At 42.7% G+C, this 276,916-nt stretch overlaps 6 protein-coding genes across 23 annotated transcripts; 2 read left to right on the top strand and 4 right to left on the bottom strand.

The window, feature by feature from the left end:
• Window positions 1–15,319: 15,319 nt before the first annotated feature.
• CAPSL (calcyphosine like) lies at window positions 15,320–28,171 on the bottom strand. Of its 3 annotated transcripts, none has more exons than XM_074995667.1 (5): window positions 28,097–28,171; window positions 22,871–23,007; window positions 21,125–21,302; window positions 20,080–20,289; window positions 15,320–18,659 (listed from the first exon to the last, which is right to left on the bottom strand). In XM_074995667.1, exons 2-5 carry the CDS (start codon window positions 23,005–23,007, stop codon window positions 18,558–18,560), a joined length of 627 nt encoding a protein of 208 aa, XP_074851768.1. In that variant the 5' UTR covers window positions 28,097–28,171; the 3' UTR covers window positions 15,320–18,557. The 3 variants fall into 3 exon arrangements, with proteins under 3 accessions (XP_074851768.1, XP_074851769.1, XP_074851767.1); XM_074995668.1 differs by having other exon boundaries at window positions 28,069–28,138; XM_074995666.1 differs by lacking the exon at window positions 28,097–28,171 and adding an exon at window positions 25,400–25,416.
• A 6,441-nt stretch (window positions 28,172–34,612) lies between these two features.
• LOC142013810 (UDP-glucuronosyltransferase 3A1-like) lies at window positions 34,613–50,450 on the top strand. Its single transcript, XM_074995665.1, is given in 7 exon segments — window positions 34,613–34,783; window positions 37,858–37,959; window positions 40,134–40,251; window positions 42,063–42,597; window positions 42,991–43,219; window positions 45,948–46,167; window positions 48,796–50,450. Coding segments are annotated over 7 exon segments (1,578 nt in total). The 5' UTR covers window positions 34,613–34,686; the 3' UTR covers window positions 49,073–50,450.
• Window positions 50,451–54,788: 4,338 nt separating this feature from the next.
• Window positions 54,789–99,987, bottom strand: LMBRD2 (LMBR1 domain containing 2). Of its 4 annotated transcripts, XR_012645792.1 has the most exons (20): window positions 99,730–99,987; window positions 91,092–91,321; window positions 90,111–90,205; window positions 88,457–88,552; window positions 85,238–85,405; window positions 83,351–83,561; window positions 79,656–79,730; window positions 78,721–78,834; window positions 76,923–77,106; window positions 76,307–76,488; window positions 75,159–75,292; window positions 74,803–74,908; window positions 72,500–72,597; window positions 71,267–71,370; window positions 70,220–70,266; window positions 68,751–68,859; window positions 68,523–68,659; window positions 67,482–67,531; window positions 66,861–67,031; window positions 65,140–65,945 (listed from the first exon to the last, which is right to left on the bottom strand). XR_012645792.1 is itself a non-coding variant. In XM_074995653.1 (18 exons), exons 2-18 carry the CDS (start codon window positions 91,263–91,265, stop codon window positions 57,807–57,809), a joined length of 2,088 nt encoding a protein of 695 aa, XP_074851754.1. In that variant the 5' UTR covers window positions 91,266–91,321; window positions 99,730–99,987; the 3' UTR covers window positions 54,789–57,806. The 4 variants fall into 4 exon arrangements, 2 of the variants coding, with proteins under 2 accessions (XP_074851754.1, XP_074851755.1); XR_012645791.1 differs by lacking the exon at window positions 65,140–65,945 and having other exon boundaries at window positions 65,975–67,031; XM_074995653.1 differs by lacking the exons at window positions 65,140–65,945; window positions 66,861–67,031; window positions 67,482–67,531; window positions 68,523–68,659 and adding exons at window positions 54,789–57,867; window positions 61,447–61,576.
• Window positions 99,988–100,158: 171 nt separating this feature from the next.
• Window positions 100,159–168,516, top strand: SKP2 (S-phase kinase associated protein 2). 5 transcript variants are annotated; one of them, XR_012645793.1, is made up of 10 exons: window positions 100,159–100,312; window positions 103,389–103,648; window positions 105,220–105,331; window positions 105,898–106,041; window positions 106,518–106,652; window positions 107,957–108,055; window positions 110,969–111,096; window positions 111,926–111,977; window positions 115,151–115,287; window positions 115,412–115,519. XR_012645793.1 is itself a non-coding variant. In XM_074995662.1 (10 exons), exons 1-10 carry the CDS (start codon window positions 100,284–100,286, stop codon window positions 168,085–168,087), a joined length of 1,071 nt encoding a protein of 356 aa, XP_074851763.1. In that variant the 5' UTR covers window positions 100,159–100,283; the 3' UTR covers window positions 168,088–168,516. The 5 variants fall into 5 exon arrangements, 4 of the variants coding, with proteins under 4 accessions (XP_074851763.1, XP_074851761.1, XP_074851762.1 ...); XM_074995662.1 differs by lacking the exon at window positions 115,151–115,287 and adding an exon at window positions 168,084–168,516; XM_074995660.1 differs by lacking the exon at window positions 115,151–115,287 and adding an exon at window positions 122,347–123,020.
• Window positions 108,065–188,726, bottom strand: NADK2 (NAD kinase 2, mitochondrial). Of its 5 annotated transcripts, none has more exons than XM_074995658.1 (12): window positions 188,038–188,725; window positions 169,365–169,453; window positions 166,887–166,975; window positions 164,695–164,776; window positions 153,972–154,055; window positions 145,470–145,606; window positions 142,300–142,378; window positions 137,257–137,400; window positions 135,661–135,716; window positions 135,519–135,572; window positions 134,450–134,573; window positions 108,065–108,255 (listed from the first exon to the last, which is right to left on the bottom strand). In XM_074995658.1, exons 1-12 carry the CDS (start codon window positions 188,500–188,502, stop codon window positions 108,252–108,254), a joined length of 1,407 nt encoding a protein of 468 aa, XP_074851759.1. In that variant the 5' UTR covers window positions 188,503–188,725; the 3' UTR covers window positions 108,065–108,251. The 5 variants fall into 5 exon arrangements, with proteins under 5 accessions (XP_074851759.1, XP_074851756.1, XP_074851758.1 ...); XM_074995655.1 differs by lacking the exon at window positions 108,065–108,255 and adding an exon at window positions 128,251–128,779 and having other exon boundaries at window positions 188,038–188,720; XM_074995657.1 differs by lacking the exon at window positions 108,065–108,255 and adding an exon at window positions 128,251–128,779 and having other exon boundaries at window positions 137,257–137,352; window positions 188,038–188,720.
• Window positions 188,727–196,542: 7,816 nt separating this feature from the next.
• On the bottom strand, window positions 196,543–241,156 carry RANBP3L (RAN binding protein 3 like). 5 transcript variants are annotated; one of them, XM_074995647.1, is made up of 15 exons: window positions 240,926–241,156; window positions 240,556–240,821; window positions 227,427–227,485; window positions 227,119–227,155; window positions 224,583–224,660; window positions 221,777–221,845; window positions 219,717–219,862; window positions 219,082–219,185; window positions 215,931–216,015; window positions 214,822–214,924; window positions 214,013–214,143; window positions 212,901–213,021; window positions 211,424–211,566; window positions 209,030–209,231; window positions 196,543–199,902 (listed from the first exon to the last, which is right to left on the bottom strand). In XM_074995647.1, the coding sequence occupies exons 2-15, from the start codon at window positions 240,809–240,811 to the stop codon at window positions 199,859–199,861; spliced, it is 1,578 nt and encodes a 525-aa protein (XP_074851748.1). In that variant the 5' UTR covers window positions 240,812–240,821; window positions 240,926–241,156; the 3' UTR covers window positions 196,543–199,858. The 5 variants fall into 5 exon arrangements, with proteins under 5 accessions (XP_074851748.1, XP_074851750.1, XP_074851749.1 ...); XM_074995649.1 differs by having other exon boundaries at window positions 241,101–241,150; XM_074995648.1 differs by having other exon boundaries at window positions 240,556–241,156.
• Window positions 241,157–276,916: the final 35,760 nt, after the last annotated feature.

Raw genomic sequence — 276,916 nt, 5'->3', positions numbered from 1 at the left:
TCATGCGGCGTGCCCTCAGTGTGGAGAAACAGGTCAGCATCGCTGTCTGGAAGCTGGCCACTCCAGACAGCTACTGATCCGTGGGCCAGCAGTTTGGCATCGGCAAGGCCACCGTCGGGGCTGTCCTCATGGAGGTAAGAGGACCCACGGTGGGAGGGGGAGGCAGCCCTGGCAGGGGAGGGGAGGGGAGGGGGGCCGTGGCAGGGGAGGGCCTCACACACCCTGCACACCCCTCATTGGTGCTCTCGCATGTGCTTCCCCTGCAGGTCGTCCGCGCCACCAACGCCATGATCCTCCACAGGCTCGTGAGGCTTGGGGACCCGGATGCAGCCATTGCGGGGTTTGCCACTCTGGGCTTCCCCAGTTGCTTCGGGGCTCTGGATGGGACCCACATTCCCATCCGTGCCCCGGAGCACAGTGGAGGACGTTACCTAAACAGGTAGGGCTACCATTCTGTGGTCCTCCAGGCCTTGGTGGACAGCCGGGGCCATTTCCTGGACATTTATTTGAGCTGGCCTGGCAGCACCCACGACGCCCGGGTATTCCGGAACTCGGGCCTGTGCCACTGGCTGGAGGCGGGGACCTACACCCCCCAGTGGGAGATCCCTGTGGGGGACACCACCATGCCCCTCTGCATCATCGCAGATGCGGCATACCCCCTCCAGCCCTGGCTCATGCACCTGTACACGGGCCACCTGTCAGCCAGCCAGGAGCGCTTCAACATGCACCTGAACCACGCGCGCCAGGTGGTGGAGCACACATTTGGCCGCCTCAAAGGGCGCTGGAGGTGTCTCCTCACCCGCCTTGATGCGGGCCCCACCAACATCCCCCAGATTGCAGGCACGTGCAGTGCACTCCACAACCTGGTCGAGAGCAAGGGGGAGGCCTTCTTTCAGGGCTGGGCTGTGGAGGCTGGCAGGGCCGATGTGAAGCCACCCGCTGACCCCAGTCGCCAGGTGGACCCCGAAGGGACCCGGGTCCGGGAGGCCCTGCGGGCCCAGTTCGATGAGGCCGTGGGGTGAATGCTGGAAGACCCCCCAATGCACCCCCCCATCCTCCACAACACTCCCTGCCCCTACGCCCACACCACAGAGCACCCAAGAGCACACCCCCCACACACTTTTCTTGTAAATAAAAGCAGACATTTGTTCCTCAAACCAGATATATGTTGAACTCTCATTATTATTATCTTAACTAACTATTTACAGGCCAAATAAATATTACATATATATATATATATATATATATATAAAAGTCAGAGAAGATGAAAGAAAAAAAGGGGAAGACAAGGAAGGGGAGAACTATGTACATGGGGGGGCAGGTATCAGCATAACAACATAACAACAGGGGTCTAATAGAAACTATTTACAAAAGAAGATAAAAGTGAAGGGGATGTATACAAAGGGGGGGGCACGTCCTGGGCCCCACACCCCCTAATGTCCAGCGCTGGGGGTGGGTGGCCGTGACCCACGCCTCGGCCTCAGCCCTGGCCGGGGCTGGCTGGGGGCCGGGTGGACCTGGAGATAAGGCCGGCAGGTGTCAGCTGGCCCCAGGTCCCCCTTGGCAGAAGGGCCCTCGGTGGCAGGTGGCGGTGCGATGGCGGATGGAGCAGGCAGGGCAGGCAGAGCGGCGGCCGGCACAGCATGGGGGGGCCAGGTAGTCTGCGATACGCTTGAATGTCCGCATAAAGGCCCCCCATGTCTCCTGGTGCCAGGCCAGTGCCCGTTCCTGAATTTGAAGGCGCCGCTCCTCCACCCGCAGGCGTTGCTCGGCGACCTCCAGCTGCCAATGGTGGATCTCCAGCAGCTGGGGGGTCCGTCGCCGTCCAGGAGTGGGGCTGGCTCCACCGTCATCCCTGCCGTGGGGCTGGTCGGTGCTCCGCCGAGGGGCTGGCCTGGAGTGATGGCCCCGGGCGGCTCTCCAGGACCACTGACACCTCGCCAGCACTCTCCGGTCCTTCCGATGGTGCAGCTGCAGAACACGGGGGGGAAGAAGAGTGGAGACAGCCGTTAGTGTGGGCCCCGAGCCGTGGCCCTTGTCCCCCCACCCCTCTGCTGCAGGTTCCCGATCCCCGTCCCCGTGAGATGCTGCTGCTGATGATGATAGGTGTCCCACTCCCCTCCCTCTCCGGGGGACCCTAGGTTCCGCTCTCCCCATCCCCAGGGATGGGGCATGGCACTGTCCTGCTAGGGGGGCAGGGGCTGATGTACTCCTGTGAGGGACATGCCACTGCTGTCCTTGGGGCCATGGTCATCTAGGCATGTGGAGGGCCCTGGTCATATCAATTATCCCCGCCTCTCAACCCCAGGGGTGTGCACCATGGGGGGTACATACCTGATGGTCCACTCCCATGGTCGGGGGACACCCGGTGGGCGGACGCCCTGCTGGAGCTCCCTGATGGCAGGATGATGTGCAGCCCTGCGTCGCTGGAGGAGGACTTCCCCTCCTCCTCCTCCTCTGGTGCCCCAGGGGTGGGCTCCTGGGGGGGCCCCCGGGAAGCGGGGCTTGCCTCTGGGGCGGACTCCACCTCCGGGGCCTCCTGGGGCTCGTCGGCCAAGGTATCAAGAGTGGCCGGAGGGGAGGAGGTGTGCTGGGGGCCCAGGATGGCCCTGAGCTCCCTGTCAAAGGGGCAAGTGACAGGGGCGGCCCCAGATCGGCCGGCCGCATCCCGGGCCTGGGTGTAACCCTGCCACAGCTCCTTCACTTTACTGCGGACATGATCCGGAGTGTGGGCATGGTGACCCCGGGCGGCCAGGCCCTCGGCCAGCCGAGCGAACACATCCGCATTCCACCTCTTGCTGCCCATTACCTGGAGCACCTCCTCCTCGCTCCAGAGCCCCAGCAGGTCCCGAAGCTCGGCCTCCATCCAGGAGGGGCCCCGCTGCCGCTTCTCAGCCTGGCTGCTGGTCTGGGAGCCCTGGCTCCCCTTGTGGGGGGTGCCCTGGGGGTGCTTAGGGGGCTGGGGGGTGGCCATTGCAGCGCTGGGGGGTTCTGGTGGCTGCAGAGGAGCATGCAGGCTGTCCGTGTGGCTGGGCTGCCGCCTGCACGCTCTCTCAGCTTCCTGCACAGGAAGGGAGGGGGCGGGGACCTTTAAGGGGCCGCTGCACGCGGCGACCATTGAGCTCAGGGGCTGGAGAGAGCGTCTCTCAACCCCTCAGCTGATGGCCGCCATGGAGGACCCCACTATTTTGATGTTGCGGGACGCGCAACGACTACACGTTCCCTACTTTGACGTTCAATGTCGAAGTAGGGCGCTATTCCCATCTCCTGATGGGGATAGCGACTTCGACGTCTCGCCGCCTTACGTCGATGTCAACTTCGAAATAGCGCCCAACGCGTGTAGCCGTGACGGGCGCTATTTCGAAGTTGGCGCCGCTACTTCGAAGTAGCCGGCACGTGTAGACGCGGCTCATGTGAGTTAAAAAAGAACAAATCTTATCCCATTCTTTGTGGGATTTCTTTTACAAAAAACTTTAGAGTTTATTCTTAGGAACCCTCTCACCCCAATCCTAGGTGAGGGTAGGGTAATGGGCCCCCAGTTCCTGATAGGAAACTCAAACAGTGCACACGCACACACGAGCCAGAGAGAAGAAATTTGTGAGCTACTTGGCCTGCTTTCTTTTTCTTCCCAGCCTGACTGAAAGACTGTCACTCAAAGAAGAGTACATCACCCTTGTTATCTCCAGTGCTACATGGAAATTGCAGTAGAGCTGGCAATGATGCTGGCCTAAATAGTACTGGCAACTTCCCTGGAAATGGCTTGCCACATCTGCAGCTGCAGGAGCTCAGGAGAGCCAGAAAAACCCTGCAGGCCTGCAGCTCCAGAGGTTGCTCTGCACCAAGATGAACCAGCAATAGCAAAAAGCATGCAACACTCTAACAATACAAACATGCCTTTCCATTAATTACTGTAGAGTTGGGTCTACACTTGCCCCCAACTTCGAAGGGGGCATGTTAATCAGGGCCATGGGAGATTACTAATGGGGTGCTGTGGTGAATATGCAGCTCTTCATTAGGCTAATTTTCCCCTGCGGCAACTTCATAGCTTCAAACTTCAAAGTGCCGGCACGCGTGTAGCAGTAGGAGTAAAGGGACTTCGAAGCAACGAAGTGCCCACGGCTACATGCATGCCAGCGCATTGCAGTTTGAAGCTTAGAAGTTGCCGCAGGGCAAAATTAGCCTAATGAAGTGCCGCTTATTCACTGCAGCACTTCATTAGTAATCTCCCGTGGCCCTGATTAACAAGCCCCCTTCGAAGTTGGGGGCAAGTATAGACCCAGACTAGAGGTCATTGCTAGATACTGAGCTAATAGACTACACATCATTAATGTGTCATATTATAATATTTAACGTTAAAAATGCATTTTAAAGGAAAACAGAAATTGGCTATTCAGTAAACACAAATTTAAGATGGACTACCTATGGTAGTGCCTTTCTCAGCTTCTTGTATGTATAATAGCACAACATCAGTCTGCATTAGCCATATGGAGCTACATTTTCTGGGGAGGCAGTAGAAACATGAAATGGAGTCTGTATAAGGAAGTATTTTCATTTCAGCAGTGACCAATATTCCAAAATGTGGATACCTAAAGTTTACCATTAGCCTGGAAGATTTTCTAAAAATCAGTATCCAATATCTCCAGACTGGGGACCTAAATAAGCATTCCATCTAGTTCCCATTCTCTAAATGCTTCCACAATTTTTATTAGAAAGGAATTCAAAATAGCCATGCAATGAGTGTGCATAGAAAAATTTGAGTGGAAACCATGATTTGATTTGTTATCATAAAAAACGAACAGTTGTGTAGCATCTAAAATACTAATAAATTTATGTAACTGAATTTAAATTTGTTAAATTTATTTAAAATTGTAAGGTGCTACAGACTAACATGGCTATACCTCCAAGACTGTTATAACATACTAAAAATAAATACAATTATAAAAAATTATAAAAAAATTAATACAGTAATAATGGTTTTATAGAAACAATATTCCCTCACTCCCCTCCCTTCACTGTTGCTACTGGCCAAGGGCATGCTGGGAAATGTAGTCCTGTCCCAGGCCAGGGTCAGCTCATTAGGCTGGAAGCTGGCCAAGGAACTACATCTCCCTGGGTGTCACAGATTTCCCCCATCATGCCCAGCAGGCTCCCCCCCTGCACAGTGCAGTCGGGAGAAAGAAGAGATACCAGACATGGGGTGGGATGTGGTGTGTTCACACCCTTTGCACCCCCTCTGAGTATGGGCCTGTTCTATCTGGGCATTAATATGAGGGGATGACATTATCTGAAGTACTTGACACCCAGCAGCTGTCACGTTGGCTTTATTTGAAATCTGGTCATCCGGCATTATTTTGGCTCTTAAATTAGTGATTTTCAGAGGCACTGCCCTTCACTGCACATCGAAATTTTTGTGTGTGTTGCTTGTACATTTAGAGGATTGTAGATCTGGAACTAAAAGTACCATTAGCATTATAAAAAAATAAAATGGAATAGATTTTAGATACATTTTCGCTTCTCCTTTTGGAGAGAAAAAAATCCACTGCAGAAGAGAGGCACTCTCAGCATTTTTGGTACAATGATAAATTCTGGATGACATCATGCAAAACCTACGCCCACAAGCAATGATGTTGAGACATGTCCCCACAAACCCTGATGTGTAACTGGGTTTCACAACAGTTGCAAACATTTGTGCAGTTTCCATAATTCAGCTCAAAGGTAGAGCAGTTTGCTCAGTTGCTTTTCAAGATCAACATGTAGGCTTAGGTACTAAATAGGTCTGCATATGCCGGATAAGATATGTAATATATGTAAACTTTTTTTAAGCACATCCTGCCAAAACCACACTCTTTTATTCTATGATACATACTTGTGGGCACATACCTTCTGTTGGTTCTTCTTTCAGCAGAGTTTGGTCAGATTGTTTGACTGGTGTATGGCAGATTTATGCTATCTACATCTGGCATAGATCTGCATTTATAGGGTCATACATCTGCAAATGCTTCCTTGCACATTAAGGCACCCATCTATATGCAGCCTCATTTACGCAGTGTAAACAACTTCTAATAGCAGAAGCCTATTGGTGAAACAAACACTGATCTCTGCAAATAAAAAGATCAATAGTAAATGAATGCCTGTTTTTAGTGACGCTGAGCCAGAAATGTTAATTGCCTCCCAAGACTCAATTTGTTCCCTGCAGACATTATTAGTTTGTTTATCAAACCTGTTTCTCTTGTACTTGTTCGTCAGAAGCTATAGCAAAATAAACATTTGCCTGAATGCCTCATGGGGCTTTCTAACATTGATGATATATATGAGGTCCAGTCCTGCACAGAGACCAGAAGCATTTAAGCGGCTGTGCTGCAGAAAATGTCTGGATCAGCAAAGTAAATTTCATGTCATGCAATCTTGGCTCATCTTGCAAATGACTGAGGATAGGAGAGTGGGCTTTTCAAAAGAACCTAAGCAGACTAGGTGCAGAATTCCCATTGAGGTGCTGAGTACCACCATCTCCTGTTAAAATTATTGAGAGTTGAGGGCATTGCTTAATATAGTTTCAAGGCTCAGTCCTGCAAGGTAAAGAGAAGGAAGTACTGCCACACATCCCCTCCTAATATAGGCAATGGGAATTATGTAAACTCAGCACTTCCAAGGGTTGTTCAATCATAGATTCAAATTTCATTAGATTGAAATAGGTGTCACTAGCCACAAAAGAACTAACTCCTGCATAATAGCTCAAAAACTCATCTTTTGTCACCTAAAACCAAGAAATCCAAAGTTAATGACTGTACTTGCCATGTGTCCAGCAGACATTGCTATACACAATAGCTCAAATCAGAAAGTCTAACATATTCCACGTAAGTTTAAATCATTTAATTAGTAGAATCAGCTATGTCTGATAGTTGACAACTGGCCATAACTATTTCACTATTGAAATTCATTGTTACTCACAACTTTTGTGTGTCTGAAACAATCTCAGCTCACTTAGGTATCAAAATTTAGAGTCTAACCCAACTCCCATTAAAGTCAATGGAAACACCCTCAGTACTTACAAGGTGAATTGGACCAGGACGTATGCTCTGAAATAATGATTATGGTAAAGTTACAGGATGTTATCCATCACAGTAATGTAGGAATAAAATTCACAAGCTAGACAACACAATAGAGTAAAGAGTTCCAATACTAATATGACCACCAACAAGAAGATGGCAAAGACATGAAAAGTTTAGAACAGCAACCCAGAATCTTTCAAAATAAGAAATTATGAGGAAATACAATATAGAAATGTATTAAAAATGGAAATTATAGTATAAAATTAGAGCTGGTCAAAATACCCCCCATGCGCAAAAAATAAAGCTAATTTAGAGAAAAATGAAAAATACCCAACCTACAAATACTGAAAAATGTTGGCCAAAACCCAAAGTACTTTGAATTTTGGTGAAAATATTTAGTTTTGGTGTTTTGCTTTGTTTTTTTGTGACAAAAATATAATTTCTGTGTGTGGAAAGCAGACGCTGTTCAGAAAAAAAAAATCAGTTATTCTAAAGCCCAGTTTTGGATCCTAATGGCATCATATTACCATTCCTCAGGCAGAATTGGAGTTAATGGGAGGTTGGAATACAGATCACTAGCAGAGCTGCACCTATATTCATTTAGGAAAGTAATCTCTTCATTCAGGGCTAAGTTCTATATAAAATGTACAGAGCCAAGGTTTTAAAGGTATTTTGCTGCTAATTCATATGGAAATCAATGTGAGTTGGGTGCCCACATACCATTATAATCTGGCCCACAGTGCCTAAGCTTCTACATGAGGGTGCAAGCCATGGAGGTAGGTTGGAGCCTAAGTCCTGGTTTTAGGTACCACTGCAGTTCACCACTGCCTAACCCTGTACTCACTTAAACTCACTTGGCACCTATGGTTTTTGAAGTAAACATTCCCTAGACACATATGATTTTTGCCTCTGAGTACGCATGCTGCTGACTCAGTCTGGGCTCCTTGGTCCCCCTCTCCCACCTAAACCCTAAGGTGATTTACAGATTGAGGAAAAGAGGCATTTGGGGGCCTAAATCACATGCAAGTGTTTGATCTGGAAGGTGTCTTCAGAGGCTGTTCGTGGACAGAGTCCCTCAAGTGAGTGGACAGAAAGCAGAAGAGCATGGAGGAGGAGCTATGGAACATTCCAATGAGGGTCTCTCTCTGGCCTGGTCTATGTTAGATCACACGTAGCTGACTTAAGTCAATTTCCTAACCAAGCAGTCCACACTGCAGGGTCTGTTCCACTGACTTCAAGGGCTCCTAAGTTCGACTTTGATAGTCTTGCTTTTCACAAGGAGTAATGCTAAAATTGACTTTACATGGTTGACATTCTGGTAATGCAGACGGAGCACTGTGAAATTCAAGGTTCTTGGCTTCCTGGAGTTGTCCCACAGTGCCCCAATGTGACCACTCTGGCCACCAGTTTCATCTCCACTGCTCTCCATGGGTGCAGGAAACAGCCCAGGAAAGTTGTCCGGTGTGGCAAGTGAAGCAGTCAGCATATCTCAGCATCACATCTGGCCACGAATTCCCAGGGTTGCAGAGCTCCAGCATGGAGCATGCAGGAGATTCAGAACCTTATTGCTCTGTGTGTTGGGGAATGAAACTGTGCGGGAAGAACTACGAAGCAGCAAAAGAAACACAGACATCTACGCCAAGATCTCACAGGGCATGGGGAAAAAGGGTCCAGCAGGGATGCCCAGCAGTGCCACCTGAAAATAAAGGAGTTCAGGCAGGAAGGCACTTCTGGTGAGTTCTCATGTTTAATCATGCTTCAAGAAGGTTCAAGAAGTCACCCTTGGACTGACTTGTTAACACGTCAGGGTGGGGGGCAGGGGAAGAGTGCCGATCCTCATGGCACATCTCCATAAAGCTCTCAGACAGGTACTCTTTAGGCCTTCTCATGAGGTTTCCGGGGAGGCCTGCCTTATTCTGACCTCCACAATAGGACACCTTTACATTCTAAGCCAGCAGTAAGTAATCTGGTGGCTCTGTACCACAGAGCAGTGAAGTGAACCAACCAACCTTCTGTTCACATTCAGGCAACATCTGTGCCTCATCAATATGTGTTATTGTAAGCAGGCTAATATAGAATCCCAGGGTTGGAAGGGATCTTAGGAGGCGATCTAGTCCACCCCCTGCCCAACTACTTCCCCCTTTGTGTTAGTTTCCCAGGGGATCTTGCCCATCAGTTCTGCCATATCTCTCAATGCACCCTAGAGGAAGCCAGAAAAGGAGCATTAAGCTGTGATAGCACAAGATGCTCTGCCATGCCTGGACTACCCCTCCTTTCCTCCCTTCTCCAGGTTCCTGGGGGAAGGGAAACTTTCACCGTCCCAGTGAGGTGGGGTGGTGGGACGAAGCACATGGCAACTGTGAAAGCTACAAGAACAGCCGCAGGGAAGAAAGCACAAGCCATGCTACCATGCCTGCCCCCCCTCCCCCAAGCTCCTGGGGGAAGGAAAAGTTTCACTGTCCCGGCTTGGCAGGGGAGTATGTGGTGACCATGAGAACCACACAACCTGGACAGCACAAGCTGCACTTCCCCTCCCCCTTCTCTTTCCCAGGCTCCTGGTGGGGGATGGGAAACTCTCAGTGCAATAGCAAAGAGGGGAGGGGAAGCACACAGTGACCATGACTGCAGCAGACCCAAACGCCACCATGTGTCTTGTTTTCCCCCTCTGTCCCTGCTTGCAACATGCGCAGCTGCAGAAACTGCTTTTGGAATTACAGGCTCCGCAGCATGTCCCAGTCTGGGCCTTACCATGACTGGATGTGAAAGAGTCAAGCAGATCCCTTAAGATCTACATGTAGTACCTGCTGCAGCAAGAATGCGTAAAAGCCAAAATTAGTCCTTGTACATAACACACCTCTGTTGTTTGCCAGAGGAAAGTGCTCAGAGAGCATAAAGTCCAGCCTCAGGATGAAATGCTGAAGTTGATGGTGCAGCAAACAGATCTCCTGAGGTGCCTGGTTTAGGAACACAGAACCTCATTGCACCCATGGTGAACCACATGCCCCCTGCACCATATTCTGTACCCTCATCCCCACTGGCACCCCACAATGCAAAGGGTTGGGGCAAGTTAGGGGCAGCCTTCCATTCTACTCCCAGGGATGTTTTTCAGAGCAGAATGCTGACATTCCCCCCACCAGTGATAGCAAAATGCCTCTTGCCCTTGTTTACTTGCCTCCGAAGCCACTGCTATAAACTCCTTTACTGGGTGCAACATTTTGTTCCCTAAATAAAAATGTTTAAGCTCTCAAAAAGAGTGTCTTTGCTTGTATTGAAGCTGAGGGGCGGGGGGGCTTTACAGGGCTCACAGGCCAGCTCACATCATACAAGGATCGCCTCCTTAACAGCAACATACATAACTGACCTGTTGCTGTCTGGTCATTCATAAAGTTGTTTTTCAAAACCTCCCTGATTAACAGTGTCCCTCACTGTGTTCTCCTTATTGCCCTGGGGTCTGGCTACTCATAATTAGTGACTAGGTGACCTGCCTTATCCCTCCAGCATGGCATGAAATTTTCTCGCTTGTTCTTGCATAAGTTATGGACCACACAGCAGGCTACCACCATGAGGGGAATGCTGCTTTCGCTGAGGTGTAACTGAGGTCTAGTCAGGAGGCTCTTGAACCTGGCTTGCAAATGGCCAAATGCACATTCTACTACCACTCTGCACTTGCTCAGTCTGTAGTTCAACTGCTCCTTAGTATGAGCCAGGCTGTCCATATACGACTTCATGAACCAAGGGAGCAAGGAGTGAGCTGGATCTGCCAGGATCACTATTGGCATCTCCATGTCTCCGATGGTGATTCTTCTGGTCTGGGAAGAAAGTTCCAGCCAGAATTTTTAAACAGACCAGAGTTCCTAAAGATGCACATATCATGCACCTTTCCCACCTGTCCCATGTTGATGTAGGTGAAATGACCCTTGTGATACACCAGTGCCTGCAACACCACCACAAGGTACCCTTTGCAGCTTACGTACTCTGTGACAAGGTGATCTGGCGCCAAGATAGGGATGTGCATTCCACCTATCACCCTGCTGCAGTTTGCTGCAGTTAGGGAACACCCCTTTGGTAAAACCATCCACTATGTCCTGCACATTTCCAAAAGTCACTGTCTTTCAAAGCATAAGGGTATTGATTTGCCTTGGCTACCTGGATCACAGCAGTCCTTTCAGTAGACTTTATGAAGTTAGGTGCTAAAAAAAAAATCGATGTTAAGAAATTCATCCTCATCTCCTAATGGAGATGTACCCTCAATCTCTCAATTGAAGTTGTTCCACTTTAGTCAAATAATTGAAAAGTAAATATTAATTGGACTAGTGAAAGAGTTAGAATGACTTTAAGCTAGCAGTTAGAGCACTCATATGAGAGGTGATCAATCCCTGTTCAAGTTCCTTTTCACCTTCATGAAGAGCAGAGACTTTAAACTCAGGGTCTCCCATATCCTGGGTTAGTACCTAACCCATAAGCTAAAAGCAAAGCCACCATTCCCACCCCCTGCCCAGCTATTTTATTTCAGGCCCCGTAAGCAGCTAGCCACTTACCAACTACAAGCAGCTAGCCACTCACCAATTACAAGCAGAACTAGGCACCTCTCTGCAGCTTGGACTTCAGGTAAATAGCACAAACCCCTCTGCTCAGGGCTGGATTTCCAAATAGGCACAACAGGCAGATGCTTAGAGGCACTGGCAAACTACCTGACTTGCCTCTCTAAAATTGCACGAAGGTTACCAGGATACGTGTAAAAGCAACGGGGGTGTCCTGTGGCACCTTATAGACTAACAGAAATGTATAAGCATAAGCTTTCGTGGGCAAAGACCCACTTCGTCAGATGCAGGATACGTGTGGGTGTGGGTGTGCGTGTGCGCTGAATGCTCTGCCTAGGGGTGCATAAGGTGTAAATCCAGCTGACCTCTGGTCAGTATCTCCTGCTGGCTAGCTTAGGCAATTTCTCCCAGTATGCTGCCTTTGCAGCTCATCTTTTTAGCTGCTTATCTCACCAATTCACTGTATAGGAGCCCAGTGCAGGCACTGTGGATTAGAGTGCTCTTTCTGTAACGTTTTAGGCACCTAAAATTTAGGTGCTGTGATGCTGAATCTCACATTGTTTATATCGTTTTGTGTCTCTGGACCAATTTATTCTACTGAGTTGTTTTTCATATACCTGGGGTATTGGGTAGAGACAGCTACAGAATGAGGACAGGCCCTCACATGGAGACAAGAGGAAGGCCACACATTACACTTTTAGTACAAGAGAGGGCACTACCCATTCGTCACCAGTACCTCCTATACCAGCAATTTAATTGGTTCCAGTGCAGTGGGTTACAGGGCTCCTTACCACAAAACCTGTCAGTGTCACCAGTGTTACAGGGTTCCTTATTATGTAACCCATAACACAGGGTAGGTTCACCTCAGTGACTCGTTTGTTCACCCCCTCACACTTGCTCCAAGCCTACCACACTCTCTGGCATCACAATTCCTGTCCAATCCATTCCCTCATATCCTGGAACCTCTTATGTTAGCACCTCCCTCTAACAAATCAACATCCTCATCTCCATCTGGCAAAGTGTAATAGATCTCCCTATGAAGTAACACTGAACCCACTGTGCCCAGGAATATCTTAGTGACCTCTCTACTGCCTGCTATCAGTCACAGACTGCTAGGAAATCCCTTTTCTCCTGGTCTTTCCTCCTGAGCTGGATGCAGGAAGGGAGGGGCATAACAGCCACTATGATGGGTTGATGCCAACTAAGGATTTCTATATGCAGGTGAAATCTCTACCAGCGTGTTCTACCAGTTTTAAGGCAGCTTTGTGTGAAGAGGCCAGCACAAAGGTACCCAAATTTACCAGAGGATCAGACTCTCAGTCTGCATTCAAGAATAGTTCAGTTAATTCAAGGTCTTGTACCGCTGGGTATCTTGATCCAGGAGTATCTTTATGATTGACATATTAACTGCATCTTTATCAGGTTCATGTGAATTAAACCAGAATTATTTTATCAAACAAATCTTTCTCTCTCTCGCTCCCTGGGTGCCATCCCCTCCTCCCTCCCAGGCACACTGACTCACTCCTAAACAAACTAACAAAGAGGAAAACCTAAGTGGAAATTTTGATACTGCAGAAGAATTAGGGTCTATGGCAAGTCAGTCAGTTAAGAACTCAGGATCACTGGGAGAATTCTGGCTCCAGTCCTGCATAGGGTAAGGCTGCCACGTGGATGATTAATCTCTCAGTATAATCTTCAGTTTCTCCCAACCCACTTGTTTAGCAGCCTGGCTGCCACTGCCCCCACTGCTTTATTTGCTTATCATTCTTGCTTCTGGCCGGAGGTATAAAGGCAAGGAAAGCAACTTAACTCTGCCTGCCCTAATATTAACTCCTGCTGTGTTTTTGGCCCTGTAAAACCATTTCCCCCTGAGGAATGTGCTTGGTGGAGCACTGGAGGTTGGATCTCTACCTGTCAAACCTCAGAGGACCTCAAACACATGGGCTACGTCTACACGTGCAGCCAACATCGAAATAGTCTATTTCGATGAATAACGTCTACACGTCTGCCAGGGCCGGCAACGTCGATGTTCAACTTCGACGTTGCTCAGCCCAACATCGAAATAGGCGCAGCGAGGGAACGTCTACACGTCAAAGTAGCACACATCGAAATAGGGATGCCAGGCACAGCTGCAGACAGGGTCACAGGGCGGACTCAACAGCCAGCCGCTCCCTTAAAGGGCCCCTCCCAGACACAGTTGCACTAAACAACACAAGATACACAGAGCTGACAACTGGTTGCAGACCCTGTGCCTGCAGCATAGATCCCCAGTTGCCGCAGAAGCAGCCAGAAGCCCTGGGCTAAGGGCTGCTGCCCACGGTGACCATAGAGCCCCGCAGGGGCTGGAGAGAGAGCATCTCTCAACCCCCCAGCTGATGGCCGCCATGGAGGACCCAGCAATTTCGATGTTGCGGGACGCGGATCGTCTACACGGTCCCTACTTCGACGTTGAACGTCGAAGTAGGGCGCTATTCCTATCTCCTCATGAGGTTAGCGACTTCGACGTCTCGCCGCCTAACGTCGAAGTTAACTTCGAAATAGTGCCTGACGCGTGTAGACGCGACGGGCGCTATTTCGAAGTTGGTGCCGCTACTTCGAAGTAGCGTGCACGTGTAGATGCAGCTATGGTGTTTATTTGCATCAGAGGGTTTCTATGGACTCAGGCAGAGGGAGGAAGGAGAGCACGCGGCTGCTTCCCTGAATCAGTGTACTATGTGGTCAGAATTCCTGTTCCTTTATTCCCTGCACACCTTGGAAGGGACCACTGAGCTCATTGATTACAATGCTTTTCAACTGCAGCTCGTATTCTGATTTAGGACTCTATGCTACCTTTGAGCCATATGCTTAATTCTTACCAACATCAATGGGCTTTCCACATACTGACCAAAAACTTTAGATGCTTCAGACGAAGATGTTCCCCACAACTGAGTTTCATTGTCAGAAATGAGAATTCCTCTTACTGTATAAAGCACTTAATAACATTTTAGATTCTTAACTCCAATCCCAGATAAATGGGTGGTCTTTCCCGCGCATCTTCCAAGAGCTGCTGCTGTGCCATACAAGCCTCAGTACATCATTTCTTGGGTATTTTCTTTATTTAGACCAAAGTGCAAAAGATACTACAGTTTACCAGATGCCCTCTAATGGCTTCAGCTTCAGTCAGTGCAACATTACAGATATTCCTGTCTACAGTATAGCATAGAACAGTGCTAGAGACTGCTACTGGCTCTAAGCATACAGCATTATTTATAACAGCATCTGGGAGCGGACTCAAGCGTTTACGTCCATCTTGCCCCTGATCTGTGCTAGGGTGAGCAATAAGTGGCCTGTAAGCCAGACGCAGTTTGCCAGGGTTAGCCCCTGGTGGGCTGCTAATGCTTTATTTACCCGTGTGTCCTTGGGTACAGCTGCTCACTGCTCCCCTAGGCCACGGTTGGCAATTCTTGGTCAATGGGAGCTGTGAGAAGCTGCACAGGCAAGGCCACTACTTTCCCCATCTCTCATTGCCTGGGAATGGGGAATTGCAACCACTGGGAGATGGGAGCAGCTGTACCCGTGGATTCACAGGTAATTCAAGTGTCTGGCAGCCCACTAGGAACTAACTCTGGTGAACTGCAGCTGGGCTGTGGGCTGCTTATGACCCACCTCTGATTTATGCCCTGAACTTCTGTTAAAAATCAAAGTGAGGTTTCCCCATAGATTATGGGTGGCAGTGTCTGGTGCTGAGTGTATAATTGTTTTTTTTTTCCAGTTTAGCTGCCAGTGTGCTCTCTAATTTTGCATACCTGCAAATAAAACTATATTTACTTACTATAGCAGAAATCCCCACCGAATTCTAGTATATTTGCTAGAAGGTAAAAAAGTAAAGCTCAGCTCAGCTCTTCCCCCTCACCTCAATTATACCTTTTCTTCGGTTACAAGTTTTGCTTTAAAAAGCTGACGGAGGGCCTGATTCTGCTGAAGTGAATGAGAACATTGCAGAAGGGAATAGAACCAGAGCTTCAATGACTTCTAGAAAAAGAGTGAGTCTCAGGGAGGGGGTGGAGGGGACACCTTGGGACCTACTACCCTGGGACTTAACTTAGGGAACATCCAATGAGGGATCAGCTGGTTCTCAGCCTTTAGCAATAGTAACTACAGAATCTTTTTCTCTGCAGAATGGGATGTACCAATTCTGCCCTTGTTCACCGCACTCAGTCCCATTACTCAGACTTGGTGCAGAAAGAAAAGGGAAATCTAATCTCAAAGCAATGAGCTTTTATTAATGACAATGGTCTTGACCCTTTGCTCACTGATATCAGTGGTAAAGTTCCCACTGATTTTCATAGTGCAGGACCAGGGACAATACATTTTGCAGTGTTGGAGCTTTTCATCTATTTACAAAGAAAAAAATGGTGTATGCAAAGGCATATTGCACTTGGCCTTGAATAACTGTTAGAATTTTATATGGTAAATATCAAATAGGTCAAGAGTTAAGGTTAGTAAGATAAAACTTTTCACTTCACTTGATTAAATGTCAGCACAACAGATCGCTGTGGATTCCAGGAGTCTTTAGATACAGTATATACCACAGTGAGATCATTTTTCACTTTGTGACTCACAGCAGACTAAAGTTACATCTGTAAGGTAGATAGTCTACCTGTTATGGAACCAATAAATAAATTAATAATAAAGTGGCTATATATAATGGTCAGCAGGGGAAATGGCACATGTATTATTCATGTAAGGTGCCTTTCTACTGCATGTACATTAATTTATCTATCGGTACACAACAGCATCACATTATGTAAAGCTGCTTCATTTCCTTGTGGACATATTTTTTAATCAAAATAATTTTCTTGTCCACTGGCACCAACTTCCATAGTTATTAATTTATGTAAGTGTGCAAAGCCATACCAGATCAAGGAAAACACTGAGACTGGTGACCTGTGGTGAGGAATTCCAGATACCTACTGTTGTGATGATAGGTTCTATTTGAACAAAATAACAAGCATGTATCCCAGAAGGCCAGGTTTTCAAACAGCTCAGGGTAAGATATTCAAGTGCTCAGTAGTTTCTGTCTCCCTTTTTGACATTCAAGGTCAGATGCGCAAAATTACACACTGAACTTTTAAAAAATTCAAGCCACTTTGGCAAGTAACTAGTTGCTGAGCTTTGAAAATCTGGCTCCACTTGTTGGGAGGATTAAGCTCTTGTGAAAATCTCACCCATAGCACTTTTTGTTTGCTAGGAACATGGCTTGATTTGTTGTCATAACCTTGAGGCTTCTATTAAGGATGGAGAGATTGAAAAACACAGTTATATGACAATTTCACAAATTAATTGGAATCAGTCCTGCTCCATATAAACCATTTACACAATGTCAGTAATTTACTCCGGAACTAAGAGAAAGTGGCACAAAGAGAAATAAGAAAAGGAAACAAAGGCAGGGATAATTAGAGGAAATACATCTTTCAGAGAGGACCCTTCTTTAACCATCCCTCTTCTCACAGGTAACGCGCTAGACATGAACTCTCACATGACAGTAGAACCCTATTATCTCTTCCAGTTAACTCACGTCCATTCTTTTTCAGCAGCAAAGCCAACAAAAATAAGATTATAAAGTTCTTTAGTTCACAAAAAATTCCCAGGAGCAGTAGATAGTGATAAGTACACTCTTTTAGTTTTGGTCCGGAACAGACACTGGGTAGAACAGTGCAAGGTGTTCCAGCAACAAGAGAACATGGTAAAACCTTTATATCTACTAGTAACTTTGACGAGAGAAACAGTGCATACAGTAAACTCACTCATATCTGGCATTCTATCATCCAGAACTCTCAAATAACCAGCATTTAAACATAAGTAAATTTTAGTTATGTGTTCCATAAGTACAGTCAATGCTTTTTTTCTGACAGTATGTGCTGGTATGGCATACTGTCATCTCTTTTCAAAGTGGGCTGGAACCCTTGCCCACCAGTGGCAGCATGGGGCCAAAAGCCAGAGCCCCTGAATCCTGTGGCAGGTGGGTCTGGGAGCAGGACCCACATGCCAGCCCTCCAGCAGCACAGCGACTGGGAGGCAGCCATGGGGCTGGGAGGCAGAGCCCCTGCAGCAGAGTGGGGCTGGGAGCTGGAGCCCCATCGCCCCTCCAGCAGCCCCAGCCATGGGAATGGGGGTTAAGTGAGGAGCTGTACCAGCGCCTCTGTGTTTTTTTTTAACTAAAAAAAGCACTGAGTAAAGTATAATGAAAATAAGTTCAAATAAATAGAGCAAATACAGTATAAGTTTACAGTGTACAACTCTACTGTTGTTGGTAAATAAAGTACTCTGGTTTTGGTTTGTTTCTTAGTATCTAATTTTGTTTTTCTTTAATGTTATGCATTGCTAGGTATAGCTCTCTACTATCTAGAATATTTGAATATCCAGCAACCTCCCGCTCCCAGGGTTGCTGGATATGAAAGAGTTTACGGTACATGGTCCCAGAGAATGTGAATAAATCAAGAGACAAAAGGAATAGAAGGAAAAAGAAGGAAGACAAATCTACTGAGCTTTGGGCTAGTATACATGCTACTCAAACATCTACACTCTGAGTATACATAGCCCAGAATCCACTGCTCTGGTGCCATGGTACCTTCTTTGAAACAGCTGCAGCTTGTGCCATGAATTTGGGGACACATGGGAATGAAAATTGCCTACCACATGGCTGAGTAAAAACTGGTTACCCGTCTGAAAGGAGACACAACATAGACAAGGGAAGCTGAAGGAAAAGACAGAGGGGGTGACTACTGGCAGCCAAATCACCTCTGAGCATATGATGCTAATCAGGTCTGCATGGTCCTGCCAAAACAATGTGCTATGTGAGTACTGGCTCTTCTGATTCACTGAAATCAGCACAGTGACTACAAGTTGCTATTAGGGGAAATGGGACCATATTTAATCATGTGGTGCTAAGAAGCTGGAAATAAAGTCTTGCTTCCTCATCATACGGTTAGAGTTTCCAGGCATTTCTCATCATGATAATGAAATAGACATCGGTGTCTATTGAAGCGCTGACTCCTGCATAGTAGTTCAGGAATTCTTCTGTTGTGACCTAAAGAAGATTTTAAAACAGAGAGGGAAACTTTCATTTTTCAAGTCAGAATGCATACATACTACACATAAATAAACACCTGTAAATGAGCAAAGACTTCAGCCATACACTGGACACTTTGTGCTTCAAGTTACCTAGAATTAGGAAGGACTCTAACGTGGGAAAATGGAAGTGTAACTCCACCAACAGGAGATTGTTCTCCCATTGACTCTGGTACTCCACTGGAATGAGACCCAGCAAGGTGTATACAGTGTATTAAATCAACTTAACCTATAAGGACTCCAGGTACTTAATTCAGGTAACTGGAGTTGCATGACTTAGGTCAACGTAGCCCCACCGTGTAGATAACCCAAGGCTTTGAATAACTGAGGTGAAGCTCTGTTTGTTTACATCAGTGCTGTGGCTTAGTTAAGACTCCAGTATAGAGAGGCCAAGGTTGTTGTTCAGAAGGAATTCTGGCCTAGTGGATGAGGCGCAAGAGTTAAAAACAAAAGATGCAAAGATTACTAAGAAATAACAATTACATTTACTTCCTAAATATATTATATGTTGTAAGCGTTCATAAAGCGCAAAATATTGTTAAGGTCAATCTGTGGCACAGATGAGAACAGAAATCCCAACTCTGGGCTTTAAGCACATGCTTCAAACTAAGTACAGGCAGAAATGCTGTCCTGAATAGTGTTGCCTTCCTAAATCAGGGATGCTGTGCTTAAGCTAGACCATATAATGTATTTTTTTAAGAGGATGAAGAATGTCCTGCTAACAAGGGATTTTAAAATCAAGCTCTGTTTATTAGCAATAATTACACTTTGCTTTATTATGTACTGTGTTGTTGCCCTGAGGTAGAATGCATAGCCTGAAGCCATATTACATTAATTGCAAAGCAATCAAAATAACTACAGAATTACCCGAATTTTGCATATGGCCAAATTTTGTTCTGTATGTAGCTGGGTTAGGAGTGTGATAGAGGCAGGCTGGAGGAGACATGGAATCAGCATTTCTGCTGCTACGTGATAGCACCAATCACTGCCACAGATAGGATAGAGGTGTAAAAGCAGCTGCAGAGAGTCTGGGTTTCACTCTTCACTCCAGGTAAGAGAACCCTGACCCAATGCATGCGGGGCACAGCATTTAGCTTGATTACCCATATTATTCATAAACTTAGGTTTCAGAATTCAAAACAAAACAAAACAAAACAAAACAAAACAACTGAATATTAATGGAGGGAAAGAAACAAAAGAACATTATCCTCAAGGCTGTGATTTTACTATTAATCCAAAGGATGTATCAATAAACTTGGCACAGAGGCACTGTACATGCTTGTCTGGATTGCTGGATATGGGGCGTGTTTTCACAGGTAACAACTGTAGCTGTGAATCCAATGGAGCACCTTTTAACTGCCTCAGGCTGTTTCACTTACCTTCCCATCTTTCTCATATGGTGAATCAAAGTTATCTAGAAAGGCTCTAAAAACTTGTTCTTCTGTCCATTCTCCATTCTGATATTTGGGATGATGCTTTGCATTATATACCCCCCGTAAGTCTTCAATGGTTACAATACCATCACCAGTTTTGTCAAATTTCCTAAAGGCTTGCATGATGACCTCTTTTCTGGCATTAGACATCGGAGGCTGTGAACAGATATTAAGAGATAAATCCCATGTCTGTCTGCTGTCTCTCCAGTTCTAGCTTCAAGAGTTGCTGCTGCTGTTACTAAAAACACATTTTCAGCAGCAAATCCGACAGAAATAAGATTATAAAGTTCTTTAGTTCACAAAAAATCCCCAGGAGCAGTAGATAGCAATAAGTACACTCTTTTAGAGCCTGGGACATGGTGAATGCATGAATGCCACTCAGCAAGTGTGACAGTCACCTTCTTGGACAGGAGCTTGCAACAGGAAGTGCAATTCACCATTAACTAAGTAGTGCGATTGACTGTGCTCAGACTTCTATCAAAGCTAGAGAAACTGAAAAACAAGATCAAATGCTTTTTTAAAATATTCTCTATGTGTTAGATGTTATTTGTAACAATTATAGCTACATGATATTTTTAAGAGATATGTCTCCTTTTTATGTGAATGCACACCAAGAGAAGACCATACTGCCATTGTGAATTTACAGCGTAAGTGGACGAGCAAGACAAAGGATCGTTATCTCCATTTTACATGCTAAAGCGAGAATCAGCAAAATTAAGTGGTTTTCCAAAAGAAATCTGCAGCAAAGCCATGGAACTGAACTTCAAAACCATAGGACCCAGTTCAGAGATTTACCCAAAAGACCACCTTCCCTCTCTCCTTTTTAAATGGAAATAGAAGTCTTCAGATTCATGTTGTCCCTTTGATGTGTCAGTAGATATCAATATTAGGGATAAAAGAGAACTGCATTGACCTCTTGACAATTCAGCTAATCATGGAACTGGATTTTTCTCATTTAGATTAAAAAAAAGTATGTTATGTTGAAACTTACTCTTAGCGTTTCAAGAAATTCATCAAAGTCTATTGTTCCGCTGCCATCTTTATCAAAAATATTGAAAATCTCTTGAGCCTCTTCCTTGTCCATCATCACAGCATAATCACTGAGCCCTTTTAAGAATTCTTTAAAATCAAGGCTTCTGTTTCCGTCATCATCCATAATACGAAATACTCTGCGGAAAAACGTGTTTTAAAGAAATAAAATGAAGAACGAAGGTAGCACAAGAAGCAGACCTTATATATAAAGAATTGCAGTTTATTATAACTAGAAGGGAACACTACCACCTTATTGGGATATTTCTTCTTCATAAAACCTCTTCAAAGAAAAGGAGGGCTGTAGCTACGAAGATGACAATGTGCAATGTCTATTAATCAGCTTTGCTTACCCTGCCTAGCCATTTTGACAGGCCTATTTCCCATTCCTGTCTTTGAACATGAAATGTGACCTTCACAAAATGCAAACTATTATGTTCCAAAGAGAAGACAGTGTTCTTCTGAATGGGACTGGAAGTATAGAAGTATTCTTAAAAATCCAACTCCAATATAGTAATCACTATTATTCTTGTGCAGTGTGAACCTCTCTAGTCTGACACCCTTGGAACCTGATTGGTGCTGAAGCAAAGAATTTGCTGACTCACAGGAGGACAATACTGTGTAGCATGTTCCAAACACTTTTACTTTTCATTGGGCTCTCTGAAGACATTTAGGGGCAAATTAGAGCTAAATAAAAAGCACAGAACACTGAGAGCCAGGAGTAGGGGCCATAAATAAACTTTGTGGGACCAAGGGAAACTTGGCCACACCCATGATAAGTAGACATCCAGCTAACTAAAATCATGATGGCCCATGGATATTAACGGACCAGCGAGTGTTGGACTAGAGAGGTTCAACCTCTACTGCTATTGAACCATATGGTAAATCATAGTTGTTGGGAAGGGTTAAAAGAAATGTCAGACTCAGCTCTCTGGTGGAGAAAATAACCACATCAGCGATGAAACAGAAAAATACTTTAAAATTAGGTGACATATAGATGCTTTAATGCATTTGTGATACAACGTGACTTATATATGTCATTGCTACAACATTTTCAGATTAGGCGACTTGCGCAGGGTTATACAGCAAGTCTGCTGCCATACACATTAGTCATTTTAGCCTGTTCCTCTCTTTCCCATCTGTAAAATGGGGATAATATGTTTTGCCTTTCTTGTCAACTTGCATTGTAAGTTCACTAACTAGACACATGTAACTAATGCACATTGGCCCTATGGTCATATCCTTCAATGGCTGCCCCCACAGCCAAGCCCTTTCCATTGCCAATATTTTGAACAGGAAAACAGAAACAAAACATGCAAAGCAAGAGGATTGTGGTCCCTACCATCAATGGGTGTAAATCAGTGTCATTCCACTGAAGAGTAAAGGTCAAGATCTGCCCCTTGTGTTTTTACGTACCTTTGTTTTGATGCTGGTGATGCAGATTGCTGCATTCCCTGCTCTTAGCTTTGCCTTGTTTGTTTGAAAAATACCTCTGGTACTGGAGTCGTAACAGTGCTTCCCAGATCCAAATAACCCTGAGCTCAGGGCCATTTGAAATCATGCCACTGGACTTTCATGGAAACATATTGCCACTGACTTCAATCTATAGCTGATATTTTGCAGCTTAAGTTCATTTTAGTTTTATTGCTATAGTATCTTACAAGTCAAATTATTTGCATTAATGATGTATTTGGCTTCCTGGATTTACCTGCCAAGTCCTTTAATGCCTGCAGACCCCCTTGCTAGACATTGCAGCCGAAGCTTCTCAATTGGGTCTGTGGTTTTGGTTAGGTTTTTTTTGGCCTGGATTGCCATGTCTCGGTCATGCCTCGCTGTACCCGGCATCTAGAACAAAAATGTCCCCCTTTAGCACATATTTACAAACCTCAAACAGGCTTTTTCTGATAATCACTAATTACCAAGTACAATCTTTAAAACATGTTTGTGAATACTGAAACCCTTCTTACTTCCTCAGACTGCATAAATACTTCACTGGTAAGAACTTTCAGCTTGTTAATGAATTACTAGAAAGACGTTTGTTCTCATTTTATATTAGCAGTCAAAAATATCATTGCACAAAACTGCAAAATGCATATTTAGTAACTGGACAGGATTGTTACTGGTTTCAGGTTCTAGGCTTGTATGCAGAAATGCAAAGAAGCTTCTACTAGCTGAAGCTGGCAATTAAACCAGATGGGCCTTCGTAGTTCTACAAACATTTCTTATGCAAAAGATCCATTTCCGACATACAATAACAATAACACATACCATAACACCACTAACAAAATCCACGATTCATAGATTTCAAGGCCATAAGGGGCCCTTATTAGCATTTAATAAGACATCCTGCTTTACACCTCCCTCAATAATTTCTGCATCTAAGTTCTGGCTATAGCATGTCTTGATTTAAAAACTTCAAGTGAGAGAGAATCCACCATGTCCCTATGTAATTTGTTCCAATGGCTAATTACCATCATAGTTAAAAATATAACCCTTACTTCCTGTCTAGCTTTGGCTTCCAGTCATCGGATCTCAATTGTGTTTTTTCTTCTAGATTAAAGAGATATCTACTATCAGAAATGTCTTCTCCCTGCAGATTCCCTTAGAACATGATTAAGTCACCTATTAACCTTCCCTTTGGTAACTAAACAGATTGATATTATTCAGGTCTCTCACTGTAATGCTTGTTTTTCAGACCTCCAAACAACCTGTAGCTCTTTGTATAACCCTTTCCAAGTTTTCAACAACCTTTTGGAACTGTGGACCTGAACTGGATGCAGTTTTCAACTGATGATCTCCCTTAATGCCGTATACTGAGGTAACTCAACCTCTCAGTGCTTAACATTTATAGTTAAAAAGTGCTAACGTGCTAAATATTATTACTTTCTGTGGACACTTACATAAACTTACAACACCATTGTTGACAACACCTTTCATAAAAGCAAACAAATCAATTGTCTTAATTCTATACCCAAAGGTATTTCTCTGCCTAACTAACACATCACACTGAGAAAACATAGACAACTTTAGTATGCCCTACTTCTTTTAAAATCTTTAATACACATTTAATAAATATACATCAAGCTAAAGGAATACAAACCACAGCATGTATTCAATAGAGAAGATGATAGAAAAAAATGCTTGAGCCCAGTCTACACCACTGTATATGAGCAGATTTCATTATGCAGCATATATGGTGTAGACAAACATATAGGAAGTGTACGTGTGTTGCCTTATTGAAGACATTGGGAACTCATGGCTATGCCTTCAGGAAAGCTGATTCTAAATCACTACTAAGACACCATATGAAAGGAATTAAACAACTCCTTACCCTCCATTCCTTCCAAAATATTGCTTTCACCATATACCACTACACCTTAAATCTCCCTTTCCAGGGACTCCTGATATAGAGCAAATGAAACAACTGTCCTGTATTGTTCAAGTGAATGGCAACATTCTGCTTGATCTGAGCGGGAGCAGGATCTAGCACTGGATTTCTGAATGGACAAAGGTCATATAGCCACATCACAGTAAAACAAAAAGCTACTGTCTTCTGAAAGACATGATCACAGCACAGCAAACAATTGTGGGTTGTTAAAGTTGGAATTTTCCTTCACAGCTATTTTAAATAACGCATATTTGATAGATGATGGGTGCAAATCCCCATAAGTAATATAAGGAATTTCATCTTGTGACCCACCAAGTGGCACAGCGCCAGTCTGATGTGGCCTGAGAGACACCTGGAAGATTCAGCACCACACATCATACAATTTTGGAATAAATGATGGTGCTTTTCCATCCAGGGAAAAAGGGAATTCCAGTCTCTGAGAGGAGCACCCCTGTGCAGGCTACCTGGTGTTAACCCTAATGTAAGCATGACATCCTGATGAGGCTACTCCTATAATGCCTATGCCACATGCTCCATGTGTACACTGGAGTGACCACGCAACCGGAAGTGATTTTGCTGAGGGAATTTCCAAGTGGGATGCATGCAGTGAAAATGCTGCCCTCACCTCTTCACATGCCTGTCCCCTGTTCTGTACCACTTTTCTCCTCTCTGACAGATTGAGCAGGGTTACCATATTTGAACTTTCAGAAAAGTTAAGTGACTACCATGTGAGTTGGTAGCTACTGATACAGATGCACTCCCCCTCGGGGTGCCCTCCTTTTTTGAAAGTTGAAATATGGTAAACCTAGATTAATGGTAGGGCACCATTAATTATTCTGATCCACAGACCTCTGCAGCATCTGCGGAAGTGCTATATGAGGTTTCTGTGGACAAGTCCATTCAGTCTGGTAGCCATTGGAACACTCTTTGCAGTCAGTGACAGGAGACAGTCTTCAATGGAATTTCACCAGGGATAAATCTTTTACAGTCACAGCAGAAACTGATCAAATGAATAATAAGCATTAGGTCAGAAAACTGCATTTAGAGACACTGCTGTGGACCCCATGTCCATCTGAGTCCTAGGGCAGTCTATGCAGATGCAAAGTCTAAACTAGTGAATCTGATTGCAGATCAGGGCCTTAAACTGTACCTTTTCTTCACTTGTTTTGTTTCCACTCTCTGTATATTAGAGTGAATGTGTCTGTGAGTCCATCTGTCTGTGCTCCTGTGAGTCTGTTTGCTCAAGAACTCTCCCCAAACTGTGAAAGTTAGGGCCACCAAATGTGGCATGCAGTCTCCTCTTACTCTAACTTAAACCAAGGTCAGGGTTTGGTTGTGCCAGGAAAATGGGAAGTGCCTGGAATCCAATTGTTTTCTAGAACATGGAAAGGACAGGAAACAGAGGGCTCTGAGTAAGAGAACTTCGAAGTAGCGCAGGTACTCCGAAGTGCCCACAGCTCCACAGCTTGCCACTGCTTTGAAGTTAGCAACTTTGAAGTTTGTGTGGTGGGATATATGCTAATGAGGTGCTGCATATGCAGCATGGCACCTCATTGCTATTCTCTGATCGGGCTGATTACCATGCTCCCTTCGAAAGAGGGGTCTAGCATAGACAAACCCAGAGAGAGGAGGGATGACATACTTCAGACTCACCACTAGGTGCAGTGAGTGCAGGGAACAGTGATACTGCAGAGCGACCACTGGAGGCAGCTGCAGCAGGAATGCAGTGGCCACCTGAGGATGGGACTCTCCACCTTGCCAGTTTCTAGACAGGGTAAGCACCTCCCCTGCCTGCACAGACCCTGACCACAACACCAGACAGAGGGAGCCCTTCCTGCCCCAGTCCCACCACCCCAGACATTGGGCCCAGGAACTCTGGCCTGGCTCAGGCCCCTCCTCCTGAAACTCAGGCCAGAGCAGCGGGTAAAGCAAGCCCCGCCCTTCTCCCTGCCAAGCCAGGGCTGGACAAGAGCAATCCAGCCCTGGCCCCAGCCCCACCCTCAGAACACATGCTAGGGCCAGAAAAATCAGCCTGCAGGTCATGCTTTCTCCAGACCTGGCCCCGACTCCAGAGCTCACACCAGGCTGGAGACAGTGCCCTGGCACTGGGTAAGAGCCGCCCATCCCCTGCCTTCACTCTAGGACCTTCTACCCGCTCACCAACCCTTGCCCTCACTCCTGCACCCCACAACCAACCCATCTTGAGTCCCCAAGTCACTCCTACACCCCCTACTCACTGCCTTGAGCACCCCCCAACTCCCTGTCCTATACAATCAGTTAAATATAGTATGGACGTTTTCCTTTTATTTAAAACAAACAAACAAAAACAACACTACAGTTAAGGACCTGAGCAACACCAGATACATCTGGTAGTACTATCATAGAGAAGGATGGGAAAGCCCATCTAAGTCATAGAGGCCAGACCCCTTATTGGTCAGAGCTGTTCCCGAAGGTAGATATTCTAGTGCCACTCGGTGACATGACCTCTGCACAGATGATAAATTCAGACAACCTTCTAATGATTTCAAAATCACACAGTACAGCTGCAGTGCTGCCTTTCTGATATAGCACAGGGAATAAAAAGAGGAAACAGAAGGTGCAAGGATTGATTCGTAACACATAGCGTTATTACCTCAAAGCTCTGAAGGTTAAAAATATGCAGGATTATTAAAACATTTAGGGACTGTATACACTTCAGATATGCTGAACAACAGTTCTAGAGGTGCCTTAGAAATCCGCATTAATACCCATTAATAAAGCTGGGAGGGGTTGTTATACTAATCTCATACATCTTCACTTCCTATCCCAATTGTGCGATATCATCAACTGTTGCCCATACATGAAAAATGCTCTGTTCAGTGATTTGTTCAATTTCTTAATATTAAAGAGAGTTTTGTGAATAATCACTGAAGTTTTACAGCTGCCTAAGTTAACCTTTTTACAATAATGTTTTACATTTTTATAGTGCTTCACAAAGGATGGCCAGAGAAAATAAAAAGTAAGGTTTATTTTTATAGCAAAAATAAATTTCAGGCTGGTTTTTTAAAGAAACTTTAGGGAGTTATACGCCCAAACCCGATTGAAATGTAATGAAAATCAGCTGCCTAACCCCCTTAGTGACTTAGAGTTTAAGATCAGAAGAAACAATTAGATCACTAGTCTAAATCCTATATATCATCGACCACCCCTCTTCACCCAGTAACCCTGTATTGAGTTCTACAGAACCCTTTAAATATCCCTGGAATCTTCTGAACTCTTTGAAGTGCATAGTGTGAAAGGTGAAAAAATCCCACATCATTCTTTGGGTTACAATAGTGCCCAAAGTTTCTAGTCTCTATCCAAACACATAATTGCATGCTGTGCTTTGCCATAAGCTGTGTTTGTTTTTTTCAGATAACACCACGCCAAATATTAAAACCTCGCAGTTATTTGCAAGTAGAAGCTTTACTTTAAAAGCAAGACTTTCTGAAACCATAGGCTTTCATATAATGGCGTGTTTGAATTCCCCAATCCCCTACCTTAAAATTCTTCAATAAAATTCTTTACCTTCAATGTTACTCTGTAACCTGTTACTTCTACCTGAAACTATGGACGCTGTCTTGTTCAGCTTGGAAAACTGGTCCTGTCTCTCCCTACCACCTCCTCCTTCTCTCCTCCAGGGCACACCCCTATTGCTTCGATTGGATGGCTTGCGGTAATTGATATAAGGCCCTGGAAAGCTCCCGAACTGACTGGAGGGATTCCTTGTCCATCTGTCTCATTTTACTTGCGTACGTATCCCAGCCCCCACTTTTTCAGGAGCTTGGAGTTTACCATTCTGTTTCCAAGGAGATGTTTGTCGCTGGACAGGCCAAACCTTTCCTTACTGACTGAGCCACCTGCTAGGAGTAGTTGTGCTGCATCTGTGTTGTGTGTTTAGCAGGTTTGTTTTGTTTGCTTTATCTTTCTGATTTCTAAATTGCCTCATTCTTCTCCTTTGTGCCCATAATGTATCCTGATCACCACGCACCATATGGATGAACACTGGAGAGAATGAATCCATTTTTTTCACCCATCCTAATTCCCTATTTAATAACAGGGTTATGTAATGATTTTAAACCAGTGTTCTATCTGAACATGAATTTATTTTAAAAATTTAATTTATTCAAGACTTCATATGATTCAAAAAACTCACTGGTGTAATTCCTGTGTCCAAATAAGGGGAAGAGAAAGTAGTGAAGAATTAATCATTTTGATTCCACAAGAATAAAGGTGTGGATGTATTCTCTGTAGTTAATTATTGCACTATTTCCAAAAATCTGTAAAGGAAATTCCAGGATTTCATTAATCCACCTGAAAAAAGAAACCTGAAAAGCCAAAATTTAGTATGATAAAAAATCATAATGCTCTGTTCAGTTTTAACACAAATTACAGTAAGATACAAGACAGACCTATCATCTGGGAAATAAATCAACACAGTGAACCAGGCCCATCAGTGTTATATTCAGGTGCTGATAAACTGACCTCTGCAATATCTTACTGAAACCCTCCACATTACCCATGAAGCCCTTTACAGTCAATGCGAGCTTGGAATATGTAAGGTAGCAGAGAAATTATCTGAGCTGCAGGGACAAACATTAGTGTGTTGACTTCTGCATCCTAACAGATAGTAACAGAGAGGAAGCCGTGCTAGTCTATACACTATCAAAACAAAAAGCAGTCAAGTAGCACTTTAAAGACTAGCAAAATAGTTTATTAGGTGAGCTTTCGTGGGACAGACCCACTTCTTCAGACCAAGGTCTGAAGAAGTGGGTCTGAAGAAGTGGGTCTGTCCCACAAAAGCTCACCTAACAAACTACTTTGCTAGTCTTTAAAATGCTACTTGACTGCTTTTTGTTTGATCCTGACAGATAGTTTATTCTTTATCAACATGCATGTCCTATTTCCAAGATATATGACATGTAAGAGTTAAAATATATTTTAAATACATAAGATTTAAATATACATTTACATATATTTTAAATACATAAGATTTAAATATACATTTTCTCACCTGGCAATTGATTTTAAGTTGTTGTGTAGCCAGGAAACAATGCATATTTAACCACTCGCTGGTTACTAAAGCATTGATTCTAAGTCAATGGAAACCCCGTTTTTAATCTTTAGTCTTCAGGAGAGGACCCCTCACCTCACAGCTTCACTCATTATCTTTTAGTGGTGGTAATCCATGAAACATTGCAGAAGTTAGCCTGAATTTATTTGTATATTTATCTTCTGCAAATATGACAGAGGACAAAACCTCTAGTCAGATTCACTTAGTTGCCACAGCACTAGAAATGCCCCATGTGGCTTCAAGAACATGCTACATGAGAATGAAGGATCAAAGCAAATGCATGAGTGAAAAAAATAGTCTAAGATTTAGGCTCAGATTTTGCACTGGTGTGACGAGAGTTTATAGATTTAAACAGCAGAAAATGTGGCACATAAAGTGCAGTCATCCGTCCCCTGCCCCTCTGGAAAATAGTAACAGAGAGATAGCTGTGTTAGTCTATATTCTATCAAAACAAAAGGGCAGTCCAGTAGCACTTTAAAGACTAACAAAATAATTTATTAGGTGGTAAGCTTTCATGGGATAGAAGAAGTGGGTCCATTCCACGAAAGCTCACCACGAAAGCTCAAAATAATTAATTATTTTGTTAGTCTTTAAAGTGCTAGTGGACTGCTGTTTTGCCCTTTGGAAAAGCAATTCTTCTGTCTGCAAAATTTCCAGTTACTCCAGTAGGAGTTGCAGATGTGTTAGGACAGAGAGAACAGACTTCTCAATAGGGTACAAGGGAAAAAGAGGGGCTAGTTAAATAGATGTCTTACTCCTCTTCCCCCTACTGCAGCTGGTACACCCACAATGCGCACATACTGCACACATTCACAACCAGATACCTGCTGTCCAATCTACCGTCGACACATAGTTTGCAATTTCCAGGTTTCAAACCAAAGGCCTTGTTAACGATTTACGAAGTTGGAGAGTTACTAGAGTTCTTATATGCTATTTTGCGTAAGATCTGGCTGTGATACAAAGTATTGCATCACACCAGCCTTACCTGCCCTGCCATTGTATACTCTGTCCATAACAGAGCTGAGTGGAAAATTCCAACTTTTAATCAAAAATGGGAGAGAGATTTCACCACAGTTTTGAAGAAGCTCCTCATCATCTGCTAGCAGCCTTTAAACACATATTAAACGCTGCACATAAGCAGACAGAGAACAAGCTAGTCCTTTCTGTGTAACTCCCATTCGCTTATTGGGAGATCTGTATTCAGCAGCCACCAGGATCTGGCTCCCTCTTTTGTTGGTGAGAAAGAGCTCTGTGTAGGCTTGGAAGTTTGTTTCTCTCCTCAGCAGAAGTTAGTCCAATAAGAAAAAAAAAAGCCATCATCTTACTCACCTTGTCTCTATAATATCCTGGGACCAGGGGGCTACAACAACTCTGCACACGTGTATCTTATCAGAGGGTTAGCCGTGTTAGTCTATCTGCAAAAACAAGAAGTCCTGTGACACATTATAGATATAAAAGATATATTGGAGCATAAGCTTTCCTGGGCAAAGACCCACTTCAGAACAGACTCAAGATGTAACACACAGAGGTCCAAAAATTGTAATCCTTGTAATATTGAATAGTAACAGAGAGGAAGCCGTGCTAGTCTATACACTATCAAAACAAAAAGCAGTCAAGTAGCACTTTAAAGATGAGCAAAATGGTTTATTAGGTGAGCTTTCACAGGACAGACCCACTTCTTCAGACCATAGCCAGACCAGAACAGACTCAATATTTAAGGCACAGAGAACCAAAAACAGAAAGCAAGGAGGACAAATCAGAAAAAGATAATCAAGGTGAGCAAATCAGAGAGTGGAGGGGTGGGGGGGAAGGTCAAGAATTAGATTGAGCCAAGTATGCAGACGAGCCCCTATAGTGACTCAGAAAGTTCCCATCACGATTTAAACCATGTGTTAATGTGCCGAATTTGAATATAAAAGCCAGCTCGGCTGTTTCTCTTTCCAGAACGGTGTGATAATTCTTCTTCAGTAACACACATACCTTGAGGTCATTGACAGAATGCCCCATTCCATTAAAATGTTGACTGACTGGTTTGTGGATCTGGAGTGTTTTGATGTCTGTTTTGTGCCCATTGACCCTTTGTCTAAGGGAGTTAGAAGTCTGTCCAATATACAAAGCATCTGGGCATTGCTGGCACATGATGGCATATATGATGTTAGTAGAGGAGCATGAGAAAGTGCCCATGATTCTGTGAGTAACCTGGTTAGGTCCAGTGATGGTATTTCCAGAGAAGATATGTGGACAAAGCTGGCAGCGGGCTTTGTTGCAGGGAAAGGTTCCAGGACTGGTATTCCCGGGGTATAGACAATACTGAGTCTGTTCTAGTAAGGCTATGATCGGAAGAAGTGGATATGGAGTAAGCAGTGCGCCCTTGTAGCCAAGAAGGCTAATGGCATACTAGGGTGCATTAGGAGGAGCATTTTGAACAGATCTAGAGAAGTAGTTATTCCACTCTATTAGGCACCGGTGAGGCCACATCTTGAATATTGTGTCCAGTTTTGGGCCCTCAGTATAGAAAGGATGTGCATTTGCTGGAGCAGGTTCAGCAGAGGGCAACAAAAATGACTAAGGGGCTGGAACACAATGTCTATGAGGATAGGCTGAGGGATTTGGGCTTGTTTAGTTTACAGAAGAGAAGACTTAGGGGTGATTTAATAGCAGCCTTCAACCTCCTGAAGGGGAGCTCTAAAAAGGAGGGTGAGAAACTGTTCTCAGTGGTGTCAGATGGCAGAACATGGAGTAATGGTCTGAAGTTGAAGACGGAGAAGTGTAGGTTAGATATTAGGAACAACTACTTCACTAGAAGGATGGTGACGCATTGGAATGCGTTGCCTAGAGAGGTGGTGGATTCTCCATCCTTTGAGGTTTTTAAGTCCCGGCTGGACAAGGTCCTGGCTGTGATGACTTAGTGGGGGGTTGATCGTGCTTGAAGCAGGGGGCTGGAATAGATGACCTCCGGAGGTCCCTTCCAGCCCTATGATTCTGTGATTCTGTGTGATTCTGTGAAGTGGGTCTGTCCCATGATAGCTCATCACGTAATAAATTACTTTATTAGTCTTTAAAGTGCTACATGACTGCTTTTTTGTTCTGATAGAATTCAGACTAACACAGCTATCTCTTTGTCACAATACTAGGAACTGTTAGAAAAGAGATAGATAACACAGAAAATATCAAAAGGCCACTATATATATTATATATCTCCATCCGTGGTATGCCCACACCTTGAACAGTACATGCAGTGCAGGTCAGGCCATCTCAAAAGGATGCATTAGAATTGGAAACTGCACAAAGAAGTGCATCAGACATGATTAGAGGTGTGCAAGAGCTACCATATGAGGAGAGGTTAAAAAGACTAGGACTGTTAAGATTTGAAAAGGTCACTAGAGGTGTATAAAATCAGGAATGGTGTGGAAAAAAGTGTTATTAAACACTTCACACAGCATAAGAACTAGGGTCACTGGGGGCTTAAAAGTAACAAAGAAGTAGCTTTTCTCACAACACGTAGTTAACCTATGGAACTCGGTGGTGGTGTTCTGACAGCCAAAAGTATAATAGCAATCAACAAAACAAAGCAGCAGAAATTTAATACATTAAAGACTAACAAAATGTTTTATTTGGTGATGAGCTTTCGTGGGACAGACCCACTTCATCGAATCAATCTCATCTCCAATACAGACAGACATTTATAAGTAGAGAGGGCAAAAAAAAAATTGCAATAAAAAACAACAAATCAAATAGGATTGAAGGAAGGAGGTCTGAGGTGGGGGCATGTTAATTGTCCTGTCTGAGATAATTACAAGCATCAAAGGAAAGGAAGCAGTCCTTGTAATGCGTGAGGTAATCAATGTCTCTGTTCATACCATGTGTTAATGTGTTGAATTTGAATATATACGCTAACTCACAAATCTCTCGGTCTAATCTATTGTTAAATTCTTTGTGGTCCAGGACACAAATTCTCAGGTCTTTAACAGAATGGCCCACTCCACTGAAGTGTTCACTGACTAGCTTATGTGTATTGAGTTTCTTGATGTCTTGTCTGTGTCCATTTATTCTTTGTTGAATGTTTTACCCAGTCTGTCCCATGTACATAGTGTCAGTGCATTGTTGGCACATAATAGCATATCTATTGTTGCTGGAAGTGCAGGAGAATGTGCCTTTCATCTTGTAACTAAATGGTTAGGTTCAGTGACGGTATCCCCAGAATAAATATGGGGACAAAGTTGGCAGCGGTGTTTGTTGCAAGGAAAAGTTCCAGGATTTGTATTACTGTGGCATTCAAAAAAGAAATTGATAGTTTAAGGAGTGTAAGTCTATCAAAAGCTCTTAGTCAAAGTTGTCAGGGATGCAGCCCATGCTTAGGATGTCCCTAAATATCTGACTAGCAGAAGCTGAGAGTGGCTGACTGAGGATGGATCACCTGAGAACGGAACCTATATACTCATTCTAAAACAAACTGCAACACGTGCCTTCTGTGCTACATAACATCCCATGCTCTGTGATTGGTTTGTTTGATTCTCAGAATCAATCTCTCTATGTATCAGGAGCTGTTCATGCACTGCACTTACATCATTCCCATTCAATTACTTCTCTTGTTGGTTTACATTGTCCACATATACAAGGCTGCTGTGAATTCATGTTTTGATCATCATTCCATGTCCTTATTCAGAATAAATCTGAACCATGTTGCCCTCTCTATTTATCTTACTTCTAAACTTTCCTTAAACTGATCTTACTCATAAAACATATATAGTGCTTTATATATAGTGCACTGGAACTTTTGTTAGATTTCAAAGCAGGAGCAACTGCTGGGATGTTAGCAGACTACATGTAAAACTCACTCCAGACCATGCTGCTTACTGTCCTTCATGTTTTGCAAACCAGAAGTGCGATACTAAATGCATTATGGGTAAGATTACCTTTTGCCTGTCACGCACACGCCCATAAGGCATAGTTTACTTCTTTAACTCCAGTCTGGCAGCGCTGCAGTGAGAGAGCTGCAGGGAGGTCTGTCTGTTTCTCCTCTGGAGGTGTGGCTTGCTGCGGAATGGTGGCTGGAGAGAGATGGCCGTTTCTCTCTTTGCTTTTCCTCATGCACTTTCTACTCTCTGAAGCCTTCAAGATCCTGATTCTTTCCTTCGTCGGTGAGTGCTCATGTAGCCAGCGGATAGCAGAACACACGCATCTTGCATGATCTTCCAAGCTTTTTAAAGTGCATGCATGTTTTCATCTTGGAAAACATGGAGAGTTTGCAATACATGTGTTTAAAGTAGTGCTCAAGCTGGGAGATTGTTTTGCTCTGAGAGAGGAAAGGATGGCTGAATGGTTAGCAGTGGGAAAGAGCAGAAGTGATACTTCAAAGGAACCTCACTAGCTGGCCAAAAGATACTTCACCTGGCACATCTTGTCCTGTCTGAGGGAAGCATATACATAGTACATGCTGTGAGCTCTGTTGACAAGGCATTGATTGCCGTGTTCTATGTGATTTTTTTTAAATCCACGTGACAGCACAGTATTCAGGTCTACTCTTATAGATCTGCTCGGGAATGTGAGTGAATCTGTGCTCCTTAGTTTACTTTGCCTTTTTTAGCATTTCCTTTGGAATGTCAGGATTGTTCTGTTATCTGGGAATTTAGCCAAGAGAATTCTCTCCTGGTTACTTTGCCTGTCATTACACTCCTTTCCAAGCTAGGAGTGTTTTTTCTGTCATGCAGTAAGGGGGACTGTTAAACTGAGGTTACAGCAAACAGTTGTTATGCACAGCAATTTTGGCATCTGTAATACAGATTTCATGGACTTCAGCAAATATCTCTGTAACCAGCTAGTTGGACTTATGAGGAAATATCCCTTAGTCCTGCCTCAGTCCAACCTCAGGAACAGCAAGCACTCTGCTATTGCATATACTAACATGAGACAAAGAGTAGAGATGGTAAAACCAAATTAACTCCTTCACAACCTTCTTTCTCTCACCCATACCAAATAAAAGAACACACAGTCCAGCTCTGAAGTTCTTCAGTGGGAGTTTTGCCTAAGTAAGGATTCGGGCCCATCCCTCCTGCAGCTTTTAGGGGTGCAAAAGGAATGGAAATCCGGGGTCTGTCAATGCAGCATGCTACCCCCTTCCTTAAGCCTCTGTGAAAGTTCAGTGGATTTTTCAGAGGTTCTGTAGTTGTAGCTGAGATGAAGCCCCACTACAAAACATAAGTTCTGCACAAACTTATAGCTTTCTGAACAGACTGGAGGATGCTTAGCTGAAGGAGGAAGGGATGGACCAGCCTATGGGAGCACAGTGTTAGCTTCCCAGCATGCAGAGAAATTAGATTAAAAAAACCATGAAATACTCTGGCTGGAAGGTTGCACTACTTTTATGGCCAGAACCTGCAGCAACCAAAACCAGACACACACGAAGCAGGCTGCTTTATACAACAGAGATGCACAACTTACCCACCTTGTTTGAGACTGTTTTGTTCCCTCCGAACTGGCTGCTGCTTCTGTGCCAGATCACATGCTTTACTAAAGAGTGCCTTGGCCTGTAAAAAGGGTAAGGAACACCACACTCCACACTTCCCAACTCTCAAAGTGATAAATTGCAATACAGGTTGAAGCTCTCTAATCCGGAACGCTCTCATCCAGCAACATTTGTAATCTGGCATGATTTTACTTAGCTGGACAACCACTTATCATGGGTATGGTCAAGTTTCCCATGGTCCCATAACGTTTCTTTTTTGTCACCAGTCCTGGCTCTCCATGGTTTGTACTGTTATTTAGCTGTAATTTACCCCTAAATGTCTTCAAAGTGCCCAATAAACAGTGGAATGTTGCTAATGTGCTAGAAAATACTGACCTCCCATGGCCTGGCAAATTCTCTCATTTGGCACCGATCAGGTCCCATGGGTGCCGGATGAGAGCGGTTCAACCTGTACCACCACCTTCCTCAGTATACCAGACTCAGTTCAAAAGCAGGCATGGGACCTTCAGATCAATACAAAAGACCATAAGGATGGGTAGTGCCTCAGCAACTGAAATATTGTGAGAGGTGGATCTGTTTCTTTCATATTTTTCACACGCAGCAATCTGGGAGAAGCAAGAGAACGATCCTGCTATGGTTCCCCCCCATACACATGAGAAGAGTGGAACCCAGATGAAGCGCTGGAATAGCCACCGCAAGAGGAGAGATGGGGTAGTTAGATTGGGGCAGGTAGCACTGCCCAGCCCAGGCCTTTCTTCCAGCCACAGCAGGTCCTAATGTAGATACAGGGACAGAAGTGTGTACATTGGTTGCTGGGGATGAGGGTGTTGTTGAAGAAGGTGCCAACTGCCAAGGAAGGCTGGAGGGAAAACAAGGCACCAGGCACCAGGCACCAGCCACCTAAGAATGGTAGTAGGAACTGCTGGGATGCCCTTTCCCAGCCTGGAGCTGGCTGACGCACATATCCCCACTGTGAGTCTCAGTAGCTCCCCTCATTCCCCCTCCTATCCTACTCACAGGGAGTTTCTGCCCCTCTGAAGAGGTGGTCCTGAAATCCACTGGGTGGGTAACAGTTTCCTGTGACTCTCATGGCTTTGGAGGCCCAGTCTTAGAATGCTACATCCCTTCTCCTTGTGTTCCCCAAACCTTTCTGCACATCCCCAACCCTGCTTCCACTGAAGGCAATAGCAAAAGTGAGTTTAGTAGCACAGAATCAAGCCCCATGAGCTTAAGACCTGATGCTGTGAGGTGCTGCAGAAACCTCTGAGCTCATACTTGCCTTAAGAAATACCTAGAAATAGCTGCAAGGACATCAACTGACATCCTGGCTTACCATCTTGTCATGTGCTTCTACTGCCATTGTGGCATGGGACCTTGGTGCAGATTGGGGTCTTTGGGTACTGCTGAAATACAAATAACAATACAATGTGCACTACAGGAGCTGGTCAGCTAGAAGTTTACAATATGAGGTGCATAAAATTAGTATTTCATAATTTGCAAAAGTAAAATATAAAAAAAACACAGTGGGAACTTATTTGTCTTAAAAACACTGGGCACTGTTGTGCCAATTGTCTTACATAAATTTACCAGAGGAGAATAAATTATCCCAATTTACCTTGTTTACATGGCTACACGATAAATATCACTACAGATATCTCCATTTACTGTTGCTGCATTGGAAGCCAATTTTTATATTTGTCAGCATTATCTACACATTACAGTGGAAATTGTATTTTTTTTAATCCATAGGAGGAAGCCATTACCTTATCATGGATGAAATCTCACATGTGCTGCATAATGGAGGACATGAAGTCAGGATGTTACTACAGACAGGAGTTCTGATGATCCCAGGTAATGACAGCTCTAGCTACCAGTGTCCTGAGTGTATGGCAGAGAATTAAGAATAGAAACAGCTTGGAGCATTTTGCAGTACTTTGGGTGTATTAGAGTTTTTAAATCACAGTGCACACAGGGAACTTGGGAAACAAGAGTTAGTAAGCTTACAACAATGTTTGAATGAAAAGAGACTGCACGGACATGAGGCTAGTCATACTTATGGTGAATGCTCATGTCTCCAGTAGAACCATGATGCTAGGTATCCAGAAGATGGTGAAGAGTCCTACATAGGTCAAAACTCCCAAATCCAGCACTCCCTTATCCAGCAACATCCCAGAGAGTCCCAGGGCTGGGAGGAGGAGAGCGCAGCCAGGCCAGCAGCAGGAGCCCAGGGCACAGCAGCCACAGCTGGTCTGGTGGCAAGACATGGGAGGGGAGACAGTAGCCACCAGGGAAGCTTCAGTGAGAAACCCTCGCCCCAGGCCAGGAGCAGTGGCCAGGGCTGGCTGGCCCAGTACCTGGCTTGGGAAGCCACTGCAGGGCCTGGATGGAAAGCTCCTGGCCTGGGAATGGCAACTGATTCCCAGGGACAGATGGAAAGTCTTCCATTATCCAGATCATTAATGAAGATGTTGAACAAAACCAGCCCCAGGCCCAACCTCTGGGGCATTCCCCTTGGTACTAGCAGCCATCTAGACATTGAGTTGTTGATCACTAGCTGTTCAGCTTGATAATCTACCCAACTTCCTGTCCACCTCAGAGTCCATTCATATACAAGAACACTGTGGGAGACCAGATCAAAAGCTTTGCTAAAGTTAAGGTGACCATCCATCCCATATTTGGCAGAATGGTCCCATATTTGGGACACCAAAAAGGCGTCCCTAATTATTTTTTAAAAGGAACTAATTGTCTCGTATTTGAGCCCTCCTCACTCTGACCTTTTCTGCGCAGGCGAAGCTACTGGCCGGAGAGCAGGTAGGTCACTTCCCTGAGCCTCAGGGAAGCGGGGGAAGCAAGGGCTGCTGCCATGTCTCTGCCGCTTCCCCGCAACACCTGGGGAGTGCTGGTGGGTGCCGCTTCCCCGGGGCAGGGGGAGTGCTGGGGGCTTCCACTTCCTCGGGCTCCCAGGTAGGGCTGACAGCTGCCGCCTCCTTCTGAGCTCCCTTGGTCTTGGTGGAGCCAGGAGGAGCTGCCCCTGTCACCCTGCCATATCTCTCTGTCTGAAGTACCCTATGAGAACCAGGGCCTATGATCTGGAAACTTCTGTTAGTTGTCCTAAGAAAGCCTTGTCTATCTCATTTTCCTGGTCTGGTGGACTATAGCAGACCCCCACCACGATATCCCTCTCTTTTGCGCCTGCCTTTTATCTTAACCCAACGATGCTCAACAGGATTTTTTCCAGTTTCCTACTGGCGCTCTGAGCAATCATGCTGCTCTCCTATGCACCGTGCAACTCTCCTGTCTTTTCTCCTCCATCTGCCCTTCCTGAACAGTTTATACCCATCCATGTCAGTGCTCCAGTTACCCCACCAATTAGGCTGGTAGGCTGTGGCTCCAACTGGACTCACAGGTTAATGTACAAGAATTGTCCCATCAAAGATGGGTCAGCATTGGAGGCCTCATTTCCTTTAGGGAGGGAGACCAGCAGGCAGCAGCTGTCCCAGAAGCCAGACTTCCCCAAGAACTAAGGACTGGAATTCTGCTCTCTTCTCTGGCCTGCCACCAACTGTGCTGTGCTGTCCCCGTTTACGCTCCTGTCTCCACCTCTGACATCTCTCCCACACACAGCAGGGCAAGGCTAACTGAGCCTACACCCCTTATTAGTCACAAGTTACTGAGTGCAAAGCTTGTCGCTTAGTAAGTACTGAGCTTCAGATGAATCTTGGGTGATCTGTGGGTTACGTGGGCCAAATCAGTGCCTGATGCACTGTGGAAGGAACAATTATCAAACGGAATGAGTTGGGTGAATTCCCAGAGTTTTCTCCTGTGAGACTGAGTGGTTTTCCACCCTGATAATCCTGCATGAAGAAAAAATAAACAACAAACTCATTCATTGCTCAGGAGGACTCAATTTTTAAAAACTTGTTAATCTTGTTTTCCAAAAAAGCTATACTAACACATTAAAGTTGTGTTAAATGTAGGTATGCTGATGGAAAATGGCTCATTTTTTTAATTATACATATATTTAGGGCTCAGATATGGGAGTCCTGATACCTACCAAATTACAGTGTGGTCTGCCAATCAGGACTACCTCAATGAATATGAGAAGTGGTTTGCTGACAACGTTGAGAATTTTCTGAAGGGGAGGTATTACTTTGTCAGTATTGTGCATAGTTTCTGAAGGAATTTAAACAGTCTGGAAAAAGCTCTGCTAATCCTGATAGCTAAGTATATCAGTTTCTTGTTTATTAGAGTCAGGGTAGTAAAGAGGGATTTTACGAAGGTAGTTTTTGACTGACTGGACTCCATTTCAGTCTGTCTCTGCGACCCACACAGTTCAGTACAATGTTGATGCCTGTATGTACTTGCAGCAAGATAAATGAATTAGGTTATTCATTAAGACCAGATTCTTTATTTAGAAGAATTAGACTTACCCTATACACTCTTTTCTTTTTTTTTTCAGGCGGGGGAATAGGATCTTTCACAGTGAGACTCTCAAGCTGGTCACTGTAGTTCTTAACTTATGGCCAAAGTTTATATGTGGGCCTAAGACCCACACAGAGACCAAAACAAGGAAAAAAGAGGAAGCACAGAATGATATAGAATGAATTACTTCAGTTTGTATGAAATATTTCTACCCTGTGCTTCAAGGTTCCACATTTCTGGTTGCTGTTTCTCTGGTACCAGAATGCTTCTCTGCACTGAGTGCTAGTTAAAGGCCTATGAACCCTTTAAATCCCCTGCATTAATGCTCAACACAGCACTGACTAACCTGGGAAAATTCAGACCCCTCATGTGGCTTGACTCCTTTGTGATGGCCCCAGATCAGTCAAAACACACCCACTCAAATATTTAATAGAGAGGTACCCGTGTCAGTTTTGTTCAAATACATAAGGCAGAAGCCTCCCTGAAAGGTGAAAAGTCATAACCCGATAATCTGAATCATGACCAGAGTGGGTCAAATCACTGATTGCTAATAGTATTCATAAGAACATAAGAACATAAGAATGGCCATACTGGGTCAGACCAAAGGTCCATCCAGCCCAGTATCCCGTCTGCCAACAGTGGCCAATGCCAGGTGCCCCAGAGAAGGAGAACAGAAGACAATGATCAAGTGATTTATCTCCTGCCATCCATCTCCTGCCCTTGTACTGAAGGCTAGGGCACCATACTTTACCCCTGGCTAATAGCCATTTATGGACCTAACCTGCAAAAATTTATCGAGCTCTTTTTTAAACCCTGATAGAGTCCTGGCCTTCACAGCCTCCTCCAGCAAGGAGTTCCACAGGTTGACTGTGCGCTGTGTGAAGAAAAATTTCCTTTTATTAGTTTTGAACCTACTACCCATCAATTTCATTTGGTGTCCCCTAGTTCTTGTATTATGGGAAAAGGTAAATAATTTTTCTATATTCACTTTCTCCACACCATTCATGATTTTATATACCTGTATCATATCGCCCCTCAATCGCCTCTTTTCCAGACTGAAAAGTCCCAGTCTCTCTAGCCTCTCCCCATATGGGACCCGTTCATGGCCGATTGTCACTTTTTAATTAAATAATTCATAAATAATTTGTCATCATTCAATCAGCTCTATATTTACTGAATCTTAAATAAACTGACACAGGGTTAAGCACAGTTCTCTTTCATAGCTGTGAAGTTACTCTGCTTGTTTACTAGCCTCATTCCAGGTATCAGATCAGCTGTGTTACCCTGTATCTGCAACAATAATGAGGACCCCAGGTACTGATTTCCTTTGTGAAGGAGATCTACTGATTTCAAATGTAAGATATAAGACCCAGATATTATGTATTTAAATTTACATGGCAGAGATTGATCAATGACTATAATGTGCTTAGGGATTTGCTGTTGGCCTCCAGGTGAGGATATAGCCCTGTGCGGAAATTAAGGTAGGCTTAAACGATAGCGCTTGATTAAATGGTCTTATTTTTGTCTCACAGGGAGGACCTTAGCCATTATGTGGATTTTATGAACCACTTGGCCTACCAGTGCCATGTCATACTAAATCAGTCAGAGACCCTGAGCTCCCTGAAGAATGAAAAGTTTGACATAACGGTGATTGATGGTTTTAATCCCTGCTCCTTCTTCGTTGCAGAGAAACTAGGCCTGCGTTTTGTTGCGGTGCTTCCTGGAACCTTTGCTAATGGGCCACAGGCTGGCATTCCTAGCTCCTTGTCCTACATCCCAGTATTTTGTTCCCACCTAACTGACCACATGGACTTCTGGGGCCGCATGAAGAACTGTCTAATGTCTCTTGTTTCAGCCATAGTAACAAATCAAGTCCAAGCCAGATTTGAAAATGTCATCAAGGAGCATTTCCCATCTGGCTCCAGACCTTTTTTATCTGACCCCTATTTAAAAGCAGAACTATGGATTTATAACACTGACTTCTCCTTTGAATTTGCTTGCCCACTTCTTCCAAATAATATATATATTGGAGGTTTACTGGCCAAGCCTGCAAAACAACTCTCGCAGGTGAAAACTTTTATTGGAAAATGAAGTCAATGGCCAATGTGGATACACAGCAGCACCTTATTAAATCAGGTCCTAGGTAGGTCTAAGTCAGACATACAGAATTTAACGCACCCAAATTAGAGTCCAATGTTGAAAATTTGGACATTAACCTCATTGTGTGTTTGTTGTTAAACCCAGTTCACAGATAGATAGTTACCTGACTTTGGAGGAGCATTTAAAGGCATATTAAAAGTTTGATAAATGTTTTGAGATTCTTGGATGGAAAATACTATAAAACAATAGAGTGTAATAAGAATGTAAAAATTATCAAAAGCCATTTAAAGATTGCAACTAAAGTATTTGAATGTAAGTGAAGTCATTTTAGGACCTAACAGTCACGTCTTCTTGGTGCAGGAACTTGAAGACTTTATAGCAAATTCAGCAGATGGTTTTGTCATTGTGACATTGAGTTCAATGTTATCCTCCATCCCACATTTGGAAGTATTACAGGAGATGAATGCTGCATTTGCCCGCCTGTCCCAGAGAGTGATCTGGAGATATCAGCGTTCCAAATGGCCAAAAGAGCTAAAATTGGCATTGAATGTGAAAATTGCAGATTGGCTCGCTCAGAATGACCTGTTAGGTAAGGAATGCAGTGGGAGAAATCCTGAAGGTAAACTGCATTGAAATGTGCTTGTGTAATCCAGCAAATTAGAATCCCATAGAAGTTTCCAGCAGAATATCCATTGGTACAGGCAGCTTTCTCCTGCCCTATGAAAGCTAAAGTCCTATTCCCTTCAACGAGAACAGGACCATGCTCATAGCTTGTAAGGCTCAGAAGTGCTAAACAGGGGATGAACAGCTAATGTTATTGTTTAAAACTATCATATCAAGTTGTGTGAACAAACTAATATCTGCTTAAAGAAGAAGTATATCTATTAATTTTACTATATGTACCATCCTTTGTGTATCCACGGGCACCCTTTCAGGCTAGGATTAGCAGATCCAGACCCTTTCATAAACCACTTCAGTGAAGGTTTGGTTGTGCATACGCACTGTCAACTATCTGTTCTCTGCCTGGAACTGTAATTAGGACCTCCCTGCCCCTTTCTTGCAGGTAGCAGACAGAAAAGATCTCTGTTGCTAAGTGCTGACACTGTGGATGATGTAACAAAGACTAGAAGCCATTCCTTGCCTTATTTAGTATCTGCTCAGAATTTTCCTCTCCTTGCAACGCCCCCTCCTGACATTTTCAATAGTTGCAGTTGCACTTCCCATCTGCATATTTCCCTTGCAGAGCTGGTTACTCATAGTACCTAAGACCTACTTTGGTATCTTTCCCTCCATAATGCGTGGAGCAGGATAAAACACTGCGTACAAAGAACATCTGCTCTGCTAGATCTTCTTCATTAAATAAAGCAAATCCCCAAGAATGGTGCTGAAGCCCTCAGTTCTCTCCAGTAGCTTAACCCCCTACTTCCCCAGAGCTCCACACACAAGGACATTCCAGTTACAGCTTAGCCCACTGGGGGACCTTTGCTAAGTACACAAGGCACTCAGAGGCTTTGAAGAGTATGTTCTTAAACACACATTCACACATTACTTACCAAAAACAGATAGACTTACAGATCCAAGCAGAAACACAACAAAACCTGGACACACAAATAATATGCCATCAGTGTCCTCAACAGTTGGAAGTATTTTGGGTTTTGGTTAGTGCCTTCATGATTGCAAGACCCTTCTCTCTTCTTTCCCTGCTCTTGTTGAGCCTTATTTTCTTCTTCTGGTCTGTGGGCAATGCCTGGAAAGCAGGTTCACATGCCCCTCCTCAGCTGCTTAGAGGGGCTCACATTCAGCAAGAAAACACAATGATGAAAGGAACAGAATGTGGTTCCTCTGGACAGCCCCATGCCAGCAGCTCTTCCAGCCTGGCTGTATCACCCCAGTCCTGCCCTCAGCTGTTCCATGCAGCAGTCTCTTCTGTCTGGGGTCTGTACAGCCCCAGCAGGGGACAGAGCTGGTGGCAGGGCTTGGGTGATACAGCAGTTCCAGGGAAGATGCTGGCATAGGGCCACCGAATGGCCCCATGTTCTGCTCCTTTTGCTGCTGCAGAAGAGAGCCTGAAGCTCAGAAATCTGTATCTAGTGCAGTGGGAGGACAGAGCCCCCAGCCAGGTAACATGTCATGGAGAGGAACAGGGGAGAAAGCAGTTGTTCCTAGGCAGCGTTCCCTCAAACTTTTCCCATCCACAGGTGGAAAACATTTTGTTATGTGCACTGAGGCATGTGTGGATGTGCACCACCAGTAGAAACACATGTTGCCCATTGTGGGTGGCTGTGGGCACTCTGCTAATGAGCTGGGCAGCATCTGAATCTGTCCTGGGCAGCTGCCCAAGCACTCAGCTTACAGGGATCCCTGATCCTGGAGTGGTGGCAGGGCAGACAGGAATCATGTGAAGGAATCACATGCTCCCACTTTGTGTCTCTCCCATGAGTCACCAGGTGACTTTCTGGTCATCCTTAAAGTCCCATCATGTAATCAAGGTCCTAAGTCAGGTGATCCAGTTTTGGTTACCTCCCATACCACGTCCAAACTGAAAAAAATGTTTTATTGCCTGTTAGGGGTTCTTCCACTGGCAAATTACTGCATGTAACTCCGGATGTGTAAAAACACCACTCCCCACCTGAAACAGCAAGTTACAGCCTATAAAGCACTCGTGTGGCTAGTGCTACCCGTTAACAATGCCCTTCGTGGAGGTGGTTTACCTACGGTGCTGGAAAAGTGCCTTCTCCAGTGATCTTGCCATGACTGTACTGCCATGTTACAGTGCCACCGTGGCAGCACTCTAACCGCTAATGTGTGCACAGAGCCTCAGAGACTGCCTGTAGCCAACTCACTGTATGGCCAAGGTAGACCTATGGAAATGCTACTGAGCCTGGCTGTTCCTGTAACAGCTCTCTCTGTGACAGTCCCTGTTAGCAAATGGCTGGTTTAATATACACTGAGAGGGAATCGTATAAAGCTAAACAGAGTTCACAGGTTTTACAGAGACAGATTTCCCAAACTGCCACAGTAATTATTGTAACTCCTCCATCTGGTTCCTGCCACCCTTTGACTGTTTCATTTGTTCAGATTATAAATTCTTCAAAGCAGGAGAATGTTGCATACTATATTTGCATGGTACCTATCACAACAAGGCTGATTTGGGACTATAGCCACTATTATACAACAAATAATGACAAGTACGGTCATAAAGCTACACATTCTGTACACTTATGACTAGACATCACACAAATTATTACTTTTAAAACCTGTGTACGTGCTGTGAAATTTCAACTGCTGACATAACATGTAATATTGGTTTGGGCCAAGACATCCTATGGCTCGTCTACTTGTTACTCACAGAGGGCTGAACAGTTTGATGGAGTCTATCTATCATGGGGTCCCTGTTGTGGGAATACCCCTTTTTGGAGACCAGCATGACAACATGGTCTGAGTGGAAGCCAAAAAAATGAGCCTTATTCTCCAAATAGACCAGCTTACAGCTGACAAATTCACTCACACAATGAAGCAAGTAATAGAAGATAAAAGGTATGTTCGTGTCCATAGTTATGCCTTTATTAGTTCCCTGTAAGTCAGTGGGATGAGCTCTACATTGGCATAGGTTGGATCCACAGTTCTTTATTATTGTTAACAAAAAGCAGCAGCTGTAGTGTAGATAAGGTGCAAGCACTTAGTTTGGAGGGCTGCTGCTGTTCAATACCGTCATCAGTGATTTAGATAATGGCATACAGGGTACACTTACAAAGTTTGCAGATTATATCAACCTGGGAGGGGTTGTAAGTGCTTTCAAGGATAGGGTCATAATTTAAAAAGATCTGGATAAACTGAAGTGGTAAATAGGATGAAATTTAATAAGGACAAATGCAAAGTATTCTTAAGGAAGGGACAATCAGGTTCACATATACAAAATGGGAAGTGACTGTCTAGGAAGGAGTCCTGCAGAAAAGGATCTAGGGGTCAGAGTGGACCACAGGCTAAACAGGCAACAACAATGTGGCACTGGGCAAAAAGCAAACAGGATTCCGGGATACATTGACAGGAGTGTTGTGAGCAAGACATGAGAAGTCATTCTTCTGCTCTACTCTGTGCTGATTAGGCCTCAATTGGAGTAACGGGCACTACTCAGTTCTGGGCACCGCATTTCAAAAAAGATGTGGTGAAACTGGAGAAGGTCCAGGGATGACAAACAAAAATTATTTAAGGTCAAGAAACCATGACCTATAAGGGAACACTGAAAGAATTGGGTTTATTTAGTTTGGAAAAGAGAAGGCTCAGAGGGGACATGATAGCAGCTTTCAAGAAGCTAAAAGGGTGTTACAAGGAGGCAGAAGAAAAAAAATATTCTCCTTGGTCTCTGATGATAGCACAAGGAGCAATGGGCTTAAATTGCAGCAAGGGAGGTTTAGGTTGAACATTATGAAAAACTTCCTAACTGTCAGGGTGGCCAAACACTGGACTAGGGGGATTGTGGGATCTCCATGATTGGAGTTATTTAAGAGTAGGTTAAACAAACATCTACCTTAGATGATCTAAATGGTGCCCAGTCCTGCCATGAAGGCAAGGGCCTGGACTCAGTGACCTCTTGAAGTCCATTCCAGGTTTAGTATTCAATGATTCTGTGATATATTCTCCTACAGGCAGTTGCTAACATAGATCGAAACATGAGGTGGGGGAATCTCACCATTCCATCCAAGGAGAAGGGAGAGTTGTAAGGAAGCACTGCTTCCTCAAATAGAGAAGAGGCAAGAAACCTCTGTTCTCCCATCTCCCCTGTATTTTAAACCCTAACTCCCGGTTCCACCATTGCTACTACCAATGGAGTTGCAGCAAGAGAAAGTTATGGATCTGAATCTTGCTATCCTATTTAAGGCCTGAATCTTTTACCATTGACTTCAAATAAGAAAAGGGTAAAGGTCTCAGAAGGCTGATTTATGCATTTCACCGAATTCAATGCCAAAAATATCAATCATGTATATATATGAATTTACAGTTGAGATGCTGAGCAGCCACAACCTCTGTTGACTTCAACTATAAGTTGTGAGATGTCAGTATGTCACAGGGATGGGCCCACAGTACACATCTCTTGCCAATAAAGCGATGACACGTCACATATTTGTTTCTGGCACAAGAAGTTAGATGTTCAAAAGCAGTGCCCCAATTTCAGGGCTTTTTATTTTGTTTTCATTGCACATATTGGTTATTAAGATGCACATTCAAAACTGAATCATTCAAGGACAGGGTTAAAGATAGTGTCAAAAATCACAAGTTGTGAAAGCAAACATTGTGGGAAATGAGACCTGTGAATTATTAGATGATGGTTCTTTACATTGTATTTTCCATATGCACTTTTAACATTGAAGTTAAAACAGAATAAATGCATACATTTTCACAATGACTAAAGTGCCTCGTACAGGTCTAGATTAAGGCACAGACATTACATACCTTCACTTTGGGCTCCATTCCTGGATTTCCATGATGAAATCAGAATTGCATCTTTCATTTGCTTATTAAATCATGTTTCCAAACCCTCAGTGATGTGTCACTACATGTGTCATCATGGCACTGCTGCAGCACACCAGTATAAACACTTACTGCTTCTGTTCTGGGCACCACATTTGAAGAAAGATGTGGTGAAACTGGAGAAGGCCCAGGGATGACAAAGAAAAATTATTTAAGGTCAAGAAAACATTACTTATAAGGGAGCTTTGAAAGAGGTTCATTCAGCAAGACAGAAGAATTCTGCTGTCAGTTTAGTACTATGTACATCAGGGGTTAGCTTGGCTTAACCACAGTGCTCAGAAGCATGAGTTTTTCACAATCCTAAGCAATGGAGCTGGTTCTACCTAATTTTTTTAATAAAGTCTTGGCCTTATAGGTGCAAAGAGAACATACAAAAAAAAACAAAACTATGCAGACTCAAGCAGGCATGACCCCTTTAAACAGTAGCAACAAGAGTTGTGTATTACCCCATTCATGTGAACTCTCATTGCTGCAAACCAAGGGGAGCCTGAGCAAGAGTGCTAGGATGAGGCTGTGAAAGATCTGAGGTTGTTTTAATTTAGCCCAGGAGCAATAGGCTAGAACGTCATTTGGCTCTGCTTTCAACTATGATCATTTAATCACAACAACTCTCTGCATTTTAATCTCTTCACACAGATATAAAGCTGCAGCCATGTCTCTGAGCAGAATTCATCATTCCCACCCACTCCTTCCAGATCAACGCCTGGCCCGATGGATAGAGCATGTCCTCCAAATCAGGGGAAGAACTCACCTCCAGCCTTATGCCTTTCAGCAGTCCTGGTATCAGCAATACTTATTGGATGTTTTGCTTTTCCTGGCAGGGTCTGTTGTGGGTGTTATCTACCTTTCTGTTAAGCTTGTAAGATCTGCTGCCATTAGGATCCACAGCCCAGGGAAACAGAAACAAACTTAATTTTAAACATTGCATATTTGGTTAACACCAGCATTTAAAAAAAGATAAGCAGTTGATAGACAATAGATTCACTTGCTTGAAGGAAACAGTGATGGAAAGGATACATTTGTTGAGTAATCAAGCCCCCTTTATGACCTATTTGTAATCAAGTAATGTAATAAACAATGGATGAAAACAAAAATCTAGCTGCATGTTTGGTTTTAAATTCACTCATATTTTACATTCCTTCAATGGATCATTTAGGGCGAGATGCTGTGCACACTGACTTTAATCATAAGAATTTGAAGACTTGCTTTACTTTAATCGTGTTGGTATTCTGGTTGACTTCAATCGGCTTATTGGCCTGCTGAAAGTGAAACATGCAAGTGCTTTACTGGCTGGACGCAGAGTGATCAGCACCTTGCAGGATGGAGCCCTCAGTGAGAGATGATATTCTCTGGAGCAGATGTTAAAAATGACACACCCTGTACAATAAAGGATTTGAATGTTACCTTGTTTTGCTTGCCATGACCCATGTCCCGATTTTGAGCTTTACCTGCAGGAGTTGAGAATATCATAATGTTGCAGCACCCTCATGCTTGTGAACTGATTTCTGAAGTTTGAGCTCCAAGGCTATGATGATGGCCAGTAATTACTTCCCTCTTCTATGTCAGCAGTACCTTCAGAGAAACTACTGACAGACCTCTTATCAACTAGCCTACAGAAAACTTCAGGGGAGGTCAATGGCAACTCAAGCTTCTTCTGGTGTTTTGAAACTCTAGACTAGCCCCAGGTGAACTGAAAAAAAAAAAGGTTTGCTTTCTCAGTATGAGGAAACATTTAACTGGTGTGTAATAAAAGAGCCTGAGCATAGCTTTCTGTATATCTCAAAAAGTTTCCTACTACTTACTACTTCCTCTGGTCCCTACCTCTCTTCTCAGTGTCCTTCTCTCACCACATGGACCCTCATTCCTCTCCCCAGTCTACCATAAATATTTGTCTAGTTCTTCCTACACAAACTTTGAATGGGGTCAAGCTGCATCACATTGGCTACCCTAGCCCCTGACCCTCTTGAAATGGGCTTGTTAGTTGATTGGGATTCACATGCTTATGGCATTTCATTACTGTGCTTACAGTATTACTTCCAAATGTAATACAGTGCTGTGGAACCTCCTTGACCTGGTCAGAGTCTGAATCAGGAAATTCTCCCTCCTTGAGAAGGGAGAGTGTGTACAATTCCTTAGCTCTTTTATATGTTATTTCCCTTTTTGTGTTTCCGGGGTGTTTTAGCACTTTTTGCCATTTACCAGGAGCCCTTGTAATGATATTTAATTTAATATTGAGTCTGTTCTGGTATGGCTATGGTCTGAAGAAGTGGGTCTGTCCCACGAAACCTCACCTAATAAATTATTTTACTAGTCTTTAAAGTGCTACTTGACTGCTTTTTGTTTTGATAATATACAGGCTAGCACGGCTCCCTCTCTGTTACTTATCACTCCTGATGTATTAGGTTGCCACCCTTTGACGTTACCTAGATACCACCCATTACTTTGCACCTGGTGGTTTGATCAAAGGATCTTTATTCATCATGCTGTCATTTTAGAACCTGTCCTAAATGTGGGATAGTATGTCCCTGTTAACTGGGGGAAGTGTGTTTGTTGGTACCAAGATGCTTCTGAATGAGACAGTTACTATCTCCCTGGAATGTTTATACTGCCTGTGCCAAGTACCACTTCCTGTTTTTGCACAATCAGCCCTGTTTGTGCCAGATTCTGATAGAAGGGCCTGACTCTTGCTCCCAGCTTAACTTTGCTTTATATTAGCAAAGTCTGACCATTGTTGCCTGGGCCTTAGGCCTCATATCAGCTCTGTGGCTTATGTTTTAGGCCCTTGTCTTATTACAAAGTCCTCCTTTCCTCAGGGAGCTGAGGACCTCTATCAGTTCTGGGATGCAGTTTGCATATCCCAAGGGTTTCCTTGCAGCCCAGGTCTTTTGTAGGACTTACTCCCTTTAACTAAGATGATAGCATCCTTCTTATAATCTCTTTCTAAAAATCTGAGAAGCTCCTGATGGGGTTCTTCTGCATTAGAGTTGTGGCTCCTTTGGCATATTGGATACACCACCTACCCCATGTGCTTGAGCCCCATACAGGTGCAATGCAAATGTCACTTGTTCTGAACAGGAAGGGTATAATTTGACTCCTGTAGAACCTGTAAATACTATTTCACATAAGGAGATGCTGCATTGACTTAGTGAGGCTCCTGCCTGTGCGCTCTGACATTGCTTGAGTCCAAGAGAGGAGATTGCCACAGTGGTGGATCTGGGTGAACCCATCATGCTATATAATGCAGGGAAGAGGAAGAAGAGAAGAAAAAAGAAAAAGCATTATAATGGTGGATCGAAACAAAAAAGGAGTCCAGTAGCACTTTAAAGACTAACAAATAATTTATTAACAGTGCATGTTATTACTCAAATAATAAATTGAAAAAGTGAAGTCAACAAAGGAAATGGTCAGGGGTAAAGCAAACAGCCACTAAATGCTGCCATGGAGGTAGAAATTTTGGTGGAAAACCAGAATAGAGGCATGGCAAGCAGAGACTACACTGCAATGCCTGTGGAACTGCAGAGAGAAAGGAAGTTGTAGTAGGCTGCAGAAAAGCAGAGATCTAGATCAAAGTCTTTAACAGTGCACTTTGTATAGACAACAAGGAAACTGTCATACTTCAGCAGCTTAATGACCATAAACTATTTACTTCCCATATTAACCAGTTGGGCTGCAAGAAAAAAAAAACTAATCCAAACCCAATCATTGTTTGTTTTCAGAATACCTTTGTAAATTATTCTATAAATTGTCCTTCCCCTCTTAAAACATATGATAAGTACATACAAATCCTGTAAGTTTAACATCAGTCTGATATTTGAAGTTAAAACTGCACAGGAAGGTTATACTCTCAAATCAATTCATAATTACTTAAAAAAGTAAAAGTATCTGAAAGACCAGTAACAAAAGCTTTCCACAGGAAGTTGGACTGTATAAAGCACATACAAGTAATATTTTAGAAATGCATTTTATTTCATGCAAACAACTTTATTTTACTAGGTATTCAAATATACAATTAAAAATATATCCAATACACCAATAATTTAGAACACTACACAGAAAACAACTGCAATTCAGTGAGGTCAGAACAACACAGCATGAAATTATGTAAACTTATACTTGTACCCTAAGGCAAAAAAGCCAGTCTATCCATAAGCAGCACTCCTGCAGTCTATTCTTGATACATATTTAAAAATGGAACAAGGTCTGAAATTACTAAAGCTGTACAATCAGAAATAAATTAATTCCCTGCTCTTCCACTTATGTCCAGAACAGTTCTCAAACTTCTTTGCATCATGATCCTCTTCTGACAACAAAAATCACTCCATGACACTAGGGCTGTTGGCCACACTTGGCCAAAACGTCGAAATGGCCATGCAAATAGCCATTTCAAAGATTACTAATGAGGCACTGAACTGAACTGGAAGTGTCCTAATGCTAATGAGGCACTGAATATTCAATTCAGCGCCTCGTTAGTAATATTCGAAATGGCCATTTGCATGGCCATTTCGAAGTTTTGGCCAAGTGTGGCCACAGCCTAGGATTGAGAAGGTGGGCACAGCAGCCAAATCCTGAGACCAACTGCACTGGCAGATGGGGCCAAAGTTGAAGCCCCCAGGATCAGTAACTTGAGCCCCACTACCCAGGGCTAAGCCCTGTCACCCCAGACTGAAGCCCTGGGGCTTTGGGCCTGGGCAGTGGAGCTTGTGCTTCGGCTTTGGCTCTGGGGCCCATCAAGTCTAACACCAGCCCTGGCAAACCCATTAAAACAGTGTCACTACTCATTTTGGGACCTGACCCATAGTTTGAGAACCACTGGTCTACAGGAATGAAAGTTTTCAAGTAAGAGTTCTGAAAGAGAAAAATTCTGACGCCAGTCCCAGTTACTAGATGACATACTCATGTGAAATACAGTAAGATGTAGTTATGAAGTAGTAGCCAAAAGTTGAAAATTGTCATTGCTTCTATGTTGCATCTAAACAGACACTAATGTGATGAAGCGCACACCCTCTTACTTCTGAATATAAAAGAAGAACCTCACTAATCTTGCTTTGTGACTGAAATAAAAGTTGGTGGATGCAATACAGCATAATTCATGCCAACAGTTCATTAATAAAGTAGTCTGAAGGTCTGGTTCAAGGTGTAACTTTTTTTGTTGGTAATGGTTGGTCCATATTATGGGTATGAAGAAATGCAGGAGTGTCAACTTCAGATGACACTAATCTGGCTAGAGGAACAAGTAGTATTGGCATAGGCCAGGTCTACACTAGGCCAAAAAAAAAGTCAATTTAAAGATACACAATTCTGCTATGACAGTTGCATAGCTGAAATCAACATATCATAGATCGATTTTTCTGGCTGTCCATGCAGTGGGAGGTTGACAGGAAAACTCTCCCGTTGACCTCCCTTACTCTTTGTAAGGCTGAGGAGTACCAGGGCCAACTGTAGAGACCTGATGATTCAATTTAGCACATCTTCTCTAGGCATGCTAAATTGAGCTGCAGAATATCAACTCATTCAGGCTTGACATACCCATAGTATTGTTGTGAGACCGTAAATATCCCTCCACTGCACATTACAGAATGGGGATTTAAACATCTTAATCAAAATGTGATAAGCTAGTATTTACAAAAAGATCTTCTGTAAAAGTTTCTAAGATTTTCTTGCATTTTAGGGAAATCAAGTGCTCGAACATCAAATATACTGAGCATCAAAGCAAGTGATTTTTGTTAACAGTTAAGATATAGTCTTTTTGATTATATAAATTACCTAATTAATTAATGAAAACTTCTTTCATAAGCTTCCTAAAATTCTTTACTTCATAAAACGATCTCTAATATTTTAAGTTCATGTAAGGTCTCAAGTAATTAACTGTTAGAGTGAAAGAAGAGAACAGCAAACCTTGTTCTCATGGAACAGCTATATTTCAGGTTTAATTTAACAAAAAGTGCAAGTAACTATAATTACATTGAATTGTGGTGGAAAAAACAATTACACCTTCAAATGTAGAAATAATTATTAGGGTTATGTTTTGCAATAGTCAGCTCATAAATAGTGAAAAAGATAGTAGCTTTCCCCCAGACCTCTTAATACTATAATCACAGCTACTTAAATATACATGTCTACTATTTTCTTAAACACAAATGCAGATGGCACTAAGTATTCCTCAGTGGTGTGAATTACAGCAGCAGTTTGCTCCAAAAGGACTTTTTTCTTTGCACTTTAAATTCGTACCTTAACAATTACATACTGTCACTCTGCAACACTAGATATTGGCATTAGTGTATAGTAAAAACAAAGCCGTACAGCACCTCTCCAACTGTTAAATGATTCACTACATTTGAATGCTACAAGCCAGACCCAATATATATGAAATATACAGAACTCACTTCAGATAGTAGCTATTTCTATAGACACTTTAAATGCCTGATAACACATATTTGAAAGTTTAGCTAACATGTTAAGTTTAATCAGGTATAACGGTGTCTATACATTCTGGTTCTTTAAAAAATTATTTTAAATTTGCATGAATTATCTAGGATACCACTGACATGATATATAATTTATATTTAATTTGCTACGGTTTTGGCATATTTCACTATTAAAAACCAATATGACAAACAGGATGCAAGATAAGAAATGTATATGACGTGTTATTTAATATAGTGAAATTTTAGTTTATAAGAAAATATGATTTACATACTCTTTAGTTGCATACAATTATCATTATGTAGTGGCAGCATAAATACATGTTATTGATCAGTCTCCCAAATCACAGTACAGTTTACAATGCAATTATTTTTGGACTTTCTATTCTTGAGTGTTAGTGGTGCAGGCACACAATATATACATGTTTTTGAGATTTAACCAGTAAAATAAATTACTGCATAATTAAACAGTATGTTCCTACACAATCAAATCCTCTCACAAAATGGTAACACTGATAAATCTTCCAGGTTTGCATTCACAGGAAATCAATACACTATTATTTTTCATACAGTATAATTAATACAAAATGCTTATTAAAAATCTTAATGGTTGTTTTAAAGTGTCAATGTGATTTTGCCATTAATTTTAGTGCTGTCAGGATCTCATCTCCACCATCAAACTCACAGTCAAAACCTAGGGAAACCCTGAAAGCAACCCTTTTATACAAAAACATTCCATCAGTGATGCAACTACTCTTGTGCTTCATGGACAACCCCTAGACAATCAGTTCATTGCACCATCTCCTGGAGTAGCCCACAAAACTTAAGAAATTCCCATCAGAATGAGGGGGTTAATATTCTATGTTGAGGGTTTGTGTTTTAGACATTAGGGTCACCAGGCTAAATCCTTATGCTCCACTTTAAAAATTATCACTGAGAATCCTCATGTGGCGTCTAGTTAATTTTCTTCTTATGTAGGTCTGACTATGCTCCCACTGAAATCAAAGAAAACTTCCATTGACTTCAACGATAGCAAGAGCAGCACTCATTAGGGCTAGGCTCTACTTGAACAATGACAACTGGATCATTTCTTCATGAGCATCAAATATCTCTTCTGTGAAGTTTAAATAATAACAGAGCCCCTTCAATTTTACTGATAATGCATTAAAGAAGACGTTATGCCTTTCGGGGGTAAGGGTGGGGCAGGAGAGGGGAAGCTTCTTTGTGAAATTTTAAAACAAGCTTTCAGGTCTTCAGAAATGCCAAATCCAGTCTCACATGTTTTGCTGGAAAACTTAAAGGGGGAGAAGAATGTGCCTAAAATCCTGTGTATTTTCAGTAATCATACTTCGAACAAAATGTTTGTTAGTGGAGTTAAATAGGTGTTAACATAAAGAACCCAATGGTTCAGTTTTCAGTCTCTGGTGTGGTCATTAGTTCTCCAATGATCAGTCTTCCAGGGTACACAAGACCTGGATTTCTAAATTTAAAAAATCAATCAGACGCAAGAGCTGAAACTCAGAACACTTTTAGAAAAAGAATGTATCCAAGCACTTTTAAGAGATAATATGGGTGTTTGGATGCAAATGAAGTTCCATGGAGATCAGCTGGAACGTTACATGTATCTAAAGAATGGATTCAGAGTTTATCTTATGTCCATTTATTTATGTAAAGGGTCGTATAGAAGTGGACTAGAATTTCACTATCCTTCAAAATAGTTATTCAGATCATAGCAAACAAGTAGATAATACACTACAAGTAGAATTATTCTCTCAACTCCTGAATTACAATTCACTAAAGCAAATTAGAATCACATTAACACAGATTTTAGAAAACAGACTATTCCTAAATGGAATACCTCATTCACAAAAAACTACTTTTCAGTGTAATCCCATTTCCCCATTGCTTTAGGATCTGCCCCCCCAGCTTTCAAGTAAGAAAACATAAAGTACTTATGAGATCTAATGTTTCACTTTTCACTATTGTTTTGCAATGAGAAAACTCTTAAGTGACTAAAACTGTCAACTTAAAACCTAACTTTGGTTGAAAATTGCAAATAAAGTAAAATTTTAAGTTGACCATATTTCTCCAAATGCATGACAATTTTTTCACAGTTACTCACTGGCATTTTTATAGCATTTATTTGCACAAATAAGCAGTTCTTCTTTATGCAATGAAGAGCCTACTTACTGCAAAATACAGGCACCTTAAAACCTCAGATCTCTTATGAAGGGCAATGCAACTGGGATGTTAAAAGCATTTACCAATAATGAATCATGCTATGTTGTTCACTTATGCAAATGGAAAGCTCCAGGAATTCTACACAGTGCTAGAAGTTTGTGAAAAAGTAACATTTAAAACTGACATTTCACATTAAAATTTCTCTTACATCAAGATTTTCAACTGCCCCAACTGTAAAAAGTGCTCTTAAACAGTCACCATACTTAGAGGATGCATTTCTGTTATTGCACACATGCTTGGGTGACAGTGAGAGCAAATATATTTATGTTTATATTTACTGTCAATTATACATGCAACCATTTATCTGCATATAATATTTAAACAAAAATTCTCAATTGTATGACTCATGTGTAAGTCTTCCACATTTTATGCCAGCCTGTTTACACAGAATTGCTATTTGATCCCTTCTACTCAAAAAGGGCCTCATCCAAAATGCCACTGAAATCAGTGGAAGACTTTTCACTTCAGCTGATTCTGGTTGAGGCTCAAAATTCAAATAGCAAGATGTTTAATAACAGTGTGTAATACAGTAATTCACCTAGGATGACAAAACTGTCATATTTCTCAGAGCCTCTTTTAAGACTATTCCTTACACACACACACACCCCCCACCACCACCAAAAATCCATCACAAACCATTAAGTTACAGTTCAATTTGTGCCCTGTTCTCATGTGTAAAATTGAGTCTATGTTAACCCTAATTTAGTTAAAGGTCTTCTTAATAATTTCATTGTGCCTCTCCCAAAATAACAAAAGAATGCCCCCAACTATGTAACAGTATCTGTCAATGCAAGTAGACTTTAGTTTATCTTAAGTGAGTTATTTTACAAGGTGCATTTCTAAGTATTATTGTTCCTTTATTTTCCACAATTTTTTAAAAAATAAAAAGGTCTTTTTGGTTCAGAAATATTACAAATACAGTATTGTCCAAATAATAAGTAGTAGACTTTGATTTCTATTAAGTTCTCCTAAGTTGTGAAGAGACTAGACATCATCAAATATTCGGCTTCGTGACATTGATAAATATCTTCCACCAGGCTGATACCTATAGGACATAGATAAAGAAATCATATAAGGACTCAGAGAAGAGGAAAAAAAGAAAACACCAGTAATATACAGAAGCAAAATCACATCTAGTATATACTAAAAAGTAATCTATTCTGCCCCGTTTGCCACACAAAATACCTAACCAGCAGAATAACTTACATTTACAGTGATTTTCATCCTGAATGATCCAAGCATGCTTTATTCACTTATATATAAAAATAAAGACATTAACATCTGTACAATAAAATTACACAAATTGAGAGTCTAATAATTTGGCAAATACTTGCACAAGAATTTTACACATGGTAGGTTAGCTATCTGTAGTAAATATTTTAAATATCAACAGAGAGAGAGCTATGCTAGTCTATATACTATCAAAACAAAAAAGCAGTCAAGTAGCACTTTAAAGACTAATGAACTAATTTATTAGGTGAACTTTCTGTCCCACAAAAGCTCACCTAATAAATTATTTTGTTAGTCTTTAAAGTGCTACTTGACTGCTTTTTTTCTTTTAAATATCATGTGAATAAGAGAATATTTAAACATATTTGATGTCATGTTTCCAAACTATCTTGCTCATTAGCCATGAAGAAATCAAAGATTATTATATTTAATTAGACTGTAAAGAAAAAAAACCCAAAAACATCTTTACTGTTATGTGAAAGTTTTTAAGGTTGGATAAGCAGCAAAAAAGTCTATGTGACATCCAGTGAAATAGTACTATCCAACACCATTAAAAGGTGTTTTTGAGGGAAACAATAAACTGATTCCCCAAATTGGTAGCCAAATATAAGAAGACTTAAAACTACAAATATATTCAAAAGAGCCTCACAACAGTGTTTATTCCTTTGAAATAATTAATACAATCCTGAACAGATCAAAGCAGGCACATGCTCTTCTAGTTCTGTTCTACATGTTTTAAGATTATTTAAATTGTTGCCGTGGAAAAGACAGGACTTGAGTCTATCCTGACATCTGTTTTAACCAGTGTGGTTCAATGGAATTACTCCTGTTTTACACTGGAGTGAGAAAAAATATATAAACACACTTGGTTCAGTTTTAAAACAAATCTATTTGGCAATGGTTACACTACACTGATCTGTCCACAGAAGTCACTGTTGGAAGAGATTTCCTGACAAAACTTCTGTTGACAGAGTGCAGCCACACACAAAAGCCAAACGGGAAGAGCACTCAACTCTGTCAACAGAGTGGCTGGACTGCCCAGCTGCTCTCTCAACAAAACAGGCAGCTGGAAGCACAGCAGGCAGGGCTACCTATTGTCCTGGACATCCTGTCTGTTAAGAGAAGCCCCCCAACCCCCAAGAGTCCATACAGCATTTTTTGTCAACAAAAGGTGATCTTCCTCGTCTGGGAGAGGCTGAAGGTTGTTGGCGGAACTGCCAACTTTGGTTGACATACTTTTGATGAAATATTTTGCCTGTGGACGTTCCACCAATTTTGTTGACAAGGTTGGTAAACCTTGCTAATGTAGCCATACCCTTAGAGTCTAGTTTATTCTGGCTGCTAGACCCATTGAAAAAAAAAAAATCGCTGAATCTTACAGGTTTAGCAAGTAGATGAAAATGCACAATAAAGAAACAGCAATAATATCCTGTGTTCGTCTGATAACTGCAAGAATTGTGTGTGTGCGCGCGCACGTGTGTGTAAATAATGGGATGCATGGGTTAGAGCAGTATTTCTTAAACTTTTTGAGATTACAGAACACCAAACAATAGTATTTTTATGGATGGAAATTTTCTTAAAAAAAATTATCATCGGACCAAAACAAAAACAAAAACACCCCCACAACTCCCCCCAAACAGCAACATATATAGCAAAATCAAAACAAAAATTAGGTTTCACAGCAACGAAGAAGTACCAACCCATCTGCCTTTAATAACAGAAAATATATACATGCGCCGCATGTCATTGCTAGCTTCTACGCTGCCGCAACACATTTGCGAGTTGTTCAAGGAACACCAGTGTTCCACAAAACATAATTTAAGAAACACTGAGTTAGAGAGTACAAGTTAATTAGTTACTATTCAATAGCAAATTTATATTTTTGAACATTTGGCCTGTGTTTTCAATAATGTGTGAACACACAGTTTAAAAAAAAATGATCACAGGATTGTAACAAATTTAGTAATGTACAAGACTATAGTTAGCTACGCATCCTGGGTGAAATCATGACCTTACTAAAGTCAATGGAAGTTTTGAAATTGACTACAGTAATGCCAGGACTTCACATAATGTGAACTTATGCAAAGTTGACACACATGAACTCACAAGCTGTGTCTCTGTCGAAAGAGGAATGCAAGTGTAGACATGAAAATCAAGGAAATTGAAAATGCAAATAAGGAACTGATTTATCTATCTGGCACCTAATTTGAATAATCTCTTTTTGAAAGAAAGCTGTGTAGACGTGGCTCCTTCAAAAGAAACCCTGTCTTGGAAAGAACCCTTCTTCCTGAAACAAAATAGGAAGAAGGGTTCTTTCAAAGACAGGGTTTATTTTCAGAAGAGCCGTGTGTACGCTGCTTTTCTTCTTTCGAAAGAAGCTCTTTAGAAAGATATGCAAATGAGGTGGCAGATATGTACATGTGCACATCATTTGTGTGCCTCTTTCGAAAGAGGAATGCAAGGGTAGACACAGCCACTGTGACTAAATAGCAAATATACAGTTATATGTATACATATTTTTCATTTCTGCTTGTTGATCTTCCCCAATACAATCAGTAACCCTTTTTTGCTTCACCATCTGTGGACTGCAGATCACCAGCAATGTGGAAAACAATCAGCCCAGCCCTAGCCAGCTCATGCAATGTCCTTAATTCTTTGTAGGATTTCACAGAAATTGACTTAACAGATGCCTCTATGTAATATATTTTTACATGTATCCAATATAGTTATTTTACAAACATGTCAAAAATATCAACTGAAATAAATGGCATTGGTCCCCTCGGCATTTAGGAAATGGAGAGGGAATCGTAAGCACTATTTCAAGTGATTTTAAACACTGCCCTATACATCCTGACCGTGTCTACACTAGCCCCAAACTTCGAAATGGCCACTCAAATGGCCATTTTGAAGTTTACTAATGAAGCGCTGAAATACATATTCAGCACCTCATTAGCATGCGGGCGGCCGCGGCACTTCGAAATTGATGCGGCTCGTCCAGACGGGGCTCCTTTTTGAAATGACCCCGCCTACTTCGAAGTCCCCTTATTCCTATGAGCAGATGGGAATAAGGGGACTTCGAAGTAGGCAGGGTCCTTTCGAAAAGGAGCCCCGTCTGGACGAGCCGCGTCAATTTCGAAGTGCCGTGGCCGCCCGCATGCTAATGAGGCACTGAATACGTATTTTGGCGCTTCATTAGTAAACTTCGAAATGGCCATTTGCATGGCCATTTCGAAGTTTGGGGCTAGTGTAGACATAGCCCTTAGGACAAAAAAACCACGGGAGAGTCTGACTTCTTTTTGTCAGTGTGATACAACTGTGAACTGCATAGTTACCATTTGTCAAAGAAAAAATAAATCCAAACACTTCATTTTAATAAAACCTTAAAATTCCTCACCTTCCCGAGTCCGACTCAAGAGGATCATCACTAACTGAATCCGCATTAAAATCCAAAGGTTCTGCATCTTGGAGGAGTTCTATTCTATCCCTTTCAGTCCTGCCATTTGACCTGGTGTACTTAGATGCTGCTGAATATTTAAAAAAATATATACATAAAATAATCAAGTATGATTATACATCCTAAAATCTTAGGTCTTATAAATGCTTGCTTTCTAAGATCACACATAATATGCCTACTATTTGTAAGTCAATCAAATAGTAAGTCTGACTACAGCCAGATTCAAAATTGGTTAATTCTAATTGGAGGCTCAGATTTCCAACCAGTGTTCCACTCCTTTTGCCTCTACAACATGCATTTTTTCAGAAGGGCCAAGGCTTTGCCAAGTCTATATTCAATTCACCAGAACACTCCAAGACACTTTTTAATAAGACCTATTCTGACAGTTTAAATTTATGAGCTTTTGTAATCTGAAGCATATATTCCTCCTGCACCATGAATCAAAAGTGTTACTGGTTGAAATTATGTTTCTTAGAACAAATTCCAAACCAAGCCCAAACCAAACATTTGGGCAAAGACCATACCAGAAAAAATTATCAGCCGAAAAGCCAAAGTCTCAAAAAGTTATGAATGACTGGGAACAAGTGTTAAAATGCAGTCTGTTCTGCAGTCTAACAGTACTAGTTGGTGCTGCTCCCATTAGCATATTGGAATGCTGCATATTATTTGGGTACTGTTACAATAATTTCTGTTATGATTATAAATTCTGGATTTCCAAGTGAGGAAATGTATGAAAACTGACCACATTTCCACCTCAAAATTTGTATCCATCATAGTTATACATAAGATTACTATACAGTAATCCCTAGAGGTATGTGAGGGATGCGTTCCACCCAATCCTCATGTACCTTAATTTCATGTAAGCCACGGAGGGCTTTTGGGGGATGGGTTGGGGCCCTGGGAGGGAGAAGGGGGGCGTTAAGCCTGGGGTGGGTTAGGGTGGCAGGGGTGGTGGGGAGGGTGCAGTTGAGCTGGGGCTTGCAGGGAGTTAGACCCAAGCAGCCGGGGGGGGGGGGGTGAGGCGGGGGTTGAGCCTGGCCAAGGGGTTAGAGCTGGGGCTATGGGGGTGGTAGGTACGGGGGTTGGAGTTGGAATCCCCAGTGCAGGTTGAAGCCAGAGCTCCGCATGCCGAGAAGCGTGACCTGGGACGTTAGGAGCTGGGGGGGAGTGAACTGGGGGGAGAGATTTGCTGGGGGGATGGAGTACAGACTCACGTGCCTGCAGTGGCTGACAGCGGACAGCCCAGCATGTGCGGGGGGGGGGGGCAGTGAACTGGGGTGGGTGGGGGTGGGTTGAGCTGGCGGGGGGGGGGAATAGAGCCCTTGCACACGTGGGCAGTGTCTGATAGCAGGAGTCCCAAGCGCGTGGAGGGGGTGGTGAGCTGGGGCCACAGGAAGGAGGGGTTAAGCCAGGTGGCGGGGCAAATAGGGGATGCACCCGGGCACAGTGGTTGAGTGGAGGGGGGGTTGGAGCCCCAGTGGGGGCTGGGAGCCAGAGCCCCAGGCACAGGTAAGTTGAAACCCCATGCATCGGGGGGTGAGCTGGGGCCATGGGGGGATTGAGCTGGGTGGGGGAGGAGTTGAACAAGGGTGCACTGGTGCGGGGTGCTTGAGCAGGGGGAGGCTAAAGCCCTGTGTGTGCTGAGCCAGCCGCACTGGGGGTGGGTCCGGGTCTGCAGGAGTTGGGGCTGGGTGGGGGTGGGGGTCAAGGCCCAGGTGTGTGGGGGTTGGGGCATGGAGGTTGGATCCGGGTCCATAGGGGTGGACTAGCACCACTCTGGGAAGCAGGGGGAAGGGGCTCTTAGCCTGCCTATCTGCCTGCAGCTGTGGGAAGCTAGGCAGGCTGAGAGCCCAGACGCTTTGTGTTGTGTGAACATGAAGCCGCATAAAATGAAAGTTACTGTACGAATCAGGGGTCAGCTGCGTAAGAGCGGGGTCACGTACCCTGGATTCACATACTCTGAGACCTTACTGTAATAGAAGTGGCTACATAGGAAAATTATTTCTCTGCTCATTATTTTTTACTTTATTAGTTTAATAGCATTTTGCACATAGTCAGTTACAGCTGACCACCGATACAGTGAATTTCCTGTTTCATATATTAGCACTATTTGCATTCATCTCAGAGAAGCTCATGGGCAAACATGCAAAAATTCAGAAAAATGTGCAAGTAGAAAAAACCCCGGGTAAATATCTCCAGTACGTATAAAAATTAATTGCCTGCACATGAAAATCTGACCAATATTTTACTATTTTCCCCCACAAGAAATACGTAATCAACTTTGAAATGATTTAACACATGGTAGATTCACACATTATATAAGAAACATAAACAATGAGTTTTTCACAACAGGTTATACACTCAATATACTGAATATGCTGTAAGACTAATTACTGTGACAGTTTACATTTGAAATATTATCTGGACATGTAGAAGGGTAACCATTTAAAATTCTCTGAGTCTAAAATACTTCAAGCACCTCCATATCTCAGAACACAGTACAGGCTGAAACTCCTAAATCTGGCATTCTCTGGTCAGGCAACACCCCTTGTCCAACAGGGACAGTATGTCATTGGATCAGAAAGCCAGGCAGGAGGGTGCAGCCCGAGTCCTCCGGCAGCCCAGGTGGGGGCAGAGGGAGGGGGAAATGGTACAGGGACGCAGCTGGCTTTCCCAGCAGCTCCCCAGGGCTGGGGGCAGCCACACAGCACTGAAGCTGTGTCCCCAGCACGGGTCACAGCCATCTTCTCATGGCAGCCCCAGGGCAGGAGTTAGGGGAGCAGCCCACTGGGGCAGAAGGGAAGGGAGGGAGAGAGAACTTAGTCATGGCAGGGAACCTTCCAGGCTCTGGCAAATTCTCTTCTCCAGGACCTGTCAGATCCCAACCATGCCAGACCAGGGAGGTGGAACCTGTATTACAATCCACATTGGGTTGGTCTCCACTAAAGGTGTAAGTCAACATAAGTTATGTTACTTCAGTTATGTAATTGAAGTCAGCATAACTTAGGTCAATTTACAGCAGTGTCTACGTCATGCTATGTCAATGGGAGATGCTCTCCCGCTGACTTCTCAAGGAGGTCAAGTACAGATGTCAGTGGGAAAGTTCTCTCCCATCACCTTAGCAAGTATTCACCAGCCATGCTAAATCAACACCTCTGCATCTACTTATCTGTACATGTTGACAAGCACTTTGCTGTCAATCCCAAAGCTGAGAACATCTGCTCCATTCATAAGAGCTGTGTCTACATGTTAGCACCCTTTCGAAAGGGTGAAAATTGAAGTTCGGTGGTCGAAACAGCAGCCGTCGAAAAGGCGCACCCGCCACCATTTTTCAGATCAGCACCTCGATCCACTCTTTCAAAGTGCTGTCAAGGTTTTTCAAAAGAGAGTGTCCACATGGCTCCAAGCCCTCTTTCGAAAGAAGGGAGGCAGGAAATGCCGCAGACAGGGTCCCAGAGCCGACAAGACCTTCTGGGGCTGTAGCCAGCCTCCTCCTTTAAAGGGCCCCTCCCTCCGCCTACCCCTCCACATGAGCTGAGTGCTGCCCAACCTTTCCCAGCCCCACAGAGCCCAGTCGTGCCCACCATGGAGGCCCAGCGACAGCTTCTGCAGGAGGATGCCCTCATCATGGACGCCCTGCTGGCAGTGCTGTGCACCATCGCCGCAGCTGTACCTGATCTCATTGGGGGCTGGGCAGTCCCCCCGGGGCCGCACCCCAGCAGCAGCAACTGGTGGGAGCATGTGGTGCTAGGGGAGTGGGGCGAGGAAAGGTGGCTGCAGAATTTCCGCATGTTGAGGCAGACCTTCAATGAGATCTACCACTGGCTCGTCCCCACACTCTGGCACCACAAGACCTGCATGTGGCCAGCCCTCATACCCTGGAGAAAAGGGTCACGATCACCATATGGAAGCCGGCCACCCCAGACTCCTATCACTCCGTGGGACAGCAGTTCGGGGTGGGCAAAGCCACCATCGGGGCTGTATTTATGGAGGTAAGGTGGGGCCGGGGCAAGGGGAACCCTCCGCTGCAAGGGGCTGGATGGGAGGAGATGGCCGCCACACCCGCACTAGAGCATGTGTCCCTCTTCCCCCTCTGCAGATCATCAGGGTCATCAACGCGATGCTGCTCCATAGGGTCGTCTGCCTGGGGGATCTGGACAACACTGTCGCCAGCTTCCAAGACCTGGGCTTTCCAGACTGCATCAGTGCTTTGGATGGCACGCACATCCCCATCTGCGCCCCACCACACAGCGCCAGCCAGTAGGTGGACAGGAAGGGCTACCATTTGGTTGTGTTCCAGGCCCTGGTAGATGCGAGGGGCCGGTTCACTGACCTCTATGTGGGCTGGGCCGGCCACACCCATGATGCCCAGGTCTTCCGGAACTCCAGCCTCTTCCGGCGCATGGGAGCCAGCACCTCTGTCCCCCAGCGGGAGATCCCTATGATGGAGGATGTCACCATGCCGCTGTGTATTGTGGCAGATGCAGTGTACCCCCTGCAGCCATGGCTCAGGAGGCCGTACACGGGACACCTTGACCCCACCCAGGAAGCATTCAATGAGTGCCTCAACCACGCCTGCAATGTGGTGGAGCAGGCCTTCGGGCGCCTAAAGGGGCGGTGGAGGTGCCTCCTCACACAGCTGGAGGTTGGGGTCCTCAACGTGCCCCAGGTGGTGGGCGCCTGTTGCATCCTCCACAACTTCGTGCAGGGAAAGGGGGATGCCTATGTCCCCAGGGCGGGGGGGGCCCCTCTGGCCAGTGCCGTTTATGAGCAGCCGGGCACTGCCTCCATCCTCCAGGCCCATCGGGATTTGCTGACGGCCACTTCTGACCCACATGCACACCCACATCCCCCAAACATCCGTCACCCACCATCCCTGCCACCCCCACCAACACCGCACCCACACATCCACCACCCACAATCCCCCTGAGGAGCACAGCATGGAGTGGTGAACAACAAATAAATGTTTATATAACTGGTTGTGTTGGTAACTATGTACAGGGGGAATCTAACTTGGAGGGGGGCGAGGCACTCATTCCAGGGCAGAGGTGGTGGGTTACAAGCCCCATCGGCCCCCAGGTGCGGGGTCCCTAGCAAGGAGGTGAGGGTGTGGGTAGCACCGACAAGTGTTGCTGGCGAGTGGGCCTGGTGGGGGCAGAGGGTGTGTGCTCAGTGGGGGCGGAGGGAGCAGGACTAGCGGGGGGAGCCGCCGGGGGAGCCAGGAGATGGGCAACGGTGGCCGTATGGTCCCGGACGGCACGGCCAATGCCCTCTAGGGTGGTCAGCAGCCTATCCCAGGCTCCCCTCCACCATTCCATGTCAGCCTGGGCAAGCTGCAGGTGTTGTTTGGTCACCTTGGCCCGATGTTGGCTGGCTGGGTCCTCCTCGGCATGGCGGGGGGGCCCTCCAGCCATGGTCCCAACAGCGTGCTGCCCGGGGTGGCATCCGGACACCTCTGAGGGCTGCAGGTGGGCTCTCGGGGACGAGGGATGGCGCGGGGCTCTCCTGGCCCACGGATGGTACGGCTGTGTGGAGAGGAGGAGAGCATGTCAGTAATGTGCCCCACATGGAGGGGACTTGGCTGTGGCCCACCTGCCTGAGCCCACCCTGGGGGCCCCCGCCCCCTGGCAAAGGACACCGACCCCCTAGGGAGCATCGACCTGCCCCCCGCATGGGCTGGGCCTCCCAGACTGGGGGTGCATCCAGGGACCTCTCCTGCAGGTGGCCCTTCCCAGCCTGCGGTGTGTGGGCCCCAGGCGCCATCCGGCACTGACTGGCCGCCATCCCAGTGCAGCTTGCGGCACTGTCCACTGAGGGCGGGTGCTGGGCATCACTGGTGCGCCACCGCGGGGTGCTGCATCCCATGTGGGGGCTGGCCTGTGTGCGGCCCAGGACCACCAGTCCCGTGTGTGGGTGACTAGCCATTGCATCACGCCCACCCTATGGAGTAGGGGTGCGCCCCTCCCTGTACGTACCGGAGAGTCCCTTGGCGAAGCCCGGGGATGTCTGGCCCTCGGTCACCCAGCTGGAGGAACAGGAGGGGATGATGATGGTCAGCTCCCCCTCCTCACTCAACCAGACTGTGGTCCCCTCGTCCTCCTGGGTCCCTGCTCTGGGCTGCTCCTCCTCCTCCTCTGGCTGCAGCTTCTCACGGGATGTGTCCAGGAATGCTGGGGGTGGGGAGCTCTCCTGGGGCCCCAGGATGCCCCAGAGCTCCCTGTAGAAGGGGCATGTGGCTGGAGCTGCCCTGGAGCGTCCCGCCTGGTCCCTGGCCTGGGCATAGCCCTGGCGCAGCTCCTTAACCTTGGAGCGTACCTGCTCTGTGGTACGCTCCAGATGGCCCCTGGTGTGGAGGCCCTGCGCCTGGCGGCTGAAGGCAGTGGCATTGCGCCGCTTGACCCCCATGTGGTGCAGGACCTCCTCATCCTTCCACAGGCCGGGAGGTCCCTCAGCTCCTGCTCCGTCCAGGAGGGGGCCTGTTTTTTTTCTCCCCCTGGGAGCCCTGCAGGGGCTCGGGGGGGGGGGCGGGGGGCATGGGGCTCACAGTGGGGGCTGGCTGCTGGCTATGCTGGTGCTGGAGCATGGGGCTGGAGCACGTGCACAGGTTGCTCCTAGCATGCTCTCAGCTTCCTGCCATGGGTTTCCTGCATGCATGTGGCTTTAAGGCAGCCGAATGCAGGGACCATAGAGCCCCGCTGCTGCTGGCTGGAGTGGCCCCGCGCTCCAGCTAGCTGGCACCATGGCGGACCTGTATTTCGAAAGAGCAGACTGTGGACCATCTACACGTGTACTTTTCCGTTGCAGTATTTTGAAAGGGAGCGATCTTCCTGATAAGGGACTGGGGTTTGGATTTTGAAGTCTATGCCCCACTCTTTTGATTTTCTTTAGAAAGATGGTTCTACACGTGTGGACGCTCCTCCCGCTCTCTCGAAAAAGGGCCACTTATTTCGATTTTTTTGTGCACGTGTACACACAGCTAAGGACTATAGATCAAATCAGATAGCCCAATAACAGACCTAGGAATCTGTGACTGCTCTCAGAATCTCCCCCATGGTTGGCAAGAAGAAACGTTAAAGGTTGCCAATCTCATGGCGACCTCCTATCCCTCCTGGAACAAACAGCATAGCTTCATGCCACATAAAAGATGTGCGTCCTGAGATAAGCAGAAAACAAAATTATTGCCACTTTTAGAATTATGCTAATGAAGGTTTTCAGAAAAATATAGAAAAATGTATATTACTTACGTCTGCTTGCAGACGTGGTCTCTGAGAAACTAGATTCTTTTTGGTCTGTATGAATGTTCCTATTTCTAGTGGAATCTTCTCGGCTATTTCCATATCGCTCCTTCCATTCCTGACTCAAAAACCGCACCGACACAAACAAACAATCAGTCAATCAGCTACATGAACAAAATTACTGACTTGGCTCATACCTGGAATCCACTGAAACTTTATGTCTATTATAGTCACCCTTACAAAATAGATTAGAGGATCAGTACCTTTATATATTAGGTGTTATTGAGTCATCAAGTGAGATTTTGTGCTTGTGCCTTATTCAACTGACAACAGCTTAATCAATGTGTCCTTTCACTCTAAAATATACTAGTTTTTTTTTTTTAAGTACAAATCATAGCAAAGGTTAATCAGATATTAAATCTATTCATATGAAGTATGCTCAATCTCCTTATGTTTATGCAGTAGCAATGAGATGGTGCTTTTTGGTTCCTTCCTCCACCTGTTGGTAGGCTAATAAAATAGCCATGATTTGGGCTAGCACAAGTTAAATATAGCAGACCGCCAACTTATGCGGAGGTAGTGTTTTTGCACAACCCTGAGTAAGTCAAATTTTGCATTACTCAGGAGAGCCAGGAAACTACTGTGCTGGTCAGTTTCCTGGCTCCCCTGAGTGGCAGGCAGCACGGAGCTAGGTGCCAACTCCCCACCACCCTGAGTTGTGTTAAACCAAGATATGAACAACTTGAGTGCACGTATCTTGGGGTTCTACAGTATACAACAATATTGGTTTCATTGTGTTGCCACTCAGTTTCATAGTGCTTTTACAGTAAAAGTTCTGGTCATTTTAATATATTTATCTTAGCGTTTACATAAAAGAGAAGTAGGGTCTGACTTAGTTTCTATTACAGCCTATTGAAAACCTTTTCATTTCATTCCATATGGCTCAAATTCATCTCAGTGGTTCCAGATCCTGAGCTGGTCTAAAGTGGAATACAGTGGAAATTGTCCATTGAAGACAATTTAGAACAGAGCAAGATATTGAGATCCTGGCTGCTGAAGACTAAAAATCCAACTTTTCTGAAACATTACTTGAAAATCATCTAGAGAGATCAAAATGTTTCATGTCAATTTAAGTGCAGTAACAATGTAAAACACATATACACATGAAAAAAATGTAAAATTAAGCACTACAGATTTGCAACAAATCATAACCTACTATTAACTGCTTCTGATTTTTTAAAAAGAAAATTATACAACATTTGAGCTGGAAAAGCATGCCACAGGTTTTAACTCTGGTGTTATTTTGCTTTCCCATAGACGACAATAATAAATTGACTGGAGGGATAAAATTAGGACTTTATATGCCAAATTCCACCAGTGGCATAATGGAATGAAAACCAAGATCCTAACAGGAAAGTTGTAATAAGTAAAAACATACAGTGCATAGAAAATTAGTATAATATTTTAAATAATAATACCCTTCTTCTGCTTTCACCTTCTTCCTGCCTCTGTCGTTTCCTTTTCTCTAGAAAAGGAACAATATTTTTAATTTAACTACAGAATAATAAAACTCATTCATTATATAACAGTTAAAGCAGCAAGGATTTAAAAAGCACTGGAATCCTATACTCAAAGGATTAAATTTAATCAAGCCCTACACATTCTTCATGAAGAAAGTGCTCATCGGAGGAAAATCACTGAAAATATTACCCAAAATACAAAAGGGTTGTGTTGTTGCTTTGGCAGCTCTAAAAATAAACTAAGGGGAAAGCAACAATATTCAATTCTGTAAATTAATGATGGAGTGTGTAAGTGTCCTTTAAAAAGAGATTCTCTTCAAAATATATGGTGCCATAATTGTTTAACAGTGGTAGTGCATCCACCTTTTCAATAAAAATTGACTACAAGTAGCCAGTGTTCCCTGCAAGCTGAGTGCTTGGGTGGCTGCACATCAGAGATTAAGGTGCCACCCAGGCAATTAGTAAAACACCCACAGCTACCCACAGTGGGCAGCATGTATTTTTATTGGTGGTGCACTTCTGCACATGCCTTGGTGCACATAACATTTATTCCACCCAGGGATGGAAAAAACCAGAGAGAACACTTCAAGTAACTGTTCAGAAACTTTATGTAACTGATTAAAAACTGACTACACATTACTATAATGCCTTTCATCTGAAGATTTTAGCTTCATAAATCTTAACTAATTAAAAATCACAATGGGCCTTAAATACCCTAAAAGGCATCATAAATTACACCCTTACATACAAGTTGGGGCATTAATTCAGCATACCTTCCAAAAAAGACTATTACCTATTGAATCACAAGCACCAGTTCCTGCAGCATCTAAGGTTTCCTTACTTTCCTTCAGCTGCTAATGAAGCACTATTGCATTCTAATTGGGAGAGGTTACGGATTTAGACCAACATGGAGCTGAGCTTTTAAAGTGATCTTTGTAATTACTAAAAAGACAAACTATGTAATTTTATCACCAAATTTTAAGACACTTCTTGTACACATATTACCTCTTCTGATTAATTCCTTTCCCTCATCAATGAAGTCAGAGGTCATCTCACTGTCTCCCATGAACTGCTGGAAGCCCAGCAGATTCAAACAATGAGTTCCTAAACTGGTAAAAGCAAAAAGGAGAAAAGAAAAAAGGTTTAATTCATTAAAAAATAGTTGAGAGAAACTGCACTGTAGCCTGCAAAGTTAGTTATCCTTGAAATATATGGAGAAGATTGTACCATACTGGCAAGCTGCATTTTAAAAAGGACATCATTTATTTTGTGGAGTGAGCAAGTTGAACATTCAGAACATTGTGGTATTCAGGCATGAATCAGCCCCCATAAGAACCCTTTCCATCATGTTAAATCAGAAATACAGCTGCATGGAAGCATGTTTACAATTTCCTGGAAGCATTCCTTGCACATAACTTAAAAGAAGAAATCCACCTGCTACGAGTAACCTCACAAATACTAAAATTACAACTGTCATGTCAGGTCTTTGATATTCCTACAAAACCAGTACAACTAGCCCAACAAGGAAGTCCCCTGGGGGGAAGCAACCATTGTGCATACACCTCTTTCATTGATAAAGAGGGTGGACATCCTTATAAGCTTTCTGTGTGCAAAATTTTTACATAGGGTGAGAGGGATTGATTTGCGGGTTTTGATCCCTTCTGAGGGTTGATTTCCTAGGTGCTGAGCCCTTACTGCTGAACTCTCCTGGAAATGAACTGGTTCAGTGTCTGTGCTGCTCTGCAGGCTGGGGGTAGTAATCCCAACTCTGTGTCTTTGTTGGAAGAGACCAGAGGATGAAGAGCCACAGAGGGCAGAAAGGTTAGTGAGTGGCATGATCAGCACACTGGGGACAACCCAAAGGGACTTCTGTGATTGTATCCATCATGGTGACAACTGTCATTCTTTGCTCAGAGAGAAAGAATTTTGCTTGTTTTTAAGTAGATTTAACAGTTTATTCATGGTGTAAAAAACATTTTGTTGTAACTTGTGCACTTGCAGACTGATGAGCTCCGGTGAATTTTTCAATTTTTTTCCACAATCAGTTTTTCTGTACATTTAAAAATTAATCCTATTTAAAAGCTGCAGATTTTAAAATGCTAAATTGACCTATAGTCTCATCTTTAATAGTTTGAACTAAGATGGTGATGTAGCAGGGGATGGGAAGGAGTGTCTTACATTTCAAAAACAGTGCTACATAACTAAGTGCAAAGGATTAAAGATTTGTGAATTACCCACCTGAAGTAAGTGGCAATACAGAGAATCACAACCAGCATGGGATAATATATATAAAATCCATCTGCAATGAAGGACAACACCTTCATGGAGCCCATTATCTGCAGAGAAAGATGCTGATTAGTACAAAGATACAACAATTACATCCATTATTTTTGTTTCTATCTCGAATTTACCACTTTCCCCATGCCATAAGGCCCTATTATAATACAATAAGTTATCCATTCTCTGAATGTCTACATAACTCTATTTGTAATAACTGATTTGTAATGAATGTTGACAAGTTAAAAGTGAACCAGCAGTCATATGGCACTTTAAAGACTAACAAAATAATTTAGTAAGTGAATGAGCTTTCATGGGACAGACACACTTCTTCAGATCTACAGCATGTCCAGTACAGACTGACTGTTACATAGCACAGAGGTCCAAAAAACGGAAATAAAAACTGACAAATCAGATACAAGGAACTGATGGGCAGCATGAGGGGGAGAGATACTAAGTGTCTTGGCTGAGATCATTACGAATAACAAAGGATGGGAAACAGTCCTTATAATGTGTGAGATAATTGCTATCTTTATTGAGACCAAGTGTTAATGTATCGAATTTGAGCATGAACTCCAGTTCACACGTCTCCCTTTGTAATCTGTTGTTAACGGCTCTTTGTTGTAGGACGCATATTCTCAGTATTTAACAGAATGGCCCACTCCATTGAAATGTTCACTGACAGGTTTGATTCCTAATGTCTGCTCTGTGTCCATTCATTCTTTGGCGAGTGTTTGCCCAGTTTGTCCAATGCACACAGAGGGGCAATGCAGGCACATGATGGCATGTACAACCTTGGCTGAGGTACAGGAGAATGAGCCCCTGATCTTGTAATTAATCTGGTTAGGTCCAGTGATGGTATCTCCAAAATAAGTATCTGTACAAAGTTGGCAATGGGGTTGTTGCAAGGAAAAGTTCCAGAATTCATATTAGTGTTGTACAGCCTGTGATTGCTAGTGAGAATTTTCATTAGGTTAGGAGGTTGTCTATCGGAGAGAACAGGCCTCTCACGTAGGACCTTCCAGAGCATAGCATCATGTTCTAATATAGGCTGGAGATTTTTGATTATGCTTTGCAGGGGTTTGAGCTGGGGGCTATAGGTAATGACAAGTAGCGTTCTGTTATTGACCTTCTTGGTCCTATCTTGAAGTAGCTGGTTTCTGGATATTCGTCTAGATCTGTCAATTTGGTTTCTTTTTCATTTCTCCTGGTGGGTAATTAAGTTTTATGAATACCTGGTAGAGATCTTGAAGTTTCTGGTGTCTGTCAGGAGGATCAGAGCAGATACGATTGTATCTAAGGGCTTGACTATATACGATGGAGTGTGTGCTGGATGGAAGCTGGAGGCATGTAGGTAAAGTGTAGCAGTCAGTGGGTTTCCAGTAAAGAGTGGTATTGATCTAGCCATCAGTGATTTGTTGTGTGGTGTCCAGGAAATGTCTCCCTCTTCACAATCCTCTCTCTGCAGAGTGGATACATCATTTTGGATGCCCAGAGCAGCAGATACGGAGGTAAGTAACTGCCTCTGAACCACCCTGATGAGCCTGCTGTATCTAGATTGCCACCCCACTGTACCCAACCAGATGCACCTAATCGCCCTACCACCATGCCCCACTCACCCTGCACCCAGACCATGTCAATAAGCCACAAAGTTCTATTCTTCCCTCTCTGTCAATGTTCATGCTTGCAGACCCCTGAAGCACACAGAACTTCCACCAAACCACCTGCACCCACACCGAATTCTCTCATCCAACACCTAGATCCCCTCAACCTAAGCGTCTTCACTCAGATCCTGATAATCTGACCATGCCTGTCCCACACTAGATTCATATACAAGGGCTGGGTGTGCAAGACTGTGTCTCTCTCAATTGCTATATTGGTGGGCCTGGTGCATAGGGATAGAGGTCCAGGTTGTTTCTGGGGAGGCCAGCACCCTGCGCTGTGCCAGGCTGGGGTGCAGCCTCACTGCCAAATCTGTGTTAGCAATGGAATGGGTAATTCTGAAGAGTGTCTCCACATTTATTTATTGACAAAATATGCAGAACTTTGCAGATTTTTTAAAATACTGTGCTCAGAATTTTTATTTTGTTTTATTTATTTTTTGTGCAGAATTCCCTCAGGAGTAATTAATCCTACCCTGCTTCAATAGTGAGTAAGCAGCCGGCTAAAGAACTACATTTTTATAATAAACATTTCATTTTATAATTAATGCTTGTCTAACTGCTAAGCCAAATTGCATCAAAAGAAATCCTCTTCATACTTACTGATGTATATGCAGTTACTTGAGTGTTTTTGTGAGAGATTGATGAATCCATGTGAGTCAAACCCAAGAAATTCAGACACAAAGGTGGAGTTAAACGGCAGAATAACCTGCATAATTTCAATAATTAGCAGATTTTAAGAAATTGTCCCCACTATAAAATACAATTTAAAGAATAAAAATCACAACTAGATATGATCTCGCTTTTAAAAGATGAAATGCTGTGTAAGTTGCACCTATATGATCATCAAGGGCTGTATCTGAAAAATGCTTGATTTAAAATTAAAGAGGCAGTCCCAGAAACCAAAATACTGTATATATATATTTTACATGCACCCACAATATATATGCTGTACTTACATGCCACTGAAAAGGAGACTATATGCATCTGTCTGATGGTGTGAAGCTAAATAATAATAATTAAATACACGAATCCTGAAGACAGTTGAGTAAACACAGATACTTAAGAAGAAGATGGTAAGGAAACAAGCCATCTAGAAACAAAACATTGATTTTTTTATTATTTCTTTTACATCAAAATAATTGCTGCACTACTAGATTAGAGAAACAAGACTTTAAGGGCAAAATTCTTTTTATTTCTATTATATCATGAAATAACATAACTAATGCATAAATTTAGCCTATGCAGACATACATGCACTGTAGTCAACATATTTTGTACAAGATGTGCTTAAAAACAGCAGTGAAATAATATTTTTGAGGGAAAAAAACAAGCTAGCTTCACTACGTTGCAAAAGTATGAAATGTATTTTAAATAGTTAAGAAAGATTTTTTAAAAAACATGTACCCTCCTTTTGTATTTCCACAGTGTAAAATAAAGCATGTCATAGGCTGCATTTAGTGATATAATTGCAGTTAAAGTGGTTCTAACGACAATTAAACAATGGTGATGAGTTGAAGAAATAAATGAATAGTAAAATACCATTAATAGCTTGGGAGCTCTTTCTTGAGTTATACAGGACAATCTAATAGAAAACATGTTTTTAAAATGTCCTGTAGTTTTGTCAACATACTGCAATATTGGGCTCAGTTCCAACAAGGAATGTCTCTCTTTAAGCCATCCGCATTACCTAAGACTACGAACTTCCTGTATGATGGCATGTGTGTATATTCAGAGCAATTATCACACATGAGAACATTGAAAAAGAAATTAGCCCAGATGGTAAGAGAATAAAGAAGTCTCATACACCATGCCACCAACACACATCTAAGCAACTAGTTTAAGTTACTCCAGTTTAATGTTTCTACATGTGAATGAACTGGGTCAGACTTCTCTGCCTGTAATGGACTGGTGCACAGAAGAGGTGAGACTGCCCCAAAATTAGTTTTTGTAGCTGTACAGCTTAGAGAGCTTCTGTTGTTCAGTAGTCAGTGGTTAATTTTTGATAAATAAATAGTTTACATGTGTTAAATTTAATAACCTTAGCCATCATTATTACTGTTGGTACTAAAATCTGCACAAGAAGGTTGTTAAATTTCAAACTGACCTCTATGTAAATATAGTTATATGTTCTTTCCGCTAGTTGTATGAAGACAGCAAACAAAGACAGAACAGGATTAGTGCTAAAAAAGGTGCACTCTGACCATACAACAATTACAGAGAACGTGGCCAAAACAATAGCAAGAATTCTGTAAAACCAAGGCCGAAGGAGACACTCCCAGTACCATTCTGGAAAAAAAGAAACAAACCAAAAAAAAAATCAGTAAGTAGCAGATCAATACAATTTATATAAGAAATAGGAAACCATAGAATTTTTCAAAACAGTATTGTGCAACTGACATGGCTAGCTGAAAAATATATTTGCACCAGAAACAGACCCTTAAGAGCCAGTAACTCTAAGAGTGCTTCTTCCAAAAGAATTCACCATTATCGCATCTAAGTGCTCTTGATTTTCCTGCAAATTGAGTTTACGATAAGAAATATAAGTGCTTTTTGGCATCTGATAGAGGTGGTATGTCTATTCCATCATGTGAGCAAAAGGGGATGTATTACTACTACTATACCTGAGTATTATTCACATTGGAGAAAAGATGCCAGGCTTGCTACAGGAAAATATGAGTTATAGTCATTTAGGTACTCAACATTTGCATGACAATACATACCAACAGTAGGTGTGTAGAAATATCGGATAATTCTGTTTTCAGGTTCTTGGAACTGAAAAGTATGAACAAACTGACGAGTTGCACTGGTTTCATTTTTTGCCACATCCTCCAAGTAGAATGCTTGTTCTAAAAGAATTTGCCACTGCACTTTTGTACGACCGTGTCTCTGAACTGAATAAATTACCTGTAGAAAATAAACCCGAAGTTCCAATTATAGAATGCTTGCTCCAAGAAATGGGAAAAATTTGTTAAATGCCACACTGACTGCTCACTAATCACATGGGTGTGTTTTGAGCAGAGTTGGAGGTGTTAAGGGCAGAGTTAAAGCTAATTTGGAGCCAAACAGGTATGAATATAAAAGAGCTATAAGAAACAGTTCAGATGCTGGGCCTAAAAGGAGGCTTAACAGAGTCTGCTCAGAAGCTAGGACCATGTGGGCACAGAGTTCCAAGGGGAGTTGTTTTAATCAGTTCTGTCTGTGGATGTGGAAGAAGTTAACTAGAGAAGGGCCCCTGACCAGCCAATGCTGAAGTGTCGGCCATGACCCACAAGAAGTTTCAAAACCATAAACAGAAAGTGCTCTTTTTCTATATCTGCTAGCAAGGTCAGGTTGTGTCTGAACAGGGATATGTGCGCTGTTACTGCTTCAAAACCACCCTGATTTTCCTGCATTTTGCCAAGGATCACAATCTTATGCAGAAGGAAATGCTTAGTGGCCTTGCAAATTTGGATGACGACAGCCTCAACTATGGATTTTCTATGATTCATCATTGACTGAAAGCAATCTAGCATTGCAAACACACAAAGTTTGATGGTCCCTTGCTTCTCGACTGTCAATGAAACTCTCATTCTGGTTTCCTGTGCTGGAAGTATGCATTTAGCTCAGCACCCAGATCCAAGAACATGGTCTTTTGCATCTGAAAGTTCTGGAGCCACTCCTCATCCTCCAAGACCTGCATTACAATTTGATTCCACCAATCACTGCTTGTTTTCAGTCCCAGAAGTGGCAAACCACTGCATGGAACTGGTCCAAGAATGCCAATAGCAACTTTGCATTTTTTCCCCCACTGTTTCCAGCATCCAGTTATGTGGTATTCTTCATTTCTTTTCTCATCAGATCCCCAGTCTTAATATTCATTCAAGCTCCCCTAAGGAGAAAAGTGCATCCTGCATTAGCTATGGTCATTACAATTTTGCTGAACTTTAAAGGGTCTGCACAAGGTCTCTGCTTCTGTCAGGCATATGGCAGAGTCTGTAAAGCAGCACATAGGACTGTGGAAATTAAAAAACAAACAAACAAAAGTTCTAGGGTTAAAACAAACAAACCAACCAACCAACCACACACATTATGGGATGGGGAACCCCAAGCCAGCTTTCATCTAGTTAAACCAAAGCTAGCTCAGTTAAAAACCATGAGTATAATCATGGCATAATAGGCTACCTACTGATATAGGGGCCGAGGATTCATTCTCCCCACTGTGTTTCTTGCATGTTCACTACAATTTACATTTGAGATTCTTCATTACAGTTCATCATATCCATTTACAACACACTACAACTTATCATGGTGTCCTGTTTTATCCCGCTAGATAGTAGCTCAGAATTTCATACATTAATACATGTTTTATTGCACTGTCAGAAATAGAACAGATACAGTTTTATAGGCAAAATAAAAAAGCATATACAAAATTAAGGATGTCAGATTATTTTGAATGTCAACTATTTTAAAACAAACAATAGTCTTAAATGAATGTGTTAGCAAGAGAAGTGATACTGCAACAGAAACTTACTGATTTACCTGTTTGTGAAGTTTCTCCAGAGTTTTCTCACTTGGATAGCTGTTTTGCCTGTCATCAAAATCTTCATAGTCATCCATGTTCCTACCCATTCTTTCCTGGTATTCAGTAGGACACTAGCAGGAAAAGTAAAATATCTGACGTAGTTTATATCTGGGAGCAGTTGTATATCCTCTTTTATTAAAGTCTTAAAATTTTTTTGGACAGTGGATGCAACTAAAATGCATTTTTACTTAAAATATACCATATATTTCCCCTCCAAAACTGCAAGGCATTCATTTATAAAAGTTAACTCTGCATTTCTTTGTATGTGAATGACCATGTTCTATGAATATATAAAAATAATCTTTTGATAAAATGTATTTTATTCAAGTTTGAATAAAATCAAATAGGACAGAGCACACAAAAGAGGAAATATTTACCTTTTTAAAGTTATCCTTTACAACTCTATTTTAGCATTAGATATTGAAAAAATATATATTCAATGGCCAAGACTAGATCAAACTATATTTATAGAAGCAATTAGATACACCATACTATAGAGATGTCATTGAGCAGAGAGGTTGACTCTCATAAACAAGAAATTATAACTTGTGTGTCAAGTCAGCAAATCATCAAGAGACAAATCTCCTAAAAAGTTATATGGATGTTCGAAACACTATACACTTGCTTTCCATATTCTAGAAAGTCTTACTACTGTGAACAGAATCCCAATTTAACAATTTCACATCATATCAACAGAATTGGAACTGTAGGTATTCAACTGAGATTTTAGGAATAATAGCTTTCAAAAGGGTTGAATAAAAACAAAAACAGCGACAAGAAAAGAAATTGTAACACTGGACAAGAATCTCAGAAATGCTAAAGTCAGATTGTGATACATCGAGGAACTTATAAAAGAGCAAAAATCTCTAAAACAATGTCATTCATTAATTACCTTTTTCAATATTGTATCGACACATTTTCTCAAAGGATGATTATACTTAATACTTTCATTCACTTTACGAACTTCCTGTTTAAAAATAAAAACAAAAAACAACAAACAAATATTACACATCAATATTACACTATGAAGTGGATAAAAGTTTTTAAGTAAAAATTCTCCATGAACCACTAGAGCTCCTTGCCAACCCAAGTGGTTCTTGACATTTTGAAGCTGCTTACCAATAAATGTGGTTGAGATTTATTACGTGTCCAACAATAAAAAAATATTTCACAATACTCCTTAAAGCATAGGAAACTAAATCAGAAAAACTTTTGGTATCAAATAGACCTACAAAAGCTTTTGTGTTTGTGTGCACATACCAAACAAACCAAAAAGGGTGCATCTATACTTGCATTCCTCTTTTGAAAGAGATATGCAAATCAGACTAATCAAAATGCAAAGTAGGTATAAATTTGCATATTCAATACCTCATTTGCATATTCTAATTTCAAAAGAGCTTCTTTCTAAAGAAGAAAGCCAGTGTAGACGCTGCTCTTTCGAAAGTAAACCCATCTTCGAAAGAATCCTTCTTCCCTTTATTTAATGGGAAAAAGGATTCTTTCAAAGATGAGGTTTACTTTCGAAAGAGCAGCATCTACACCGGCTTTCTTCTTTTGAAAGAAGCTCTTTCAAAATCAGAGTATGCAAATGAGGTGCCAAAATATGCAAATGTATACCTCATTTGCATGCCTCTTTCGAAAGAGGAATACAAGTGTAGACGCACCCAAACTGATTATCTTTTTTACAAGCAGGCATGTTGAAGGTGAAATGCTTTTTTGTTTTAACTTATGGATGGGAAACAAGTTTTATTTTTGCCTGATTTTTCTCATCTAGGCCTTGTCTACACTAGCCCCAAACTTCGAAATGGCCACGCAAATGGCCATTTCGAAGTTTACTAATGAAGCGCTGAAATGCATATTCAGCGCTTCATTAGCACGCGGGCGGCCGCGGCACTTTGAAATTGATGCGGCTCGCCACCGCTCGGCTCGTCCAGATGGGGCTCTTTATCGAAAGTACCCCGCCTACTTTGAAGTCCCCTTATTCCCATCTGCCATGGGAATAAGAGGACTTCGAAGTAGACGGGGTCCTTTCGAAAAGGAGCCCCGTCGGCATGAGCCGCAGGGCGGCGAGCCACGTCAATTTCGAAGTGCCACAGCCACCCGCGTGCTAATGAAGTGCTGAATATGCATTTCAGCGCTTCATTAGTAAACTTCGAAATGGCCTTTTGCGTGGCCATTTCGAAGTTTGGGGCTAGTGTAGACATGGCTATATTGTTTATTATTGGTATGCGACTCAATGCAAGTCGGTTATAAGGCATGCACAAAGAACGAGGATGTAGTGCTAGTGGCTCTAGATATTTGCTGGGCTGAATCACGTAGGAAGAAAGGTGGAAAAGGCAAAAAGTGACCCATGCAATGTTCCTTCAGAAAATTCTCTTGTTGCCATTAAGGATTTTTTTTTAAATATCCTGCAATCCATCTGCCTAAATACTGCCCTCATTTCTGCTGCCACTGACGCCACATTTCAGAAAATGTTTGATAAACAACAATAGCAGCTGAGTATATGGAAGGTGCGGCCTGCACAGTCAAGTTTTGTCATAGCTGTTTTTTGCCAAGATCTCAGTGATGCACCAGTCCTGGACAGGTCAGAGAGATGGAAATCATATCTTCCTTCATCTATTGGCAATGCATAAGATGACCATTTTACTAGAGTTTACTCAAGGGTCCAGGTGCTCTCAGTGCTCCTAACGGAAAACTGAAATCTATGGTTCTTCTGGCATCCCAGTGACAAGTTTGTCTGGAGACCTTTAGTTGAAATCTCTGAACTGGTGCCAACGCTGTTTGAGGCATCAGTTGTTATTGCCCTTGAGAATTTCACCAATGTGTAATATAATATGAATCACAGATTCTAAGTTACAGTACATTCATTTTCAGAATATGCTCATAAAATTTCAAACCTTAAAATCGCAAGCTTCTAGACACTTGACATTTTATCATTTCCAGATACTAGACATTTCACTTTCTAGAACTAACAATGCCCTAAATGTTGCAATTCTTGTAGGTTGCAGATAATGGATCTCGAAATCTGTCAACAATCCCTCCATCCAGAAGTGTTTTTTAGGGAATAGTCCATGATTGAATACAGAAAGTTCTAATGACTCAGGAAGTATAATTTTCAATTAATAAATTTACAAAATTGTTAATTTATATTTATTTTACCAATATATACATAAGATCTCTGTCACGAAAACGTCCTAAGAATAAGGAAATGAAGTTTCTGCTGCCGTTTCATCACACCCCATATACATGTAGAAAGAATTACCATACCATACAAATCCCCACAAGTGTCTAACACATAATTTTAAGCTCATAGGCACTAGAATATGACAGTAAAGAATAGCTGTTGAATTTGTTTGGATTCATGCTCTGTTCTTAATAGAAGATTTGATTCTGTTGCTGAGTGGCAAATCATAGGAGTAAAAAATAATGATAGTGCAAATAATTATCTAGGCACTGTTCAAAAAGGAATACAACTAGAACCAAGAAACAGATCCTGAGTCTCTTATTAAGAATGAAAGGTTTTATCTTCTAAAAATCTAAGTAGTGCACAGAAGTGTGAACAGTGTAAGCTTTATGAGCATTAATAGGGTCTGTGCACTAAATCTGCATGCATGTACGCCTTATTCATCGTCAGAGTCAACGTGTAATGTTTGCTGTTCTCATTGCAGGCATACAATACCAAATTACCACAGTGGAGCAGTCTGTAAACTCTTCAGAGCAGAAATTGTTTTAAAATCTTTTAATTTTATGCAGTACCCAGTCAACCCAATTAGGACCTCTATAATTTCATCACACTTTTTTTTTCTAAAGTAGGCTTACGATATTCTCCTTTGAAGAAATGTGGAACTGAAGATAACTAAACCAGGAGAGGGCACCATTTTTCAATGATGGGCTACTCCAAGATTTTGGTAAACAGACAAGGGCTGCACTTTTTTACAGCAGGAGTGCAGGGTCTGGGACAGAGGCTGGGTGAAGAACAGAGCATGGGGTAGGAGGAGTCTGGGTTGCAGGAGAGAGTGGGGTCTGGGATCTGAGAGTTTGAGTGCAGAAGAGGTTTGTGACCAGGGCAGAGGGTTGGGAGGTGGGGCCTGGAGGGTGTATGGGTGCAGGAGAGGATCCTGGCCTGGGGGAGAGGTGTAGAAGTGGGTGCAGGATCTGGGAGAGAGTTGTAACTTGGAGGGAGAGGGCTATAGAGGGTTGGGATGGTGACCAGGGACACGGAGTAGGGGGAGGGAGGGACTGGGGTGCCAGAAGCAAGCTGTGCCTGAGAGATGCTTACCAAAGCAGCTCCCAGCCACCAGCCTTGCAGGACCCTGAGGGACAGGCTGCCTGATGCAGCCCCAGATATGCCAAAACTGCTGCCTGCTCCACATGGCTCTTTGCTTCAGATGGAGAGGAGGTGAGTGGGTGGCGGGGGGGGGGTGCATGAAACAGCCCCATGCTGCTTTAAGAGGTTTCCTGCTGTGTGCCTGAGGTTCCCAGCAGGGCAGCCTGGTGGGACAGATCCAGCCCATGGGCTGTATCTTGCCTACCCCTGAATTAAACCCTCCTCACTTTATGTTTCTTAATTAAAACTAATTTGTTCACCTCCATAATATCTTCTAAGTTCTCCTCTGCATCTGCTTTTTCAGTCATCAGTTTGGCAACCTTGAAATAAGTCTTCATGAGAAGGTATCCCTTTTTTGCTCCATTCCAGTGAGAGCGAGGAATTTCCACCAAACCGTACCCTAACAACAACACAAGAAGGAAAAGACCCCATGTGTTGGCAGCTGCAATCCCAATTGTCTGAAGCTGGTTCCTGAAACAAAAGAGCGATCTCCATTAATGCATTCTATTTTTACTTTCACAGAAACAAAGATTAGTTTTTTGTCTGTAATTTTGTCATCTCTGAAAGGACACCTACTACTCTGTTACACTTGAAACTGCTTGTATTGTCTACATTGCCCAAGCTTCTGAAACAGGCTAGAGATTTCTTTTGTACATTAGCCATCTCCCATGCTGGAGCACTGAAAAGGTTGAATATCCACCACCAGCCTAGAGAAGTCTCCAGCTTTCCTTAGCATGTTGCTCTTGAAGATCATGTCAATCACACAGAGATCAAGCTGGGAAGAAAAGGGAAATATGGCGATTGTAGCCAGCAGTGCTTTCTTCTGTGCTGATATTTGTCGGTACTGAGTACCAGCAGGGATTGGCTGGGGACAGGGAGTGGGCTAAGTACAGGGACCACTCTTGTTAAAAACACACTGGCATCCAGAAACAAGTCACCAGAAAGAGCTATCAAAGAGGCCACAGCCTTTAAGAGGCAGTGAAAAAGTGGTTCCCCAGGAGCATCTACCACACAGCACTGACACATTTTATTGGAAAAAACATATGAAAGCCATCTTTTCCTGCCTCTCAAGCTTAGGGGACAAGGGTGAGAAGGGGAAAAGAATAAATTGGAAAACCCAGCAGCAAACATGATGTTGCAATAGACTCCCATGTCAGAGATAATGGTACATATTTACATTAATTGTGCACTTAAAAAAATAGAAAATCAATCACATTTAATCAAGTGTTTAAATTAATCACTATTAAGGATTAATTAATAGAATATGATTTGTAATGCTCATTTTATATTTATATTTGATTACGAAGTGTTTGCATTGTAAAAAACATAACTAATATTTTTCAAATCTCCCGTTACAAGTATTGGAGTGCAATTCCTTTATCATGTACAATTAAGTAAAAGACAAGGGCATTAAAATGTTAAAACTTTAGACTCTATGGGCTTGTTTACACTAGCCCCCTTCTTCGAAGGGGGTATGGTAATCTGCCTTGGGCAGGAATAGCAATGAGGTGCTGTGATGCATATGCAACACCTCATTAGGTTAATTCTTGATGCACGAACTGCGAAGTTAGCAACTTCGAAGCACCGGCAAGCCATGTAGCCGTGGGCACTTCGAAGTACCTGTGCAACTTTGAAGTGCCCTTACTCCCAAAACTTTTGATTTTGATTTCTGTTATTTTCCATGAATTCAAGTATCTTTTAATGATGGCAAGTTTCTTTGTAAATACCACATTCAAAGATTAAAAAAACAAACAAACAAACAAACAAACAAAAACAACAAACGAACATTGATTGCCACCTTCAATTTCAAAGTTAACTGCAAAAGTAGTACAGGTCAAAAATTTAAATGTGATCCCAGAAATGTTTAAACAGACAATATTACCTGATCAATAAAAATTTTACCAGCAAATCTACCATTGGACAGAAAATGTTGCAAATCAGACTGAAACACATACAAATTTATGTATGTACTTTTTCTGAAAAATCAGTTTAAGTAGTAACATGTTCAGGGAAAGTCTAGAGAAAGAGTGGCTCTTCTCTAGCATTACAACAATCAGAATTCTAGATTAGATTAGTACTGCCCAACTTGCAGGGATGCTGTAAAAATAGAAACACATTTTAAAAAACAAAGAAACTCTTCCTCTTACCATCGTAAACTGAAGGCTGGATTTACAGCCACATATATTAAAAATGCTCCAAAAATCAGCAAGTAGGTGCCATAATAGATTGCATTCTCAATCAACGCAGTTTTAATCTTTCCAGTAATGGAGAACCCTCCTGATCTAGCATATGATTGCATAAAAGGTAAGAGTATCCTAGAACCAAAGAAAAATACATTAATGATGTAAGCTTTTTTTCTGTCTTACCCTCATTGCTAATTTTCACTCAATTGGGCAGAGTTCTTCTAAAAGAATGTTGTCTATTACATTTGTTTTCTCTATAGACTCATCAATTTTACAATAAACCTTGAAATTTAAATAGTGCTTAGATCAATATCTATTAGAGAGCCTTAAAAGGAAAAAAACATCACTACGAGAGCACTACTGGCTTTGCTCTTCTTGATCACAGTTTCACAAAACACACTACTCAATGGGTGTGTCTACACTAGGAACTAACTTCGAAGTTAACCTCAAAGTTAAGCACTACATTAAAGTAGCCAGCAGAGAGTCTACACACATTTTCCCTTATTTCAAAGTTAACTTCGAAGTAGGGAGCCCAACTTTGAAGTCCTTACTCCATTCCCGGGAATGAAGTAATGCCGTACTTCGAAATTTAACTTCGAAGTAGAGTGTGTATAGACGTTCTTCTTCAAAGTTGCTTACTTCGAACTAAGCAACTTAGAAGTTATTTTTGTAGTGTAGACACAGCCAATGTTTCTAAAACAAGTCATGTATATAATTTAGGACCCTACCAAATTCACGACCTATTTTGGTCAATTTCGTAGGCATGTGATTTTAAATATAGTAAATGTCACGATTTCAGCTATTTAAATCTGAAATTTCACAATATTATAAATGACCCAAAAAAGGAGTTGTGTGGGGATCGCAAGGTTATTGCATAGGAGTTGTAGCACTGCTACCCTTACTTCTGCAAGCTGATAGCAGAAGATGCTAGCTTTGAGAGCTGGGAAGCTGGAGAGCACTGGCTGTACATGGAAGAGGTGCTGCTAGCAGCTGCATAGAAGGAAGGATGGCATGGTATGGTACCGTTGCCTTTCTACAGAGGTGGGCCCTTAGTCAGCAGCTGCTGTTCTCCAGGCATCCAGCTCTGAAAGCCAGAGTGCAGAAGTAAGGGTGACATGGATACACTATTAGCATCTTTATTTCTGCACTGTTACTGGAGGAGTGCTGCCTTCAGAGTGGCACCCAGGCAATATATTACAATCACCGCTCATCAGTTACCAAGCTCGGAAGGCAGCAATGAAGTAAGAGTGGCCATCCTAAAATAATCTTGTGATCCACCTGCAATTCCTTTTTGGGTCTGGACCTCCAATTTGAGAAATGCTGGTCTTCCCCATAATATCTGCATAGTATAAGGTAACAGCACACAAAAAGGCCACATTTCATGAGAGGACACCAGATTTCATAGTCCGTAACTCCTTTTTTCATAGCTGTGAATATAGTAGGGCCCTCTTGAAACATATTTATCACAAATTTGCCAATGTAAATTGCAGTGGGGCCAAACTGGACAGTCTCTACGTAAAAGAATACATGGACATAAATCAGACATCAGGAACAGTAATGTACAGAAGCTTGTGGGAGAGCACTTCAATCTCCCTGGACTCTCAGTAGCAAATTTAAGGGTAGCAGTCCTGAAACAAAGACATTTCAAAAATCAAATGGAAAGAGAAATCTCTGAGCTGCAATTTATTTGCAAATTTGACTCCATTAACCAAGGATTAAGAAGCTTCTTACAACTAGCAAGACCACCTTACAAAAGCAGCTTCTCTGCCCTAGATGTTAACATCTCCACATTAGACTGACAATGGACCATATCCTGCCTGTCTTATCTGACCTGTTTTCTCCTCTCTTCATACAGACTACTGATAACGGCCCGTTTTCACCCTGACTGAATACACCTTGTCAGCTCTGGCCCTCCCTTTTACTGGGACCCCACTTTTTAAATACCCCTCTGAAACCACCACCCCCCCACTCATGCATCTGATGAAGCGGGTCTTTGCCCACCAAAGCATATGCTCCAAAATATCTGTTAGTCTATAAGGTGCCACAAGACTTCTTGTTGTTCTCAAAAATACAGACTAACACAGCTACCACTCTGATACTTAAATATCGGAGGGGTAGCCATGTTAGTCTGGATCTGTAACAGCCATGAAGGATCCTGTGGCACCTTATAGACTAACAGAAAAGTTTTGAGCATGAGCTTTCGTGAGCACAGACTCACTTCATCAGATGCTGGTCTCGGAAATCTGCTCTGGCTTATTTATACCTGGCCCTGCAGATTTCCAAGACCACCATCTGATGAAGTGAGTCTGTGCTCATAAAAGCTCACACTCAAAACTTCTCTGTTAGTCTATAAGGTGCCACAGGACCCTTCATTGCTGTCTCTGATACTTGTCTCTCTGACTCAGAATATTATGTACAGATTCTGAGACTTGTTGCCACATGAGTACAGAGAAGCAATAGCAGCACAGAATAAAGGTAATTTCCATGAACATCAGACTGGGCTGTGAAACAAACATTCATTCTGCTAAAGCAATATGCTGAAATTTTGAACTTAGTACAAGATAAATGTATTTAACTAAATTTTATTGTCCATGCTTTGTTTTTTTAATTGTATATATTCCTCACTAAATCTCCAATTAGTTAATAGGCATTAAACATGTTTAAATGCTTTACTGATTTTGAACTGACTTAAGCTTTTGGTTAAATGTAAGTGCATAGTCAAAGGCTTTGATGATTTGGAGTCTAAGAACCACCTTTTCAGATGCCTTTCCTACAGTTTCTGAAGGTTCAGTTGTAGGTGCAAATTAGTCCGTTGCAAACGTCAGAGCTAATCATATTATAAATAGCTCCCATATTAAGGAGTGGAAGAAACGTAAGGTCAGTTAAAAATAAAAATTCTACTGAAAAAGATTAAACAAACAATATCACTCCACAATTGAAGACAATTTTAACAATATGTAAAGTACTTACCCATCAATAAATTAGAAGTCACTAATGGACAATTACACATGAAGAAAAACAAACTACGTTGTTGTAAGGTATTTGATTTCAAAACATTTTTTGCCAGATCATCAGATGTCAAACTCACACAGAAGGAAATTGTAAACAGTATACTGTAAATACTAGAACGTTTTATTTTCACAGTATTTGTTACGGTCTTTGCTATCTATTTGCTTCACTTACCAGGTTAAGAACTGTGATGTCCAATATACTACACGCCAGAAGATTGGCATAATTCCATCAGGGATATAACTCCATGGTTTGAAACACTTATGTTTTCTGTAGAATGGTCAGACAGTCACGTGTTAATTATAAAATTTAAATATAAATATTCATCACTTCTATCCAGAAACTCTTTTCAGTCTTGTCATCGAAAAATACGGTTTTAATTAAATGGTTTTTACATGACTAACACGTTTCATAAGAGATTTAGCACGTTGCCCACTTTAAAATTATGCTGACAAATAGTGGCACCACAAACAGCCCATATCTGGACAGGACAATTTCTCTTAAAGGGAAAAAAATGGTAGTTCAAGATTGTCATTCTACTGAAGACTTGACAGAAGTCAACTAGCAAGGCCACTTTTTTGGTTACGCTCAGGAAAGTATGTTTGTATTTTCTTACACTAAATATTTCGTTTTCAGAGAACAAGATCTCAGGAACAGCTCACTGATAACTGCACCATTACCTATGCATTTCTATTATTGACTCAGTTTCTTAGTTATTGATCTCTACAAAGCACTTTCAACTCAATGGGCTGATACTTTCCAAATATAGTTTCTGCCTGAGAAATCTGGAAAGTTTAAGCAAAACTACCCAAGCTACTGAGTACAAGAAATGTATAAAACAAAAACTTCTAATCATCAACATATTCCTTATTACAGAATAACTTTTTATGTGCTTGTGTATGTAAGCAGTGGGAACAGAAGGGATAAGAAAATTACTGTTACAGAGAAGTTACTCAGAAGTATTCTGGGCTGTTCCAGTGAAAATTTGGTTTTGATTTGCTAGAGTTATGAGCAATTTGCACATGTAGAATCAGTTTAATTATAGCTACGTTAAATGATATGCCAACGTCTCACACTAAGGTAGGCTGAATGACTAACATTACAGACTAAAACCAAAGTTACACTTTTTAAATGTTTGTGTTTTACTAAATAAGAATTTGAAGAAAAGCTACACAAAGAAAAACTAATAGTGCAAAAAAAAAAACACCCCATAACAACCACCAACGAACCAAATGAAAAAAAAAAAAAAAGTATATCGGAAGCAGGTAGCTGCTAAACCACCAGTGAGCCACGGGATGACTGACATGTTAAAGGAGCTAAGGCACAAACCCATCTGAGTGTGAGTTCTTTTCTGCCAGCAAACAGATATAGAGAACCTTTCATAACTTTTTGAGTTGTCTGAAATTTACAAAGACTTACAGCATTAGGTATCATATATGTCCAAAGGAAAGACTGCCTCTGAAGCATATCTACTGGTCAAAAACTGCAATGAATATAAGGTCTGTGGAATAAAGAATTAAACCCACAAAAGCACCTCTCTTGGCATATTCTAATTCCTTCCAAAAATCTTAATACTCATCTTGCCTATATCATAAAAACAGAAATAGAAGTGTTAAGAGCCATAGTTACTTAAATCAAAAGATCTTATTATATTTGTCCTTCCTCGCAATGTTGCCTGCCAATAAACTTCAATCACCATTCCATGTTCAATTTAAAGTGCGCTCTATCCAGCACAGGTACTAGTTCTTTATTTGCACATTTTTATTGACTAAAAAAGTAAGCTCTATTTTTGTACTTTGATGAAGAAAAACAAGATAGTTCTTAGTACCTTGGAGCAGAAGTAGGGTAAGATCCATTGCTGTTACTGATGCTGCTTTCTGGTGGGCTGGAGTTAACAGCAAGTTTGCATCGATTGTATATAGTCTAGAAGAAAATGAAAAATTTAGGTAAACAGCTATTAGAACAAGGTGAAACAGTTATTTAAAAAAAAAAACTATAACCAGAAATATAAATCAAATTTGACATCAAAATTAAGTTCCATGCTAATATTTCCATGGCATTTCACCCTTAATTCTAGTAAGACAGATTTTAAAAAAATTCCTACTGTATTTGCATCCAAGCAACTAACCAGTGCATGAAAAAATTGAGTGAAACTGATGAAAAACTGATTAGGAAAAAAAAAAAGTAAAATCAACGAGCTCATTGTTCAAGATGAGAGAAATACTGGACCACCATAAAATAGCATACATTTTAAAAATAAAAATCATTTTTATTTTTAAATTTTTGACCTCAAAGAACTACATGTGGAGCCTCTCTCATCCAGCACCCTGAGGACCTGATCACTACCAAATGAAAGAATTTGCTGGCCCAGGGGAGGTTAATGGTGTCTAGCACATTATCAACACACTTCCACTGCTTAGGGGTGGCTTAGAAGACATTTACAGGTAAATTAGAGCTAAACAACAACACAGAGCACTGACAGCCAGGACTGGAGGCTGTAAACAAACTTTAGGGAGCACAGGAAACTTGGACACACCCATGATAAGTGGTCATCCAGCTAACTAAAATCATGCGAGGTAACAAATGTAGCTGGATGAGAGAGTTCCAGACTAGAGAGGTTCAACCTGAAATAGCACATTTTATTCAACTTCACAATTTTTAAGAGATCCCTTTTTAACTGACAATTCTGTCCCACAGAGAAATTTTCTATTGACTTACACAAGTCTATTCTTAGTGTGTAGCGTATTTGTGATTTTTTTTTTTAATTAGAGCAATAATGTATTAAGGTTCACATAATGGAAAATCTTACCGTACTAACATCCAGAGGCAATATAAATACTATAAGAAAGCAGAGATACCAAGCCAGCAGTGTTGCTATGATCACAAGTCTATGTTGTTTCTTGAAGTCTCCATACCGATGAAGTATGAATAAAGCCAAAAAAAAGACAAATATTATCTCAACGGCCAAAGCTGCACCACTCATTATTATATATTCACTCCAGCCAGCCACTGTAGCTCATTTATGAAAGTGGATCATAACTGTAAGACAAAAAACACATTTAATTACATTAAAACAGAGATCCCCAAAATGTAGGGCACCCATCTTCCTCACTGGGGGGATAGGCCAACCAGCTCCATGGGGACAGGTAGGGAGTGATACCTAACCCCACTCCACATTCTATCCCAGCCCTGCCCACAGCTGCACCACCAGCTCAGCTCCTGGGCTGTAGCTCCATTCCCAACATATCTTACCCTGTTATACACATCTCTCAGAACTGAAAGGGACTTCAGGATATCATCAAGTCCAGTCCCCTACCTTCTGGGCAGAACCAAGCACCTCCCCTGCTTTTTTTTTTTTGTGTGCCCCAGATCCCTAAATGGCCCCCACAAGGACTGGGCTCACAACGCTGGGTTTAGCAAGCCAATGCTCGAACCACTGAGCCATCCCTCCTAATCCTGCTCTGCACCACCCAAACTGTGGTCTCTCAGGCTCATGGGGAAGGGTGTGTAAGGGGAGACACAGCCCTGAAAAGTTTGGGGCCCACTGCATTAAAACCTCTGAAAGATACATATGAAAAATTAGCACTGAATGCTGAAACTGACTGACATGCTTAAATGAATCATCAGACTTAAAAACAGTCCTGTTTTTCACTGACTTTTTCATATAGTTTTGTTGAGGCAGGTGTCCAAGTCAGCTGCCCCAAAAAATTATGCGGTGATTCAATGGGTTGGTATTGGACACCAACATTCACTTGGCTCATAGTACTTGTCACATTGCCCCACAATTCTGTTAGCAAAAGATAATGCATTCTTTTAGTTACATTTTTCATCTATTTATAAGGCTAACGTTCCTCTACCTTTTTGGTCTCAAGAACTAGATATCAAGATAGCATGAGTGACAAGTTCCTGTTCTCTGGATAAGAATACAGCCCCAACTTTTTAATTCATTCAACAGCAGTAACATCCCAGTGAGAAATTCTCCTCATATCTAACAGTAAAGTATGCTATTTTATCTCTATTTATTTCTACCACCAAAAATAAAATAGTTTGAACAAAAACAAAACTAGTAAGATAGAAATTTCATTTTCAGCATGATACCGAGAATTTTTTTAAATTAATGATGGATAGCCTGCCTGTGTATTTACTAGAGAGACAAGATGGGGACGTAATCTCTTTTATTGGACCAACTTTTGTTTATGAAAGAAACAAGTAGTCAGGCTTACACAAAACTCTTCTTCAGGACTGGAAAACACACTCAGTCCCTGTCTATACTTACAATGCTGCTGCAGTTCAGCTCCTTTGCTGTAGCTCTTCAATGAAGACACTACCTATGCCAATAAGCAAAGCCCTGCAAACCCAGTGCTATCTGCTTCATAGCCTCAGGTATCCATATCCACAGATGTGACTATCCGTGGTTCATTTTTGCAGATACAGGCATGAATACAAAATTGTGTATCTAGAACCCTGCAAATTTGCAGATATCCACAAGTATCTTCATCTACATACCATTTTTATGGATATGAACACCATTTTTGTATCTGCACAGGGCTGAACCAATGGGAGAGCTGCTCCCATCAGCATAGGTATTCCGTATCCTCAAAGGTGGTAGCTACATTGATAGGCAAAGGTCTCCCATCAACATAGCACTGTCAATTCCAGGGTTTAGGTCAGTATGACTATGTAGCTCCTGGGTGTGGATTTTCCATACCTGCGAGTGACAGTTATACCAATATAAGTTTGTAATGTAGATCACAGTTCAGAATATTGCAGCTAAACACAAGGTGGAAGGGATTGTTTAGCATTATTACTTCGCCCATATTTCAAGGGACTGATCAAGGTGAAGTGCCTCATTAACATCCTTCAGCTATAGGCAGGAAAGAAAAGCCATGGGGAAGTAGGAAAAGGGTTTATTAGTGGGTTATAGATTGTTGAAATAAGCCATAAAGCCACTATTTCTTGTCAGTCCATGATTTTCCACAGCATAGTTACCAAACTTAAGCTCCCAGGCTCTTTCTGAGGGTGTTGTACAAGTTTTCTTTGAGGGTGAGGACTGATATGCCACATATAGATTGATCTATTTGTGAAAAGTGTTCACCCACAGGTCATATACTGTTTTTGTTTTATTTTCCTGCGTGAGTATGTTTGAGAGCATGTGGATTGTCTGTTTTCACCCACATAGTGGTTACTGGGGCATTTAGTGCACTGGATGAGGTATGCCACATGTAATAGGTACATGCAAGTTCCATGGATCTTGAAAAGTGTGCTTTGTGGGTGTTAACAACAGTAGTGGTAGAGATGTGTCTGCAGGTTTTGTATTGTATTTCTTAGAACTTTGAATGGTTTGTGCTGGTCTCTGTGGAGCTTGCTTCAGAGCATGAATTTGGGAGAGACGGTCTGAAATCCAGAAGAGGGGGATTCAGAATAGATTTTTTTTCAGGATAGAATCCTTATCAAGTATGGGTAGTAGCAGTTTGATGATACTATGGGTGGGCTCCAGGTGGAGTGATAAGTAGCAACTGGGAGTATGCAGTCATGGTGGGTTTTTGGCCCCAGTATTGAAGCACGTTTTCTTGGGGTATTTACTCTTATTTAATGGAGTAACATAAACTTTATTAATATCTGTGTTAGCTCCATGATGATACAGGTTTTAGTTCAATGGAAAAATAGACTATGTTTCATCATATGAAATTTCAGGACCAGAGAAAAATAGCAAGTCGACAGAGCTTAAAATTTAAAATCCTTCCTTCTCTATATTTTTCTACCGTCTTCAAAAACAATTCATTTAGAGGTGTTTTGTTTTGTTTTGTTTTCCTGCTTTTTCTGAACTCACTTTTCTCAACCACTTATTTTACGTTATTGGCAGGCATTGACATGATGCCATGTGATGGAAGTTCCTTCTAGAGCATTTGAAAAATCTAGAAAGTTACATTAAAAAAGTCTACATTAGAAGAATACAGAAGTTGCAAAGACAAAACGTTAGCCAAAAGTTATGAAATGCAGAATTAAGGCTGCCTACAGAACCTTAATCTGGCAACTTGTTCACCCGCGCTGACAGTTTTTATACTTCCATTATTGCAAAGTACTTTTTCCACAGAACTCCTGCCTCATTCAGTGAGCAAATATTTTGTCTTCTCCCCATTCAACATGTGGGACACACCCTACCCCATGTTATTTAAATGCTGCTTTGAAGGCATAATTATTTATTTCTTCACAGGCTATTTTCTAAGGCATATCATCTGAGTGCTTTACACATATTAAATTATGTTCATAATACTCAAGAGAGAGGCATAGGTATTATTACTCTGCTTTACCAACACAGGAGACAGAGACAGATTGAAGTCAAAAGTGTCAATTAATTTTGTGTGTCCCCACTTGAGACATCAGAACCTAATTATTCCGAGAACTTACTATCATAAACAATCTAAAATGTCCAAAGCTCTATACCCGAACCAGATCCTAAGGTCCAATTTGGAGATCCTGACAACAAGGAACTAAATTACTGACCTTCTGGGAAAAGTTTCAATTAAAATTACTTGCCTAGCATGATCCAGGAATTCTGTAACAGTAGGGACAAAATGTTGTTTTTCAGAGCAGCATATAAATGCTTTATCATAGGACCATCCATCTTTTCTTCTTCTGCAAGCCCTTTCCTTTCTTCATTCACTATGTACCTTCCACCTTCTGCAATGGATTAAACAGCTGTCCTACAGATAACTGTCTCCTTCACTACTGAACCCTAAATCTTCCTGTCCACTGAATGAGGCAGGGTCCAGTGGGAAATGCCATAGAACAACAGGACTGGAAGGGACCTCAAAAGGTCTTCTATTTCTATTCCTTGTAATAAAGGAAGAACAAGGTATTATCGAGACCATCCCATATAGATGTTTATCTAATTATCCCGAAAACCAGGAAATTTTTCTCTATGCCCAACCCAAACCTCTCTTGCTGCATTTTAAGCCAAGTGCTTCATGTCCTATCCTTAGAGGTTAAGGAAAATGAGTTTTCTCCCTCCACCTTGTAACAACCTTTTATCTACTTGGAAACAGTTCTTGCGTACTCCCTCAGTCTTTGACTTCTCCAGACTAAAGAAACCCAGGTTTTTTCAGTCTCTCTCTCAAAATTATGGTCTAAAAACATTACTTTTTATTGCTCTTCTCTGGACTTCTTCCAATTTGTTGAAATCTTTCCTAAAATGTGCTGCCCATAACTGCACACAATACTCCAGTGGAGGCATAATCAACATAGAGTAGAGCAGAAAAAAATCTGTTATTTTGCTTATAAAGCTTTTAATGCAAGGTTCTTCTGTTTTTATCTTTGAAGCATATGTTGTTTGTGATTCACTATGACCCCCAGATCCCTTTCTGCAGTACTTCCTATGCAACAATTTGCCATTTTGTACGTGTTCCTTCTTTGGTGGAGTACTTCATATTTGTTCCAATTGAATTGCTTTCTGTCAACGTCAGGCGTTTTCTCCAGTTTATCCAGATCATTTTAAATTTCAATTCTAGCCTCCAACGTGGCAGTTCTCAGCCTTTTTGTTTCTAAGACCCATGCAAAATGCTGTAAAAACTCCAGTGTGAGTGCAAGGCACACCTTGGAGCTCCAGTTACTGGGTCTTTAGCCCTACAGCATGGCTCCAGCTGCTAGGCTGGGGTCCTCCGGTACAGACACAGTTTGTTTTGAGGGAACTGGACCCAGCATGCTTGGCTCTGCGTGGCAGGACCTGTGGAGGGCGTACCACCCCAACTCCCTGAGTCACGTCAGCAGGACACCCAGACTATCTGCATTGAGGGGAGGGGGACACAGCTAAAACTACACAGGGTAACTAAAAGGAGGGTGCTCAGCTCAAAAATTTTGAAAACTACTTAGGGTGCAGGCAGGGGGGTAGCTAAAGCTGGAGAGAGAGTAGCTAGGAACTGTGTTCCAGGCGTAGGATGACACCCTCCTGAGGTGGCTCCTCCCTGAGGAGTCTGCCAGTCCACATTCACATGCACAGGTGGCTCCTACCGGTTGTGCAAGCAAACAAAATGGGGCTTGGCACTCAGGAGTAGATGTAGTCCTAGGCACCAGCAGCAGATGGAGAAGACAGGAAACCACTGCAGCTGCCTCCACATGGCACCAGCCACAGCAGCAGCCGCCATCATGCACTATCCAATTCCAACCTGGCTGGGGCCTCAGGAACAGAAAGAGATAGAAGCACATGGCGCTGCCCCCGAGACTGGCCCATTCTGGGTAAGGCACTGCAGTTTGCTGGGTCAACATCCCATGCACACCTTCAAACTCCAGCCATGGGGGAAAGGATAGCTTAGTAGTTTGAGCATTGGCCTGCTAAACCCAGGGTTGTAAATTCAATCCTTAAGGGAGTTATTTCAGAATTTGGGGCAAAATAGATTTAAAAAAAGAATAATCTGCCAGGGGTGGTGGCAGGCCTTACTGTGAGGGCAGGGGACTGGACTTGATGAACTCTGAAGGTCCCTGCCACCTCTACGAGATACATATATCTTGGCGTTTCTGCCTCACAGGATCCTGGGGGCTGGGACTTGTGAATGTCTGAATCCAGTTCACAAGTTCCTGGGAGAGGCAGAACCCCAACTGAGAATTATTGCTTTATATGATCTAATCATTTTAAATTTCAACTTTTAAACATGCATTTCTACACCAACAGGTTTGAGATAACTGCTCATTCAAATGGAAAAGATAAAAGATGGTTTCAGGGCAGCTTGATTTATTAAATGACTGAATACTGCCTTATAGTATGGTTCCCCCAAACTCAGTTGGAACCTGCGTTAGGCTATGTCCACACTACAAAATTAAGTTGATACAAGTTATGTCAGTGCATAGTCACCACTGTATCCCAGGGTGCAAGTGGCCACAGGTGGTTTTGGGAAAGATTTGTGATGCCTCATGGAGGCAAGTTCAATTTCATATGATACACGTTTCTAGGTCCCATTATTCTATGGGCAACTGAGTAGATTTTATCGCTGCTTTTCAACCACCCTGGTAACCTGGCAACCAGCCATGTCTTCCACAAAGCACTAATTTTGCACTGCTCTTTAATGCTGTGCATTATGAACACAAAACTATAAAATAAGATCAGCAACGGGTCTTTTCACCACCACCCTAATCTCAGGGCCCCTGGTAGAAAAGGTATGTCTGTAGCTCTGCAACAGAGGAGACTTATTTGCCTTCTTTGCCATCGACTATGCCTGCCACAGCTCTTTGGGTTTTATATAGTACTACTGTATGACCTCCACCACCCTGTCTACTACAAGCAAGAGCACACTTGCTGCACAGAGCCAGCCTATTTAGCTGGGCAGTTGCTATGTGAGCCCTCAACATGAAATAAACAAGAAGAGCAAGTTAAAAATTCCTGAGGCTTTGGTGGGGGGAAGGGAAGAGATTCACCTCCGTACAGGCTGCAGGATAAGGAGTTCAAAACAGTGACCAAAATGGTCATGGTGATCACTATGGAGGCCGCTTAGGGCACTAGTGCTTCTTATGCTGACATTTCATTGCTTTATGTCCATAAGCTCATTTTATATCAACATAGCAGAAAAATTCAAGTGGCAGAAGGAGCGCTGCAGTGTGCACACTTCCATAATTAAGTGGATGTAAGCTGCCCTATGTTGACAATACTGCGTAGTGTAGATATGACCTTTATGTAACACAGAAATTATACTTATGGCTTAAAATACTAGATCTCAGATAGTGTCAAAACCAGAAAATCAAGCTCTTCAGGCATGCTGAATTTGTTTCTAAATCTTGTAGCTCATTCATGGTTTCAGAGAAATGCAAGGTAGTTATTTATAACTTTGTTTCTCCAATCACTTTATTCAGACAGGATTCCCAACTCTGGTCTTGAAATTCCCATATTGTTGTGACAAATATGATTTTAAAAATGGCATTATTGATGTGAAAATCTCATATGAAATTCCACAAAACATTTTACAATAAAGGTTTTAGTAAAAATCTTGCAAAACGTCTGAATGGGAGTCATTAACAATCCATCTAAAACACTTCACTGAAGTAGCTGAACTCCAAAAAAGTACTTTAGAACTGTTTTAAAAACCAGAAAAGCCTTTCAAAGGAAAACAGGACAAATCCTTTCATCAACATTTCTCCAGTATATTGTATTTGTTTCATAAATATTGCAGAGTGAGAGTTAACAGCTTCAGACCAAATAAATACTGCCCCCGAACAGCCCTACCCTTCAGTTATTTTAAACAGAATGGAAGTTTGCAGTCTGATGTCATCACACAACTTAACTTCTTTCTGTAGCACTGTGATATAGCAGGCCCAGAGGGCAGCAGGAGAGTGATCCTATTTGCATTCTAAGAAGCAGGCAGATATAAGCTCGCCCATTGCTAAAGGGCCCTTTGGGGAGGGTACACAAAGCCCAAGAACTCAACTGATAGAGAACAATCAAGAACTTAACAGGGACAATTGTGAAAAATCAAAAGGTCAGAAAAAGGGACTGTGAAGTGGACACCAAGGAGAGAACCCCACACAGCACAAACTCCTTCTGAAAAGGGTCAAGGAAACCAGCAGATGCTGCCCAGGTGACCTCTGCCTGGACATGTGAACAGGCAGCAAGAGAAATACATTCATAGTCACAGGAGACCCCCTCCCCACCCCCACAGACAACCTCCTTTCCCTGGTCTTATAGATGGCTAGTTTGGCCAGGGGCTAGATGAAGGCTGACAAGGAGGTCCTGTGACTTAGTGGAGCCACTGATATGGTGCCAGACTTGCTGAATCACAAACCTTCATTGCTAAAGTAGAAACATTGTATATTTTATAAATAATATGCAAAAGTTGACTAACCAATCACTTTGTCAGCACCTTGAAGAAGTGACCTAGTAATTCACACTAGCTTTTTCTCCTTGAGACCAATAACTTGACAGCAAAGCAGCAAGGAATCTGTTTGCAAACCCTTTGGGGCTAGGGGTTTGTCTATTTGTCATTAAGGATCTAGCACACTTTGGGGTACAGTAATAATTTGTTATTCAGAAGTTGTGGATGTGGGAAAGATAGGGAAGACTGATCTAAAACAGTAGTGTGAGCACACTTATTTCTTACCTCCCCCAAAACCCTCCCAACTATCCTGAGAGCAGACATAGATTCCTTGTTAAGGTCCCATCCGAAGGGTACCTATTCCTCAGGGTAACAGACATTGTGACATTCACAGGTGTGGATTTCTATCTGATTCCACTTTGTTTCCAGGGCCAGACATGGAATACAGCAAGATACGGCTGCATTCCTTCCCCTCACCTCCATACACCTCCTCCGCTCCCTCCCCATCACCGACGTGCGCCCCATAACCTCTCCCCCGTACATCACCTCTTCCTCTCCGTGCCGTGCCCAGGAACCCCCACAACCCCTCCCCCTACATCCGTTCCACACCCATACACCTGCGCCCCTCCGCTCTCCGACGCAGCGGCAACTCACTCGCGACGTAGGAGCGATCCCTCAGGCCACGTCACCCGCTGACTCCCCTGGGGCTCCGACACCCTCTCAGCACTGGGGCCTCCGCCAGGCTCTGCCCTCCTCCATCCTCCCTTGCTGCGGCCAGCCGCCCGCCCAGCTCCCAGGCAGGGTTTCACACTGCGCTTCAGCAGCCGGCGACGTTTCCCTTGACGCCCCACTTCCTCCGTGTCACCGGGACTAGACCAGCCGGTTCCCCAGCAGCTGACATTTCCCCGTAGCCAATCGCTCGCCGTCCAGGCACGTCATCGAGCGACGCCTAGCCGGGCCGCACGGGCTTCTGGGTAAGCCGACTCTGGCGCCGCTGAACTACAAGCCTCAGCAGGCTTTGCGGCTGCCTCTATTCCGCCTCCTGTTCCCCCACTTCCGTTAGGACTAGCGCGCGCGCTGGGGGGGATGGAACGTTATCCGGGCCGCGGGCGCGCTCAGTTGGGAGCTGCTGCTGCGCAGAGGAGGCGCGGGAAGGGACGGGGGTTGCAGCTGCCGGCTAGTGCGGGGACCGAGGCTGCCAGCCTGTAATGCTTCTGCGCGAGGCCGCTATGCACAGGTAACGCGATGGCCAGAGCTCGCGTGGGGGGCTGGCGGGCTGTGCCGGAGGGAAGGGGTTGGGGGTTGCGCCCAAAGCATAGGTGGCGGCGGCGGCGGCTGCTGCTGCTGCTGCTGCTGCTGCTGTGGGGGGTGCACGAGAGCGATGCCCTGGGCTTTGCTGTGTGGCTGTGCGGGGTTAGGTCCTTGATGCTGCCGTGTGTTGCGCGTGCTTCTGTCCTGTGCTTTGTCCTTTCCCCAGGAAACACTTGCATCTGCACTCCCCCCTTCCGCAGCTAGTCGTACCCAAGGGCACTGGCTTAGGGCGTTCGCTGAACGGTGGGTAATGGATGGTTTTGGCGGCAGTCTGAGCGGGAGCTGAGGAAAGGGCGCCTGAAGCCTGAACTCACCCCGTGCACATTGAGGATTTTGCAGATTTTACTGCGCTGTATATTGTGACCGTTTGGGACTTCATAGCAGTAGCGCAGTTAGATCATCCTGTTTGAGCTAAATTAGATTCTCTATTAATGGATAGCAGCGTGGGCATCCTTGTGGAGTTCTGATTATCGACAGCGCAGGGCTGAAACCTACGGCTGCTGGCCTGCTCATTGCATTTCGCAAGGGCTGTGTCTACGTTACAGAGGTCTTTCAAAAGAAGCCCTTCTGGAACAGAGAGAGAGCATTCACACACACAAAAGTGGATCAAAGGAGTGATCCACTCTTTCAAAAGAAAGCATCTACACAGTCCCCACTCTTTCTGAAGAACAGGCCAGGGATTGAAAAATCAGGTCCCATGAGGACTGCTTTTTCAAATAAAAGGACCTGCAGAGTGGCTACACGTGTTTTCTTTAGCTTTCGAAAGTGGGAGCTCTTCCTGAACCAGGAAAGGAAGAGTGAATTCTAAAGGAGTGCTGCATTCTTTCGATTTATGTTTAAAAGAACACTTTGTGTGTGTTGATGCTCTGCTGGAATTTTTGAAAGAGACCCCTTCTTTTGAAACTCTTTGGAAAGAACTTGCCAGTGTAGAGACAGTCTAAATAAATTATGCATATTTGCAAGCATTTGAGGTACACCAAAGTCAAACTCGCTGTTGATATTTTTGGTCCTCACTTCACAGATGTCACTTTGCATCACACTGTGACTGCCTCATGGTGTTAGTAAGTGCAAACATGGAAAACAAACACCTATCATTTGTGCTGAGAGTCACTGTTAGCAGTACATGGCCTGTGAGATGTAGTGTGAGCAGTTCCAGTTCTGCACAGTGAATGAGAAGGGTGCATCTGGGCACTAATATGCTGTGGTATTTTAAAATGCTGTGTAGATACCAGCTATTTAATCTTTTGATTACTTAGCTGCCTCACAAAGGAATTAATGTTCTGTAGGAAATGAGGCAAGAGAGTCTAAAAGGAGGTGTTCATTTCAGAGGCAGGATTTCTTGTTCTTAACTCTTACTCATTCAGTCAAGCCACAGATCACACTCAGCACAGAATTTACACTGGTGAATGAAACAATTCTGGCAATGAAAGATGAAGACCTGTTAGCTCTTGTGTTGTAACCCTACCCATTGTGGGACTTTCCTCTGGTAATTTGTGCAGTGTCATTTTAATAGTCCCAAGCAAATGAACTTCCAATTTTTTTTTTTGGGGGGGGGGGGGGTTTTCGCTAGTCTGCAACATGATCAGTATGTTAGGAAGACTGTCCTAATTTTCAGACTGAAGTTTCCCCTTCTTAATTTTGTACCTTTGCTTCTAGCAATTTTTCAAATTAAATAAGACACAATTAAATATATAGTCAACTCTTTTAGTCTTTCTACTAAATCCTCAGACCCCCAGTCACTGCTGGTGCCTACCCTTTCTAATGGTTTTATCGTTGGTCAAGTGCAGTATTCAGAGTGTAGAGCCATGTATCTGCTTTGTTGCTGTTCACGAGATCTCCATCCCTTTGTGATGCCATTGTTCAAAATTCTGATATTATTTTTCATGATCATATGCTGCAGAGTTGTTTGATTTTACTCTGTCTGGACGAATGCATTTCAGCATTATAGCTTCCAGATTATGTCTTTCAATTGAGTATTTATGTTTCTGATGATTTCCTCCCTGCAAAGTGCCAAGTATCATGTAATTCTTCTTCCAGTGCTTGAGATAAGTAGTCCGTTCAGCCTAGGTGTGTGTACTTACCATATGCACAGTCTCAGGATCATGGCCAGCTGTTGCATCCTAGGCTCCTGTCACTCCACCTGATAGGTTCCTGAAGGGCCTTTTTTTCCTCAAGTCCAGTCCCCTGTTCTACAGTGGGACCTCAGCATGATCCTCTGTAGGCTTTCAGGGCCGTGCTTTGAGCCTTTGGCCTCGTGCTATCTGTTGGACTTCATTGAAGGAGGTGAAAACTTCGACATGACCGCTCTCTGAGTTGCATGCCACAAAATCAGAACTGTTTTATATGATCTTCCATAAAGATATAGTCAGTTCAACCCATGCAGTCGTCTTGCCCAGTGCAGTCTCTACACATGAGCCAAGATATCCTCTTATGGGTCTTCTGCCCTAAGCTTCATATAAGACTAGTGAATAGAGGCACTTGCACATCCTGGATGTGAGGAGGGCCCTGGCATTTTTTTTTGGATTAGACAGTGACTGTCCGCAAATCAACGCTTCATAATGCCAGCTTATAGGATGAAATATCTCCTGGTGTCTATGCAGAGGATTTGAACTTGCATGTTGACTTATTATGAGCTAGCAGGGGTCACTTTGCCACAGATCATGACAATGCATGTAACCAGAGCTCAGCCCTTGTTGGTGACCTTCCTGACTCACGTTTGATCCAGGACATCTGTATGGCCCCTATGTGTTCTTATTTACTCAGTTTGCTCTTTTAGTTTATCCCAGGTCTGGAAGTGTTGTGAATGTAAATCTGTATAGGATTTTGGGATACTGTAGAAGTAGGAACTACTGCTGTTGTTTTTTCCCTGTGAATTGGATTAGTTATGGTAGGGGCCATAGGTGCGTCTACCTGTGCCATTTTCCTTTGTGCCTTTTCACTTACTTTTATTCCAGGTATTTGGGAAGATCTATTTGTGAGTGAAACTTTTGCTGTTCCTGCAGGAAACATCTCCAGGAAATCCCAGCTTCCAGCAGCAATGTTTCCCCAAGCTTCACATGGTCCTGGGACTCCTCCAAGACATCAGAGCTGCTCTCAGGCATGGGAGTTTCTGTCCTTAAGAAAGAGAATCTGGGCAGTGAGAACACCCCTCAGGAACTGCTCATGCCCCTTTGTCCTCCTCAGAAACGACAGAAGGTGAAAGAGAAGGACAAAGATTTTGTGATTGCACGTAGGCCTAGGCTGCTCCGAGAGACAGAATCAGGTAAAGTAAGAGCATCCTAAGTTTGTATCATCTTGTAACTAAGACAGTGCCTGAGCTCATTTATTACAAATACCGAATAATAGTTTTGTTGCTCCTGACAACGTTTGGTCTTTCTAAAAGTGGGGTGGACAATTTTTCTGTGGGGGGAGGTAGATCCAAAAATTCCATGATATTAATGGAGAAGATATGGCATCTGTGATGGAGGTTGGTTGCAGAAGGGAGCTTGGGGTAAGGGACTGGGATGCAGTGGAGAATGTGGAATCTGGGAGAGTTTGGGTGAAGGAAGAGGTGGGAGTCTGGGGTGCAGAAGGGGCTGTGAGGGTATGGGAGGAAGTATGGGTGCAGTAGAAGACTGACCTGGAGGATAGGTGTAAGAGGCGGTACAGGGTCTGCAGGGGGTTGTGACCTGGGACTGGGGTGCAGGAAGCGGGTACAGGGATTAGGGTTGTGATCTGGGGCAGAGGCTGGGAGGGAGTTGTGGTCTGGAGGGGTATGGAAGGGTCTGTGAGGGGGGGCTGTGACCTGGGGAAGGCGAGCAGGAAGGAGACAGAGGGTTGAGGGGAGGCAGTCTCTGGTCAGGAGGTGCTTACCAGTGTGGCTTCTGGTATCAGGCCATCAGGTCCCTATGGCCTCTTGTTTTCCATGCCTTTGCATGTGCTTCAGAATAGCCAGCTGCAGGAGCTATGTGCAGCTGAAATCAGCCAGTGGAAGCTGCAAGATTGTTCTGTGGGTAGGGGGCAGCACATGAAACCTCTCTTCACCTTTCCCTCTGGGCTTGCTGCTTTCAGACAGATGCTTGTGGGGGGGCGTGTTGGGCAGCAGGCAGGCAGGCAGGCAAGGAGCCTGGCTGAGGTTCCTGCTGGTCTGCAGGCTGGATCTGGTGGCTTGGCAGGCCAGCTCCAGCCCGTGAGCCATATTTTGCCTGTCCCTTCTGTAAGAAGTGGTCTCCAACCTTTTTGTAACCTTTTTTGAAATGAGAAGCAACCTAAGATCTGTTCTGCCTCATCCTGTTTGCTCCATCCCCTTCTCTCCCTCACTCACACTAGGCAAGGCATTGGAGTTTGGGGGAGCGGGGTTGCGAGCCATGGTCTGGAGCCTAGGGGTTCACAGTGTGGGAGAGGGCTCCAGACTCAGCCTGGGGTAGGAGGTAGAGATGGGTGCAGGAAGAGGGCTCAAGGCTGGAGTATCTGGTTGGGGTATAGAAATGGGTTCAGGGTGCAGAAGGGCTGAGGAGTGCTGGCCTATCATGTTCTGAAAAACAGGCTTCAGAGGATAATTGTGCACAGTGCTGTTGATGACTATTTTTGCACTTTTTTACACAGCACCTACGAACATATTAGATAAAGTAGTGGTAATAAGACCATAATAACTTTCCAATAAGGTAATTTAAGAACTAAGTAGTTTACTAGTGTGTGCGTGGATCAACAAGGGAATGAGATAGTGATAGTAAGGCAGGGAATCTTTCTGTTGTTTTTCAAGATTTTTGTTTAAGGGCAAAACTGCTGAAATTTGTAATCAGTAGACAATAAAGCATCAGACCTATGTAAAACCTGGTGACTGTTTTCTTAAAGGTGTTTCTTGGGATGCACTGCCAGATGAATTGCTGTTGGGGATCTTTGCATATTTACCCCTAATCGACCTACTAAGAGTTTCTCAGATTTGCAAAAGGTGGCAACGCCTAGCGTGAGTATTGCTTTTTACTCGTAGGCATTGAGAACAGTATTGCATTTTCTCTTAAATGTTGTTAAATGACCTCATTCTCATCCTTATGTGCACGTGTAATCCTGTCCACACTGAAAAGTGGCTTATATACATGTTAAGTGACTATAGAGTAATTTGATTCCTTCTTTTGTTTAAATGGGTATTGTCACTTGAGAAATACATTTATATGAAAATTCTGTGTTTGGGCTGTGCCCCTAACTAATTTAAAGTCTCTGCTCCCTTCTAACCCTGAAACGTGGAGTCTGGTCACTCCTACGTTACCACCCCCAACATATTGTAGTCAGAGCACGCCTTGGTTCTTCAATCCCTCTTAAGTACTGCGGAGAGATTTATACAGTAGCTTGGCTCTTTGTTTCAAGAATAAGAATGTTTTGCTGTCACATGACTGATCTACATATAAGTAAATTCTTGCTAAGTTGGTTTCCTTGTTTTACACATTCATGTATAGCAGTAAAAGGTATTAATGGCAGCATCCTTTGCTTTGGTCTTCAATTACTTGCAAACAAGCCAACTCCTTTCCTCCATAGGTTTGATGAATCGCTGTGGCAGACCCTTGATCTGACTGGTAAAAATCTGCTGCCAGGAGTGATTGGGCAGTTGCTTCCTGTGGGTGTAACTGTATTTCGTTGTCCAAGATCCTGTATTGGGAAACCATTGTTTAAAAACAACCGGTAAGGCTGTCACCATCACTCAGTGCGCTGGACAAGTCTCCTTTTCAGTTTTCCCTCCTTCAGATATTTCAATCAGTCTCTTTGGTTTAGCACCTCTGTCTCACTTGCAGCCTAGTGCACGGAATAACACACCAGGGTAAATATCATGGGAGCTGTATTCTGTTCTTACTTGATTCAGAGTTATACAAGAGCTGATGAACAAAGTCTTTCTTAGAATCAAGAACGACTAACCATTGAAGTTTACTTCTCTGCAAAGTTAAAGGAAACATGATTTAACTCTAGCGTAGCCCAAGATGATATGATGAGTCTTAAAGATTTGTATGCCTCAAGGTAGATAGAATTTTGCGTTTTGGGTAACCAGCTTAGTAATAGTGATGGCTCAGGTATGCAGTGGTATAAAATGAAGTATGCTACCTCAATTTTAGGAAAAATATTAAAACGTATTTTACATTGTCTTTCTCCTATCCTCTCTTTAGACCTCTTAGAGTACAACATATGGACATGTCCAACTGTACAATAAATGTTATGGATCTTCATGCTGTTCTGTGTCGTTGTGATCGGCTACAGAATCTCAGCTTGGAAGGACTGGTGCTTTCTGATGATATCATTAGGTGAGGGAGTATGATCAACAGTGTGAGGTCCCTGCAGTGCAGGACCAGGAGAACCTCTTTAGCTGCATCAGGGAATCAGCCTGCATGCCTGGCTAGGCTCATCAGGCATCCTAGCTTGCAACTGAGCAAGTAGTAGCTTAAGCCTCCAGTATGACAGCTGAAAAAGTGAAGTCTGGCTCTGGCTTTATGATTTAAGGGTTAGCACTCATCCAGCCCAAAGTGAGAGGCAGAGGGCAAAAGGACCCAGATCCACTCTGCTTCATCAGGTTCCAGCCCAAGGCCCTAGGAATGACAAGGGATCAATCCTATTAGGGAGATGTTTGGGGAACGTGGGGTCGCTGCCTTACTTCTCAGCAATACTACAAAATTAGCATTTCTGTTTCTTGCATTACTTCTTACGAACATCTCTGGGTTACTCCGTGGCCAGTAGGACCTGGTTTTCCATCTCCTTGTTAGATATCCTGCTCTCCACTCCCTCACTGGTTTATCACTCCTGGGGCAGTCACTTGCCTCCCTCCACCACCCCCAATTTGGGCTCCAGTAGCTGTTTGGCATCCAGGGACAGGCATCTTACTCTTTCCCTGGTCTGGTTCTAGCTGATCTGTGGGATCCTGCTCTTATGCTAATTGCCACGCTCTTGCACTTCCTCCAAGATGGGATTAGCTGAGCCCAACAGGGTTAGTTATCCCCCTTTATACTGGAATAAGACCACTCCACCCATTAGAGGAAGTATTCAATAAAGTTTTTATATGCCACCTTGTATGCAGAAGACTTCTCAAACAATTTATGAATATAGGCCTTCATCTTGTAAACACATAGACTAGCACAGTCTTCATCAAAATAACACTTGGGTGCATATGTTTGCATAGGCATATTCTTTTACAGGGCTGGGCATAATTGTTTTTCTACCACAGGAATGCAGCCACCTCTGTGGTGAAACTTGGCAGCTGTTTAATAGGTCGTAGTAACAGAAAGAGCAGAAGAACATTAAACTGCAGGGGAAACATTCAGCTAGAATGTAACTATCCAAATAGCAATTTGAGCAGGACCCTAGGGATAACAGTCCTTTTCAAGTGTGTGATCTGTCAAGTACTCTAATGCAGCAGGTAAATAGTTACTGAATATTTAATTAACTGTTAAATTGAAAAGCTAAGGCTTATTAGGTAAAGATGCACAAATGTATATTTATCAAAGTAAGGCCATTCTGAGCCTGGAATTTTAAATTATGAAAACAACAGTAACATTGATAATACCAGGTGAGATGTGAAAATATTTTGACCCTCCATCTGTGATCTTCTTTACAGAAGCATTGCTCAGAATTCTGGCTTGGTGCGATTAAATCTCTCTGGATGTTCTGGGTTTTCTGCAGAAGCACTGGAGATGATGCTGATCAGCTGTTCTGAGTAAGATTCAGTTAATTTATATACTTGTTGATATTCTTGAGAGAGGATAATTTGAGCCATCCCTTGTATAACTTTTATGAACTGTAATTTGGGCTCTTGAACATCTGAAGAGAGTATTTGTGTCTAATGAAGATTCAGGTAATGTTTTTGTTAAATTTTCTTTTGTTAAACTTGTCTACCTTCAAGATGGATACATTTATCTGAAAAACAAAAACAAAAAAAAATCCAGTTAACTATCTCTGTTGTGAATATTCTCAAACAAAGTTTTTTATCAGAGGGGTAGCCGTGTTAGTTTGTATCCGCAAAAACAATGACAAGTTCTGTGGCACCTTATAGACTAACAGATTTTGGATGAAAGCCTGCAAAAGATTAAGCTCTAAAAATTTTAGTCTATAAAATGCCACTGGACCTCTTGTTGTTGTTGTTGTTGTTTTTAAAAATGATTTTGTTATTGAAAGAGTGGCAAGCCAAACTCTGTCGAAGTGAAAGTATCTCTAAAAATTGTGAAATGGCGTTTAATGAGCCCCCTTGACATAGTGTCCAGCTTTCGGGGAGGAAAAGATTTTCATGTTAAAATGATGGTTCAAAAACACACAGAGGTGTTTTAATGGTGATGTAGCACCATTATAAAAATTGTCAGCTTACGAAAACTAATATTCTGTGATCTGCCAACATAAAGAGGAATGGTCTGTCATTAGGGCACTGAACTGGGACAGAAAATCAGTTCAGAGTTCTTTTGTAATGTAGGAGAAACTACTTAACGCAGAGGCAGGCTTAACGTGGTGGGTGATTTTAACTCTGAGTTTAAACATATTTCCTCAGTCATACAAACACAAGTTGCTTAGACGAAACTTTAATCTCTATGCCACCATTTTCAGTCTGTAAAATTTGAACTCTGCCTTTTCTTGTCTAGTTAGATTGCAGATTGTCCCTGTTTAGGACAGGGACAGTCTTTTTACTACATGCATGTGCACTGCCTCGCACAGTGAGGACAGGGTTGGGACTGCTAGGCCATTGATTCTCAACTTGTTTTGGGCTCAGGAGCCATTTGTAAATGTCCATGTCTGGTTGTGACCCAGTGAATAGTCTGGAGGTGGTTTCAGCTGGATCATGCATTATAGGCAGATGGGGAGCAGGCCCTGCTTGACTGGTACCCCACAATGGCAGCTGCTGTGCTGTGGGTCTGGCTTGCTCTGGGCATTGCAATTTCTGGGGTTGCAGGACTGCTGAGGTTTGGTCCCCCACCCCAAACTGGACCAAAACTGTGCGAGTGGAGTTGTGACGTGGCTGATGGGTACAACGCCACTCAGGCAAATTTGGCCTACCTAGACTCCCATCATTATGATGGGCCAAACCTGAATTGAGACCTTTGAGGTTGCACTGGTTGGAGCAGAGTGGTGAGCTGCACCAGCCCCATAGGCCAAGGGCTGTCATGTGACTCTGAAACATTCCCGATCCATGGGTTGAGGAAATGCTGGTTTAGGTGGTGTATTTTAATAGTAGGAAACAGAACAGGCACCACAGAGCATGTCACAGGGGCTTGATATGTTGAGCGGAGCTACCCTTGTTTGCTGAGTATGGGGTTGACACACCCCATCACATGGCTGATGGGAGTCCCTGTCTGTGTCAAACAGTCACGATCAAGGGTCTTGGACCCTGTTGGCACAGAGCAAACAAGCTGTCTGTAGCATTTGGGTTTTCTGGCTCAGGCAAACGAAAGCAGTTGGGACTTAGTTTCCTCTACCCCACTCAGAAAATCATTCAGTCAATATCAGGGGATCCCAGTAGCCACATCTGGTGGTAAGTATAAGGCAAGGAGACCCAGTCCTACCTACTCCACCAAGGGCCCAGTGAAGCCAGTAAACTCTCTATACAAGGTTCAAATATCAGCTCCTAGCAAATTGTCTGGGCTTCTTGCTACCATGAAGCCCGTCTCCAGCATCTCCTCCACTGGCAGCAGCTCAGCATTTGTTAGCAGTCAACTGCTCTCTTACAGTGCAACTCCTCCTTTTTCTCTCCTCTTGTCCTTCCTGAACAGTTTATACCCTTCCATGTGCCAGTTGTGAATCATCCCACCAAGTCTCTGTTACTCCAATCACCTCATACTACTTTGTGCCAGGGCTTCTAATTCTTGCTTTTTGTTGCCCAGCCTTCTTGCATTCGTGCACAAACACCAGATAATCTGCTAATTGGCCTAACTTCTCCTTTTGCAGCAGGGTCCCCTCTTGTTGTTGTTGTTTTTTTTTGTCCTGGTACCACACTTCCTCGCTTACTTCAAGACTTATGTCACTGTCCCCCAGTGAACCTCAGTTTGCAAGCGTGCCTGCCAAGATGCTAAATGTGCTTTAACCCTGTTCTTGAGGAACCCATAAGGATGAGAAGAGGACTGATTTCTTTGACCTATGTTGAGACTGCCAAAATAGAATTTTAGTAGTTGTGGTTATTTATAATCTGGTAGCACTCACCGTGTAATAGACATTGTCCACATGAAAAAGTCTCAAAGCACTTACAGTCTAAGACAAGCAAAGTGTGAAGGGTTGAAGAGGATTGCAATCAAAAGTGTGATATTTCTGTACATTATAAACTAAATCAGATGGCCAGATTAATAATGGGTAATAAGGAAAAAGCTGTACTTTTTTTCCTTTTAAAGGTGGACTCCTATCCATTAGGAACCAAATGGACAAATACTCCACTCCAACAACAGATGCTGATTTTTTTTGTCATAATTTCCCTGAGCCATCTATATAATCTGAGCTCTAGAAATTTAGTTTGTTTAATGAAGACATTTGATGGTATATATCTCATCTCATGTACTTTTTTTTTTTTTTGGCTATATGAATAGTATGTGTATGCTTTTATGCCAAATGCGTTTCTGCAAGGGTTCCAAATGGATGTATTTTTATTTGTGTGTAGACTGGAAGAACTGAACTTGTCCTGGTGTGACTTCACAGCTGATCACATTAAAGCATCAGTCAACCACATTTCTGCAAATGTAACCCAGTTAAATTTTAGCGGGTACAGACAAAATCTGCAGATACCAGGTAAATGGCAGCACTGAGAACTGGTATTCTAGGGGAATGCTATGTGGAACCTTAATTAAGTGTAGCTGTGGCTGTTTAACCATTTGCATCTCATCTTAATCTGTTGGACCTAGAGTATTGATATCTAAATGTTATGGGGCTTGTACCCACATGAGTGTCTGCTTTATGTAGTACAGTTCATAAAACAAAACATTAGCAATAAAACTGAACTGCAGGTTGTACCTCTCTAGTCTGGCACCCTTGGGAGCTGACCATTGTGGAACAAGAGAATTTGCCAGACCAGTATTGCCAGCAGCATTAGTAACACTCCCACTGTTTAATGGGGTCTTAGATGGCATTTAGGGATAAATTACAGGTAAATAACAGCACCGTACACTGAGAGCCAGGACTGGTGGCTGTAAAGAAATTTATGGCACTAAGGGAAGCCATGATAAGTGGCCGTTGGCTAACTAAAATCATGTCGATTACAGAGGTTGCCAGACAGGAGAGGTTCAATTTGTAAGATTGTTGTTGGTTTTTGTATATGAGCTCAAACACCGATAGCCACTTTTTTATATTATAATGTAAAATGGCACTTGGATGCCACAATCAGGAATCTGAGGCCCCCCAGACTCGGTACTGTACACACCTAATGAAAAGGTGGTGCCTCTATTACAGATCTTAAAGTTAAAGGCAATCAAACAAAATAGTTTTCAGTCATGAGGAAAGAACTTAAAAATTACAGGAATTTAATTTGAATAGTAAAAACTTCTAATATCCAAAACACAATTGCTAGAAAGATAAGTGTGTTCTACATGAATAATGTACATGTTTATTTTTCCCCCCCCAGATGTTAAAATACTGGTTACAAGATGCCCTTATCTCGTCCAGTTAGATTTAAGGTAAAAAACTGTGTATCAGAAACTCTTCAGTGGCCCTGAATCCCTGTAGCTTAAAGATGCCTTTGGCTCTGTTCCTTTCAGGCTGCAACTTCTCTACCTGGGGCCTCAGCACAAAATCTGCCACATGCACATCTGGGTTTCCTCTAGCAGAAGCAAGGGGAAAACATGAATCATATAGTCCAGGTAGATTTTCAAACCAGGCTTATCATTGTAATACCTGAGCACCTTCAGGCAAGATTTTTTTTCCCAACCCAGATGTCACTCCTTGGAAGATTTTCAGGCTTCCTCTGGGTTCTGTTCCGATTAAATTCTTAAACTGCGCCATCGTTACCTCTTTGCTATAGCACTAACTATCCCAATAGACTGTGATTTTCTTCATGTTGAAAGGTTTCTTAGCCTCTCCAAGCACATGCTGGCCAGCTCAAACATTTTGAAGGTATTCTGCTCAAACGTACCAAAAAACCCCAAGTAAACAAAACAAAAAACCAAAAAAACCCCACAGAGAACACCCCTAAGAGAGAAATTGTTCATAGAAAGATTCTGCAACTCACCTTTTGGGCTAAAAGTTCTGAGTGTGAAAACAGAAACCAATTTGAGATGTTGCTGTAGAATTTGCTTACTTTCGGTACTGAGCAAGTTCTGTAGTGGGGGGAACATATACCAACTTGTTTTAACATAGGTGACTTTATCTGAAAATTGGTTATGAACTCCTCCCCTCCAGCTGTCTTAAATGTGGTCATAATAAATGTTAGGCTGAGTTCACTCACAAGTTCCTGTAGCTCTTGCTGGCTGAAATCCTAAGGCACAGTAGACAACTTATGTGCTAGAGCCCCAACAAGATGGAAGTACAGCCTGAATGCGGTACAGGCAAAGATATCTTAAGCTGCCTTTGTGTTGCTTGGGGTTTAGGGCTGTTTTCAGTTGGGGCAGCTGTCACTGTGTTGCATTGCTGCTCTCCATCTTTGTAGTGCTGTGGGTACTTGTCAGATTCCAGGGTTGACTATTGAGAGAAGTTCAGTGAAACCTTGAAGATAATGGCAGTGTTAAGGTACAGTGACTTCCAGATGAGAAAATGGTGGCCTTGTATATCAGCTCTCCATGTATTTAGTGCTGCTGACTGTAAGTCAGACGGTATACAGCTGACAGTATTTTCACGAGAAATGTGCTAGTAACACGGACAGAAAAACACATTTCTGGAAGGGAAAATCTAAACTCATTTACTCTGAGGGGAATTCTGAACCACTGGAGGCAGAATTCATGTCTCCACTGCAAACGATGGGGAAGCTGCATGTGGGTGAAGCATGGGGAGCTCATGATGTCACATGCTGCTGGCCCCCTCCTCCCAACTTCAGAGAGCACAGAGCTGCACAACTGAATGAGAGTGCAGCTCAGCTCTGCTGATTCTGCAACTAAAGGATTCCTCCTGCATCCTGGTGCTGACTGAGCTCCCCTGGTGTGTGTGCTGGGAGCCACCCACTTTTCTGTGCAACAGTGATTGCCCATGGTGGGGCACAACAAGGAACTTGGGGGGAAATAGGGAAAGTGTGGTAGTAGGGTGGGGAGAGAGGAAGGAAGGCAGGCAGGGAGAAGTGGAGGGAGATGGTGATAGGGAGGAGAGGGGCGATGGGAAAGAAATAGAGCAGGGTACAGTAAACCCTTGAGTTATGTGGGAGTTATATTCCTGCAACTCCCATGTAACTCAAATTTTCACGCAAGTCAATGGGGAGATGGGAACCAGGCTGTGGCGGGGAGCTGGGAACTAGGGGGCAGCCTGGTTCTCGTCTCCCCTGGGAAACTGGCCAGCCCACCACTTGTGGGACCCAGGGAACTGACCAGCCATGTGCTGATCAGTTTCCTGGGTGAAGCCAGGCAGCAGCCTGTCTCCTGGTTCCCCTCCCCTTGCAGGGTCAAGAAACTGACCAGTGCAGCAGCCTTGGTCAGTTTCTTGGCTCCAGCCAGTGGAGGGGAGTCAGGAACCAGCGGTAGCCTAGCTCTCAGCTCCCTTCCAGTCCTTGGAGCCAGGAAACTGATCAGCCCACTGGGCTGTTTCTCCCTGTGTTCTCCCAGCTGCTTTCCCCAGCAGCGCCAGTGTCAGGGTGACAGCCGTGCGGCTTGGAGAAGGGGCTCTTAGCCTGTCTAGCTGCTGGCAGTTGCAAGCAGCTAGGCAGGCTGACAGCTGCAGAGCAGCTTCAAGTTGTGCTTAACTTGCATTAAAATGAGTTATGTGCAACTTGAGGCCGCATATTTTGCGGGTTTACTGAATGGGGAATTGTGGGGGAGAGGGAGTAGGAGCTGGAAGTCGGGGGATGGAAATCAGGAAGTAGGAGCCAAGCATGTGATGGTCCCTGGCAGCAGCTCAGACTCCCCAGTTAAGTAAGCCCACCCTCATGAGCTTCACTGTCCCAGCTTCGCTGTTCCCCGCCCAATGGTACACAGACTTCTACCACCACCAAGCCCCACTTCCCCAGCATGTCCCTCGCCCAGGAATCCCATCTCCCCCCCCCCGCCCCACTGAGTCCCACCCACTTTTCATCTGGACTCCCTGCAGAATTCCATTGCCCCAGGACCCAGAACCCTCCCCCCCAAAAAATCCTGTGCTTCCAGCTCTCCCTTATACCTGGATGCCCTCCCTCTCTCTAAGCCAGCTGCATTTGGACTGCCCCACACTAGGCTCTTCCTCACTTGGATCCTACCAGGCTGAGCCTGCTTGTCCCACTCCTGGATCAGAGGCCAGGGCTGGGTGTGCATGTGAGACTCTGTCCTTGGTGTGCCTGACAATGACAGAAAGGGCCCTGCGGTATTTCTTGGGCAGGCTTTTCAAGTACGTCAGGTGACTGTGTCCAGGTGGGACTGCAAGGCCATGTTCTACCTCTTTGCTTCAAGTGGACTATGCGCCCCACTGCAGTGCTGATGTCACCACATTTAATACACCAATAATTTATGCAGGATTTTGCAAAAATATAAGATAGTATGTGCAGAATTTTTGTGTACAGAATTCCCTCTGGCGTAAATGACATCTGCTATTGAAGACTTTTTTTGCCTTTTAATGTATTTGTAACGTGAGTGTAAAATGTCAGTGTAATTTGATTTTTGGTATATCAGCTAATCGCTGCTTGGAACTCTTGCCATGTAGAGCAGTTTCCTTTGTGACCTACATTTTTATGCCAAAACAGCTTTCTGCAAAACAAGCTTCAGCTTTCTCCTCACCAGAAGTTACAGAAATTGGTGATGAATTTCTAATATGTAAGGAAGAAAACATGTTAAATTTTGAAATAATTAATAAGCTGATGAAGAAAGCGTTTGAAGGCAGGTTAGTGTTAGATATGTGCAAAACTTTTCTCACTGAATTTCAGAAACACTTAAAACTTTGCTTCTGTTGTGTTCTTGGAAAGTAATGTTTTTAATCTTACTTTTGTAAATCACCTTTATTACAGTGACAGTGCAATGTTGAAGCCTGAATGTTTTCAATATTTTCATCAGCTCATCTGCCTACAGCATTTGTCTCTTAGCAGATGTTATCAGATATCTCCTGCTGACTTACTGTGAGTAATTTCTTACACCCCTTATAGTTTACTATTAAAACTGACTTAAAGTGCTGTCGAAGTACTTGGTACAAACTGTTTGAGATCCTGAACTATGTAGATTTAAACAGCAAATAATATCTTTCAAAACAGACCCAATCTTCCCCTTTTAAGAAGAGGTGCAGGGTTGGAAGGTGTGGGACACAGGCAGAGGTTGGAATGGAACTGATGATTACAAAGGCTGCATCTGCACTAAGAGAGAAAATCGAATTTCAAGATGGTAGCTCAGTATTAAAATGTGACTGTCTTCACACTTAATACCATTAACACTATTTATTGAGCCGTAATACCGATTACAAAATATTGATATTATGGGATGAGTATAGCATCAATATTGAATTTAAAATCTCAGATCAAGGCTAGTGTGGAAATGCCATGTCCTTAACTCGAATTTGTTAGCCTCCAGAAGTGTCTCGTACGTATCCCATAAAGCTACACGGTGACTCTCCAAATATGACTGCTTCATTGTGCACTATCAGGTGTGCAGGAAGACGGTCAAAGTAAGCCCGCAAAGTTTTGATTGAATTTGAATTGGGATTTAGCAGCCCAGCCCTGGAAATATAAAGGGTGTCGATTAAGGGAAAAAATCCCTTTCCCCATCATATTGCACCACATAGGTAGCAATTTTTTGTAGCCCTGTACTGCAATCATGAGCGCTCCAGATAGTGATTTGACTGGCACTTCTCAGGCTCACAAGAGAGCCCCTGCTTGGACCCACCAGGAGATATGTGATCTCATTGCCATTTGGGGAGACCAGTCGGTGGTGAAGAGACTTTGGGTGGCCAAGAGAAATGCAGCAATCTATGATCAGTGAATGCTGGGATTCAAACGTGAAATGCCCACAAGCAACCCAGGGCTAAGGCACTGTGGGATAGGTACCCACAAAAAAGTGCTCACACTGTTGAACTTGCACATGGCATTGGGGATGTGGTGATTTGACGTGGAAAAAAGGAGGGTCAAATTTCAAGAAGTTTGTGGACACTTTATTCGAATTCATAATATCGAGGTTAAAGATTGAAATTTATTAGAGATGGAATTTATCTCGTAGTGTAGACGCAGCATGAGTCTCTTCTGGGATCAGCAAAAATCTGACTGCCACTGGTGAGGTCTCATTTCCCTGTTAAACTGGTGCAGGTACATGACAGTCTAATACTGTTGTCAGTTTATCCATTCGCTCAAGTGGCAGAGGCCTGTGCTGCAGATCGAAAGGTTCCAGCTCTGCTGATGAACCATGTGGATGTAAATATGATTCCAAAGGGTAGATTGATTTAAATCAGGTTTCCCACTGATACTACTCATATTTCTTAAACAAAGGTGCAAATCTGATCACTAAAATTTACAACTCAGTACCACGTTTTACAACATCCAGGAGATATACTTTGCGTAATTTTTCACAAAACTTGATTTTTATGAATTTAGGAAATATGGGTGGAACCTCTCCAGTCCGGCACCCATGGTACTTGACTGGTGCCAAACAAGAGAATTTGCTGAACCACAGGAGAGCAGTATATTCTAGCAGCTTTACCAACGCTTACACAGCTTACTGGGGTCTTGAAAGATGTTTAGGGATAAATTACAGCTAAATGGCAGCACAGAACATTGAGAGCCAGGAGTGGTGACTGTAAACAAAGTTTATGGGACCACAAGAAACTTGGCCACACTCATGAGAAGTGGTCATCTGGCTAACTAAAATCATGCCAGATCAATGATGTTGCCAGAGGAGAGAGTTCCAGACTACTGAGGTTCAACCTGTAATATGTAATACTTGCTACCTGTGTGAAGCTGCAGATGCAGCAGCAGTACATTAGGAATGGTAAGAACTGAATTACACACAAGCACAATATTACATTTTATTAAACCTAATCTTAAGTGCTACATAGATGTTTCATAGTTGCAACTGTCTCCTGTATTGCCTGCTGATGGCGGCCCTTAAACTTTTCAGTTTTCAAGTTTTATTAACTGTAACACACAAGTCTTCAAAACATTAAACACATGGTGTCCTTGAAACTTCTACAAACAGCTATCATCTTCTTCACTCCCATTGCCATTTTGATTCATAGTCTGAAACAGAAATAGTTTTCCTGCTTTTTCAACTCGCTGTCAATTTCTTAGCTTTGTGTGAATAATACCTTATGATGAAAAGATTGTCTGTCTCTGTGCCTGCAGAGAACTTGTGCAGCAGTAGCTTCATCTTAGTAACTGACAGAACCCTATTTCAAGGTGCTTGGCTTTATGACTTCCACCAATTCAGGGAGCGACAAATATCAGTAAACGTGTACTGATTTACCTGTTTCACTCTAACCTTGAAATTTATTATGACTGCCGTAACTGAGAAGTGATTTTTGAGAAGCCCCTACACTGGCAGTACTGTCATCTTCAGAAGTTATGCATTTGCCTTTATATCTGAGTTTAAGAATGTTTTCAAGAAGTTGAAGTGGAGTTAGTGTTTGATCCTTTTGCTTCTTCATGGTGAACTTTTTTTTTTTGTCAACTTCATGAAGTACCTTCCCAATGTGAAACAGCAGTTTCTCTGAAGGTTGTTTAAAGCTATAGATGTCCAGATATCCTCTACATGTTAGATACTTTGGATGAGATGTTTCCATCTGTTTAATCATGGTTTTCTTCGCTAAGTTTTATGAAAATAGGCCAATTCTTAATAAGTTGTTCAAAGCAATCAACCACAGAATTCTGTCAAACATCTTGAGGGAGAATTAGTTTGGATCCTCTTGCTGTCCTTAGCCCAGCTGAAGCAAAATGGTTGGTATGGAAGTAGTATTTTGTGATTTTTAGCAATGTTTTCTTTTATTCCTGGAGAAGCAGTGCTCAAGTCCTTGGCTAAAAGATGCATTAAATGGTAGTTAGGCTGGACAGATTAGAGTGATTAATTTTAATGAGGCTGTAAGCATAGCTGTAGCATGTTTGAGATTGAATTTTGTTATTGATTGAAAATATTAGTGCTCTATTGGGTTTAAAACAATCCATTTAAAAAAAACTTTGTTTTTTTTTTCGGGTTTTGTTTTTTGTTTTATTTTATTTATTTTTTAATCATTGACTTGTATCTACCCTGTGAGTCCATGTAATGGAGTTTCTGCGTATATCCTCCGCTTCTCCCTCCAAGTTCATCTTTTATACCAAGGAGTTCTTATAAAGACTATTAAGGGTCAGAGTGAAGAACACAGGAATTGTCCTTGTTTAGGTGTCCTGTGTAACCTTAATTTTGCTTTCCTCATGTATATCTGATTATAGAATGTAATTTTGTGATCATCTGCTATCTTTTTCAAAAGACCCCGGCTTCACTGAGTGCACAGCATGGTTGGTACACTGAGGAACTAATCAGTATTTTGCTTTATTCTCATTGTGGCCCTGTTCCTTATTTATTGCACATGATACAAACACAGCTCTGAACATAAAATTAATTGCCTTATAGGCTTTTATAAGATGCTCGTTACTGCAATATGTGAATGCTTCAAACATTAACGAATTTATTTGCATAAAAGCTCTGAGGTGTGTGTAATTTTATAGATGGTCAACTCAGGGATAGAGGGACCAATTTAAGGAGATTTATCAGTGTAACACTTATTAAAAAAGTCTCACAGGGTATCTAAGTACCTTTTAAAAATCTGTCCTCAAACAATTTAGGTCAGAAGTGTCCACTGATCTTAAATGTTGAATTTGATGCCTAAAATGTGATTCTTTTCCTGAGTACTTAGCATTCATTATAGATCTCTTTACACGATCAACTCACAGCTCTCCTTGATTTGGTTACAGCTGTGAGGGTATATGATTTTGCAAAGCAGGCAGTCTCACGAGGGGATCTCAAAATGATAAACTTTTGGTCACTGACAATGCACATTCTGAGCGATTTGCCCTGCTGCTTTGTTGCAGAGGCAGGGTAGAATCCAGTTCCACAGGGCAGCATTTAACTACCTTAAGTGAGATCTTTTTTTCTCTTCTTGCAGTACCCTTCCTCATTCTTTACATAACTTCAAAACTTCTGAGGCTATAGCCTTGTTTACTACAGAACTCTGATTCTTCCCATAGACAAAAACCATCTTGTAAACTGTACGAGGCTGGTGTCTTGGAAAAAAGTAGTATGCAGTCATCTCATTAAAGACTGTCACATGCATGAATTAAAATTGCACAGGCAACCTTAACTTTGGTGTTCTCAAACTTGAGTGCTTGATTTAATAGATTTTTCAGATGGCAAACTTGTTTGTGTAATATGAAGTTGTCAAACTGAGCAAAACCAAAGAAACAGGGCCAGATCCTCCCATGGTGTAAATCACCATAGTTCCGACATCTGTGGAGCTATGCTTGTTCTGTTTACCCTGAGGATTTTCTCCCTAAAGTTCAAAGTTAGCTACAGGTGAAGTTTTTCCCCTTTCCTCTCTTTAAAGCAATTTGGGTTTCATTTCAAATAAAAGATGTGCCACACTGGTGTTCTTATGTATGTAGAAAAGAAGTTATTCTTTGAGCATTAACATGCCACATTGTCAGAAGTTGTGCATGTTTATATGACCTTGGGCAAATCCATTAGCTAAATTTCCCTCACTTGTAAAGGGCAAACCTTTGCCTGGTGGTGGTCCATGGGGATTTATAGCAAAGGGGGGGGCAGTTTTCAAAGGTGCTAAGTGCAATTTTAGCATCTGACTTTTGTTGACTTTCTTTCAAGTAACTGGTGGGGCCTGAGCTTCCTTTAAAAATCTCATCCAAAGATGTTCTGGTGAAAGATGTTACCGAAGTGCAAGGAACAATTAGATGCACATTGTATGCTGATTTGAGATTCCTTCAGGACATTGTGTAATGGAAAGGGTTATGGCTGACTGGTGAAAGTTTATTTTTTTCAGGTTGTTAGTTGGTCAGTTGTGCTAATGCCAGGGTCGCTTTTCTGGGTAGTGAGAAGGGAGTAAGTATGTGAGAACTTCCCTGTAAATGTTTGAAGAGGATTAGGTGTGTTAAAACAAACTTTGCTCAGTAAGGCAGAGCTACTGCAGCCTGTCTTTATGAAGGGACTGTTGTAATATGGTATCCTTATGGATTTTATTCATTGAAGCCGGGCTGTACTAGGAAAATAAGTATTTCAAATATGCAATTCTAGCTATGGAAATTGCATCAGTACAATTGATGTATTGGAAACAGACTTACCTAACTGTCCTGACTAAGTGAGGTAGACATAACAACAAGGAGTACAGGGTTTGACTGACCCCGACAGATTGATTTTTTTGCCAGATGCACAAAATTGAACTCTGGAAGATCGCCCCTGACTCAGTCCGTCTTCCTGAAGTGGAGATGTGCCCTAAAACATTTCTATTTTGTAAATGACACAAGATTCCCTCCTTCTCTATGGCCTGCAAAACAATGCTTAGTAAGACCAAGCGTAGAATAGTTGGATGCAAAAGAAATCCAAATCTATTATGTTAATAATGTGAAATGTATTGAAACAATTTGTTTAAAACTTTGACAGAATGTTAAAAAATGAGAACCTACACTGGATCTGTATTGACTGTTAAAATGGGAATTGGAAGACCTTCAGTGCTGGTGTAGAGAGGGAGTTAAGGGATGGCTCCATAGTGTTCATTCAGCTGTTTGCCCAGCTATTATTTAAATGTGTATTTGCAATTAGTCAGGGACAGATGAATTCATCAGAAGGTACAATCAAGAAACTTGGTCTTTGACAGCTCAAACATCACCACAAACTGAAGATCTGAGACGCTGTTCAGTAGCTTAGGTACTGGATATAACCAGTACCTTGTCAAATGGAGGTGAGAGAGAACAATTGAGCAAAGGATTCTGTCACTGGTAGTTCCAACCTTTGCTGTCTCCCCTTCCTGCTTCCAGGTTTGCCACTTGAGAGCCATTTCTAAGTCCCTTCTCTCCCTCATTTACTACTGTCTTAACTGCATATTTCCTTCTGTATCTAGCCTTTCTGTTGATCCTTTTTTCAGACTATATCAGTACTGTGACTGCTACCACAACCTTATATGGCCTATTGATGTAATCATCCACTTCATTCAAAATGCCACCACAAAAATAGTCTTCCTTGTCCACCCCAGTGTCTGATTACTGCTTATTTCTTGCCCTGGGTTATCAGAATTAAATTCCATATACTTTCCTTCCCACACATTCACTGTTTGAGTCTTGCTTATCTCTATCCTCACTGCTATGAGCAGATGGGAAGAAGGGGACTTCGAAGTAGGCAGGGTCCTTTCGAAAAGGAGCCCTGTCGGGACGAGCCGTGTCAATTTCGAAGTGCTGCAGCCGCCTGCATGCTAATGAAGCGCTGAATATGCATTTCAGTGCTTCATTGGTAAACTTCAAAATGGCCATTTGCGTGGCCATTTTGAAGTTTGGGGCTAGTGTAGACACGGCCCATGGGAGATAAAGAGCATGTTCCATACAATGAAGAACATGTAAATTTTAAGACTATTAAGTCATTCTATGGAGGTGAGTGAGGTGTAGGATTTACCATCTCAACGCTATGTGGTCCTCTTACATTGAATATGGGTTTTACTAGTCTATTCGTCTTGCAGAGACACTGAAGAAAAAAACCCAACAATGTCTTACAATAACCTGGTATGAGGCTCATGCTTCATAAAGTTACTTACTGAATTACCAGAACAGAGCATAAAACTTCAAATTATATTTAAAGTTTTTTTTAAATGGGTGCAAACATTTATCCAAAATACTATCTTCAACTTTCATGAAAAAATTGTACTGTTCTCTTTGGGCAAAAGGTTTAAGCCATTTTTTGCAATCTGACTAGCTGGTTTTTGTTTCTCTCATTGTAGTGAACTTGGTGAAATTCCCACACTAAAGACTCTTCAAGCTTTTGGAATAGTGACTGACAATTCCTTACAGCTCCTAAAGGAAACGCTTCCCCACATAAAGATCAATTGTTCACATTTTACAACTATTGCACGGCCAACTGTTGGCAGCAAAAGGAATCAGGAGATCTGGGGTATGAAATGCAGACTGACGCTGAGAAATCCTAGTGATTTATGATGCAGAGTTCGCTGGCTATTTCCTTTTATTGGCTCTAAGCTCGTGTACTTCAAGAAACCCAAGCAATGGAGCATTACTCTAGTTCTTATAAAAAGTGTTTTTTAACTTGATCTTATGCTTTACTTTCCTCACTATATTTTTACATTGTCCTCACTGTCTTCAGCAGTGTGTCCAGAAAAATCCAATCAGGTATGACTAATTGTAAACATTAAGTCAAAAATCTTACTTTTAAATAGATGTTTACAAAAACCAAGTGACTGTTGCAATTGGGTTACGTTTATATGATTACATTAGGAAGTTTGTTAAAAGTAGTATTTTTATTTTGCAAAAGTGTCAATATTCAGTTATAAGCTTTTGAAAGAACCATTATGGTTTGTTTAGCATTAGCATCTCAGCAATGGAGGTTGTTTGTAATTCTTGAGGTTCTGTTGTACAACCATAAAGTAGTTTGTCATAGGTCCTCCTCTGTGCTTATTAACACCATATGATCTGTTTTTTTCTTACCTTTGTTCTACTGGAGTGGAGGGGGTGACAAATCTCCAACCTTACACATTTATGTAGCAAATCACAGCCTGGCCTCTGGTTAACTGTGCTTGTGCTTTAAGCAGCTAACTGAAGTTCATACCAGTGTGTTTTCCTGGATATTCTATTTCTGCATCTCACCAGTTTGGTCACAGGTTCTTCCGTTTTGTCAGCCTTCTGATTTAATGGTTAGTTCCATAGTGAGACAAAATATGGCACTCAGAATCCCCGTCTACCTATGCCAGTCTCCAGTAGGGTTTAAAAAGAACCTTATGCAAAAATACCTCACAGGACTATGTAGTCTACTGGTTTGTGAAGAGACTATTACCACTCAATCAGTTTTACATGGAAGGTGATCAAGTGCTACAGGGAGTATAAAATATTAATGGTACAGCTGTGCATACATTACTTGCTGATGGGAGTGGAGAGAAGGCATTCTGTTGGTGTAGATAATCTACCTCACCCAAAGACCAGAGCTAGGTCCAACAGAAGAATTTTAATGTCAGTCTAGTGTTACACAGGCACTTTGGTCAGCTTTACTTCACCTCTCAGGCTTGAAAGTGATATAGTCGTGCTAATCTTTTTTTTACTAGTTCAGACTAAAGTAAGCTCTTATCTGAAGGCTCAACTCATTTAACAAAACATCTCTGGCTAGAGGTGAATAATTTAGGCATATAACAGCCTGGGTGAGGTGGTGATGCCACTAATCACTTCCAGTCAAACTATTTCTCCAACTAGCCAGCTTGCTTTGAGTTTATTGAAAACAGCCTGTATATTACATATCTAAGCAGCCTGACATTTTTGAAGTATGGGTTAAACCTCTTTAGTACAAGAGTCTGGGCCAGCAACATCTGTTGTTCAGCATGACTAATTAGTCCTGGCTCTGTAGTCTGTGCTACTATTTAGCTCGAATTTACCCCTGAATGTTTAAGAGCCCAGTAAGCATGTTGGTGATGCTGGACAAGATTGACCTTCTGTGGTTCTCATTGGTCATGTCAGACTACAGAGGTTCAACTTGTACCTGATGTAAGGTCTTGATAGCAAGGGATCCTAAACACGTACCTTAAAATTATAAAGACAAAGCCATTAAAAGGTTCAGTGTTCTCTGCATAATTTCAAACTTTTTTTTAAAACAAACTCCACTCCATTCTTAAGTGTAGCGCAGTCACAAATGTTTTAGTCTATGAAACTACAACCATGCTACAGTTAAGTAAATCTACAGCACATCAAGGTCTTTACACACGAAATACAGAAGGATATTGTATTGTTTCTCTCCTTAACTATTGTACTAACAAGCTACAGCATTCCAAAGTTACATGCCAATAAACTAATTTTTTAAAAACTATCAAACCAATCTGCTATGGTGACAGGAAAGTAACCTGGGGGAAAAAAAGTTACCTTGTGAATGGGAAATGTTTCCTTGCACTTGAAGTGCACTAAAGTTGCAGCTCTGGGTAAGTGTTCTTGGACTGCACTCTCTCTCTTGCAAAGACTTGCAAACTTGCCCCTTTGTTCAGCAAGATCAGGATGGTGCAGCTCTGTACTGTTATAGTAGGTTTTTACATCTTACTCATCTTTTCCAAACAAAGGAGTGGGAGAAATGGAGCTGGGGTGGGGGATAAGGGAATTGAAGTTCATAGAGCCTGATGTGAGATACAAGTCTGTACACTGAAATTAAACTTGTAACAGTACTGGTGTAGAAAATGCTTTAAGATGAATGCAGTATTGTATGTTGGGAAGAACCAAAATGACTATTGTAACAAGAAATATCTAACAGTGGTTGCTGACCACTGCACAGTTCATGGCAGGAAGAAATTTACCAAAAGATTGTACCAGTACAGCATGCCTATACAACTTTCGTGCTGGAACATCAGTTTAGCAGAGAGTATGCCATTCATAAAACCAAAGCATTTCTTCTGCAGGGTTAGTTTTCTGCATTAAGTGGGCCATATACTGCTTGGCTTGAGGCCTTATAGAACAACGGTGTTGATTCTATGTCTGCAAGCTGCAGTGCTCATTACATGAGATGCCAGCACCAGAGGTTTCCACTTAATATTGAAGGCTCTGTCTCAAGTTTACTGTAACAAACAGGTGTCTCTGGCATCAAAAAGACAAAGAATGTATTTTTTTCTGGTTAACATGTTGACATTTTCAAAATTTCAATTTAAAAGTCATTGTGGCTATCTGTCCCCACATGGTTCCAAGAGCAAATTGAATGTTAAATAGAAGTTGTATGATTGGCTAAAACATTCATAAGATGCTGGGAAGTCTCACCTAGGATATATTTGGGACACATTTATATGGCAAGTTTCCATTCTTTAAATTCTGAGCAAGTCCTCCAACAAAACTTGTCCTGCTTAAAATACTAACATACAGTAGTCCCTCAAGTTAAGGTTGCTTTTCCATGCACCCTTGCATAACTCAAATTTCATGTTAGTCGAGGGGGTAGCTTTTTTTCTTGGTGGAATGCACATGTTGCAGCCAGGGAAGTGGCAAGAGTACGCGGAGCTCCTTTTGAAAGGTAAGTCCTGGGGTTTGTTGGGGGAGGATTAAGCCTGGTGTGGGACAGGGCTGCAGGAGGGGCAAACTTTGAGCCGGAGCCACACAGCCCTGAGGGCCAGGAGGAGCAGGATTTTGATTAATGTGAGTTAAGAGCAACTTGCACTCATGCATTTTGAAGGATTATTGAATCAAAAGTTGCATAGCAAGTCAAAAGATTAACACATATTTAAAGAAGCACCTACACTACAAAATATATATACACAAGAGTTTCATACATTTCTTCATATTTAATTTTATTACATTATGTATCAACATACTGTTTTTAAAAAGCAAATATCAAATGTTAGCTTAGCAAAATGTTAAGTGGTGCTAATTACTGCTTAACTGAAATACACTGAATTGAGCAGGCTGCTAAATCGAGTTTAGGAGTTAATACCAGGTTGCATGGAGAGATGAGACTATTTTGACATCTGCATGTATGCTATGTGATGAGTTGCCTATATTATTCCAAATTTTAGAGATTACTAAACTTCATTTGTAAAGCAGGCATGAGTTCTTCCTACTGATTTGTCCACTGTGGATTTCTGACACATTTTAATACTTCTAACAAGCACAAACATTTCCATCTCAATACTTCTGTTTGTACGCCATTATCAAGAGCAGCAGAAATATAAATAATAGATGTCAGCTACAAAGCCTGTAGACAGCACACATGAGGGTCAGGTCCACAAACTCATTTAGTGATTCTTTAACAGTTAATCTAATTGATAACATCATACGAAAATCTTAAGCAGGTTAAAGACTGGCACTCTACTATTAGGTAGTATTACTTAAGACACAGCATTTTCAATGTAAGGGTCTGAAACTCAGAAGCAACAAACACCCTAATTTTGTTTAATCCATCTGTTATAAATAGTATAGCACAAGATATTCTCATTTACTTGGATACTTCGCAATTTTGGGTGAGTGGAAAAGTGCATTTTGCCCATATTTTTTGTGTTTGTACTTTACGGTAAATCATACTGTTATTTAATGACCTTTCAACACCATTTTAAAAAGTGTTCTTAAAAGTTATTAAAAATACCTAGGCTATTTTTGGGGTTTACATATTTAAAATGCATACTTACAAGGGAAAGTTGCAGCACTTCAAATCAGCAGCAGTGGATATTTGCCAAAACACCTTACCCAGTTGACAAAATGCAGAAATTACTGTTGGAATGTGGATTTTTTTTACATAATGCATTTACTGGAATACTCTGGTTCCTGCACAGTCCTCTGTTTTTTAAATGGAATTAATCCACAACTGTGATTAAAATTAACTTTAAATTGCAGGTTTTTTGCATTAGACAGAGCATAAATTTGGGGACAATAGTTTCAAAAGAGCTTATCTGGCTATTTTGATTCCACCTTTCCACTGGGTATTTCTACCAGATTTGTCTACATCAATTTAAAAAAAAAAAAATATTGTATCCAAAGTGTTCATAAATGTGCAACTGTATCTGAACTCATTACAATGACAGATTTAATCATCTCATGCCTCTTCCTCAACATAACTGCAGTTTAACTTTTCATGCTGAGCAAAAAGAAAATAAGCCTATTTAAACTACTTATTAAATAAAGGTAACATCTATTTGATCCACCTATATAGTAAACAGGTTTATCATTTCAAAATGTAAACAATTAAATATGCTGGCTGCTATTAGAAAAATCTGAGTAAATCTTCAATATAATCTCTTTTCTGAAATAAGTTAACTGCAGTAGAAACAAACCCTTAGTTGCTCCTAAGTCACAAGTAGAAAATTCAAACTTTAGTTGTGTCTAGTTCTGCCCTGTAATACACATGCTACGCAGCACCTTTCTTGATGATCATAGAGTCGCTTAGTTTCCGTAGATAATGATGGTCTCTCTTTTACAGACATGCACTGTATTTAAATACTATCTGCATAAAGGTGTTGTTTGACCAAAAGCAAATTGGTCACAGTCAAGTGTCAGCAGCCCTTATACAGGGTTCTTTGTGTGTAAGTATCAAAGTATTTAATTGTCTTGTAATGCTATCTCCACTGCCATACAAAAAGAATGGTACAGGTTTTGTGCATGTTCAGAAGAATAGGTATGAAGCAGATCAAGTATTCAATTTAAAACTATTTCTTACTAGTGCCAAATCACATTTTTTAAAAACCCAAGCCATATAATTCCATACCATTCTCCTTGACTGACTGAGGCAACACCTGTTAGCCAATTAATGTATTCACTGAAGCAGCATTTATTACAGTTAAAATAATTGGTATTAAAATATATTTATAGCAAGCAAAAAAAAAATCTGGATTTGACTTAAGTTCTCATTCACAATAAATGAGTTTCTAGTTGTTGGAACAAACATTTTTTTAAAAAGTGAAGAAAATACCAAAAAAGTAGGGAAAAAAATCACTGGAAGAGCTACCACAAACAGTACTACAAAGTAGTGTCAAAATTCTGAAGGGGGGGTACAAAAATTCCATTTCAAATTAGGCCGACACCAGGATTTATTTTCCAAAGTCTATTCTTTATCCATGCATCAACTCAATACATCTTGGTCAGCCTACTTTTCTGTAAAAAAGTATATGTATGAAAGATTGAGGTGGTTCATTCAGTTCAGACTGCTACAAAAAACACTGTACATTTGAATATTCAAGGCTAGCCACTTTATTTCATCTGAAGCCATCTACCTAATTTTTTTTAAAAAGTGTTCTGTTCACATTCATCTTAAAAAGGTTGTTTTTTTTAAAAAAAAAAGTAATCACATTTCACTTAAATTAGATTAGGACTTCATGTGTTTCCTCTTTGCCAGGTGCTAGCACAAAAAAATCAGTCTCTCTCTTTCCACCCTCCCCGCAGACTTCCCATTCCCAGAAGTGGGAAATTACTTCAGGTCTCTCTCACTATTCTTGCATCTGTAGAAGCAATTTTTCCAAATTCAAAGTAATGCAGCATTCTGATGTACTTGTCCATCTTTGCAGTGAGTCCCTTCTCTAGATGCAGTATTTAGTAGGATTTAAAACAGACTGTATTAAGTGTCTTCATTCTTCTAGCAAAACAGTGCGCAATGCATCTTCTGTATTGATCAATATTGAAGCTATTGCCCCATCATTAAACTCAAAAGAAGTTCCTCCATCTACCACCATACAAGCATCCCAACAACGTGACCGGACACAAATCCTGCAAAAAAGACAGGTGTTTAACTATTCTACAGGAAATCTCAGTGTAATTTTACTTTCTATTAGTGGACACAGGTTAGTTCTGATATACCGAATACCTCTGTTTTGTGTGTTAATAAATCAGAAAAAAGTATCACTAGTAGGATGGATAATCAGTTATTTTAAAATAAATATTTAATTTAAATAATTTAAATTGAAACTGGCAGTCTATCTTAAGGCCTATACTCAGTCTTGTAAACTACATTAAAAATATTAACCCAGCATGTGTGTGCAGGCAAGTGTTAGTCAAAGCACTGAACAGAAGGAATCAAATTGCTGAACTGTAGATCCAGCTTTTGACAGCAGCAGCAACAGCTTCATCTGTGCACATTTTCTTTCAGTTTATTCAACTAGTTCAATTATGTGTCTCCTTAATTCACCATTGAGACATCCTTTGGGTGCTAGAATAGCAGGACAGCTGGTTTTCTTCTTCCACTCTATGAATTAAAACTAGGTGAGAGGGGAGTCTTAAAATCTTGAAGGACATGATAATCTGGTTAATTCATTTCATAGAGATACTTGTTTTGCATTTAAAACTGTTTTTATTAAAGTATGTTTTCATAAGAAAAAAGTTTAGGCATCCAGCACGCTTAAGGTAGTTTTATCTAACTAAACCATTTCACAATACTTATGTTTTTACATTAATTTTAATTTCTGTTCAAATAGAGCCTGTCACAATTCACAAGTAAAAAAATTATCCATCCAGGCCAATGTTTTGCAGCCTTATTTTCGTCTGTGGAGCCTTACATTTTGAATGGTGCTGAGGACACCTGTGGAAATCTTAGGCATAATTTGCAGACTGAGGTCCACAGACCACAAGTTGAAAACTACTAATCTACTAAATAACACAACTCATTTTGCAACATAATTAAAAAACAGAAAGTTAAGATGCCTAATAAATGTAACATATGCTATATAAAAAGGTATATATAAAATGAATGTTCCTAATTTGCAAAAACAAACACACTAAATTTAGCATAAAGGCTGTATTTAACTGCAAATCAAGCTGTTAATATAACTAATCACTAAAAATCAACCACGATGAAAATAGATTAAAAATTATTTAAATCAAGCTGCTCTATTTATCTAGAATCCCCATGAACAAATGCATGATTCTTCAAGCATCTTTTCAAAATGAGCCTCAGGCTGTAGTAAAACAGTAGAAATATTCAGTATTAACACTTCACTTAGGAAACCAAAGGAATCTACATGAAAGATGAAAGAAGCCACCCAAATGGAAAATTATATTGTTTGCTAGAAAAGAAAATCATAGCCTACAGTGCCTCTGATGGCAGGGGAGGCACTTCTGGTGAGTTCAGGCAACTGAGTGTGATCGGTGGTGGGTGTTGTAACTACACAGCCTGGGAGCACACAGCAACTGCCAGAACCACACACAGACCTGAGAAGGAAAGCATAAGGCACACTGCCATGCCTGTTCCTGCTCCCTTTTCTTCCCTGAGCTCCTTCACTATCCCAGTCCAGGGGCAGGGAGACAAGAGGTGGGGAAAGGGAAAATAATGCAGTGACTGCAAGAGCCACACTGCAATGCCTGCCCCCAGCTTCCTGGGAGAAGTGAACTCAACACCTCAGCAAGTTGGGCAGAAGGATGTGGTGACCATGACAGCCTCAGCCCCAACAATCCACCATGTCCCTTCCCCCCCTGCCAACCACCTGCAGCATGCACAACTGCAGAAACTGCTTTTGGAATCACGGTCTACAAAGGGTACCCCAAATCTGGATCTTGCCCTGACTGGAAGAAAACTGAGTCAAGCAGGTCCCTTCAAATCCATGTAGTACCTGCTGCAGACAAGATGCTTAAAAGCTAAAATTTGTCCTTGTCCATAACACATCCCTATTGTTTGCCACAGAGGTGCTCTCATGAAATTACTTTGTGTTTAGCAAAACTTATTTACAATAAACTTGTGTCCTTAATGTCTAGCCTTCACTTATGTTTTAAGTGTGCTCAACAGCGGGCTTTTTGACCACTGCAGCCCTCCCCGCCATACCCACCCTCAAGCTATGAATACAGGCAGAGAGATTCTAGAAAACATGCAACCTATCCACACAGACAGGGCACAGTTACATGCATGGAGGAGAAGAGAGTGGACAGGATGATGGGGAGTGGGGGAGAGAAGACAGGAGACCATATCAGGAGGAGTGCATGAAGTCCAGACCCAGGAGAAGATGTTGAAGCTAATGGTGTAGCAAACAGATCCCCTGAGGTGCCCAACACAGGAGCACAGAGCCCCACTGCAGCCCATGATGAAACACATCCCCACCTGTGACAGCAAAACCAAACCCCTCTTACCCTTGCTTACCAACTCTGAAGCCTCTGCCATGAACTTTTTTACTGTATGCTAAATCTGTCCCCTAAATAAAAATGACAAAGCTCTCAAACACGGTCTTTACTGCTTGTGTTTCAGGGGAGGGAGAAGAAGGGGAAGCTTTACAGGCAGCACACATCATACATGAGACACGTCCTTAATACCAGACGTGACTGTCATGGCTCTGTCTGATATTTATCAAGCTATTTGTCAAGGCCTCCCTGATGAGCAGTGCTCCTTGCTGTGCTCTCCTTACTGTCCTGGTGTCTAGCTGTAGCCAGGTGCTCTGCCTTGGCCCGCCAGCCTGGCATGAAATTCCCCACCCTGCCTTGCTCTCACAGAAGTTATGGACCAAACAGCAGGCACCCACCATGAGAGGAATGTTGCTTTTACTGAGGTCTACCCCAGTCAGGAAACTCTTGAACTGGGCTTTTAAACAGCCAAATGCACATTGTATCAGTGTTCTGCATGTGCTTAGTCTGTAGTTGAACTTCTCCTTACTGTGGTCCAGACTGCCAGTGTATGGCTTCATAAGCCAAGGGAGCAAGGGGCAAGCTGGGTCTTCCAGGATCACTACTGGCATCTCCGCCTCTCCAAGCATGATTTTCTGGCCTGGGAAGAAAGATCCATTCTGCAGCTTTCTGAACGAACTCAGAGCTCCTAAAGAGGCGAGCATCATGCACCTTCCCCAACCATCCCATGCTGATGTCAGTAAAGTGTCCCTTGTGATCCACCAATGCCTGCTCCACCATCAAGTAGTACCACTTGCAGTTGATGTACTCTGTGACAGGGTGGTCTGGTGCCAAGACAGGGATGTGTGTTCTGTTGCTCAGCTGCAGTTAGGGAACCCCACTGCAGCAAAACCATCCACTATGTCCTAACATTTCCACAGAGTCACTGTTCTGCACAGCAGGAAGGTACTGATTGCCTTGGCTACCTGGACGACAGCAGCTGCCACTGTAGACTTGTCCATTCTGAATCGCTTGCCCACTGATTGGTAGCTCTCTGGTGTGGCAAGCTTCCGTCGAGTTTTTGCCACTTGCTTCTGAACTGTCAGAGCAGGTCTCTTTAGGGTAGGGGAATCAATTCACAAAGTTCCATGAAAGTCACTTTACACACGTGAAAGTTTTCTTTGTAGCCACTGCAGAACAATGTTGTTCCACCAGCCTGAGCTTATTTACGACACCAGAACTGGCACTCCACTTTGTTCAAAGCATTGAGTGCAGCCAGCTTCTCCCTGTTCTTCCTCTCCACAGTTTTTACACACACACACACACACACACACACACTTTTGCGCTGCCAGAAACTGGGCGCTTAACCCACAAAGCACGGGGCAACTGGAACTGTGGGACAGGTTCCCACAGTGCATTGCTAACAAAATGGAAGCTCCCAACCCTTATGGGGATGCACTCCATCAACTTCATGTACCAGTATGGACATGCACCCTTGACTTTACAAAATTGACCTTAACAAATTCGACCTAATCTCCTAGTATAGGAGCACCCTGGGTAGAATTCACATTTTAGGAGATGTCTACTCTGCACAGCTTACAGTGGCACAAGCCTTCCTGCTATAAGGCATGCAGTGTAGCTGCTGTTTGCCAGCAAGAAAGCTGTCCAGCCTGGTGCTCCATCACTAGACCTTTGCATTCACCCTAACTGACAAATGTTTTACTGATGAAAAGCACCAGTGTGGACAGCTCTCACCTGCTAACAAACAGCAGCTACGCTGCATGACTTACAGCAGCAAGGTTTTAGCAGCACAACTGTGCCTCTTTAAGGGGTATAATGAAGACACAGCCTTAGTCTGGACAGTTTGAGGAAGACCAGTCATACTGAAAGGTTCAATATTTTCACAGGGATGAGAAGACTATTTTATAAATCCTTATGCTCATGCTACTACCGATGTGTTTCACGCAAGGAAAGTCATTTTCTTACAAACCTCTCATTAGGCAATGGTTCTGTCAGACTTCTTAAAAAAAGCTTCTAACCAGTCTACATAAAGCAAAGACAAGATCAGCAATTCCTTCTCAAGGGAGCACTGATGTGCAGAAAGGGAAGGGGAGAAGGAGGTGGGAGAATCTGTTTTTAAAAGGCTGTATGAATGGTGTACACTGATGGGAGAAGGGAATCAGTGTCCTGCCTCCTCTTTTGAAGATGACTTACGTGACTTTTGAAAAGAGAATTTCATAGAAACAAAACAATCTTACTTGTATGTGTGTGAAATTTCAAGGCTTACATTTTGAAACTGCAATGAGATTATCCAGGATTTTATCACTCTACTGTCCCATCTAACTTTTGTACCAACAAACCTACTGTAAATTTATACTCAGAGTCAAATTCAGAATATGCAAATAGTGGTGAATATATATTGTTAAGAACACATCCATATCAAAAGCTTCCTAATTTAATAGTTTTCCCAGGTTACTATTTTTGGGGCCTTGGATCACATTCAGACCTCAACAAGGAGGTAAACTCTTTGGTGTTCATTCAGTTTAATAGTCTTCCTATATTTGCCCATCTCACACAATCTAATTAGACAAAGTGGAAGTCTTTCCCTAGTCTGCACAATTAGCCCAGAAAGCAGTTGAGAGAGGGAGCACTTGCTTCTGGTTCAGTGAGGACAAAGAAATCTGAGTCGCAAGTACATTTAAATCAAGCTCTCAGGCTACCTATTTTGTCTTACATATTAGTTAAACATTAAGGCTACATCTACACTAATACAAATCTTCAAAATAGGCATGCAAATGGCCATTTAGAAGATTACTAATGAGGCGCTGAAATGCATATTCAGCGCCTCCTTAGCATGCCGCTGGCCGCAGCTCTTCGAAATTGCCATGTTTCACTCCCACACAGCTCGTCCAGATGGGAGTCCTTTTCAAAAGGACCCTGGGAACCTCAAAATCCCCTTATTCCTATCAGTAGATAGATCAGCAGATAGGAATAAGGGGATTTCGAGGTTCCCAGGGTCCTTTGGAAAAGGATCCCCCCCCCACATTGGATGAGCCACGCGGGAGTGAAACGCAGCAATTTCGAAGAGCCCCTTATTCCTATCTACTGATCGGAATAAGGGGATTTTGACATTCCCAGGGTGCTTTCGAAAGGGACCCCCATCTGGATGAGCCACACAGGAGCGAAACTCAGCAATTTCGAAGAGCCATGGCTGGCGGCATGCTAATCAGGCGCTGAATATGCATTTCAGTGCCTCATTAGTAATCTTCAAAATGGCCATTTGCATGGTTATTTCGAAGATTTGTGCTCGTGTAGACATGGCCTAAGTGTTCAAATACATTTATAGGCAATACTTACTTTGAAAAGAACCCACGCTGCAGACTACTTGAGAAAACCCGGTTTGCAATAGGCTCTCGAATACTGAAAAACATCTTTGGTTCTTCTGGACTATATAGCAGGGAGTCATTATATTCATTTGTTACTGAAAGTACAGAAATTGAACTATCACTTCAAGATTGCACATTCCAGGCAAAGGAATCTCCACTATCAAAATGGCATTTAGACAGCTTTTTTTTTCAAAAAAATCCCAGTTAGAATTAAAAGGAGTTATCCTTTTCAAGAACAGTCATTACAGTTCCACTGTATGACTAACCTGGGGTGAGCAAAGTGGGGGGTGGGCTCCTTTGGGGGCAATGTGAAATGTCATAAGGGGGAGCAGCATGATTGGCTGCTATGTCACAGGCCCATCCATCTCATTAAAAATGCTGAAATATGTTACTATTTTTATGTATGTGTATTCACTTTTATGTACCGATAAACAGAAGTTTTTACATACTTGAGAACATAAGAATGGCCATATTGGGTCAGATCAAAGGTCCATCCAGCCCAGTATCCTGTCTGCCGACAGTGGCCAATACCAGTTGCCCCAGAGGGAGTGGACTGAACAGGCACCGATCAAGCAATCTCCAGCTTCTGACAAACAGCAGCTAAGGACACCATTTCTTACCTATTCTGGCTAAGAGCCATTAATGGACCTAATTTATTTTCTTACATGTGGCAAAAGTTTTGTTTTTTTTTTTATATGAACATAACTGAACTTTCTGTTGGTTTGGATTACATAAGATAGGATGGGGAGGGAGGGCCTGCTAAATGCAGGGACAAAAAGTGGGGTCCAACATAAAAAGTTTACTCACCCCGAACTAAGCAACAGTCTCTCTCCATCAGAATTATTATTCAAATCATTAGTTCAATTGTAAAGACCTGAAATTCTCTACCAAACTATTAAATGTACCATATGATTCATAATTCAAGAATCCTTTTACTTCAGTGCTAAATAGGCATTATATTTAAGAGGAATGATTTAATTAAGGAAAAGCTAATGTTAAGTAGTTATAAAATGACTAAATAGGTTGTCATTTTCACGAACCTTTCTGTATTAGTTCCCTGCTCAAAGGAAGATTCAAGCTTTCATGCTTTTTAGCTGTTGAACAAAAGGAAGAAAGGATCTAATTAGACTGGATCATCTTCATATAAAATTAATATGTAATGTTTGTGTGCTGTCCACTCACCAATCTTAAGGATCTCTTCAACAGCCTGGGTTGCAACCTTGTTAATATTATAGGACCTAAACATAGAAATAAAGATAGTGTCTGGCAAGTGATATATGTGCTAACAAAATTTATTTCTTATGATTTCAAAATTAACTAAAAATGTTTGCAATCAAAGTTAGCCAAAGATAACCATATCAGAAAATGCCTTAACACAACTACTGGATTAACAATCACCCACTCATGTACATTCCCAGCTGTGAAACGTTACACCATTCACCCCTCATTTGCAAAGCTCTTCATATTCATTCTCAACGGCTACCACTCAAAGTTACGTATTTTCCAGTACTAAAAATTCTGTAGCACAAAGCTGACTGAAAACTATGGACAGCGAGAAAGAACAATTTAATGTACAAACACAGGGGCTATATTGCTCTAAAATTTTCAGAGTTCTGTACAATCCAGGCCATGTCTACATGCCACAAACTAAAAGTAAAGCAGCTTTGCAAAATGCAAAGTACTCAAATGCAGGCCGTGCAGTTCTTATAGACCCTAGGAAAATAAACTTTACTTTGCTTGTGTATATGGTGAAGTTTCACCTGTTTAACCAAATTAGTTTAAAAAACTCACACCTTAACTTTAACTAGCAAAATGCTGTATACACAAATCTTTACTCATCTGAGAAGGATTCTTAAAACCGATAACACACCTTCTAAATTAGGTGTGAATGGAAAGGTGGAAGAGAGAGGGCTTGCAGCAGAAGCTGCAGGGAAGGCTGGCTGTTTCCAGATACGTATTTTCATGATTTTCAAAATTTGTATTGGCCCCCACCCCCCAACAGCCCTGTTTAGGAATTTGCAAGAGATGGCTGCTCAACAACAGTAAGACTACAGGTTGAATTTCTATTGTCTGGCACCCTTGGGATGTGACTGGTGCCAAAACAAGAGAATGTGCTGGACCATGGGAGGTCACTATTCTCTAGCACATTACGAACACTTCCACTGCTTACTGGGCTCTTTGAAGACATTTAGGGGTAAATTACAGCTAAGAAACAGCACAGAAAACAAAGCCAGGACTGGTGGCTGTAGACAAACTTTACAGACCATAGGATACTTGGCCACACGCATAATACGTGGTCATCTGGCTATCTAAAATCATGATGGATTACAGATGTTGCTGGAAGGGAAACTTCCGGATAAGAGAGGTTCAACCTGTAGTTAGTTCAGTGACATGAAATTTGTTGAACTCTTCAAGTCAGACAGGCTAGCTCCCTCCCGCCCGCATGCCACCTCCGATTCTCCAGGGGGCTTCTCCCTCAGATTTGCTTGACCAAATCCTGTGTCCCCAATGTTGTTTTCATTCTCCTGATCCTTCAAGACCTTCCTTCCCATCAGGTGGTTATTTATCTTCCAATCCCAGCCATGAGAGCCATCTGAGACATGACAGGCAGAGAAACTGAGCACACATTTGTCATAGTGATTTTTCTTTTAAAGAATTCATTCATTACTCAGACAAACTTGGTTTGTGGCAACTCAGATTGTGAAAAAATAACAGACCTAATGCATTAGAAGTTACAGAAAATGAACATGTTGGAGAAAAGTAGTGACACTAACTCACCAGGCTTTTGACCCTGTTCCAGTGCATACATTTAACCCTGAACTCTTCTGCTTCTCCCATGGACCATCATCAACTGATACTTCATAGTAGGAAGCCCTATGAAGTGAGAATTTAAAACTGGATTTGCAGGACTTATAGTTCACCCTGAATAAGACAGAACACATAGCCCTGTATCAGGCATGTATAAATCTAGAGGAAACACTTTCAAACATGGCTGACCATTTCAAAACAGATTTTTGTATAGTTTAATTTTGATAGGGAGGTAAATATTGCTTTGCTGACTCATTACAGTTTTTTTTTTTTTAATAAAGTAAACTACTTTGATAGTATAAAATTCACTGTGTGTTACCTGGAAGAAACCAAAGTTAAACTATGCTGGTAGCCTTCTGAAGTTGCCCAATCAACACTATATATTACATTTGAACATTGGAGGTTTCTTCTACAAAATAGCTTCAACCTATTATGAAATAGCTTATAACATGTTTTGAAGATGTATAGTTACAGACAGGTAGCCATTTAGTCTGTATTTTAACAAAACAAACCAGCAGTCATGTAGCACTTTAAACACTAACAAAATAATTTATTAGGTGATGAGCTGTCATGGGACAGACCCACTTCTTCAGATCTATAGTATTTCCAGGACAGACTGACAGTTATATAGCACAAAGGTCCAAAAAAAAAAATGAAATAAAGACTGACTAATCAGATGCACGGAACTGAAGGAGGGGGATGAGGGACACAGATACTAAGTGTCTTGCCTGATGTCATTACAAATACCAAAGGGAAACAGTCCTTGTAATGTGTGACAATTGCTATCTCTATAGAGACAAAGTGTTTGCCCAGTTTGTTCACTGTACATAGTAGAGGAGCATTGCTCACACATGTTGGCATATATAACATTGGTTGAGGTACAGGAGAATGAGTCCCTGATCTTGTAATTAATGTGGTTAGGATGCTTCACCAAAGAATGAATGGGTACAGAGCAGACTTTAGGAATCTTAGTACATGTAAGCCTGTCAGTGAGCATTTCAATGGAATGGGCCATTCTTGTACAGACCTGAGAATATGTATCCTACAACAAAGAGACTTTAAACAGCAGATTACAAAGGAAGATATGTGAACTGGAGTTCATACACAAATTCAATACATTAACACTTGATTTCAACAGAGATAGCAATTATGTGTTATATGTGCTACATGACTGCTGGTCTGTAATTTGTTGAAGATACTAGTGTTTTCTATATTTCCCAGTGAGCTTTTCTAAGATGATACCTCACATGGGGATACCATTTTTAACGCATTCCATGCAAGTGAGGAACTTGCTATTTACATATAAGTCACAACTTGGTGAACAGCTGCAATTTCTGTACTCTCCACTTGTGCAGTTGTTGAATACTGCATAAACCATGCTAATGCTGTGATTTGGTCTCATATTACCAGCTTATATCAAAAACTCAGACTGGCTGGAAGGTCCAATTAACAGAAAATTTCTAATGTCCTTAAGAGCATAGCTTCAAACTGAATTTGTGATCACTTCAACAGCAACTTATAAATCCAACTGGATTCTTCAAATAGCTCTGGCTTAATTAAAACCCCTAATCTCTAAACAAATTCTTTCTAAACTATCAGCGAGGCTACAGTGAAAGTGGCATTTTTCCTTAAGACTCAAAACTTCTCTGGGCTAGAGCTGGTGAAATGAGGCTTCTGTTTATAAAATCCTATCTAAGATTATGCACTCTAGCTTTCTGACAACCAGATGTATATCAGCGGCACCCATTCATTACTAACATTTGAGTTACATTTCAAAAGCTCCTCTTAGAAGGTAACTGCATAGGTGATGCAAGCTCTTATCTGAATAAGCTGGAAAGGTTACACCTTGAAAACTGATCCTAACTAAGCTTCCTTTTTGTACATGAATTCAGAGCTTTGTACGAACGCATTTTAAAAGAACAACATAGAAAGATGGAGGAAACTGAAACCAAAGTTTCAGAGGGGTAGACACGTTAGTCTGTATCAGCAAAAACAACGAGAAGTCCTTTGGCACCTTAGAGATTAACAAATATTTTGGAGCATAACGTACTTATTTTCTTTGCTGACTTGCAAGTAAGCTCTTGCAGGGAACTTTACAGCTTTTCCTAGTAGGTTCTTTCCACTGTTACTGGGAAAAAGCTTAAAATACAAACTTGTGTTTGTTTTACTAGATTTTTATAAAGCAACCATCTCACTGGCACCTAGCCATCATCTCAAATTGATCTTCAAAGCTCTGTACGTATGCCAGTATTACCACTAACAGGGTTGCAATACAACATATAGGAACAAATAAAGCCTAATTACACTACCTTTTCTATAAGAATCTTTGATCCAAGACATATTCCTAAGGGAGAGCATGTGCAACTATGTTTATGAAATACAACTCAAACAGTATTTTCTATCACAGAATGCTGGGACTGGAAGGGACCTTGAGAGGTCATCGAGGCCAGCCCCCTACCCTCATGGCAGGGCCAACTACTGTCTAGACCATCCCTGATAGACATTTATCTAACCTGTTCTTAAACATCTCCAGAGATGAGACTCCACAACCTCCCCAGGCAACCCATTCCAGTGTTTGACCACCCTGACAGTTAGGAACTTTTTCCTAATGTCCAACTTAAACCTCCTTACCCGCAGTTTAAGCCCATTGCTTCTTTTTCTACCCTCAGAGGCCAAGAAGAACAAGTTTTCCCTCTCCTCCTTATGACACCCTTTTAGATACCTGAAAACTGCTATCATGTACCCCCCTCAATCTTTTTTTTCCCAGGCTAAACAAGCCCAGTTCTTTCAGCCTTTCTTCATAGGTCATATTCCCTAGACCTTTGATCATTCTTGTTGCTCTTTTCTGGACCCTTTTCAATTTCTCTACATCTTTCTTGAAATGCGGTGTCCAGAACTGGACACAATACTCCAACTGAGGCCTAACCAGCGCAGAGCAGAGCAGAAGAATGACTTCTCGTGTCTTGTTCATAAACCTGTTAACGCATCCCAGAATCATGTTTGCTTTTTTTTTGCAACAGCATCACAATGTCGACTCATATTTAACTTGTGGTCCACTATATCCCCTAGATCCCATTCTGCCATACTGCTTTAGTTAGGGTTGATCCTGTTTTGGGCAGAAGGCTGGACTCTATGACCTCCTGAAGTCTCCTCCAGCCCTAGGGTTCTATGAAAAATATGAATAAGGTAAATTGCAGAATGCAGTCGAGTTGGTGGTTGAGGAATGTAGTTACTTTGATGACGTTATGGTAGTACTGATATTTTCTAGGTTCTGCGTGCTACCTCATGGTCCATTCCCTGTTGTGAAGAGGTGGCTTGTGTGTCTCAAGGACCTGGAGAGCTATGCCAGTGGGAGCTACAGCTCCTGAAAGGGTCACCCAAACCGGACAGGTCAAAGGGTGGAGACCAGACATATTTGGATCACCACTCCCGAAGTAAAAGGGGTTGGCTTATGGTTAACCACCCTATCCATATTATAAAAAGAAGTTACACAAACATCTACAAAGAAACCTATAATTACAGAAGTTTTGGGACATAAGTTTTTATAGTATATAGACTAACACGGCTGTCTCTCTGTTATAAGTTTTGGGAGGCACTGACAATCTGCTCAGATTGAGTATGAAGCAATGGAGGGAAAACCAAAAGGAAACTGCCCCACAGATAACTCTTCTTTCACCCAGGACAACCACCCAGTTTGGTACATGGAATGTGTGGGCCATGTATCAAGCGGCGCAGACAGCACAGATTGCAGCAGAGAGGAAACAGTACAAGCTTGCAGTTTTGGGCTTGTGTGAGCTGAGATGGACAAAATCTGGGCAGCCACGCCTGGCAGCAGGTGAAACCCTCATCTATTCAGGATGTAAAGAAGAGGGGTCTAACAATGTACATTCAATGAGCAAATATACTATCTTCTAAAGTAAAAGGTGTTGACAAGTATTGGGATGCGGCTGTGTGTCTTTTAGAATCTTGGGCAGAAGTTTGAAATTGCAGAAAGTATAATCTTTTGAACCAAGTTCCTATGGCCAGTCTATTGTTATGGTGCAGATGCAAGAGGAAGCACTCATGAAATATTCATACTGTTTTCAGAAGCACCAATGTCCTAGGCATTGCATAAACAAAAGTATTTACACTCTACAGAAGTCTGAAGTTTCACTACCTTCCCCTACAAAGAAATTCTCCAGGGACAAATGCTTGAATGACAAGAATGATAATGTTCCTAGTGATGGAGAATTTTGAAAGAAAGATCAGAAGTTTGGTTTTTGGTCAAGCTCAGCTTACTCTTATGATAAGACAAGAGGTCTCTAGCCAGTCTCAATTCTCAGTAAGTAAGGCAGGATCAGCACCCCCTGGAATGAGTGGCAAGAGCCAATTTTCAACAGCACGCATGGTAGAAGCTCACTCCCACTGCTCCTTCCCATGCAGCTGGGAACTTGCTCAAAGCCATGCCATCTATGGATTAACAAAAGACCACCTAATGCTACCAACCACCACCTAAATGGTAAAGCTCTGCATCTTGATTTATATATTAATAAAGCTGTTGTAAGTAGGACTACTAGTGACGAAAAAGTATCACCGGCACTTGGACCGTATATACGGATCAAAAGGTCAAATTTTGTCAGTCTACCTCAGAAAGGTTGCTGACCCCTAAAATAAGGGATGGACAGGTAAATCTTCAAATCACCATAAAAATGGTAAGCCAGATGAGAACGTGAGACCACCAAAAGGGTGTAAAGCAACAAGGGAACCCCAGATAAAGCCTTCTGGGACCCCACAGGCACAAGGAGAGGAAGAACATATCTGAAAGAATGGCTAGAGAGGTAGGAGGACCATTGTATGTCACTCAACTGTTTTATCACATCTTAGTAAATAGCTATTTTGGTTACCCATGAAAATCTGATATTCGAGGGCTCAAAAAATATGGCAGCAAACAAAAGTCACCTGCTGAATTTTCATAAAACTAATATTTAAACAAAAACAAATGTAAATGTTTATCAGTGCAGAAGCTAAGTGTACCTGGATGAGAGAGACTCCCCAATGAAGACTTCATTTAGTGCTCTGACTGGCAAAAGATGTGGTCCAGAAACTTCTGATCCTGTATGTAATGGACAAATAAGTTACTAACCATGAATTATTTTGGTGAGTTTTAAATTACATTTCTAAAAACTGAATTTTCAAAATTTTCTTACTCCAATACAAACAGCAGTAAGGGCTTAAACTTATCAGTACATAACTGAAAATTGATATTAAGAATGCAAACTTGTTCATCATTTTTATGAAGAGTTCATTTTTCTGCCTGCGACTTTTCAGGCTTGGTCTCTACTCAGAGACTCTTCTTCCTGAAAAGCTGAGAAAAATCCAGTTTGGACACTTGAATCTGAGGAAAATTAAAAGTAACAGTTCAGACCATTTCCAAAAGACAAGTGGATAACCAGACAATCTGAATTCTTCATGTTATAGTGAGTGGATAATTAAGCACTGAAAATAACTTAAACTAGGGTATTGATGAATTGTGCATCATCAAGAATTTTTGAATCAAGACCAGATATTCTCCTAAAAGATATGCTCTGTTTCAAATTGGAATTATTTCAGATAATTTCTGTGGACTGTCATCTAGGACACCTGACTAGATAATCACAACTGTCCTTTCTGGCCTTAAAAATCTATGAATATTTTAAACCACACTGGTTTGTATAAGTGTTCCAACTAGCCAAGTTTCCAATGACCACTACCAGGCTATCAGAGGACGGCATAAGAAATTTCACAAGAAACAGCTGCGACTTAATCTGTTTACATGGAAACTGGTTTATGCCATGATTAAACCCTCATGCTTCATCTCCGAAGTTCTTTTTAATCTTTATTTTCACAAGTCTGTATGTATGCTCATTTTCTTAATTCTGATAAACACTTGGTCTTAGACTTGCACAGGCTAATTATCCATTAAGTATTTATTACTTTTAAGATTTGCCACCTTTTGACTTCATTGAATGTCCTTTGTTTTTGTACTATGAGAAAGTACAATGTTCATCCTTTCTCTAGGCCCTGTCATTCACTATACCTTTGAGATGTCCATTCTTATTTGAATCCTCTCAGTCCTAATCTCTTCAGTGCCTTGACAGTTTTTCTATACCTTTCATCATTCTTGTCATCTCTTTCTGACCCCCTCTATTTGTATTCCAGGTGAGGGTTTACCATTGATTGCACTATTTTCAGTATTACTTTCTATCCTCTTTTTATTTGATCTTTTAAAAAAATTATTTTTGCAAACAGGGACAGAATATGAATATTATACAGAACTAATGACCACTGGGAAATTTGCTGAGAGGAAATTGAGTAATTTTAGTTTCACATTTAATCACTGGAATTAAGGATGCAATTGAAAACCTCCAAGAACTAATAAGTCACCATCTCAGGGAACATCAAATCCACTTGCGAGGCTATTTTATTGATGCTTAGCGAAAAGAAGTGATCACTAACTCTTTTCATCCTAGAACCTGTTCATTCACAGGCAATGACTGGGCTATTGTAACAAATTATTATGAAATCTGTCCAAACTCTGCAATTAACATTTTCCAGGCAGAAATTAATCAGACTTTTCTTTGATTGCACAGGAGTCCCCAGATTTCCCAAGTTTCTGCAGCTACAGTTTATCATTCAAATTTCATCCTTGTATTTCCAGTTACTCTCATCATTGTAATGATAAAAAAGAAATCACCTCCCTCAGTTCAACCTCATGGGATTCTTTTCCTGACAGCAGGGCTGGCATATCTCTCATACAAAACTATAAAAGGAGATAATAAATCTCAAATCAATTAAAGTTTGTTCTTCAAAAAAAGTTTACAGTTATTTCTGGCTTTACATTCAGCCTGCTCAAGGTTGGGGTTATAGCTTGAAGAACGGTCTGAAAAAACATTTACTTTACTGTAACTGCAGTTCTTCAAGAGGCTGTAGTATGTGGAAAAATCTTACTGGTATCTTTGAATACAATTCCAGCAAAATCCAAACTTGAGAATCAGTGTCTATTGTGGGCACACTTGCCCTGTGCCTCCACATGTTCACATATGAGAAAATAAAATGTGGGGATGGGAAGGCAGAGAGTGGCCTGCAGTTTTCTCTAGGTTCCCCTTTAATTCTATGACCAGGGTGCTAAGGACTCCAAAATAAAGGGATGGAGGGCATGTTTTGCAATCAGTGTGAATCCCACATATCACACAGTCCACGTAAACACAGGGTAAAATAACTATACTGTTAGTAAGAAGAACATTTATTTAATCTGAGTATGCATCAGTGTGGCTCCCTCTGTACAGAGGGCTCTAAAGGTGAAGATTCAGTTAAAACAGATTAATATCATTCATGGCAGTGATATGTCAATAAAAACAGGAGAGTTCACAATGTTACATAAAGAGATTGAGAAGACTTAGGACAAAACTAACAACTGCTAAGTTGCACACTTGCTGGGACAGGAACACAAGGAAGCACAGGGTGCACACATGACCTCTGTTGCTGCCATTCAAGATTCCAATTTTATGCAGGTAAAGCAGGATTTGCATGGCCACCACATATCTGAAAACACTGCTTTATCCCTGGGGGAATCATCAGCTTTCAAAGTTTGGCCTATTGATGCTTATTTCCCAGGACTGAAAACTGCAATAGTCTTACATAGTTAGTATTAAGTATTTAGGATGACGACTTTCAGCTCCGTCATAAAATATTGATATTACCTTATCATAGATATCATGCATACTGGAAACTGTAAAATGGGCTATTTTTCCCCTCTGTGAGTTTTAACTGCCCCACAACACAGTGTTTTCTTTTTCAGGAATAATTTCATCCAAAAGCAAAACACCAGGAACACCATTTTAGGCCCATTAAGTGTACACATACCCTTGGTTACGTCAGTCTTTGGCCTACTGAGATGAAGAAGTCCACTTACGCAGCCCACTTACCAATTTAGGTTGCCCATCACTACTCAAGACATGATAGCCGCTCCAAGTTTGTGGCCTGAGCTAACGGACCAACAACCCTTTCACTCATATTATATTAATGCATTTATGACAATTTTACAAGCCTCTAATAACTACATCCCAAAATAAAACATAACACATCCAACTGACTATTCAAGTAAGCACTGATAAGTTTTCTTGATTATGTTCACAATACCAGTTCACAATACCAGTTCAACATACTTTGATCATGGAATCTTCCATTAACATGGGCCCTGCTGTGCTGCTCCTGGCTTAACTGCTGTTCATGCAAATCTACAGGGGTAGGGTTAATACCAGTTCCTTCAAGATACATCCGGATTCGCTGCCGCCACTGCCACCTTAGAAAAAGAAAAGGTTGGTACCAGCATTGAAGCCATCAAAACATTCATCAGAGAAAGACTCCTTTTCACTGAGTCACTGGATACAATTATTGTATTTGATACAATCTCTCTCAAAATTTAAGTAACTAGATATAGCAGTCTTTTTAAAAAGGAGACATCCAATTTCATACGTCAGTTTAAAATGCTTACCAATTTCTACCACCAAATCTGTCAATTACAGAATTGATACAAACATGTATTTACACACATTTCTCATTTGTTAAATGCTGGATGATAAATTCTCTGGGTCTGGGCATACCCACAGTGGAATACACACAGGAATCACTCAAAGGACAATATTTATATATATCCTTTCCTTTCTTCCCCTACTTGGTGCAATGTTCTGTCTATTCTCCATAGCTGAATTCCTCCTCACTCCTTCCCTATTCTACCTGAAAGAAACTACAGCTGTTTCTTCTCCACTTTTGAGCAGAAAGCCTAAATTGCTGAAGCAGTTCCAGATAGATGCTTTAAATGCAGTCTTACCCACCTGCTGATTATGAGAATTAGGTATGACAATTAGTAGCAAACCCAACTGACTTATTAAACCTCAAATTCCTTTCTCAGAAGGCTCTAAGGCTCGCCTTAAAAAAAGACTGCAGATTAAAACAAATCCTTTGTTTTGTTCCTCAAAGACGTTTAGGAGTCTCAGCTTTATACAGAATACACAACAGCACATAAGAAAGTGTGTTAATGGAAGCTTTACACTACCCCATCACACTATTGTAGGTGGGGCTGGTGGCATCCCACTATTAAGGTTGCCCTACACTTCCTACAAGACCCTGCTTTAACATTTTAGCAAGTTATTCCTCTGACTGAAATTTTATATGGCAGGTATCAGTGTTCAGCAGAATTTTGGGGGAAATTTTCAACCAAAATTGTTCAGAGGTTTCCAGGCATGAGGCTAGGGGAAAATACATTTTGCCCACATTAAAAAAGAAATCTAGTAACCTTGTCTTTGAGCAGTTCTAGTGCCAATCTGGAATTTTACTTATGGAGAGGCTGAAGCCTCAAAGCAGTGGATTTATTTCCAGAGGTATTAACCATAAAACAGTTATACCACACAAGCCTACAGCTACAATAGCTTTTTGACACCATATCATCTAATATTGCTGTGACCAGGTCTGATCAACTGTTGCAATAGCATGAAGGCTGTTCACACCAGAACTCTATCCAGTAACATCAGTAGAACTGAACCACTTAAACTGATGTAAAGTTAGAAAGCTTTCTTGCTTAAAGTGTCAGAGTACTACTAGAATTACCAGTATTGAAGTATTGACACTCCATTTACCCGTGAAGACTGAATCATCCAGTAATTCATAACCAATCTTGATAAACTGACCATACTTGTTTACGTTTTACTCCCTTGAGTCTACACGTCAACTTGAGTCTACATGCCATGCCATAAGTCCAGTTTATGTTAAAACCCATTATAAACTTAATTTACCAGTAACAGTAATAAATTGTGCCAAATAGTAACATGTAAAGTACCTAGCAAAAAAAAAGTGTCCTGGTCTATCTCTGACCCTCCTAAGCATTACAACAATGCAAATAATGTACTACAATTATGTCATTTAATTTCATGAGCAAAATGTAAGCACAAAAATTATGTTTTAGGGGATATTAAAATTCCAAAAATATATTGTCCCTCTTAACAAAGGTCTCAAATTTGGTATATATTCTGAGAACAATTCTAAGCTTCTATGGCATTGTTCCTTTCACAGTTACAGCTTACCCTCTAATGCAAATTGCACTGAGATCCTGCTTAGTTCTAGTTACCTGCTCATCAGTCCCTGAACAAATATCTTCCTTTGCCTTGGACTGAGCCATTGATCAACAGATCTCATCTTCTATGATGCCATTGGTGAATGACTAAACCAATCCTCGATTGGCAGAGCTGATTATAGATGTCACATTAAAAAAAAAAAAAAAAAAAAAAAAAAAAAAAAAAAAAAAAAAAAAAATCGCTAACTTCAGGCATGATACATTCTTTTCAGAGCCTATGCTTTTCCTGCAGTGCCTGGATAAACTTACTCTCAAAGCAATTAAAAGTGTGTTCTATGGTTTGATGCCAGGACAATTGTCCTGAACTAGAGTTTCCAGCTCACTGGGAGGTATGCTGCATGACTTCACATTGGCCTTTAAGATGTCTTTACAGTGCTTATACAGACCACCAACAGAGCACTTTCCATGAGCAAGCTAGCCATAGAAGACCATCTTTGGTATCCGTACATCCTCGTAACATTACCAATCCAGTGAAACTGTCTGTTCATAAGCATTGCTTCAATGCCCATGACATCTCACAGCTTACGAACCTCTGTGTGAGGAATTTTGTCCCACCAATTTATGTAGGCAATCTTCCTCAGACACCGCATTTGGAACTAGCTGAGTTTCAAAATATGGAGGCAATATATTGTCCATAACTCCAAGCTATACAGCAGGATATTCAGGACAGCTGCCCGACAAACAGCTACCTAAATATGGAATTTAATACCATGGTCATTCCATAAGCATTTGATCAATTTTTCCAAAGGCTTTGGCTAATTGAGCAGATACGTCATGATCTATGTTTATGCTAGAGGACAGTATGCTTCAGAGGTAGCAGAACTTGTCACCAGACTTAAGGACTGTACCAGCAGCAGTGATCACTGGAGTTCTGGACTCTTTCCTAACAGGCTGAGGCATAACCTCAGTCTTCTTGAGGCTCACTGTGAGTCCAAAACAGTGAGCAGAAGTCACCAAGTGATGAAAAAGCTCCTGTGCATCCTTCACTGAATAAGCCACAATGCAGTCATCAGCCAACAGAAGGTCACAGATAGTTGTAGTAGCCACTGTACTGCGAGCCTGAAGTCTTCAGAGACTGAAAATACTGCCATCTGTCGGGAACTGAATAAGTATGCCCAACGTGCTGTCCTTAAAAGCAACTAACAGCATAATTGAAAAGTAGATTTTGAAAAGGAGAGGAGCAAGGATACATCCTTGCTTTGTACCATTCAATATTTCAAAAGATGCTAATGTCTCTCCATTGTTAAGGATGCAGTTAAGCATGCCACCATGAAAAGACCTAATAATGTTGATAAGTTTTTCATGACAGCCAATTCATCTGAGAATTTTCCAGAGCCCATTTCTATTGACTGTGTCAAACCTTGGTCAAGTTGAAGAAATGACAGAGGTCCTGATTTTGCTGTCTACATTTCTGTTTTAATCTGTCTGGCTGTAAATATTATGTCGGCGCAGCCTTTACCAACATGAAAGCCACACTGGCTTTCAGAAATAATGACATTTTGAACACATAGGCTACGTCTACACGTGCACGCTACATCAAAGTAGCTTATTTTGATGTAGCGACATCGAAATAAGCTATTTCGATGAATAACGTCTACACGTCCTCCAGGGCTGGCAACGTCGACGTTCAACTTCGACGTTGGGCAGCACCACATCGAAATAGGCGCTGTGAGGGAACGTCTACACGCCAAAGTAGCACACATCGAAATAAGGGTGCCAGGCACAGCTGCAGACAGTGTCACAGGGCGGACTCAACAGCAAGCCGCTCCCTTAAAGGGCCCCTCCCAGACACGGTTGCACTAAACACCACAAGATCCACAGAGCCGACAACTGGTTGCAGACCCTGTGCATGCAGCATGGATCCCCAGCTGCCGCAGCAGCAGCCAGAAGCCCTGGGCTAAGGGCTGCTGCCCACGGTGACCATAGAGCCCCGCAGGGGCTGGAGAGAGAGCGTCTCTCAACCCCTCAGCTGATGGCTGCCATGGCGGACCCCACTATTTCAATGTTGCAGGACGCAGAGTGGCTACACGTGCCCTACTTCGACGTTCAACTTTGAAGTAGGGTGCTATTCCCATCCCCTCATGGGGTTAGCGACTTCGAAGTCTCGCCGCCTAACGTTGATTTCAACTTCGAAATAGCACCCAACGCGTGTAGCCGTGATGGACGCTATTTTGAAGTTGGCGCCGCTACTTCAAAGTAGCGTGCACGTGTAGACGCGGCCATGTAGTGAAAGGCAGTTGTAAAGGATGTGTGCCAGGATCTTACCAGCTACAGCACAGAAATTATTCCATCAATTTAGTTTGTGCTAAGCCACTCTGTTAACAATTTCCAATTGTTAATAAACAATTGCAAGGTTCTCACATTAGCAGTTACTAACTATGCAATCTGTAACATATAGTAGTTACTTATCCTTCTATCCCTCTAGATACGAATATGGTCATACTACTGCACTGAGTGCCTCACAAGCATTAATGAATTTATTTTCACAACAACCCCATGAAGGAAGTATTATTTTACAAACTGGGAACCAAGATAGGGAGCTTAAGTCACTTGCCCAAGAGCACACCATGACTTTCTGGTAGAGTTAGAAACAGGGCTGTTGATTAAATCGTTGCTAACTCATGCAATTAATACAAACAACTGCATTTTAAAAAAAATTAATCATAATTAATAGCACTGTTGAACACCACAATACCAAGTTACAGTAAAACCTCGAGATACGCACAATCAAGTTGAACGTGTCTCTGGTTTATGCAACTGATGGCCCTGACTGGAGAGGGACACCATTCCTGTCAGGGGCAGAAGCCTGACTCTTGCTGCCCCTGACAGGAGTGGTTCCTTGTTGGGGTGGTAGCCATGAGTCAGGCTGTTCTCCTGGACAGAAAGCTGCTTGCAGCACCAGTTCTCCCAGCTGGGGAGCCCTGTGCACAGAGAGGCTTGCTGTATGGTTGGGAGCACCAGCACTGCAAACAGCTGTCTGTGTACTGGGCACAGCTGGGGAGCCCGGCAGGCATGCAGCTGCTTGAGACGTAGTTTCTCAGAAACCACTGGGCAAGCAGCTGTGTGCCCCAAACTCAGAGAAGCCGGGGGCCACAGGGATGCCCCCTCCACTTCCCCCAGCTGCCCGTTTCCCAATTTATGTGAAATTCCATTGACACAGAAGTTGCCCAGAACACAACCTCCGTGTAAATCAAGGGATTACTGTAAATTTATTAAATATTTGTGGATGTTTTACTACATTTTCAGTAAGACAGTCAAATATAGCAACTGTAAAAACTACAAAAGAAACAGTATTTTTCAGTTCACCTCATTCAAGTACTGAAGTGCAATTTCTTTACCATGAAAGTGTGTAACAAAAATCTGTATTTGTAAGTTACAACTGCATTCAAAACCAAAATTATACGTAACTTTAGAGCCCATATGTCTACTTGGTCTTATTTATTGTTCTACCAGTCACTCGGACAAACAAGCTTGTTTACAAACAAGCAGTCTAGTAGCACTTTAAAGATTAACAAAATGATTAAGTGATGAGCTTTTATAGGACAGATCCACTTCTTCGTATCACAGCCATACCAGAACAGACTCAGTATTTAAGGCACAGAGAACCAAAAATAGCAATCAAGGTTGACAAATCAGAAAAATTGTTATCAAGGTGAGCAAATCAGAGAGCAGAGGGCCAGAAGGGAGGTGGGGGAAGTCAAAAATTAGATAAAGTATCTAAAAGAGCCCCTATAATGAGCTAGAAAATTGTCATCCTGGTTCCAACCACGTGTTAATGTGTCAAATTTGAATGTAAGAGAGTTCAGCAGCCTCTCTTTCCAAATGGCCGTGAAAATTCCTTTTCAGTAAAACGCAGACTTTCAGGTCATTAACAGAATGGCCCACTCCATTAAAGTGCTGGCTGACAGGTTTGTGAATTAGGAGTGTTTTTATGTCTGTTTTAGGCCCATTAATTCTTTGTCTGAGAGAGTTTGAAGTCTATCCAATATACAAAGCACATGGGCATTGTTTGCACATGATGGCATTTATGATGTTAGTCGAGGAACATGAGAATGTGCCCATGATTCTGTCAATAACCTGGTTAGGTCCAGTGATGGTGTCTCCAAAATACATATGTGGACAAAATTGGCAACGGGCCTTGCTGCAAGGAAAAGTTCCAGGATTGGTATTTCTGTGATGTAGACTGTGGCTGTTGGCGAGAATCCTCATAAGGTTGGGAGGTTGTCTGTAGGAGAGAACAGGCCTGTCACCTAGGGCCTGCTGGAGTGTTGCATCCTGATTAAGAATAGGCTGTAGGTCTTCAATAATGCGTTGCAGCGGTTTGAGTTGGAGGCTATAGGTAATGACCAGCGGTGTCCTCTTCTTGACTCTTTTGGGCCTATCTTGGAGTAGCTGATCTCTGGGTATTCGTCTGGCCCTGTCAATTTGTTTTGTTATTTCTCCTGGTGGGTAATTCAGGTTAATGAATATTTGGTATAGATCTAGTAGTTTTTGGTCTCTGTCAGTAGGATCAGAGCAAATGCGATTGTACCTAAGGGCTTGACTGTAAACTATGGATCTAGTTGTTTGTGCAGGATGGAAGCCAGAAGCGTGCCTACAGCCCCCAACTCAAACCACTGCAACACATTATTAAAGACCTACAACCTCTCCTTAATCAGGATGCAACACTCCAGAAGGCCCTAGGTGACAGGCCTGTTCTCTCTCACAGACAACCTCCCAACCTTGTGAGGATTCTCACCAACAGCCACAGTCTACATCACAGGAATACCAATCTTGGAACATTTCCTTGCAACAAGGCCCATTGCCAACTTTGTCCACATATGTATTCTGGAGATACCATCACTGGACCTAACCAGGTTATTCACAGAATCACGGGCACATTCTCATGTTCCTCAACTAACATCATATATGCCATCAAGTGCCAACAATGCCCTCATGCTTTGTACATTGGACAGACTTCAAACTCTCTTAGACAAAGAATTAATGGGCATAAAACAGACATAAAAACACTCCTAATTCACAAACCTGTCAGCCAGCACTTTAATGGAGTGGGCCATTCTGTTAATGACCTGAAAGTCTGTGTGTTTTACTGAAAAGTAATTTTCACAGCCTTTGGAAAGAGACTGCTGAACTCTTATATTCAAATTCGACACATTAACACATGGTTGGAACCAGGATGACAATTTTCTAGCTCATTATAAGGGCTCTTTTACATACTTTGCTTTATCTAATTCTTGACTCCCCCCACCCCCTTTCTGCCCCTCTGCTCTCTGATTTTTCTTACCTTGCTAATAATTTTTCTGATTTGTCAGCCTTGATTACTATTTTTGGTTCTCTGTGTCTTAAATATTAAGTCTGTTCTGGTATGGCTATGATTGGAAGAAGTAGGTCTGTCCCATGAAAGCTCATCACCTAATACATTATTTTGTTAGTCTTTAAAGTGCTACTGGACTGCTTTTTTGTTTTCATAGCATATAGACTAGCACAGCTAGCTCTCTGTTACTATTCAAGCTTGTTTACATTGATAGGAGATACTGCCACCTGCTTATTTACAATGCCATCTGAAAGTGAGATCAGGAGTTCACATGACACTTTTGTAGCCAGAGTTGCAAGGTATTTACTGTCAGATGTGCTAAACATTTGTATGTCTCTTTCATGCTTCAACCTCCATTCCAGAGGACATGATTCCATGTTGGTTAAGCTCTTTAAAAATAATGCACTGATTTAACTGGTGACTGAATTCCTTGAGGATGACTTGTATGTTTCTTGCTCTCTTTTACCTACATTCTGCCATATATTTCATGTTACAGCCATTTTGAATGATGACCCAACACATTTGTTTTAAGAACATTTTCGCAGCAGATTTGACAAAACACAAAGAAGGTACCAATGTGAGATTCCTAAAAATAGCTACAGTACTTGACCAAGGTTTAAGAATCTGAGGTGCCACCCAAAATCTAAAATGAACGAGTTGTGGAGCATGCTTTCAGAATGTTTAAAAGATCAACACTAAGATACAGAAACATGAGACCTGACCCATCAAAGAAAATCAACTTTCTTATTTTGTTTTTGAATGCACCTTTTTTGTACATAATTATATAACTGTAAGATCAACTTTCATGATAGAGATTGCACTATAATACTCATTTGAGATGAATTAAAAATACTATTTTTTCTTTATAGAGCAAATAAAGTGAGCACCATATACTTTCTATTGTGCTGTAACTGAAATTGGTCTATTTTAAAATGTATAAAACATCCAAAAATATTAGTAAATGGTATTCTATTAGCAATATTAATTTTAATCACACAACTGTGATTTTTAAAATCATTTGACAGCTCTAGTGGAAAGAAACCTAGGTCTCCCAAACCCCAATTCAATACCTTAATCACAGTCATCCTTCAAGATGTTAAGCCTTAAAACACAATTCATGTGTTAATGCACTTATTAATGTTCTTTTCTGTTAGCAAAGCTGCCCATCATTACACATGATCTCAGGAAATATATTTTGTAAAAACAAAGATCACAGAATCCTACCTGAACTCACCACGATAAAACTTCTGTAATGCTTCTGGAAAGGAGTGTGTATATCGCACAGGCAAACACAAATGGCCTTCAGATCTAAAAGTAAAAAAGACAGAACAATGGGGTGGCAGTGAAAGCAGTGAGAATAGGACATTTGAGATCTCTGCTTGTTAGATTTTCATTTCCTAAAAGTGGTTACGAACTCTAATTTCATTGGAGAGTCAGACATTATGCAGCAGCAATGGGTTATAGAGCCTTCACCTGTAGGTATCTAAGTCAAATCCCGAAAAAAAAAAAAAAAAAAGGCTATTGGGTGTTATTGCTATCAGATGGATTTGGTAGCCGATGTGAAAACAGAGTATGATTCAACACAACAGATAAGTTGTGTATATTCAAAATCAAAACTAGCTCACCTAGGAAGTCTTCCTGGCAAATCTGGCAAAGAAACAAACACAAAGCAGAGACAGACCTACTCCGTCATCTGTAAGAGACAAGGGCTGAGGCACAGTGGAAGTGGAGAGGGCAAACTCACACTGTGGGCTATGTACCCGTTTTGTAGCTGCAAGAGTCTGGTCTCTATGGTTATTCAATCACTTTTCATCAATATACAGTCAAACTTTTTTTTAAATTGACAACTAAGCAACACTTCTCCACCCTTGATTTGACCTGGCATATGAAAGAGGTATTTATTTTGTGCCACTGCAGCTCTAATGAATAGGGTTCAAAAGAGCAGACTGTCTTGGGCTGCCAAATATTTTAAGTGAAATGAGGAAATGGATTTATTATACAAGCTTACTTATCGCCAAAGGCATATCATTTGATTTGTGTCTCTGTAAATAGAGAGACAATTTCCCTATTCATAAAAGTTGTTGATATTAAACTGTGAAGCATTCTGATACTATGTAGATGGGAGGCCACATGAATACTTAGATAATATATTAATACCAGTACTAATTGTGCAGGTACTCTTTTGGAAGCCTGTTGATAGCAGGCCAAACACAGCTTTTAACCCCCCTTTCTTCTAGGAGCTGAACTAGTATCTAGTGCTGTCTGTACACCAAGCTGTACGAACCTCATCACTTTCTATGCTTGGTATTTATGCACTTCTAAATAGACCACAAAGAGAGGTTACTCACCTTGTAGAGTAAATAGAGTTGAGATGCATCCCCCTATAGTGCTTCACTTCAGGTGTGCACGCACTCGTGCAACTTCAACTGGAGATTTTCAACAGCAGTGTTCTTTTGGCCTGTGCATGTGCTTGCTGTGCACATCCTCAGGGCGGGCACTGAGGCGATATAAGACTGGGCAGGCAAATCATGCTCAGTTCCTTCTCCATTGCAAGTTCCCAAGAGCAAGGGTGTGCAAAGTAGGGGATGGGCCCCCTCGGGGGGCATGAAATTTCATAAAAGAGGTGCAGCACAATCTGCTGCTGGGGCCTCAGGCTCATCTATCTCACTGCAAATGCTGAAATATGTTACTGTTTTTGTGGGTATGCATTCATATTTATATACTTTTAATAAAGTTTTTACATTCTACATACTTTTCTGATCCGTGCTGAAAGGGTTTTTCCCCCACATGAACATAATCAAAATTTCTGTCAGTCAATTTGGATTACATTAGACAGGTGTGTGTAGAGAAGGCTGCTAACCGTAAGATGAAAATTGGGGCCTGACATAAAAAGTTTGCTCACCCCTGCCCTACAGGAAACTCGAAAATGGAAAGAAAGCAGCACATGTGGTCAGGCAGCCACAGGGACACACATCTCAGAAAATTCTAATTAGTGAATGAGGTAAATAACTTTCCTTTCTTCAAGTACTTTCCCCACTGCATGCTTAACTTGATGTAACTACCCAACGGTACCCTTAGCTCCAATCTTCTACCTCTAGCTAAGTCCAAGATCAAAGACACAACTCCACTTTCCAGGGCAGTATCCAATCTAGAAGAATGGACCATCATAACGAGTGGCAAAGGTGTTTATGAAATCCCAAGTTGCATCCTTGTAAATCTCCACAATAGAAACATGTTTGAGTAATGCTAGAGAGAGATTTTGTGGAAATGGAGATTGTATATAAGCAGATTCATAACAAGAATCAATACATCCAGAAATCTATATGGAGAGTCTGAGTGGAAACCCTAGTCCTTTTGGCTCGGTTAACAATTGATAAGAACAGAATAGGAGACTTACAAAACAGCTTGCTTCAGGGTCCAGATGGAAGGCTAACTCCCTTTAGACACCTAAGAGATGAAATGCAACATCTTCTCTGGGCTGATTTGGTTTTGGAAGAAAGGCTAGGAGATAGATGATCTGGCTCATATTAAATTCAGAGAAGCTCTTTAGTAAGAATTTAAGAAATGGATATAAAAAATGCTCATATTTGAAAAATACTGAAAAAGCGAGGAGCATAGGTAGAGCAACCATAAGGCCATCTTTGTGGAAAGGTTAAGGAGGTAACAGAGAGACATTTGTTCAAACGGAGGTCTCACAGGACATCTTAAGTACCACTCAAATGGGTTAATATGAGGGAAATGTTTCCTCAACCTCTTGATAAATCTCAGTGTCATGGGATGAGAACACAGAAAATTCCTCAACTGGGGAAAGATAAGCAGTTGAAGAATTTCTAAATTGGGGTGGAAAATCTGACTAGTATTTCAAGATAGGATACAAGGAATGGGCAAAACATTGACTACCTGACAAATGGCAGGTGAATGAATTAAGAATACGAGGACTGTCTTGGGCATGTTAGTACTATTACTATGACCTTGCCTTTCCTAATCTTGTCCACCACTTTTACTATTAGATACACTGGGGAGAAATGCATACAAAAAGCTCCTCAACTATGGAACGAGGAAAGATTTTTCCCAGGGAATGAAGACAGAGCCCTTGTCTTCAATAAACTTATCTGAAGCTCCTGTGAGTGGCAGAGGCAAAATTGCTCGACTTTAGAAACCCCAAGGCCAGAAAGAGGTGATAGAAAGTTCAGGAATTCAACTCCCATTCCTAATCTTGGGGAAAAGTGTTTGTTGAGAGCATTTTCTAAGGGGTTTGAGATGTGTGCCTGGAAGATATGTTGCTATGATGAGAATATGACTGATTGTACACCCATTCCATAGCTTTATCCCATCAGCATAAAGAGAAGACTGTGTACTGTGGTTAGTGTGCCCCTGAAACTCTGGTCGCTGTACCTGGGTCTGTGCTTCAGTTCAATGAGAACCGTGCAGAATCATCTCTGTGGAGTAGTCTGTACTGAAAAGAATCTTGCCCAAACATACATAGTAGGAAATCTTGTCATTCTAGAGCTGGAATAATAGCTACTACCAGGACCATCTTGAACATCTATATCTTCCCATATCATTTAATGCCCTTACAACAGGACTCAAACCTTGCATCACTTTGAAGACTGAAAATAATGGGAGAAAACCCCTTTGCAGTCCTGAGTTGCACCAAGAATGGTTCATTGGCACAACAAATGAAATATTTCCTGATGAAGTAGGTTCCCAGGAGAAGGGTCTCTCACAGGGAACAAGGAGGGAGAGTTGGATGGGAAGGGATGCAAACTGAATAGTGTCTCTTTGAAATGGTCACAGGTGACTTCTGAAGCGCATTGCAGGTTGCAACTGATCTTGCAACATAAATCATGTCCCTGATCGCCCTATAAAAAGTGCTTAGAAGAGCTGGGTTGATGGGTAGTGAACTGGGAAGCTGGTTGCTTCCACTTTTGAGCCCTAGCCCTCTTATACAGTTACAAGCCATAGTGCATCTTTCTTCTGCCCTGCAGTGTAGATTCCTAGGGAGCATGTGGTCCAGGAATCCAGGATTGGAGAGGATCTGTCTTTTCTGTGAAAAGTTTGGGCCCTTCATCCTGGAAGTCTTCTTCACCTATCTGGGCAAACCAGAAAGCTACAGCCAAGAAGCCTGCGCCTCAGTACCACCATCATGAAGACTGAGCAGGCTGTTGTATCAGCTACACCATATCTAGCCCAATGTGATTATCATCAGATCCTCTTTAAGAATGGCCTATAGAAGGGGGCTTTTCTGATAAAGAGATGCTTGCTGGAGAGGTAGCTTCCTCTGAGTCTTCCTTCCTGTTGTAAAAAGCTTCCTCCAGCCTTGGCTTAGGAGCTCTGGCCAGCCAGACGGACAGACAATCTGATGGACTCAGACACACTGCATGGCTGTGACATGTGTATGACTATTGCCCAAAGGTTGCAATAAAGCCATGGGGGGATGGAAAATGGGGTCTCCATCGATTCCACACCACAATTATGGGTTGGCACCATGGAACAGGGGAGGATCCTTGTACTGTGACAGCAGGTCATGAATTCTTCCTGACAACTGTCAGACTTGTCTCTGGGTAGAGGCAGCACTGACTGGAGGTATTGGCAGTAGACTGCTTAGTGTCAGGAGCAATTCTTAGTGCTTGGGTGTGCTTGATACCAAGGCCCGGGTACCATGTAATGGTGATTGCTGCCCTTCCCCAACCAGCCAGTCTCCAGGGTACCAGAATTTACTTTGTACACTGGGTTCACGCTTCCACAAAGGAGTCGTACTTTATCAGTACCAATGTCTGAGAGGATGCAGAGCACCTGCTAGGATAACATAGCTCCTGCACTACCATGGGCTCCCTATGTTCACAGTACATTGTCAATACTAATGGAAGGGAAAATGCAGAGCATTCCCTAGATGGGAATTTTATCACACCTGGTGCCAAAAGATTCCTGAGTACCACTCTTTCAGACGCAGTATGGTAACTGCCTGTCTCTTTACTATTACCTCAGAGCTTGACTGCCTCTGGCTTCTCGAGAGATATGCAGCCGCTGCTGAAGAAGAGCTGGGGGAGAGAGCACTGTCCTGGGTGCCAAGAAATGGCCAAGCACTCCATAGTATGTGGTCCCCCCCCCGCCGTCTCTTTTGGTGCCAAGGCCTGCAGGGTGTATTTTTTTCCCTCTTTCTCTTTGAGCACTCAATACTGTACACATATTCATCACTCTGGGACAGATGCCCTCCAAATACCCTGGGGGACTTGCCCAAGGTTCAGGGCAAATCGCTTCCACAGAAATGACCCTCCATAACACTTTGGAGCTAAGTGCTGGTAGGAACGCTTGCACACATTCCTGTCTTTTCCTCAGGAATACCCAAATGAAGGTCAGGACTGAAGGTCTATGTTTTACATAAATTGCTTAGGGTAACCTTGATCATCCTTGCTCGTCAACGAAGCACTCAGCCTTCAGAAATGGTGCATCCTTCACAAGGCACTCTTCCCAGCTGTCTATCAGGGATATAGCTTCAGTCAGAGTTTCTGGTACAAACATGAGTGGGAACTGAAATCAGAGCTGTTTTTACAAGTAATTTTCCCCTTTGGGGAAAAATGATTACAGATCTCATCATTCTTTGTTGGAAAAATAAATATCCTTGTTACTGCCCCAGGCCTGGCCTGTGGAACCTTTCCCTCAGAAGTGCCCTTATCCTTCCATGGGATGGGGATCTCTTCTATGCCTGTTCCCAGTTTCTCTCTTCTATCCAAAACCCTGTTGAAAGTTCAACAAGACAAAGTGAGAGTTGCTCTGATTGCCCCCTTCTGACCAAGATAAGTATGAGTCTTATACCTGCACAGATGGCAATATGTTCTCTTGTTCCTCATCAGCTGATTCCTCACTGCTCTCTCAGAACAATGGGTTGCTCCTTTACCCCAACCTGTTGCATCCTAGGCCTGCAGGTGTGGCTCCTTTTTAGTTCAAGGCCTAGAGGCCAAAAGCTCTGAGTAGCTGAAAGATGTGTCACTCCACAGCCAAAGTGACTAAGCGACATACCTACAAAATGGAAACTGTTCCAAGTTATGGCTGTTCTACCCACATAGACCTAACCTCATCTTCACTCCAATTTTACACTGCATTTTAGACCTCAAAGGGTCAAAAATTTCACTTGGTTCTATTAAGGTGCATCTTGCAGTGAAATTGTCCTTCCACCAACTAGTACACAAACACTGTTTGCTCACCAGCTAGATGCATAGATTCTTTAAGGGAATGGAGAATCTCTTCTCACTCGTGACACCATGCTCTTCAGCCTGGGATGTCTACCTTGTTCTCAGGGCTTTGACTAGACCTTCCTTTGAGTTCACGGCAGCTTGTTCTCTCACACATGTCTGTGAAGACACATGTACAAGAGAATCAATTTGAAACTGCCATCTCCTCAACTAGGCATGTAAAAGAAAAAAGCAGCCCTGATGGCACACCTGCCATTCATGGTCCTTTTAATTTAAAAAAACAAACAAACAAACAAACAAACAAAAGGCTGTGCCTCAAGTTTTCCCACCACTATCTGCATTTCCAGATATATCAACAGACCCATCTCCCAATTTTTTTCCCCATAAGTATTGTGTGACAACAGGGAGATGATTCTGCATATGCTATGTATTAGAAGAACACTAGCATTGTAATTGCACTGGACTAAGGATAGTAGGAAATTCCCTAAAAACTTTTACTTTTGTCCACAGAATGATTTCTAAGCTGTGATATTGGCTCAAAAGACTATCCAAATAGGTCTGATTACATTAATCATGATTAGCAAGGGCACATGGTCCCATCCCAGGTCCATACACACTCCATGAGGTCCATTTCTACCTTGTCACATTCCTTACAGATATTCCTATCAGCAATCTCCAGGATAGCAGCTGGGACTTCTGCCCACACACTCGCAGAACATTACGTGATCAATGAAGACTGGGCTCCTACCGCCATCTTTGACTCCATAATACTCTATGTAGTAACAGACTCCTCTTTAAAGTCCCAGACGCCAGTGTTCAGTACCGCTTAGGAGTCACCTACAGTGGAGAACCCACAGCGACACTACTCAAAGAAGAGGAGGAAGTTACTTGTGCAGTAACAATGATTTTTAAGATGTGTGTCCCTAAAGGTGTTCCACAACCCTCCTCTCCTCTATCCTGGAGTTCTCTATGGGGCTCTGTGGTGGTGAAGGAAGTGAGGGGCTTTCACCCATGCAGTGCTAGATAGCAGACCATACAGGAGGGAGAGCACACACGTGAGCTCAATGGACCCTGCTATCAAAAGTTGCCAGTTAGGAGGCGCATGGGCACCCTTATACCTACAGTGGAGCACCCATAGGGATACTACTCAAAGAAGAATGTGGGGATCCAAACACCAATCAAGAGACTAAAGCTCTCATGCAAACACTCAAATCTGCATGTTCAGAGGGTGTCTGGAAGGATGACATAACAATGGCACCAGGCCAGCAGACAGCAAAGGAGTAGTCTACCATGAGGAGATACGTATGTGCATGAGGCCAAGAAGATGAAGAAAGGTGTACACTGTTGTCAATGGGGAGCACTGGTGCCTTTTGGTGGCTGGGGGTGGGGAGAAAGACTACAGATACCTTACCTTTGAAAAATAAGCCAGGGCTGTCCTAGTGTCAAGGACCTGCTCCTATGCTGGTTGTGCACTGTGTGGGTGATAATTATGATATGTCCAAATTTAGCTTCAGACTTAGATGGGAGAACAACTGATTAGAATGGTGTTTTGTACCTGGCTGCTTGATGCTCCATAACCTTGTCAGTCATCCAGATAAAAATATTTTAATGCCAAAGCGGAAAAGGTGGGATGTTACAACTGCAATTTACTTGAACCCTTCGGATTGATGACAGTCCAAAAGGAGGCATCAGCTGCTGGTTGTTGTTAGTGCACGAAATGAATCTAAGGTGCGTCCTGTGGGTGGAATGCAGCATAAGCTAATAGCACACTAATCTCAATGGAAAGGAAAAGAGCAACCATCGTGAACTTGATTTTCTTGATGAAATTGTTCAGCTTTCTTAAATCTAGAAGGACGCACAGGCCACCAGATTTATTTGGACGTGAAATACCAGGAACAAAAGTCTCTGCTGGTGAAGAACTTCAATGAACAATTCTAGAAAAGATCATAGCTCTTGAAGTAATACAGTCTTGTGAGAAGTGCCCCTGTAAAACGAAAGGGGAGTTGGGGAAAGGAAGGGAGATACAAAGGTTGCACATACACAGCATCATCTTATTCATCAGAAAAGAATTCAAGATCCTCCAAAATTAAGTCCTCCACTGTATTCTGCAGCTCCCCTGGAATGCCAGAAAGCTATTCCCTGGAAGAATGCTGTATGACAATTGCAGTGGCTACAGAACATACAGCTGTATCTGTGGCACGACTGCCTGAAAAGATGTACAAATCTATAAAAATCACTCAACCATCAGCACTAAACACCTTTTATATTCCTCTGACAACTGGTCAGCAAATTTAGACACTGCAAAGTCATTAATAAAATAATATTTTGACAAAACAGCCTGATTCACAGTGATGTTCATTTGAAGAGTGATGGCAGAATAATCATTTTGGATGTATAACAGGCAGCTCTAGCCGGATACCCTCCCACAGGCCAGGCCAGAGCACCTCCAGCTTTCTTCACCATGGTGGCGGTCTGCTACAGACCACCAGAATAGGCGGACAAGTAGATGAGGTCTTCTTCAAACCACTAGCAGAAGCTTCCAGATCCCAGGCCCTGGTTCTCATAGGGGACTTCAAATCACTCTGATGTCTGGTGGGAGACCAATACAGAAGTACACAGACAGACAATCTAGAAAGTGATCACGGGATGGTTGAATTGAGGATTCTGACCAAAGGAAGAAAGGAGAGCAGCAAAATACACACCCTGGATTTCAGAAAAGCAGACTGATTCCCTCAGGAAACTGATGGGTAAGGTCCCCTGGGATGCTCACATGAAGGGGCGGGGAAAGAAGATGCCTGGGAGAGGTGGCTGTATTTTAAAAGCACAGGAACATACCATTCCAACGTGCAGTTAAAAAAGGTAGGCAGCCTGCCTGGCTTAACAGGGAAACATTCAATGAGTTTAAACGCAAAAAGGAATCTTATAAGAAGTGGAAACATGAGCAGATCAGTAGGGAAAAATTTAAATATACTGATTAAGCATGCAGGGGTGTAATCCAGAAGGCCAAAGTGCAACTGCTGTTGCAGCTAGCAAGGGATGGGAAAAGGAATAAGAAATGTTTCTACAGACATGTTAGCAATAAGACTGGTCAGGGAAGGTGTAGGACACTTAGCCTGCGTCAACACTTGCATTCCTCTTTTGAAAGAGGCATGAAAATGAGGGAAACAAAATGCAAATGAGGTGCAGATTTACATATCTGGTACCTCATTTGCATATTCTTTCAAAAGAAGAAAAGCAGTTAAGACACAGCTGCTTCGAAAGTAAACCCCATCTTTGAAAGAATCCTTCTTCCCATAAAGAGGAAAGTGTCTACACTGCTTTTGAAAGAGGAATGCAAGCGTAGACGCAGCCTTACTGAATGACGGCGGTAACCTAGTGACAAAATGTGGAAAAAGCTGAAGTACTCAATGCTTTATTTGCCTATATTCACAGACAAGGTCAGCTCCCAGAGTGTTTCACTAGGCAACACAGAATGGAAAAGATGTGGGCACACCTCAGTGGAGAAAGAGCAAGTTAAGAACTACTTAGAAGAGCTGGACATACACAAGTCTATAGGACTGGATCTAATGCGTTGGAGGGTGCTGAAGGAGTTACATGATAAAACTGCAGAGACATTGTCCATTATCTCTGAAAAATCATAGTGATTGGGGAAGGTCCTGGATGATTGGAAGTACGCAAATGTAGTGCCCATCTCTAAAAAAGGGGAGGAGGAGAATCCAGGGAACTCGACTTGTCAGCCTCACCTCAGTTCCCAGAAAAATCATGGAGAGGATCCTCAAGGAATCCAATCTTAAGCACTTGGAGGGAGAGGAAAGTGATCAGGAATAGTCAACTTGGGCAAGCTATGCCTGACAAAACTGATTGCCTTCTATGATGAGGTAAAGTGCTCTGTGGATTTGGGGAAGGTAGTGGATTTAATATACACCTTGACTTTACCAACCAAACCTTTTGATGTGATCTGTCACAGTATCATTACCAGCAAGTTCAAGAAGAACAGATTGGATTAATGGACTATTAATGGACTATAAATAGATTGAAAGCTGGCTGGATCATTGGGCTCAGTGGGTAGTGATCAACAGCTCTATGTCTGGTTGGCAGTTGGTAGCAAGTGCAGTACCCCCGGGTCAGTTCTAAGGCCAGTTTTAAGCAATGTCATTATTAGTGACCTGGATGAGGAGATGGATTGTACCCTCAGCAAATCTGCAGATAACACTAAACTGGAAGTGACAAATGAAAGAACAAGGAGCAACGGTCTCAATTTGCTGTTGGGGAAGGTCCAGGTGGGATATTAGGAAAAATTCTCTAAGAGTGTTGAAGCTCTGGATTGGTTACTTAGGGCAGTGGTAGAATCCCTTCCCTAGAAGTCCAAGTTCCAGCTTGACAAAGCCTGGGGTGAGATGATTTAGCTGGGATTGGTCCTTCTTTGAGCATGGGGCTGGACTTGATGTCCTTCTGAGGGTCACTTCCAACCCTATGATTCCATGATTTTCAGGAAACAAGAAATAGTCTCATCTTGCGACAATAGCAGTTAATAAAGGGAGGTTAAAGTTTATACTTTTTTTTTTTTAAGCTTTGGAGCTAGCACATGATTCAAATAAAGCTCGATTCACATGAACATGGATGAAAAGGGCTACTGACTGCGGACATAAGTAAGAATATTTCTAGTTGATAATACTGAACTTTATGTACTAAGATCATGTACTGTGGTTTACAATTAAGTAGAGAGAGTACTTTTCCAAATGTGGTGCTCTTACCTTTCAGGATCAGTATTTACTCCAATAACTGGTTTAAATCTGTCAAAGACTTTACTTGCTGCCAGCAACATTGTACCATCACCTAAAAGAAAACAGTATAAAGAACAGCTGATTATATTTACTTTAGAATGTAAGTATTCCAATCTAAATTTAATGTTACATACAGACATTGTTGCAATTGCATTTTAATATATTTTTAGTGACAGTAAGTTAAATAGGTTGCACAAAAGTAGAACAGTGAACTATTATTCTGAATGGAAGACATCTGTCTGACCTTCAAATGAATGTTAGCTAATAACAAGATATTAAATGCATTCAGAATTTCAGTGAAAATCTAAAGTTTATAAGTACAATGGAGCAGCACGGAAAGCATCTGATGTTTGGACAACACATTATGTATTGGCAAATCCTAGTATCTGTGGAGATTTTTTATTTGTTAAAAACTGAAATGTAAGAGAAGACAAACTTCTTTAACTACCTTTTCTAACAAAAAAGGGCATTTTTTAAAAAAACAAAACTACAAGCATTGTCAGTGGGGTAAAAAGCACAACTGTAATAGAATTCCTAATGTCAGTCGTGCACTTCAGAAACAGCATTTGGGTTTTAGTTCTGCTTCAACCGTACGTGAATTAAATTATGGCTTCCTGTTATTTATTATCCAACAAAGGTTTAGATGTTTCCACAAGAACAGAGCTTTTAAAAATTCGCTACTCAAATCAAATAGGAATCTTTCCCAAGTTAAATACCACCAACTTCATTAAATTTTAAGCTCATCTGAAATTTCTAGTCCTCATATTTGCGAAGAGGATCTGCCAAACGTGAGCAAGTACAAATGAATACAGACTCAAGCACACACTGCAAGCAGCTCCAGTATCGCTGCCGGTAATTAGAATTTTTCCAAGAAAGTAAAAATGGAACAGAATTTCATTAGTTTTCACTGCTGCTATTCAGAACAGTTTATGCAGCTTTGAAAGTGACAAAAATCAGATCAATTTCTATGTCCCGCCCTAGAAAGCAGTACACAGCAGACCACCAAAAATCAGAAGGTCAGAGAAGGAGAAAAAGTTAACAGACATGCCCCAAAAGCCAGGTAAGAGATAGAGCAACAGCAATGAGCAACTGTATGGATGAAGAAGAGAGACTGTTCCTCCCAACTTGCTGAAGAGGGGATTTGGAGGCCTCTGAATTTGTTGAACACCTACCCTGAAAGCTATTATCAGGTCCCCTCTCAGTCTTCTCTTTTAAAGACTAAATAATTGTTTTTCAGACGAATCAAACTGACTGAGAGGGGACATAACAGCATTCAATTATCTAAAAGATTGTTAAAAGGAGAGGGAATTGAAATTGTTCTTTTTAAACTCTGATCGGACAAGAAGCAATAGGCTTAAATGACAACAAGACAAGTTTAGGCTGACACTAAGAAAAACTTCCTGTCAGGGTGGCTAAGCACTAGAATAAATTGCCTATGGAGATTACGGAACCTCCATCATTAGAGATCCTTTAAGAGCAGATTAGATAAACATCTGTCACGTAATGAGCTCGATGGTACTTAGCTATGCCACAAGTGCCAGGGACTGGAGTTGATGACCCCTTGTAGCCTCCTCCAGTGCTAATATTCTATGATACATCTACAAGAAGCATTTAGGGACAACTGTCTGGCAGGGCATTTGTTTTACAATGGAACACCAGGCTTTTATGAGCAGTCTTTGAACTATTAAATTTAGTCCTTTGGCTATTATTTTACTTAAATGATCAAGCTAACTGGATGAATGTGAATGTGAGCAGGAGACTGGTTGGGGGTAGGGTGGGGAGGAAAGAGCGTGTAAGTAGTGGGAGAAAAATAAACTACTTATCTTTATTACCAGACAACTAGGCATGAGAAGGTTTCTATCAGAACATACTGTTTGGTTTTCACATGAGTATTTATTTCATGCTGTACCACACAAACTTTACCAAACTGGCTATACATTTGTGTTCACTTCCTTATAATTTTAAATTAAAGTAAGAGTAAAAAGAGGATGAGTGTGCTAAGAAATTTAATTATGCTGTAATTTACTTTTGCCAAATTAATTACAGCAGTTATATATTTTCAATAGAAGTGGATATATTTTAGAAAACCTACAGCTTCAAACCCATCTACTAAAATTTACTTAAATCCAAGACAACTTTTTTCCTCAAGCACAAGTTAATACCTCCTGCTGATATAACAGCATCTGCCCACCGAACAGTGTCTTCATCATATTCGCGGCGTTTAACAAGACGGACATCAATCTGCTCATTCCTAAAAGATAGAGAAATAATTGGAAAAGGAATCATATAGCACATACTAATTCAAGCTTTCAGAGGAATATGAAGTGCAGGTTTTTTAAAGAACAAGTTACAATTATATTTAGGTTTATGAATACTTTCGGTCAATGTACTCAGAAACGGTGTAAAGATGAAGAATTAGAACCACACATTTAATACAAGTTGGCTATTATCCTGAAGAAATAGCTATAGTTAAAAAACTTGAAATGCCTTGTGTGGGAAAGGCTATGTACACAATATTTTAATTAAATCAATTGTATGAAAGATATTCTCTATGTTGTTCCATTCCTATATACAATCACTAACATTTATGTTATTTCTTTTCTCTAGCCAGAAACTTCATGCACTATATACTTGATCTAACCAGAAATCACCACTTTCTTTATTCTAACCCTTCCTTAAAAGTATTCACTTCAGCCTTCATTTTAAAAAGTGGATTATCTACATTTACTACAATTTGACTTCGGATAGGTACATTTAAAGTGTTATTATTTTCTTTACTATATAGCCCCAGGAGTAAGGCTGCACCACATACATGGCAAACCTGTGATCTATTTACATCATAATCTCAGCCTAATACACCATATGGCACAATAGATCAGCCTAATACAGAATGGAAAAAAACATGTATTATGTGTAGAGTGGAGCGGGAATGACATGTTATAGACCTACTAGGAATGGTCTTAGAAACCATGTGACTAGGTAGTCATCCTGTCAACATGACCCATTCGGACAGCTGAAGTGAGCAAAAGCTTGTGATAAAATAATTACCTACCTTTCCAACCTGTTGTTCTTTGATATGTGTTGAAGCATGTACACCTAACTGGAAACAACATGAATGAATGCATAATTGTCAGAAGACCTTTTCCCTTTGGGGTACCTGTTGGCCCAGCAGTGGAGCTCCCTAGCATGATGCCTATGTGGCAGCACGTATATAACGTTAGTAGGCCCCCACCTGCTTAGTTCCTTCTTGCCATAACTCGAAGGAAATGGACTGGAATGGACATGAGCAACAAATCTTGAACAGTTATGAAAGGTAGATGAATGGTTTTTTTCTGATTGCTCGTGTCCATTCCATTTAGATGAATCCACAGCTAAATGGACTGATGGCAGTGTGGCCTGGGGTTAAGAAGACATGGACTGAAACATGGCTCTGCCAAATGCCGCATCATCCCTCCAGTACTGAGAGATAGCGAAATACATGGTGACCGTAAGGACTGATGACCAGCTGGCTGCCCTACATAATTTGAATATGGGCACCTATGCCAGAAAGGCTGCAGAAGAGGCCTTAGCCGTCATAGAACATGCCGTGCAAGGTAGGGCTGGCACTCCTGCAATGTTGTAACAGGCTTTAACGTACAATGCAATCCACCTAGATAAGCACTGTGATGACAGTGGCATACTTGTCATCCTTTCCACTATGGGGAGGAAAAAGCTGGGGACACTTACAGAAGAGTTTTGTATGCTCTAAATAATATGTTAATGCCTCTCTAACAGCCAAAGAGCAGAGTGCATGTTCTTTATTACTTGTTGGAGGTTTGGGGGAGGGCGGGTGGGGGACCAGAAGAAATGTCCTGATGGAGGTGGAACTGACCTATGACCTTTGCAAGAAAAGGGGAAACTGCAAACTCACCCAGCCTCTCTTTAAAAAACAGTGTAGGGAGGCTTCAAGTGAATAAAGGGAGTTCTGACACATGCCTGGCTCCATTTGTGCTCTGAATGTCACCTCCAATATAAGTTTCAACTGTGTATCTTTTTCCTTTTTCATATGCAGTTTGATACCCCTACAGATTTTACAATGGTCTGCTTGGTGATCTTCTTCCAGACACTTAAGGGTTATGGGAATCACCTCTATGCACAGGTTTCAAGCAGGTAGCATGGCTTGAAACCCAAGGACTGAGACATTCCTCAGACCAGGGAAAGTGGGGAATCCCAACTCACAACTTTAACTACTAACCACCAACAGTAAACTGAAAAAACCCTAAATACAACTAGCTAAGGGAGGCACTTGCAGATAATGCAAGGACTGAACGCTCTAACAACCATCACAGGTGCGAAGAAGGAACTGAGGGGGTGGGAGCTCAGCAGGGGAATTTATGCACCACCATAACAGCGTCTCTTGATGGTGGCACCCCTGCTGGTCTGAAGGGTACCCGTGAAGGAAAAAACATCTTGCAACAATTGTGCACGCAGCTTGTGCACACCTAAGTGGAATGGACATGAGCAATCACTCGAAGAAACAGGATGCTTGCTTTTATAGAACAGGGACTTTTGGTACCCAAGAAATACTTAGTGAAAAATTATTGTCTGTCAGAAAAAGCCAAACACACCACACACAAAGAAAACCTCCTGTATATTCTTACCGTAAACTGTCTACAACATGCTCAACGTTTTTTGTATGAATGTGATGTCGCTCCAGTAGTCCGCTGTAGTTAGATCCCTTCAGCGCAAGCTGCAGAAGACAAAGTGACATTATAGAGAATGCTATTGAACAAACAGAAAAGAACATGTTCACATAAAGCAGGGATTCCCAACCCATGGGTCACAATGAGGTTTGGTAAGCGTAGCTGACTGGGCAGCTCCAAGCATTTGCGGCTCTGCCACCACTCACTCCACCGGTTTACAGTCCCTGCCCTGCCATGCAGAAATGAAACTCAATTTAATTGGTTTAACAGCCAGCAGAAGGGATCCCTCCCTTAAATCAATTAAATTAAGTCCCATTTCAGTGCAGCAGGGCAGGGAATCACCCATGCTGCAAGTGGGGAAAGGGAACTGGAGGGCTGGGGGCAGCTGTGCAGAGGAGGTGATGGCAGAGGCCCAGTGAAGGATCAGCAGCAGCAGTGCGTGGAACTCATGTGAGGTAGGTGGAGGGGTTGTGTGGGCTGAGAAGGGTTTAAGCCTAGGGATTCTGTGGCTGGCACTACTGGCCCAGGCTCTGCACCCCAGCTGGCCCACAGCAGCAGGGCTGCCAGATGCAAGAAAGGGTGCCCTTGTGATAAAGGAAGCCTGTGCCAGTTTTTGGAAATCTTAGGCGGGACAGGCAGCCCTGGTTGGGGATCCCATGGGTGGGTCTGCCTGTCCCACCTAAGCTTTCCAAAAATCTGGCCTGAGGGGGGTGGGGGCTGAGAGGAGTTTAAACCAGGGGGTTGAGGGGGTCCATTTTTCCCAGGGGAGAACCATCCCCCCACTGCTGGTTTTGAATTGTCTTGGGTCACAAAGTCTCCCTGAATTGTCAAAATGGGCCCCCATTTCCAAAAAATTGGGAACTGCTGATATAAAGTATAAATTAAGACTAATAAAATAGAACATATGAGAATTAGAATTATGACTACCAATTAAACCTGAAAAGAGTTCAAATGAATATTGTGCTATAAAAACCTGTCTACCAGCCAGGTAAAAAAGACCAAAAAGAACGAAACACTGAATTACTACTTTATTACAGTAGATAATTAATGTTTTTTTTTTGCATGGCTAATCAAATGGAGATAAATATTCTTTGAGCCATGTTTGAGATAAGAGCAAAGATGCCTAACAGTGCTAGAAATAATATTCCCTCTTGTATTTAAAAAAAGTCTTCATTCCTAGGACTTCTAAACAATCTGTACCAAATACAAGAGAGAGTAATCAGTTAACAAGTGTATTCTAGCATCACTCTCTCCTTGAAAGGCAGTTGACAGAGTTGTTAAGGGCATTGCTTGTGGGTACCCTTTGAAGAACTGTTCAGATATTTAAACACTACAGAAAAAACACACCGAGACACAAGACAGGGTGCCCTTGTGATAAAGAACTAGTATTCAACACATCCAAGTTCAGTTCCCAGCTTTGTCATAAACTCCCCATGTGAACTTCAGCTAATTAGTTCATCTGTAGCTCAGTTTTTCCAACTGTAAAATGAGTATACTAGAATTTTTTCCTTCAGCCTTTATTTATTAATTTATTTTTTAAAAAACACACCGCATGGACTTTGTGTCAGTGTGCTTATGCAGTCTTAGCACAATGGGATCCAAAAATCCAGACTTGCGCCACCAGATAACACTATTAATTTTTATTACAATTTTTGTTGAAATACAATACGGTGCCCCTCATTCACCATCTCCCTACATATTTGATGGCTACAGAACTCAATTTACACTTCAGGTGCCCTTTCATGCTCCATGGTGAAGGACCTACTGCATCATTAAGGCAGCCAATTTCTACAGAGCTTACTATTTTATAAGTGCAAGTGCACTTAAAACTTATTTGAAGACATTACTTTAAAAATTTACTTTTCTGTCTAAAAATTAAATGAAAACTACTATTGTGGCATGTATACTTGTGATCTATTTACATCGTAATCTCAGTCTAATTACGCTATACAGTTTAACAGCTCGAGTCAATAATGAACCTAAAGCAACAGGAAGGTAGTACAAGTATCTACAGATTTCTCACCAGCATAACCTAGAGAGTACTGAATAAGTGTCTTCCGACATTATATAAAAGCTAGTCTCAGTAAAACTCACATAAAATAAAATAGGTCATTATAGGGGTTCTTTTGCATACTTGGCTTAATCTAATTCTTGACTTCCCCCCCCACCTTCTGCCCCTCTACTCTCTGATTTGCTCACCTTGATAATATTTTTCTGATTTGTCAACCTTGATTACTATTTTTGGTTCTCTGTGCCTTAAATATTGAGTCTGTTCTGGTATGGCTATGATCTGAAGAAGTGGGTCTGTCCCACGAAAGCTCATCACCCAATAAATTATTTTGTTAGTCTTTAAAGTGCTCCTGGACTGCTTTTTTGTTTTCTTAGTATCTGGATTAGTCTGCCATATGGCCTGAACATGAGTTGGGAACCAAGACATGATTTTATTTGCTCCTCCTTTGGGAGTCTGTCTTCATGATCTTTGTTCAGAATGAAGTAAAAAATGGCTCAGATATTGTGCCAAAAGTATTTCAAGTGGTTAGTGCTCTCCCTTCTTCCAAGGAAGCTGGTCTTACTCTCTTCTCTTCACAACAGAGGCCCCTTGTGAACCTCTTTAGGGCACCAGGCTTCAAGAATGGACTCTTCGGAGGTTCTATCACCTTCCATTGTATGATATTTACAGTAGACCAGAAGGGTGTGTGTTTTTCCCAGGAAACCTGTTACAGAGGTGGTATCAGAGAGCAAGATGAGCTTGAAAGCCCTTTACAATAAGCAAGCATTAGCTGTGTCTGTGTTGTGTCCAATACCCTTCGTTCATGATGCAAGAGAAGGCAATGACTGCGAAGCCTGGCAGTCAGGGTTACTGATGGCTGGTATAGATTGCAGGGAATTCTATGTTTTGCAGTCTGGAAGACTACCCTTCCACCACAGCTTCCAAAGGGAGATTCTTGCCCTGAAACCAACTCACAGAATCACAGGGCTGGAAGGGACCTCAGGAGGTCATCTAGTCTAGCCCCCTGCTTCAAGCAGGATCAACTCCCACTAAGTCATCCCAGCCAGGACCTTGTCCAGCTAGGACTTAAAAACCTCAAGGGATGGAGAATCCACCACCTCTCTAGGCAATGCATTCCAGTGCTTCACCACCCACCTGGTGAAGTAGTTTTTCCTAATATCTAACGTACACCTCTCCCTCTTCAACTTCAGACCATTACTCCTTGTTCTGCCATCTGACACCACTGAGAACAGTTTCTCACCCTCCTTTTTAGAGCTCCGCTTCAGGAAGGCTTCTATTAAATCACCTCTAAGTCTTCTCTTCTGTAAACTAAACAAGCCCAAATCCCTCAGCCTATCCTCATAGGTCTTGTGCTCCAGACCCTTAATCATTTTTGTTGCCCTTCGCTGGACCTGCTCCAGCAAATCCACATTCTTTTTATACTGGGGGGGCCCAAAACTGGACACAATATTCCAAACATGGCCTCAATGCCGAATAAAGAGGAATAACTACTTCTCTAGATCTGCTCGAAATGCTCCTCTTAACGCACCCTAGTATGCCGCTAGCGTTCTTGGCTACAAGGGCACACTGTTTACTCATATCCAGCCTTTCATCCACCATAACCCCTAGGTCCCTTTCCATCATACTGCTGCTGAGCCAGTCGGTCCCCAGCCTGTAACAATGCTTGGGATTCTTCCGCTCCAGATGCAGGACTCTACACTTCTTATTGAACCACATCAGATTTCTTTTGGCCCAGTCCTCCAATTTATCCAGGTCCTTCTGGATTCTCTCTCTACCCTCCAACGAATCTACCTCTCCCCCTAGTTTTGTGTCATCTGCAAGCTTGCTGAGGGTGCAACCCAGTCCCTCATCCAGGTCATTAAAGATGTTGAATAACACTGGCCCCAGAACCGAGCCTTGCGGCACTCCGCTTGAAACAGACCACCATCCAGATATCGAGCCATTGACCACTACCCGCTGGGCCTGATCATCAAGCCAGCTTTCTATCCATCTTATAGTCCAAGGATCCAATCCATATTTCCTTAACTTATGGACAAGAATGTTTTGATATGGTCTCCCACAAGCCTTGCTGAAGTCAAGGTATATCACATCCACTGACTTCCCCATGTGCACAGAGCTTGTTACCTCGTCATAGAAGCTAATCAGATTCGTCAGACAGGATTTGCCCCTGGTGAATCCATGTTGGCTATTTTTGATCACTTTCCCCTCTTCCAAGTGCTCCAGAATGGATTCCTTGAGGATTCCCTCCATTATTTTCCCAGGGATTGAGGTAAGGCTGACAGGCCTATAGTCCCCTGGATTGTCCTTCTTTCCTTTTTTAAAGATGGGCACTACGTTTGCCTTCTTCCAGTCATCTGGTATCTCCCCTGATCTCCAAGAGTCTTCAAGGATAATGGCCAAAGGTTCAGCAATGACCTCTGCCAATTCCCTCAGTACCCTGGGGTGCATTAAATTCAGACCCATGGACTCATGCACATCTAGTTTTTCTAGATAGCTCAGAACTTGTTCCTTCCCCACAGATGGCTGCCCTCCACCTTCCCACACTGCATCATCTAGGACCATCATGTGGAAGTTGACTTTGTCCGTGAAGACTGAGGCAAAAAAGCACTGAGTACTTCAGCTTTTCCTGCATCATCTGTCACTTGGTTCCTCCCTCATCTAGTAATGGCCCCACACCTTCTCTGATAACCTGTTTATTGCTCACATGCCTGTAGAAACCCTTCTTGTTACTCTTCACATCCCTTAGCAGCTGCAGGGGTTCCAATCCTGCCTCTTTGTGGTTGGGGAAAGGTGGCTACACGACCTCACCCAGACTGAGCTAATGGGAACAGAATGTTTCCCAGCTGCCAGATCTACTTCTTCCCCTAGGCTGCAAAAAGCAAATGGAAGTACACATTACAACTGACTTAGCACAAAGGAGAGCAGGTAAGGGACTGGGTGAAGATAAATGCCAACTGTTCTCCCACAAATGTATTTTGTTAGCACAGTAGGGTCTCAACATTTGCAAGGGTTCGGTGAGGAGAACCGCTGTGAACTGAATTTCGCAAACAGCACTTTACCCCTGGGGGAGACAGGAATCTTGACAAAAGGGTTGCCTGCACCACCACATCAGTGGCGGCTGGTGCTGAGGGCTCCCTCCCCTTCCCTTCTTGACAAGGGGATCGCTTGGACCCACCATGGCAGCGGCAGCTGGAGCTGAGGGCTCCCTTCCCTCCCCTCTGACAGGGGGAATTGCCCAGGACTGCCGCAGCAGTGGCAGTTGGAGCTAAGGGCTCCCTCTTGACAGGGGGGATCTCTTGGACCTGCTGTGGCAGCAGTGGCAGGATCTGAGGGCTCCCTTTCCTCTCCCTTGATGGGGGTGGGGGGGATCATCTAGTGCTAGCAGCACCCAAGGGTTTGGGCATGCCTGCTGCCTGGGAATGAGCGAGCTCAGGAGCCAGGCAGAGGGCAACAGCTTTCTCAGTCCAAGGCACGTGTGTAAGTGCCTGGCATATGCTCTCCAGAGCCACCTTGGGCTTAGGAACAGAATGGGGGTGGGTGCCTCAGACCTCTTGGCCCACTTTGCGCAAGGAGCCTGAGTGCCGGGGCAGCCTCCCGCCACCCAGCCACCTCAGTCTGCAGGGCACCACTGCGCCTGTCAGGGGCTGGAGCTTCTATCACAGAGATATGAATGTGCACATCTGGAGGGTTTACAGCGTCTGGAACATTCCTGAATTCAAGTGTCCCTAGCCACTAGCGTGTTACACTCAGCATCCTGTCAGACAGCATTCCAGCTCCACAAAGTCTTGTCTTGCAGTAAGCCGGCCCCCAAAACAGATAAAAGAGTTCATGGGGAAAGTGCTCCTAAAGACAAAAGGGCCAAGCATGTGAATACCTGTTAAGTGAAAATTGAAATTTTAGACTTAAGGAGAGGCACCGCTCTGGGAAGGCAGGGAGAAGGCTTTTAGCCTTTTAGGGAGATAATGAACCATGGGCAGGCGAGTTCTTATTTCAACCTTTAATGAAAATGTGATATTGGGGGGCAGGGGGGTGGAATGCGACACTGCCTCTAGTCATAATTAAATGGCATGAAAATGAACACCGGAAACAAACAAGTTTGGTTTAAATTAAACCACAGCTGTATCTAAGTGCCAGGACAGTTAGCAGCAATTAACATGGGCTTTTCGGGAGGCAAAGGTGCCACCGATGCAGGCACTGCCGCCAGGCACACAGGGATGTGTGTTCTCATCCGTTGTCACTCCTGAGAGCCGAGTACAGCAGGCTTTCAGCAGCGGCTGAGCCTCAGACTCCAAGTGGGGAAGATTCCCAGCTCCACTGCAGGAGCAGAGCATGGCACTTTTGGTGGCTCCTGGCTCCCCACCACTTGTGGAAGCCAAGAAACTGGCCAGCCATTGTCAGTTTCCCTGTTCCTGAAAGACCAAGAGTGCCTTCCCCGGTGAGTTGTATGAAAATTTTGGCAGCTAGGCAGGCTAACAGCCTTCTCCCTGCCTTTCCAGAGTGGCACTACTATCAGCTGGACAGCAGTGCCATTCCAGGAAGGCAGGGAGAAGTGGGCTGGTCAGTTTCCAGGGTCCCACAAGCCATGGGGAGCTAGAAATCAAGCAGCAGCCCAGTTTCCTGTCTCCCCCGATTTGCTCAAAAATTTGAATTACGCAGAGGCTGCAGAAACACAACCCAGGGGTTTACTGTACAGCATGATGAAGTCAGGTTATTGCAGGTCAGGAAGATCCTCTCCCTCTGGAGCTTCTGGTAGATCACTGGGATCAATGTCGGAGGAAGCAGACCATCAAGAAGATGGGGGAGGCAACTGCGAGGCAGGTACCTGCTGAGAATCTTGTTACAAAGCTTGGGGAGAATAGATTTGTGAAGACAATGTGGTCGGTACTTCCCTAAGGAACATCATGATTGGCATTTGTTTTCTTTTTCTTTGGAGTTCCTCATACATTTCCTGGTATGGAAGCAATGCCTGGTTTATTTGCCAAGCGATCCTGAGACTCAGATCCAATGACAGCTTGTACTGTGTGAAGGTATCAGTTAGCAGCTTTACATAGTAAAACACTTCACTAAATTTATGCAAGTCCCAGTTCGCTTGCTCTCGTTCCTCAACTTTGGCATCTACGTCTTTTTCTGCACTTTTTTTTTTTACCAGCTCCTCCAGGTCTTCTGCCATCAGCTCCTTGCCACGTTCCTCAATCAGCTCCTCTATCTCACTTTCAACCCTGTCCATGAAACCTTTGCCACCCACTTGCCAAGCAACACTAAGAATCTGTTTCACTTCTGCATCTATGGATTGGAACCCCCTAAAGCCATTCACTGCCTCCTCCTTCCATAGAGCTCACCAACAGCATTCACTGTTTCTGGTTTCAGCTTATCCACACAGACCTTGATGTTATCAGTACAGTCGGCTGCATCATACTGCTTCCAACATGTACTAACTTCAAGGTCGGGATCCCTATCTAATGCATTTCTTATGTGGGCAAAGGCATGCCAAGTGTAATGTGCTTTGAAGGTGTGTATTACTCCCGTTCGAGAAGCTGGAGGAGCAAGGCGATATTTGTGGGGTAGAGGAAGATGACCTCAACCTTTGGGTGGGCAAACTCTAAAGTCTGTGGATGGCAGGGGGCATTATAGACTATTAATAGAACCTTGAACTCAAGGTTCTGTGAAGCAAGATATGTTTCTGCCTCCTGTACAAAGCACTTATGGAACCAGTCCAGAAACAGAACTGCCATGACTCAAGCCTTCTTATTTGATTGCCAATATACAGGCAAGAGATTCTTATTTTTTACTCTATAATGCCCTGAAGTTTGCACATCGGTAGATGGTGCCCAGCTTTATCAGGAAGCCTGCCACACGAAAGAACTGTCACTTGGTCCTTGGCTGCCTTAAACCCTGCTGCTTGCCTCTGTGCCTTGGAAATGTATGTTTTCTTCTAAAAAAAAGCCAGTTTCATCAGCATTAAAAACTTGTTCTGGCCTATAGCCATTCTACTCGATAACCTTCTTTAGCACGGGAGGAAATGCTTCCGCAGCCTTGTGGTCACCCTATGCTGATTCGCCCATTAACCTGATGTTATGCAGCGAGAAACGTTTTTTAAAGTTACTGAGCCAACCTTTACTCACAATAAACTTTGATTCTGTAGCTTCAGTAATCCCTTTGTCACCTGCTGCTGCATGAAAATGCTTGTATAGGCTCTTTGCTTTCTCACATATGGCTGGCCCATCGATAGGCACTCGTATTCTATTCATATCTTCCAGTCACATATTCAGTGCCCTTTTGGTTTTTAATAATATTTTATCTCGCGCTTGCCAAGTAACTTCAGCTGTAGTTGGAGCACTTGCTGCTACTGAATCATGAATTTCCTTTTCTCTTTTCTTGATGTAACGTATTGTGGATTTGTTCATGCCAAACCAACTGCCAACTTTGGAGTTACTCAGTCCACTCCTTAAGTCTAAAATTTCAATTTTCATTTCGAAAGTATTCACACGCTTGACCCTTTTCTCTTTAGAAGCACTTTCCTCATGAGCATTAGCTATTTTATCTGTTTTGGGGGCCATCTTTCTGCAAGACAAAACCTCGTGGAGCTGGAATGCTGTCTGGCAGGATGCAGAGGGTTACAGGCTAGCAGCAGAAGCTTAGTCCCAGCCCAACAGGCACAGCACCACACTGGGGACGGAGGTGGCCAGGTGGCAGAGGGCTGCCTCAGTGCTCAGGCTCCTTGTGCAGTAGTGGCCAAAGATGTCTGAGGCACCCACCCCGCCTCTGCTCATGCTCCGAAGCCCCAGGCAGCTCTATTGAGCATGGGTTGGGAGCTTGCACATGTGCGGGGGCTGGGGAAGGCTGCCCTCTACTGGGCTCCTGAGCTCTCTCATTCACAGGCAGCAGGCCTGCCCCACCCCCAGGGTGCTGCTGGACCTAGGCAATCCCCCTGTCAAGAGGGAGCAAAGGGAGCCCTCAGCTCCAGCTGCCACACGAGTCCAGGAAATCCCCCTGCTCACAAATAACTGAACTTGTGAATGTTAAAGTTGCGAATGTCATGACCTTACTGTATAAGCACTACTGTCTTTCAAATGTAGGAACTGATGTCAGAGGAAATGACCTTCACACATTACAGGAAAAATATGATTGTGTGCAGTCTACAATGTAACAGTAGTGCAAAGGCACAGAATCTAGGATGAAGCTCAGTAATACCACAGTCTTTCACATATTAAGCTTTTCTTGTATAGGATACAGCAACCTTCTTACCTCAAAGAATAGGGTTGCACTGAAAATTCTTAAAATGGGTATGTCTACACTGCAGCTTCTATGTGCTGTTGTGACAAGCCCGTGTCGACACCAGGACTTTCTTTTCCATTCCCTATGTTCTCAAAAACACGCAGTACAGGCATCTCGAGGCATTTTGTTGCTGATACTGGCCTCCAGAAAGTTGCCCACAATTCCCAGTCAGTTAATCTGAATTTGACTGACCAGCAGGTAGGTGCCCACCCACCTACCTGCCTGCCACCTGTGAGCCCTGAAAAACTTAAAATCGCATTTTCCTGCTGCCTGAGTACCGGGACCACCCCCCATTCTCACCACCTCATCACATCATCCTCAGGTGCCCCTGGGGTCGCTGAGCACATCTAGAAGACAAGAACTGTCCTCTACTACTGATGGACATAACCACTCTGAGCAACTGATTTCCGGGGGCGAGAAAGCAGCGAATGAGATGTAGGGTAACTGGCTTTGGCTTTGCAGTGCAGGGCTGAGGGCATGGAAAAGTTGGTGGCTGTTTGCGTTTCTGTGATCCGCACATATTCCTGTGTAGCTAATCCAAATGGCCGAGCAGCATGTTGATGCTCACTGTGATCTGAATGGAATGCTGTAGAGAGAGGCTATGGAAACTTTAGGAGAGGCAGTTGTAAATTTTGTGTTGCAGATTCCATAGCAATACAGCTTTGTCTCCTCCTCCACTGTCGGGCACTATCCCATGCCATTTGTCAATGACTCGTGCAGGAGCCAAAGTGGAACACAGGTGGATCACACACCTGGAGAAGCTGTATCCTGGTTTCCTTGCTTATCCTGAGCAGGGAGATATCTGCCAGGGTGTTACCCCGCCTATGAAGAAGCATAGCATAATCAGGACTATGCTCCCACAAAGGAAGTTTTCTAGTCCTGCCTGGAATTGCTTATGTCCATGTGCTCAGCTGCCAGCCAACCCCACCCCCTCGCTCATCATGATTACGGTGCTTGACAAGATGTGTTCCTTGAAAGGGTCAGCAGAAAAATTAGTGGCAATTACGGAAAAGGGTTTTGTAAGTGAAATGTTACTATGCAGGATTTGATGTTAACAGACCCCTTTTTGTGCACTGGGCTAAACAGCGGAGACCCTAATGGAATTAACATGGATCGCACTAGAGAAGCTGCAACAGAAAATGAAAAAACCTCAGAGAAGTGGGAAGAAATTGGTTCACAAAGTGCTAAATCATTAAGACTGCATCTCCAAGTGCCTCTTCTTCTGGAAGCAGCACACTAATGAGCTAACCAAAAATGCTAATGAGGCATGGATGCAAATTTTCTGCATCTCATTAGTATATCAGCATGTGGCTCGGAGCCCAGAGGAAGCTCTTCCAGACTCCGAAGTATACCTGGAAATGCGTGGCCTGCGGGGATCTTCCAGAAGGAAACCCTTCCTCCAGAAGCTCCTTCTTCCCCAAAATTTTGGGGGAAAAAGGGGCTTCCAAAAGGAGGGTTTCCTTCCAGAAGATCCCTGCAGGCCACGTGTCTCCATGTGTACTTCAGCGTCTGGAAGAGCTTCCTCTGGGCTTCGTACCATGTGCCCATATGCTAATGAGGTGTGAAAAATCTGCATCTGTGCCTCATTAGCATCTTCTGGTTAGCTCATTAGTGTGCTGCTTCTGCAAGAAGTGGCATGTGGAGGAGGCAGCCTTAGTGAGTACAGACATCAGTAACAGTGCTTGGAAAGGGATCTGCAAAACTCCAAGGACAACCAGGCCTTCTCCAGGCAGGCCACATCATTACATATTAGGAGATACACATCTCCTAGAACTGGAAAGGACCTTGGGAGGTCATCTGGTCCAGTCCCCTGCCCTCTTGGCAGGACCCAGTGCCATCCCTGACATCTATTTGCCCCAATCCCTAAATGACCTCCTCAAGGATTGAGCTCACAACCTTGGGTTTAGCAGGCCACTGCTCAAACCACTGAGCTATCCCTCCCCCCAATATATGATTTACATGTCTTATAGAACTGGAATGGACCTTGGGAGGTTACTGAATCCAGTCCCCTGCCTTCTTAGCAGGACCAAGCACCAACACATTAAAAAAAAAAAAAGACTCCAGATCCCAAAGTGGCCCCCCCAAGGGCTTAGCTCACAACCCTGGGTTTAGCACTCTAATGCTCAAACCACCGAGCTAGCCCTCCCCACATATATGATCAAAGTGATGAGGAAAAGACAGAGATTCTCAAGCATTAAGTGAAGCAGTGCAGTGAGCCAACATGGAGGCCCCCACCCTGCCCAGCAGATTTAAAATTCTGCATCCAGACCCGCCCCCACCAATTCCTTTTCACTATCTGGGAGTACTCCTTTTTCCAGCCACTCCATCCCTCCTCCCAACTCTGGAAGCTTGCTCAAGGCCCTACCACCTGTGAAATAAACAAAAGACCAGCTAATGCCACAAAGCACCACGTAAACTTAAAGAAGCTGTTGCAAATAGGACTATTAGTGACTTTAAAAAGTATCAAAAGCACTCTGATCGTATATAAGAGATCAAAACATCAAATTTCGGTACTCCACCTCAGAAAAGTTGCTGACCCCTTCCTTAGGGCTTTTAAAAGTGAAGCAATGGAGCCGGCCATGGATCTCTGCAGGGACCAATTAGTGGCCAGAATCTACAGAAAAAATTGGAACTGTTATCTGCTCACCTGGCACTTACCACAGGTGTTCCTGCTGAGGAGCATGGTTGGGACACAGGTGCTTGTCCTACTCTACCTGTCAGACGCTTTACCAGGGAGAGGGGTCTGGGCAGATGTGCTTGGCCAACTGCCAGGTAACAGCTTGGCAGGACAGAGTGGGACAAGCAACCACACCTCAACCATAGTCCTCTGCCGAAGTACCTCGACCCCACTTCCCCGTAAGCACTGGGTGGGGTGAAGCAGGATAAAAACCTTTATCCAGATCCCACTTTCTGGTAGGAGCGCCTGGCTGGGTATCTAAGATGCGGATACAAATAAGAGGAAAGAACTGACCACAGCTCAGATGGACATTGTTTCCAGACGATGTGGATCCACATTTTTATATCCACCCAGGCCTAAGTTCCTTAGGTTGCTAAGTCACTTACCATAAAAGCAGTGACGTATGCACACACATGTTCAACATTCAGTTAAACGCTGTCAAGCAAATGTTTTCTAAAGATATTTACCCCCATGTAAGGTATATTCAATAAGGTGCAAAAACTAAATCTTTAGTACATCTTTAAAACTAACTGTCTCTGCCACATAAGGTAAGTTAACGGACCCTCATGCCAAAAAAAAACAAAAAAACAAAACACATAAGTCATTGCCTTCAGCATGATCAGGAAAGGCCAAATTTCTTATATTTCTAAGGTAACATGCAAGCAGGAGAAAACAATATGTAATGTCACCTTTAAACAGTTTAGTGTGCCTATGTCAATTCTCTCCATGAAGTCAGAAATCACTGAATACTGATGAAAACAGTGTTACATTTTCTAAGGTGTTAGCATGAAGGAATATTTTTAGTTTTTCTTGGCAATTTGATCTGACAAGGAGGGGAAAGCAGGGCATGGGAAACTGAAAGACAAGTATGCTATATTTCTGTCCGATAAGGACTTACGTATTGACTTCTATGGTACCAGTCACAGTGTAAAATATTTTTTTGTAAAGTTAAATGACTTAGATTGCTCCATTCTGACTTTCAAAAGATGGCAATATGGTAAGTTTTCAGCCCTGAAAGCAGAGCCAGTGCCAGCAGCAGCACAGAAGTAAGACTGGCATGGTGCCACCCTTACACCTGTACTGCTGCTGCCGAAGAGCTGCCTAGCCAACAGCTGCCCAGCTCTGAAGGCAACACAGAAGTAAGAATGGCAATATGTGATGTTCCCTGTGACTCCCTTTTGGGTCAGGATCCCCAATTTGAGAAACGGGTTGGACTCTGCCTGGTTCTGGGGCCATGGGGGTGTGAAGCAGCTCTGCATGGTGCTGTTCCCTCTACTCCAGCTAGTGGCGACAGCAGCACAGGGAAGCACTTGCTTGGAGGCTTTTCTCCCACTGGCCAGAATCTCAGCCAACAGGAAAAGCAGGGGAGGTGCCTGGGACCACAAAGGGATGCGGAGCCACTTGCGTCCCCAGGGAGCTGTGCCAGGTATCCACCCCACCCCCGCCACATTAGCCTAATACACCCCACCTCCCCCACCCTGACCCCACACCCCCAGTCTCCTGCACCCTACCTCCCATCCAGACCTCATCCCCACCCTACCCCCCCCATACATTCCACCCGCCTATTGCCCAGACTATGCATCCTCAGCCCGCTTCTATACACCTCTCTCACCCAGACCCCACATTTTCAGCTACTTCCCAATAGTCCCTCTCATACACTGAACCTCTCTCTTCTGGCACCTCCCCAGTATCCAGCCTAGGGGGAAGCCCTGAGCCTCGATCCTCCCTCCTCTCCAGCCCACCTCCTGTAGGGCTATAGTGTTAGGGGAGTGTCTTTTTCCACTTCTCAGTTGCGATCCACATCAATGAGAGATTAGGGAGTTTTGGAGTTGCTTCTCACTTCTACGTGGCCCAAATTATTTTTCTGTGGGTCAGTGGAGCCCAACTCACAAAGGTTCCTTCCCACCTAAGACAGATCTATAGATAGAAATAGAGATATGTAGATTGTAGGACAAAAACACAAAATATCAGACCGTGAAATCTAGTGTCTTTCATGGCTATGAATTTGGTAGGGCCCTACATACAAGTACTTCCTCATCTACAATACTGCACATCCACCTTGTTCAGCTACACAGACAGGAAGGAGTACACTGTCTCTTCAGCTGATCAGTGCAGACCATTTCTTAATTTAAAAAAGTGTTCTGTCCAAAATGTGGATCTTATATATTCAGTTATAATATTAAACACGTTTGGAAAATAACCATAAGATTTCCAAGGCAGAAACATACGTAAACAAAGGCACTGTGTCCAAAGAAGTGATGACCTTGCATACCTCAAAGAGGTCATACAAAACAGGAATGTTTAAGTCCTAAATTACATTAATCCATGTTCAAAGCATTCCCCTCTGCACAAACATTTGACTAAATGGGATAACTGAAGTAACTTGGGAATCAGTAAGATCAACACAGAAGGATGTTGTAGCTAATTGTAGTGTGTGCATGGGTTTCTGTCTGCCTGAACAAATACCACTGTGAAGGTAATAAATCTCATGAAAAATGTCTTGCTTTCTCTACTCTAAGTTCGATTCTTTAGGACTCAAGTTTTACTCAAAATAATTACTGAGATTTCTGTTTATCTGCTCAGATTTTAGGGGGAAAAAAGTGTCCAAAGCCAATCATAAACAGAACCTAAAAACTGGAAGAAAACAGGAAAAATTAAATCAATCAATCAGGGAACTTAGTCTGGGGCACAAGGTAAGAGAAACTTTCAGCCTCTTGACAGCCACTTTCAGCATCTTTAAGACGTATACGCACATAGCAAAGTCTTAAATTAACCTTGCAGAAGCGTACCTAAACCCTTACTTGCTCTGTTTACTAGGGGAAATTTTTCAGCTGGAATTACAGAACTCTCTCAATCTGCACACTCTGATCCTGGCACAAGGGCACCTTTTCCAGTTTAGCTTATGCTGTAACAAGCTAAAAAGACACTTACTCCAGAAAAAGAACCTTCACAAAGGATGCTATAGTCATTTTATATTGCTAGAATTACACCAATCGTTTCCTATACAAACTGTAAGTTGTGTGTGTCACCTCCATTTGTGGGCACACCCAGTCAGGACTGTTACATTTCATGACAATTGTGAGAGACAGAGAGAGAGGTCTGCCCTTTATTATTAGTTTGTGACAAACTATTACATAGGCACTTTCCAAACATTTGCAAAGGGAAAATGCCACACCAAAGAGCTCACAATATAAGACAGACAAATGATTTGGGGATGGCAAAAAAAGTGTTTTCTTTTTAAATTATACACACGTCAATTAGATTTGCTGTAGGCAGCACAGAAAGAATAGGATCTTTAAAACAGACAAATGTTCAAAGGGTAGAGTTGTTATGGATGATCTCAGGAAGGACAGATAATGCTCAGGGACCCACTTGGAAGCAGGCATGATGACAAACGAGTGACTGACTGAGGGTGGTAGCACTGACAGAAGTGGGACACAGTTTTAAACCTGATCAGGGAATTTAAGTAGGGAGGAGCACATTTGTACAGTACACTGAATGAGGTAACACAAAGCTCATATTTGATGCTATAGCACAGGGGTGGGCAAAAATTTTTGACTGGGGAGAGAGGGATCACTAAGATTTTGGTGAGTATTCAAAGGCTGCACTTTTATATGAAGGGGATGTGGCATCTGGGATGGAGGTTGGGTGCAGAAAGGAGCCTGGGATAGGAAACTGGAGTGCAGGAGAGAGTGTGGGGTCTGAGAGTGAGTTTGGGTGCAGGAGGGGGTTGTGACCTGGGGAAGGGTATTGAGGTGCAGGGTATGAGTGCAGAAGAGGATTCTAGCCTGCGGGAACAATGTAGGAGCAAGTGCAAGGTCTGAGAGGGAGTTGTGACCTAAGGTATGAAGAAGTAGGGTGCTGAAGGCTTGGGTGGTTGTGGTCCAGGGGAGTTGGGATGTGGAAGAGGGTGGGGTGTCAGAGGCAGGATCTGCCTCAGAGACACGTACCTAAGTCAGCAGCACTCTCAGACAGGCTTCATTGCCTGCCAGCAGCCCCAAACCTTTCAAAGCATCTGGCTGTTCCATGTGGCTCTCTGTGCTGTGTGTACGGGGGAGCAGACAGATTTGCATGTTGTTCCTACCTGCAGCAAAATCTCTCAATCATATTGGCTGGTGTCCAGTCAATAGGAATTGAGAGATTTTGAATAGGGCAGGGACAGCAGGGGATGCCCTCCTCCTACTGGCAGAGAGCCACAGGGAACAAACAGCTGCGTTGAGCAGGCCTGACTAAAAAACTTGGCAAGGCGGTGTTGTCAGATGCCACCAGCGTGGTGCTCTGCTCTCTCAAATGTTGGTATCACTCGGCTGCGTGCGTGTGTTCCCTCTGTGCGCTGCCCCAGCTCTGCAGATAGCCGACACAGCAGACCCAAAGAGAACCCCCAATGACCACAGAGTCTAGTAAGGTGCGAAGGCACGTCGGCCAAGTTTATTGCTGTATTGGATACAATAGTAGTTCCCTGTAAACTTCTGAGTCTAAGTCAGGGCATACTACAAATATGCACCCACAGTCAATGGACTCGGCTCAGTCAGTGGCAGGACTTACCACTGCCCCCTCGGCCGGACCCAGACCACATCCCAGAAGTACAAACAATTTACACATCACTCCTGACGTATTGAGGTACAACCCTTCTACGTAATCAGGTGCTGCCTCTCACCTTGTACTTGTTGGTTCGAACAAAACAACTCTATCCATCATATTACCCTTCTGCCCCTGTCATTGGGATGGGTCGACCTGTTCTTTCTTATCTGTGGAATGTTCCAGGGTCGGGTGTTCTGGTACCATGTTCCTATTTCAATATGCTAGGTGGATATGTTTATGCAACATCAACTCTCTTCTTGCCAACTTCTGTGAGCAATGCATTCCTTTAGCTCACAGCTGCACTTTGCTTTCTGTTAGCAAAGTTTTGACCATTACTTTGGCTCAGGCCTAAGGCCTCATACTAGGCCTGTACTCACTACAGGCGGGATGTGGCGCATAGGCCATACCTTACCCACCCCTGCTGTAGCACATAGGTTTTCAATAATGGATTCAAAGTAAAAATAGACAAGAGAAGTTACTTCAACAACTGCATTTTATATATCCTCAAACAGCAGTAGGTTTCTGGGAGGCTTTGGGGAGAATTTTGTAGGTGGCATATAAGTATCTGAATGACAGATCTGGTTTTGGGATGTAATACATGTGGGATAGAGCTGTGATTGTGACAGGGGAGGGAGAAGTCAAAAATGGCCCAACATGACTAAAAATAAGGCTAGAAACCCAGAGCTCAGGACACAATAGAATTCTTTTCTCCACATGAAGTTAATCAGATGTACAGCCTTTATCACCACATACACAAGGAAAATATTAGGTCAATTCTCCGCAGCTTGTAGAACTTCTCACCCAAGTGTAAGCAACTTACAGGAGGCCTTCAAATTACCAAATCACAGTATTACTGGGCAGGTTAACCTTGTCAATTCCATCTATCACAAGTGGTATATATTTCAAAACATACAAGACACAAAAAGTTCTTAACACCATACTTATGTTCTTCTTTAGAAGCCTTTATGAAGGGGGAAGACAGGAGAGGTGTATGAACATTAAATATGTTGCTACCCTTAGCTTCTACTCTGCATCTTTTTGACAAGCTAAGACCAAAGCTGTACCAGATAATAGCCATCTCCCATTTAAACTCTGTACTGCAGCATACAGTGTAGTTTAGGAAGGTAGGACAACTCAAGCTTGACGTAATAAATGGAAGCAGACACCTAGTTCAATGCACATTCTTATGAATGAATTAGTCAGGCCAAAATCTGGAATACTAAAGGTTAGGTACCACTACTTTTATGATGGAGCTAGCTGCAATAATCTCAAACTTAAAAAAAAAAAAAAAAGAAAAGAAAAAGTACACAAAGACTGCAGCAGGTGCATGCTCGTGGGTTTGCTGTCAGCAAATCAGCGTCAACTTTAGCATATCTTCCTGTTAGTTTGGATATTAATCCATAAGGAATTTCCCCATCTGGTATTGTGCAATAACGGTCAGTTCACGTGTATTCAACTTTCTACTATCAGGACACTATCATATAGTTTAGATTTTGCTGAAAGAAGCTCTATATAACTTATTTTCATTAAACCAGTGAGTAACACTAAGAATCTGAACAGCTCACCTGCAGTATTTGTAACCCAAGCTTTGCAGCCCTGCCCTAATGTCTGAAACCAGTGTTTGAAACTGCAGGGCTGCTTGCACTGTTTTGTAGCCCAGCTGCTTTCAGGAACTGAAACACACGAGTGACCTGGCAACTTGTATTGGATCAAGATCTGTTAGTGAACAGAGATAGGAAATTTGTCTCTTTCACAAACGGAGTTTGAGCCAATAAACGATATCTCCTTCCCTTGTTTCTTGTTTGTGCGGTAACAAAAACACACAGTCCTACCCTCTCCTGAGGGGCTGGAGCCCAGGAGTTGCTGACACTACATGCAGTGTTAAGGAACTCACATTTGCTTGGCTCCAGGTTACGTTATACCCGCCTGCTCCCTCGAAAAGTGAGCGGTAGTGGGGCTAATCGGGCCTGTTTCCCTGAACGGGTGAAGTGAGTGGCGTGGCAGTGGCGAGGATCACCCTGGCGTGGATCCTAGCCGAGGGTCCGAGCCTGGCGGGGCGGGGGGGGCATGGGCCGTGCCGCACTCACCAGCTGTTTGAGATCCTCCTCCGAGAGCCCGGCGTAGCGGTAGCGCTGCTGCTCGAACTCATACCTGGTGGTCTTGGCCACCACCACCACCCGGGAGGGGCGGAACCCGCCGCCGCTGGCGAGCCCGGCGCTCCTCCACCGCCGCTGCTCCAGCCGCGCGCGGGCGAACCCATCCGGGCTCTGCTGGTGCAGTGCGGCGGGGCTTGGTTCAGGCGAGCCTAAGCTCTCTTGCTGGAGGAGCCGCTGAGGTGGGTACCCGGCGGCGACAGAGGAGGGGAGCAACGACTTGGCCAGGCTCAGCCAGCTGCGCGCGAGGAGCCGCTGCTGAAGCCCATCGGGAAGCCCGGCCAGGAGAGAAGAAGCCGCCGCCGCCGCCGCCGCCGGATATAGCAGCGGGGGGCGCAGGGCGGCCGCCCGGCTGGCAGCGCAGCGACAACGGCATAGAAAGCCCGGGTAGCAGGTCATAGCCTGTGCTCCGCCACCCCCGGCGCCGTAATGGGCGGCAGCCCGCCCCGCGCAGCTACAACCGAGCAGCGCTTGCGGGTGTGGAGAGGACGGATCAGCCCGCTGCCTCCGGAACGCTAAGTACGCATAGTACGTGATCCCCAGCTGCCTCCTCCCGCCCCCAGTGCTCGGACCCGCACGCACTGCGCACGCACTCGACACGAGGCTTAGCTGGCAGAGCCGCCTCACCCACCGTAGCGTACAGTACCAAGTGCGCGTGCGCCCGGTTCAGTCGCCCAGCCACAGGGAAACTCTCCCAGTCTGCTGACCGGAGGGCTGGCGCATTTCAACCAATCAGGAGAAGGAGAACGTCAAACGGGAAGGTCGGGAAGAAGGGGCCCTGAAGTGTTTATCTGCTTCACCCCTGAGCTGAGCATGCGCGTTGTCCCATTGTGTCGGATCCTGCTGTGTTCCCATTGGCCTGGTAGTGCGGTGGGGTCAAGCGACAGCAGTTGGATTCGAGTTGAGGAGGAGCGTGCGCGCGCTGCAGGGAACTGCCACAGCAGAGCCAGTCAGAACCGGCTTGCGGGGCGGGGGCGCTCCGTCGGGGAGCTGTTGACTGTGGGCAGAGGAGGCTGGGTTGACAAACTACCACCTGGCCAGGATGCAGGCAGAGCGCGCGCCGGGTCAGCTCAGCCCGAGCCGTTCTGCTGGCGGGCTCTGACTAGCGCCAGCCGCACGTCCGTATGCTCCCTCTGCCAATCCCAGCGCTACAAATCCCCCATGCACCCTGCCATGTCCGCCGCGTCACAGCTACCCCCGTTTATCTTTGGGGTTGGGTCGTGTCCTGGAATTAGGGTCTCCTGCCATTTCTCCTGGGACTCCAATTTTTAGAGTGAAACTTGAACGATGGTTATTGGTATGTTACCCGGTTATTATGCTTTAGTGTTATGAAACAATTCTTTAAATAGTCCTACCATATTGTGAAACGCTTCTTTAACCGGCCGTGCTCCCTTAGTTGGTTCCAATTCTGCAGAGTTAGTTATGCAACTGACAGGATCATTTAGAGAACCAGACCCAGGCTATACAGATAACCAAAAGAAAAATCAAGACTGTAAAGGCAGAACAATGAAGTACAGAGTTCACTGTCTCCACTTGCTACGTAACTCCACCATGAAGCCACTGAGAGCTCCATGCCAGTCGCAAGCCTGGATGAAGTAGGAGGGTTGGTCAGATGTGTCGATGCGCTGTCAAACAACAAGACACGTGAAATCTTATGCCAGTACAACTAAATGTTAAAAGATGCCAGCTCGGACATCGCCTGGATAAACAAGATCTGCGATACCAATTGAGCGATTGGGGTTGGGTTGATAATTTGGCTACCAAAAGAAAATTACACCTAACACATATACTATCCATTGGAACATGGAACATCTGAATACTTTGGGCAACTGGAAAATTCAAGCTGCTTTGGAAGCAGATGGAGAGATACCAATGTGATATACTTGGACTGGCAAAGATGCATTGGACAGTAACGGGAGAGATATGTGGTTGCAAAGTCATTTGGTCAGGAAACGAAACGAAGCATGAAGCGGGAATTGGATTCCTTCTTAGAAAAACAGCTAGAAGAGCATTATTAGGATACAAACCGGTGAGTGCAAGAACTATGGTTGCGCGATTTGAAGCAAAACCATTCAACATCTCTGTCATTCAGGCGTATGCACCCACATCGGACGGGTCGGAGGAAGAGATTGAGCTATTCTATAAATACTTGACAAAGATGGTGGAGGAGATACCAAAGAAATACGTGTTGATCATCAGAGGAGATTGGAATGTGAAGGTTGAAACAGATAGTGAAGGTTGGGAGGGAGTCGTGGGAAGAAGGTTTGGATATGGAGAAAGAAGTGAACAAGGTGAGATACTGTTAGAGTTTGCTACAGAGGATGACATGGTGATTTGCAACACAAGATTCCAACAAAAGGACTGTAGGAAGTGGACATGGCGATTGAATGACGGGAAGTCCAAGAACATGATAGATATGATTTTGATAAGAAGAAGACAGATAACATCAGTACAGCAGTGCCGAAATTTCCAAGCAGTGGATATAGACTCAGACCACAGTCTAGTGATCGCAAACATCAAGATAAAACTCAAAAGAAAATGTAAGACACAGTTTAAGAAAAGAAGCAATGTGGTGAGGCTACGTGAGGAAGAAAGAGGGAATACATACAGAACAGTGCTCAAAGAGAAGATTAAGAATGTCGCCACAGAGAAGGACCTAGATAAGAGAGTCGCAGGGATAGCCATCGCTATAGAAGAGGCAATTGAGCAGACTGTTCCAGAAGAGGAAAAGATCAATAAGAAATGGATTACGCAGAAGACACTGAAGTTGGCTCAAGAGAAAAGAGCGTTGAATATCCGAAGAGATGTTTCTGAGATGGCAGAACAGCAATATAGGATGAAATGCAATGAAGTAAGGAAAGCAGCCAGAAATGATAAGGAGAAATGGTTAGAGGAGCAATATGAAGATATCGAGAGGTATTATGGTGAATGTAAGACCAGGGAGGTGTATAAGACAGTTAGGAATATTAATATGAAATGGCAACCGAAGCAGATGACGATCAAAGATGAAAACGAAGAAGTGCTCATGAACAGGGAGAAGATTGTGCAGCGATGGACGAGATATTGCACCGATCTATACAAAGCACAGTTGGACCCGAGTGTCTCAGAGAGACTGATTGAAGAATTGAAAGAGATATCTCCCCTGAGCATCGAGAGTGAAACTGATATTTCGAAGGAGGAAGTAGAAGAAGCAGTGAAATGACTAAAGCCCTGGAAATGATAAGATCACGGGAGAGATGATCAAATACGGCGGAGAAGGCATGATTTAGGAAATACAGCGACTCTGTAATGTGGCATGGAAAGAAGGGAAGATGCCTAAGGAATGGACATCATCTGTGCTAGCGACAATACCCAAGAAAGGAAGTACATCAGAGTGCAAGAACTACAGAATGATTGCCCTAACGAGTCATCTAGGTAGGGTGTTGATGATGATACTGACTGAGAGATTAAGATCGCAGATAGAAGAACATATAACAGACAAGCAAGCAGGGTTCAGAAAAGATAGAAGTACCATACAGCAGATATTGGCACTAAGAGTGATAGCGGAGAAAGCTCAACAAAAGAACAAAAACATATATGCTTGCTTCGTCAATTTTCAAAAGGCATTTGACAGTATAGATCAGAAAGTGACTTGGGCAGTGTTGGAGTCATATGGAGTGGATAGCAGACTGATACAGTTGTTGAAAGATATCAATGATAATGTGGAGGCAGCGGTGAGAACATGTGAGGAGTTGGGAAGTTGGTTTAAAACAAGTAGAGGTACGAGACAAGGAGATCCAATGTCACCAAGTATCTTCATCGCACATATGGAGACAGCGATGCACAAGATCAAGGAAGAGGTAGAAGGGATATCTGTGCATGGGAAAAGAATTAATAACTTGAGGTTCGCGGATGACATAGTTATCATTGAGGAAGATGAGAAGCTAGTGAAAATGGTGCGGGTGTTAAATGAAGGGAAGAGGTATGGACTGATTATGAATATTGATAAAACAAAAAGAATGGTATTTGGAGATAAGGAAATAGGAAGGAAGATCAGTGTCGATGGTATTGAAATAGAAAATGTAGAGAAGTTGACAATCTGGGGAGCAACATAATGTATGATCTAGACTGTAAGAAGGAAATAGTGACTAGAATAACGAAAGGAAGAGCAAGTTTGAAAGTGATGGATAAGATCTGGAAAAGCAAAGCAATTAGCTTAAGAACAAAGCTGGGCATCTTGAAAACGTGTATTCAGCAGCATGTTGTCAGATGTGAGACATGGGTGATAATGAAAGATTCGAAAAGAAGAATATTGGCGTTCAAAAGCAGTTGTTATAGAAAGATTCTGAGAATAGGATGGATGCAAAAGGTCACCAATGAGGAATTACATGGGAAGATACAGCTGAAAGAGAACCTGCTGCAGAAGGTTATAAAACGGAAGCTACAACTATTTGGACATATTTGCAGAATGAACGACAAATGAAAAATCAAGACCCTGGTATTCGGCATTATGGATGGTTCAAACAGGAGAGGAAGACCCCACGGAGAATGGACAGATGATGTAGTAGATTGGTGTAGAGCTAGTCTACAGAAACTAAGACACTGCACTGGATAGGGAAAGATGGAAGGAAATAGTGAGAGAGGCATCAGACACCAATGGGCGCTGAGCCCACAGTTATTGATGATGATGATGATGACTTGCTATGTGTTTTCTGGCCAGACAATGGTAGTAATCAACATTTTCTTCAAACATCTTAAGATCTGTTTCTTTATCTGGTGCTAGTGGGTGCTATTAGGACAGGAGTTCCTTCCTGATAGCCTGGTACTATACCGTTTTGGTGCAATTTACGTACTGAGGCTGAGACTCTGTGCAACTTAGTACACCACTGATGATTTTATTGCAGAAAGGCTCAGACCTCACACCCCAGGCTTTGCTACAACCTTCCCCACTTCCTCCCACCCCCCCAGCCCCTAGGCCACACCATGACTCCCCTCTGCCAAATGTGGCAAGTTTTATGGGTTCTTGGTGACTGGGTTCCATCAATGTTGGGGATGGGTCTCTCCTTCAACCTCAACTGCCACCGTTATACACCTGACACCTCTCCAGGTCCAGAGCATCTCATGGTCATGCCTGCTGGCCCTTGTGCTTCCCCTTCCCTCACCTGAGCTGTGCCCCAGGGGGTAGATGGCTGCCCTGGGCCCCCTGTACTCCCGCAGTAGATGCTGCTGCTGTATTCTGGCTGTAAGGGAGTGGGCCAGTGGCAAGCTGACAGCTGTATCTGCAAAGCATTGGTGTGAACAGGCACATGGTGAGAATGGCTCACGATGGGGCGGTGGCCAGGCCCAGGTGGCAGATCACAGCCTGGGCCAGGGTATCCAGGTTGGCCACCACCCAGTCCTAGGCCTGCTGCTCCCATGGCAAGCCACTCCTGCAGCACACCTGTCAGGTCTCGCATGCAGGGCCACAGTGTGAACTGCATCCCCTGCCTCCGCCTTCTCCTCCTCCCTGCCTTGGTGGCACCAGCGGACAGCCCAGTAGCAGCCCCGCACTGGCCCTGGTTGGGGTCCAGTCTGCTTCCCTTCACCCATGGTGGTTGGGCTCAGGGTACATGATAGGGCTAGTCGAGCTGCCAGCTGCTGGAGCTGTGGGGATAGAAGAAGGGTGAGGAACGGGCCATTAGTCCTGAGGAATGGCCCCTCTGACACTCCCTCCCCCTCCCCCCCCCCGCTTAGCCTCCCCATCCTGGGGGCCCTGCGGGGACTGCATCCTGGGGTTCCCCATGTTGGTGCCACGAGTGCAGGCTCCCTTCTGCCCCGCCCCCCCCCAACCCCAGTCCCAACACGGCTGGGCAGCCCATGGTGCTGTGCCAGCCACAAGGTGCTGAGTGCTGCAAGTTGGCCCTCTGAGACAGGGGGAGCAGGGCTGTCCAGCCTGCATGTGCCCCAGGGGCGAACAGTCATGTGGGTGAGCTACAGCCACCCTGGGTGGGACTGAGCGCACCCTCTCCAAGCGCCATGGTGACCGGTGTGAACGACACATAACTCTGGGTCCCTCCAGAAACTCGGATGAGGAACAGTCAGAGGGGGGGCCCAGCGGTACAAGCCAGCTGGGATGTTGATAAGGGCCCCTCCCCGCCACTTGAGCCCTCGTCATCGCTGATGGTTTGGTGCAGCCTGACCATCCGTGGGTGCCTGGTGCCGGCTGCCAGTCCTGGGTGGTCCTCTCCCTCCATCCCTGTCGCAGGCTCCAGCTCCATGTCAGGGTCCATGATGTCGAGGACCATGGCTGGGGGTCCTGCCTCCTTGGGCCTGAGGCAGTCCAGTTTTTTAAAGTAGGGGCAGCTGGTGGGCGCTGCCACCGACAGCCCAGCTGTGTCCCGGGCCATGCAATAGCCCAGCTGGAGCTCCTTCACCTTGGACCTCACCTGGTCCGGGGTGCAGGTGGGGGTGGCCCCAGCTGGTGAGGCCCTTGAAGAGGAGTTCAAACGCCACTGCATTGCGGCGCGAGACCCCCCCCCCTCCCCCATCTGGTGCAGGACCTCCTTGTCTTCCCAGAGGGTGAGGAGAGCCCACAGCTTGGCCTCCATCCAAGAGGGGACCTGGCGCTTCGGGGCGTGACTCCCCTCCTGGGAGGATTCCCCAGTGTCCTTGGTCGGGGTGGGGGGGGAGGGTGGGCCTGGCCTTGGTAGGGGGTCTGTGGTGCTGACCATGGTGCCAGGGTGCAAGGTGGGCCGGCTGGGGCCTTGCAGCTGGGAGTGTGCCGGAGAGCAGCGTGGGCTCCCTGCTGCCTGCATGCATTCAGCTTCCTGCCTGGGGGTTTGTGGGAGCCTGCTTTCTTAAACGTGGCTGAACGGCAGAGCTGTAGACCTCCACTTGTGCTGTGAGCAGCGCCACTGCTTGCCAGCTGAGCACCGCCATGGAGGACTCCCTCTTTTGAAATAGCCATCCGTGGAGTGTCCACACTTGTTCTCTTTCAAAATAATCTTTCAGAAGTGTGTGTTCCTCCCACCATGGGAACGGAGGACCAACTTCAATGAAACGGCCCCATTCTTTCAAAGTTAATTTCAAAAGATCGTGGAGTGTGTGTAGATGCTCCATGGGTTATTTCAAAAGAAGGCTGTCTTTCAAGCTCAATTTTGAATGTACGTATTGTGTAGATACACCCCTAAAGTTTAAAGCCCTGGATTTCATACCTGAGGTCTGCTTAAGGTGCATTCCCTAGCTCTAGAGGCAGCTCTTAACTGCAAACAACAGGTGGTCTGTGAGCTGCAGAAATGCCCAGCACTGCTTGAAGGCCAGAAGGGGTCACTATGATCATCTAGTCTGATTTCTTGCATATCAAGAGATCATGGAACCTCGTCCACTCACTCCTGGCATAGACCCATAATCTCTGTTGAGTTACTGAGTTCTTCAACATTTAGTTTAAAGATTTCAGGTTTTAGGGAATCCACCATTTAGCGTAGTTCAAACCAGTAAGTGACCTGTACCCCACTCTGCAATGGAAACCCAAAAAACAAACACCAAAACACACACACACACACACACACACACACACACACACAAAAATTCCCAGGGTCCCTGCCAGTCCTATTTAGGGAAAAATTATTTTCCAACCCCAAATATGACAGTTGGACCCTGAGAACATAGGCAAGATACACCAGCCATATAGCTGGAAAAAATATTCTGTAATAGCTCAGAGCTGTCCACATCTAGTGCCCCATGTCAAACCATTGGAGATATTTCCTAATAGCATTCGTAGATGGATTATGTGACATTGTAGACAACCTCATCATACCAGTCCCACCATAAACTAATCAAACTGTCTTGAAACATATTAGGTTGGTTTTTGAGGGCAGGAGATGTTGCCTCCACTTTACCTAACTTCACTCCTCTTATTGTTAGAAACTTCTAATGTCAATCTTAAAACTTATTGATGTCCAGTTTATATCCATTTAGTCTTTTATCAGCATTGCCACTTAGCTTATTGCATCTCTCCTATTATTTATTCCTCTGATGTATCTATAGACAACAACCATCTCTCTCCTCTGCATTTCTTTGATTAAGCTAAACAAGTCAAGTTCCTTACAAAACAAAACGCTTTTTGTTTTGTGAAAATACAGATTAACATAGCTACCTCTCTGTCATGAAGTTCCTTATAGTGCATCTCATAAGGCTGGTTCTCCCTTCTTCTGATCATGCTAGTTGCCCTTCCCTGCATCCGTTTCAGTTTTTATTTTCTTTAAATGTTGACTATTCATATTTTCCTTTTCCTGGAAATGTTAGCTTCCAGATTCTTTTGAAAATTGTAACTGAGTTAATGCTTAAGGCTATGCTCCTGCATTACTTGAATGTTTAAATCTTTCATTGGTTTCAGTGGAAATTTTGTCTGCATAAGCTATTCACTGACTTTTTTCACAATAATAATAAGTTGACTATTGAATAAAAAAAACAAGTGACAGGTTTCCTTTTAAAACATTATTTATTTTTACTTAGAGCTATGGTTGGGACACAGAAGACAACATCTAGTTAGACTGAAAATGCAAGTTACCAGTAAATTCTTTGGTTATATTGTTTTTTATATGCTGCAATAAATTCAAATACTTCCTCAATACAGTGTGTTTCAGAGTATTTCAAAGTATTTCAGAGTGATATGTCTTACTTTGTAAAGCCTTTATAGTTTAACAATACTAAAATAGGTCAAATAATTTAACATATCAAGATGTCAAAGTTAAAAACTCAAATCACGAATACCTTTTTAATTTTATCTATGTATTTATAAGGCCCCATCATCATTATAACCAAACACCTCCAAAGTAGTTAAAAATAGGAGCACCTCTTTCTTCCTTCTCAGACCATAGCTGATTTAGCTCAATTAGTTATTAGTTGTGCATGTTGATGTGGTGTGTAGACAGAGGGGGAAGAGCAAACTCACAAGAGATAGGTTATTCATTCAATTCTTAATGATCACAAACATCACTGCATTTGTGACTTCTGGAAATAGATATCTGGCCAGCATCTACCAAAGTTCTGTGTCTCACTCCTGAGTCTTCCTTTGTTGACTGTTTTGTGGTGTAAAGGAACATAGATAGTTGTTCTAGGAAGACATGGCTGCAGATAGTTGAGGTAGCTAGACCCTGTTCCTTGGAGAGTGTGACTGCCAGGATAGATCTTAAATCAAACTCTGTATTCAGAGGAAAACCTGTTCAGAGAGCCGAGTGACTGGCCAACATTCTCACCATGACCTCTTGCTAAGTACATGGGCTGCTGCCTTTATAACAGGAGAGCTTCTTCCTAGATATGAGTTGCAACAGTCAAATCTGGAGGTCAGTAATTCAGGGATCACCATTGACAGGTGTGAAACTGATTGGCAGTTAGTCAGTCACAGATAAAAAAGAACATTTTTATTGTTTTTAGATGTCAGTAAAATTGGATTCAAAAGAATCCCAGTGCAGGGCCTAATTTAATTTGAAGGCAGTTGCCCTTACAGTGGCATTTCCCTTTTCCTATTTTATCTCTATATAGCAGTGTCTACACGAGCTGGCTACTTCAAAGTAGCCGTGCCAACTTCGAAATAGCGCCCGCCACGTCTACACGTGGCGAGCGCTATTTCAAAGTTGAAATTGATGTAAGGCAGTGAGACATCAAAGTTGCTATCCCCAACAGGAGATGGGAATAGTGCCCTACTTCGACGTTGAATGTCAAAGTAGGGCACATGTAGACGATCCGTGTCCCGCAACATCGAAATAGCAGGGTCCGCCATGGCGGCCATCAGCTGAGGGGTTAAGAGATGCTCTCTCCAGCCCCTGCGGGGCTCTATGGTCACCGTGTGCAGCAGCCCTTAGCCCAGGGCTTCTGGCTGCTGCTGCTGCAGCTGGGGATGCATGCTGCATGCACAGGGTCTGCAATCAGTTGTTGGCTCTGTGGATCTTGTGCTGTTTAGTGCAAGTGTGTCTGGGAGGGGCCCTGTAAGGGAGTGGCTTGCTGTTGCCCTGGAAGTGCTAGTCCGCCCTGTGACACTGTCTGCAGCTGTTCCTGGCACCCTTATTTCGATGTGGGCCGCTTTGGTGTGTAGACCCTCCCCTGCAGCGCCTACTTCGATGTAGTGCTGCCCGTCGACGGCACCAGCCCTGGAGGATGTGTAGACACTATTCATCGAAATAGCTTATTTCAATTTCGCTGCATCGAAATAAGCTATTTCGATGTAGCATACCCATGTAGACGTAGCTTATATATTATATATATATATTCCTATTATAGCATCATCTCAATCTTGCCCAGGTCTACTTTTACACAACTGCTTTTCACTGCAGGTGCTAATTTTGGTGATTCATTCAGAATTCTGGGAAATGTTGCCATTTATGATTTTTAAAAAAGTTGTGGAGCTGAATGTGCATGGTGTACTGGCATCTAAATACAGATTTCACAATTTCTTCCAGCAACTTCATACAAATGTTTAATGAAATGGGAGGACTGAGCCTTGGGTAGACTCTACAGATGACACCTTTTGAGATGAAGTAGCCATAACAAGCCTCGGGATTTAGTCTCAAAGCCAATACTGGAGACATTTCAGGGCATTTTTTTCACATCTGCAGCTGTTGATGGCAGGAAACAAATATGTGGTAGGCAGGTATTAAATGCTGTAGTTAGGTGAATATCAATATTTCCCTTTTCTGTTGGCAAGAAGAGTAGAGAGCACCTATGCATCAGATGTTGTCTTTGTAACATAAAGTGGCCTGAGAGGGATCCACTATTCTGATTACTCGATCAGCTTAGTTAGAAAAGAGATTAGACAATGGACAGTAGTTGGAGGGGTCACTACCATCAAATGATGATTTATTTAATACTGGTTGATGTTAGGATGACTGGTAGACTTCCATCTTCAAAGGAAACTGTGCTCAGGAACACCAGTACTTAATAATAAAGCTGTTATATTTAACTATAGCTTAGCTCACAGATTTAAGACAAAAGTTGTAGCAGGTCTCCAGAAATAATATACATGCAGCCATTTGGACATACCAAATAGGTAATTATCTGTGCAATTACTTATTTTGAATAAGTAAAGGGAGTTTTCCTATGTGCAAACAGATGTGCCCAGAATATTAGTTAATTTTTAAGTACCTCCTAAACCTTGAGACCAGATCCAGATCTAACTTCAGTTGATGACAAAACTCTCACTTCCTGTAGTAGGAGCAGAATCTGACTCCTGTCCCATACCATTTTAAAAAAATCTACCCTACCTTCAACCAACAAAATGGGATCTTTTCAAAACAAAGATCTTGTTTAATTAAAAGTTTTCATATAATTCAGTTATTTGAAACTCCCATTCACAAGGAATTCTGCTTGAATATGAACTGTAGCATAAGACCTCAAATGTTGTCAACAATCACAATGGTTTTTTCCATTGAAAGTATATTTAAAGTTTCTGTGATGGTGAAATGATTCTGTCCATCAAAATGATGAGTGAATTTTAATAAGATCTAAAATCCCTCACTTCTTTAGTGTCTCTATATATTATTAATTCCAAATATGAAGTTTTTGTAATGCTTCTTGAATACTGGAGGCCATCCTGTCATTCCATTCCACTGAAAGGAATGAAGATTGGAATCCTTAAAGTGCTTCTGAAGTTCATTTATTCTGTATTAAGCTTATGTTGTCCTGAAAGGTAATCCTTGCTTGAAAGGCATAGAACATGAGTTCATAAACTTCCTTACTCCAGGAATTGCTGATTTTCAGCAAGATGAGCTACTAACTGTATTGTTGTAATCGTTGGTAGATGTCATGAGCAAACAACAGGCTGTCTGCGGATCCATCTAGAATGATCTGAAATAGAATTTAATATATCTGGTTATTTCACTATATGCACACTTTGAATCAAATCAGTATTTCATAACAGAATATAGGCTAGAGTCTGGATATGATATTTAGATTGGTTATCAACTATTTATTTTAGAATGTTTGCCTGTTTGATCAAGAACTCCTAAACAGTAAGAGCTTGGACCACCAAATTCAGTATAGAGGTTCCTCCTATCATAATTTAAAGCAACGTGAGGGCTTGTTTGTGCCAAGAAAATGGGATGTGCCTGGAATGAGATTGCCTCTTATAAAATCAAACAGAAAAGAAACAATCATCAAATCAAGTACAGTCCTCCAAACTGACATAACCGTGCAAATGTTGGAGATTAAAAAAAAAAAGGGGGAGCCAGAAAAACAGGACGAATAGTATTGCTTCTTAATAAACCTTACAGAAAAGAGATAAAACACAGAAATTTGGGGTATTGCTCCATATTGACACAACTAAATTAATGCTTTATGCTTGAAAACTAGAAGAAAATGCTGGAATCGAAATTGACTACAGACCTTTTTGGTTAAAACATAGCAAAAGAATTTATAGGGATGAAGAAAATAAATACACTTGCTAGAATTCCCATTTTGAAAAAATTCCTAAAAATATTAACCAAATTTTAACAATCCCCTTTTAAAAAAATCTTAAATAAAATTAACTTCACACTGTATTTTTTAAAAAATACAATCATTTAAATAAAACATGTACATTTTTCCTCTATTTAAAAAAAACTTAATTGAGTTAAGGACCGAAGCAATGCTGGGTCCTGAACTAGCTGCCTCTGCTAATATATGTATAATTTAACTAGCTAATCCTGGAACACCTATATGCACTTTTGAAAGTCAGTGTGACTACTCACTCTGATGTCTATCCCTTCTACTTAAAATCCGTCAGTCTGTATTTAATAAACTGTTTTTAAGTTTTACCTAAAACTTTTGGGTGAATTGCTTGGGGAACCTCAGATCAGACTGGAAAGGCTAATGTATGCCCATTACATACTGAGGGAGTGGTGAATTAGGCAATTAGCTTACACTGCCCAGGCTTTGGATCAATGCAAGACAATACAGGTCTGATTTGCAAGGCTGGGGAGCTGCAGGCAGGGTCAGATAGTTGCTGGAGCCTCTCTGTTGCTGATGCCCACATAGCTGGGAACTTACTCATGTACCTCAGTTAAATGTATCCCTGCCTGTGAATGGTTGTGTAAGTACAATGCCTGTCAGAGTCTTATAGTTTGACATTAACAACACAGTGGGCTTGTCTATACTTGCTCCCAACTTCGAAGGGGGCATGTTAATCAGGGCAATGGGAAATTACTAATGAAGGGCTGTGGTGAATACACAGCACTTCATTAGGCTAATTCTCCTCCGCAGCAACTTCGAAGCATCAGACTTCAAATTGTCAGTATGCGTGTAGCTGCAGGCATTTCAAACTGCTTGTGCTACTTCAAAGTCCCAAGGGAAGTTTGAAGCTTCGAAGTTGCCGTGGGAGAGAATTAGTCTAATGAAGTGCTGTGTATTCACCACATCACTTCACTAGTAATCTCCCGTCGCCCTGATTAACATGCCCCCTTCGAAGTTGGGGGCAAATGTAGACCCAGCCAGTGTGAGAGATGAACCAGACTGGTGGTTTTAGAGAGCTCAGCAGTTCCACAGTTTACACTGCACCCCAGGGAACCTGTTCCAGTGTTTCAGCAAGCAGAGTGAAATGTACAGCATGTTCTGAGTGATCATTGCAATTCATGCACACTTGTCAAGAGATTTTAAGTGAGACTTACAGTATGGTGGCTGAGAAGAGTCAAAAAGGAAGTTACCAATTTGTTAATTTTTGCTTTTTTTGGAAAAGGAGAGTAAAAAACAGAAAAAGCTGAAAATGGGCAAGAGTGATGCAGTTGAAAAGTCAGAGCTGTTCATACTGCAGGTTGCAGAAAAGAGAAAATACATTAATGAATCTTGGAGCTAAAGTACCTGGAATAGAGCCTCAGATGCAAGCTGAGTAGTTTGCACAAGGGTCAGCAACCAAAGTAGCAAGAAGAGCCATTTTTTCCAATAGAGTAAAAAATTCAATAATTCAAGTGCTGCGGTGTATGTGAATACTCTTGTGCATGCTCTTAATAATGTCAAACTATACTTTTTGTAGCCCCTATTTTAAGAAAACACAATGATTTGTAATGTGATACATGTTTACTGCAGGATATTCACAAACATTTTACATATTCTGTTTCCTCATGCTTTGTGTGTGTGTTTGTATCACTGTCTTCCTGACTTTCACTCCTGAACCTTCTCTCTCTCTGGAGGTCATTATGTGGGCTATGTCTACACTAGCCAAAAACTTCGAAATGGCCATGCAAATAGCCATTTCTAAGTTTATTAATGAAGCGCTGAAATACATATTCAGCACCTCATTAGCATGTGGGCGGCCGCAGCACTTTGAAATTGACGCGGCTCGCCACCGTGTGGCTCGTCCAGACGGGGCTCCTTTTCGAAAGGACCCCAGCTACTTCGAAGTCCCCTTATTCCCATGAGCAGATAGGAATAAGGGGACTTCGAAGCAGCCGGGGTCCTTTCAAAAAGGAGCCCTGTCTGGACGAGCCGCATCAATTTCAAAGTGCTGCGGCCGCCCGCATGCTAATGAGGTGCTGCATATGTATTTCAGCGCTTCATTAGTACACTTCGAAATGGCCATTTGCATGGCCATTTTGCAGTTTTTGGCTAGTGTAGACATGGCCGTGGAGTTATCCAGTGTTTCAAGATCAAATATTAGTTGCTATTTAAGTATGAGTTTTTCATTTTTGGGCTTTTACATGTTCACCCTTTATTGAAAATATGTTTTTTGGTGTTTTTAAACTTTGCAACTATAGCATCGGGAGCCACACAGAAATTCCTAAAGAGACGCACTGGGCCCCAGAGCTGCAGGTTGCAGACTCCTGAGTTAGTACATCAGTGAGCCTGAGGACTGCAAATCAAAGCAGATAAGGAAAAGGAAAAAAGAGCAGAGACACCAATTGGACTTGCCGGAGACCCAGAACCCTACCTCACCACTGATTCCCACTTCTCCAAAAATTCATAAATTGTGTCCTTTGTACAAAGAGACAGGCAATGTTTCATAATATTTTACAACCTTTCAGAAGCTGTGTGTTATTCATGAGATTTCTGAGGACAAGAAAATCCCCACTTTGCTTGCAAAGTTAACTGGTAAAGCTCTGAATATATTCAATGAAGTGCCAGTTAAGGATGCTTTAGATAACTGTACATTCAAAGAAACAGTTTTGAAATGATTGCAGATTACCCATAAAACATAAAGAATGAAATTTAGGAATCTCAAAAGAAATGCACGTACAAGTAATGGGGATATGTAGACAAGATGAAAGATTTGAAGGGAAAATAGGTGACGGGCGAAGGGACTGAAAGCTTAAATATTTCAACTTGTTGCTCAGGAGCTTTTCCTAAGCTTATGTAAAGATGACATGAAAGTGTCTATGGGACAAACAATGAAAACTGGATGAAATGACACCTGTAGCTGAAGTCTGTGAAAAGATTCAGGAATTTATTGAGAGTAAACCACAAACAGAGGGGATTAAAGCTACCAGGAAGCAGTCTTCCCATTTCACCTCTAGAAAAAAGGATTCCCCTAATCCCCATCCCAGTGAGGCTGACAGTCTCATCAGGCTCCTGAGTATGGCATGGGGCTGCTCTGTGTCTCAAAAGAGGCAGGACAAAGACAGCCAGCCCCCAGCCTCCAATGCATTCCAAGAACTTGTTGGATAATCTGCCCATGCTCTATTATTTTCCCAACAGATGTCTGGGTAGCTGAAGACCCCCATCATTACCAAGTCCTGTGCTTTGAATGAATTTGTCAGTAGTTCTATTAAAAAGTATCCATCTCTTCTTCCTAATTAAGTGGTTTAGGTGTGGTAGACTCATCATCCTAGTATTTTATCCTTTTGTCCTTACCCAAAAACTTTCAATCAGTCTCCTAAGTTCATCTAAATTTCAGTCCTAGTGTACATATTTTGGATATAATGCAACACCTCATTTTTCCCCTGCCTTTCCTTCCTGAGTAAGCTGTACCCTTCTTTATCAATATTCTAGTCAAGGGTATTATCCAACCAAGTCTTTGTGATGCCATTTTTGGCTATATTAACTAGCATTGCTGGTTCTTGCAGCTTATTCCTAATGCTTCTTGCATTAGTACACAGATACCAAAGATACTGATCATATTTTCCCCATGTATTGTTGCTTCTCTCTTCCTTATCCCTGCCATGATGGCCCATATTCCCCTGAGATTCTGGCCCTTCTCCCAGGTTTCCATGTTTTTGACTTATTTGTGAACTTTTGTCTCCTGCCCCCATCCACTGGTAGCATCTGTCTCCCTAGTCCCACAGCTATACTCCCCATACTCACCTCTTCTCCTTTGTGCTCTTGCAGGAGCCCCTCTCCTAGAGGTGGGTGGCTTAGACACTTATTCCATTTCTTGAAATAATGGCTCAGATTCCTGCTTAATGCCACTCAAAGCAGAGGAAGATGAGGCTAACTACTCTCTTATAATCATTAGCCTAATGGTTAGGTTCTTACCCAGGCTATGGGAGACCCCAAGTCCATTCCCTCCTCTGCATGATGAGAAGAAGGGACATGAATAGAGAAGAAGTATTGTAACAACCTATGTAGGGACAGTGGATTCTGCATCACTTTCAGTCTTTACATCTAAGCTGAATATATTTTTAAAAGATACAGCTCCAGGAAGGGTGACACTTTCCACAGGTCTCTTTCAACTGCTGGGCCCAAAGGCAACTGCTCCCCCTTCCTCCATTGCTATTGGGCTTGTACAGTTCAAACAGCAATCGTGGGCTTGATGCAGAAATTACTGGGTGAGGTTCTTTGGCCTGAATTATGCAGGAACTTGAACAAGATGAGTACAATAAGCCCCGCCCCCAGCCTTAAAAATCTATGAATCTGTGATTACAGGATGAGGCCCCAAGTATATACACAAAGCCAGGAGGTATCTGAGCATGGCTGGTAATGGAAAACACTGTAGTCTGCAGATCAGAAAATCCTTTGAAAGGTAAAGGAAAATATTGACTATTCACTACACTTTGAGCATTCTAGTCTACCAGACTTTGAGAGAAGTACTCAATAAGAGCCTCAGTTTTCTATACACTATTAAAAGAAACTGCTTATTGTGTATTTCACTCAGAAAAGCCACAAGTGAATATAATGCTAATTGCTTGTATGAGAGCAGGTCATCATGAATCATTTTAGGAATGGAATCCTGGGAGGAGTGGGCAGAGGGGTGTTGCAAAACTAGGTTGCATGACTCGATGTGACGTTGAGTGTAAAGTGGGACAGAATACTGGAAGGTGAAACCTATGTAAGATGAAGCTCTAATCCAGGCACATCCAACCTGTGGCCCGCGGGCCACATGCGGCCCTGGACAGCTAGTAATGCGACCCCACAAGATCGTAAACTTTTAACATTATTATGTGATTTATATACATTAACTATATTATATATTTTATATGCAGCCCAAGACAATTCCTCTTCACTCAATGCGGCCCAGGCAAGCCAAAAGGTTGGACACCCATGCAATCGGTATAAAGATAACAAAAGAGATCAAGATAAAGCAGTAAATGCTTGAGTCCACACAAAGATTTGTTGAAAGAGACTGTGACCACTACTGTCAATGATCACTTGGGCACAAAGGAAAGATGGATGTTTGAATTAAGAAGAAAATAAGAAGAAAGTGTCACTCTCTTATTTTTGTGCATCTTAAACAGAGATCTCAGTTGGCCACCTACTATCTCAGCAGCTGCATCAGAAGTCTGTGAATGTTAAAGATTTAGCTTGTAAATCAACCCTTCTGTACCTTTTTGACATTACCTTTCACCTCAACCTTTGTGTAAGAACTACAAGTCCTTACCATCAATAATTCTGGAAATGAACTTACTTTCACGTGAAGTTTTCAAATGAACAGAAATGCTTTTTAAAGCCACTGGAGACTATTTTGGAAGGACATGGGGTGAGCCGTTGACTATGTAGGGATAGTGAGGGAGTTTTCATGTTAACTAATTTGGAAAAGCACCTAATGTTAATAATTTCAATTATCTTATCAATTCTAAGTCCTGGCACTCATTTAAATTAATTCTGTGTACCAAATGTATTAATTTAAAGTAAAAGAAAATGACTAATTATTTTCCCCAGATGATTAATGCAATAAGGATATTTGCAAATGGTTCTTGGAAAAAAATTGTTTTCTATTAATGGCATGTTTTGTTTAGTGAACTGAATGTTATAATGATACAATAAATGATTATGGGAACAAGTATTATAAACTGTCATATTCTTGTTAACTGGAAAAAAGGCATGTTTGTTTCTTAAAGTAAACCGTCACTCATAACTGGTATGTGTATGTGATTTGATCCTTGTTGAACAGTTCTTTTAAAAACTAAAGAGGAAACAGTCTTCAGCTCTGTTGAAGAAGTGTCAGATGGCTGATGATAATTCAATCATCACTGCTGTATTCTTCTTGAGAGAAGATGTAGATGCAATTTACAACCCCTATAAACACAATGGCAGCTTTCCCAAGGGAAACTTCCCCTCTTGGGGAGTGTAGCGCCTGCTTTCCTTTAAGGAAAGGCAACTTTCAACTCTGGCCACTATATCTGTAAAGTCCCTCTATAAATCCCCATTTCACCCCAGGCAAATGGGCTGTGCACGCTGACACTGGAGTGGGGTTTGGGAAGATCATACTCCAATGCACCCTGCTTCAGGTGGACTCTTCACTAGTGGATGTTGTAGTCTTTGTTCCATAGGCAAAAGCAGATTAAACCTGGGCAGGGAATTTAGTCCCACAAATCTCCTGTTAGACAGAATCTATAACTTTATCAAAGTTAAATAGTAACAGAGAGGGAGCTGTGCTTGTCTATATACTATCCAAACAAAAAGCAGTCAAGTAGCACTTTAAAGACTAGCAAAATAGTTTATTAGGTGAGCTTTCATGGGACAGACCCACTTCTTCAGACCATAGCCATACCAGAACAGACTCAATAGTTAAGGCACAGAGAACCAAACACAGTAATCAAGGAGGACAAATCAGAAAAAAATTATCAAGGTGAGCAAATCAGAGAGTAGAGGGGTAGAAGCCGGGGGGTGGGGGGGTGTCAAGAATTAGATTAAGCCAAGTATGCAAACGAGCCCCTATAATGACTCAGAAAATTCCCATCCCGGTTCAAACCATGTGTTAATGTGCCAAATTTGAATATAAAAGACAGTTCAGCTGTCTCCGTTTGAATAGTGGTGCGAAAATTTTTCTTCAGTAACATGCAGACTCTTAAGTCATTAACAGAACGGCCCACACAATTAAAATGTTGACTGACTGGTTTGTGGATCTGGAGTGTTTTGATGTCTGTTTTATGCCCATTAACCCTGTGTCTAAGGGAGTTAGAAGTCTGTCCAATGTACAAAGCATCTGGGCATTGTTGGCACATGATGGCATATATGATGTTAGTTGAGTCTGTTCTGGTCTGGCTATGGTCTGAAGAAGTGGGTCTGTCCCATGAAAGCTCACCTAATAAATTATTTTGCTAGTCTTTAAAGTGCTACTTGACTGTTTTTTGTTTTGATAGTATATAGACTAGCACGGCTCCCTCTCTGTTACTATTTAACTTTGATAAACTTCTAACTCCCTTAGACAAAGGATTAATAGGCACAAAACAGACATCAAAACACTCCAGATCCACAAACCAGTTAGTCAGCATTTTAATGGAGTGGGCCGTTCTGTTAATGACTTAAGAGTTTGCGTGTTACTGAAGAAAAATTTTTGCACCACTATTCAAAGGGAGACAGCCGAGCTGTCTTTTATATTCAAATTCGGCACATTAACAAGTGGTTTGAACCGGGATGGGAATTTTCTGAGTCACTATAGGGGCTCGTTTGCATAGTTGGCTTAATCTAATTCTTGACCCCACCCCCCTTCCACCCCTCTACTCTCTGATTTGCTCACCTGGATCATTTTTTTTTCTGATTTTTCCTCCTTGATTACTGTTTTTGGTTCTCTGTGCCTTAACTATTGAGTCTGTTCTGGTCTGGCTATGGTCTGAAGAAGTGGGTCTGTCCCATGAAAGCTCACCTAATAAACTATTTTTGCTAGTCTTTAAAGTGCTACTTGACTCCTTTTTGTTTTTATCAAAGTTGTTAATGTCCTGTAACACAGTACAAATCTCTTGGTGTTTGCCCTGGCAACCAACTTTACCATCCATAAATGACTGTTGTAGTCTGTCAGCATAAGCTGATGTTTAAAAGAAATCAGCCATTGCATAAGTTTGGATCAAATGACCATTTTAACTGTTCAGGCGATCTATATACACACTGGCATAAGTGGCCTCAATTCCTACTGAAATATATGGAAATTGAGTTCAGCACTACCGACCACTTCAACTGAAATATCCAAGTCTGGGCTTAAAAGCCTTAACTTTAAGCTTGAAAAAATTTAACCCAGATATCTTTATGCTCATTCTTGTGTTAAAAGACTACTCTGAGGATTTGTTTTAAAAGATTTTGGAACTGTTGACACTGTCAGCGTATTTAGCACTGCTTGCCAAAAATTACAACCCTACTTCCAGTGCTAGAGAGAGTGTCACCATGACATAGGCACTTTGATGCAAAGTAGAGATAAATAAAATGGTAAAGTGGGCTTCCCAGTAGGGACGTAAAGTGTAAAAAGAACAACAACCACCACCATGTAACCAATTAAAATTCTATTAGTTACACTGTTCAACATTTAACTGGGAAACTACAGGTATGGGGGATGCTGCAGCACACTGTTTTACATTGGGATTTCCACTACTGACCCCAGGTTCAGGGATTCTCAGTGGCAGACCCACCTGCCCAGAATTCCAGCTGCCACATCTGTGCACCTGGAGCTTGGCTGCTGCCATGCCAGGGGAAGCTGTCCATGCAGCAGGCCAGCAGCCATGATCCCAGACAGAGTTTGTTAACAGAAACAGATAAGCATCAAGCTTATCAGTTAACCTTTAAACTTTTACATCCTTAGTTCTCAGGCATCCCAAGAATTTCAAAGCAGCACAAAAGTCCAAGAAGAAACTCCCCTTACCTGATTCATTGCTGCTTATTTGAGTTATTAGTTCATCTTCGTCATCATCGTCATCATCACTATCACAGTTTAATGGGTGAAAGGCTGTTTCTGGCTCTGTGTCAACCTGATTGGCATCCAATTCTTGTTCAGCAAAGCTTCTCAGTGCAACAAGACGGTGATGTATTGCTGCATAAAGGTACTCAGTATCTTTAGAACTTGCCTGTAGAAAATTGTGATTACAACCACCATTGAAGATAACTGTGAAATAACTGACTGCATCCCAACTAATCACTTAAGAGCAGATGCAAAGGGGAGAGATTTCAAAAGGACTTATTGTCCTTTGGAGATAAAATAATTTAAGATTCCAATTTAGTATTTTTAAGCCAATTGACTTTGCTACAAGTAATATCAGTTATAATTCATTTCAGTGAATTACTCATTTTTACTGAATACTTAACATTCTGGACTCTGAGGAACTCAGTAATAAAATGAACTTCTGACAATAATTAAATATCAGGAATTTTCAAAATTCATACATAATATTTCTGTTTAAAACTAAGTAAACAGAATTAGTAACCAAAAATAATTTTTTTCTGATTAACAAATGAAAAGATATGATGAATTCTGCTGATAAAACTGGAAGGAAATCACTTGTCAGAGTGTAGTTGAAAGCATGTGGTCTTCTGGGGCCTGAAACTCCACTGTTTGCATCCTGTGGATTCATTTATACCTTACAAATTTATAGTGGAAAGATACTCGTTTGATTTGGTAGTTTTTATGCCCAGTTTATATTTCTTTTGCACAAATGTAAGTGACTGCAGGAGCTGCAAACCACTGCAGTAGAGTATGTGGCTCTTCCATGCAGCTCACATTTGCAACAACCAAGAACTTTCCTTTTACTATAGCCATGCACCAAAAAGCAATTCCAAGTTCTTGTTTCAACAGAAATTAACTCAAGCTACATCTACACTAGGCAGGCTGTGGCCACACTAGCCCCTCCTTTAGGAGGTGCTATTGTAGTAGGCACTTTGGAATATGCTAAAAAGGCGCTACCATGAATATGCAGTGCCTTATTAGCATAATGGCAGCTGTGCGCACTTTGAAACAGCAGGTTTCAAAACACACGCTGCCCATATAGCTGGGGGCCTTTCAAAACGACCCCCTGATTTCGAAAGCCCCTTCTTCCCATCTGGCTTTGAGAAGAAGGTGCTTTCAAAATGAGGGGTGTCGTTTCGAAAGGCACCCAGCTACACGGGTAGCGTGCGTTTTGAAATCATCAGTTTTGAAGTGCGTGCGGCTGCCATTATGCTAATGAGGTGCTGCATATTCCTGGAGGTGCCTCATTAGCATATTCCAAAGTCCCACATTACCATAGCCCCTCCAAAAGGAGGGGCTGGTGTGGCCACAGCCACAAAGTAAGTTGACCACACACATGTAATTCTAGAATACTAGATACATGAAACCGAAGCCTGGAAGATCAACCTTGAGCAGGGCAATCTTCTGGGGTAGTGCAGACATAGCCTCAGTTGTCAACTGAGTAATGTGCCCTCACAGGAATATGTAGCTTTTCAGGGACAAAGTCAGCCTAAGGTTGCATATGTTATAGATTATACTTAGATAGCTGCCTTTTTCAGTGCTTCCTAATGCACATTTGAATTTGAGCCACCACTGAGCCATTCTTTTTAGGCATATCTGAAGAACTGTCCCAGACTGAGGTGTCAGTAGAGGAGATTTGGAACAAACTGATAAACAGTTAAGATGGTATTCATTCAAGTGTGCTGAAGGAACTCAAATATAAAAGTGAAGATTTACTTACTCTGGTAAATAACCTACCACTTAAATCAACTTCTGTACTAGCTGACTGGAGGACAGCCCTACACTTTTTACCATAAGGGGCCGTGTCTACACTAGCCCCAAACTTTGAAATGGCCATGTAAATGGCCATTTCAAAAGTTTACTAATGAAGCACTGAAATACATATTCAGTGCCTCATTACCATGCGGGAGGCCGCGGCACTTTGAAATTGACTCGGCTCACCGCCGCGCGGCTCGTCCCAACGGGACTCCTCTTCAAAAGGACCCTGCCTACTTCGAAGTCCCCTTATTCCTATGAGCAGATAGGAATAAGGGGACTTTGAAGTAGCCAGGGTCCTTTCGAAAAGGAGCCCCATCTGGACGAGCCGCGCGGCGGCAAGCCGTGTCAATTTCGAAGTGCCGCGGCCGCCCGCATGCTAATGAGGCGCTGAATATGTATTTCAGTGCATCATTAGTAAACTTCGAAATGGCCATTTGCATGGCCATTTCGAAGTTTGGGGCTAGTGTAGACATAGCCAGGATGACTAAAACAATGGAATTGGAGACTGAGCTAAATTGTCAAGTTCTAGATATTTGTTCTTTTTCAGTTTCTGCTTACCTGTATTAGAAATATTTTAACAGAATTGTCTTCTAGGTCTGTTGCAGTGATGCACAGACTCTTGCGATTTGGTTTTTCTATCGCCATCTGAGTCCAGAGTTTGGTGTTAAGAATCAATTTCAGAGTGCCCTGATTTCGCATAACTAAAACAGGAATGTTTAAATGTTAGACATTACATGGGAATTGAAACCTCCATGTTGCTGTAACAGATTTAATCAGTACTTCTATAAAAATCTATTTCCATTAACTTTGCGTTTCATTTGAGTATAACCTAAAATTTTGAAAGATGTAGGAGGATTACATTTCTTTTCTATATCTTGATATTTTAAATTTTTTCCTCTATATTTTCTTTCAAAACTACACAGCTACATATAAGAAACTGCTGCTCAATGAACCGCAGTGGTGAAAGTAAACAAAAGCTCTTACTGGTACAGAAATGGGAGGACACACGTGCTGGCAGGGTGGGGGGTCAAATAACTTCACGACATGACCCCCAAGTGACTTCACCCTGCCCCCAGCTTAGGTCCCCCACATTCTTCCCCTCCCCATCCCACAATACGTGGGAAGAGGGGAAGCAGGGGGTGTTATAGCAACCAGAGGAGCTGCTAGCACTTCTGTTCTTTTCCTGATGCCCTTTCTAGCAGGCAAAGGAGCAGAACTCTCAGCCTTGTCCCTCCACAGAGCTGTCCCATCTGCGTACAGGGCTGGGGCCTCTATTCCCTGTTGCGGGCAGCAGAAAAGGTAGCAGAACTACTAGCCCTTCTGCAGATATGTACACAGAGACAGAGCTCTATGGAGAGACTGGGGGCAGCACTGGCAATTCTGCTCCTTTTCCCACTGCTCCTCCAGACAGGAAAAGGAGCAGAACTTCCAGGCTCACCTCTGCTGCTCAACAGAGTTGCTACTTCTCTGCGTATAGCACTGGGGTGTGGAGCCGAACTGGCAGTTCTGCTTCTTTTCTTGCCTGGAGGAGCAGCAGAGACAAGCGCAGAATGCCAGCAGCTCCTCCAGCTGTCACAGCACACCCAGCCCCAGCCCCCTAGATCCTAGTTTGTACACAGAGGCACAGCTGGGGATGGCCGGCAGGAGTCTTTATGGTATGTTGTACTGGCTAAAAACAACTTGCCAGCACGGTGTACTGGACCATCTTGGCCCACCTGCACCACTGATAAACTGATTATCACATAAGTCACTTGGAAGATGCAGTACCTCTTGAAAAACCAAATTAGAAAAAATAGAATTAGTGGAAAGAAATCTGGAAGTAGAAATACATAGTGCTTCGTGACATCAGCTGGGTACCTGCAGCTCAAAGAAACTGCAGTGCCTGGGGATGCTTAGAAGAGAGCTAATTTTGTACTGAAAAGGCTTTGAACAACCTGATATAGATCTCATGCATGGCTGCAGAATTGCAAGTACTGTGAGATCCAGTTGACTATGGCAAACGACAGCACAATTCATAAGTGAGACTAATTTTTACCTAGCCTTGACTGTAATGTTCCATGTTTGTTGCTTGAAGTATCATTAAGTCTCAAGGATCCTCTGCCTCTTTCAGTCCAGGATAGTGACAGTTTATTAAATACAAAGAGCTTGCAACTGATCTAAAGGAAAAAAAATGTTATTGAAATGTTTAATTTATTTGAATTTTGTTGTTTCAGAGAATGCAGCTGTTTACAGTTTTAAAGTGTCTGCATTGTAACTTTTTATTTTACAGTTTCCATAAAATCAGACAATTTTACAAATGAAATGAAACCTGTGCTAATCCCAGATTTATGCTGAGTACTTCTACTAACCAGGTTATGGGGAACATTTAGAAATGCATTCAACTTTATCTTTTCAATTTTTAATCCTTCTTTGTGAAACCACTGACAAATCCATATTTCCTAAAGATGTCCCAGAATGCAGCATCCTGTGACATCACTAAAATCAGAAGTTTTGTACAACCCATTGTACAAGCACTGTCATAAATTGACTTTAATGACCCATCCACATACAAATGTCCCACACATGGATGGGATAGTGAATTCAAGCAATCTTACCATTTGATATCTTTCCATTTTAGATTTTGTGATATATGGAGGTGTTATTTGTCAAGAAAATAAGAGTCGTAAGAAGCTTGAATAGCAAGATTTACCCTGATGGCCTAAAAGGACAATGATGTACCTCGTTTTTATTATAAAACCACTTAACTGTAATAACATCTTAGCGTAAAAACTTATCAAGCCTTTGTATTTATAAAGTAACTTTAAGACCACTTATCATTTGGGGTTTTATCACTTGTTGCTAAGGAATGTTGACCTATTGTGAAGACAGTTATAACAAAAAATAACAGAATGAGGCTTTGGAGCACGATTTGGGAGGTTGAAAGAGTTCTCTATGTTCAGTACAGCAGATATACAATGAACAGCTACATATCAGCTTGAAAAGAAATAGTTAGAAGAGACATATTTTAAAAAAAGAAAAATGTATACAGTTGTCCACAAAAGAAGTAATAAATATATATTCACGTTGTTATAAGTTACACTAAACCATAATGTGGTTTCCAAACCTATGAAGAAAGGCTCATCATGTAGCTTTCAGGAAAATATATACCTGCAATACATTGTGTTCTGCTTCTTCCCCTGTTATAACTTCAACTTTATTTAATAAATACTTCTGTGCTGGTTTGGAAATGTGAGCAGCGGCTGATTCAATCAGTGCTGACTTCTTGATAAGAAATGTTTCTAAAAGAGAAAGGAAAAGGAAAATCCTAAATTTTCTGCAGAGGGACTGTTTTAGTATGTCAGCAAAATGTCTGTTTGTATGGCCGATGTCTTTGTATGTTCCCATTTGTGCTGTACATCAGTCAGTGATTTAATAAACTTCAGGCATTCCAGTATATTTTTCAGAGAGTAAGACCACAATCTAGGATTTTTGTATAGGCACATTCAGAGTAGTAGTTTCAAAAAACATAAATACATCATAATGGTAATATGAGGAGTGTGAATGTCCAGTAGAACAAATATAAATAATTAGGTACAACTATAACTAGGTACAACTGTATCTGAAGTGACTTTTTCACAAACAAACTATTGGCCAAAACGTGTTCAGAAAGTTTTCATTACACAATTTTGGATAACAATTTCATAAAACTCAAAAAAATCAACTCCAGGAAAATTTGCAAATAGTCTAAATTAATAAATTTTCATTATAATATTCCTCTAGTTTTCAGTTACAAATCAAATGACAATTGCTTCCTGAACACTTATAGCCCACTTCCCAATAGTATACTAATGACTGAATGACTGTAAAGTAAATAGATAATAATTCTGAACACCACTGATCTGATGTCTTCTACAATGCCCTGAAATTGCCTATTGGAAGAGCTTCACTGTATGTGTTTAATAACTAGAAATGCTTACTTGTATGTGCATAACCAATACGAAAAGTTTCAGCATACATGGATGTTAGTTCGCTCTTGAATAGTTCTGTTTCATTATGCAGCTTGGGAGATTTTTGAGGACTCTAAAAATTGAAGAAATAAGGAAAAAGCAGTGTAAGAAAAGATAAAGCTTACATGTTTGACATTAGAAGCATGCAGAAAGATCAGGAAGGTTTTCAATCATACAATACACTGCAGGGGTGAAGATTAGTTGAAAGAATAGTTAAACATGCAAACTTTACTCCTACCTATAAATATTTACTTAGGATATAACTAAACAAGCATTTGGTATTTCAGTCAATAATGGAATGTTGTCCATTATTATGCAAACACCAAAAACTTCATTAAGCAAGAACTGCTGTCTCCTCTTAAGAGACCCTGGGCTAGGTGAATAAGCTTTCAACTGAAATTCAGCTGATCTGATAACGGAAGAGAAGAAGTGTACCAGGTATTTTTCCAAATTAATTCCTCATTTCACTGATTATCATATATATCCAAAATCAAAAAAAGTAATTTCAGAATTTAGAAATAATCACTCTGAGACATTTTAATCTATTACATTTAGTTTATTCTCTTGAATTACAGTTTTCTAATTGTTCAAAATCGCCTGTAGAATTTGTACACTGCTAATCAAATATTTTCTTGGGAATCTGAGAGGAGAAAGACTACAGCTCTGATTTTTTACAAGTCTGAAGTGGTTTGTGTTGCAGAAAATTGTTAGAACTGATTTTCCTAGTCTAAAGACTAAGTCTAAAATTTGGCCACCTAAGAAGTGCCCAAGAAGTGTGTGCACAAGCCAGCCAAGCATACCCAACAACTGACTATCTGCACAGATGAGCACTAGCATATATATAATTATCCTTTTTGGACTGATGCTGTGAACAGAAATACACTTTTTAACTTTCTTCACGACTTGACATCAAAGTGGTGATTCATGCATAAACCTTTACAGGACTGGGGGCTTCACATGGACATATAACACATGTTTGGTTACAGTTTAGGTGACCACCTCTGACATTGTGGCCCTCAGCTCTCACATGCCAACTTTTTCAGAAACAGATGAAAAACGTCAATATTTAGAAATCTTACCAAAACTCTCTCTATCATGTTTTCTCCAAACACAAAATTAGAATCACTGTTGTTTAAAAATGTTACATCTTCAACTGGCTGATTTCTAACAGAAAAACATGTGAAAAATATCAATTAGACTTTGTACAAGACACAAATGCATCATCTAGTTATGCATATATTTATCTTTCCAAATCTTACACTAAAATAAAAATATTGGCCTACCGGGAACCTTCATGAGAATACTTTCTTAAAGGAATTTAGGGAGACACACTGTATTTCATGCAGAGTAATGGAAGTGTTCCTTAAAGATTAAATAGCGGCACAGCCACTGTTGAAGCACCCCAGGAGCAAAACAGAGAAAGAATCATGCACCAGAGAAGAACATTTCTCTCTACTGCCTTTTACTCCAGTGACAGCTACCTCCCTGTGTCAGCTTAGCTGTGCCAGCCATGTGATCCACCCCCTCCACATCTTCTTCATTTGTTCCTTGTCCATCGGCTTGGGGAGTATTGAGGGACAGGTGCACAGCTTACTTCAACATATCTAGATATAGATTATATCTATACTGTGATGTAAGCATGAGTTCAGAAGACTAACAGTCAAGATGGTGACCGGGAAACACAGTTTGCAAAGAACACCTTTAAAGTCAATTTTTGTGGGAAAGGCACAAATGCTTGGTTGGCCCATTCCTGCTTCTTAAAAATAAAAACATTCTATTGTCATACCTTCAATTTTGCTTCTCTATAATCACTCAACGGTCAGTGGAGCTGCCTACAAAGAGTGGACTACGTGTGTTTGGGGAAATGTGTTTCACTGCCTAAACTAGCCTGTTTCAGTGAGAGGTAGCTCATGGGTGAAGCATCCCTTTCACAATAACTTGCAGTTCAGTTTCAAATGTAACATTTTGTGTCCTCAAAATTCCACAGGCATGAATTCTGTTCTCCTTCTGTGAGCTATTTGAGACAATAACCTTCTGTCTTCCCCTTTTTCAGGCCTGTTGACTTCTACTGGTTGCTATACCCCACAGCTCGATCTCAGTGCAGGACAAATCTAGCCCAATTTATCTCCATGGTCTGTTCCAAGAGGAGCAATTCCATGGTGAACTTGATCAAAGTGCTGAAGTGGGCTAACCAACAGGTCTAATACCAGAAGAAGAGGGACTTAAGATTGGAGAAGAGCCATGTTAAGAGGCAGGAGGAAAGACTGAGGCTCATCACACAGTCTGAAGACAAGGTTTTAGCACATGGTGCATGGCAACTAAGGGACAAGGACAGAGCTCAGAAGAGAGAACTATCTGAGCAGCTCATCTGAGTCAGGGCTGCCAGATTATCAGCTCCTGCTGCCTCTCTCACATCATGGCCTGATTTCCCTGAGGTGGATACTTAGTGCAGAAGCAGCTTGGAAAGCTCCAATTCTGGGTGGCTCATGGAATCAGGTACCATAAGTAGCTGGTCAGGGCAACTAAACATGCAGCTCTCCACCTTGCCCTGTCTCCTGTCAATGTCTTCATGGTGGTAACAAGCGCAGAGAAAACAAGGAAAGTAGAATACAGGAACCCGAGGATATTCAGTGGTAAGGAGATTCTATTGTGTTTGCACTGGTTCGTACAGTTTATTTCGGAAATGTTCTTTTGTAACTGTTTCAGCGGTTTCATGGCAAAGGGTGACAGTTGCACTGTTTTAAACACATTTATAAATAAAACAATTTATGTTATCAGGAAAGTTTATTGCTATCACTGTATCTCATCCTCCAATCATGACTTGAAATAACAAAGCTAAACACATGATCAGGAACAAGTAGGAATTAGCAAGCAATGGATATTCCTCTAAAAGGTGAGGTACAGCAAGTCACACACATCAGTAACTTCCTAATGTGAATCATCCCCCACTGAACCCGCAAACCACTTAGCCTCAACTCTCACAAGCAGTTTCACAGCGGTACTATCCTCCCTCTTCTCTCAGGCCATGGAAGTCCAGGATGCAAGAGCACACAGCATCCCTGACTGATGTTGCCTGTGAATATCTAGGCCCGCCGTGGTAGGTGCACTTCTTGGCTGCGTGCTCAGCGACCCCTTTCATTATAAGTCCATTCGGGGAGGAATGGCTCCCGCCGCCTCCTGAGTCAGCTGAAGCCAACAGGTGCATTTGGTGGGTGAGAAAAAGTTGCTGAAATGTCCACTAGTGCCTCAGGGAAGCAGGGCTGCTCCTAGCCAATTGGTAGCCCTGGGCATATTTTGGCACCCCCTTGAAAATGGTGGCCTCTGCAACAACCCCGAGCCCAGTGCTTTGCCCCAGCTCAACGCCCAGCTGAATCATGGAGTATGCAGCATGGCGGGGGCTGGCTTGGGTGCGGAGCACCCGCCCGGGAGCAGAGCACAGGCAACATGGCAGGGGCCATCCCAGAGCAGAGTACCTGCCTGGGAGCGTGGGCAGGTCTGGGATCAGAGTGCCCGCTTGGGAGTGTACAGTGCGGGGTAAAGCGGGTTGCCGAGACAGCAGCCAAACCCAACACACCAGACCAGCTTTTTGGTGGTCCCTTGAAAGTGGCAGCCCTGGGCAACCACCCAGCACGCCAGCTCCTGAGACCAGCTTGCATGGAAGCTCTGCCCGATTCCCATCTCAAGAGTGAAAGTGCAAGCCAGACAACGTCTTGAAAAGGGGCTTCCTACATGTTGTTCAGCTGTCTGCATTGGTGCGCTGTTCAAACCCCCTGTAACGTTCAGGTTGGGCAGTAATGTTTTCCCAGAGTGCATGATGGACAATGGGCTAGAGTGGCCACATTTTAGGAAGGTGCTAGGGAGCCTTGTATTGGTTTGACTCTGGCATTGTTGGTGTCTGAGCCGCAGGCTCAATTCTTACGAAAGGGTTAAGAATCTGAAGACACTCAGGGCCTGGATTCTCCAACACAGGTCAGTTGACTTGAATCCCAATTACCCTGGACTTACCCTTAAGTCCAGGTAACTAAGGCAAAGGTATAAGGGGAAGGTCTTACTCTCTTGCACAGGCATATAGTTCAAGTTATAATTGCACATAAGCCTTCTTTCCTTTGTGGCTGATCTTTGCATTTTTTCAGCTAACTGCTACTTAGACGCATTAAGCAACAAGCCAGAGGACAAAACCAAAACACTTGGGTACAAAGAAAAATAACAACAACGCTTTGACTAACTTACCTTATTGTTTTAGGGCTAGAAAACTGCATGGAGACAGATGGCCTCACTTTTGTCTCAGAATTTCCTGGGTTCTCTGCTGGCCAATGAGAGCTCTCTTCAGACATCTGGAAACAATTAATATAATCAATTGGAAAAATAATTTTGGCTCATCTTGCTCTATAAATAATTTTACCAGAAATTAGTGCCTGCAATGCCAAATGCATGTGAGACAGTATTACTGATTAAGCCCATGCATGATGGGTCCACCTTCATGCATGAGTTAAGATCATTCATATGGTGCTTTGTAGAGAGAGAAACACTTATTGTCTGAAGCATGCCAGTGCAATTCCTGACCAGATTTTTTTAAAAAAATTCTTAGAAATTCAGACTGGATTGCAAGTTTATAGTATATGCATAATCATCAAACAACTGCATGAGCAATTTGTAAGGGCTGGATTTTCAAAAACGCTCAGCAATGGCACAATTGCTCTAGTGAAATCAAATGCAAAACTCCAGTTAACTTCAGTGGAAACAGAATTAAACTAATACTGAAGATTTCTCTGTAAAATAATTAAATTTCAGTGAAATATTATTAGAGCTCATGCACATATTAAAAACACAGCCATATATATTTGACATTAAAGTTACATTTATACCTGAATATTTGCTTTCTGTTTAGTTTTGGAAGATGCCAGTGTATTTTCAATGCACATCCGCCTTCTTGCCTTACATAGCTCAGACTGAGGTGGCTGTAAAATGGCAGGTCTTATGACAGTCCAATGCTGAATTTGTGACAAGGGTCCTTGAACAACACAACATGAAAGTTAATATGTGCAACTTTTCCTCCTCTTTTAAGTAACATATTTTTGTCTTGCTTTTTCTGCCTCAATGGAGATGTCATGACGATTTAAAATAATTGTATTTAAGTGTCATTGTTAATACCTGCCACCCTTTCCTGTTTTAAATCCCTTGTAAAAATCTGCCAGATAAAGGAGTGATGTAATCTACTATATTTTCGGAAGTTTGTGTGTTTGATCAAGAACTCCTTCCAAATGGTAAGAGTTAGGACCACCAAATTCAGGATATAGCTTCCTCTTATCATAACTTAGGCAAACGTAAAGGTTTGATTATGCCAGGAAAATGGGCTGTGCCTAGAATTGGACTGCTTCTTATAAAACCAAAAAGAAAAGAGACAATCACTAAATTAAGTACAGTCCTCAAAACTGACATAAATGAGTGAATGTTGAAAGAGACTGAACCAAGATGAGCCAGAAAAATAGGATGAACCTAAATTAGGACTGCTTCTCAATATACCTTACAAAATAGAGATAAAATGGAGAAATTTGGAGTAGAGCTCTATTATGGCACAATTAAAGTAATGCTTAAGGTTTTGAAAACTAGGAGAAAATGTTATTGGAAACTGAATTGACTATAACCCTTTTTTGTTAAAACACAGTGAATGGTAAGGGTTTATAGGGATGAAGAAAATGCATATACTTGATGGAATTCCCATTTTTAAAAATTACTAAAGATTAAACTAAAAAGTTAATTTCCTTTTTAAAAAAATCTGAATAAAAATTAATTTAATAAAAATAATACTTTTTAGAAATACAATAATTTAAATAAAGCATGGCCATTTTCCTTTTTTTTAAGAATGGATTTAAGGATCTGAACAAAGCCAGGTAAATCTGCTAGTATTTAATACAAAATCTGCACCAATTATGATAAATCCATCTGCTGAGTATAGGAACCCTGATCTTGAACCGATGGAAGTTAACAGGAATTTTGCCTTGCTTTCACTGGGAGCAGAGTTCAGCCCTTGTTTACATTATGTATCAGAAATATATACAAGGATGATAGTCATTCCTGAGCAGCAGCCCAGATCATGACCCCATGAACCACTTAAGTTTTCAGAATAGGGCTTTAAACAGACTCTGTGTTTTTCACGCTAATAATACAGGCCCTCAGGCCCATGGGTAAAATAATAAATTTTGAAACATGGAGATATGTATAGCTCATAGAACTGGAAAGGACCTTGAGAGGTCATTGAGTTCAGTCCCCTACACTCACAGCAGGACTTCTCACCATCCCTCAAAAACAGTGAGAAGTCCTGTGGCATGTTATAAACCAACAGATTTTTTTGGAGCATTAGCTTTCGTGGACAAAGACCCACTTGGTCACATGAATTTGATGAAGTGGGTCTTTTCCCATGAAAGCTTATGCTCCAAAAAATCCTATAAGATTGCAAAGGTCTTCTTTTTGTTTTTGCAGATATAGACTAACACGGCTACCTCCTGACACTTGCCACCCTCACTCACAGATCTTTTTTTTTTTAATCTAACCTGCCCCAGAACATTGAAAGGCCCCATCAAGGATTCAGCTCACAACACGGGGTTTACAGGGCCAGTGTTCTAACCACTGAGATATCCCTCCCACCACTAACCTGTGACTACCCTGCCCTTTTCCTGTTGATAAATGTGAGGATGACCAGTGCTAAATCTTGACTAGAATGGAGGAGTTTCCCAATATCCATGATATGGAAAAATATACGAATGATTGCTTTTGTTGAGTTTTTTTAGTCCAAACAAATGGGTGAATTTCAGATATAGAGTAAGCTGGCTAGGCCAGAGACTGCCTATGCTTGACCTGCTCTCTACAGTGTTCAGCACACTGTGGATGAACTACTAATAAATATCACAATATTAACAATAGGTACCTTTTTCTATTCTTTTGATGTCATGGTTTCTTTGGAGAAGAGCGGAGGTCATGAATATGTTATTCTTAACTGCAAAAGAAGTGTTTATCCACAATACTTAATTATTTATATGCATTTCTGTAGCTCCCATTATTGCAACATTTGATCATCTCACAAACATTAATGTGTTTATTTCACTCCATCTCTTCAAGGAAGAAAAGTATTATCCCTCTTTTCTAGAAGGGCATTGGGAGACTGACATCCCCAGGAACACTAAGTCTATGTCTACACTAAGGTGATCTGTTGACAGAAGTTTCTGTTGGAAGATACCTTCAAACAAAACTGTTGACAGATCACAGCCAGACTTCCAAGTGGATTGAAAGAGCGACTGCCTGTCTGCTTTCTCGACAAAGTGGCCAACCAGAAGCACAGCAGAAAGGACTCCCTGGTGTTCCGGAAGCCCTGTCTGTAGACAGATGGCCCTCCTGGAACATTTAGACTGGCTTTCTGTTGACAGAGGCAAACAAGAAGTGCTGTGTTCTGTCGATTTACTGTGAACAGAATGCCTTGGGAACGTCGACACTCCACAGATTTTGTCGACAAAACTCTGGTGTAGAGATAGCCTAAGGCAGAGCTAAGAACTGAACCTGGATACCCTTTGTGTCAGCCACTACTTTAACCACAAAACAATTCTCTAAGCTTTACAGCTGGAGAGCATTCATAAGCATGATAATGTCATCCACTCAGAATCTCCTTTTGGCTCAGCAAAAGAGACCCAAGAGTACAATGGCAAATCCCAGAGATCCAGCATGTGCTGGTAGTTGATGATCTTCATGAGAACCGTGTTGCTGGTCAGTGTGTGGTTGTTGCTGCTGTTTTTACACAACTTCCAAATCTTACTCAGAAACGTTCAGAAAGGTGGCCAGCGTTGTCCCATCAATAGTGTGCTATAAAATGACAGGTTCTGACAATCCATATATTAACACCTCCCTTCTATTACAAGAGGATTCTGGTTTGTTGCGATACCAGTTTTTTACCCTCACCAGATTATTTGGAAACCCCCAATCAAGAATACTTTTAATTCAAAAGTTTTCAATCTGGGAGTCATAAATATACATCAAGGTTTGTGACTACCCTGCCCTTCTCCTACTGAGAAATGTGAGGGTGACCCCTCCTAAATCTTGACTAGAACGGAGGGTTTTCCCAATACACATGGTATGGATAAATAGGTGAACCACTGTTTTAGTCCAAACACATCTAACTTACAACACATCTTTAACTCCATTCCAGGTTTACTGTTCATAATATTTGACATATTACTTAATAGGTTATTATAGCCTTCAGCCTACTTGCTACAAGTCTCTGTAAATCTCAAAAACATCTGAGTCGCAACAGTGAGTAGACTCAGCTCAACCCTGCAGCACATGGCATAGGCTGCTTGCATCCCATCCAAACAGCAACTATCCCACAAGCAGAATACTCCCTAGCACAATGGCTACATCTACACTTGGGAAGAGCTACGAAATGGCCGTGCTAATGGCAAAATCGGAGAATGCTAATGAGGCGCTGAAATGAATATTCAGTGCCTCATTAGCATGCTGCCAGCCACGGCACTTCGAAAGTGCCTTGTTTCGCTCACATGTGGCTCGTCTACATGGGGCCCCACAAACACCGAAATCCCCTTATTCCTAGCAGCTGTTTGCAAAATGTGTTTATCATGGACGAGCAGAATCTAACCATAACAGGAAAGAACTAAGACGCTGTAGTGTAGATTTTAAATTTTCCACCACTGCTAGCACTAGTGCAGCTTCAGCATAGAGAAGAAGCCAGCAGCTGCCAACATTGTGACCAAACCATCATCTTTTCAGATGAGAGGTACATGTCATGGTGGTTCAAGTGCCAGAGGCTAGACTACACTGCTACTCCTAGGCTGGGTCTACATGAGCCCCTTCCTTTCAGAAGGGGCATGTTAATGAGCAGGTTTGAAAGATGCTAATGAGGAGCCACCATGAATACGCAGCGTCTCATTAGCATAACGGCGGCCACCGGGATTTGAAAGTGCGCCTTTTGGAATCGCGTGCCACCTGTGAGGACGGGGTCCTTCTGAAGAAGGGGGTTTCAAAAACTGGGGGCTCCTTTCGGAAGGTCCCCGTTTCTACGGGTGTTGCGCGATTCGAAAAGTCTCATTATGCTAAGCCTCATTAGCATCTTTCAAACCTGCTCATTAACATGCCCCTTCTGAAAGGAAGGGGCTTGTGTAGACACAGGGCTAATGTTTCTACCGCCAATGACAATGTCCACAAAGGTGGGAAAAATATAGTACTGAAAATGCACAGCCTCAGGGGATTATTTTAACTTAATTCTATTTTTTTTTCTTCTAAAGTGTGAAGCTGTTCAGGTCTAAGTAGATGTAGGAATAATCTAGGTCATGGCTTCTCAATTGCAACCCCCACCCTCCATAGGCTTTTGATGTTGAACCGTGAACATCTTCCATGGGATAGGAAATCCTGCCTTCCCTTGACCTAGTCAAAGAGTTACAGGGAAACTCCTGATTGAAACACACAGATCTTCCATTGCTTTATGTGGAAATAACTCACATACAATCCTGGAATGCTCTGTTAACTTTCAACCAGTATTTTTCATACTTAGAAAGGTATAAGTTCCTTAATGAGAATTACTTGCTGAGAAACTTTGATGTTTAAAAGTTTTGCTGAATTTGAATTCTTCTAAACAAAATATGCATCTGAATAATAAGGAAGTAGTCTTCTTGCTTTTCAATCTAGAAAATATAACTACAATTATAACTGAATTGAACTAAATGCCGTACCCATATTGAACTGCGAATAAGATGTTTGGAAAGTAAAAGATGAAGATTTTGCCCGTTTCCTGGAACAGCCAATGAAATCTAAGAGAAACATAGAATATAACTGACTGTAAAATCAGTTTTATAACAGAGTTCGTAAAATACTGCAGTACAGAATTCTAAAACCTGACCTGAATACAGACAACCCAGTGCTTTTTTCCTAGAAAAAACAGTGCTGGAACTCAGTCGCAAACTGCACCCCCCAGGCTTAAACCCCTTACAACCCCAAACTGCCCCCGCTTCCCACCTTCAGGCTTACCCCTCTGCAGCCCCAAACCCCACCCCTCCTCCTCAGGATTTATCTGCCACAGACAACAGCTCTGCATTCTGCCCACCTCCCCTGGCTGCTGAGGTGTCAGGAGGTGGTCCAGAGCCAGTGCCCACCCTGCCCTCCTCACAACACAGGTGGATAGTGCAGTCTGGGTGCCGGCAGTGCGAGCACCGGGTGCTGCAGGTGAGCGCTTCCAAGCTGGTGGCAGCAGGGGAGGTGGGAGCAAACCCCTGGTGGAAGAGTGCCACCTCTCTTCCCCCTTTGGCTGTGGCTTCCTGCCACAGTTGGAGCAGAGCCACCCACTCTCCCACTGGCTGCCACCACTGGGTGTAGCACCCGGAGTGGGCTGCAACAGCTGGGCAGCACCAGCCAGGTGGGCAGGAGCAAGGCAGCAGCCAGAGGTGGATGAGGCGCCCTGGGCTGGGAGCAGAGGAAGTGGCACTGGCCATGGGGGTGAGCCAGCTGCTTTCTTCCCCTGTCTCCCTGCCAAAGCTGGGGGGTACTTGCCTGCATCTCCTGGCAGTGGTTGGTGGGCAGTACGCTGCTAGGGAGAGGGAATGAGCTGGGTTCATGCTCTGCTCCTCTACAGCCACTATCTTCCCCCGCCTCCTCCTTCTCAGCACAGCTCCGACAGGGGCAGGCTCGGCCACCCCTTCCCCCACCTCTCCTGCAGGCTTAGACTTCCCCCCAAGTGGAGGATGCAGGTGGCTCCCTGCCCTGCTGGCTTCCTGTTCTGGGGCTCCCTGCCCCATGGGCTTCTCCCCTGCCACAGCTGACTGCCCAGCAGCTGTGGAGGCTGCCACCACTTAAACCAGACAAGTACATTTAGTTTAAACAGAGGGCATTGTTTAAGTGGCGGCAACCTCCAGAGCCACAAGTGGTGCCAAGGTCAGCAGCGCTCAGAGCCACATGCATCTCCAGAGCTGCAGGTTGCCAACCTCTGCACATGCGGCTTGGAGCTTCCCACAAAGGTGCTGGAAGGGAGTTCCAGGGCATTCCACCAGTAGAAAAGCCCTGACCCAGCCTAACTCAAGAGTGTTCATTTATTTTCAGATCCAACCCAAACCAACACATCCCCCTGAACTTAAGTCAGTGTAATGGCTTCGACCTGGGAGCGTGGCCTGCCATGGGCTTCCTGCTCCTCAAGTGCCATGCCAGCAAATCATCTCCAGCTGCCTCCTGCCCATGTGGTCAGTGCAGCCAGAGCAGCATAGCCCCTCCTGCTAGCCACAGCTGTCTCACTACGCTGTGTGTGCTGCCACTGTTCTGCTGACCTCATGGATAGGGGAAGGTATAAAGAGATGACTATATGCAACCTGACCTGAGAGGTTTGGGCTTGTTTTTAGATACAACCTGACCCAAACCCAACATTTATTGTGGGATCTTATTGGATTGGGTCAAGTTGCAAGGCTCTAGCAAAAGCTACTCACAAAAGGGGCTTTTGATGTCTCACCGCAAAGCCCACTGAGACCAATTCCACTCCCGCTCACTTCAGTGGGCTTTGGATTAGGCCTTTTTTTTTTTTTTTTTTTTTATTATGCAGTAGACTTTACAGCACCCAGCTGATTTTACATAGATAGCTGAAGTAGGACTCTGGATCCATTGTACCAGTCTATGTATTGGGTCAAGACCCGAAGGAAATGAAGAGGTCATTCAAAATCTAATATCAAGCTGAGTGCTTCATACGCTTGCCTGCTTTCCGGGGAAGTTAAAATTTGGATTTGCAGGGGGGGAAGGCAGGGGAGGAGAAGGGTACTGGGGGAAGACAGAGTAGTGACTCTATGCCGCATTAAGGGTACGTCTGCACTAGAAGCATCTGTCTACAGAAGTTACTGTCGGAAGAGATGTTCTGACAAAACATCTGTCGACAGATCGGGTCTACACATAAAAGCGGATCAATCTTTTGATCCACTGGGTCGACAAAAGGGCCCCCTGGAACGTCTACACAGCTTTTTTTGTCGACAGTATCTGGCAACAAAATGCATTTTGGGCGTAGATGCTCTGGAAGTTTCGTTGACAAAACCTCAGTTTTATCTACAAAAGACTCTGTAGTATAGATGTAGCCATGTAGTCTTAATCCACCCAAGATAAATTGCCCTGTTACATACAAAGTGAAAGTCTAATCTCTACTGATGCATGCAATGAACTCAGCACTTAACAATACTCAGTTTAATAATACACCCTTCATAGCAAGTTTATTATAACAGGTTTTAATTATGCAATTATTACCATTTTCAGCTTTGCAAACCTGGTCTTCATAAGGCCTCTAGGAAATAAAAAAAAGAGAAAAAACATCTCAATGGGTATGTCTACACTGCAGTAAAAGATCTGGGGCTGGCCCATGTCAGCTGACTTGGGCTCCTGGGACTTGGGCTGCAGGGCTATAAAACTGCAGTGTAGATGTTTGGGCTCAAAGTTGCAGCCAGGCTGTGGCATGCTTCCCACTCAAGGAGCCCAGGCTCCACAAACGAGCCTTTTATTTCCTGATTTTCAGGCTGCTTCATGACCAAAGCAAATGGAAGAAGCTTAAGTATTACCTTGAGCGATTGTTCTTTCTTTTCAAAAACAAATATCGGCTGAGCAATAACTGATGTCTCTGGAAAAGGAAAGAGATCACTTTCAGAACACATTAAATTATCTGTCATAATGCTGCTTTTGAAAAAAAGCTGGGATCCACTGGAAATTTTAAATCAAGGTACTTACCTTCTAAAAATATGGGGCTCAGTCCTGACTCAAACAAATCTCCCATTATGCTTACAGTGAATTGTGTCTTGTTAGGGCTGCCGGATTTGGCCCCGTATTTTTGCATTTCTTTTACACCAAAAATAATACTTTACTGCAACAAGATCCCAAAATATTTTACAAACTGTGGGCTTGAGGCTTTTTCCAACCACATTCAAAATTTCTTCATTTCAATCAGACACTAAATAGATGCTATTTTGGGCCAGTTTCTAATGTCCTTCCTTAGCTTTTGCTTAGACCAGGGATCCTGCCTGCTCCTCCTGCCCTGACCACCCCACCCGTCTCCTATAACCCTTCCTGCACACCCCTTCCCTCCCTCACCTATCCCTATCCATCCACCCACCCTCAGACAGTTCCTGCACCTGCTGTTGGCATGCAAGCCATTTTAAATGCACACGGCAGGAGCTCAGTCCCACCCACCTCTCCCTATGCAGCATAGCAGGGGGCTGGAGCCTCTGCCGCACAGCACCCCCGCCATGGGGCTGGGGCTGGAACCCCCATCACAGAGCCCTGAAGAACCTGCCACAGGGTGGTTTCTCTCTCTCTCTCCCCTGTGACTGGGAATGGGTCTGTGGGTTCTGGCCAGGAGGGAGGGTGCCGGAGCAAGCTGGGCATAGGTGTTTGGAGGGTGGGTGGGAGGGAGGGTGCAGGAATGAGCTGGGGTTTGAGGATTTGCGTAGGAGATAAGGTGCAGCAGTGGGCTGGGGGTTCAGGAATGGGCTGGAGCTGAGAGATCTGGGAGGGAGGGAAGAGTGCAGGAACAGGCTGAGGATAGGGGTCTGGGCAAGAGCAGGGTGCAGGGGGTAGGTCCAGGCAGGAGGGGACGTAGGAGCAGGATGGGGTGGTCTGGGCAGGAGGAGGGAGCAGGAGCAGGCTGGGTGAAGGGGGGGTGCTTATCTCCCTGAAGCGTAGTTGCTGTCCCCTCCCCCAGCTGGCGGTGCCCCCACCCTGCCTGAGCCCTGCAGCAGCTCTGTGCCCCCGGCTGCCAGGGCTTTCCACCAAGGTTGCCAGCAGCTCTTGTCCAAGCCTGTGGGGCTGCCAGACCGGCTGAGATCACAGATGTTGCAGAACCAGAGAATCCGGTGTAAGAGACATTCAACTTGTGTTAAAATCCCAGACATTTTTAGATATTTAAACAACCCAGCCAGAGAGAGAGTTAAAGACTAAAACGGCAATGCTCTGCACCTTAATTTATTTACTAATGAAACTTGTGTAAGTAGGACGATCAGTGACTTTAAAAATTATCACTCACACTCGGGAGGTCTATAGCGGTCAAAAGGTCAAATTTCGGCACTCTGCCTTGGAAAGGTTGCTGACCTTTGGCTTAGACCATGTTCAAACGGTACCTTATTACACTACGCTTTCTGATGTAATGCTTGATATTATACCCACTGATGCTAATGGGGGTGTTAGTTTGAATTTCATGGGTACCGAACCAGAACAATTATTCCCATTCCCATAATATCTGAGCACCTGTTCAAAACCTCTCAATTTCCTCCAACATTTAGTAGCCAGGATCCTACGGCTGTGGGGCTCTGTGCCCCAGCCAGCTCCCAGCTGTGGGGCTGCTGGGTTCCCTCGGCCTCAGCAGGGGTCCCTGTGGCTGCGGGACTGCCATTGGACACGGGTTCCCCCACCCCTGGCAGGACTCCCTGCAGCTTTGGGACTGCCAGGACTCTGCGCCCCAGCTGGACCCCACAGTGAGACTGGGGTGGGGGGTTCTCTGCCATGGGGCTGCAGGGCTCCCCCATCCCAGCCAGGGTCCCCACAGGTGAGGGGCTGGGTGTCAAAGCCCAGCTCCCCATCGCCACCCTCCAGCAGGGCTCCTGGTGGGGCTCCCTGACCTGGTTGTCTGCCGTGGGGCTGCCAGCAAGACTTCCCAGAGCAGGCTGCCAGCAGGGCTCCCTGCCACCAGCAGGACTCCACTGTGCCAAGCACAGCTGGAGCTCTGTGGTCCAGGTGCTGTCTCCTCCATCAACACCCATTGCCCTGCCAGATGAAGGATGTTGCTGGATGAAAGGGTGCCAGACGAGGGAGTTTCAGCCTGTATAAAAAGCCTTCCATTCGAGCAGGGGTGACCAAGATGTAGGTTGCAAGTTGCCTTCAGCTCCTTTAAAGTGCACTCATGAAGCCCCACAATCCCCTCCTTCATTCTCTGCCTTCCAGACTGGAGGAGGGGAAGCTTAGGGCTTCTGCCTGCAGTAGAGGTGGTGGGGCTGTGAGCGTCTGCCAGAGACAACGGGTGCCTGCTGAGAGTTGGGGAGCACAGTTTAAAGACTCACCCTTCCAACAGCTTGAGTCACACCCCTCTCTTATCATAAGGGACCCCTCCCTGCAGCTCCCAGGTGTTAGCTCCACATGGGGAGGCAGTGGTCAAACTCCTCTCCTCATAGCCACAGCTCCCAGCATGCTAGCTCCAGCAGCGGCAGCAAGAGGGCCCGACTGCACCACGTGACCAAGCGAGCCAGTAAACCTTGGCAAATATCTATCTGGGGTGAGGGGACCATGAGCTTGCATGCTGCCCCAAGCGTCACTTCTGCTCTTGCCCAATGGAAGGGGGTCTCAGGGCTTTAGCCACGATTAGGGTGATCACCCATCCTGTATTTGGTGGGACGATCCCATATCTGGGATGCCAAAAAGGCGTCCCGACTTATTTTTTAAAAGGGACGAACTGTCCCATTTTTGGGCCCTCTCCCCCCCTCAATGACCTTTTGCACCAGCAGCTGCGCAGGCTCTGCAGCTAGGGAAGTCACTTCCCCGAGCCTCAGGGAAGCGTGAGCAGCTGCCACCTCCCCATGGCTCGGGGAGCACTGGCAGCTGTGGCTTCTCCAGGGCAGGGTTGGTGGTTGCCACTTCCCCAGGGCTCCAGGAGATCGCTGGTGGCTGCCAGGGAGGCTGATAGCTGCAGCTTTCCTGGGGCTCCAGGGCAGGGCTGGTGGCTGTGGCTTCCCAGGGGTTCTGGGGGAGGGGGGCCAGCAGCTGCTGCCTCCTTCCCAGCTCCCCGGGGGCTTGATGGAGCTGGGAGGAGCCACCCCTCACCCCCTATCTCCCTGTCGTGTATTTGGGACAGGGAGATATGGTTGCCCCAGCCACAATGGGCATGCCTGCAGCCCCAAGTAGGCATCTTCCACAGATGCTCCAAGACCTTGCTCCCTGCAGTACTGAAGCCCTGAGCCCTGTGAAACTAAAGTCCAAAGCAATATATTGTCCACCACACACCTTCACAGTCAGAGGAGGACAAGAGCCTACAACTGCTGAAGGAAAATCTCCCTATGCTGATTGCAGCAATACTGTAGCACTTAGTTAAGCAATTCCAAGTCTATCCAGCAGAGGGGGAATATTACATATAAATCAGTGGCTCAATCTTTCCAGACTTCTGTGCCCCTTTCAGGCATCTGATGTGTCTTGTGCTAAGTTTCACCGCTTGTTTACAAAAACTAGACATAAAAATACAAAAATGTGTCACAGCCCATTATTATTGAAAAACGCTTATTTCTCATTTTACCTTATAATTCTAAAACACGTTGATCAGAATATAACTATTGTACTTAATATTTTAATGTATAGCATATAGTGCAATATAAATGCATCATTGTCTGTACGAAATTTTAATTTTTACAGTCTTCACTAGTGCTGTTTATGTAGCCTGTTCTGAAACTAGGCAAGTATCTAGATTAGTTGATGTACCCCTGGAAAACCTCTTTGGACCCCCCAGAGATACATGCATCTGCTTGGTTGAGAACGACTGATATAAAGAATAAAAGTTCATTGTGAGATGCATTTATTAAATACAACTATTTTTCTCTCCCACCATTTATTAAGGTTGAAGCTTAAATATTAAAGGACACCCTTAAATTATGTCTTAAATGTAATAGCCAGCACAATATTTTGAAAACCCATTTTCCTTTCAAAAGCTGGGAGCATACTACATTTGCAAAGAACTGGAAGAAGAAAGGAACCCACTGATTCCACATCAGCTATCACTGTTTCAGCCTGGCAGGAGGCGGTAGGCTGCAGGAATTAGAACCCTTTGCCAGTACACTATTAACATATATTTAATAACATTTATAAACTAGGAGTTACTGAAAAAAGATTTACAATTTGTTGACTTACGGCAGAAAATAGTGAAACTAGGATATAATGTTGCTCATTAGACATTAATATGTGCATTCTGTTCTAGATGATAGACCCACCATTAACTCTGCTTGAACCTGAGGAAAAAGCCTTTCTCCGAGCATTTAATGAGAGGTTACTGGTACCACCTGGATCAAGTCATGTCATTTTCAGGGATATGTGCTGCTGCCACCAAAATCAGGGGAAAACCCAGTGCATCCCCTGTAGCATGGGCACTGGGGGTGTTCAGGCCACTCAGCCTTTTCCTATAGTGAACCCATTAGTAATAGATGTTCGTAATGGTTTAAAAATAATCTTGTAAAAAAATCCTATGCACCAAACTGTAACAAACATTTTAGCATGTTTAAATCAAACTCCTATACAGCCAATCTGCTAGGAATGAGTGAGATAGACTTAACTAATCAGAGCTGTAATGCCAGGGCTAGTAGGGAATTTACAGCTCTTATGACTCTGCTAATTCTAACTGTCTTGCTTTACTTTGTGTTTTTGCATTGCTGAACACGGTTGACACTGTCAGTGCTGCTGCATGACAGGAAAGGAAGAGGGAGGAGGGGGCGGTTTCTTTATTTGTTTAGCATCAGCAAGGGGTATACAAATTGGCACAGCAACTGGCACAGTGTCCCAAGGAAGGAGTGGCCCTTTGTCAATAGCAGCAGCAGCCAGAGCCATGCACACAAGGAGTCAGGGCCAGGAAAGGGGAGGGTGGGATTGGGCAGCCCTGCCTCCTCATTACAGGGAAGAGTATACACAGACAGGTCTAGGCTGGTGAGTAACTGGATAAGACCGGGTTGCTCCAGTCCCGGACTGTGCAGCTACTTTTGGGTGAAGGAAGCTGTTGGAAAACATTCACCACAGAAGCCTGCCAAAGGAGCTGCCTCTGAATGCTAGGACTGGAATAATTCACCACTCTTAGCCAAGAGTGGGCGTGCCTGCCCATAAATAATCCACATAGAGTGGACTCCTTTTCCCTTTCTACAAGTCCTCTGAAGCTGCTGAAATAGAAAGGATCCGGCCTAATTTCTCCTGCCCTGAGAGCTGTAGAATCATCCTATGCCCAGTAGCAAATATTAGAATTGCCAAACTGACTCATTTGGGAATCATCTACATGGCCCATCTCAGTTACAATATCTTACTTACAAGTGAGGAATTGAAACCCTGGATCTGATACTCTGCTCTCTGGTGCGGGACTCAGATCTCAGTTCTAAAACTTGCTTTTCTATGTGTGCTTGTGCACACGGAGCATAGATCCTGCCCACAGTATTCTGTTCTCTTCCCTGTGCTCAGATCATGGCTCTTAAGCAGCATCACTCCTCTGCTCTTCCCTATATGTGCTCTGAGTTGCGTCCCTTGAGAGGAAAGTAGACGATATGAGTTGACATTTAAGGTCCATGCATGTACCTGTGAGTGGACTATTAGCACTCAGACTGGCTGTTTGCAACTCAGAGGAGTGTTTTTCCCTATAGTAGTTTTTAAAGAATCTCACTTTTGATGAAGGATTGATCAATCTAAATTCATATTCAGGATCTTTTGAAAATCAAACTAATTAAAGTCACCACTTGTAGAAAACTCAAACACTGAAAAGGAAACATAGGATACAATATGAAAAGATCTCTCTGCCTTTTCCTTCCTCAAACCATCCAAAACGGAATGATGAAAGAGGATGGGAAATGCTGGCTGATCATATTGAAATTACAGAACAAAAAGACTAGATTTTCAGAGACTTCAATCTGATTTTGTTGTTCATGCTTTTTAAACACCGTCATCTTGTCGTGCAGGCAATGGGTTCTACCAACTGCATAAATGGAGATCATGTCTTTAAAATCTGGTTTGGGGAGAAAAAGAGATAAAACTTGGAAAAGCATGATGGCTGGAAGCTGAATAAGCACAGGAAGCATTAAACGGAAAAAACAAGCAAGGATATTGCTGAATCCAGGTTGTACAATAGCTTATAGTAACTTTTTCTGTAATGTAAAAAGTCTGTTTACCCAAACTGGCACATGATATTTTCAGCTTGAAGTACAACACTATAAGGTTCACTTCTATTTCTGTTGATTTTCTAGTTTCCCAAAGTTGACATTTATTGGCCTTCTTTTTTTTATTTTTTTTTCCTTTTTAAGTAAGGTAGCTCTTGGCGGGTTTGGGATTACTGTGGCATATTGTCTTGAGGACAGGGAGAGGACAGAGGAGACGAGAGACCTGAGGCCTCTGAGGACAGATTGGAGGGGGGGCTCTGAACTCACATCTAGCCCAGGGTTTTGCTCAGAAGCAAAGACCATGGTTGCTGTTAATGCCCTGGTTTCAGACACCCCAAACCACGAGAAAAAACTGAAAAGGATGAGACATAAGTTTGCGGAGTATGGGGGAGAGTTAGAAACTGTTTTCTCCTTGCAGTCTACAAAAATTAATTCATTTTCCCTTGAATCTGGAAGTAATTTAAAAAATTGTTCTTCAGGTTGAACCTCAAAAATAGGGTCAGGCAGGTCATCTCAGGCAGGGCAATTAACATCCCCCTGCCCCTCAGCCCTGTGTCAGTTTTTATTGCAATTTTTTTTTGTTGTTTTGGTCCTTTGTACTTACAAATGTCAGTCTGTATCTATCGGCGATGACACTGATCTGATGAAGTGAGTCTGTCCCACAAAACCTGATCACCGAATAAATCATTTTGCTAGTCTTTAAAGTGCTACATTTCTTCTGTTTTGTTTTGTTGGAGCACAAACTAACAGGGCTACCTCTCTGTTACTGCTCAGAAATATGGGACTGACTGGTCCAGCAACATCTGTGGTCTGGGTCTGGGCTGTTGGCAGCAGAGGCTAGGGAGCTACAGCTGAGGTCAGAGAGCAGGAAGCTGGTGGCTGCTGTGTGGGGGAGGCCCTCTGTCTGGAGTGGGACGCTGGTGGCAGCCCAGGTGGGCAGCTGTGGTTAAGACTGGCAGCTGGAAGCAGGCTAATGGCTTGGAAGTGAGACAGGGAGTGCGGCCAGCAGTCAGCAGAGGAGCATTAGTCTCCCCTGGTCAGGCCAAATCCCTGGTTCTGGACAACGCAGGTCTCAAGGTTGCTGGCCCAGGAAGGTGCAACCTGTACTTTCAGTATTCTGGGACTCACATTTTTGTGGGTGTCTGATAACATTTTTTAAACATATGTGGTAATATGTGGTAACTGTAGACTTCTACAGCTAGCAGTTTCAAATGTGGATAGCTAAATTTAGGTATCTAAATATATAAACAGAAATGTTTGTATCTCCTCTATATCGTACTCTAGTATCTTCCATGTGCTTCAGCAGTACTGTAGCAACTGTGAAAATCAGACCAGGTTTAACATGGAATAATAGTCCTAAATTTAGGCATCTGCATTTGAAAATGTCAGTTCTGATTTATTGGGTAAGTTCAAAATCTGTATTTTTCCAACTTTGTAATTATAAATCAGTGCTGCCTTATGTTAAGGAGTGCATGATTGGAACTGATTCCTAAGTTTTGCTCCAGAATCTGAAGAAGCGGGTCTTTCCCATAAAAGCTCATTACCTAATAAATAAAATTGTTGATCTTTAAGGTGCTACAGGAATGCTTGCTTTATGTCGGAACCGGGATTTTAGGCAAACAAGGTAGGTGAGTTAATTTCTTCCACTGGACTAATATCTGTTGGTCAAAGAGACAAGTTTCAAGCTAAAGAGGTCTGTGAAACTTGAAAGCTTGTCCCTTTCCCCAACATAAGTTGGTCAAGTAAAAGATATTGCTTTCCTGTCCTGTCTCCCTTATATTAAAATATAATCAGCTTTCCCATACAAAGTTCTGCAGGCCATTCCAGTCCACCACACTTGCTAATGTTCTATCAGAAAATAAAACAATCAGTTCATTCTAATAGAATCATAGGACTGTAAATTAGGGTTGCCAACCAATTCTCCAAGAATTAAAGATTAAGTCATGTGAAGAAACTTTCCAAAATACATCCAAATAAAATTAGCAACCCTACCAAAAAGGTCCTCAAGGGTTCTTCTAATCCAGTCCCCTGCTCTGAAGGCATGACTAACTATTATCAGACCTCATCAGGTGTTTAGCCATCTCTTAAAAAACTGCAGTGACAGAGATCTACAACCTTCATAGGCAACGTATTCGACTACTTAAATAACCCCAACAGGAATTTTTTCCAAATATCCAACTTAAACATCCCTTGCTGCAGTTAAGCCCATTACTCTTTGTCCTATCCTCAGAGGTTAAGGAGAATATTTTCCTTCCTCCTTGTAGGAGCTTTTTATGTACTTAAAAACTTTTATGTCCCTCCTCAGTATTAGACTAAACAAACCTATTTTTTTTCAATTGTCTCTCCTAGGTCATGTTTTCTATACTTTTAAATTATTTTAGTTGCTCTTCTCTGGACTTTCTCCAGTTTGTCCACATCCTTTCTGAAATATGACCTCAAAAACTGGACACAATACTCCATTTGGGGCCTAATTAGCATGGGGTACGTCGGAAGAATTACCTAAAATAATGAGGCTTTCTCTATGTTACCAGGGACATACCAACACCTAGCTTAGTGACAGAGGTCCCTACCCACTCTGTGCCATCTACCTCTGTCATTAGTTCTCCCCCCACCCAGAGGGACTGTAGGATGCAAACTCCAGAAGGGAGTTTGGATCTGTGCTCAGGCTTTGGGAGGGAATTTGGACATGGGTGGGGGGAGGGGGAAGGATGAGGCTCTGGAAGGTAGTGTGGGGTATAGGATCTAAGCTGGGGCAGGAGATTGGGGTGTGGGAGAGGTTGTAGGATACAGACTCTGGGGTGGAGTTTGGATTTAGGAGGAATGTGTGGTTGGGCTCTAGGAGGAAGTTTTGGAGCAGAAGGACTGGGCTCTGGGAGGGATTGTGGGATGCACAATCTAGACTGGAGCACAGGCTGGGGTGTGGAAAGGGAGCAAGGGGGCAGCACATACTCCAGGCACTTGGACTTCTGAGGTACATCCCTCTGGCAGCAGCTTCTCCTAGATGGAGAAGCTAGGGGGTCTCCGCTTGCCACTGCTTACAGGCACCACACCACAGTTCCCATTGGCCACAGTTCCTGGCCAATGAGAACTATGGAGTTGGTGTCCAGGTGGAGGCAGTCCTCAAAGACCCTTGCCCTTCACCCCTCCAGAGGCTGCAGGGCTGGTGCTGACAGCTTCCAGGAGCAGTGCAAAGCAAAACCAGGTATGGGAGCCTCCTTTTGCCCTGCTGACATGCTGGCAGTTAGTGCCCAAAATCTCCCTGTTTGGTTGAGATAGCCTCCAGGAGACAGGATATGATTTCAGGAGACTCCTGGCAAAAGTGAAAGAGCTGGCAGCCCTACACGTCTGTCCCGCCATTTATTAAAATGTGTTTAGAACAATTAATTGCATTTAAAATCATTACATTATTATTGTCATGTTTGATATTCAAAAACAATTAATACTAACAACAAAATAAAACAAACATTCTAAAATACAGCACAGATTCTGATCTACTATAAAATCATCTAGTTCTAGTGAAGTCAAAGGAACTACATTAATTTTACACTTACTGAGGATTTGGCTCTAACTTTGTCTCAGAAGACCACACATCAGAGTTGTGTACTAATATTTTAATCTTTCTTTAAATTCCACATAAGAACATAGTTCAGTATTGTCTATGATCTGAAAAAAAACATAATTCCCTTACCAAAACCAAAATCCAAACATTGGCACAAAACCAATGTGATGCTTTTTCACTTATTTACTTGTAAAATTATTTACTCGTTTACTTAGGAACTTATTTTCTTTCCATTCAAAAGCTGCTTCTTAGCACATTACTTTTGGACACAAAGAAGCAACTGTCTATATTCCCATAGATCCACTGCAGCCAAAAATCAGAGAAGCCTTATGGCTAAACATGGCACTTAATAAAACATGCAGGCAAAGGGTGATTTACATTTTAGAGATCTGATTACTTATCATAATATAAAATCATAGTCAGCTCACAGGCAAGTGGGTGTGCAGCAAGGATTTCAGCCAAGTTCTCAGGTCCTTTCCTGATCTCTTTGAAGTGCATATACCTCACTTTCTTTGTCAAAACTCAAGTGAAGAACATTACATGAGATGAAAGTAAAGACACAAAAATCCCACTAATTTCAGACCCCAGTCTTTAAAATGCAGAGCACCTCCTGCAAGACTTTTGGACAACGACTTTAAAAAAAAAAACAGCCTATAGTTAGGCTCCTAAATTCCTATGTATGTTCCTAAATTACAAACTTGACATTTAAGCCCTGAGCAGCCAGGAATGCCCAATGAAATCACTAGAAACTGCTGGTTGCTCAGAACTTACAAAAACCAAACCAGTTATTTAGCAACCTAAGTATGGACCTGAAACCTTAAATTTAGAGTCCAATGTTTAAAAATCGTGGTCTTAATGTCCTTTGGTGATGTCAATTTAAAAGGAGCCGAGAGTCCTCACAGCTTACAGGATCATATCCCAGGAAAATTAAAATAGTCCCCCTCCAATCAGTTTTAAATCCATATGCTAGCAGCTCTCTCCAAGCTAATTTAAATATATATTTGTTTCTATTAATATTTTGTGAGACAAAGAAATGCTTCATTAAAATTCAAATATTCTATATCTACTATATTCCCTTTCTCAGCCACAAAATAAAGAAAGAAAGGAAGACCGTGAAACAAAAAACAGATTGGAGTAGCAAAATGGAGGTAAGTTTGCCTCTGCAGTTCTAGAAGTGACTATTTTCCAGCAATACTACATAATCAAACTGTGGTCCTGTGATCAGACTTCACAAGCTCTGTAGAAGTGTGTCTGACAAGTACGTGGACAGTAGACATCTAAGGAAATTGATAGGCACAATAGGAAGTGCTTTCAGTAATTTAGTTTGTAGTGTACAGTTTTCCATCTTAATACCTTAAGAAGATGCCCATAGTAGACCTGGTCAAAAATTTTCCAACAGAACAGTTTTCTGGAAAAAACTGCTGTTTTGACAAAATGTAAACATTTATCAGGAATGTCTTTTCTGTGCAGAATTAAATGTTTTGTTTCATCAGAGTCAAAGCACTTGGTTTTTGTAAGTTCTAAGTGCTTTGTTTCAAATTTATCATTTGACTTCTAAGTAAAAATGATAGTCAACATGAAGCACACTAACCTTATTGAACAAGTTCAGTAAGGCTGTTTCAATAGTTCCAAAACAAGTTTTTCAGAATTTTTGTTTTGTGAAAATTTTGACTTTATTTCAAACTGGGATGACAGAAAATTTTGAAGTATTGAAGTTTTCAGAAGTACGGAACTTTCAGGTTTCCACCAGCTCTAGTCCAAATAGCACTAGTCTACAGTGCAGTTAAACACCCATCACTGACCCACATCAGCTGACTGAGGCTTGGGCTATGGGGCTGTAAAATTCCTGTAAAATTCCAGTGCAGACATTCAGACTCAGGCTTGTGCCTGACCTCTGGGACTGTGAGGAAGGTGAGTCCCAGAGCCCATGCTCCAGCCACACTCTGAATGTCTACACTGCAATTCATAGATCCACAGCCCAAGCCCTACAAGCCCAAATCAGCTGGCAGAGGCCTGCCACTGGTGTTTTATTGCAGTGTGGGCAAACCATATATTTCACTGAACAGGTTACAGTTTGTTTATAAAATGCTTATGAAAGACACTAGTATATAAGGGAAATAGTTTCAGTTTCAACTAGTATGATATAAATACAACTTATGGGAAAAGTTGTGACTGGAACGAGGTAGGGAGTTTTATAGCCCCACTCAAATCAACAGTGATTCAAGCTCGTTTGGGGAAACTTAGATTCAATTTCTTTTGTACTTAGGAAAAAGAAAAGGACAGCACATGTCCAGATAATTGAGCCAATTAACCCCTCCTAGAATCATCGTTTTATAATAGTTTTTCTATATTATAAGGGCCCAAGACTGCAAATCCTTCATCACACAAATAGCTCAAACTGGCATGAATAAACCCGCAGTTATCAATCACGTGACAAAGTCTTAGCAGAACTGGGCCATTACTTGCTAGGCAACATTCAACCTTGCATTAATACTATATTAGCCACACTTCTTGTTGCTATGGGGCTCAAGAACCACTTGCTTGATTATCTGTAGAGAGTGAGTTACTCACAATGGTTTTTATAACCACAGGCCTATAGTATGCCTCTAAGAAGTTTTTTTTTTTCTAAAAACATTGTTTTTTTAGTTGGTCAATAATCCAGAAACTGATTCTTGACAGCATCCTTACTGCTTTTAAGCTGCTGTTATTAATTTCAGATAAATTACTTTCCAACGCTTCCTCCTTTTCCTGCTCCACTAAAACGCTGTAATTTTTTGTCCACGTTTGTAATTATAGGGCCCTTTGATGAACCTAAGTGAGCCAGCCCTATTCTCATTGCCAAAGTGCTCAATGTAGAAGGCTGTAGCATTGTATTAGTACAGACAGGACTCCAGGTGCAATTTCCACAAGCTGTGCCAGGTTTTTGAAAGCTGCAAAAACTTCAAAGTCTCAGAACTCAGCATCTTTAGGAACAAAGAAAGACTGAGACTGGAGTTTAAATGTATAGCAAAAGCTAGACCCCTCTGTGATGCTAAAACATAACACTTGAACATGCAGTCTTGAACATACATTGATAAAATCATAATTGTATGTGTTCAGGATGAAAACACATTTTAGGCCAAATTCTGTCTTCATTAATATTGATATTACTGTGACTGCATATGTATAATTGGGAGCAGAATTTGGCCTCTATACCTACAGTTATCCCATTCACCAAAAATATATTTACCATTGAAGCACTAGTTATACAAAACCTACCTGTGTAGTATTCATCATTGTGGTTTAAGTCACTGTTTTCCAAGCTGTGGAACTGACTGCTGTTGGTTTGTTTTTGCAAGTCAGTAATGGTGCCAGTAGCTTGGCGCGTGGTCCAAATGTCACTGGGACATCCTCTTCTTTTGGTGAGGTGAGGTTTGTCCTTCATGTGATGCACAGAGTTGGCTGTAATAGTAGTTGTATATGAAGATCCTATCCCTGCATTTTCTTCAATATCAGGAACTTGCTGGTTTCTCATATTTATGATTCTGACGGTTAAAAAATACACAATAAGCTTCAGTTCATCTGTCCCAGAACCTGTGGTATAGAATTACTAGCTCTTCTTTTGAAGATTAAAACAAAAACCACTCACATCTAATTTCCGGAGTTTAAAGTGCTGCATAGAAACTGTTTTCAAATGCTACCAATTCCTGTTTTGCATTCTTGTGTTGAAATGAGCTTCTATTACAGAAATTCAAGGCAACACCTTGTTAAAGCAATTACATCAAAGAGCAAAATGTGGTAGGTGAAATAAAGCAAGCATTTACCGAACACACTCTTGTGTTACAGTCTCTGACAGCTAAGTGCAGAGTTCTTAGCAGAGGCTGGTTTTTGGGAGGAGATATGTAAAGCCAGGAAGATTAACATAATGGGGTGGGTGCTGAATGACGACAGAGTCACTTTGCATAGCACTTACCAAAAAAGGGATTCGGATGATTCTGTGTTTTTCTAGCCATTGGATCCTCATAGGCAGAACAGCCTCCTACATAAACCCTTGTTTTACTGACAGCAGTAGAGCCAATTAGCAACTAATGTGTGTTTGTGTGTGTGAAAGAGAGAGAGCGAGAGAGAGATTTGGCGAAAGTTTATATATCTGCCAGTGCCATTCATCAAAAGACAAAGTTCCATGCATAACACAGAGAAAACTGCATGATTTGGTATTGTATGTTTCCAAAGCTTTCTAGTGGTGTTCTTTCATAAAACAGCAAACATGTTCTTGATTTGTTCATTCGTCAACATACTTCTCAACTTCACTCAGCTGAGGAAGAAAAGTGAAGAAAAGCCAAACCAGAAAAACAACTTCCCAGACTTTTTTTCCTTTTTAGTCCTTTTTAGAACATTATAAAGAATAGTATGCTTGTTATACAAACTTGAAGATATGCAGAACCATTATGGACATAACCCTGCCATTCTTACTCATAAAAATATTTTTAATGATGCAGGTAGTCCTATAAAAATCCATGGCAAACTGCAAAGGAGAGTCTAGAAAAAACTCACTTGCATAATTCATAACTCCTGCAAGCCCCTACAACATACACCAAGACTCCTTGCCCTCATAGTTACTTAGTTTCATGCCTGCTTACAAAGGTGTAATTTATGCCTTCCCTTATGTCACCTCAGAACTCGTCCCACTAAATCTAATTTTGATCCTCTGAATATAAAAGATCTAAATTGATGCAATATGCCTGCTAAGGGGCCAGAAGAGAGGAATGCAGCAGGCAAGTAACTAAGAGAAGGGTATAAGAACGAGAAAGTTAAAATAGTCACACATTACTCAAAACTACATTCCAAGTTGCCAGCAAAAGATGTAAGTGACACAAACTTGGACTCCCTGACAGGCTGATAAGTGGTTTTAAGTAGATCTCAGGGACTCTAACCAAATATAAGAGAGTCTGATTTATATGAGCCTAGGTCTCACCATTTGAATACTCCAAAAATACCCCTACTGTGACTAACGACTACTGTGGTAAGATAAGGCTGCAAGATTTAGGCTCATTGCTTACAAAATATTTGCTTGTGTGCTCCCACAAACTCAAAGATTGCTTTTCTGAGTGGATTTTACACTGGTTGTGTTTTAGTCCTTTTCCTCACAGTACAGCCACATTAGAGGAGATCCAGCCCTATCTTATAATGCTAAAACAATGGATACTAGAGGCATGTAACTGGCCACTAAGACTAAAGTAAAATAGAAGATTAGCTTTTATGGCAGAGAGGTGCTTTTTTATTCAGTAGAACAAATAACTGGCAACTGAAGACAAAGAGAATTGCTGTTTATGGCAAATATCTGAGTGGTCGTCAATAGTATGTAATATTGTGGTCAAAGCCAGAATTTATGGCACTCAGCAGAGACCTGTTTATAATACTATGAGAAACAGTGCTAAATATTTGGATAAAATGGGATCTAAGTTAATTCTTTATGATGCCATCTGGGAACCCTCTCATGAATAAGGACACATAGAAGTGTCTTAGCAATCATGCATTTCTACAATACCTAGTCCATGGGTGTCCAACCTTTTGGCTTGCCTGGGCCGCACTGAGTGAAGAGGAATTGTCTTGAGCCGCATATAAAATATATAATATAGTTAATGTATATAAATCACATAATAATGTTAAAAGTTTACAATCCTGTGGTGCTGCATTACTAGCTGTCCAGGGCTGCATGCAGCCCTTGGGTCACGGGTTGGACACACCTGACCTAGTCTGACATCTGCAAGGACAGTGCATATTACCACTGAGCTCTTGAAACTGAAATAATGACAGTAAACATGCTGTGAAAACTGCACAGTAAAGGTAGCAAACATTAAAACGCACAGCTGTCTATACAGCCTTTATTTTCATAGGCACTCCCTTGCTGCACAGATCTAAAATTTCAGCAATCTCTCAGAAAAATAAGCACCACTACAAAGCAGGATATGTGGTATTCTCAACTTGCCACTGCCATAGATAGCATAAGAGTACATTTTAAGAGAGGCATGACAGTCTGACAAATTAGTTTAAAAAAGTTCTCCCTTCCTGGAATATGCACATTCGTTTACAACCCATCTTTTATTTAACCAATCCATCTGTAAGAGAGCACACAAACAGAGAAACTCAGAGATTTGGCTCAGCTACATTAGCCCAGGGCCCCCCCTCTGACTGTTACCAGCACCAGATGCTTCAGAGAAAAGTACAAAAAAAAAACAACAGCAGGTAAATGTAGGGTAATCTGTCCCCTCGCAACCAACAACACAAATATTTTATCTGAATCCCTGATAGCTAAAGGTTGGTTTAAAATCTAAAACATAAGCTTTCCAGTGCTCTTTTTTTAAACATTAATCATTATTACTGTCTATTTTTGTTATACGTGTAAATGTTCAATCCTTCTTTGACCCTTGCTAAATTCTTGGCCTCAGGGACATCCTGCAGCATCAAGGTCCAGAATCTAATTATTCATGATATGAAAAAGTGAGTCTTTCTAGCAGTTTGGAAATGCCACTGCTCAGTTTTTCTTGAATGTCCCCTCATTTCTGTTATGAAACAGGGAAACAATCTCCTAACCTATTTTACCTACACCATTCACTCAATGTTTTCAATATCTCTTCATAGCAGGTTTTTGTTTTGTTTTGTTTTTTTAAATTTTAGCTCAGTTCAAAACCTCACTTAAAACCAATGCATTCACAGTTGAACAGTGAAGGTAGTGTGGCCTAGAGGACAGAACACTGACGAGCCTTGCTTTCTATTTCTTGCTCTGCCATTGATCTGCTGTCTAACCTTGGACAAGTCACTTCACCTCTCTGTCCCTTCTTTTCCCTAGTTGTAAAATGAGGATAATGATATTGACCTTTATAAAATGATTGTAGATCTACCTTTAGCTCAATTTTAGCAGTTCAAATTATAAGACTGATTGAACTGATTAGTTTTGTATGCCTCAGCTGTCAGGATCCTCAATCTCAGTCCTTTTGGCCCTGATTTTGAAGATGCTGAGTTCCAGCAGGTCCTACTGACTTCAGATTGAAATGTGGATGTTCTGTCGTTCTGAAAAGTAGGCTTAGCGTGTCTCCAACTGGACATCCAAAATTAGCATCATCTTTTGAAAAAACTAGTATAGAAAGTTACTATAGTCTGTAAAAGGATTCTGGATTCTGACATTTGCACCGAGCAGCACAAGTCATCTCTTATGATTCTGAACCTCTCTTACAAAGTCATCTCCTATGATTCTAACATTCTGTTCCTCCCTCAGTGTCAGTTCAGCTCCTGCTCTGCAATTTTCAGTTGCTGAATAAACAACCTTCCCCAATTATTTTACACCTCAATTCAAATTGTGATGTAAACCATGTATCAATATTTATCAATACTAACATTAGCAAAGTAAAACCGAAGTGTCCATTCTTAGAGTTGGGTGTGGTGTGAGGGATTTTCTTCAAGGCTACATCTACGTGGGCAGCCACTGTTGACAGAGAAATCTCGGTAGCACCCTGTCAACAGCTCATGTCTACACAGTGGCTGCAGCTACACTATGAGATAAATTCAAATTTAGGGCAGTTAGCTCGATATTACCATGTGACTGTCTTCACTGTAAATACCATTAGCTTGATTTAGGGAGTACTAATATTGATATAACATTATCATCGGTACCTGATGGGTATCAAGCTCGAATTCAAAAGTTCGATTAAAGGCCAGTGTGGAAGCACCACTTCTTAAAATCAAATTTATTAGCCTCCAGAGATGTCCCATATGTAACCCATAATGCCCCTCAGTGCTCTGCTCTGGCTGCTGCTCTCCAGAGCCGTGTCTACACGTGCACGTTACTTCGAAGTAGCGGCACTAACTTCGAAATAGCGCCCGTCACGGCTACACGCGCTGGGTGCTATTTCGAAGTTAACTTCGACGTTAGGCGGCGAGACGTCGAAGTCGCTAACCCCATGAGGGGATAGGAATAGCGCCCTACTTCGCCGTTCAACGTCGAAGTAGGGACCGTGTAGTCGTTGCGCGTCCCGCAACTTCAAAATAGCGGGGTCCGCCATGGCAGCCATCAGCTGAGGGGTTGAGAGATGCTCTCTCTCCAGCCCCTGCGGGGCTCTACGGTCACCGTGGGCAGCAGCCCTTAGCCCAGGGCTTCTGGCTGCTGCTGCGGCAGCTGGGGATCCATGCTGCAGGCACAGGGTCTGCCACCAGTTGTCGGCTCTGTGTATCTTGTGTTGTTTAGTGCAGCTGTGTCTGGGAGGGGCCCTTTAAGGGAGCAGCTTGCTGTTGAGTCCGCCCTGTGACCCTGTCTGCAGCTGTGCCTGGCACCCTTATTTTGATGTGTGCTACTTTGGTGTGTAGACGTTCCCTCGCAGCACATATTTTGATGTGGTGCCGCGCAATGTCGAAGTTGAACATCGACGTTGCCAGCCCTGGAGGACGTGTAGACGTTACTCATCGAAATAGCCTATTTCGATGTTGGCTTCACGTGTAGACGTAGCCCAGGTGTGCAGGAATTCGGTAACAAGAAGACTGTGAATTTCAAATTGGGACCAGGAAGCCTGTAGCTGTGGGCTCATGTCTATGCGAGAGGCTGATGAGAAACGTCTTCCTTTCTTTCCTACTAGCGCTGTGAGTGCGTCTACCCCTTACAAATAGCCCCAGCACAGAGTCTGTGGTTCTGTCACCATGCTTGGTATTTTTTTCTGCACTGCCTGGCACCAGCTGCTGCCCCGCTGCGCCACAAGGCAACAAGGCTGTTGTGGGGGGTCATGCTTGTATAAGAGGCTGAGAAACTTCCCAGTGGTTTACAGGTATGCACGAACTCACCTTCCTTCGCCACAGGCACCGTGCAGTCGGGGTCTTTCCCACACTCAGCCACATCATGCGGGTAGCCCCTGACCCAATAAAAGGACATGCCTGCTGTTTGGTGCTGACCAGGCTTCCAGGCAGCACCATGTCCTGGCTTTTGCATGGCTAGGGCTCCAAGGGCGGGAAAGAATTTCAGGGGCTTGCAGCCACCAGGGGGTGGTGGGGAGATGTCTCCCCTGGCAGCTAAGATACTTGGAGGCTTGCAGCCACTGGAAGAGAGTCTCCCTTGGTGGCTAAGATATTTGGGGGGACTAATTCAACTGGCCCTGCAACGAGACCACCCCCCACCCTGCACACCACTAGCAAGGGACCAGTGGGGCTTGCTGCCATTGTGGGGAAGTCTCCCCCAGCAGCTGAGATACTCAGGGGCTTGCAGCCGCCAGGGGGACTAATTCACCTGCCCCTCACTGAATCCCCCACACGCCTAGCGAGGGACCAGTGGGGCTTGCTGCTGCCCCAGTGGCTAAGATAGCTGGGGGACTACTTCAACATTTCAACCACATCTTCAGCCACAGACCACACCCCCTCTCCCAACCAGAACCATCTCCAGGGCCTTGCTGTCCATTGCAGACAGCTGCTGGTTTGATATTTCTGTTATAAAATCTATTCCCTCATATTTCCTGTCTGACTTCATGCTTTGACCCCCTAAAAACAGAGGGCGGAGGGCCAGATGAAATTCCTGTTTCTGTTATAAGTTCAGTGTATGAGATTTCGCAGCCATCCCCCGAGCTGTCAATGTCTGTGCAGTGAAGAGGGAAGACAAATCTTTTTTCCTAGACTTTTCTATCTTCTTTCTTCTAACATTGAGAATACAGTCGGCCCCTGTGTTATTTTCAGGGATCCGATGCAATCATGGGAGGGGGACACTCAGTGGACAGCCAGTTGAGAATGCAGCCTGTGCCCAGAAGCTTGATAGTGCACCGGAAAGCCAAAGACCCTCCCCTCAGCAACTCTCTTTTTTCAGACACTTTCCTATCATCTCTTTCTTCAAGCTTTTCAGGGTCCCTGTATTATTTTCAGGGACTGAATGCCATCATGAGAGTGGGGACAGCCAGTGGATGGGCAGTTTAGAATTCAGCCACAGAAGAAATAGATTTCTGTAAACATTTTTGCCATGGCTGCGGATGCCCTACTTTTCCTTTCTTCTGACGGGAAAAAATGGAGATTTGCTTAGCATGGGAGGTGAATGAGGAAAATTCAATGTGGGAAAACGTCAACGACCAGCAAGTGTACCCCAAATGCTGCAGGAATGAGGGAACTGTGGGATAGTTTCCCACAATGCACTACCGCAACAGTCGATGTTCGCCAATTGAGTACGGCAGCAATAATTTGACGTTGTGAGGAGAACATAGTGAAAATTGAATTTATATATTCTAAAGTTACAAAACTGATATCAGTAAATTTGATTTTATCTCATAGTGTAGCTGCCTCCAGGAAAGCAGATTGAGCAAGCAAGCCACTCTGTCGACAGAGAGCAGCCACACTGCCTCACTTTCTCTTGACAGAATGGCTGCCCAGGAGCTTTGCAAATAGGGCTGTCTGGAAAACCAGAAGCCTTCTCTGTTGACAGAACTGTCTTCATGGGCCCCCTGTTGACAAAATACTGTCAACAGAAGCACCATTCCTGATCGGGAACAGGTATAATGCTGTCAACTGAGCAGCTGAGTTTTGTCAACAAACTGTCAACAGAGCACTTTAGCCATGAAGATGCTCAGCAGGTTTGTTGACAAAAGGACTGTTCGGTAAACAGAACTGCCCACGTAGATTCAGCCTACAAGTGTTAATACTGGAGACGGGCTTGAACCCATTATATTATGTATATTTCTCTTTTTTATTAACAGTTCCTTACTTCACTTACAGCCCAATCCTGCGAGAGACAGAGACAATTTTTGAAGGTGCTTAGTCACCTAAAGTTGCAACTATATACCTAGTGGGATTTTCAGAGGGGCCTAGGGCTCAGATTCTCAAATGTATTTAGGTGCCTAACTCCCACTGAAGTCAATGCATTACCTTTAGTTTTGAAAACTGGGCAGCTTGACAGACATTTTCCTCCCCATTGTAAAAACAGACAGGAAGAGGCCAATTTCCAGCTAGGCAACTATCCCTAAGTGTATGTGTAAATATAAACATAGCATGTAAATTTCCTTGTGAAGATTTTAAAACCTGGTGCTAAGAGGCTAATGACCCTAACATTAACGCAATGTGGATGAAATGAGCCCTATAAGTAGTTTGAATGTCAATATTAAATTTCAAAGGGGTAGCCCTGTTAGTCTGGATCTGCAAAAGCAATGAGGGGGTCCTGTAGCACCTTATAGACTAACAGAAATGTGTGAGCATAAGCTTTCATGGGCAAAGACCCACTTCATCAGATGCAGTTTAAGTTTGTAGAATACTATCAATTGTTACATGTAAGGGCCTAATGCTGCAGTAACTTCGTATGCAGGACTCCTACTAAAGCTGAATGAGAGTTTTATACACACTACAACAAGCAGGGTCAGTGTATCACCGCATCTGAAATTGTACAATAAAAGCAAATTATCTGTTTGAAGAACATAAAATGAAGTTGTTTAGACACTGCACCCCCAGGAATATGAACTAACCACCAATTCATTTCTCCTCTTTGGACTTGTGATCAGACTATGATAAAATGCATTTTGGATTAATCAGAAATACAGTAATCTTTAACCCAATTTGCATTAATCTCTACATCTGAAACAAAAGTAATTTATTTCAGGCTGCATGTTGGAGATGAGATGTTGGTCTAACAAAAACGTATTTACTAGACTATCCTAATTGATATTACTCTTGGTTTGAAAGAATCTGCCCCAGAAACATTTGTGGCCAAAATCTGCTATCACCTATACTTCCGCACAACCTCACTGACTCCAAAGAATAAATGTAAATGAAAATAAACTATCCCTTCTTTACCATTAGAAAGGGATTTTTATCCTGGAAAAAAAATAACAACCCCAGAATGTCGGTGTCAAACACTGTACTTGGCCTATAGTCTCTGTTTTCACACAGCTTGTTAATTCTATCGCTTTTTCTTTGGTTGCTAAATTCACATACCACCTCATAGAATAGTATATAATATTGAGGTGCAAGTGAACTGATAGGGTTGGTGAGGGATAGGAAAAACACATCACAAGGGAGAAAATCAGTGACTGAAATGGGAGAGGGATGATAGCAGAAAGATTGAGGGGGAGTTGGAAAGGGTCCAGGGATGGGTTTAGGGCAGAACACCTGTCAGGAGTGGTCTAGAATGGTCCTTGGTCCTACCATGAATGTAGGAAAGTGGACTTGATGACCTCTCAAGGTCTCTTTCACTCCTGTGAGTCTATGACATTAGGGCAAATAACCATCCAGTAGGCAGAAGGCTGTACAGAGTTCAAATTGTAACACACAGTCTGGGGACATCACTGGCATCTAGCAGTGAAGTTGTGTATATCTTTGGGGGTGGATATCGACAAAGCATTGAACTAGGCCTTTCTCTGTCCCACTCCTGGTTGCTTGAAGAAAATAACTCCAGCTCTTTGGAAGACCTGCTTTGCTTTCCCTAGACCATGTGTGAGTCAGTTCCCCAAACCAACAAGTCACAGCTGTCAGCTCTTCTGCGCTGGTCTAGAAACTCAGTCTTTACAGACACATTTTGATTTTTTCTACCCCAAGGAGGTATTTATCCCCTGTCTGCCTCCCACAGGGCTGGGAAAACAAAGCCCATCATAAGGCAGATCTGTATTCATGGGAAAGGGAGCTGCAGCGATCAGTATTAGAGATCTGGCTGTGTTCCCATTAAAGTCAAGAGGAACTTTAGCAATGATTCCAGTAGGAACTGTGTTAGATTATAACATTCCAGAATTTTGGAAAGGTTCAGCTCTAAATTCAGGAGTGCGTGCTAAGGCTTGGGACCGTTGCTAACAGGTTGCCTTTAAGTGTTACCAATCACTCTTAACTAGCTTTTCTTCCTTTCCATCGAGGCTGTTTTCCGATATTTGATGTTAAATGTGAGCTGAGCAAATGGGTTTGATAATGACTAATTATTTCCTAGAAGAGGTAAGTAAACAGTTCTATTTCAAATACACGTGTCTCCCAGGAACCCTGACACTTGACAGCAGATTATAGCAAAATTATACGATGCCCAAAGAAGAAATGTTCAGTGTAGATTGTAGGAACACCTGTAATCTGAGGTGGCTTCCGGAATCTGGCCCTGTATTTATACACAGTGTGATGGATGGCACAAAAAACTCATTTCTCTTAATGAGTTTTCAATTTATATCGAAAGGAAAAGTAATCAGCGATGTATTACAGTAAAAAGGACAGTTGCATAGTCCTTGACTTTAACGAGAATTCTGTGACCCAAACTCAGTTTCTGTTACCTCTTAAATTAGTCATGATGTCATTCAACATAGAATCTTGTAGCCAACACAGATACCTGCATTGCTAATGTATTTCACATGACAAGTTTTTTTTAAAGAAACTAACAATAGCACAAGTCTAATTCTTCTGCAGCAAATGGATAGACAGTGCAGTCCATATTCATATACCATGATTGCAGACTGTTTTGTTACTATTTATGAAAGCTTTAGAAGCATGGATTTAGCAGCATTCCTTGAAGGCAGACTATTGAAAGGCTAGAGGGTTGCTTCTTATACAATTTTATATAGTTTTTTACTCCTGGAGGAATTTTGCACCAAGAAATTGAAGATTCCACACACACTATTTTAAAATTCTCCAAAATCTGCATATTTTGTCAACATAATGCAATATTGGTCACTCTGGGTTTAATTATTTTGATAATTTATTTAAACTACAATGCAGCGAATGGCGAATAGAAATGGGGAGCAGTGGAGGAAATCCCAAAGCATCTAGCCTAACATTAGGTAGGTTTGAGTCTTTATTTCCAATCATTAGTTAACATCAGTGCCTACTGATGACCAACTGAGGGCTGGGGAATGAAGGTCACAATTTATATTGGCCATTGATCATGTCCAGAATGGCCAATAGCAAACAGCTCATAAAGTGCATTTTGAGGAGGAAGTTATTTTCCTCTGAAAAATTAGAGTGGTTCTAATCACTGAAGCACAGTAAGCATTTAAGGTCATGCTGTCTTTACACTACTCTGGCATCATGAAAGAGCCTTAAAACTTTTACACCTATTTTATAGTTTGGTGGAATTCACAAGGACCATAGGAACCATTCACTAAATAGGCAAGCTGCTGCATTCTGCTGTGTCTGTCAGGACAGAACGTGCCCCATGCAGAAACACTGACACCATCTCTTCCATCCCAAGTGTGCTGCAATAGCAGGAGAGACCCACACACACGACTGCACAGTCCCAGTGATTTCTCTCTATTGGGTGATCTGGGCAGTCAAACCAACCTGCCTGGGTTGGTTGCATAACTGCTTTACAACTTCCCTTTGCTCCCTTTCAGCGGTTGTTTTTCAGCAGAAAAGCAAAATCTGTGGAGAACATGAATTCTGTGCACATGTAGTGATGCAAAATTCCCCCAGGAGTAGATTTTCATAATCTTCATGTTAAAGTTAATATAGAAGCGGTCAGAAACCCCACCAAGTACGTGGGCCACCCCAGCTTTGTTTCCTCCTGTCTCTGCTCCATCTCAGTCCCTGCCCCGCTTACACCCATTTCCCAAACCCTTCCCGATCCTCCTTGTTTCTTACCCTGGTCCCATCACACTGCATCTCTTCTCCTGTTCAAAGGCCTCTGTTACGTATGAAATCAAACTGGATTATCACAGTGGTCTCTCCTGGCCTGGGAACCTATGAACATAGGAATCAAAGGGGAAATCCACCTACCGTGTAGAAGGCCATTGCAAAAATCTATGCACCAAAGCCCCACAAAAATCTTCCTAAGAGGGCTTTGCACTTGCCCTCTGTACAAAAAGGTAGAATTTAACTAAAAGTAATCAGGCTTTGAGCTCTAGCACTTTCCTCCTCTGCAAAGGCAGAGGGCCAGTACTTTTCCTGGTTTATTTAAAGTCTCTCTACAGTTCCACTTAAAAGAAACAATATGGAAGAGGAAATATAAAATGAAACAGAAGGAGAAAAGTTAATTGTATGACAGCCTTTATATAACATGTCAAATTAATTATTTCTACAGCATCCAAATAATGCCAAGATCCTTGGCCCATTCAGTTATGACAAAACCAAGCATACACTAAAAGTGTTCAACAAAGCATTGCAAAAGTGGCTATGATCCTTGTGGTTATTAGCGTTATCCCTGTTGGCCTCTTTCTTGTTCGGGTAAAAGACAAAAACCCACAAAAGCATTCCAGGAACTAGGACAGATTTAGGGCATATCAGTGTGATGCCCTCACTTCTTGTTTGTTTATTCAGGGACACAGTCTGCCATCCTCACATTAAGTAGTATGCTACTCTACATGTGACTGTAGCCCTTTCTAAATGTTATTGGGAGATAAAAAGTCTCAGGGGGTAGTCAAATTAGTCTGTATCTTCAAACAAACAAACAAAAAAAAAGCAGTTCTGCAGCATCTTAGAGACTAATACATTTATTAGGTCAAGAGCTTTCATGGGTTTCAGCCAAGAAATCTCATGACCCAATACATTTGGTCATCTCTAAGGTGCCACAGAATTGCTCGTTAGTGGCAGAAATGTCACCCAACAGGCACCCTTCCCTGCTCTGGGGGCTCTTGTAATGCCAATATTTTGTCCTCAAAGTTTCCATATCATATAGCCACATAATATTTTGTCATTCTAGCATCATGAGATGAGATTAATAGTGTCAACATGCAGCCAAGATAAAATGATTAACTTTCTAGATCCAAAACCACCAAAGTTTGCATCTGGAGTTTTAGTTTAAACCCCTCTAACGCCAAGGAGCACATGTCCCAGCCATTCTTCCAAGCATTCTTATCTGGCTGGTTGCAGTGTAGTTTGTGGTTACTGTTAACTTCCTATAATCCTGTATGCACACTTCTCTCAATCCAGTGCTGGATTTGCCCAGTTCCTCCTCCTCCTCCTCTCTGCACTTGTTTCCAACCCCAATTCCTGATTTAAAAAAGGAAGAATATAGGATGTATGTATGTGCCAGCTGTGTGACATGCCTGTCTGTTTATCTATGTGACAAGGCAGCGGGAATGGAGGGAAAGATCAAATGGGTAACAATCTGTGCCTGATACATCAGTAACACTTACAACATGTTCTCATTCCACCTGCCTTCAGGAGCCAAGACGACCAGAGCCAGGAATTACACCACAGTCAGGCACTGAATGAGGGACAGGGAGAGGAGGAGGGGTTTGTGGAAGGAGAGTGCACATTACTGCCATCTCCAGTTACTGCCTGAGCATACAAAGAAAGCGGATTTACTGGATACTGGCAGCAGCCCCAAGGCTTGTAAACAGGATATGGCTCCTAACATGGGCAGAGTCACGTAGAAGGAAGGCGGCTCTGAGCCCTGCTGGCTCTGGGTCAGTTAGCATTGCAGCATGTCAGAGCCTATAGGAAGGCAAAGTACTTAAGGAAGCCTGCTGAAAGCAGAGAGGGCAGTACAGTATTTGGCACTAGCAACTAGAGAGTCACAGGAGCTGCTGCTTTCATCTGCTCTCTGGGATTACAAGACAAACACATACACGTGATGCAGACCAAGAACTAGTGGTTGCTACAGATTTGGAGATTTACAAGCATTATGCTATTTCAAGTGGTAAACAGACAGACGCCAAACTGACTGAATCCTTAGGACTGTCTGACTGCACTTTCCAGGCATCTTGCGCAGGGGAAGGCAATGCCTTCCCAAACTGCCAGGTGTGGCCCTGCCCACACTCCACCTCCTGTGCTTCAGCACATTTCCTTCCAGTAAGGCCAGGCTGTCTGAGCTTCAGTTATACCCCCAGCCAGTGACCTCATCCACTCACACCACAGCCCTGAGACCCCTCTCGCACACTCATATCTGGCCCCACCCTGGAGCCGTGACCCTCACACCCCAATTCTCTGCCCAAGCCCTTCCCATTTCTCAAATCCCTCATCTCCAGCCCCACTCCAGATCACATTTTTACACTATTCTAAAAAATAACCCTTATAGGACTGGTTGTAGGGCTAGGACATGGAATAGCTCTGGGTACCACCCAAAATTATACAAACTTACCATCCCAGAATAGGGGTGGGGAAGGTTCCTGTGCTACAGAATGAAGGACCTGGAACCCTGGCTTGTGATGGGGATTTCAGGGCTTCTAGGATGCTGGGCCAAACAGGAAGATGCCTGGAAGCTCTGTGGTCTTTGATTTTGCAACAGCAAGCAAGGCAAGACTATTGCATACCCTGGGACCCTAGAGGCCTGGGGTCCCCAGCAATGCTCCAGGCAAGCTAGCAGGAAGCCAGTCAGCTTTGGAGAGGAAATCCATAAAAATGATGCCATTTCTATGGAGTATTTTGGTTTTGACAGGTTGGTATTTTCCTATTAAAAACAAGTTAATCAGAAGATTCCACTCATGAGACCTAGGGCTCTCCTCCCAGCCCTGCTGCTAGACTGCTAGCCAGTCTTGAGCAACTCACTTTATTTCTTCATACTTCAGTTTCCCCATTTGTAAAATGGAGACACACTTACCTCTTTTGTAAAGTGATCTAAGAGGTACAGATGGAAAGTACTATTTAAGAACGAGACATTATGTTATATAATTAAGAGAAGTGCTTAACTCAGAACACAGTTAGCTGTCAGATGTGCAAACCCAACAAATAACCCCCTTACTTGGGCTTTGCTTTGTTAAAAAAGTTTAAGATTAAGTTCAGCTTCTGCCTTATAGAAGGCTTGGCTGTATCTAGGGTTCCTATGTCCGGATTGCTCAGCCCATACCTTAGATCCTCTCTCACTTCCTTGGGTGTGCTGTTTCTGGGCCAGGTAATAGCCACCTGCCACAGAGTGAACAAAACCCACTTAGATCTTTTATAGCAGACCAGTTCCTACTAACAAGATGGGGAGTTTCAGGTAAATACTACTAACCTGTTACAAGTGTAACCTTTACCTAACAAATGTTTTTAGGGCTATACCCTAAATCTATGGACAGAACCATCTGACACATAGAACTGCACACTCCAGGCAGCGTTGAGGCTGCCCAAGGGAAGTTTGTCTCAGCCCCTCCCCTTCAGCTCCAAGCCCTGCCCTTCTGGGATCATGGAGCTGCCTCCATGCCATCTTGCCTTGTGGGCTGATGAGTCTGTCCACCCCGCTGATGTAGGCAAAATAGAAACTGTAACAGAGCTAAACAAGAAGGTATTTAGTCCTGCCCTGACTGCAGCAGACTTGACTTGACCTCTCAAGGTCCTGTCCAGTCCTACGTATCCATGTTCACAGACTCATTCTTGCAGTATTGATTGATGAGGAGGATGTGTAAAGTAAATCTAGGTGTGAAAGCTTTACAATTAGTTCCAAATTCAAAGCCACATCCTTACTGTCACCAGTTGTCACTGCTGATGTGACTAGTCCCACAGAAGGGGGCAAACTACAGCCTATGGGTCACAGCCCATCTGTCAAACCCTTCTTTCTGGCCCCTGAGCTCCTGCTAGAGAGTGGGGTCAGGACAAACTTGCTGGAAGGAGTCAGACTAACTACCAGGCAACATGGCTGGGTGATGCAGTTGCCCAGGTAGGCTGGCTCCTGACCCCTCTATCCTTCACTCTCAGCTCTGAGTGCCGATGCTGTTCAGTCACTGTGCAACCAGCCCTCATGCTGCACTGGGCACAGTGCTCTTCAGCAGCTTACTAGATATGTCTTACCAAGACTTGCCCTTGCTGTTTCCCCAGTACAGCCCCTGTAAAGGTCCCCTTGTGCTGCATCCTGTGAGCTTCCCTCCCCCACCAGGGTAACATTCCCTATAGTGCCCCCAGCCCAAGCTACACCCCATAAAGCCACCCTCCCTCCTCTGACTAATATCCACTTTCATGTCTCTCCATATAATTTCAATACCTCAGTGCAGCGCTCAGGCCAGAAAGTTTGCCCACCACTGGACTATACACTATGTTCTGTGCACATATGGAAAAATCAACAATGCACAGGCTTGCATGCCTATTCTTTGTACACACTGTCAAATTACATCACGGTAGGTTGTGGAAGTAGACACCCTTACATCTTTATATTCTGCTAAACATTAAAACTTGTGATTCTGGGGTCAGATCTGTGTGCGTACCAAGATTCATTTTTCTTTTTAGTCTTATTTTCTGTCACATTTAATTCATCTGTGTGACGCACCTACCATCACAAGTAAAATAGTTTTAGGCCATATGATGAAAAATATCTACCACTTCAATCTGGCAATTTCTTCTTAACAAGCTTTTGTATTTACATTTCCAGGATGTTGTTATTTTGCTTCCATCCCATGTGCGTAACCAACTTAAAAAAAAAAAAAAGCGCATATCTGCAACAATAAAAGAAAGTCAAAGGAATGAAGAGGTAAGATCGCTACTCCACAGACAGACGCAAAGTTTGGGTGACTTGTTCATCAGGCCTACAGAATGCGAGAACCTTTCAATGCTCTAGCGAACCTTCCATGACACACGCAGCCGTGCTAACAAGCTCCGGAAGGTTTGTTGCAGTGTCAAAGCAGCTAACCTCAGAACTAAGGGAGTAGATGAAGGGAAAAGCAATATTTACAAACATCAATAGAAAATGAATGAAAATAAAAGCTGAACTGATAAACTTGGATGAGTCTAGCGTCCCAGTTATTAACTATACAAACAAGTACACACTTATAGGGGTCTTGCATATGGGTCTCTGCCTTGTTGCTGTTAGGTTCCATGTTCTGAGTTTACATTTCAGGGTCTGCATAACCCATCTCTTTCAGTGAATTTCTCTTCTTTATTCTTGAAAAGAGGGGAGAACATATTACAAACAGAGCAAACATGCTCCTTACCATCTATTGTCTTATCCAAGTCAGTTGTACAACAAGCAACAAAGAAAAAATAATTGCATGCAGTTAATGCCCTGTTCCAGTTTACCCCATATTTGAGAGCTCCAGAAAAATTTTGGCTAAAATTACTTTTGATTCACATGAATCTCACAAACTTAAGTTCCAGCAGTATTGACAAAAAATTTCATTATGATTATTTTGACCATCCCTAAAATGAAGCCTTGCACTCTTTGGCCAGGTCTACACTTGCCCCCCCCCCCAACTTCAAAGGGGGCATATTAATCAGGGTGATGGGAGATTAGTAATGAAGTGTGGTGGTGAACACTCAGTACTTCATCAGGCTAACTCTCCCCCCACAGCAACTTCAAAGTGTCAAACTTTGAAGTGCCAGCATGTGTGTAGCCACGGGTACTTTGAAGTGCTTGTGCTCCTTCAAAGTGCCTTTACTATTCAAAATTCTTGGGGGGGGGGGGCGGTAAAAGGCATTTCAGAGTGCCCATGGCTACATGCATGCCAGCACTTTCAAGTGCCCGTGCTACTCCAAAGTTGCCAAGGGAGAGAATTAGCCTGATGAAGTGCTGCGGTGAATATGCAGCACTTCATTAGTAATCTCCCATCACCCTGATTAACATGCTCCCCTCCAAAGTTGGGGGCAAATGTAGACCCAGCCTTCTTAACGCATTCATTGTTTCAGTCTCCTTGGCCAGCCTGATATTCTAGCAAAACAGATGCCTCTTGGCCTGACTTCCCTGTGGGGAAGTGTAAGAAAAAGGGGCAAGGTCCTGCCAAATGGCAAAACTCCAAATTTGTACCTTTTTTTGGTTGTTGTGAAAGTCCAGCTACCCCACCATGTAAACAGAAATGCCAGTGCCCTGTGAACCTCACTCATCCACCAGTTCACTCATTCACCAACTGTGAACTTCAAATCTTGATGTGGACAAGGGATGTAAAATACAGTTTATTTGGTTAATCAGTTAAATGACAGGTTTAACCAGTTAACTGATTCAATGGATGGGGGAGGCTGGGGAGGCCACTCCAGGCCATCTGGGCTGGTACATCTCCCCTGCTGTGGGCAGGGCTACTCTGGCATGACATGAGCACTTCCACCAGTGGCAGCCCTGTGGGGCTAGAACCACCCTCTGCTGCAATGAACAGGGACTGCTCTAGCCCAGACCAGTTAACTGGGTAACTTTTAACATCCCTAATGGGAACAACAGAAATTGTAACATGATTAGCCATGGGTGATTTCTCCCCAGCTCACATTTAATTTTAAAGAGGACATGGAAATAAAATGCCAAAAATATATATCCCATTGTATTAACATCTATCATACAATTAGAGTCAGAAAAATTAGGAAAAAAGAGAAAAGCTAGTTTCCAACAGCAGTTGGAATTCAACCATATTCAGGTTGCATGATGGACACTGGGCAAAAAAGTTATACTGTAATATTTAGCTACACGTTTAACACCCCCCACCCCAAGTAGACAGTACAATGGAGCTGAGTTAATAATTTAGCTACACACTAAAACACCCCTTTCCTCCAGAACAGAAAGTGCAATTGAACTGAGTTAATACTGGTGTTTGACACTTTTTTCCCTTCATTTTGTGACTGTGATTTTCTCTCTGAAATCTTAATATTGAACCCATATAAATTTTTGTATTTAACACCTGGAAAAGCAAATGACTCCATGTTTCTCCATTAGTTAGCATTCCCAAGTATGTTCCTGCAGCACCTAAACTATTCAGCTTTGGTTCTCAGTCCCTAGTAAGATTAGAGGAAACATTCCCAAAGCCAAGAGACATACTGGAAGTTATGCTAGCTGATGAATGACAATACACAACATATTGAGGCTTTGAATGTAAAAAACAAAAACAGAGCACATCTTTCTTTCCTTATCTCACAGCTTTATCTATTTTCAGGTATTTATCACACAAATGCACCCCTCCCCTACACATACTTTTTTAAAGCTGAAAACACCAAAAGAAAATTGAGTTCCAATGGAAAGGATTTAAACTTCAATTTATTAACCTTCCTTAGGATCCCCATAAGCCAAAAGTCACAGACTCAGCCAAAGAACCTTGGGGTTTGCTTAACCATGGAACTTTCCATTTGCAGAGAAATATGTGAGTCACATCTTTCTCTACAAATGGAAAGTTCCACAGTTAATCCATACCCCATAATTACTTCATTTGAAAACTAATTGGAAATGGTCTCTCCCACTTTTTAAATGCACCATGATGCCTATTTTGAACAGGATGAGGCTGCAAACCATCTATTCCAGTGTGCTGCCTAGCAGATGGCTGAGTAGGAACATGATAGTAGTCTCAGCCCTTGCCCTCAGTGTGCTTTCAGAAATCCTAGGAGCAGTGCTAATGAATAGCTCACCAAAGTTATTTTTCTAAACTGCTCATTCTTTTTTGGAATTAGGATGCCAACTAATACACCTCAGCTGGGCTGTGCCCTTCCCTAAGGAGCTGGTGAGATGACCTCACTCCCAAATGAATACATTTGACAGAAGCTGAATAAAAATATTCCTTCCCTAGGAAAAAAAAAATCTCACAGGGCAGCAGGGTACTTCACTTCCATCAGTGCCTTTGCAAATATGCCCCCTGAGCTTTAAAAGAATGTTCCAGATCCTCCATGGATGTAAACAGGTGTTATTCTGTGGAGTTCAAGTGGAATTCTGCTGATTTTTACCAAACAAGGAACTGAACTGGTCCAGTGTGTTTAAAAAGAAAAAACCCTTAACTTTCAAGTAATAAAGAATCTATACACAGAAGAAGTGCTCCATAATATGGCTTACCTATCAGAGTGGTTGGGGACAGGTAAACAAGTTATTTCAGAGAAAAGGAACTAACGTAAGACAAACAGCCTTTTCTAGTTTACCATCACCATTATGGCAAATTAGCTCACAGGGAGAAATACACTCACATTTCCAGGGATGATTAGGCTCTTAGTTTCTTCTGGAAGAGGAAGAGTTGAGGTCTTGTGATCCTCAGTCTTTCTTAACCACAATGTTGCTGCATACATCCTTTAGCATCCAGCACAAAATGTACATGCCAATATTTGCTTCCAACATTGAAACAAAGTTTGATTTTAATAGCTTTCCCTTCCTTTTTTGCTGGAGGTCTAAAATAAAGTAATATCAGTCACTACAGCTGCTGGTTTTGTTTCCCTGGAAGTAGGAACTGACACACTGAGTTCAGGAATAAACACTGATCTGCAAAATACAGGAGATCAGATAAGAAAATTATATTAGTTTCTTCTAGCCTTTATAGTAAAGCCCCTCATACTCCTTGGCTTCAGGCCTCCCTTCCATCCACAAATGAAGCAGAGACCACTCCAGATGCAAGCACCTACCTGTGCTTTTATTATGTACAAATCTCCCACCACCTCCTATATACAGGGATCACAGAAACCCCTCTAGTTACCCAGCTATAGGCAAACAACAGCTCCCCCCCCCCCCCCCCACTAGCTTACTGCATACTTCTTTTTGCCCTTTTCTGCATTCTCAGCTGCCTTCTATAGCACCTCCACTCAGGGCTCACAGCTGCCAGCCATCAGGCCTGGGTTTGTTCAGCCGGCTCCTGTGACCCTCTTTGTATGGGGATACCCTGACAGAGCTCTGGCTTAGGATTTCTGGCCAATAGTCTGTCACACCTTGTAACCAGTGAATATAGCCTCACAGACTAAGGCCAGCAGGGACCATCATAATCAGCCAGTCTGACTTCCTGCACCTTACAGGCCACAAACCTCACTGACTCACTCCTGTAGCTGACCCCTAACATTTGGCTGAGTTACTGAAGTCCTCATATCATGATTTAAAGAATTTAAATTATACAAATTTACAGTAGTTTAAAGCTGTAAGTGACCTATGCCCCAAGCTGCAGAGGAAGGTTAAAAAAAAGAAAGAAAAAAAAAAGAAAAAATCCAACAGGGTCCCTGCCAATCTGTCCCAGGGGAAAAGTTCTTCCTATTTCATAATATGGCAATCAGTTGGGCCCTGAGCTTGTGGGCAAGAGCCACCAGCCAGATCCCTGAAAAAGAATTCTCTGTAGTAACTTAGAGCCCTCCCCATCTAGAGTCCCATCACTGGCTGTTGTGGCAGTTGCAGATTGGCTACATGCCATTGTAAGCAGCAGCATCAGACCAATCTCTCAATGGGCGTACCAATTACAGCCTTGAGGCAAGTTAGGTTTCTTGCTTCTACTGATCTCTTTAGAAAACTGTTCCAGAACTTCACTGCTGATAGGGTTAGAAACCTTCATCTAAAACAAGCCTAAACTTTTTATGTGCATTTCTTTATATGGCTAATTGATATACCCTTATTCTTGTGTCCATATTGGTGCTTAAATAACTCCTCTTCCTCCCCAGTATTTATTTATTTACGGAGAGCAATCCTTTCTCTCCCAAGCCTTCATTTTGGCTATGTCTAGATTACCAGGATTTGTTGACAGAAGTTTTTGTCGGAAGATAACTAGTTTACTGAACGAAATAAAAATGTGTGGATAAGAAATGGTGTAATAACAAACTATGTACAATAATGTGAAGTGCAAAACCATTGAACTATGTACGGGGGAGCTTAGGATGGCAGTGGGGAGCATCAGAACTTGGATGGAAGGTTGGGACGGGTGGAGGGAGCATCAAAACATGGAGGAGGTGGGGGGACCATGAACCAAGTGGGAGAAGGACTCCAAGTGGCATCAGCCTCAGGATCCCCTCCTGCCATGGGGTCAGGGCCCCCACTGGAGCTGCATTCGGGCCAGAAGCAGGGAGAGGTATAGAGGTGGTGGGGCTGTGTCAGGGTCTCGGTGGGCAGGGTGAACAGTGGAGGGCAGGTTAGCAGGGGGTGGGCCTGGCCCTCAGCCGGAACAGGAGGTCTAGGATGTCCTGCGGGATGGCTGGTGGGGGCAGGGCAGTAAGGCTAGCAGGAGCAGGGCTGGGGCCCACAGCCACTGGCAGTTGAGCCATCATATCGCACCAGATGTTGGTGATAGCATCAAAGTTGGGCGTGTGTGGGTCCCAGGCCTGCGACCGCCACTCCCTCTCATTCTGCACCCAGCACTCCATTAGCTCTGTCATCCTCCAGAGGGCAGCACTGTGGTCCCTCTGGAGGTCTTCCTGCATGCGGCGTCGGCCCCTCCAGCTCTAAGCTTGTCCTGATGGTGGAGTAGGCCTGGCTTGCCCTGGTAGTGGGGTGCAACTGGCCCATCTTGGCAGTAAAGTGGGGCTGGCCATACCCTAGGCTGGTGTAGGTGCAGTTATAAGGAAAACAAGGAGGAGAGATGGTGAGTCATTCATGCAATGCAGACCCTGACTCCCTTCCCCCCACTAAGAGCAATAACCAACACCCTCCGGGCCAAGGGACATGAATTACCTGAGAACAAAGCCATGTCTGGCCTGCACAATGGGCCTTATCACGTGGGGACTCTGCAGGGCCTCCGGGACCAGGGTGACCGCAGCATTCCCTCCCCAACACCTGCTTGATGGGCTTATGGCCAATGGGGGTTTCCAGCCACAGGGGGTCCACTCATGGGTGGCAGGTGAGCCAGGAGCAGCCTGTCCCTCCCTGGGGCTCATACACACACCTGTGTCTCACAGTGGTCTCCACGGGAGCAGGTGCTGCATCTCATCTGCAGGTATGCCTGTGAGCCAGATGCTGCACTCCTCAGTGTGTCTGGGATCAGGTCGGTGCCCTTGTGGCTAGCCCACTTCCAGCCATGGCAGGTGCTACAAGGGCCTGGGGCTTCTCCAGCCTCCCGTGAAGCTGGCAGCAGGCTGGCACCCTTGCTTGGGGCCTGTCTGCTGGGTTTGGGTGGTGCACACTACGTTGCACATAGTTCCATGCGCCAGGTCTGTAGCGTGAGGTCCCACCCGAGACAGCTGGCCGAAACTCACAGCATGCCCTGTATGCAGCCTCCTCCCATGCTCTAGGGTGTCTGACATCTGGGGTACTCACTGGATGGACTCTCGCCAGGTCAAAGGATGCCTGGGAGGTGGCCTGGCTGGTGGGGACCAGCTCTAGGCTGATCACAAGGGTGCTGCTACTTGCCTCTGAGGCTGTGTCTGCCTCTAGCTCTGGCAGGGGTCAGGACATAAAGGTCTGGTTCTCCTTCTTTGGGGGCTCCATCTGTGTTGGTGGGGCCTCCAACATTGTGTTGGTGGTGCAGGTTGGAGGTGATGTGTGTATCCCCCCCCCCAGGGATGTCATGGAACTCTTTGTAATAGGGGCAGGTGGTGGGTTCTGACCTGGAGCATTAGGCAGCATCTCAGACCTGGATGTAGCCCTGCTGGAACTCCTTTACCTATGTCTGGACCTGCTCCATGGATCAGAGGGTGGTCCCATTCTGCCAAGGTGGTGGCCATCTGGGAATAGGCAGGAAAATAGCAGAACTTCGCCTTGGTGTCCTGCACTATGTCCTCCTCGCCCCAAGAGAACTTGGACCTCGGCCCCCGTCCAGGAGGGGGCCTGCGTCTTCAAGGCCTGGGGTGGCTCCTGGGACCCCTTGGACTGCTCCCTTGAGGGCCCAGGGAGGTCTTGAGGTGGATGGCTGTCTGCCATCTGGGAAGACTCAGACAAAAGAAGTGGCTGCGAGGACATGGGCGGGGCCCAGATGGTACCTCTGCTGCTACCCCACTCAGCTTCCTGCCATATGGTTTCTCAGGCAGGCTCCATGTGACTTTAAGAAGGGCTGGAGGCAGGGGCCATAGAGGTCTGATTGCTGTGGACAGGGTGTCCTCCAGGGCACCTGCACGGCAACCAGGAGGCATTTTTCTGTCGACAGAAGCACCCCCAGGAATGTCCAGACCCACATTTTGTTGACAGATCTCTGTCAACAGAGGCATTCTTCCTTATGGGGAGCAGGGTGACAGCTGTCGATAGAAGTGCTGCATTCTGTCAACTTACTTGGGAATCTGGATGTTCCCTGGGTTTTGTTGACAAACGTCAGTTTTGTCGACAAAACTCTCTAGTGTAGACATAGACTTTATTAGGCTAAATAAGCCAAATTCTTTCGCCTCCCCTCATAAGGTAGGTTTTCCATTCCTCAAATCGTCCTTGTAAACCTTCTCTGCATCTGTTCCAGTTTGAGTTCATCTTTCTTCAACATGGGACATCAGAATTTCACATTGTATTCCAGATGAGGTCTCACCAGTGCCATGTATAATGGTATTAACACTTCCCTGTGTCTACTAGAAATACTTCCACTGTTGCATCCTAGAACTGCATTAGCTTTCTTCATAGCTGTGTCGTATTAGCAGCTCCTACTCGTCATGTGATCAACCAATACTCTTCTCCTCTGTCATTTTCAAATGCTACACCTCCAACTGACAGTAAAAATTCTGGTTGTTAGTCTGTAAGTGCATGATCTTGCACTTTGCACTGTTACATTTCATCCCATTTTTATTATTCCAGTTTTCATGTTCATCCAGATCTTCTTGTATTGTATTCCAGTTGTATTAGCAATGTGCTCTACATGTGTATATCATCCATAAATTTTATTGGCACACTCACTTTTTGTTCCAAGAGCATTATATAAATACTAAAATATAATGAATATACTAAAAATAAAAAATTCCAAATAAGATTGGTCCCAAGACCTATCCCTGAGGAACTTCTCTGGTAACTTCCCTCCGACCTGACAGTTCTCATTTCAGTATGACCCACTGTAGACTCCCCTTTAACCATATTCTTCTTTATCCATATTTCTATTCTCATATTAATCCCCATCTTCTCCAGTTTAACTAATAACTTCCCATGTGGACCTGTATTAAATGTGTTACTAAAATCCAACTTAATTAGGTCTACTGCATTTCCTTTGTCTAAAAATGAAAAGAGATCAGACTATCCGAGCACAAATTACCTTTTGTCAAACCATATTGTGTTTTATCCTAATTACCATTCACCTCAAAGTCCTTAACAACCTTCTCTTTCAAAATTCGTTCACAGACTTTGTACACAATTGAGTCAAACTAACAAGTCTGAAGTTTCGCAGCTCACTTCCCCCATTTCCTAAAAATAGACACTATATTAACAATTAATGGTCACAGGAGAACTCTTTCTGTTAAAAGGGTCCTTTCACTTCAATAGGAACGCTAAACCTGTTTCTTTCTATTTCTTTCTCCTTTGTTCTCTATCCAGCTCTAATTACCCAAGGGAAAATTCCTTATGCTTACCTATGAACAAACATAGTACTGCTTTAACTAAACCAGTATAAAAGCAGTAGCAGTGTGACTCAGTTATACTAGGATAAAAGTGCCTATATTAATTTGGTTTGTTTCTGTGCAAGAAGGGGAATAAGCTATTTCAGTTTAAGGTCGTTTTGAACTGTTATATGTACATTCACATTAACTATTGTGCTAATATTACTTTACCAATAAAAACAATCAAACAAAAATTAATATTGCTAGCTGATATAGTTACCTTTGTACAACAATTGTGTAACTCACACCTTAAAATTACAAGTAACAGAGAGGAAGCCGTGCTAGTCTATACACTATCAAAACAAAAAGCAGTCAAGTAGCACTTTAAAGACTAGCGAAATGGTTTATTAGGTGAGCTTTCGTGGGACAGACCCACTTCTTCAGACCATAGCCAGACCAGAACAGACTCAATGTTTAAGGCACAGAGAACCAAAAACAGTAATCAAGGAGGACAAATCAGAAAAAGATAATCAAGGTGAGCAAATCAGAGAGTGGAGGGGTGGGGGGGAAGGTCAAGAATTAGACTGAGCCAAGTATGCAGACGAGCCCCTATAGTGACTCGGAAAGCTCCCATCACGATTTAAACCATGTGTTAATGTGCCGAATTTGAATAGAAAAGCCAGCTCGGCTGCTTCCCTTTCCAGAACGGTGCAATAATTCTTCTTCAGTAACACACATACCTTGAGGTCATTGACAGAATGGCCCATTCCATTAAAATGTTGACTAACTGGTTTGTGGATCTGGAGTGTTTTGATGTCTGTTTTGTACCCATTGACCCTTTGTCTATTGGACAGACTTCTAACATCATATTTCATTTGATGACTTCCTGTGGCAGTACATTGCACAGGGTTATACTATGGGAGTTGATGGGATGGGCGGACCCTGCTCCCGGACACGAGCATGTCCAGTGCAGGCTTTCCCTGCTTTAAATGGATAGTTTACAGGACTTTATTCCAACCCTCTCCACCATGTCCCCAATGAAAAGGTCTGGATAAGTAATAGCCATAAGTGGCTTTGGGAAACAAAAGTTGCAGTGAGTGTCAAACAGAGATCCACTCATTATATGGGTACGCGCTTTGTGTCATATTTAAAAATTGTATCTAAATTTTGACCTTCACTATCTTCAGGAGGCAGCCCCATAAGGGGAGACAAGGTTACTAGGATGAGGAGAAAGACAAGATCTGAATAGGACTTTATCCTGCAGCAGCTGGAGAAGTCTAATAGGGAGCGAGCCAGAGTCCCTGCTAACCAGGAGTGGACACCGCAGTGGCGACAGAGCATCCTGCAGTGTTGCCAAAGCAGGCTCAAGTACAGGAGAGAGGACCTGGAAGAGCTCCTGACAGCTGTCAGGGAGCAAACGGAGATCCTGCATTCCATACTGGAGCTGCAGAGGCACACCTACTGCAGGACTCATTACGTGGACTCCACACCCGGTTGCCTAGCCTCCCCGTGATATGGGTCGACCCCACCTTGTTAGGGTCACCAGACATGTGGAGGGCAATGCAAATACAGTCTCTTGCTCCACTTTCAGGACCTCACCACACTGAAAAAGACTCACATTCCACCACTCGTGATACCAGGATTCCCTTCTTTTTCCTACCCCTTAACTCTAACTCCCCCCACAAATAAAAAGAATGTTTTGTGAAAGCCACAGTGTCATTTATTGGTTCACAAGGTGCTTTCATAAAGGTCAAACACACTTCATTATGAGGGTGGAGGTGGTATCACAATAGTTAAATGCCACAGAATCATGTGGCTTTCTGCTAATTCATAAAGCTATTTTCTAAGCCTCTCTGATTTTCATTGATTTTGTTTGTGGAATGGAGAATGCCTTTGTGTCCAGCTGTGCATCAGCCCTGCTTGTGGCATCTGCCTCAGCCTATCATGAAAATTTCCCCCTTTGTTCACATATGTTATGGAGAATATCACATGCTAAAGCAAGGTGGAGGCATTGGTTTGGGAAAGGTGCAAACAGGTCAAAAGGCACCTGATTCCAGTTTTTAAATGTACAACCTTTGTGATCCACCAATGCCTGCAACACCATGGAGAAATACTCCTTGTGGTTTAGCTATTCTAAGCCCAGGTGGTCCAGGGCCATGATGGGGATGTGCGTTCCATCTATCACCCCACCTCAGTTAGGAAACCCTAGGCAGCAAAGTCGACCACTATATGCTGGACATTTCCCAGAGTCATGGTCTTCTGCATCAGATGGTGACAGATTGCATTGTATACCTCCATCACTGAGGCCCCCACTGTAGATCTGCCCACCCCAAATTGATTTCCCACTGACTAGTAGCTGTCAGCATTCCAGATGTCCGCAGAGCAATTGCCAGTCACTTGTGAACTGTCAAAGCAGGTCTCATTCTGGTATTACTGCACTTCAGTGCAGGGACCAGGAAATCACAAAGTTCCATGAAAGTGGCCTTGCATATGCAGAAGTTCTTTCCCCACTGCTGGTCATCCCGGACTCCAAAACAATGTGGTCTCACCAGTGTGTGCTGGTTTCACCTCTCCAGAAATAGTGCTCCCCTGTAAGCAATGCATCCAGGGCAGCCATCAGCTCTGCATTCCTGGTCTCCAGTTCTTCAGTTTCATCATCCGAATCAACCTCTTCCTCCTCAGCCAATTCATCCTCCCACTGACTTTGTCTAAATAAATACTCCAGGACACTTTGGGAAGTGGCCATAACACACTGTGCAAAGGCCATATGCTGTTGAGGATCTGTGCTAGCGCTGGGCAATGGCCTGAAAAATATCATGAAATCACTAGGGCTGGCCATTTGTTTTCCAAAGATGGTGGAGAGCTGGTGCTTTGCATCAGATACTGACAAGCATTTGCGGTGCATTTTTTCCCATAAGACACTGGCACAAAAACCCAGAATGCAACAGGACAACAGGCACTGTGGGATAGATACCCACAATGCATTCCTCATGCAGCCAAACGTAGGTAAGGCAATGGAGATAAGCTAAGTTGACTTTCTGGACATTTGTGGAACATCAACTTCGACTTCATAAAAACTAGCATTAAAAAGGCTACTTTATTAAACAACTTTTTTTCGTAGTGTAGGTGTAGCCTTTGGGATATTGGTGTTGGTGCTAACAAGGCATGTCTGTGGCAAAGTGATACTAGGTTACTCATTTAGAGCATGATCAAAAAACATACAGTCTTGTTTTTAAGACTCTTGTGTGACTTTGTACTTTTCTGGGCCTTTCCACACGTGAATCCAGTAACAGAATTCTTGTGTATTTGGAAAGCTTACTCTGGTTACCAGTATACATGGAGACAAGTAAATGATTACTTTTCCCCTATCACCATGTCTGAGCTGGGGATTTTCCACTACAGTGTCATTGCTCAGGGAAAGTTTTAAAATGGCAGCAAAATCTCAAACTGTCTGATTCTAGTGCTGATATAATCGCCTTGATTTGCTTGACTAAGGAAGCTGCTGGCAAAAAAACTACAGTTGGCAATTTGCTTGTCTCTCTGCATATTTTGGCTCTATATCAATGTTTTAAAGTTTTTTGCAGACGTGCAGAATAACCTGAAGGGCTGTCACAGGACCAAATGTGACTGTAATGAGAACATTTTACAGATAGTGTGATGCCATATCTTAGTGTGATATGTTAGAAATAAATATCAGTGTTAATGCTACTAATATAAACTATAATTTCATTTAAAATAAATAGTTAATTTTTCACTCACACTGTACTAATTTTTATCCTGATATAAGGATCTGATTCAACAAACATTTACATGTGTAGTTCCAACATTAGGACTGGAGGAAGGACTATTTGCATGAGCATTTCAGAGTTTGGCCCCTAATTGTACTCATTTATATATATTATTAGTATTATTGTTATAGTACTAGTATTATTGTCATATGTTAATTCATATAGATAGATAGATAGATAGAAATTAACATAATATACCATACATCATAATACTACATATGAATTAACATTGCATCACAAATATATATGACTTAACATCACAATCAGTCACAGGTCTCATGAGCTGTTGTTCACATGAAAAGCTAAACTAATATAACTTACACATACCTGGCTGCCTCATAAGTGCATAAATTACACCAATCTGAACTCTCTTACATTCACCTCTAAATTTGGCCTTGTAATTGCCATACTGCTTGAAATAAACCTGCAAAAGAAACTTGTGCCTTACCTATCATTTATTTTCTGCATATAGCAAGATAACATTCGTGATAGTAAGAGAAAATAAGGAAACCTGCTTCCATTAACGAAAACTTCATTACATGAGGAAGAATTATTGTCATGAGAAAATGTGTTTTGAATCGCTGAAGGATATATCAGACTGCTGCTCAGAAAATTCACAATATTTCAGTTATAAGTCTTCAAACCAAAGAGTTTCTTAGAAGTTCCACTTACTTTCTACTGCAAGGTGCAGGAAGACTGAAATGGTATGCAGTGTTCATTTATCTGCCTTAAGTTTTCAAAAGAGCATTTTTCAAAGGCACTGCAGTATCTTCATCTTCAGTGTTGCGCCATTAGATTCAATTTACACTAGCTGATGATCTGGCATGTGATATGTTATAATACACAGGTAACTTTGCAGGTGTGGAAAATGTGTGAAAAATGTGCTTTATTTTCTTCGGGCCATGTCTTGCCAGCACGCCACATGTGGAAGTCCTGCAAAAGCTTGTGGGATTTCTGCAAAAAAACTGATTGCAAGAGAGAACCCAAAATTTCAAATAGCTATGTAAGAATTTTAAAGGTAGTGATATTTATCCATACATGTTCTGCACATTTTATGTACATAAATGTATTGTCCATTTATATTCTATTTTGATTTGTAAAGATCATATTTTACTTGTTCATTTTCTTAAGGTCTTCTGTTTTTAATATTTACTCTAATTTTTAATTGGAATTCAGTGTGTTTTTTTTATGTGTAAGATCTCAAAGTACTTTGCACAGGTAAGCAAGAATTATTATGTTGTATTTACATATGAAGTAATGGAAGCACAGAGAAGTTTAGACCAACATTTTCAAATGTACATGCTTAAAGTTGCAATCTGTAAGTTAAAGCTGAACCTATATCTAGTTGTCTGATTCTAAATGGCATTGTGCACCTGCACCTCCCACATTAGGCGTTCACATTTTTAAAAGTGGCCTAAATCACTTTCCCAGCATCACAAATTAAGTTACAAAGTACAGCCAAGAATATAATTCCCATCTTGTGACTATCAGTCTAGTTCTTTATGACTTGACTCTACTTCCTCCCTTTGTAGGTAAAGGCTCTTTCATGAAGCCATCATTACTCTCTTAGAATTGATTGAAAATTAACAACACTTGCTCCTGCAGCTGCAAAACTAAAAGAAAACAAATATACTGTACTGCCTAGTTCACCTGAAAAAAAAAAAAAAGGAAGAAGGAAACAGTTAAGAATGACACTGGTATAGATCACTAAAACTTTTTCATCTGTGTTAAAGTTATCTGTCTAGGTCTAGTTGCTGTTGAATTGTCTGTTTTTACAGAATTAGTAAAGGACATCAAGATACTTTTGTTTTCCATTGCAAGAATGTCCCTAACACAACTGAAATAACACATTTATATCACAGACTTTATGTCTCCATCTCATGACTGTATAACATTACAGGGTGGCTGTCAAACAGCAAATGATTAGTTCATAGTTTTCATTCCATACGATTTGTTCGTTGTGCTCTGACGTCCAATATCACCTTTGCACCACTGGATCTACTAGTAACTGTGCATCACTGACCCTCCTCTGTCTCTAGCATTTAGAACAACAGTGCTACTTTGGAGATTTTTTTTTTTTTTTTTGTGCGAGGGTAAAAGTCATATCAAAACTGAAACTTGGCACATCAGCCTGGGGGAGTAAATTTCTCTGTCCTTCCCAGCAAATGTGGAAAAAAATATGATTTAACTATGTGGCTATGGTTACATTACAGCGCTCCATTGACTGAAGTCACTGTCAGAAAAGATTTCCTGACAAAACTGTCAACAGAGGGTGGCTACACATTAAAGCCAATTGGAAGAGCAGTCAGCTCTGTCAACAGAGCAACTGGACTGCACGACTGCTCTCTCAACAAATCAGGCACCCGGAAGGAGACCTGACAGGGCTGCCCGTTGTTCTGGATGCCTGTCGGTGGAAAGAAGGCCACACAACTTTTTCGTTGACAGAATCTGTTGGCAACAGCATTATGCCGCATGGCTGAGAGGCAGAATGCTGTCAGCAAAAGAGCTGACTTGTCGAGAAACTGTCAACAAAACACATTTTGTGTGTGGATGTTCCACTGGTTTTGTGACTCTCTGTCCTATGAAAACAAATCAAGGTCACCCAAGATGAGGTGGAAAATGATCCAGCAATCAAAGTCAGGGAAACGAGAAAAAGGACTTAGGGAACATAGATAGAGCCAACAGGGTTGGACAGGTGGGAGATAAGCCTGATTTCAGAAAGAATGAAGGAGCAGGAAGAAGGGGAGTTTGGAAACAGCAACCCTGCTACCCCACAAGCCTGAATCAGCTGGCGTGGGCCAGTTGGAGGTTTTTCTTTGCTACATATACATCAGTGTTCTCTGTCAGCTGAATGCTTGGGTGACTGGCCGGGAGAGATTCAGATGCTGCCCACCAATCAGAGTGCTCACAGGCCACCCACAGTGGGCAGCATGTGTTTCTATTTGTGGTACACATCTGCACATGCCTCGGTGCACATAACAAAATTTATTCTGCCCATGAATGGAAAAAAATGGAACACTAATAGACAGGCCCACTGATATTCTGCTCATTCTTTAGTTCCATTACCACATCCTTTCCAACAAAGGATGTGAGGAATGAACAGAAAAGTATTTCAGTAGATGGAAGTGGGGAGTTACATGGGGGAACCCTGAGAAAGGAAGAATGTGTGCACTGGAAAAGCTCAGAATAGGAAAGAATGGCTATAAAGAATGAGCCTAAATTGGACAATATGGCTGAGGCAAGAAGAAGATGGAGATGAGTTGTGGATTTCTGATGGCAGGAAAAGGGTGTAGTACCATATTTATATTTATAAACAAAGAATGGCTTTCTTATAATGTTTCTTCTTTACTGACATTTTTCTTTGGAAAGAAAAAATGTAATAATGTGATGCCCATCCATGCAAAACAATCAGCATTTGCTACTTGTATGAATAATACTTTCCATAACAAGTATGAAACAATTCTGAATGACAATTAGAATTTTCTAAGGAATGGTGCTAGTTAAAAATGAAGCATGTGACAAATTAACTCCTATTTTTAAACTCCTCCTCATCTTCCTGCAATTTTGCACAGAATTTATTGTAGAGTAGAGCTTTTCTTAGAATCAATGTGAAAATCTGAAAAGAAACTTGCAAAGTATGTTTTGAGAATGTACCTGTTGTTGACCTCTTAAAATATTTTAAATTTGTTTTGGCTCATCATATCTAAATAATCACATGTCCTAGAAACACCAGATTTGTTTTGCTTTCACTACACTTGTAGGGAGAACTGTCTTAGTCCTGCTGCAGGACAGAAGTCTTGCTTTGTTGGGACACACAGGGCTGCTATAAACCTTATATCTCATCCCATTTGTACTTAATGGCACTTATTAAAAAGAAGGGAAATTCCTACACCAAGTATTTTGCTGAAGAAAGAATTAAGAATGAAAATGTGTTTCAGTGGAGTCTAGCCATACTCAACTTTCTTTAAAAAAATCCTATGGCTAAGGGATCCCTGTAAGCCTTCACTGCCCAATGTCACCCAATCTGATTAACACTGCCCACCCAGCTTTAAACTTGCAAATATGTACAAAGGTCAAAATAACATATTTCTACAAGATGATAAAATTCCATTTTCTATTGCAGAGATCAGTTTCCAGTCATCTCCTTGTGATCTGTTGTTTTGACTTCTGCAAGTATTTTGTTTGATTTTAAGAACAAAGTTAAAACTAGGGCCCAATGTAAATCAGGGGCATAATAGTGATCCAGGAAGTTTTATCTAATAATAGGGAAATGAATGGTGACTGTCAATGACAGTCTAATTTTGAACAGACATTTTAAGACATGCAGCTTTAATAAAGAGCGTACTATTGCTGGACTTCCACTGAAACACACTTAACAATTGTTTTTATTTGCTTAGGAATAACATATTGCATGGACAATATCACACACTATGGCTCTTCCCAGGCCTTATTTCAGAAACAATTGTATCTTCATTGACATCAATGCAATTTAAATCATGCTCAGAGGCAAGGATTATTATGCAAATCAAGTGACAAAACAACTTGCTTGCATTTTTAAAAAATAATTGAGAGAAAACCTCAGAGTAGCATAACACTTTCATCATATATTCCATTTCAGCTAAGTCAGTTAAAACCCTTCTTTGACTCCAGTTGATATACATTTTGTTTGCTATTTCTAGTATTCAGAGTACTGTATACATCCCTCTTTAGAAAGAGTGAGGTTTATTGGAATGTTTCCTAAAATGTAATAAAACAGGCTTTTGATTACAATGGGGGATGCTGAGTAGTAACAGAGAGATAGCCATGCTAGTCTATATACTATGAAAACAAAAAAGCAGTCCAGTAGCACTCTAAATACTAACAAAATAAAATTGCCATATTAGATCAGACATAGGTTCATCTAGTCCAAGGTCTTGACTCAAACCGTAAGAATCAGATGATTCAGAAAAAAATACAAGAAAACACAAAGGCTGAGTCTACATGGTGCTACCCCCAGTGCTGCTTCTGGCAGAGCTATGCAAAATGAGCTTCCTGGGATTGCAAATGGCGTGCCATTTGCATACTCCTGAAGCTCATTACCATAGCTCCGTGAGAGTTCAGTGTCAGCAGAAGGGGATGCCAGCATGGCAGAGGCTGTGTGGACACACCTGTGCCAGCTAAACCCCTCGAGGCATGAGGAACTGCGGCCAGAGCGGAGGTTAGCTGGCAGCGGCACGTCCACACAGCCTCTGCAGTGCCAGCACCCCCTTCTGCCGACTCTGAACTCTTGCGGGGCTACAGTAATGAGCTTCGGGAGTGTGCAAATGGCATGCCATTTGCAAACACGAGAAGCTCATGTTGCATAGCTTTGCCAGCAGTGGCACTCGGGGGAGCACCATGTACGCATAGCCAAAGTGGACAGTTATGGATGACATCTGTACAGAGATCTTTGAGCTAGACAATGTTTTCTATCATGTAACACAAGGACTTTTGTGGCTTCTAGTGTATGCCAACCCTGTATGATACAACTGTGGATGTTCTCACTGTGGCACTATATATATCAATGCCAAATTCTTGCTTGAATCCCACCAAATGTTTGGTCCACAAACATCTGGTGGTCAGGGGTTCCACCAGTGACATACATGTTCTTTTTATCCATATTAAATTATACTTGAATTTTATTTGATATGACTTAGGGTTTAATATGACTCTAACATTAGATGCAACCAAAAGATGTGTATTTATTTTACTATTTACCCATAGTAAGGGATTTGAGCATTCTGGTTATTTTACATTCCGTAAAGGCTGTTATTCAAGTAATATAGAAAATGGGCTGGCATTTCCCATAGACAGAGCAGATATAATAGCATATGAATTGAACATTAGTCAGATTAAATCTCATTAACGATATTTGTATTAATATTTTATATTCAACAATTTCACCATTATAGTGCAGTGGAAATTCTAGTTTCCTGAACTCTAGTAAATCCAGCATGATAGCTCCTTTAAACACCCTCAGTCTTAGTTTTGCAACATACACAGCAGCATCAGAAGTTCTTTCACCTTTTACACAAAATGTCCTAAAACTATAAATATTTGACAATGCAACTTTATGAAAAATTGTCCTTCTGTTGGAAAACATGAGAGCTGAGAAAACTTGCATCTGTTGGCAGACTTCAAGTTAGAATTCAATATATCCATTTGTAAAGTGCTCAAATGCCGTGGTATAACAGCTTGAATAAACTGAAAGGCAGACAAACAGATACTGACAGTATAATTTTAGTTTATATTTAGTGTGAAGTTTGATTTGTTATTTAGCACATTAGAGGACAGAATTAGAATGCAAAACAACCTTGACAAATTACAGAATTGGTCTGAAATCAACAAGATAAAATTAAATACAGATAACTGCAAAATACTAGAGTTAGGAAGGAACAGCCAAATGCACAACCACAAAATGGGGAATAATGGATGAGCTGGAAGCACTACTGAAAAGGATCTGGGGGCTATAGTGGATCACTGCAAAAAAGGCACACATAAATCGGGATATACTAGCAGGACTGTTGTATGTAAGACACAGGAAGTAGTTTTCATGTTATACTTGGCACTGATGAGGGTTCAGCTGGGCCCCACATTTTAGAATGTGTATGGAGAAGTTGGAGAGAGTGCAGAGGACAGCAACAAAAATGATATAAGGCTTAACCTGACATGAGGAAAGGTTAAAAAAACAGGACATAGTCTTGATAAAAGAAGATTGAGGGGAAGCCATATTAACAGTCTTCAAATATGTGAAGGACTGTGGTCAACTGTTTCCATGTCCACTGAAGATAGAAGAAGTCATGGGTTTAATCTGATGCACAGATTTAAGTTAGATATTAGGAAAACTTTCTACTTATAAAGCTAGTTAAACTCTGGAATAGGCTTCCAGCAGAGGATGTGGAATCCTGTCATTGGAGCTTTTTAAAAACAGGTCAGACAAACAAGTCAGACTTCCCCTGACACGCTACTTGGTCCCTGCACAGCACAGGAGGCCGGACTAGATGACCTTCGAAGATCCCTTCCAGCTATACTTTACTCTGATTCAAGACTTCATCTTTCTCCCTGAGTCCAATGCAAGTTTTACTAATAATGGCAAAAGGAACGGGCTGGGGCCCATTTGGTTGACCCCATATGAGTGTCATTATAATGATGAGGATGACATTTGAAAATATACAGCTTTTTAAAAGAACTGAATCAGTGTGAGATGAGTTTCATAACAATGTGTTTTAGACAGGTCTCACAGGACATGCAGGAAAGAAGTAAATGTGCAATGGGAGACCCATTCTTTCCAATGCACTTGTCCCCCAGTGACTGCAAAATTGTATTTGAAAAACATGAGGAAGTGCTTTGGAGCTGTCAAAGACTAAACAGTTGTCAAACTATCTGTAACATTTCTGAAACTAACAAAATGGTTCAATGGATATTTTTCTCAGTTTGTGTTTGGGCTCACTGTGTATCCACCTAATTGTGCTTCTTCATCCAGGGTAAAATTTCATCCCTTGCTGTCCCTTCTGCTCTGCACTGGATGCTTGCTTCTGCCCTTTACAGAAGTGTCTGTGATTCACTGGTAGGCTATGTCTACACTACAGAGATCTTTCAAAAGAAGCCTTTCCAGAAGATCTCTTCTGAAAGAACTTCTTTCGAAAGAATGCATCACCCACAAAAAAGCGGATCAAAAGAGAGATCTGCTCTTTTGAAAGAAAACGTCCACACAGCCCCATGTCTTTTGAAAGAATGGGCCAGGGATTGAAAAATCAGGCCCCATGAGGACTGCTCTTTCGAAAAAAAGGGCCTGCAGAGCATCTACACACATTTCTTTTGGAAGAAGCTTTCGAAAGGGGGTGCTCTCCCTGAAACGGAAAAGGAAGAGAGGTTTTGAAAGGTGCTTTGATTTACTTTTGAAAGAACACTTTTTGTGTGTAGATGCTCCATGGGATCTTTTGAAA

This window comes from Carettochelys insculpta, chromosome 5 (genome assembly GCF_033958435.1).
Source record: "Carettochelys insculpta isolate YL-2023 chromosome 5, ASM3395843v1, whole genome shotgun sequence".
NCBI lineage: Eukaryota > Metazoa > Chordata > Testudines > Carettochelyidae > Carettochelys > Carettochelys insculpta.
Note: the sequence above shows the minus strand (reverse complement) of the source record. Positions and strands in the feature narration are given on the sequence as shown.

What these genes read in the sequence shown, in the direction of transcription:
- NADK2 (XM_074995655.1), bottom strand. Translation starts at nt 188,502, where the DNA reads ATGACCTGCTACCCGGGCTTTCTATGCCGTTGTCGCTGCGCTGCCAGC. An exon ending in GGAACAGGGTCAAAAGCCTG is followed by an intron (nt 135,717 to 137,256) that starts GTGAGTTAGTGT and finishes TTCTATGTTTAG; the next exon opens with GTCCTATAATATTAACAAGG. An exon ending in CAGCGTGGGTTCTTTTCAAA is followed by an intron (nt 128,780 to 134,449) that starts GTAAGTATTGCC and finishes TCTTTTTTGCAG; the next exon opens with GATTTGTGTCCGGTCACGTT.
- SKP2 (XM_074995660.1), top strand. Translation starts at nt 100,284, where the DNA reads ATGCTTCTGCGCGAGGCCGCTATGCACAG. An exon ending in CCATTGTTTAAAAACAACCG is followed by an intron (nt 106,042 to 106,517) that starts GTAAGGCTGTCA and finishes TCCTCTCTTTAG; the next exon opens with ACCTCTTAGAGTACAACATA. An exon ending in CTTTCTGATGATATCATTAG is followed by an intron (nt 106,653 to 107,956) that starts GTGAGGGAGTAT and finishes TCTTCTTTACAG; the next exon opens with AAGCATTGCTCAGAATTCTG.
- CAPSL (XM_074995667.1), bottom strand. Translation starts at nt 23,007, where the DNA reads ATGCCGGGTACAGCGAGGCATGACCGAGACATGGCAATCCAGGCCAAA. An exon ending in GGCATTAAAGGACTTGGCAG is followed by an intron (nt 21,303 to 22,870) that starts GTAAATCCAGGA and finishes GTTTTTCCGCAG; the next exon opens with AGTATTTCGTATTATGGATG. An exon ending in CATATGAGAAAGATGGGAAG is followed by an intron (nt 18,660 to 20,079) that starts GTAAGTGAAACA and finishes AATCTTCTTTAG; the next exon opens with GTCACAACAGAAGAATTCCT.
- LMBRD2 (XM_074995653.1), bottom strand. Translation starts at nt 91,265, where the DNA reads ATGAGTGGTGCAGCTTTGGCCGTTGAGATAATATTTGTCTTTTTTTTG. An exon ending in TCGATACAATATTGAAAAAG is followed by an intron (nt 78,835 to 79,655) that starts GTAATTAATGAA and finishes TTTTCCTGCTAG; the next exon opens with TGTCCTACTGAATACCAGGA. An exon ending in AGTCTCCTTTTCAGTGGCAT is followed by an intron (nt 74,909 to 75,158) that starts GTAAGTACAGCA and finishes GAAATTATGCAG; the next exon opens with GTTATTCTGCCGTTTAACTC.
- RANBP3L (XM_074995648.1), bottom strand. Translation starts at nt 240,811, where the DNA reads ATGAGAAACCAGCAAGTTCCTGATATTGAAGAAAATGCAGGGATAGGA. An exon ending in TCTAGCCCTAAAACAATAAG is followed by an intron (nt 216,016 to 219,081) that starts GTAAGTTAGTCA and finishes TTTTTCTGTTAG; the next exon opens with AAATCAGCCAGTTGAAGATG. An exon ending in AACATTACAGTCAAGGCTAG is followed by an intron (nt 211,567 to 212,900) that starts GTAAAAATTAGT and finishes TTCCTGTTTTAG; the next exon opens with TTATGCGAAATCAGGGCACT.